Source organism: Xiphias gladius, chromosome 7, assembly GCF_016859285.1.
Source record: "Xiphias gladius isolate SHS-SW01 ecotype Sanya breed wild chromosome 7, ASM1685928v1, whole genome shotgun sequence".
NCBI lineage: Eukaryota > Metazoa > Chordata > Actinopteri > Istiophoriformes > Xiphiidae > Xiphias > Xiphias gladius.
This window is the reverse complement of record NC_053406.1, coordinates 13,034,327-13,308,155: the sequence shown is the minus strand read 5'-3', so window position 1 is coordinate 13,308,155 and position 273,829 is coordinate 13,034,327. Positions and strand designations below refer to the sequence as shown.

General features: G+C 40.0%; 8 protein-coding genes and 5 non-coding genes across 29 annotated transcripts; 3 read left to right on the top strand and 10 right to left on the bottom strand.

Moving 5' to 3' along the window:
* The first annotated feature begins 36,562 nt into the window (after nucleotides 1-36,562).
* On the top strand, nucleotides 36,563-43,993 carry yif1b (Yip1 interacting factor homolog B (S. cerevisiae)). Of its 2 annotated transcripts, none has more exons than XM_040130750.1 (9): nucleotides 36,563-36,725; nucleotides 38,354-38,456; nucleotides 38,881-39,010; nucleotides 39,211-39,315; nucleotides 39,743-39,879; nucleotides 39,973-40,128; nucleotides 40,381-40,474; nucleotides 41,327-42,962; nucleotides 43,894-43,993. In XM_040130750.1, the coding sequence occupies exons 1-8, from the start codon at nucleotides 36,689-36,691 to the stop codon at nucleotides 41,480-41,482; spliced, it is 918 nt and encodes a 305-aa protein (XP_039986684.1). In that variant the 5' UTR covers nucleotides 36,563-36,688; the 3' UTR covers nucleotides 41,483-42,962; nucleotides 43,894-43,993. The 2 variants fall into 2 exon arrangements, with proteins under 2 accessions (XP_039986684.1, XP_039986683.1); XM_040130749.1 differs by having other exon boundaries at nucleotides 36,563-36,734.
* LOC120791903 (probable E3 ubiquitin-protein ligase HERC6) lies at nucleotides 43,843-56,764 on the bottom strand. Its single transcript, XM_040130748.1, has 23 exons — nucleotides 56,536-56,764; nucleotides 55,147-55,303; nucleotides 54,959-55,041; nucleotides 54,185-54,412; nucleotides 52,060-52,151; nucleotides 51,765-51,892; nucleotides 51,391-51,545; nucleotides 50,495-50,550; nucleotides 50,175-50,266; nucleotides 50,012-50,071; nucleotides 49,765-49,861; nucleotides 49,339-49,519; nucleotides 48,786-48,937; nucleotides 48,183-48,302; nucleotides 47,940-48,038; nucleotides 47,567-47,746; nucleotides 46,752-46,892; nucleotides 46,368-46,534; nucleotides 46,074-46,140; nucleotides 45,908-45,978; nucleotides 45,173-45,356; nucleotides 44,317-44,419; nucleotides 43,843-44,101 (listed from the first exon to the last, which is right to left on the bottom strand). The coding sequence occupies exons 1-23, from the start codon at nucleotides 56,753-56,755 to the stop codon at nucleotides 43,866-43,868; spliced, it is 3,069 nt and encodes a 1,022-aa protein (XP_039986682.1). The 5' UTR covers nucleotides 56,756-56,764; the 3' UTR covers nucleotides 43,843-43,865.
* A 468-nt stretch (nucleotides 56,765-57,232) lies between these two features.
* LOC120792480 (NACHT and WD repeat domain-containing protein 2-like) lies at nucleotides 57,233-68,709 on the bottom strand. The gene is given in 11 exon segments (XM_040131684.1): nucleotides 57,233-59,988; nucleotides 59,991-60,995; nucleotides 62,223-63,045; nucleotides 63,690-63,791; nucleotides 64,074-64,424; nucleotides 65,203-65,351; nucleotides 65,511-65,652; nucleotides 65,997-66,194; nucleotides 66,857-66,964; nucleotides 68,255-68,343; nucleotides 68,441-68,709. Coding segments are annotated over 11 exon segments (5,214 nt in total). The 5' UTR covers nucleotides 68,535-68,709; the 3' UTR covers nucleotides 57,233-57,835.
* A 319-nt stretch (nucleotides 68,710-69,028) lies between these two features.
* LOC120791588 (F-BAR and double SH3 domains protein 2-like) lies at nucleotides 69,029-137,060 on the bottom strand. 5 transcript variants are annotated; one of them, XM_040130050.1, is made up of 21 exons: nucleotides 136,791-137,060; nucleotides 132,502-132,599; nucleotides 115,488-115,533; nucleotides 103,751-103,830; nucleotides 103,184-103,328; nucleotides 102,886-103,019; nucleotides 101,251-101,305; nucleotides 100,917-101,045; nucleotides 96,124-96,246; nucleotides 95,306-95,401; nucleotides 88,636-88,752; nucleotides 88,411-88,515; nucleotides 83,018-83,107; nucleotides 82,746-82,808; nucleotides 78,391-78,525; nucleotides 77,785-77,868; nucleotides 77,474-77,651; nucleotides 76,009-76,232; nucleotides 74,803-74,995; nucleotides 74,554-74,686; nucleotides 69,029-73,810 (listed from the first exon to the last, which is right to left on the bottom strand). In XM_040130050.1, exons 1-21 carry the CDS (start codon nucleotides 136,809-136,811, stop codon nucleotides 73,705-73,707), a joined length of 2,355 nt encoding a protein of 784 aa, XP_039985984.1. In that variant the 5' UTR covers nucleotides 136,812-137,060; the 3' UTR covers nucleotides 69,029-73,704. The 5 variants fall into 5 exon arrangements, with proteins under 5 accessions (XP_039985984.1, XP_039985989.1, XP_039985987.1 ...); XM_040130055.1 differs by having other exon boundaries at nucleotides 74,567-74,686; nucleotides 136,791-136,811; XM_040130053.1 differs by having other exon boundaries at nucleotides 74,592-74,686; nucleotides 136,791-136,811.
* Nucleotides 118,152-118,224, top strand: trnam-cau. The gene has a single exon. It is a non-coding gene; the product is annotated as a tRNA-Met (tRNA).
* Nucleotides 122,566-122,639, bottom strand: trnat-agu. The gene has a single exon. It is a non-coding gene; the product is annotated as a tRNA-Thr (tRNA).
* trnat-agu lies at nucleotides 124,419-124,492 on the bottom strand. Its single transcript has one exon. It is a non-coding gene; the product is annotated as a tRNA-Thr (tRNA).
* On the bottom strand, nucleotides 125,129-125,202 carry trnat-agu. The gene has a single exon. It is a non-coding gene; the product is annotated as a tRNA-Thr (tRNA).
* Nucleotides 137,061-139,601: 2,541 nt separating the features above from the next.
* On the top strand, nucleotides 139,602-144,847 carry LOC120791590 (P2Y purinoceptor 2-like). 8 transcript variants are annotated; one of them, XM_040130062.1, is made up of 7 exons: nucleotides 139,602-139,709; nucleotides 139,796-139,846; nucleotides 139,953-140,033; nucleotides 140,907-141,260; nucleotides 141,854-142,022; nucleotides 142,391-142,736; nucleotides 142,822-144,847. In XM_040130062.1, exons 4-7 carry the CDS (start codon nucleotides 140,924-140,926, stop codon nucleotides 143,014-143,016), a joined length of 1,047 nt encoding a protein of 348 aa, XP_039985996.1. In that variant the 5' UTR covers nucleotides 139,602-139,709; nucleotides 139,796-139,846; nucleotides 139,953-140,033; nucleotides 140,907-140,923; the 3' UTR covers nucleotides 143,017-144,847. The 8 variants fall into 8 exon arrangements, with proteins under 8 accessions (XP_039985996.1, XP_039985994.1, XP_039985999.1 ...); XM_040130060.1 differs by having other exon boundaries at nucleotides 139,796-139,861; XM_040130065.1 differs by lacking the exon at nucleotides 139,953-140,033.
* Nucleotides 144,848-146,784: 1,937 nt separating this feature from the next.
* Nucleotides 146,785-173,100, bottom strand: relt (RELT TNF receptor). Of its 2 annotated transcripts, none has more exons than XM_040130056.1 (11): nucleotides 172,926-173,100; nucleotides 158,941-159,015; nucleotides 158,562-158,654; nucleotides 157,589-157,773; nucleotides 157,167-157,219; nucleotides 156,779-157,033; nucleotides 151,689-151,769; nucleotides 150,981-151,059; nucleotides 148,571-148,951; nucleotides 147,648-147,776; nucleotides 146,785-147,009 (listed from the first exon to the last, which is right to left on the bottom strand). In XM_040130056.1, exons 2-11 carry the CDS (start codon nucleotides 158,980-158,982, stop codon nucleotides 147,006-147,008), a joined length of 1,302 nt encoding a protein of 433 aa, XP_039985990.1. In that variant the 5' UTR covers nucleotides 158,983-159,015; nucleotides 172,926-173,100; the 3' UTR covers nucleotides 146,785-147,005. The 2 variants fall into 2 exon arrangements, with proteins under 2 accessions (XP_039985990.1, XP_039985991.1); XM_040130057.1 differs by having other exon boundaries at nucleotides 156,779-157,030.
* Nucleotides 173,101-175,088: 1,988 nt separating this feature from the next.
* Nucleotides 175,089-247,719, bottom strand: LOC120791799 (rho guanine nucleotide exchange factor 17-like). 2 transcript variants are annotated; one of them, XM_040130521.1, is made up of 25 exons: nucleotides 247,459-247,719; nucleotides 241,832-247,211; nucleotides 198,167-198,244; nucleotides 193,384-193,566; nucleotides 189,110-189,226; nucleotides 187,773-187,865; nucleotides 187,466-187,642; nucleotides 186,983-187,033; nucleotides 186,594-186,703; nucleotides 186,247-186,332; nucleotides 185,654-185,772; nucleotides 185,088-185,295; nucleotides 184,742-184,815; nucleotides 184,490-184,573; nucleotides 184,179-184,282; nucleotides 183,670-183,776; nucleotides 183,470-183,589; nucleotides 183,104-183,371; nucleotides 182,807-182,893; nucleotides 182,512-182,579; nucleotides 181,995-182,143; nucleotides 181,686-181,860; nucleotides 181,140-181,235; nucleotides 180,544-180,726; nucleotides 180,113-180,321 (listed from the first exon to the last, which is right to left on the bottom strand). In XM_040130521.1, exons 2-25 carry the CDS (start codon nucleotides 247,193-247,195, stop codon nucleotides 180,113-180,115), a joined length of 8,310 nt encoding a protein of 2,769 aa, XP_039986455.1. In that variant the 5' UTR covers nucleotides 247,196-247,211; nucleotides 247,459-247,719. The 2 variants fall into 2 exon arrangements, with proteins under 2 accessions (XP_039986456.1, XP_039986455.1); XM_040130522.1 differs by lacking the exon at nucleotides 247,459-247,719 and having other exon boundaries at nucleotides 175,089-180,321; nucleotides 241,832-247,195.
* On the bottom strand, nucleotides 191,700-191,772 carry trnam-cau. The gene has a single exon. It is a non-coding gene; the product is annotated as a tRNA-Met (tRNA).
* Nucleotides 247,720-248,806: 1,087 nt separating the features above from the next.
* Nucleotides 248,807-263,748, bottom strand: LOC120791800 (P2Y purinoceptor 3). Of its 3 annotated transcripts, XM_040130526.1 has the most exons (5): nucleotides 263,677-263,748; nucleotides 263,451-263,540; nucleotides 262,891-262,945; nucleotides 253,297-253,742; nucleotides 248,807-252,173 (listed from the first exon to the last, which is right to left on the bottom strand). In XM_040130526.1, exons 4-5 carry the CDS (start codon nucleotides 253,731-253,733, stop codon nucleotides 251,501-251,503), a joined length of 1,110 nt encoding a protein of 369 aa, XP_039986460.1. In that variant the 5' UTR covers nucleotides 253,734-253,742; nucleotides 262,891-262,945; nucleotides 263,451-263,540; nucleotides 263,677-263,748; the 3' UTR covers nucleotides 248,807-251,500. The 3 variants fall into 3 exon arrangements, with proteins under 3 accessions (XP_039986460.1, XP_039986458.1, XP_039986459.1); XM_040130524.1 differs by lacking the exon at nucleotides 262,891-262,945; XM_040130525.1 differs by lacking the exon at nucleotides 262,891-262,945 and having other exon boundaries at nucleotides 263,451-263,727.
* Nucleotides 263,749-273,829: the final 10,081 nt, after the last annotated feature.

The following is a 273,829-nucleotide window of genomic DNA, read 5'->3' as shown; positions in this document are numbered from 1 at the left end:
GCAGCCCAGACCACCTCCAAATGTGGTCTCAGTGATCGGATCTCAATGCGTCCTCATGGCGTCACCTGGGTGCATTCACGCCTGTACTTCAAGCTGTCCACTTATGATCAGATTACCCAAGACGCATGTTAATGCCAGGTATGACCAGGGCTATAGTGGAACATTTAGCTGCTAAAGAGGCAGAGTGTAATCAATTTTTTTTTTTCAAAATCCTTATTAAAATGTTACAGAGCATTGAGTATATTGTAGACTAAAGGATGGGCAGTGTGTGTATGTGCATGTGGTTTGTGTGTTTGTGATGTGTGTGTGTATGTGTAGACATAGCGCTACCATCTGTCTCTCATTATTGTCTTGCCACCTTTCAAATCAGGAGGTGACACTCATCTGGCTGACTGACTGTCAGACTCTTTATCACTCTGCACTCACAGATAGGAACATTATCTACAGCCAGACACTCCCTGGATTAAAAAGATCAATATGCACCTCATCACATTATGTAACTTCATGATTCATCACAATTCGTATAGATTTATATAGCAAAATGGAACTGTTAGTAAGTGGATACTTTTTAATTTACCTTTTCTATGCTAAAACCACTATCACCAACCTCACTAGAGGTTTATATTTTATATTACTGAATTAATTTAAAGGTGGTTTAGCCATCAAATTAGGAAACAGACAAATGCACCAAAAACATCAGGTCGGCTTTGTAGTTTACTATTTATACTGGATTTTTGATGTTTAATTTCCAATTTTTTTAGTTTAACACACAAAGGATAACTGCAATACGCTTTACCAAAAATTTCTGCAGTACCAACAAAAACATCACAGTAAACAGGTAGGTAACAATGCAGTTAATCACATTTTGCATCACAGGACACTATCTGGATCAGAATTTCAGTATTTCAATACTTAAGGGGCCTAACAAAGCTTGTGGTATTTGTTGTTTCGTTGTTCATTTTCCGTTTCTGAAAATCCAAAATCCTTTCAGAGATTTATTTGGCTGTTTACATTGGAAAATGAATGTCTACAAAGTCGCGAAGCCATGAAAAGATCAAATCTACGAAGACAAGATGAGACCCGTGCCACGTAACCACTGAAAAACATTTTCTGCAGATAGTGTTTATACTCTGCTTTTAAAATGTACTAATCTTTAGAATGACTAGAATGACTGAGTCTGTGAGTCATTCTTTACTGGAAAAGATAGACAAACGCGCACGCACACACACACACACACACACACACACACACACACGCACACACACACACACACACACACACGCACTACACACACACACACACACAAACACACACACACACACACACACACACACACACACACACACACACAAACACACACACACACACACACACACACACACACACACACACACACACACACACACACACACACACACACACACACACACAAACACAGCTGTGCTATCAAGGCAACCAAGCACACTGGCTCTCAGACTGTGTGTCTCCATCTTTGTTTTATTCTCTCATTGTTTTATACTGTAAGTGAGTAGGTATTGCCACAAAATCTGCAGTCATACTTTGACACAGAGTTCACTCCAAGGACAGTTGGTTACAAACACACGCACACACGCACACACACACACAAATGTACACAATCAAAATACACTTTCATGTCATAGGACATACATATAATCTTCATAACTATATGTTTATAGCTATAACCATTATGTTTCTGTGTGTTTGTGTATATATGCATATGTGTTGTGTGTGTGTGTGTGTGTGTGTGTGTGTGTGTGTGTGTGTGTGTGTGTGTGTGTGTGTGTGTGTGTGTGTGTGTGTGTGTGTGTGTGTGTGTTTGTGTGTGTGCAAAGGGCAAGGGGGGATTATATTTGAGAATGTATTATTTCACGAATTTCACAAAAAGGCCAATCCTATAACTACAAAGAGTGCTCATATTGGATTCTGCAAAACCCTGTACTACTTCTGTTGCTTTTCATGCCAACATTTTTTTAAAATTATTTATCCCTATCATGTCTGTGCATGTAATTAAGTGATGGTTAAGGTTAGAGAGATATCATAACTTACTTGTTGTTTTAAAAAAAGCCAGCATGAACTGTTGATCTGAGAAGGGATGCAAACTGCTACCTCCAGCATGAAAAACTGGACCTACTTTTTTTCACCTTGCTACTACTTTCTGCACTGGGACTGTACGTTGGGACTGTACGTAAATGGTGAGCTGCAGTGTTGTCCAATATGAACGTAATTCCTCGGAAGACAGGACTGGTCAGACCTTGACAACACAAGCCGTACTGCCACAATGTTCTGTTGAATTTGGTAGTACGAACAAATAATACATTGTGAGTGTGTTACAAGGTCAGTTTTGCCTACAAACCTGACTCCCTCAGGTCCTAGTGTTTAGCTACTGCAAGGACTTCACTGGCCACCCAGCAGATTTGACTGGTAAAGTGACAGTGACCTGCTAAGGTAAGAGTTATTTGCCAGTTTGCCAAGAAAAACTGCGACTGAGAGAGCCAAGTTTACATCATTGTTTTTCTCTGCCCTTCCCACACCATATATAGACATCTTTGTGCCTGACTGCCGTGGCCATTCAATAAAAAACACTATGATGCGTGCATGTGAGACCAGTAGAAAGAAAGACAAAGACATCAGGTGGGGCAAAGATCTCTTGTAACTGACTTTTTTGTAGTCTTCAGTTTATTGTACTATTTAAAATCTGCATTTTAGGAATCTACTTCATGCAACTTTCACTCCAGAAAAGTTAACCTACATATCTTTAAAGATAATTACAATATATGTACTGTACACGTTAATGGTCAGTGATTATTTAGCTGTTTAACATGGTCTTCATTTATTATTAGCTTTTAATTTCTAATTGCTTATCTTCTGTCTTCAAAAAATTTAGGCTTGGAATTTTCTTCTCTGGTGTTTTCCAAAAAGGTGTCAGACAGAGCTGTAAATTATGATCTATATCTTAATTCTGGGTAATGGCGTCTTCTAACATTTAGTTTATCTCACAGATTAGTCTGCTAGGTCAGGCAGCCCAGGGCTGTTACATATGTGAAATAATTGTATCACAACAGTCTGTTTCTTGAAATTGTTTGTGTCGTCCTTCCTTCATTGTCTTTGTTTATCATTCATTTATCCCTTTCTCACTTCATTTCCTGGCCTGGCCCCCGTGCTTGATTAAATGTACTGCCAAAGAGGCCAGAGATCACTGTTTTTGGCATGTTAAAAGCATCACTATGCAGCCACGATGGAGAGATGTTTTTAATTATCCTTCCAGCAGATGAAGTGCTTTGGATTTTCTTTGAGATTTTTGCTTTTACAACCTTGCATGTATTCCCACATATTTGTTTGGTTTTGGGCAACAGATATCTTAAATGTGTTTTCCAGCGATGACTCGCCATATATTTAGTGAATGTTAGAATTCGATTCTGTACGCTGTGATCCTCTCCTCAGGGTCATCAGCTACAGGGTGAGAATAGTTCTTGTTGTTCTCTTTCCCTCTCTGAGGTTGGTCACAGTAACTACTCAACTGCCTTACTGCTATATTTAATATTTCATCCACATTAATGATAAGGTCTGTCCAGTCATCATTTCATTTTAGTAAAAAACATTTTTAGTAAAGATAAATAAATAAACAAACAAACACAGTCTAATCCATAGTTAATTATTTAACTGATGTGATGATTAGATATTACAAAGTAAAAATTGAAAATAGAAACACAAGGTTTGATTTTTGGAAGCACTGTTACCTTGATAATGCATTTCAATATTAGAAAAAAAAAAGAATTAGTGTTAAATAATATGGGATATTCCTTGTGTGTGTTTGAGCGTGTCTGTACAGAACAGTTTTGTCTGCATGTGTGTGCGGGAGTTCATTCATCTGTATGTGTTTGAGGAACTCTCTTCTCCCCGAAGACAGCCAAGCCTGGCAGGACTACAGATGGAGTGTCTGGGATAGCCTGAAGTGCTAATACACATACACACACACACACACACACACACACACACACACACACACACACACACACACACACACACACACACACACACACACACGCACGCACGCACGCACGCACGCACACAAACTGAGTATCACTTGCTTATACAATGCCTTACGAGGCAGAAAAAAAATCGAAGAAAAAATTACATTATTTATTATTAGTACATGGGAGAAAGAAAGAAAGAAAGAAAGAAAGAAAGAAAGAAAGAAAGAAAGAAAGAACGACCTCTGTTCTACTGCAGCTTTTGTCTCTGAAGTACTCCATGTCATGATTCAGTCTATCAGGGTGTGCGAATAATTCATTCCATCAGTCCATTTCCTAAAGTAATTGGAAGTGGAGAGACGTGATTGCTTCATTAGACTAATGTCTAGTTGAATTTTAGAGAGAGGCAACGGTCCAACAGGATAAACATTTTATAAGCCATATGTGAAGATCACATCATTCCAACTGCAAAAATCAAACATCCAATGTAATTTTATTGAAACCTGAAATCATAAATTTGATTTTATAGTGAGTAAAATGGCAAACACCATACAATTAGCCACTATTTCCAACAATACTGAAGTTGTGCGGTCAGGATGTTAAAAGTAATATAAATTTCATTAGGTAATTTTTCGGTGTCACTGACAACTAATCAACTGTGGCAAATTGTGCATCCAGACATGTTCACAAAAACAGCTATTGTTCTGTTCATCTTGTAATATTTCTGTGTTGGCTTGTGTTTTCCTATTTACTTTACATTACACACAGTTTTCTGTGTGCAGCATTTATGTGTTGTCCAAGTGGTGAGGATGTTGTCTTAAGTTGCAGCGCAAACGTCATTGTCAAGGTTGGATATATTTCTACTACCTGAGCTCTGCATTAGCAAAACACAGCATACTCAAGCACTTTTGCAAAATTTCTCAAAAGATTTGAGTTGTAAATGTATTTCTTTTAATGAAAGATTAAGATAATTTCATACTCTTGCAGGACAATGACGCCATTGTTATTATTCCTCTAACATCTGTATAATGGAGTTTCGGATATATTAGTTGAAACAGGAAACCCTATTATGGCTCTTAATTCAGAAGACACTGAATGAAGATGAAGCCACATTAACATTAATTCACATTTAGTCAGCAATAGGATGAAGCCCTGTCCTTTCACTTTCACTTTGAATTAATCATTACATTCATACAAAGTAAAAAACCAATTATATGAATGTTCCCTTATAATGTGACAGTTATTCACCATCTGTCTTTTACAAGTGTGTTGGCTTTCATTCTCCTTTTCCTTCTCAACCACTCCTCAGCAGGCACCACTAAACAAAAAAAAAATATTTTTCCAGTGTTGAATCCCCTGAAATGAGACACTGCCATTGAAACCACGTTTCTGTAATTATCTGTTGACAGGTGTACATAATGTGGCGCTAAAAGCTTTTTGAAGATACCTATTTTAAAAGCGCATTGATTTAATGCATAAAATTAAGAAAACTCATTTTCAAATTGTATATGTCTCCTGTACAGTCCACACAGCACAACTCTGATATTCATTTATAGTTTTTGGCAAAAAAAAAAAAAACTGTTGTGCTGTTGTGACAGTATTTATAATTATACTGGTTGTTGTAACAAAGTTTTTAGAAATTGTACTGTAATAACTTGATTTCGCCATAAGTTGAAGGTGACAAGCATTGCTAAACAAACCTGATACAACAGACAACCATCTCACATTCTTATTAATTTAATGAAGTTATATTACAGAAGATTCAATAAACTGTAAGAGTCATGCAGTATAAGGGTCTAACTTTAAGTATGAAATATGACGTGACTGACAATATACAAAAGAAATGTATTCTCAACTAAAACTTAAAACTAAGATATAGAAAAAACTATAGAATCAAATCTAAAGCCAAAGCCTTACACATAATTATAATTTAACTAATAAATCTAATGATGTAGTTTGTGTTACTTTAGTGCAAATGCCTGAAATGCATTTGTGGGGCGGCAAAAAGTTTACTCCGCCAAGGAGGACAGTTAAGGGGAAAGAGAGAAATCTTGTAGCCATGCATGTCAAGTGAGGTACACACGAGGCTGTAATGCTGAGATACTATCATGCTAGAATGGTAGCATGTTAACATTTAACAATGAGCTGCATTAAGCATCGTTCTCCTGCTGCTAACCATACAGTGCTGCAAATGCTTACAGTCGCTCTGTTTCTGTTTTTTTTATATTTGCGTTGTGATACCTCCACCAACAGAATTTGACATCTACTTCACTGTAAATATTTTGGCCTTAGCCTTCACAGTGAAGCCTCTGAGCAACCACAACTTACCTTATCATAAGTACAAGTTCGCCATCCCGTCCTCAACAAGTCATAACATTTAAAATAAACAAGCTGTTGATTTCCTGGTTGTATGATTGAGTTTTATCAAAAATAAGAGACAAGTTTTACATTAAAGGTTGCTTTAATGGTTTGAATGTCTTATCTGTACAACTGTATCTTCCTGCTAGTCCCATTCAAAAAAAATCTTAAACTACCAAAATAGCCATTAAAGTTGACTTTTTTAAATTGTGTTCTTCAGCCAGAGAGAGTGAAATTTTGCCTTCCTTCATATAATTTGAATTGTGAAACATCTTGAGCTCTACAACGACATCCCCAAATATCCTTACTTACTGGGATCAAAATATCAAAGCAAATATCTACCTCAGTACCACCTTGGTATTGGATATTTGGGGAGGGAAGGGATTTTCAGACTGATTATTATCATAAGGGCTGTTGAATGGATGTGGGCCTGCAGCCAAATACGGTATAGCCTTTAGAGACGTTTGCCATCATAGGCTGCTGTTACTTTTCCTCGCCGTCTCATCCAGCAATGATCTTCATGTCACCACACTGCAGTTTTTAGCCAGGCTAGAGTCCCTCTTCATGCAAATCCGTTTTGTATAATGATTTAGAACACGGTCATCCAGATACACCTGTATCCCCACTCTTTTCTTACAACCGGTGTAGTTTCTCAGCTTATTTTGTGAAAGACAGACCAGTGTTACTGTCATCTCTCCAAGCTGTTGTACTCGGTGCTTCTCCTGTACGAAGATCACTGATGAGGATCTGTACGGAGGCAGAAAAACATGCAAAAAAAGAGGTTCAGTGCATTCTTATACAGCAAAAGTTTAAAAGTTAAAACTTTAGGGGACATTTGCCATAATCGTTGTATGATCCATCTTCTGCCTTTCTTGTGGAAATGTTGGATATTTCACATTAATGTGAAAGAGGAACAAAGGAGGAAGACAGAAGAGTGAAGAGATGAAAGAGGCAGCAAGTCAGAGGTCTGGTGAGGACAATTCATGTGTGTGTGTGTATGTGTGTGTGTGCGTGTGTGTGTGTGTGTGTGTGTATGTGTGCTTGTGTGTGTGTGTGTGTGTGTGTGTGTGTGTGTGTGTGTGTGTGTGTGTGTGTGTGTGTGTGTGTGCTTGTGTGTGTGTGTGTGTGTGTGTGTGTGTGCAGAGGGGTTTCACAATGTGGACTTCACGGTCTGGTGCCTCACATGCATGAAAGGAGTGATGTGGGATATGACAGACAAAGAGATGGAAGGCAAAGAACAGAAAGAACAACATGACACACAAGAGAAACAGAGCGCAGTGTGTATTATGTGTTTTAAATAATAAAACCATTAAAATAATAATTAGATACGTTTTATATCCGTACCTGATGAGGAGCTAATGATGTAAAAGATAAGATTTATATATATTCTTCAAAGGAGGCAAAGATAAACTGGTTTTACAGTTAAAAAAAAAAAAAAAAGAGGAAAAAAAAAACTAAGATAAAGCTGTTCAACAAACTCAGGGTTAATGTATTCGCCGTCAAAGTGTGAGTGGAGCAGAGATGAACTCCCTGCTGCTCAGATCCTCTGTCAGTTCAGTCTGCTGGATCATTTAACTTGCTATACTGCCATCTTGGGTTCATATCCAGTATGGAGACTTACAGCACTTTGAAGTACTGCATGGGAGCCTATTAATGCAGCAAGATGCCTTACATTTCACAAGAAACTAAGCAGAAAGGGTCAGTTCTTTAATTAATATTGTGTACCTTACAGACATTTTTACTGTTTAAAAGATTCATTATGCAAAGTCTCAATTTATAACACTCAGATTACACAAATTACATTATATTGTTAATTGATTTACTTGCTCAACTGTAGCTTTGGAAAACATTAAAAGTGTGTGTTGTGTTTTTTCTCCCCCAATATGTAAGCATAATCGTCTCTCTCTTTTTACTTTCAGTTTTTTACCTCAGATTCATGCATTTCATGCAAGGAAAATAATCTTCCCTGGGGGGGGGGGGCATGATTCCTTAGATGAGTTAAAGTTCCGAATTTAAGCAGAGAGGCCCCTCGGTGACTAATGTTTGCTACACGCTGGCTCAACACATTCAGCGGGTGATTTGGCAGTTATACTGACAACAAGCTGTTTTTAGAGGAGGAAGAAAAGTGGAAAAGAAATGTGAGCATGAAAAATACACAGCAGATGTCCTTCCTAAAAGAATCCTAAACATGAGATCTCTGCACAACACAAGTGTCGGCTTTATTCTCACCTTGTGGCTGAGTGGTTGAGCAGCTGGGGTTACTGGGCTGGTAAATAGGTGTCTGCAGTTGGAGAGCTGGACAAAGGTTTTATCCTTTCTCTTCCATGTGATTTCATGGGCAGGTCAGCAGCAAGATGGAGGGATTTAAAGAAGACCCATAACTGCCTGGCTGGAGTTTGACGCACATTGTCCCATCCACAGTAACAGATACTTAGGCCTGCAAGCTTTAGTTTTTTGTGGAGTCCATTGAGTCAGTTCCAAAAGCCTGGGATCAAGCGCACTGATGGTATCTAATTGTTCGCTACTATAGGTCCATGCTGCCACCGAAGCTGGCTGCTGATTGATCAGTGGGGATCGTTGGTAGAGGTACAAACCGTAGGTGGTGGTGGACAGTGGACGCCTGAGCCTCGACCGACCAAACAAGGACTACAAACACATTCTTTCTGGAGCGAAATTGTTGTGAATAGGAGCTGTATGGTGGCTGATATTGGTTATGAGGTGGTGAGGACTAAAAATCAACTCTTACCCGGGCCTCCCTGAGTGGTTTAGAGGTCTATAGCAAACGTGCAGTCATCATGATTATGGGTGTGAGATGAGCTCATTTTAAATAAATCATACATGCTACATCTATTAACTGCGTACATACAATAAATCAGCAATATTTTAAATATTTTTAAAGACACGGGAGCTTTTCTAACAAGTGTTGGTGTTTTGGGTTGGTTTTTTTTGTTTTTTTTTGTTTTTAATCCCAAAATGTAAGTAAGCGTTGTCACTGCAACAAATAAAACAAAGTGTTGTCATTTGTTTGTTAAGTTTAGAAAAATAAATGTTTTACCATATACTCATGTGTCCTTTCTTCTTGTTTCCTCTTTTTGAACTTCCTCGTGACTTGTCTACTTTATAAACTCACTCTCATTCTCCCTCATTCTGTTATTTCCATCAAACATCATCGTCTTCACACCGCGTTCCTCTCCACTCTCGCCTTCCCACTCATTTCCTAACTCCCAGTCTTAAACAATGTCCCTTTCCTAGTGGGTAAATGTACTGATGGAAGAAATGAAAATGAGCATTTCCTGCTTCATTATCGTCCCTCTCTCCTCCACATCTTCCTCCTTCACATCATGTGTCACTCCTTGCCAGTCTTTATCTGAGATGACTAATTTTTTCCCATCTCTGCTCATTTCTTTCTCTGCCCGCTTGTTTAAACTCTATCTTTGTCTCTGAGAGCTGAAGTTAGTTCTATTCTGTCTGCAAAATCATCTTTGCATAAAGTCAAGTGATACGATCCGCTCTGACCGCCCTAATAGCTGCCAGGGACACACTTCCCCCTTGGACATGGAGTGAGAGAGGGAGAAAGGGGAAAACCGCATAGGAAGCTCGGGCTGGGAGAACGAGAGGCAGATTACAGCTCATTACTTTGCAGAGGACCGACAGGACGATGACGCAGTTCACACAGGCTGGGTCTCAACTGAGAGATAGTGAGATGAATGTGCAAACACATGAATATGTATAAACACAAATACACGCAGTGGAAGACACTGGCTGTATGATCTATTTTGACTGGACCGGATTACCACTACATAATGCAGTATGTTGACAAGTCATCTGAGACAGAGTTTTGGCATGAAAAATGGCATGTGTACACATAAAGCTACCACTACTGACTGACTAGTTTAATTTAAATGTAGGCAACAAAATAGTCTCCATTTTTTCATAAAGCACTGGATGACCTGATGATGTACCATATTTCCAACAAGTCATCCAAATTAACCAACAAAATACATTGTTTGCCCATGCCCTCTTGAATGACACATATTTTTTGATCTGATGCCTCTATTGGCAAGATAATATCATTTGTCTGTGTCTTCTAAAACTGTTACTAAACACTGTTTTATGATCCGACACCGCCATGGTTAAGGTTTGGTTCAGTTTAGGCAGAAAAATGCTATGGTTAAGGTTAGAGAAACATCACGATTTGGGTTAAAATGACTTCATTAGAGTGGCTGCAATGAAAATTTTAGTGTTTTATCGTTCAGTTGAGTTTTTTTTTTAACTTGTGTTGGATGACTCTCAACAATCTCATCAGCATAATTTTCAGTCACAGCAGGGAGCTGTTTCCATCTTAAAACCCACTGTCCATTTACTTGCCAAGCACCAAGCACCGGACAAAGTTCGCAGCAGGCCGATGAACAAGAGTATGGTTTGATTCTTCTGCTATACTATATATACATTCCAGTTTCCTGAAGTTTCCTCCCATTTCTTTTTGACCTCCTCTGACCCAATCTACCCTCATTTTTCTCATTCTACATCTCCATGTCCTTCCTCCCTGTCCACCTCATTTGTCTCTTCCGTATCAGCTTTATTACATTTTTTTTCCTCACTAACGATGGCAGAGTGGTTCGAAGGGAGCTGAGAGCGACTGGCACAACCCTTTTTAATGATGTATTTATCCTTATAATGGGGAAATAAGTAACCCTCACAGAAATTAATGCTTCTGTGTGACCTCCTTTGCTTGTTAAATTTCAGCAAATCACTGCTCAATCCTTGCTGAGCCCTGCTCTGTTCTAAAAGGAGTTTGTTTCCTCTGGGCTTTTTGAGGGTGCCACATTTTCCTCAAATGCAAGACGTGCGTGTCAGTTGAACCGGAGTTTGTAGATTACCTATTAGTCTGGATGCCTGTGGACACTAGGGAGACTAGAATTTGCTGAAGCATCAAGTAATGGAAACAAAAAAAAAAGCTGTAGTCACAGCATGGGACCATCATAACTGAGTGTTTGCTAAACCCCCTGCATAAAAACAGCAATTGTCCAATCATAGTTTAGCAAACGTAACCAGGCACAGCATTAGATTTCACCAAATGCTGAAGCAGCATTCATGGGGATGTAGTAAGAGAGATGCTAGAGGGTTCGGAGGGTGTTGTCTTTTTTTTACCCTTTCCAGATCCAAAAATACAAGAGCATATTTGTAAGGAATCTGCGGTCTACTGTACTACACAATACTGTGTAGTCCTCATCCTCAAAGCATTTGTCTCACTATGTTAAAAGCTAAACATGCTGTTTGTATAATAAAAACAACTGCATAAATCTAACTTCTGTCTTACTTGTCCAAGTTAATCAGCTAAACAGGGTTATGCTAGGATTTAATAACGGTCTGATCTTACATTTTTGCTTATCATACTTATAATACTAGGACTAACTGGCTCTACACTGCAATACAAGTTTGCGCTTCTTCATCAGTTGCCGGAATGCTGATTTCTTGACCTCAGTCTTTTAGCACAATTTCATTTTTCAACCGAGTCATGAAGCTAACATTAGCTTGATTGGCTAGCAAGTGATTGCTGATAAAAATTTGCCCACCCAATTTGCCCAAAATTTTGGCCACTTCCGTCTGAAATCAGGGACAAAAATTACTGCTGATTTTTAGTGGTAAATCTGCCTCCGTCATCACTGTAAACTGCATATGTGCCGTGCAAAAATAGAAAGCTAGGCAGGCCTGAAACAGCAACGAAAGGAAGCAAGGCTTCTCAAGGGTCAATTCCTCTTATTGGGCAGAGTGTTCCTCATTAGTCTAGTAAATGTACTGGGTGTTGAAAATGTAAGAATAAAAGCTATAAAATAGAAAAGAATAGTATAGACAATACAGGTTCGAGTTCAATGTTTTGGTCGAGCATCCTCAGGACCCTGGCTGTGACAGGGCTCAAACCTCATGACATTTGACGATGACATCTGATAACATCTCTATCCATTGGATTATGTGCAGCTTCAACTGTGGATCTTTTTCTGGTTTCGGATCCCTCTGAGAGATTAAACTATGATCTTCTGTAATCCTTTTAGTTCTGATGCTGGCCTGCAGTGTGACTGGGACTGAATGGGTTTATATAACACCAGCCTGGCTTGCATAACCAATTGACCATTGGCAAGCATAGTACTATTACGTTAAGGCCACAGCTTTTTTTTTTTTTTTTCAGCCTGGAATCCAAAAATGAATAAATATTGTATTTAGCTCTGGGACTGATGCTTATTAAAACAATGTTAATACTCTGTTCACGTGGAGGCTAGAATAAACATCCCTGTGACCCATTTAGTTTTTAACCATAAAGGGTAAACCTGAGGCGAAGTTTACCTGAACCTATTTACAATGTTCTCAAGTAGAAACTGTTTACAAAGAATAGAGCCAATTTAAAATTCAATCATGCGGTTTAATGTATTTGAAAGCTTTGTCCAGAATACACAACAAAACACCAATGAGCAATGGCTGAATTTGGATAACTTTCTATCTTGCATCAACAAGATAGAAAAGGTAGTGATGACATATTGTGGGTCCTAGGGTCAGGGTATTGTGCTTGCTTAGGGCTTGTGATTGAAAGGTTGCTGGTTGAAATCCCCTGACAGGCTGGAAAAACTCTTTGTAGGTTAAGTGAATGGGTGAAATTTATTTACTGCAGTGACAACCAGTATAAGGTTTATAGCAGGGTTGTCTTTAAACTATGGGAATCCAAAATGCAAGAAATACAAGCATGGTATCTCTCTGTGTGTGGTCTTGTTTGGCCAGTTTGAGGTTTTCGGGTATTTTAAGTAAGATCTGCTTCATTAGCCATTATTGAAGCCCCTTATTAGAACTCTATCCTATATATTTTCAACCTTAATTTTGTGACTTTTCTTTTCTGATTTTTGCACTGTAGAACAGAAAAAGACGTACTTGTGTTTCTCTCAGATCATTATTTCAATTTGATCACCTCTCAAATAAATAAATAAATATAATAGTTTTACGTTCTCTATTTTAACTTGAGTTGAATATTTTTATTTGTGAAAAGTGGGGGAATCAAGAATCCCATGCAAATTGCCTTTCAAAAAAAAAAAACTGAAGCTCACACTTCAAAAATCCATGGTCATCAGTTTAAAAGTAAGGCTATTTTACATCATTTCTGAAGAAAAAAATATATTTTAGATATATTTTCAGGATATACAAGAATTCCCACTATCCCAGAAAGCAGCAGTATCTTTGCTCCAATCTCCAATCTTGTCAGAAGGCACAGGCACAAACCACTGCCACCACCACTATGTTGCCGATAGTTGCCAGCACAGCAATCCACAGCCAAATGGTGTCACTGGACACTTTTCCATCATCCTCCGTTTCTGAGGCTCGAGAGTAACCGGCATTGAGGTTGGAGGTGGACGTCTGCAAGGACGTGTTCCCATTGTATGGAGAATCCATGAAGGCCCCGCTCACAGCCGGGAAATGCTGTCAGGAGAGAGGGAGAGGGAGGGAGGAAGGGAACAAGAAAGATTAAAGTCTGTCAAATTATCTTTGTTTTACAAAGTCTAAGCAAACCGCCCATTACAATGCAGACAAGCTGTTGTCTTACTACTAGGAAAAAGACAGAAAGGTAAAGTTGTTGAAATAAATTGTCCTGTAAATTTGATAAGCACAAATATAAGAACCATTAGAATATAATATGAATCACACATGACAACAGTTGAAATTTTCTTTAACAAAATAGTTTTAGAAAATCATATTTGGCAGATAATGAGTTCATTTATTTTTTCATTCATTTTGTCATTTCATTTTCACAGTTAATCCACAACACGATTAAAATAACTCTTCCAGACCAGCTTTTAAAGCTAATTTTCAGACTCACATTTGAAAATGTTTTTGGTGCAGAGGGCAGCATGAAACAAGTGTCTCAGTTTGGACTGGAACACAATTGTTCAATATAGAGAACTGATCATCAGTTCTGATTCAAATCTGATTTTCTCTCCTAGAAGAATACAGAGACATTTTAATTCATAAGATATTCTTAGTCCCAAAGGGCTAAAAATCTGATGCGTTCAGCCCTAAATGAAACATACAATGATGAGTGAAGAATTACATGTTCTGTTCAGGAGGTTAACCCCACAGCTGTGCCTGGTCTCAGGACAGCTGTGCTATACAGTGAAGAGGAATCAGCATCTCAAAGGGATTAATTCTCAAACGGATTAACAAAGGCTGACACATGCCATACATATACTAAAAAAGTCAGAGACAGATACACACAAACAGAGGATGGAAGAGAGGGGGAAAAAAACGAGTGAGGCAGATAATGAATCTTACTTTTTGTCTCAGCTGGATGTTTTTGTCCCTGGGGGGGCCTCTATAACACCCAGTCATACAGACAGGACGCAACCAATACACACAGAGGCACCTCTGGTGATTAATAACCAAAAATGTCTACAGAAGAAGAAACAAGCACACGCACATACACACACACTCCGCTTCCTGTCTTGATTTCTTTCTCTCTCACACACTCATCTACACACACATACCACCTCCAGTTTTAGTTGCTTGTGTCGCTGCCAGCTCTTTATTCTAGAGGTGTGACACCTGCGCTACAAACACACACAGACGTGGGGTTGAAACTCAGGTGTGTGAATTGAATCTACTGTAACTTTTCACATAATGTCACCGACACACTGCAAAAAAGACAAAAACACAATCACATGGGCTATCTCACACTCTTAGGGACGTACAGTGTGCGATACAAACGGACAGCTCAATGGCCATTAATAATTCCAGCTTTCCCTCTGACAGCTGAAAGGTTCAAGGGAGTTCAACCCTTTAACTTGCAGGTGTTTTAGCATGTTAAAGCCCCATTTTGTGATTGCTCAACGGCATCACTTCTACCCTGACTGTAGAAAAATAGAAGTAAAATCTGAAATTGCTTGGAAAAATCCTCTTACAACCTGATGTGCAGAGAGTTTTAATATCATCATTTGTTTGATTATTAAAATGTATGATGTGTGGAAATAGGATTAAATAAGACCAAACTGTACAATGTTTTTAAGTTTCAATTTAATGGGAAAGCTGCGATTCTATCATCATTAAAGACTCAGTTCATCCGAATCCAAAGAAAAAAAAAAACATATTATCTCACTTACTGCTAACAGTATCCAGCCTTGCAGATAGTTTGCTTTTCACGTGTCATTTCACCTCACGTCCTTTCTCTGCGTACTAGACAGAGTACACCTTAACAGAATGAGGAGGTGCAAAATGTGGTAAAGAAAATGAACTTTCATTATTCAGATGAATACATGTTTCTGACTCTGAGCTGAGGTCAGACCCCTGTGATAAGAAATAGATTTGTTTTTTCTTCCACTGTGGCTCTGGGATGCTTCAAGCATCAGGTTCAGTTTGACCCCTAGTGCTTCTCAGGCTTTTCATCCACCCTATCTCTCACCCAAACTGCAGATGTGACTTCAGAGCAAATTTGTAGAGTAACAGGAAAAACTGATTCACTTTTGTTGTCACTGAATAATGTGATATAAGGGAAACCAATTATAACACATCCAGTACTAAAGTTCAGTTAGTGCTCATTTTGAACAGGGGGGTGGAGGTATTTAAACTAAAATACTTCCCTGCAGGCTTTGGAGAAGAAGCTGAGTAACATACGTTAGCCATTGGCCTTGCTAAATCTTAGTCACCCATTTTGAATGAGGGGTCAACAAGGAATCACTGGGCACATGATAGGAGGTTATCCAACACCAATGGTCTAAGTGAAGGTGTAGGCCACTGATACATGGTTCAAATGCCCGTTGGTTTTGGCCAAATCTGCTTCTTTAGTCTGTCTTTACACCAGCTGAGGTGCACATGATTTACTGCAAAGTTTTAAACAGTTTGTGGACAAATTAGAAAGACACTGAGGTTTTTCCAGACGTTGCAACAAAACCAGCTCTCTATATATTTAAGATATGCAGCAAGTGTGCTCCGCAACTTGTACTGGAAAATAAACTGGTTTAAAATGGATGGATGAGAATAAAATCTCCGATTATTTATTCCTATCCTTAAACATGCTATTTATAAGTTTCCTCTGCTTTTGAACATGGTTTCTTGTTGGAAAAAGATTGGTGGTGATGGTCGCAGCTTCAGCCATCGTTGCATTTAAAAGAGGTTATAATACGGTTATAATACGCCATCTGAGCAGCGCTACTTCTTCATGCCACAGTGACTCAATATCGGAAAATGACGAGATTAGCTGGTTAGCATGCTTATTTCAATAGAAGAAGTGATAGAAATAGAAGCAAAACAAGAGTTAACATCGGCGTTGCTTTCCACCGCTGGAGACAGCTCTTGGTGAGTAAAGGAATGAATTTTGAAGCTGAACTGGCCAATGTTTCCCTTAGTCTGGTGAGTAAACAGCTGTTAATGCTAACATTGGCTATCTAGCAATAGCAAAACTCATAGATAGCTCCTTTAAATGTAGATGTAATGGCACAAAAGATTAAGTTTTCAGGATACACATAAATACACATAAATATGCTTCTATAACAGCTGATCTAAGAAAAAACATACTGATCACATGGAGCCCAACTATGTCTCAGCCACAAGGTATGGACTCCAGGCCTTATGTGGTATATATTAAATCCCACCAATGTACAGTATGATGATCATTTCCATTATTCATCATTATTCATCCTGTCTTATCTCATCCAGTAAGACCGACAGCCATCATTTGTGTGTGTGTGTGTGTGTGTGTGTGTGTGTGTGTGCGTGAGCTGCTTCCTCCTCGAAAGTGAAAAAAAGTCTAAAATGTTGCAACCATTAAGGCATGGCAGCATAATTTATGAGAGCTCTCACATCAGCCACTTAATATGTATATTTAATTAAAACTGCCTCAGAGGGTTTTTCATGAGTGAAGGAAAGGGACAGGAGTAAATTTTGCTGTTCCCATGCTGGCAACATAACGCACCCAACATGCAACTGACTCACATAGAAAATTTACAGTCCAACCTGAAGACAGAACATTTTCCAGCAATGGGAACACTGAACTTGTTCACCTTCTCATCAAAAAGTCTCTGCCTAGGAGCTGTGTCCAATCCTGCATATAAAACAGCACGGAAAGGTCATCGACAAAAAGAGCGGCGAGCGCGAGCATGTGCAAGTGTTATTACACCCCACGTCTGGAAGACAAACCCCCCAAAGATATAATGGGTTTGTTTTTAGAACAGCACGGTCTGGAGTCAAAAAGCTGAATACCTATTGTATGCTGCAACTCTGCATGGTCAAATGAAAGTGGCAATTTAAGTAAGTTCTGCACATACTCTAACCTCACCTTCCCATTTCCCTCAGTGCTAATTAGGCAGGTTATTGATTACATACACTGGCGTTGTTTAGCACACACTGTGTAAGTTTAATTCTGCCTTTTCTGCTGAACCGACGTGAACTGCACGTTTAAATATTGTGGTCAAAACTTCCGTTCTGGAGAGGAGAGAGCAACTTTCTCCTCAGGACGACAAATCCAAAACAGTTTAGGCCACGAGGCATTTTTCCCTCTGTGTCTACACCTCATGGGTCATCATAGTTCCATCTTGAAGCAAAACGGAGGAGAATGTTTACTTGATGTACAGATGCATACTTGGGCTAATTCAAAGGCAACTTTGATTTTCATTCTTTTAAATCTGCTGCTGTTCAAACTGCCCACCATGTTATCTACTTTAACCTCAGCTCTCAGTTCCAATCTACGTTTTAAACATACTGTCTCCATAAAAACTTGACAGTTTAGTGGCTTTTCACATAGTTTTCTCCCCCTGAACAAACAGGTCTGGATGGAATTAGTGGTTTATGAGGTTAAACAAAGATGAAAACGTAGCAATTTAAAATTAATTGCATAGCACAGTTAGATGTTAGATACACGTCTGTACATTGATTGTCTTTTTCCTAAGTTAGACTCCACTTCAGAGATATCATAGAACGTCAAATGAGTGGTGGGAACAAGAGCGTTGCCGGACAGACAAACACACACAATGCATGCTTACAGTCACTGCATTGAATATCCATCCTGAGCTGCGTAGAAAAGCAGCAATCTGCTCATTCAGATTTATGTTACAGTTATATAAGGAACTGACCTCTTTTGGTCCTACGCCGGATTCAAAGTTTAACTGTATCGACTGTTTCTGTTTAGTTTTTTGATATACACAGAAAGAATCAATTGGTTTCTTTGATAGTTTGTGTTTGATAAAAAAAATGTCAATGGTCTTTAACTGATGATCATTTTTGTTTATTAATGTGTTCAATATTTTCTCTATTATATATATAGATATATACATTTTTCTCATTACCCATGTCCAATGCCCAACTTCAGAGCCCTAGTCAACCAGTGACTCAAAAAAAAAGTTATTATTATAGAAATAGTTTCCCATCAGTTTTCTGTTGATTGAGTAATTGCTTCATCCACCCACTGTTCCAGCTTTAGTCAATTAAGGCTCATTATGGTTCGTTTGATCCGAAAATTGTAGGCAACTAACACTTAAAAGTGAAGCTAGTGTGTTTGATTATCCCAGAAAAGTGTTTCACCAACAACTTTTTTTGTGCTACACTCACCAGCAATCACAGTCAATATATACATCTTTACTTTGATGTATATAATGACTTGATATGCCAAATAAGAAAAACTAGGATCACAATCGATACAATTGAAACATGAAGTATGGTGACGCCTCAGTTCTATTTCATCAGCAAACCAGAAAGTTACAGTAAACTGATACTGGCAGCTATAGTTGTAGCCAGCACAAAGTTGGTAAAAGAGCCAGTCAACCAGTCAGTTCAGTAAGACAGTGATTTAATATAGAGTGTAAGACACAACCAGACAACATAAAAAAAACTACAGAAGGCCACAAAAGCAACAAGAATTAATTTAATTAAATTTAAATTGTGCAGGTGATTATAAAATAAAATCAGGGAGGAAAATGTAGATGCAAAGATTTGACCGCCAAAAAAAAAAAAAAATCCTGGACGTTAGGCCTGGTGCCGGAGCTGAAACTAGAAACTGTTTTGCTGTTGTTCATTGTGAAATTCTCTCAAGCATCACAACAACATCACAGAAGCAAGTGCTAGATTGCTGGTAACATGTCAACTCCTCAAGCCCATACAAGACTTCACCTTATGCGCATCCTAATGTATTACAGATTCTGTGTCGGTGGAAAGAAAGTTCATCCATTGCAGCAGGTAGTTTTGACTGAATCTAATGCGTGAACAACAGCTGAGATACGTACCTAAATGTTAGATATGTGCCGCATCTGGTGCGGCAGCGTTTCACGTCATGTTTGCAACACCAAACACAAATAAAAAAATTCAAGGTTTCCAAATGAAGTCATTCCATCATTAAGCTGAGTAGGTTACTTCTAAATATTGCCCTAATAAATGCAAATATAAAAGTCATTAACTTTACCATTTTTTTCCCAAATCATTAGAGGTTCGCTGCTACTATATCTTGTTTGAATATAAGCTTAGACAACCAGGAAAAAGAGAGTTGCTTTCAGAGTTTGTGTTGGGAGAGGGGATGGTAAAAATATATAGACGATAAAGAGAAACATGGAGCAAGAAAAGAAAAACAGAATGAGAAAGAGGGATTTACCTACTGCAGGCTGTATATGAAGAGATCAGTTCCCGTCTGTCCCGTCGTACACTCTGACTTAAACTGTGTGCGTCCAGAGAGAGAGAGGAGCCACAGTTCATGAAAGTGAGAGACCATGTGAGAGAAAAAGAGAGAGAGAGAGAGAGAGATCCCTCCCAGTGGTAGTGAGAGATGAGAGTGCACTGTGAGCATGTGTGTGAGACTGAATTAGAGATCCTGCTGTGAGCGTGAATGTATAGGTGTAAAAACACGTGTTTGTGTGTGTGTGTGTGTGTGTGTGTGAAAGAGGACAGTTTGCCAGGAGATGCTTTCATCTTTGAAACACCTGAGCTGGATGTTTGTAGCCTCACGTAGCCAGACTACATCTCACTAGCTGAGTGTTGACTATAACATAGAACAACCCCTTAAAATAGATTTCAACCTGGTCAGACATACTGACTAATAAGCAAATGTCGAGCTGATGATATGAGGTAAGCATGTCTTTTCCGAAACTGATAATGTAAAAATTTCAATTACAGCCCAGCAATTGGTGCTTTTATTCAGTCAGTTGTAAAAAAGGGCTCAAGTTGATGTCTCAGTAAACTGTCAATCATCCACTGTACTTGAAATAACATTTTTTTCTCAAATTGCTTTACCCAGACCATTATGATCAATGAGAAAACGGAAAGATGTTTTTTTTCTTTACTAGAAACAATGCTATGGCAAACGGCAGGAACAACAGGGTGGACGGATAAATGACGTGCCAAAAATCTTAAATCAGATCTGACCCAGCAGCCTTGTGAGCACATGAGGCTTGAGCCTAATGAGTCAGAATCTACGTCTGGGACCGTGTGGACACACAGGTAACGGCAAGTTACTCAATGAAAAATGAGGCCTCCTGTGTTTATCTGTGGTTTGGAAACGCATGCATATGTGTGCATATGGTATGCACCTGCGTATCTGCGTGTATGGATCATGTATGCACACTGATGTGTCTGTGTGTGCTTGTACAAACTTTCGTAGCATGCATCTTCATGTATGGGTGAATGCATATGCACAAGTTAGGGAACATGTGTCTTTCGGCTTGTGAGCATCGTGTGCTGTGCGTGAATCAATGCAGAAAACAGCTGTCTTAACATATAATTTGAGACTATTTTCTGTTAAAGCAAGAACAACAAACAGGTGAAGTAATCTCCCGTAGACACAGTGCTGCGCATCTTGAGTGATATTTTAGAACAAAATATTTTACTTTTTTTTCTTTTTACCTTTTTTTGAGAAAATAAAATTTTTGGACTGAATATCACTGGTTAAGATAGAAATTTTTGGCGATGTAACTTTGTCACCTGCTAAGGCTCAGGTGTTCCCATCTAAGAACAAAAAAAATCAGCTCTCCAGCATCTAGTCTGTTATCTTTCTTCCCCTGTATCCCACACTTTACATTACTGAATTAAAAAGGGTGTCCATTGCCACCAATTACTCTCTTATTACTGTCTCCTCCCCAAAGAAAAACATACACAGTAGGCATAAAGAGGGGAAGAGGGAGAATAAACAGAGAGAAAGAGAAAGAGGATGAAGCTGATTAAACATTAGTGCCTCCATCACATGTTTTCTTGCTCACATTATGTCTTTGATCCTTCTTTTCCCATTATCCTCTTTCCTTTTCCCTTGCGTCCTGCAATAGTCTCTATTTTTCCTTCTTTATAGATGTTTTTGTCTCTCGTATGTCCTCATTGTAACCTCTCTCATGTCCCTCTTCTCTCTTATCATGTTTACGCTCTTTGTCATCACCTGTAAAACCACGGCACTGCTCTTGCACTGTTTCCTCACTTCTGCTAACCTTTATCATTAAATGTTCTCCTCTCACCCTCCATTGATTCTCCCATCCCTCTGTGTTTTCCCCGTGCATCCATCCATCCATCCCTCCATCATCCCAATGCAGTGGCTGATTGGACGCAAACAGGACATCCTGGAATAGCGTGCAGTGCTGCAGGGCACGTGGGATTACAGACAAACATATACAGCTTCAATCCTCCAAATCTCTGAAAATGAGAAATCTTTGCTGCATGACATATAAAGTGTACAAGATCATTTTTGTGTATAATAAATGTGCATATGCGTCTGCTTCCTGTGCCCATCTGTGAGTGTGTGTCCTGTGGGGGCTCAGAGGGAGGAAGTGCATGTGTGTAGTCTTTGTCTGTATATCTGTGTGTGTCCAAGTGTGTTTGCATGTATTTGTCTGTCTCTGCTCTATATGCACAGGTGCGTGCATTGCTTGTATGTATATAAACCTTTTTTCTTTGAGACTGTGTGTTTGCATGTGCATGTAAGTTTACGTGTGACTGTGTGTGTGTGTGTGTGTGTGTGTGTGTGTGTGTGTGTGTGTGTGTGTGTGTGTCCAGGAAAGTGGCGGTTTAGAAAGTTATATAATGTTCTTCTAAGTTGAGGAGAGATTCAGAGGCTGCCTCTGGTGATCATGCACATACACACACACACACACACACACACACACACACACATGCACACACAAGGCACAAATGAATGCACACACATATGCTGCAGGAACACAGATTCATCAATCACTGGAAGCACACATACACACACAGGCAAGCAGACACAGTGACACACTGGAGGCTGGGGGTTATTGAAAATGAGCAGAATTTGAGCGAAATAAGGAGATTTTGGGCGAAGGAAATAGCTCTACCGTAATTAGCCAAGGATGGGGGCAGAGTGACAGGGGCCAGAACTCAGTTGTCATTTATGAGGCAATTGTTTCACAAGCTATATGTTTCACTTGCTATTAGCGCAGCCCTTAACGTGAAGTTTGCTCCTGGGCGAGGGGAATATTTCAGCTTTGTGCACACTGTCTCACATTCGCAAAAACTTTGCCAAGAGAAGGAGGAGTTTATTTGCATATTATATCTGAATCTAAAAGTCTACATATATACTGTACATTTTTCCAGGGATTGGAAATGTGGATCTCCATCTGTGGCCGCTTTAACAGAAAAAGAAAGAAAGAAAAGAAAGAAAAGAGGGGGCGGACAGTGGAGAAAGAAGTGAATAAACTGCCCCACAGCAGCCAGCTGTTCCTCTTATTTTTGAAACATCTGTCATAGAAGGAGAAACACTGAAAGAAACAGAAAGGAAATGAAGAAGGGGAAAGGAAAAAACTATAGAAGAACCCTGTGGTAACCCTGTCATGTATTAAACATCAGATTAATTAAACTGTTATGTAATAGATGAAATTTTACCATGTTCACCCTCTCAGTTTAGCATGTTAGCATGCTAACATTTGCAAATTGGCACTATAAACGAGTACAGTTGCAGCTGAGGACAACATCATTCGTTTTGCAGGTTTTTTGTAAACTTAAGTATTCCACTAATTGAAATTTTGACCTGATGATGGTGTTATACAGTTAAGGGCTCACAAAACCAATTCATCCTGAGGGGGAAATAAATGTTAAGGTAATCCATCCCATAACCTCGTGGTGGGTAAAAATTTTGACCTTGACCTTAACCCTCTGCTGGGGACCTTGAATGTCCGTACAAAATATCATGACAATCCATCCAATAGTTGCTGAGATATTCAGTCTGGACCAAAGTGGTGGACCGGCACTGACATCCATTGTAACTTCACTTTTTTCACTGAGTTTAAATCATCAGTAAGTGTCTCTAACTACTTTCAGATTAGCATCAAAATTAAACTTAGATTGAAAAGAGTCTGTCAATACGTTGAAAAAAAAAAGGAATTTAAAGAATTTTATCAAGGCAGTACATTTAAATAATTTAATTGCATCTTTGAAAGGCTTTTAAAGACCTGCAGATACTGTATCTTGCTGGCAGTGGGTCTTTGTTTTGAATAAAAGCAAATTTGATTGAGTTCCTTTTAAATGACTCTCAAGAGGTGATGATTTTGCCCCGGAGTAATGGACACCAAGCAAACTAAATCAAAAAGCAGAAGCAGCTGAAAATAATTTCCAAGTTACTGAACCGTGTGATGAAAAGAAAATACTGCTGTTAGAATATGTCCGGAGGAGACCTGAGCCCACTGAATTCATGACAAGAATGGAGGGAGCAAGAATAACTGAGAGAAAGGAGGACAGGGAGGAGAAAATGAGTGAGGAAGGTGGAGGTGTCCAGTCTGTAGGTTATGGTGAGTGAGAGATGGTGGAGGAGAAATGCCTAATAGAGAGAGAGAGAGAGAGAGAGAGAGAGAGAGAGATGGAGGCTTGTTCTCATGGCTGGTTGAATCTTTGCTTAGTTTTGCTGGAGGCTTCAGGCCATGACAGACGAGCAAAGAACAGCATATAATTAAATGACCTTTTCCAGATTTCATAAGACCCTTCACATTTCATACACACACACACACACACACGCAGTCATCTACAGGCATGCATTGAAACGTGCAAATGTCCATTTGCAGATATCTGCAAGCCTCCACAAACAGGCCCACTTGTCTGTACATGAGCATACAGTAAAAAAACACACGACCCCATATAGGGACCGTTAAGTTCATAAGTTCAGTATCAATGAATACATTTACATGATGATCAAAAATACTTTTTCTGAACTTTGGGTCCCCGTGTCATGGCAGTCTAAGGCGTGAGCCATGTTCCCTTTGTTGTACGTTGTCCCCCTTGCCCTCCCCCCATGTTTCCCGGTCTGTCTGTACTCCCAACTATAGAATAAAGACAAAAATGCCCAAAAAGATTATCTTAGAAAATACATTAACTCTGCACAGCTGTGGATACATTAATCAAGGATAATAACACAACAAAGCCCAATGGCGTATTTCCAAAAATAGACTACAAACTACTGAGAATCCATCTTTACAAGGCCAATTGGAATAGGGTTTTCCGATGTGATCAACTTTAGACTTGATTTTACTGCAGAAGAATAAAGACCTGGAGAAATGTTTTGGCATGCCATGGCCCTCTAACCACGTTTCCTGCCTGTCTCTGTTATCTTTTAATGCCAAATATATAACACAATCTTAAAAAGTTTTTACTTAGCAAGATCTTAAAACAAAGCAGAATAAAATGTGTGCCACTGCCTCTTGTGGAATCGCTCTCGGTGCCTTTAATCAAAGCAGTTCCACAAATAACTTTTTTCACCAATTTTGAATGTAAGCCGCATATGAAGATAATATGAATTTCAATGGTTAGTGAACAAGCAAGTAAACCTGCAACTGAAGCACACGAGCAGTAAACACGACACAAACACCTCAGTGTGCAAACTCACTCACAACAGGCGTGCAACGACATGCGTGCAGGGACTGCACACAGACACAATGCGTCCCACACACACCTCTCAATCATTCTCACTTTAAAGTACGTTTCAGGTTCACACTCCGTTAAGCTCCATTTAATGAACTCTGTGCTGTGCCAAACAGACACACCAGCCCTATCACTGTTACATGCACGGGGAAGTCCATAAGTGCACTGTATGACACCTGGCCTCTTGTTCTCATCTACAGAAGGAAGTCCCCCTTTATAAATCTGCGACTCATGTCACCCATAAATGCATGTTGTTCTCCTGGAACATTGCATAAAGACTATGGCAGGGTTTGGGTTTCTGTATGGGAGACTGGTGAATACATCTGCCTCCAACTCTGAGCACCTTTAATTCACATCCCACAAGAATTTCTGTTTTGAGTTGTGACTGTGTTTGTGTTTATTTTCAGAAAAAGTGAATATCTTCACCCTTAAAGTTATCATCATTGAAATGATAACTTTAAGAATACATAATGGAATTTACATGCACTCAGCCGTCTGAACTTAATGTACTTCACACTATTCATGATCATTAAATGCACTGACATTCTGCACCACTCCATTTTCAGTGGCAGAGTTTCAAACATCCTACTTACACACCAGAGATTCGCAAGAAACAATGCAGCATGTGATTCAGAGTTGCTGTTTTTAATTTTATCTCACTGATATCAGCTTCACCGTTACTGTTACTGTTCTTTCACTTCACCCTTCGACAGAGTTGTATTAGGTCACTGCAAATGCAGATGGAGCATTTCCGTCTGCTGCTGCTTCACCTTAAAAGCATTTGGCTGGGGAAACATGGGGTGGCTTGTGTGGAAACCTACTTGTCTAATGGGCAACGTGAAATCAGTCAAGGTTATACTTTTTATCGACTGACTTCTTTATTGAACCGACATACGTTTGTTTGGCTGCACCGTAAACAAATACACACGTTGCTCTTCTGCTGTATTTCTGCTCAAGGAGTGTTTGCTGTGGTATTAAACCACACTTGATGTTGGCGACAAAAACGCCAGGTCTTGCCACATCAACCAGTACTGAAATCGTAGGGTTAATAACTTTGAAGTACACGAAAATTGTGTTTCTCTGTAACAATAACTAAACAAGCAGCAATCAAAAGTAAGGTAAGAACTGTAACAATACAATCACATGTTGTCACAGGTCTTTGCCTTATCACGGTACTCATGTAGGCACGGGATAGCACCAGCACATGTACATATTACACATAGCTTTATTTTGTTTATATGTAAAGCACTATAGGTTAATGGAAATGTTTCCATTTTCTCACATGCTGTATTATGTAATATTTTAGGTGTGTAGAATGGTTTATCAGAGATGTTTCTCGGGGTTGTGTCAAGCCACATTGTCATGTAATGCATTGTAAGTGATATATACTGTGTGAGAGAGATTATCCTAATCCTCTAATAAAAGGACAACCAAAAAAATCTGACATTGCAATAGAGATAATAATGTACTGTCCTGCTATCCCAGAAAATGAACGAATTTTACAAATTTAAAGCTCAAGCAACGTGATTAAATGTAAAATGGAAATAGGCTTTTACTTGCAACATACACTTCTATGTAATGAGGATACAGGTTAGTCAGGCTCATGACAAGAGCCGTGTTTACCAGGATTAAAACTCCACCATTAAGAAAAAATAGATTTTTAAGACTCAGATCCTCATGTTGACCTTTTCCAGATGCTGGATAAGCAAAAAAACATGGGTTAACGTCAGATTTTCCATTTCCTATCTGGACAAACTGGATGATGAAATCCTTCTCAAGACTGAACCTGATATGCCAATATGAGCATGCAATGCCATTTAGGAACTGGTCAAAATATGAATGTATTCGGATATAAATTCTGTAGATATATGAACTTATAAATTGTCCTCTGATAGCACAGACAATCAAGTTTCAGAGCAAGAGAGCTCATCATAAAGACTAATCCCAAGGTAAACTGCAGTTTTTACAGTTGACTAACTCACATAACAAAAGTGCAATTGTGTCCATCCACATGCATGTCTGATGTGTTATATCTAATCTGTCATGCCATCCATCCTGAAAGAATAAAGCATTACAGAGCTTATATTATGCATGCCATGAGTGGCTCATCCCTCTATATGCTTAGCGTGTTCATCAGAGTCATAACCTCTGGCTGCCATAATAGTATAGTTATCTCAAATCTCTATGCTGAAATAATAAAGGAACAGACATTGTAAAGATGTTTGTACGTTTTCATCATAAATATAGGGACAGACTCACTAGCACCTTGAATGACTCCGGCATTTGTCCTGTGAGATTACCCAGAAAGTTTGTGTCAATGCCCACACATGTGTTTGTGGACAAGGGTGGAATTTGGTATTTCCTCCATATCCTCCTTTCTATACGTGTACATAAAAATAATATAATTTTAAAAAGGATAAATTAGTTCACAAAATGATAAAATAGTGTTTCACATTAAGTACATGCTTTTGCTTTATAATCCCACAGTATTGCACGGTAACTTTTCTGTGCTAAAGTGCACTTGTAACACAGTGATAGAAAAGTTAACGTGCTTTTTGGATTAACTGAAAGGAAGAGCTACTCGCGATGGATCAAATTTGCTGTCTATGTCAAACGGATGCCCCCCCCGAAGTATCTGAAAAACTCTTCAACAGATGGTAATCTGACCTAACTCTCCATCAGACAAACACTTTGATAGGCAGGACTTAATTAAGACCAATCTAACATTCACCCCCCGGAAAAAAAGAGGAGGTTAGGGATAGAGAGAGATTGAATCCAGTTATCAACACAAGGTCAGTCACTGAAACTTCATCAGTGATAGAAAGAGGCTAACTGAAATCAGCATTTAGATGATTTGACCCAAAAAGTACAGTAACACTCAATGTATGATGATTAACATGACAAACAGAAATATAAGATCTGAGATGTATTCAAAGTCCTCTCCAGTTTCTGAAAATTAAGTGACCTTTACTTTGAAGTGTTGTCCATTACCAAGATGCTGACCTTGAATTTTGTGTGCCACCTTGAGGTGTTGACACCAGTCAAATCTACACCCATCATCAGATGCGTGTCTAGTTTAAGTGACCCTAAAGCCTCTCAGCTGCAAAAATTGCAACGTAGGTTTAATTTTTCTTCTTCTTCTTCTGTCGAGGACGTTTTGGAAACGCATGGTCTCAGGTAGCAAGAACGTGAAGGCGCTGTGACTGCAGAGTGTTCAGAGAAAGATGGCGTGGGGTGATTAGGGACCACACATTGAGTACACCTGATTAACTATCTGAGAACAGATGGCTATCAGATGAGGCCTTCCATCAAACCCCATTCAGCCAGACAGGGTTCAAGTCCGGAGCAGACAGGCTCAGTAGCAACATTCAGGGACTTAAAGGGGAATACCGCTCCATCCAGAGACCAATGTGAGACCCTGAATTTGCTTTTTGTACAGAGATATGATTTTGGAAATAGGTACCTAATCAGCGCGACGGGACTGCTGCATGTGTCATACTTGAAAACTTCTTCTAGGCTCCTATTTGTTACTTAACATCACTCCTGATACACCTCAGTGTCATAAAACTTTGGTATATGAAAACTCAAGCACTTCAACAAAATTGGGATGGGAAAGATGATTTTTTTTCTGCAATGATACCAGCAGATGGCACAATTTCACACTGAAGCATACAGCTCACTGGCTAGCCGAGGGAAAGCGGGGTTTCGGATGTGATAAATCTTCACTGCTGTGGTAAACGATCACTCTAGTTTTTTATTCCGTCCGAGCTTACAGGGAGATTTAAATGCAGAGGTGGGGGCTAAGTCTCAATAACACCGTCTATTGTTTGGCACCAGACCAGTTTGAAGGCTTTTCAACCCAAATTACGTCAATTTTACCCAAACACAAACACATTCAGTATTTATTTTGCTTTTCTACAAGGTGTCATTGTGACAGTAGATAATTTTATTTTTTGTGTGTTTCTCAGTGGAAATTTTCAAGATACTATCAAAATAACATGACACCAGAATTTGACTTGAAAGTCGTCAGTCGCGTTCACTCATTAATGAATTTACTCTGTCTATGCTCTTCCCATAAACGAATATCATGAACATTTTAACCTTTAAGACATTAAATATTCATGATTGAACCTTTTTCTAATTCATAGCTGTAAAAAGCCATTCTCATGCCATCAACCCATCACCCATTATGTCTTATGACAAGAAAACAAAAATATCTTAATGCTTCCTCTTTCAATTTAAGCAATAAAGTAGCAGTGGTTCAATGCTGCAAAGGGCACATGCAGCAGGACGTCAACTGTGCTTACACTTAAAAGCTTTAGTATAGTAATTACTTTCAAAACATATCCATAGGCTACGTATCCCTGCACTTCAAATACGGACTTCAATTGTGACATAAAGATCTGCCCTCGGGCTCCTTAAAGCTCAGCATTATAGGTCAGAGGAGACAGAGAGAAAATGGGACAAGAATATTCCACCACAATAGATGAAACCGCTGCAGTGACTGTGACAGGAGGAAACAAACAGACCAGTAAGATTAACAAGTTTCAAAACACAGAACAGAATCACCTTATTTTGCTTCTATGCAGAACAATTACTATTTCTAGGGGATGCTTTTTCCCCATTTTTATGAAGAATTTCATAAGGGCTTCACCTTTGGAACTTAGTGAGGCAAAAGAGCCAAGAATTCTCTCAAACCCAAAAGTCCATGCTGGCCTATAAAACTGAAAAACATGTATAATGCTGTATAATGTAATTCCGAAATTACAGACTATTTGGACACTGGCAAACAAATCACTAAAATGATGCTGTAAATAGCAACAGAATGTGCTGTAGGAAATAAAGGGGTGAGGGTAGTAAGCAATAATTCAGTTTAAGTCCAGCAAACAGCAAACATTGCTCTCAGCCTCAATGCATTACATGTTTTTATGATTCATGGAGTCTTCACTTTACTCAGTTAAAAAGTTGTTGACAGGAAGACCACAAAACAGCAGCCTCGTACAAAGTAGAAAATAAAGCGTGAGCCTTTGTTTGCTTGTCGTCTATTGGAGAATCCACTTTGCAGTCTGCTTCTGAGTCATCTCTGTATGTGCGCACTGTCTGAAATTGTATATCTAACATGCAAATTTGTACTTTACAAATGTCCAAAAACTTCTTACACTCATGTGAATCAATGTGTGCAGTCATGTTTAGTTCCCAAGTAATTTTCTTTGACCTCTCTAACTGATAAAAATAGACCCTGTAGCATCTCCGCTGTGTCTGCTCTTGTCACAGCTTCATCCATCCATTACATAATGTTTTATCTGATATGACAAAAACATCTGACACTGTTACTGTCAGAAAATTAAAAAAAAAAAAATTACAGTAAATAAAACCGAAGCAAAGTAAATATGCAAGAAAATTAAAGCTCACAAACAACATTAAAGAGCTCAGCAATATATTTGCCTTACCTTTCTTTGCTGAGCTTTGTTAGATGGTCTACTTACTGTAAACAAATAATGTGACACTCACTTCCCTCCAAAAACTGTAATCAGTAGTGTAATCCAATATGTTGCTCCTCCTTTGCAAAAAAAGTTCACAGTTCATTGGCTAACAGTCCTAAAAGTAAGTTTCCACTTCCTTACCTGTGCTGCCATCAGTGATAACTCCATTATTCCTGGATCGATGGTTGCCAGCCTGAGTGTGTGAAGAAAACACGCTCTGTCGGGAAAAGGAAGCGTTGCAAAGCAATGCAGAGGAGAGGAAAATAAGGAGTACGTGGAAGCTTTCCCAAAACTGAACTGCTGTGCCTCGCTGGATGAGTGCATCTGTGGATGTGCTACATAATGAAGCGATGAATGCTTTTCATGCATCATGGACGAGTTTATTCACTCGGCAGATCTCTTTCTCTCTATCTCTGTATGGATGTATATGTTGGGGGGCAGGGGGAGACTTGTACTTGGAGCATGCCAGGCAAACCGTGCAGAATTACTGATGCTGGTGTGGCTTTGTCACATAAACTCTTTTTGACACTGCTACCCCATACATCTTCCTGCTACCACTTTGTTTTGGTAGAAATTCATAATCCCAAAGGTGGATCCTTGAAATATTCATCTCCATTTGAAGATTTACATAAAAATAATCTTTGTGCATGCGTGTGCTTGTTTTTACATCTCTTGCAAAATTGTTCTTATTAACAGCTCATAACTGATATATAAAGCATGGGTAAAATGGTTTATCAACCACAAATAAAGCCATTAGTTACCGCTTATTAGCCCTGTCCAAAGACACCGAAGAAATTACATTTAATCACAGCCTATTTTCATACTGTAGCTGAACAGCAGCAAATGTCAACAACCGTATCTTGTCAGGGAGCCACTTAACCTACATTATCCATCTGGCTCTTGGGTGGGTGAGGGGCACTTCATAATATATGTGTATACTATAATGTGAAGTCACAGCTGCTGTTCCTTTTTAAATCCATCCATCATCTGTGTATGTTGTTGCAATTTGCTTTTATTGATACACCTCAAGCCAACTGTGCAAAATGTTTTGACTTTTTTTTAAATCTCCAGCATTTCTACCCAGGTTTTTTTTTTCATGTGCAAATTAAAAATGTGAATAGAAACAGGTGGATAGTGGCACACTTTCAGTCTCAAAATGTAGTCCCGTAGGATTCCAGAGAGGGAAGTGATTCGCTTCCCTCTCTGGAATCCTGGGTGTGGTGTATAAAGATTTACGACTAAGTTCAAAGTGCATTTTCCTGTTGATACAAATGGCATCAGAAGACCTTACGGCACACGCAAATTGCGATGTTGGCAAACATGCACACGCTATTCCTTGCTTGTTTGGGCTTGAAATGTACTTGTCTGTGTTGTTGAATTTAATTACCGAAGACAGAATCACCCCGAGCCACTCATGTTTCTCCAGTGTCACAGCACACCAAGCTGTTAACCGCAGAGGTCTATTGTACTCTCTGGCTTGTGGAACAATTTCTACTGCATAAGAAACCCCCTTAAAATAGTCTCTGTTCTGGCTTTTGTGTGTATGTGTGTTTTAAAAGTAAGAGCAAGAAAGTGATTGTACATTTGTGTGCACTACATGTACATGTGAGTATGTAGGCACTTGCATGTTAGGCAGGGTTGATTTAGAACAATGTCTGGCTCGCTAATGCACAGTACAGTCCGTTTAAACAGAGATGGTCATTTTCCCTGTGGGCCAGTGAGTCCAGCTGTCAGGAGAGAGAATGACACAAAGCCATTTTCAACAAAAGAAAGAGATAGAGGAGAAATGTTGACTGATAGAGACAGGTAATTGAAAATTTTGGAATTTCTTTTTTTCCACACATACTTATTCAACCTTTCCCCCATCACGGTTTGTAAATTAGTGTGTTTTATGTGTGTATTTTACAGGAATACTGTCTTTGTGAGATGAATCTGCCTGCAGTGTTTCTGTGTCTCCTCTTATTTTGTACAATTCTTTACAATGCATCCACTTCCCATCTGCGTACAACAGCTTTTTGGCATAGATAGAAAAAAACAATTTGATGTCATTGTAGTCATAAAAGACACTTTTTAAAAATATGACTGTCACTTGCTCCCGGAGGCTTTACACACAGGCAAACACACACACATACAAACGGGTGACTAACTTTCAAAAGCTGCTCTTTATCTGTTTTCACTGCACTTTTTCTTTTGCTTCCTCTGTGCTGTGAAACATAAAAAACTTTGAAATAAACAGTACAGGTGCAGAACAAATGTGGATAGGTGTTGAGAGTACACATACATAGTAAAATATAACAAAAACTTTTCATAAAACTACAAAATACCAGGGAAATTGTTCAGCAATTGTAGTACATTGTTTTTTTTTTTTTTTTTAGTCTTTTTTGTTTTTTTTGGGAGGGGGGGTTCACTTAGGGGCAGCTGTACACCAACACTATACTTATCACCTTATAAAATATATACATATAGATAGAGCGTGTATTTTGGCAAGCAGTTTATTATTAAAAAACGTGTTTCTGTCCATGGGACAAATGTAAGTCCAAAATTTTAATAATGAATTTCAATGTTTTATCTCTGATTTGATCTCCACCATCTCTTGGGGAAAAAAATGCGTAGATCTTCATCTGCCAAAATCTTATTTTGTGCTGGGCAGGCGGCTTCCAGCGGATTTACCAGAGCATATTTGCTGGAAACAGCTGCCTGCAGCATCTGGTAATGATGCTATGAGAACAGTGAAAGTTAACCAAAACCGTAAAGTTGCGGGCTTGTTGCTATGAATGACCGCTTTCACTTTACACACCATTTATTCCCTTGTTAATCTAAAAACACTAACTAGTGCAGCTTTAAGTTACACTTTCCCATGTCAGACTTAAAAGTAACTATAATATATCTGCTGGAACTTGATAGTAATGTTGAACAGAATCAAAGACACAGTGGTTATTTCATCCAAACCTGTAATTGTCCGGCAGTTGTTGGGATATGTTGGCAACAGCTGCCTCCACAAACATTTCAATGTCTGTCATAGTTGGTAATACTGTACTGAAGTATGCAATGGCACCCAGCATTGGAAATATTATAACTATGACAGGACAGTCTGCCACAGAAAAGATACAAAGAAGCTTATTTGCAGAACAGTCGAACTGGGACTTAGTGGAAATGAAAGAAAAAGACAATTTGATCTCTTCCCGTGACAGCAGGCTTATTTCTGGTCCATACATTCAAGTTGGTCTGTTCATTAAAGTGGTTATTAAGTTGAGTGACCTGTTTTCCAAAAAAGACACGATACAACTAGCTGTGTGTATTCTTTGGTCAGTACTTTTCTACTCTTTAGCACACTAATCATGTCAATGCAGTACTGCTGTGTTTTACTGGATAACCCCTTTTTGTTTTTCAGCACTTTTACTGCTGATGGTGCCAAGACTCCCACTACAGCCCCAAACAACTCCTACCCACTGCTGCTCCAATGGCGATGCAAATTGGACTTCCAGCAGCTGTTGCAGCAGCTCCGATGGTAACACCCAGTTGAGGGGCTGTAACGATCATACCAGTTTCAATAAAAGAAAATTTCTTCTCTGCCTTTCTCAAGCCCCTTTAGCTTTTCCTGTAGCAGTTCTCCCTGAAAATATGGCCCTTGCCAAACCCACAATGCAACGTGACCATTGAGAGTTTGTTAGTCTATGAAGATTTGCGTGTGTTATGCTAGCATTGGCTAATGTGGCCAGACTGTCCATTATTTGTCCAGTCGGGCTACTTTTTCTCCTACTGGGCACGTAATCTGAACTACACTTTGTCCTGTTAGTGTTGTTTCCAATAACAAAAGGTTTGACTATATTCCAGAGGCTTTCAAACTGTGAGGGAGAAGCGGAGGGAGAGACACTAGTCAGAAATACTGAATGGGGTGAAAGGAACAGGTTCATGCAGGTGTTCCAAAAACAACGGGCGTTATTGTAGTTTGGCCTACTTATCAACACCATTAGCAGCTACAACAGCAGCAGCAGCAGTGAAAGCACAGCAAATGGAGTAAAACTTTTTCTGCAACAATAGTACAGTTGGAAAAAAGTTGATTTTCTTCTGGTCAGCTGGCTTGTTTCTTGTAACTCCTCTCTCACAAATTACTTGATAGACACATATTTCCGTCACTCTGTAACTATAAGTAGTGTACAAGTGGTACATCGTAGTGTATATTTCTCTACTACCCCTGTACAACTAAGCAGCCCCACTGCATTTTCAGCAACTTCAATTACTCTATTTCAGATCAGCACTCAAAAACTTTATTTGACATTATTTTCTTTTGTCTCCACGATTAATAGAGAAACAACAGGGGTGAGCTCCAACAGCACAGGTGGTTAGCCTTAGAGAAGTGCAACAACATGGGTACCTTTTCCTTTAGGTTCTTTGGCAGAGTTTGGAATAAATTAGCCTACCTTTGCTCATTAACATCATGAGTAGCCACCACAATTTTAAAAGTAAAGCAAAATTGTCGTCAAGTGATTTCATTGATGATGAATATATAAATATTTTTTACTACAACCAGTCTTGGACTTTAATGTGTCATCCTTGACATTATAATGTGTATTTCTAAAAACTTACTCCTAAAACTAGTATTGGCCTTGCTTGCGTTGTGGCTTTAGTGATTGCTATGTCAATCTGGTGGTCCACCTCTTTGGTTCATAAATCTCAAAATCACAACAACGTTTGGGTAGACTGTAATGAAATTTTGCACTTCCCCTCAGGCTGAATCCTACTGACTTTGGTGATGCCCTTACTTTTACTCTAGTGCTACCAGCAAGCATTTGTGGCTTTTTGTGTTGTTTTGACAACTCTTGGATGAACTTTCATGAAATGTGGTAAACACATTCAAGTCCCACTAAGGTTGAACTGTAATACCTTTGGTGATCTCTTTGGTGATCACTTTTCATCATTGCACCATCATCAGTTGGAAATTTCAACTTGACCAGTAATAAATTGCAAAACTAATGACATTCCCATGAGCCCAAGCTGTACAAACATAAGCATACTAGCAGTTTAAACCAAGATGGTCCACATTGTTAACATTATACCTGCTAAACATCAGCATGTTAGTATTGTCACTCTCCGAAACAATTTCCCATTAGCACAAAAATATTTTCTGTCACTGCTGAAAACGGTGACAGTGCACAGCAGGAATGAAAGACAGGTACTTTCCATGTCTTTGTATGTGGAATTCCCCATGGTCATTCCCCCCATGGTTATTGTTATGGGTTATCTTAACACCTGGTTTGTTTGTTTGTTTGTTTTTTTGTTTGTTTGTTTGTCATCAGGATTATGCAAAAACTTCTGAACCCGATTTGCACCGAACTTAGTGGAGGGATGTGACATGGGCCACGGAAGAACCCATTAAAGTTTGGGGCAGATCCTGATAATTTACCATAAATTTCCATTTTTTCCCTCTGAAGTCTGGTGTATGTTGTTTTAAATTGGCCTTGGTTGAGGTCTGCACTTGTTGTTTTTTAAAGTAACAGTAAGCAGATTGAAATGGACACAGCAACCTTAACAGTACACTTTTGATTTACGAAAACATCCAAAGGCTCAGTGCAACCAATGCAATTGATATAGACAATTATCATGCAGAAGATAAACATAAGAAATACAAGAAATGATTTTCACAGTTGCAGAGAGCAGGGCGAGTAGAGGCCCGTATGAAGAAGTATATTAGAGTGGTGAGACCGTGTGGAGGGCAGAAAATGGATATTTGTTTTTTGAGAGCGACTGAATAACTCAATTTTAAAAGAAATGGAAACGGACTGAGGAAGAGTAAATCCAGAGGGAGTCAGTAATGCAACGCCAAGGATGTCAACTGCCGTAAAAATGGAAGAAGCAGAAGAAGAAGAAGACCGCGTTTACTTCCGTGTAAATTTTATGAATGACTTCAACTTCCCTGGGAAGCTTGCTAGCTAGTACCGACTGCTTCTCGGTGGAGTTTGTTATTTGAAAGCCACTGCTACCGCCAAGTTCTTCCTAATGGATTATACTGCAACCCAAAGTGGGTTCAGACAGCGTAAGTTACGTACGTGACTTTATCGATCGAATCAGTCTTTGCTGTTAACGGCTGCATGTGCACAGTTTGTGCTTGGTAGCTCTCTGGCGTACAACGTACACGGAACAGAACCGTGATGTTAGCTCGCTGATTTCAGCCGCTGGAGCCAACCAACGTTAAACAGCTCGTAAAAACACGGACACCGAAATGTGAAATCTAAGTCCACCAACCTGGAAAACAGTGTTAGTTAAACAAATCTGAATTGGTAGCCGATAGCTTGCCCACAAACCCTTAATAAGCATGAGCTAAATTAGCAGTGCTAACTAATGGGCTAATTTATCGTTACACCGGCCGGGCTGGATAACCGTAGTCCCTCGGATTTACCGGCGTTTTTACAACTCATTTATGTCCCCCCCGTGTTGAGGTCTGTTGTGGGGTGACTTTTGGAAGATTCTTAAAGGCAATTTAAGGCAAAATGTGGTGCTTTATTAAGCTACGTGTTCGTGCTCTTATATTTGAGTTAACGCGTGTTAGCTCCTGTTTCCAAAGCTTCAGTCTGAGGTTTGCGAGAGGTATTGTCAGTATTTAGTTTGCCAGACGTTTTATTCGTGACTCAGATCCATAAGCAGGGCTGTTTCGTGAGTTTTGGCCGTAGTATTGAGGTTATACCCTCGTAATAAAATTTGATAAAACGTTAGCTCATGTCCCTAAGAAAAGAATCGTGTGTGCATCACCTAAATATAAACAAACCCACTCTCCAGAGAATTCAAGCGCACACCTCAATACTCCTATTTATGGCTTAAAATATTACGTTTTCACACTCAGGCCGGCTGGTGAGCACCACAACCAAGGCACAAACTTATGTTTTATAAGACAGAAGTCACTAGACTCGTGTTGACAGATTGTCTGTGAGGTTTTAAGTATCTTTTTAAAGATGTGAAGGTGTTTCTGTGTGTGGGCCTAGCATGCTGCAGGTTTAATGTCCTACCAAGCTGTTTTCTCTGTGTGATTCGTCAAGGATGACAGGGAAACGAGGTCCAGACTAAAACTGTCCGTGGCTCTTTAGGGATGATGTAATCTGTTCTTGTGATACGTGTGTGATAAAGTGATTTACTCCACTGTCTTCGGGGTCTGGCGATAAAGAGCTCTTTCTCAATACAGTGCATTGTGTGGCTGCATACAGTATTTGTCATTTGTGAGCAGACTCTGTTAAAATAGGTGTGTATTTTGAGTTTGCGTGACGCTAAAGTCGCTTTACACTACACTCAAGCTGTAGTGCAACGAGATTAGGTGTCCCAGCTGATGCCTGCACTGTTGTGGTGTACGGTAGTCACTAACACCATACATCTGAGTTCAAGGCATGCATATTGCAGCAATCTGACAAATATCAGCTATGTCCACAGGGCAGCCAGTGTTTGTGGTTGACTGGTCTTAAATTTCCATTAAGTTGAATATCACTTAAACAACCAAAAAGGGAGAGGGATGCATGCTTATTTCTTTGATTATCCTGTAAGTGTGGCTGCATTTGCTTGCTTAACTATTTCTGCCCGCTTTATGCCTCCTCAAAAAGTTGGAAAGGGGATTCAAGAGGTAGAGATCTACTCCTTTTTTTTTTAACATATCTCATTCCATTCTCTCATGTCATCCAGAGCCTAATATGCGTCTAAGGAATAGCTCCATGGATGGTTCAGATGGCAGCCAGCTGTTTGAGGATACGAGTGGAGCTGGGCCGGGATCACAGTCAGGCTACAGGTGGGAGCCCTGCCAGATATTAAACTGCTGAGTCAAGAATTATTCGTAGAAAAATGACATTTTACAACAGCAGCTCAATGTAAAGCACAATTCCACATGCACTACTGGTACTGCGGTTGTAGAAAGTTTACATTTTTGTGAAGGAGACACTGTGAATATATAATCACTTATTCCATTTTGTGTGTTTGAGTCCTATATTGGGTCAAGGAAACATCGGGCTAACTTTGTCAATCAGTCAAATCATGCTCTCTTAAATGAAACTCTAACTCGTTGAATATAAATGGTAACAGGCATCCCATTTTAGCATGTGTTTCTGCAGCTTCATGTCATCTCTTCACAATAGATTTAACTATATGTTTGTATTAGTTTAGCTTATAAATCACCATGTTCTTTCAGCTGAAGAATTTTCTTGTCGTGTTGGCAGGAACCAGCAGGCCGGGCCTCAAGCCGCAGGATTTTCTGGCCAGTCCCTCCTGTCAGACCCCATGTCTAACTTGGCCATGGCATATGGCAGCTCATTGGCATCGCAGGGGAGGGAAATGGTGGACAAGAATGTAAGAGTGACTCACATGTATTTCCTTTTCATAAAATAAAAAAAAAAAAAGAAAAAAGTCTGGTAATTCATCAGGTCAAGGCAAACACAGGGAGAACAGAAAGGCCACATTGAATATCGCCCATACTAAATGGTTGCACATTCACATATATATGCAAAGAATATTGCATCTGTGTGTGTCTGTGTGCTTGCTTGTTTCAGCTGGACAGGTTCATCCCAATTTCTAAGCTGAAATACTACTTTGCCGTGGACACAGTGTATGTGGGGAAGAAGCTGGGCCTTCTAGTTTTCCCTTACATGCACGAGGTAAGTCCGCTTACACCTCCAAAATGTAAATTATTCCGTTAGGCCTGCAACTTTGAAGAAGTAGAGTTGATCAGGGGCATCTGAAAATATGTGCCTCTAGTTCTGCCTGAAGCTCTTGTAGTTCAAATTTTGCGAAAAAATAAACCAGACCGTACTGTATACAGAATTTTTTATTTTATTTTATTAAGCCTACAAATACACCCCTGTGCTTATGTCTTGAATATTTACACATAAACGAGAGATTACAGTGGATCTTTGAGATGTTTTTTTAATGTGTGGAATCTGCAGAAGTCAACAGGGAATCTGCTTTGAGAGTTATACTGTAGATAAAATCTTCAGGTTTACCTGTGAAATACTACATGCTTTCTGCCCCGAATTCAGTCATAAAGAATTAAGCAGGTTTTAAATGTTTGATTATGTGTTGTAGAACTGGGAGGTGAGCTACCAGCAGGACTCTCCCGTGGCTCCACGCTTTGATGTGAACGCTCCCGATCTTTACATTCCTGCCATGGGCTTCATCACATATGTTCTGGTGGCCGGACTGGCCCTTGGCACACAGAACAGGTACACATACAGTATATCTATGTTTTGTTTTTTTTCAATCAAAGTGATACTGGTTTAGATATAGAGACTGTACTATTGTTGTGCACCCCTCAGGTTTTCCCCGGAACTGCTGGGAGTTCAGGCCAGCTCAGCGTTGGTGTGGTTGATCATGGAGGTCCTGGCAGTCCTGCTGTCGCTCTACCTTGTGACCGTAAACACCGACCTCACAACCATAGACCTGCTGGCCTTTTCTGGCTACAAATATGTCGGGTAAGTACATCATCTTTCTATGTGTGCGTATATTTTCATCGTCGACTCACCCTCTGCTGCCTCTCACCTCCCCTTGATACTTGTTTTTTTTTTTTTTCATTTTGCTCAGTTGTTTATTCTTTTCTAAAGGCTAATTTTCCCTTGAGAAATCCAAAGGAAAAAAAACCATTTCTTAATTTTTGTAAGAGGCTCTGTGGACGTCATACCTAACTTGTGACTGTGTATGTGTCTCTAAACTTTCTGTTCCTTAAGGATGATCGTAGGTGTAGTAGCAGGCCTGTTGTTCGGGAGGCCGGCGTATTATCTCTCTCTACTGTGGTGCTGTGCTGCCATCTTTGTCTTTATGGTGAGTAGAAGAGCTTTAAGTGTTGATCTTAATTGATAGATTCCATGTTTACAAATAATTGAGGATGCTTGGTCGGCTACATTTAGAGATCAAATGGGTACAATATAGACTGATGGTCATGATAGCTGACATCTGCCCATCTTCACCCTTTCGAAATGCTGCAAGTTGCTGGAAAACATTAATTAACCTTTTGATGTAAATGTGTACAGGGCACTCGTACTGCCTTTCCATGTTTTTTGACACTACACACTTATAGACATTTGACGGCCTTAGCTAACATAACACACGGAACCCCAGTGAGGATTGACAGCTAGTAGTGGGAATAACACTAACTTGGTCTAAACCAGTAAGTCAGGTCCACAGAGGCCCCCTTTCGGCCTCAGTTGGAGCCGGTGCTGTTTGCCTTAGAATATTAGATGCCTTGGCACTGCAACTGATTAGATATGCTGGAAGGAATGTTTTCTTCTTGAGATATTGAACAATTTTCCATCAGTCTCTCTTTAGCACACAGCAAGTCCTTCACCTCCACTCACCACAGCTTTCTGAGATACTGTTGTCAGTTTTCAGCCTCTTGTCTGCAGACGCATCTAAAAATGACATGCAGACAGGTAAATAATAGCTTTCCCCGTACTTGCAACTAGGTGACATAATAGGTAACTTTTATTGTTTTCTTACTCACTGCAGACTCGTTTTTTTCTGAGCCCCCCCTCATCAACTCTCCTAAACATTATTTAGTTGCTTTGTTTTGTTTTCAGACATCTTTTATTTCATGGCTATTCAATTTATGCCTCTTCCTTTGTGTATGTTTGTTGCCCGGTTAACATGTCGACTAAGAATATCTTTTCTGCTCAGATCCGCACTATGCGTCTGAAGCTGTTATCCGAGGCGGCGGCGGAAGGCAGGCTGGTCAGAGGAGCCAGAAATCAGCTGAGGATGTACCTCACCATGTGTATAGCAGCAGCACAACCCATCTTAATGTACTGGCTCACCTACCACCTCGTCAGATAAAACCCAGAACACACGCTCACTTACGCAGAAGATGAACTTGGCTGTCCGAATGCCTCCACCCTTTAAAGGAAAAAAACAAAACAAGAAAAAAAACAAAAAACATTCAACACACACATCAAAGAAGCTGGACTTGGATGAAGCACACAGCAGTTGACTGGGTATCCCATCATTTCCCAGGCATGAAGACAGAACTACTCCTTCACTAGACTCAGTCCGTGTATGCATGGAGCGAAACAACACATGGTACAAGACCATTAAGAGAAGATGTGAGGCTTTAATGCCTTTTCTCTTGCAGCGCAGTGCCATGTCAGTAGTATTGCCTTCTTTGATTTAATGTCTTCAAAAATGAGTTGCAGGAGCAAGTGGCTTTAAGCTGTTTTTCTATACTGTGTAATTATTTGTTATGTTTTTTTAGGAATATTTAAGAATGTATGTTTGTGTATAGCAGACATATTATTGCTGATGTTGCTCTGGTCTTATATATCATAACTGATGTTTCTGAGCCAACAGAAAGAAAAGCACACTAGCCTCACACAAACCGTCCATTCATTGTTAACAAAGAGCTCAACTCAAAGGTTTAAACGTGATCAAGTGGCTCTTGTTTTGATGTTTTGATTGGAACGACTTCTTTTCGGGTCTAAGAAAGGTCCCACACTGTTCTGTCGATGTTGGATCTGGAAGTAAGTATTATGTTATTGGTCTGTAAGTGCGGGTGTAGTGTCACCTCCATTTTATCTGTTTGATCTTCTTGTATGTGCTTTGATACATGTATGAGCTTTGCTGCCTGAAAGCTCTTGAACAGAAATATCAAGAGCCACAGTGACATTAAGGTGTAGACCTCACGGTGAGATGATTTTGATATCCTTTTAAAAACAAAGTAAATTATTTACTGCTTTTCATATTGAAAGTCAGATGGAATAAAGAAGGGGAAGAGATGAGATGGTCTGTTCTGTGAAAATTGTTGTAGTCTGCTTGAGGTAATTTAAATATTTTAATGTCAGAAATGTGCTTTAATGTGCTTGTGAATCTGGTGTCACTATGAAATGTGCTGTCTATCCTTTTGTTTATGTAGCCAATGTTAACTCAAACCAGGGTAGGATTCAAATTCACTCAAATTAATTCAGGAAACTATTAAAAATTCAGGATTTATTTTTTTTTCCTTTACCTTGGATGACACTTCTTGATGATGACTGCTAAAATGCTTATCTCAGTTTATTGAGGTGCCAATAAAAAAATTTCCAAATGTTTTAGCAAGTGCTGATTTAAAAAGGAATTTTAAGTTGCAGCATAACATTAAGAATGACTTGTCCTACCTACACGCAGCAGGTTATTTAAATACTTTTTTTTTTTCATAGTGAATTATGACTGGATCCCAGCCCTGACTGTCAAAGTAGGCGGACAGCATACAGCCTATCAAATCAAGCCACTGAAATGATACGATGACTGTTGAATAAAGTCTAACTGACGGAGTCGCTGAAGTGTGAGTTGAGTTCTGTGTGCTCATAATTGTTTTTCATGGATGTGATGTTTTTTTGTTTTCTTTTTTTTATCAAAAACTATTGCAGCTGAATTTGCACTGCAGCAAGCAATCGGCCAGTTATGGAGGTGAAAAAAATGCTGCAAACTAAAATTTCATCTTTATCCTTCCTTCATGGGCTTTGAGGCCCTGAATTCTTTTTAGTTTTAATTGGATGTCAATATCAGACCTGCTGTTACCTACAATGTCTATTTTGTAAAAGATAATATTTCTTCTTGGTAGACTGTCTACTAGAAATTGAAATATTTCAGGAAATAACCAGGCCCTGTTGGTTATCAGAAGACTGTGTTTTGATGTGGTGGCCTGTGGTGTAAATGTACCCAGTACCTTTTCGTCCTGCGCTTTACACAAGAACATTTAAACATGTTTTTAAAATCACAGACAGAGAATAACATTTATTGTTTGGTTATTAAGGTACAAATTACAGAAAAAAAAATTATTTTCCTGAACTGTTTTTTTCAATGACACAAACATCAAATATTCGCTAAAGATTTGAGCCTGTATAAGCTGAACAGAAAGAGTACTTAATGCTAAGAATGTCGTGATATAAAGTGCCAAAAGCGCAAGGTTATCCTTGAGAGCGTTGTAGCAGTGACTGAAAGCAATGGCAGACGTCTAACAACTGCTGACTTTATATTTACCAAGGGTGGAGAAAGATTTGGAAGGTTTGGCCCAATACCCACCCCTCTTTCACATGGTCTGAGTACCCGATTCTGTGATTTTGAATATACTCTGGTCATGTGCAAGTGGCATCAACCATCATGACTCCACATGGAATGCTCATCTATTTCTGTTAAGTCCCTTAATATCTTAATATTACTATGTTTTGAAGAAGCCTTAGTTACTTTAGCCTCTCGTGTCCTCTTTCTTGCAGAAGCCTCTGTTGTGATTAATAGCCTGATGAAGCCTGGTCTCCATTAACCTCTCGACTGGGTATCTCTGGTAGATGGGCAGTAATAGCAGACAGTGACAGGTGAGGGATTGTGGCAAATGGAGCTCAGAGGCATCAGGCAAGACAGCAACTGTCATCCTGACGCTCTTCATCCCCAGGAAGGGTACACGGTCACAGCCTGTGAGGAACACTGGCGACAAGAACGTTGAAGAGAGAATGATGAATGTTCCGGTAAAGCGATAAATGGGAGCATCTTAAATCAGCTGAAGAAAACTGAGGGGGTTACCAAAGTGTTGTTTTTTTCTCTCGGTTCTTTATTAAGTCTGAAACTGTCAAGAGTATCACTCCAGTGTAAAGTACAACTTGATAAATGATAATAAGCACAATCTTGTATGCAACACTTACAAAGGAATTTTTTCTTTTCCTCTGCTGTCAGTTTCTCAAACACCTCCCAGAAGGTAATGATGTTTGGGTGCCCGGCATGGTATTCTCCTTCATAAACGGTATTCTGTTTGAAAAAATAAAAATAAACACATCTAAAACAGAAATCCAACGAGGGCTCTAGATTAAAAGTTCAGCCACTGACTGCAGTTCATGTCAGCTCATAAAGACTTGAAAGGGGCTATTAACGGGCAGTCCATCAGAATCTACATTGAGTCATCCTTGTTTTTCTGTCAAAAAATTGTTTGAAGAGCTATTATTTTAAAATTGGTTGTCTTTGTCTGGTGACTGTGAGAAAACTCTGAAACTAGTGTTGCGATCAGAGCTATTCTGTTTACAAACCTGCAGCATATTGTGAAACTGATAGAGGGGAATTTGGCATTTGGGATTTCTTGGATTCGGCAGCGGACTTACATGTCTTGGATAACGTCCTTCAGCAATGGCTTTAACACAGGTTTTTAAAAAAAGTTGCTGCTCACAATATACAGTATCTTATACCTCTCAAGTTTCAAGTCTATGCAAATCTTTAAAACTTAGCATAGAAAAACCGTTAGAAGTTATGTAATGCACATACATTTTTTAGTTAATGGACGAATACATGCAAAATGGCTGATAAAGGATCTTAATCTTGTTTTGTGTGAGAGATAGAGATGTATTGTAGTGTCGTGTCAAAACTATATTCTTGGCCTCTAAATATGAAACCAGTGTGTAAAGATATATCTCAGTGTCTAAGAGTGTTGGGTAGACTGTATTGTTTTATCTTTATTACATTACTGACTGTCCTCAAGACTCAAATGTAGTCTAGTGGTTTTAAACAGACCTCCTTGAACACCTCCCAGTCGTAGTTTTCTTGGCCCACCATCACTGCTTGCAACTCCTCCGGCTGGAAGAAGTCCACCACGTCCATGTTACACACTTTGAAAAACCCTCTCTTGAACACCTCAAACACACGCTCCACTGATTGGTTGAAGGCGTAGTTGACAAAAGCAGCTACGTACTCTTTCCTATGAATACAGACAAATAAAAACAATTGTAACATCAGCTGAGGGCTGACATTGTCCAGAGACGTTTTATGTTATTATTTTTATTCCTACTACGCAATAAAGTTGGGTGTATACTGAATTTTTGTGAGAAGTTTAACCTTTATCATTTTTCCTGTTTTATACAATACAGCACTATTATATTCGAACTTTTATTATACAGTCCAAAAGTAACTCTAAACTACAGTAAATCTTTACATGCAATATCCCACCCAGAGTAACGTAGTAGTGTAGTGTCTAAGTGGTCACAAAGCAAACACTCACTTTCAAACTTTGAACTGCTAGACTGCAGCAGAGGCAAAGATTTTTTTGTACAATATGAGGATGGATATTTACGTGTTAGCCAACAGCACACACTGTCAAATGACAAAAAGATTGGAGGGGGTGCATAGCAGAGAAACCGATAAAAGAATAATACAACTTTATACAATTAAAAGTTGTGACGCATACTCTAGATCTGTTGCGCTGTGAGTACTGTGCAGATTGTCACATACAGTAATCCTGTATGAACACACCTGTTTGACCCTGTGACAAGTTTTCCAGCTTCTCCTGGATCAAGCTCAACTTCCTCACCGCCCCAAGTCACCTGTATGAAATAATATTTAACAATTAGACTGGAATATTGCAGCAACACGTGTCGGCAACAGAGTCAAAGTATGAAACAACACTGGCAGAACCTACAGTGAAAGTAGTGTCTATTTCTTTGACTACATCAGGAGTGTAGTCCTCCAACATGCATCGCCAAGACCTAAGGACACAGAAAACGTCAGGAACATAATATAATAACATGATCATGACCTGCACGTTGCCTATAAAGCTTTTCAAGTCAAGACTATACAGTTAAACAGAATGTACTGGCGTTAATCATTATCTTGAGTCTACTTGAGGTTAAAATATATGGGACATGATATTTGGTGAGAGAAGAACATACTGTATATGTAGAGTCAAACAATTTATTCCTCAAAACCATCTTACTCTCCCATTACAGGGTCAAACTCCTTCATGTCATCCACTGAGGGTTTGACCCCGACCAGCTTCTTGAAGAGAACCATTGGGAAGGGCAGGTGGACAATGTTGTGGTTGTAAAGAGCCAGGCCACACAGTACGCCAAACAGGAAGTAACTCTTCTCCTCCACTTTTGGCTGTTCGGTGGGTGAATACAAAAAAATCCAATTCGATTTAGTTCAATAACTAATTCAATAACTAAGTTCACATAAGACAGTGATGAAGAAGGATTCAAGATGTACAAGGACGTAACAATTCAAAATTAAAAAATACCCAGTGGACTGGCTTTGGCCTAAGGATCAGAATGTGCAAAATCTTATTGCGCGATTTTCCTCTTTAATTAACTGGTCTTACCCTGGGAGGGAACCAGGCCAGAGTCTTGCTCTCGTTGTACATGAACATTTCTGACTCGGGAGCTATGAGCTCATCAAACACATAGAGGAAGAAGTCTCTTTTGTTGACATCCATCACCTTTCTTTCATCCACAAACTGCACCTAGGGAGGAGAGAGTAAAACAGCCCACTGAGCGCTAACTGAATTGCTATCAGCTCTAATGATAAATATCCTAGGACAATTTCCCTGACATCCATTCTGTGCTTGTAATAAATGGTTTTGTGCTTGTGAATCAAGCAGACACTTCAAAATATATAAATACTAATGCTGGCAGCTCACCTTCACACAATCCTCTAGTTACTACAATCGAAAAGCCAAATTTTACACTTTAGCCAATAAAATTTACATTTATTTAACCACTTACTATTTTTCTATTATATATACAGGAAGTTAATTCATTTTATTGCAATTGACATTTTTGTTAAAGCTTCACAAGAAAAACAATTAAAAGGCACTCCACCGATTTTACACATCAAGATAAATGTACTCATAAAGCTATGAAAAAGATACTACTAAGTTGCATTATGGGAAGTGTAGGATCCAGTGTTGTTGAAGTTCTACCCATACTAAGGACTAAAACTTTGAATATCTCGGCCTCTGCTGCTACGATTTGGACCATTTTTGTCTCCTCTTGAGTCCCACACCTTTGTGGACATGCAAGGCCAACTTGCTGGAGCAACCCTTTAATCACCCTGGAGTGAAGTAATGGGAAGCCCAAAGCTACCAAATTTACTTTCAGAACACTAAAGCTGGCCCAGTTTTGATAGCATGTTTACCCAAAGCTCCCTTTGGAAGGCGCAGTGGTCGGCTGCACTGAGCTGTCTGAAGGTGTCCTCGACGAGGTGAGTCGGTCTCAGGGTTAGCTGGAGGACCGGGGCCGGGGCAGAGTTCGGGGGATCTACCAACGATTCATCAGGCCACCTCAAAGCCAAATTATGAATGACATACTGTGTTTCCTGTAATTACAAAACCCTTCTTTTTAAATATATATTTCCTAACAGATGGAAAGCAGTTTTAACAGAATTGTACAGTACATGAGATCTTTAAAATTACTGTCGAAATTAAGAAACAACTGTAGCCTTAGTATCATTAATACAGACCTTCAGTAAAATGTTTGTAAATGATGTAGTTTCTTAATACATACTGTACCTTCATTATAAGTGCAAAGATGTTAAAGAACGCCGCCTTGCAAACCAGAGTGAACAGAAATGGGTAACGGCAGAAGATGGCAGGTGTGTTATCGTCATCCTGTAAGAAAGTAATTGATAATTTATTAAGAAATTATTTCATCATTAAGCAGTCCCACAGAAAATTAGAACTATTCAGGACAAATGGACAAGTTGTTCTTCTGAAACACTGCAACATCTTATATACTATACTGTATGATTTTACCTCCACTTTAGAAAATTGACTCCAAAGGTTGATGTCCTGGGCTGGATTCACAGTTTCACCGATTTCCTCGACGTAAAATGTGCTCAGTGGGACTTTGTAGGACTTTCCGGCTTTGTTTGCCTGTAAACAAATAAATATAATATAGAAAACATTAAAACAGAAATTGACAGCACTAATATTTTTCATTTAGTAATGTATAAATAAGGACAAACTTTTGTTACTTAGTATCCATTTCTGCCCCATCAAGCGCTCCTTGAACAATGATGGTCAGACATCCAGTTTTAAGACATCACTTTCAGCTCTAGTAACTTTGTCAAATTTTACAGGCTTAGCAATTAATTAATAAATAAAGATTGAATATTTGGTAATGGCTCTATTATTAGTCTCAGTGTCAATCTAGATCACCCAACTGAATGTATATCCCTCAGAAAATGACTGGCTGATCCTGCAGAATATGCCCATAATCGAAATTGGGTTCAAATTTTGTGTTCACAAACATAGTCCCAGGATAAATTATTTCATTTCATCTTTGATCCCAAATTCAAAAAATTATAATAGATCTGGCACTAAAGCCACTGATGACTGGAATAAAACAACACTGACTTTGTAAAGTATTTTGAGGACTTCCAGCAGGTATTTGACTCCTCGGTTGTGAGTTACCAAGAGGCCATTTCTTAGCATGAAGGCCAGGGCATTTTTGAAGACCATGATGTGTTTCAGCAGTATGGAGGGTTTCAGGGAAAACCACCAGTCTCCTGCAGAACAAAAACCACATAAAGTTAATTCACACTATATGAGTTGTACAGCATTCATCTGGGGAATAGTTCACTTTATTCAATGTTATTAAAAAGCAGAGAGTATTATTTATTGTGTACAGTTTTATATATATAGATATATATAGATATAAATATCTATATCTATATATCTATATCTATTTCTATCTCTCTCTCTCTCTCTCTCTCTCTCTCTATACATATATATATATATAAATGTATATTATAAAGGTATATTATATATGTATATTATATATATGTATATTATATTGTACATTTACAAATGTTGTTTGAGAGGCTTTCATGAACATTATGTAGGGCGTCAAATATTAACTATTAAATAAAGTGAAAAAATCAAAAATAAGTTTGCTTTAGTTATTTACTTAGTGATGCCAGGGGCTTATTGTTCAGATTTCCAATAATGACCGCCAGAGGCAACACCCCGTTCATGACGTTGGAGTCCTCTTGGAGAAGGGGGCACGTCAGCAGAATCAGCAGGATCTCCGGAGATTTTAGGACAGTCATCGAATCATAAAGCAAGTCCATCAGGATTTTTATGTTTACCTGTGCAAAAAAAGAGATACTGTATTTGAGACAGTATCGCCAAGTTTGCAAAGTGTGCATTTGTTTGTAAGTAAATAAATCAGTGGCTACTGTACAAAATGCCGTTGCCCAAAAGAGGCTGAAAGCCTAATAGGTGATGGCTGCGAGTAACGGGAAGTTTATTCATTCAGTCAATTTATATCTAAAGCAGAAGACAAAAATGATCTGAATGTGTGAAAATCATGAAGGATAAAGGATGTCTTAACTGATTGTTTGATCCATGGTGATGCCAGCATCTGGTCAAAAGCTTGGCTAGCAGCCTCAAGGTCCACAGTTAGGGCACCTGCTTCTGATGAAGACCCGCTGATAACGAAGGCAAAGCATTCAAAAAGAGAAGTAAGTGACAATACCAGTTTTTTAATTCTAAAACCTACTTTCCTCACCTGGATGTTATAACTAATTTTGCTACTAAGACATCACAGAAAGCTGCAGCCAATTAAAAAAAGGACTTACTTGGCTTTTGTGAAACTTGCAACAAGACTTGAACTTGTCAAAAACATTGAAGATATTTCTCTGTTGCACAAAGAGAGAAAAGCATTGGGAGAGCTCAAAAACTGCAGTTACTGAATATACGCCTAATATTTCATAACTGAAAATACATAATTACAAAAACTACCTCTTTGCCTCTGCATTCTCACATTTCATTGACAGCCATCTTTGCAGTTTTGTCTCATCGAGCCGCCCAGTTATCTGACCATGAGCCAAGTTCTTAAAAGAAAGAAATTAGATATAACTTTTAAGGCAGCCAGCTTAATAAACACGACTAAAAAGACTTCTAAACTGAAAACTCATCGTAACAACTTTGGATGCACAGGGACATAAAAACCAGGTGAATATCAGTTAGCACGTACTTAATGTAAACTTTTTTTTTTGTATGTTTTCTCTGAAAATCACTAAAAACAATGACTTTTAATAATAAATAATTTCACATATTACCTGTGCAGGTGAAGAGAAAGCAAAGTTTGTATTCCACCCAGCAGATATTTTCAAGTCTGCTTAAACAAATAAAAAACAATGAAAACAAATTTAGAAATTTCAATTAAATCTGCTAGTCTTGCACCCCCTAATATAAATCAACATGTGACAGAATTTCGAAAAGAAGTTGCTTTTCGAATCAAGACTTTGAATATATTAAATACTCAAGTATTTTACTGCCAACTGTTGTGACTGTTGAACTCGTTTGAGTTAGAGCCTGACCAATACATTGGTTGGTTTTTATTGGCTTTTACCTGCTAATATTGGCCTATCAAAGATATATCGATACCGGCATATATGTTGTCCGATGTGCGCTAATATGAAAAGTTTGTTTTTACAGATATAATGCAGGAAAAAATGCTTGGGGTAATGAAGAAATGGTGTCATCACATAGCTTGCGCGGTCTAAAATCATTGTTTACAGTACTCTCAGGACTGGCTGCAGCAGGGGCCGCAAATACGTTGCTAGAAAGTTAACAAACGCCGATTCCATCCTTCTCCCTTTCAATATAAATTTAACATATATATGTATATATATGTATCTATATGTGTATATTTACATATATATATAAAGAATATTGACCGATATATGGATATCAGAATTTTTTATTCCCTAAAATCAGTATCGCATCAGGCCCAAAAATCCAGTGTCAGTCGCACTCTAGTTTGAGTTGAATCGAATTGTCTTTGGTAGCCATGTTACTTCAACGGAGGAAACACCCCGCTCCATTACTATATGTATCTCCGGGGACAATTAGAAGTTTAAGGGGGGGATGTGAACAAGATCAACGATAGATCCAACCATATGCCTCATTGAAATCGACTAAATACCACACCGCCCATACACACAGTACATACCATTGGGTATGGCTTTTGCGCTGTCAGCGATCCATGGAAATTGAACTAGAGCGGGAGTTAGACTGCCCTCTGGTCGTCCAGTCCCAATTTGACCTTTGACCCCATTACCAAAAGCCCACAGCTGTCCAGAGGAGCCCAAGACCAGAGTGTGACACCTGCGAAACACCTGCGAATTTAATAAGAAACCTAATACGACATAAAAATATTCTACAAAGGATTGGTAGATTTCCAATACTTCCTCTAGTTCAAACTTTTCCAACTGACTATAAAAAGGATCTTGTAATTATGTCGCCCTAAAAATGCCAAAATTAAACAAGCTTATCTTAAATAAAATGGAGTTCCAATGTGCAGATAAGCACACTCCTAATTTTTACCGGCCACATGCAATCTGTGAGGCGGGTCCATCCAGACCGTCGACCAGTCTGGGTGCCACTTCAGTAGCAGAGGAGTTGTGACCGAGCTGACCGTGGCTTCCGTCTCCAAAAGTGAAAACCTTACCGCTCTAGAAATTCACAGCATCACATAATATCAATCCAACGCCTTGGACTATCTTTCTTTACGAAGTGATAATTAATCATTGGGTCAAGTCAGAGGATTGCGTCACATTCCGTGAATCGAACCAACATGTTCGGTTGAGAATCAGACTGAAAGGATCAGTGAAGTTTGTACCTTTGTTAACACAGCAGAGTGGGCCTCTCCACAGCTTATGAAGGAGACACCCAGAGTTCTGAGGGCAGGGACCATACAGATGTTAAACCTGCCTGTAGTGATGGAAAGAAATGGTAAAAAATGGACAGCATGTTTATTTAACGGATAATGCCTGTAGTGAGATTTTGATACTTTAGATAAAATACATAATTAGGAGGTTATTATTCCTAGTTTTGGCTTCTGATGTATTATAATTTAATTTGAGTCTCAGAGCTGTGTATCTGGGTTTTTTTTTCTTCTGAATAATAAATAACAGGCAATCTTAGAAAAACCAAGAATGTCATTTTACAGCATTTAGGACTATTCTGAAGGTTATTTCCATGATCCTAAAAGACTCTGCGAACTATCTGTGGTAAGTGGCTAAGCGACTCTGATTCCTAACGAGAAACCAAAATAAAAGGTTTTATTATCACTTACATTTGTCTATATCGACACGACTTGCTATTGTTTTCTCAACCTGATCTTGAAACATATAAATCTTTTTTGTTCCCAAAGTGTAGCTTTTTGACTTGAATATAACGGTAATGCGTGAGAGGCACAAAGTGGCATTTGTGTGAGTTTAGTTTGACATAATAATGCTTCATATTATAATAACTACTGCAGTGCCTGTTAAAAGCATGCTTGTTATCTCATTAACAATTAAATATTTTATTCAATCAGCTAATCATCATCATCTAATTTCCATGTTACTTTTGAGATATGATATTAATAATAACAATAGACCCTATTTGTCAGATACCCGATCAGAAAATACTGAACCACAAATTCAAAAGGAATGCTTCGACACATTTTGTCAACCTTAATTCATATAAATGGGATGGTCAAAATATTAGGAACACATTTCAGTTAACCCAGTACAGTCTAACAGCCCCACAAATTACAGCCTCGAAAATGACAATTGAAATAAATAAAGACCTCTTTCAAACAGATTCAATAAAAACTGAACATTATAATCCTCATGAAGGGAGGATTTATTGCAGGCCTGTCGTATTATACTGCATTAGTTTTATCTAAGTTTACCTAATAAATTGGCAAGTGAGTACAGATTAATTTAATCTCTTTGTGTGATAGTAACCCTTTCCCTGAACTGGAGAATCAGCGATTTTACTGAAGAACTTAAAATGGGTCGGGCATGGATTTATTTCATCATTGGAGTCACATGCAATATGCAAATCACTGGCAAATGTATTTTTGCATCAGCAAGGGGAAATATCTGAAATGATTTAATGTCAGTTTAAGCCATTTTCTCACTCATACATGGCCGGTAAAGGAAACAGAAAATACAAAAACGGCGAAAAATGACGCATGGTGTAACGTTACGTTACCATAACAGCAGTGGTGCATAAATTACTTGTTCCGCCTGTTAATAATCCTAATATATTCTGCTTGGTTGGGGATAAAAAGTAAACAAAATGGTGCTGTCTTGCTGTTGCTGCTTCTCTAACAAAGTGCCCCGGGATGCTGTCGCTTCAAGTGACCAGGCATAGCAGTTGTTCCGCTGTGTTAAGCCATTTCCAGCTTGCAGAGCTTGGTTCTCCCTCTAAAACTGTCTTGCACTTGAGATGATCCTGTGCGAGCCTTTGTGGCTGCAGCTTGTTTTCTGGGGAATCCGTGCTTTGACCAGGCGCAGCCATCTGTGCGACGCGCTGTTGTCTAACCGATGATGTCAGTTACACGGATGAGTCTCTCCAGCCCTAACCGACTGCCATTAAATATTTCTCCTTTTATGTTGCTCGAGAACCGCGTATCCAAAAAACCTTCACAGTCGACACTGCACTTCCTTGGGTTCTCAACAATACAAATGTGAAGTTTGGTTGTTGAGAAAATCGAAAGATGGAGAGATACTTCTCCATTTATTAGTGGGATCATTTTATGTAGTCTAGTTGTTTTTACATGTTAAATGAAAACCCTCACAAACACAAAACACAAAGAAGAAAAAAATCACTGTAACGCTCATTGCCTGTAGGTGGTATGTGTATATAGGGACATGTGTAGAATTCGCCTTACAGTGGCCAATGTGCTCCACCTTTATCTGCTAGATGTGAACAAGTGAGCGTGCGACCGAGTTAAGGTAAATTATTTGTACCCCTCTCATCCACTCTGTTGAGCCCCAGCTGGCCAGATTTATTGGCCCCGCAGCAGTACACCAGGCCTGACAGTGTGAGGAACAGAGTATGGGTCGCTCCGGCTGCAATCTGGGTCACTGCTACGCCGGACAGAGCGCACACCAGGACAGGCGTGTCCTGTTGGGACACCTCCTTCCCCAGACCCAGCTGACCATGACTGTTCAAACCCCATGAGAAGACATCTCCTCCTGGAAAGTGGAAGGAAAAAATAGTTACATTCAATTTTAGCGTCTGTACACTTCCCCAGCAGATACAAAATCAGTTAAGCTCTTTAATGACCCACATTATGTACAACATGACGAGCAGTTATGCTACAGAAGTCATTACTTAAGCTAATTAATATAATAATGAGCTACTATGTCTTATTCAACATACTAATTTTCATATATAATACAGGTGGTATTAGGAGGAAGCTTGTATCCAAGGGAGTTATATATTTAGGAGTTATAAGTTATAAACATATATATACATTTTTTTATCTTTTTAATATTAAACCAGGATGCTATCTTGGGATCAAAAAGTTGAATGTTGAGTGGAATGTTGCAACTGTGGTTTTTTTTAACCTGCTAGTGTTAAAAACATGAATTTCAACTTTATTATGTCTGCAGGGACAGGGACAGAAAACTGGATTTGGCAGAGTGACATATAAAAAATAAAAAAAAAACATTATTCTATTTGACGTAATTAAACTTTAGAAGCTGTGAAATTGGAGTTTGCACTGCTCAGTGTCTTACCTTTCGTCAGTGCCAGTGAGTGGCCGTCTCCACAGGCAACCTGAATCACTGGTACTGGCAGTTGTATGGGCACCCGACTGCACCTTGATGAAGAAAGAAAAAAAAAAAGCTTAGCACTTTTACCCACAGACCATTAACTTTCAGTGGTAAATATGCATATTCATGTATTCCAGAGACTAAGATCTTGCCTTGGTCCGAGATTGTTGCACCGCGGATTCAGTAACCCCCCCCGTTGTCCATTCTCTGCGGCCCCCCAGGAGAACACGTCTCCAGATGCACACACAGCCAGACAGTGGTCCCGACCACAAGCCATCGTCACGACATCACCCAGCCCCTGCACACGACCTTACACAGCACGACAGAGATTCACACACAAACACACACACTGGACAGTAAACTTGGACGTAAAGAGTCAACAAAACAACTTCGACCCAGTAAGAATTTTGCACTGTCACTATATGGATGATGCACTGTGGGGAACACTGAATATTGCTGTGTTGTGTGCTTCTTGCTTGCTGATGCATTTTGTGTGCACTGATAATGTACGGGGTTGGTACCCGTATCAGTTCCCTCGTAGGGTTTTGCAGGCTGTAAAGTAAACACTGCATCTTGTCAGTATGAGGCTCTGACTGGCACCCTGGCTCAACAGCCAGTGACCGCCACTGGGTATAGTTTCTACTCACTTTTCATAATAAGATTTCAAATGATGCGTTGTTGTGGATTAAACTATCCAACACCAGTTTATAAAGTGGTTAAAAATTAGCTTCCCTTCAAACCTGCAACAAAATGCTGCTCGCACATCAATGCATCAAAAACAACAATCCAGTAATACAATATACTGTAAATAATAACACAACACCTAAAAGGGCCATTCTGCATAACAAGTACTTTTACTTTTGAAAGTTTAATTACATTTTGCCGGCAATGTACATTTACATCTTGAATACAGGAGTATTTTTACATTAAGTACAGTATCGAAATACTCCACCGTTATTACTATCACCGAATTTGCCTATTCACTATTTTTTGTCCACTTTTGTTTTGCCGCTCATCGGACCAAACTTCAAGACAAACCATCATATCCAAACCGTGAACGCAACGCTGCGCTGATGTCCAACTTCCCCGCATGCACGTGAACGCAACGCAACGCACGATAACGCGCGGCCTCTCGTTAACTTTCGCTGCCTGGACCGACCGGAGAGAAACGAAACCGAGTCTCCACTCAGCTAAACGAGTCCGCGGCGGCGACTCGATTGGTGCTTATGAACTCATTAGGGCTTCCGGCCTGGGTAAACACACGTTAAAAAGTCCCTGCTAAAATGAAACCGCCTGGGCAGAGTCATAAATAGGGACCGAAGACCCAGATAACAACAGTCATTAGAAAAAAAGAACGGGAAAAAAAAACAACAAAAACATGTCACATAAAACCTGTCTTCGCTTTTTATGTCACAGCCCGAAACGCTATTTCCACGGGCAAAAAGACTATTATCCTACTAGGAATCCCACATGGATATTTTCTTTTTATGTTCACTATTCTGCTGGATTTTTTCTGTAATAATATCACCCTCACTACTTACCTGGTCTCTTTTCACCTTTAGATTTCTTTCGTCCAAGTTGTCCCTGCGAGTTGGAGCCACACGAGAACACATCCCCGTCTCCGGTTAGGAATAAAGTGTGCCGGTCCCCGCAGCAGATTTGGGTTACAGCCCCGGGGACAGTCCAGGGCACCGGGCCGAGGGCTCCCTGCGGACCGAACTGTCCACTGGAGCTGTCCCCCCAACAGTACAGCCGCACCATGTCTCACCTCGGCTGTATTGATGCGCGCACCGCGGGGGCCGCGGCGGCGAGTTTTCTCCGCCGACGCTGCCTTCAAGTGCTGTCGGGGGTGCCACGATCGCAATCGGAAATATGCACCTGAAGCATTCACTCTGCGAGTGTGGCGTATTGTATAGCTCTTTTGTAAGAGTTCAAATGTCAAAACGCGGTTCTTAATTTTGTTGTCATTTACGGTTTCTCATTTACTTCTGACTAAAAGCAAGCAAGCACAACCAAACAGGGGGTACGGGCAGAAGTACCAGACGTTACGAGCTTACCAGCAACCAGCGAAGGCAGCATGAGATCAGCAAACGTTACTGTGAAAGATCGCGTCAGTTTCGATATTTTTAACTCTGCGGATGAAATGTTACTCACTTTTAATGTCATAAGTACAATATCTGCAATAAGAATAGATCTGGTTTTTTTGTGTTTAGGGTGAACTGACTCAAATGAACAAAATCATGTAATTTTTTTTAATCAATAAAAAAATATTAAAGGTATACAGACAGGATACTCTATTTTCTGGCAAGAGAACAGTAAAACATACAGATACAAAACAGTGATGTAGACATCTCAGATTGGCATTGCTTTTTAACACAGAAACACAGACATAAATAAGGCATTTATACCAAATTATTTTATTTCAAATACATTATGCCAAGATCCTTCTCTGTGTGAACAATACATTAAGATACCGAATACAGTAGATATGGTACAAACTGATCACATACTGGTTTGGGTTTCACAGAAATGAAACTCAGGTAAAGGTTTTTCTGCTGAGGTCATCATCATGAAGTCAGGCCAACTGAAACTAAAACAAACAGTGGGGAAGTTACAGATAAAGGTGTTGTCTGGTTGGAAAAACAGTCCTTCCTGTGTGCCCCAGAAGTGCTGGAAACAAATGACACTTGGTGCATTTTTATTTATACATCAATATATACATGTACATACAACAATTTCTAATTTCTGTCACATCTGTCGCTCTTCTCATTGTGTTCTGTCAAATTTATCATCTCAATATGTTTTAAAAACACAATCCTTGTCCAACAGTACATAATAATCTTAAGGCCACGTAATGTTGGGGGTCGCTAGCGGTAACCAGCGGGATGGTGCTCTGTCAAAGGGGCACCGCTTCAACTCGCCAATCGAATTTTCTCTGCACCTGATTGATTCCTCCGTGTTGATCGTGACATCTGAAACAGAGTACATGCCTACAGACCCGTCCTCAAAACCCACAAACACACACTGCTGCTTACATGCAACCAGAGTCAATGGATTCTTAGACAGACGCACACTTCCTATGCTCTCCCCGTCCGTGAGTCGTACGACTGCGAGGACGGGCCTCGCATGCAGGTCGCAGGCACAGGTTTTGTCCAGGCTGATGTAGGCAGCAAAACATCCAGTTTTGTCCAAGCAGGCTTTAATGACGGGACCCTCGGTTTTGAATGAGCACAGTCTGACCTGAGACAGGTCCAAGAGGCTGACGGTGTCATCATCAGTGGACAGCAGTGCGTAGCTCCCATCGGAGGAAATCTGGAAGTCTTGCGGTTGACACTGAAACGTATACGGCAGCTGAAAGTGCCTGCACACAGTCTCCTCTGCTACCTTCCAGGTGTACACTGCCCCTGAGGCCACCATCACCACCACAACGTCTGGGTGCTCTGAAAGTGAGTGGAAGGCAACAACATGCTCCGAGCTTTCCACACAGGAGAAACGCTTGCTGATGGAGCCTGACCACAGACTGGCAGCTAACAGGTCACCATGGCGACAGCCAATGAGGAAGGTGCTCTGAGGAGACACCTTGGCGCCAGATAGGTACGGGTGTATGCTGCACGTAATACTCCCATGTGCCAGCCTCCACACGCGAGACAACCCTCGCTTGGAAATGCTGATCCCAAAGCTACTATTAGGGGTGATCAGGATATCTGTAGCTCTGCTGCCACTGATACGCACGATGTTCTGACCTGTTTCTGTCTGCCAAACGTAAATTTCCCCTGCTGAGAGTGTCACAAGGTGGATATTATCCAGAGAAAGGCGCAGTTTTTCGACAGGACCATCATGTAGGAAGTCAGCGTGTGGAAAGCCTGTCTCTAAACTCCATCTCCACACCGTCTTTGACCCGTCTGCGGTGTAGAACCACTCCCCTGTTTGTTCAACCACCACTTCCTTCAAGCCACACCCTGTTTTCGGAGCTGTACCTGCAGCATCTATCATATCAGAGTCCCACACTGTCAGGCAGCCGTCATGAGCGACACAAATGACATCTGAGGCCGTTTTGAGGAGCATATGAGGCTGCTTGTTTGCCTCTAAGGAGAGGACGCACTCCCCTGTGCTGACCGTCCACACCAATACAAGGGCACAGGTGTCTAACAAAGCCAGGAAAAGGTGGCCATCCTGGGATAGCAAAGCTTGAGTGAAGGCTCTCCCTTGTGGGGCCAAGAACTGGTCCAACGGCTCCCAGTCAGATGTATCCCACAGCCTAACCTGATGAGACTGACACACCAATAACGTGTCAATTTCTTTGGAGTAATCTGTATTGAGGATGTTATTAGATTTACCCCCAGTAAATCTTTCTTTTAAAAGTCTGGGTGTTTGTATTTTGGCCGCCACATCCCATAGAGTTACATTCCCAGTCCTGTCAACACATGCCATTTCCTTCTTATTTTCAAAGACGATTATCAATGTAACTGCACTGTAGCTTGAGTTTGTACAGCTGCCAAGCGGACCGCTGGAGTTTGTGTCAAATATGGACACTGTGCCTTCGTCCTGCCCACAGTACATGTAGAAGCCATTAGAGGAGCAAACCAAATAGGTCACAAAACTCTGACACTGGAAATGAGTCAAGATCTGACTGGAGATGTTGAACACACTCACAAAACTCTCATCTTTCCACCACATAAATAACTTTTTCTGACATCCAACAAACCCCTCAATTTTGTTTGCCGTTTGTTGGCTTGACTTTGGTTCAAACTCTGTTTTCAAAGGGTCTTTAATCTCTAGAAACACTTCTGGGCCTGTCACATCCCACCAGAAAAGCTTGTTGCACTGTGTGGAAAGCAGCATGAACTGACCGTTACTCTTCACTCCTGCAAACTTCAGCTCCCTCTGCCCACAGCTCAGTGATCCTTTAACTACTTCACATCCAGAACCTTTCCAAAACCAAGCAGAACCATCATCCATGATCTCTACTACAATCCCGCAGTCTGTCGCAGAACGTCCTTGGTTTTGGCATCACACTTTAAACACTGAATGGGGGGAACACAGGAAGGAGCAGGACAAAGCATTACTCCTAATCCACTTCCTATTTTACTCCTCTCCTGTCTGATCTCTCTGACATAACCTTCGAGTGCAGGAAAGACCTCCAGATAAGGGAGGAGGCTTGTTTCCATCACTGTGAGCAGCTGCAGAGGTGTGGACTGCAGTAAGCAAGCAGAAGATTTCAATGTGCTTGCTAGGAGTAATCGTTCTCTTAAAAACAGAAACTCCGATGACCTTTTGTCACCCTCCAACATGGTTACCAGATCTCCTAGAAGACCAGCTCGAACCATAGCCTGGTGAAAACCCAATGACATTAACAACCCACGCTCCAATTCCTCCCACCTGCCACTTTGTTGCAAGTGATACGGCAATTCTACAACTTTTCTCAAGTTCACCCGACCGGCATCTTGGGACAAAGAAGTGAAGACAAACGGCTGGCTGGATGGCTGCCTGTCTATGTATTTTTTCATTTGGGCAGTGTCCTTGTTTGGTCCTGATTTCTGGTTGACAAGAAGTGGTTTAGCATTTCCACAAGCCCACTGGCCAGTGAAATAATCCACCATCTCTGAATGAATTTTCCTCCTTGCCTCATGTGTGCCTATATACCTCTTAGCCACCACCAGCTTGAAATGCCTGCTCACCCAGAACAAAACGCGTGACCCTACAAATGTCCTCCTGATAAGAAACCTCCTTAAATCCAATAGAAGTTTCTCCGAGCCAATTTGTGGGACCCTCATACTAGAGGAGAGGCTCTCACCCTGCTGAATATACTCAGACAGCACATCATCATCACTGGAGAGGAGATCAGCGAGCTCGACCTCAGTGAGCCCAGTCCTCGAGAGGCTGAGGTAGGAAACGGCACGACTCACTATAGAGGAGCCGTGTTTCTGTTCGAGGTGATCCAAGAGTGCAGAAATGGATGCGTGGACGCCATCGGGGAGCGACGACTCAGTCACATCTGAATCTGATGATGGGAGAAGAGAAGACGCGAGAACGAGAGAATTATAAGCATTTTAAAGGATTGGTCTGGTGGTACTTTTTTTTTTTTTCATATTTCACAAATCCCATGAAAACACCACAACAGAACAACAAAGTCTGATACATATATCTTATTCCTCTGTGCCTTAGAGCTCCATTGTTGTCTAAAAACTATTAAAAACACATCATTGAGCCACACTGTTGTACTGGGCGAAACATTCCTTCATTATGATGAACAAGGGCACAGTAGTTCATCTGGAGTCAGTCCCTCATACATTGTTGCATGCTGTAAATACACATACAGGCCATAAATACTCAATCGAGTAGTGGTCCAGTGCCAACCCTTTACAGAGGTTTGGTATCTTTGCTGGATGAAGAGGGTGTTTTTTCTTTCAGAGTCTCAGATGACAGTTTTTCTTGCAGACGAGGCATTCAGGTATGGGACAGCTAAATTCCCCCCTTCCTGAACAGCTCAAAGTCAAGTAGTCCTCGCCTCTGGTGAAGTCCACCTCTACTCTTTTGGTAGTCTAGGACGTATCAGATGTATCACGATTTCTTTGAGCTATTTTCATAGAGAAAAATCTTTCCAGTGCTGCTCTGACAGCTGGAAAACCAAAGTGCCAGAAAGTGTATTGCATTTCTATAAAATCCTCTTAGCTGTGGCATAACTGCTTTTTAACAGGGTTTTTAATACGGTGATTTGTACATTAAATCTTCCATTTTAATTCATTTGTAATATGAAAATGTAGTTAATGTAAATGTTGCCTCACGTTTTTTATGTGATACGACATTATTATAATGGTACAATAAAAAATGGAAACAAATCCAGTGGCAATCTTGCCCATCCTCAAGGCACCTCAGGGTGCTGCAGTACCCTCCTTGGGAACCACTGCAGAAGCACCACATCCAGGGCTGTTTGAGTAACATCTGCTAAAAACTACAGCTGTTTTAGGAAATTATTCACTTTGTTCAAAAAAACAAAACAAAAACAAAACTATATATTTATAACCCATTTTTAAAGATTTACATCTTCAGTAGGAAAGAATAAGCTTGGGGCCACAGACAGGGTCACGATGTTGGAAAGTACTGAGACTAAACCACTGTTGCTTTTGGTATTTTCATGGGATTTGTGGACTATAATAAATATCAATATCATCAGCCTTATCCTTCAAGAAACTGTATTTTTGTTTACTGTAGTCACACTCAGTCATACCAGAGTACCAGAGCGAGGTATGTACATGCAGTAGTCGAGCATAGAGAGTCAGACAACAGGAAGTCAGCGCCTGATTCACTAGAGCTTGTTGTCCAGATGTCACCCTCCTTCCTGAACTGCTAAGCAGTGCTGCCAGTATCTTCACACACTCTTTCCTGTCTGCCAATCCCAGCTGTACGCAAACACATCCCGACTCCTTCTCACTGCCTTCTGATACACAGTGAGGGGGACTGCATTGTGGGTAACGCAGTTTGATGACCTGCAGGACATGTGTTTGGTTGGAGGAGACCGTGAGGATTAGTTTGAGACCAGGGGGGAGCGGGGAGGGCAGGATCTCAATGATCTGAGGACAAACAAAGTTGTTTTCAATTTGATCCAGGCCGTCGAGGATTAGAACGAGAGGCTGTTTGGAAGAAGGCAGAAGGGAGAGGAGGGAGGAAAAAATTTCTTTAAGCTCAGACAGACTAATGTCAGGTTTTATCATGCCAGAATTAGGTCCTCTTGGGTCAGGGCACTGTTTGGTACTAAGGTTTAGGTTGAAGTCAGAAACATGCTCGCTGGTGTTGGGTTCATGGTGAGAATCTAGAGCAGATGTAGGGCTACTGTTGGATTTGTAGTCTCTGGGGCTAGTGATGCAGCTAAGATCGTCCTGGTTGGTGCCAAGGTATAAGCTGGGACCCTGCTTAGGGGAAGAGTCGCTGTGACATCTACCGGCTATTTGATAACACAGGCTGGACAACAGGTGCTTTGGGGAAAGCTCCGCTTGCAGGTCGCAAAAATAAGTGATCACCACAGGATCGCTGTCTGGCAGCCACGACTTTATCTGTGGAGAGAGACAGGAGACTTGTTCACATGTTATCAAGACCATGCAGTGCAGATTCCGCTAGCGCTGTCTTACAATGCAAATCTCTTGTAGGCACTGGTTTGTCCTTCGGTTTGTTTACATCTGTTTTCTTTATTCGTTGGTTGATTAGTATGATTTTTGAACCCTTTTATTTATCCTGCTTAGAAATCTAAGATTTAGTCATATGGGTAATTTCTCTTGATAAAGCTGCTAGATACTAATAACAAACTATTCTCTTTAACTCTAAACTTAATTTTAAGTAGAGTTGAAAACTAATAATCATTGTCATTATTAATTCATCTGATGATTATTTATCCAGTTTGGTCTGTAAAATGTCAGAAAATAATGAAAAATGTCAGTGGACTGCTGATATTTTTTACTAAAGAGAGAAATGGAAGAAGAAAATTTGTGAGTGTTCATCCTACTTATTTGCAGCTCTACTCTCTGTTTGTAGGATGCATGTTATTGTTTGGATTTCCTGAAACGAAGGAGCTGGAACGGGCCAGGGGTGGAGGTGGACGTATATCGAACATGAATACAACTTGCATGAACACTGTATAAATACAACAAGAAAAGGACATGTCAATTTAATAGAACTAAACAATTCACTGCAGTTCACTTACCTGTTGAGCACAGTGTGCCAGCAGCACTGTCTTCCCTGTGCACGGCCCTCCTGTCACCACTAGTGGGCACTGTTGGTCACTCTGCGTCACATAGGCTCTGACCTACAACCGATGAAAGTAAACTTCAGTGATGCTATGATGCAAATACAGTGTTTGCACTGAGTTTTCTCAAAATTTCACAACACGGTGACAAGAAATTTAGAAAATATTCATGATGTGACTTTGGTAAAAAGAAGACAGCTGTTGAATTGTAAAGTACTGAATGTTATTATCCATCGAGCTGCCACAAAGGCTGCATTTGCGAGAAATTTTGTTTTTAAGGTCCCTCAGTTATTAATCAGAGTGACCATATCTACATGGTGTTTTGTTTTTTTTCATCCTGACCTCTTCCTCTTCTGGACGAACGACGTCATAAAATCGGGACAGGGCATCACGCAGCTCCTCCTGCTCAGCCTGCTCTCGGGCCAAAGCATCACCAAGTTGAGAGTCTTCTCCGGTTACGAACGTGTCCAAGCTCTCAATCAACGCCACGAAGTCAGAGTACACCTGCTGGCACAGAGACTCGGCGTAGCCCCGCCTCCTGGCTGTCGTGAAACCATGACGAGGGTCACACTCTGTGGTGGTGGTGTAGACTAGAAGCCGGCGGGAGGTGATGAGACCGGGGAGGAAGTTGTCACAAAGCTCTGAGAGTAACTGTCCATCAGAGGGTGCTGTCCTTAGGTCAGAGAGGGCAGTCTGAAAAGAAAGGGATATGGAAAAAACAAGTTTTTTCTACTCACTTTTGACACAATCTGCATCTGAAGTAAATGAAGAATTACTTCTATTATACTACAGAAATGATTTCTAAAACGATTTCTAAAACATGAAATTAATAGGTTTTATGCACACAAATGTTATAAAACTAAGAAATGTGAGAGACATTTCAGGTATGTCCGAATGGTTGTGTAAACACAAAAACATGTTTCTCTTTCAGGACCTAATAATAAACTTTAATAAAAGATGCAGAGAGCACTCATTTTGCCATTTTTATTGATAACGGAGTCATGACTCATGCTATGTTTCTCATACAGTTACTTATGTGCTTAATAGTTTATAGATGCAGTTTATTAGCTAAACTATCATTTCATTTAAAGTGCTTGTAATTTTGACATGTGCATTGTTTCCAATAAGCCCCATTTGCTCCTTTATTAAGAGAAACATAAATACATAAAGTTTGGGTTTCTGACAGGCAAATGAAAACAAATGTTCAGCTGCAATAAGCCTTTGTTTCTGCTTTCAAAACTAACAAGAAAAAAGATTAATGGTGATTGCACAAGTGGATCAAAATTCTCTCATTCAATCCTGCTTGTCTGGGCGTGAAAACGCACTTTTCTTAATGACTCTCACTAGACTATATGTGCCTTTATGAATGGAAACTGACTGAAAGTGAGGTGCATTATGATACGCAATGTGTGGTGCAGGATGCAGTAACAAATAAATAAAAGCTCATGAGAAAGTGATGGATGACTTTTACCTCTGACTGTGGCAGTGGCTGTAAATTCATCTGTCCTTTCCCTCTCTCGCCTTTTGCATTGACGACCTTGTGGATGTAGACCAGGCAGCGTCTGGCGATGTCATTTTTAGGGCGGTTGTCCAAAGCGAATCGCAGGTCTGCGTCGAGGGCTGGAGAGAAGAGGAGAAATCACATGTTAAATTGTACTTCAACGATGAGCAAAACCAACACAGCCCCACACACACACACACACACACACACACACACACACACACACACACACACACACACACACACACACACACACACAAGTACAGTGTATATTTCACCTGATCTGTAGTAGCTGTGGGCTTTCTCTGGGGTCATAAGACCGTTGCGGACGCACAAACTCACAGTGGTCTGAAATACCTTCCTCAGCTCTTCTTCTTTGGCCTTCATCTTGCTCTGCTCTTCCTCACTAACCTTTGCCTGCTTAACAAAAAACAGTTAGACTGTGGTGCTGCTTTCTAAAAGGTATGTACTAGCTGTGGTGACCAGTTTTTAGAAAAGAAATGTTTTTTATCCAGGCAAACTATAGTGATATACAGAATATAAACACACAAAATAGCAATCGGCAATAATAATAATAATAATAATAGCAGCAATAACACTAGAGATTATTAACTGATATTTCTAAATGCTTCATATGGTTTTATGAGGAAATAAATAATTTTAGAGGGCTTTATTTTATTTATTTACTTATAATTCGAATTTATAAATATAAATGAAGATCAAATCCAGCGAGTAAATGAGGTAACTACTGAGCTACTTATTACCTGGGGACAGCAGGTGTGTCTGTGTGCAGGTCTCAGGTAGTAGGAGGGAGGGATGGTGTTCTCGTCCCTCTGGTAAACTCTCTCCAGCTCCTGGGTGCTGACGCCCGCCTGCTGGCTCTCCTGCAGCAGCAGCTGGTACTCTGACACCTCAACCTGGGCGGGCAGACTGGCTGTGCCATATTGATGTCCTACCAGAGCCTACAACACCACCATGTGGACACAGAGGGAACATCAGCATGATAGGCATTCAAAAAGTGCAAATTAGTACGCATTGGTATTGATGCTCGTTTATTCATAAAGCTTGGGAGCAACTGAGTTTTCTTCATTGTGTTCGGTGCAGCAGCTGGAAAAGACAGGGATGCATATGGACTTTGTTATGTACAGGGGCTGGGAACAACAGGAACTGTACAGTGATACTATGCACTGCCATCCAGTCCAATTCTGAGAAATTTAATTGTGTTGAGACTCAAAATGTGTTGAGACTGTGTCAGATAGGTGAAATTATTTTTTTAATTCCATTTGTAATACCTGTAGGATTCAATTACGTTGGCAGGTGTATCCTGTAGCCGAACACGGGGAATTTCGAGTTTCACTCTGGTCGAGAAAGTCTTTTTTTTTTCTTTTTTGGTTAGTAACACACCTGTGACTTTCCAGTCATAGGACAATCTGTTCAACCCTCACACACCCCCAACAGCCCGAAAAGCTGCATTTATAATACTAGAAACCTCAAAATTCAACAGGCACTGATTTAACAGCAGATAGTTAGTGTATATGTAACTTTAAGGTGGTGCAGATAGTCCTTCAGGGCTTGCTGTTCTACTCTACACTCATGATTACATTGTTCCTGGTGATTTATTTACCAGTAAAAAAGGTCCAGCTGAGCTCTCTCTGCATTCTGTAATCAGCTGCTGTCTGGTGTATTCATCTGGCCAACGACTGGGATCACTGGACTCGAATGGGTCTATCACCTGCAGAAACACACAAACAAACACACACAAGCGACATAATGGTTAAATAATCTAGAGGGGAGATGACTGATAATTCAGATCATGAAAAGCACCCAGTGAGCTGTAACAATTGGCCTTGTAGTGGCTAAATAACATCTCATGTTCCTCCATCGTTCTAATTACTCATGCTGCTGAATGGAGTCTGCACAGTGTGCTGGTTGAACTGCCCTGAGGTGATCTGATACACACACATGCATGAACACAATAAAACGCTACGCACAGTCGCGTTACAGCTGCTCATCGTTTTGTCTCCTCTTTTTTTTTTGTCAAATTTAATCAAAGCAAAGTTAATTAGAATTGACTGCACTTTTACAGCGAAGGCCTCGGGGGGGATAGTGTTGAAGAATAAAAGAGACACACACACACACACACACACACACACACACACACACACACACACACACACACACACACACACACACACACACACACACACCTGGAAGCCACTAAATACTGTTGCTTATGTATTAAACTGTTGGCAGGGTGCAACGTTAGATATGTGAGTCTTGGTGATGCTCCTCAATGAATCTGTATTACTGCTGAAACAGTTACTCAATTATTCTTCTAGCGAACTGACAGAAAATTGATTTGCCAGCTACAGCTTTTCAGAATAGTTTGATTCCATATTGTAAACGGATTTTGGGTTTTGCCTTTTTTGACTGTTGGTCAGACAAAACAGTCAATTTACTTTACATTACTTCATGCCTTTCCCTTGTTTGCGTCTGCAATTGCCATCATATTTGTCATTTTATAAATAAAACACTTGAATAATGAACGTAAAGCATAATCAGAAATGAACTGTTAATGAAAAGTTGTAAGTTGAGTTTAGATGATACAAACATCTACTTTTGATCAAGACATTTTATTCCTATGAGAAAAAGATGCACAGCAGATCTTCAGGACAGAAAAATAAAGGCACCACCGGGGACGCATAACTGTAGCAGAAACAACATTATGTTTATAAATTCATTCAAGACCAAACTTTTGCCACAGATTTAAAATATAGTAAGTCACAATGTTTCCTTCAGTGGGCCACACCTGAATGCTCTTGCCAGCTCGAAAAGCCATTAATAGTGTGAGTGGTTATGACATTACAGTATTGGTTTTTTAATGTAGCACCAACGGTGCCTGCATACAGCAAAAACACAGAGGTTATAAGACTTCAGGTAGTACCTTAAAAAAGAAAGTAGTGCCTCCCCTGCTGTAACACAGCAACAAAACACACAAGTGAAAAGTGGAATGTATACTCACCCTCACGTCCAGTCCCAGTGCGTTTCTGCATTGCTCTCTAAGTTTGGGGAAAACGCTCTCTCTCAGACTCCTGCGCTCTACCACGCTGTCTACACAGAGCATAAACACAAACAGGATACATATCTGTTCACAAAATAACTCTAGACACATGACCAAAGAAAAACATAAACTTCTACATCTACATACCCTCCGGGTTGGAGCACAGGTAGAGTTTCACACAGGACGAACTGCAGGTGGAATCTGGAGGAGACTGGTCCATTTGTTTCCCTCTGGAGCACATGCCAAATCAAGAGCTATTGTTAAAGAATACAGCAAAATAAATTAAAAGGGTCAGCATGGAGGCTTTCATGGGCCCAAATAAAAACTTCACAGTTACTTCTTCTCCTCTGTGTTGCTGTCTTTCTTTTCCCTCTTGCTCCACTCAGGAAATCCTGGCCTCGGGTGTTTATAGTCTGTTACAATGATCACACCCACTTCTAGTGACTGGAACGTCTACATAGCACACACGCACACACACACACACACACACACACACACACACACATACACTTGTCAGTTACACAAATTCTCAACTGTGTACGTAATACTCAAACAAACAAACACACAAAAATATGCATGACTAGTAACAAGAAGACACGATCACACAGGTTAAAAGAGACACACGAAATGAGCACGAAAAACAAAAACCCAGAATGACACACAAACAACTTTTCCATATTTTTTTTATTAATTAACATTTGTACACAATAAATACAAACTTTGTTTTTTGTACAGCCAATAATAATATGCAGAAAGACTTTTGCACCTATTCTCATTACTGTCACCATGGCAACAGTCTGTGAAGAGAGAGAAGGCCATTTGTTCCACCACATTGTTAATAACAGCAGCGGTGTAGCTGCTCCAAACCAAGGATGAAAAATATAGAATTATATAATACATAAAAAAAACCAAAAACAGGCTCATACCAAATAATTCAACACTATAGCAGACCAAAGGGACTGTTAAAAAGGGAAAATAATCATGTTCAAAGTGTCAACTGGCAACAAAAAGTCATAAATTTTATATTTGATAGATTGACTGATTGAGCATTTATAGTGGGAAGTTCTGTGGGATGCTGCTGTAAACCATAAACTTCAAAACAAGTTTGAAAACCAGTATAAATAAGATCTCAGAGAGATCAAGGAGAGGCTGTTGTTCAAGTCGCCTTGACCACACTGTTACAAGTCAATGCTAGTTCCTACAACAGCAGAAGAGCAGAGGTTTGGATCTGAAACTTAACTTTGTTAGGTGTGGATGCTACACAAAATTTTATGTTTCTAAAAGCTGATGCAAAAAAAAAAAAGGATGTTTTTAGTATTTAAACCATTCCTCGCATCACTTTTCTCTGACATACTGTAATTCACCTCCACTTTAGAAACTGATCAAAATGAGCCCATGCCTCAAGCTGTGTCCCAACTCTATACTTCATATTCATAATATATAATATTGACTTTATATCAATCTTCATATTCCATTCTGTTTTTGCAGTTCATATACGAGAAATTAATATACTTTACAGGTGTGCACTAACAGGAAAGGAATTGTGATACTGCGACTTTGGAGGAGGACTGATAAATAGCATTAACAAAGCGAAAGCAACACAGATTGAATACACAATTTTTTGTTTTCCAGCGTGTTTCTGAAGCTGTCCAGCCACTGAACAGCGTTTCCAGCCGTGATGAGCACTTATGTGTGTGCATTGTGAGACAGCAGTGCTCATCAACACCACACTCCAGAACCAGGAAGATTTAGTATCAGCACTGACATCTCTGAGTATAATTTATTTTGTAATGTATTCAGTGTGAACGCTCAACGAAATCAAACCCTGGTTAAAATAAATATGTAGGAAGGAACTGGGGCACATCTTCAGAGTCGAACACAGACCCGATCAATATTTCTCTTCTCTCCGATAAACAATCACACTCGCAAACAGCTTTGCCTTTCTCAAGACAAAAAAAACCCAAAACAACTAAAAACAAAACCAAAAAAAAAAAAAACCCACACATTTTCTCCATGTTCCCATTCAAAACATCCCTTATTGTATTTTGTCTTTGTTTGTTGTTTATAAGTTAAGGAAACACCAAATTACATTGACCACAATTGTCTCTCCATCTCTTTCGAAGAGTGGAGAATTAAAAATAGTATCAGTCACACTGATCCACCACAGCATTAGAATGAAATGGATGACTCTGACTTCTGTATTTGTAACTGCAGTGATTCATCAGAGTCATTTCTACATGTCCTGCTGCTACATGAAGGTACTGCTACTTTTCAGGGAAGGTACAAATAAATAAAAGTGCTACACTGCCCTTTAGGCAAGGAGTTTTAAAGGCTTGAAGGGTATATAAGGGGGAAGATTTATTTACTTTTGTGTAAAAAAACAAACAGAATTGTACCCATTCAGCATGATGTATTTTTGTATACATCTCTTGTTTTTTTGTTTCTACCGTGGTTAATAAAAGTTGAAATGTAAGACACCAGGAAAAGATATGGATGATGTCAAATTGGAAACATTAAAGGTACATTTTTTTAATGGATGTTTTCTCTTCTGCATTAAAAAAGCCAGACTCCCATAGTGATGTGATGGAGATGCTTAGCAAGACAACAGGGGAAAATAAATACCTTCGAATGTAATGCATGTCCGCTAAACAAAGATATACAGTATGTTATAGGTGAATAAAGTCAACGTGAGAGGAAATATGATCTCTAGGGATAAAAGTCATACAGTTCATTCCGCGATTAATAAAATCTCCTGACTCCAAATATTTTTCAGTGTCTATATCATCTCAAATAAAACTTTTCTTTGTCGCCACATAGTGAATACCAACAATTTCAGTGCCTTTGAAAGCACCACCGTCCTCCTCCCGAACCAATCAGTGATACAAACACAGAGCGGGTCACAGAATGAGAGAAGATATAGCAACGTGTGTGTAATATTATGTAACTATATGTGTGTATATGATAGCTACTGATTCACACTGCCAATGGACAGAACAGACTTTAGAGAAAAGAGGGAGAGAAATAAAGGAAGGATGGGAAGAGAGATGGAGATAAGAGCAGAAGGGAGGATCCAGCCTCCTTTTTCTCTCTTTTTCTTTCAGCCTCTCCTCCCCTCTCTCCTTTCATCTCTTCTTCATACTATATTTACAATGCCCTTTCAGTGTAAGATGAGGATAAAACTTTGTACTACATATCAGACATGGTCGTCCATTCAGCTGAGTTAGTCTATATGAAACGCTGTGCATAACATACCTATGACAACAGTAATGTACTGTACTAATACACATTGAATACGTATGATAAGGACTATTATATATGGCAAGGGAAGGGCTGGGGAGGGGGACGCTGTGTCCACACACACCACCCAGTTTCTCTGTCCATTTACTTCAACCCACACTGCACTCCAAAATATGACAAATTTGGCAAGTTTTTACTCATTCTCTTTCATCGAGCTTAACTTTTTATGGAGCCCCGACACTCAAACACAAAATTTGGTAAAAAGTATAAAATGTTGAAAATATAACATATTTGAAACTTCCTTTGTGGGTAAAATAAAGTGAAACTTTATTTCTTTTACTTTTCTATTCATCTTTTGCTGCCTCGTTTTATTTTCAAACTCATTTTCATGTTTATTTGGTGTTGGCACACATTTAATCATTTATGTATTCCCTTGTTTAACCGTGCACATGTAACCATTTGGAAATTTGCTTATATCTGCGGAGCAATGGAGACAACTAAACTGAAAACACTGGCAAATATGTGCATCTATCTTTTCAGCTAATGTTCACCAACATTTGAAGCTAACTGCAGAAGCTACAGAAGTTTTGAGTTCAATTTTTTTTTCATATTATAAGAAAATTGCATTAAAACACACACAAGGCTTATTTCCACCGTGGTCCACTTTCCTTACCACACAGGTCTGTGTGGCTAGCTAGCTTAACTGAAAACACTGGCAAGCTAAACAAACTGAACACCAGCCTTTTCAGCTAGGTAGCTAGCTGGCACACCTCATGTTAACCATCTATATATCGCACTGCATGCTGCTGTAGCTAAAGCATTTTAGACGGCAAGCTACCTTGCTATGCTACAATGCTACTTGGAAGTTCACAGACCTCTTTAATGAAGACCACAATAGAAATAAGTCTCAGACTCTATTGTGTCAACCTCAACATTTCGTAGATGTGTTTAATTAAATGTTCCTTTTTTCTCAAAAACTCAAACTGAACTCAAAAGTTCTAAGTTCTTGTTAGCTTTGTTAGAATTAGCTTACTGACTACAATGCTTTAGCTACAGATACAAGGGCTTTTACAGTGACCATGTGCATGGTTAACATTACATGCATAACGGGCTGGTGTAGTTTTATGACAACAGTTAGCTTCAGCTTGGTAGCTAGCAGAAAAGGCAGGTGCTCAGTGTGTTTAGATGCAGTGCCAGTGTTTACCACACAGTCATCTCCATCACTCCAAATATCGTCAGTTTTCCTAATTCTTACATGTTATATTCATGAGCACAATTGGAAACGTGGTGAGGAAAAAGAAATGTTTCGTGGACTTAATAGATAAATGATTAAATGTGTGCCAAGACCAAAACAAAACATAAATATCTTTAAAAAGAGAAAACAAGCTAATAAAAGATGACGTATGAGTAAAATAGTACGTCTCAATTTATTGTATCTACTAACTGGTAGGAAAGGGGGAAAAAATCTTTCTTTCTTATTCATTGAAGGATAAATAAAAAGTAGGACGCTTTACATTTATTTATACTTATATTTGCTACTTAACTAACAGTATTGTTCTCGTATTCAGTTACATTTCTGATTTGTCTGATAACCCTTTACTATATTTTGTCAGTTTCAGGACTCCAAAACTTTTCTCATGCTTCATGATTTTTTGTTAGCAAGTGCCTGAAAAAGAGAAATTTCTCAAACGTAGCAGAATGGTATGCCTGTGCAGAGACATAAACTGCCTTACAATATACTGAAGCAAGCTTAACAAGCTAAAAGAAAACTTGCCAAACCCATCATTAACTTCTCCCACTCCCCCCCTCTCAAAACATTCTTCCTCCTCTTCCTGCTTCCTTTACTGTGCTCTGGTTTGCTGCCTGATGAGGTGAAGTTTTAAGGCAAGCATGGAAGGACGGGAGAGGGCAGAAAGGGATGCGGGGGCAGCTACTGCTGCTCTTCATTATGAAGCTAATAGAGGTTATCTAATTGGATACTCTGCCTTTATCTCTTTTTACTCTCCTCCTTCACTCGAGGAGGACAGAAGATGCGGGGCAGCCAGATGGGTCGACATGGTGGTTCAGTTCGGTTTACTTCACATCATTTTATTTAAGCTCACTTCAGTTCAGAGCTGCTCAGTCCCTCAGCCTGTAGGATAAGTCTGTCTGTCATCAGTTTTATTTTTTTGTGTCTATAACCGCCTGTCACACCAGTGTGATCTCCACCTCCTCCGTCTTGTCGCTCTTCTCCTGCTGTCTCCGGGGGTGCTGTTTAGGTGGAGGAGGAGCAGCTCGCACCTGCAGAAGTGACAAACTTACATTTAATATGTTATCTAATAAAAAAAGCAAAGAAAGGAAAGCTACTGTCAAGAAATGATAGAGATGGCCTACTTTCTTAATTTAAATTAAAGCAGTACGTCCATTTCCTGCTGTACAACAAACTTTTTATCCCCAAAAAGTACGGTTTGTTAAATCTCTCGTTTTAAAATAAAAAGTATTTTGAATGGAATTCAAAAGAAAGAATAACAAAAAAACATGAACAACAGAGAGCCAAATAGAGCCAAATTGTGTAAAATTTTGTGTTCTCGAACATATTACATGGTTTACGATTAGTTTTATTATTAATTAATCTGCAAATTATTTTCTTGTTAGTCGATTAAGTTTTTGGTCTATAAAATGTCAGACAACAGAGAAAGGCCCATTGCAGTTTCCTGAAGCCCAAGGTGACATCTTCAAATTGGTCTTTTAGTCTGACCATCCGTCCAAAACGCAAAAACAAACAAACAATGAATCTGGATCTAGGGACTTTCTGGCTTTTGCTTGTTAACTGCCTTAAACAATGACTCAATCATCAAATTGCCAGTTAATTTTCTACTGGTTGACTTACTGATTCATCGACTTATTATTTCTAGTATTACATACATGCTTCTTCTGTAATCCACTTAATAAAGCTGACAAAACACTTTGCTACTCTGAAATATCTAAATATATATTAAACACAATATCCAAGATGTTCTTTGCAGAAAACAAGTATATCTTACACACAAAACACACTTCTTAAAATGACTTTGACACTAACAGGTCGAAGTTTCCCTGGGCCTCCTTCAGGGGTGAATCGTGGTAGCTGAGTCTGAGGAAATCCTGGAGACACCGGACTCCTGCCAGAGCTCTGATCTACAGAAAGAGAGACAGAGAGTGATGGAAAGGTTTTCAATAAAAAGCCACAACGACTTTTCTCAACTATTTCAGTTACCGATAACAGTTGTTGTGTTTGTGTGTGCGTGTCTTACTGTGAGTGGACAGTGATCCCTTGTGTGACGAGGCAGGCAGTGGATGCTTGTGCTCCCCGTTAAGCGCGGCGGAGGGTGAGCGCGGGAGAGGAGGTGGGGTGGAGGTCTCGGGGCTGGTGAAAGGGCTGATGGGAGGTTGGTCGTACAGTGGAAGAGGGGGCAGAGAAGATGGTAACTTCAGAGACGGAGAGATCTACAGAAAGATACAGAAATAGAAAAATACATCACTGAAAATTTGCTGCTCATCTATGATCCCATGTTCGATATATCACATTACTAATGATATGATTTCTTTTTTTCTCTCTTTAGCTGCTAAATGCTCTACTATGTTCTCCGGCTAGGCTCCAATTTTGTCATCTATTTCTGTCAGCTGTCTGGTAGGCATAGTAAGCTTTTTGAGCTTTTTCTGAAAACAGCCTCCTGCTCCTGCTGGAAGAGTGAGTCAAAACAAAGTTACATCCAGGAAACCAAAAAAATGAGCTGAAAGACGCTAAAACAATGCAAAGAGCTAACGGAAATTGCAGAGTTGGTGTTCATCAATCCAAGTGACACCTATAGTATATTTCCATCATTAATATGACACATTGTTAGTATATAAGCCATTATTACTTTGAGGAATACCTAGTTTGAAGTGTGACATGCCACTGCATACACCTCAAATTTTTTTCAAGCTAGTGACCAGAAGGATTCAGATATTTTACTAATCTTCACCACATAAGACTTAAAAGATGTTAAGAATTGTTGTGTTGTGTGTTATGACTACAGGCTTATAGGAAGGGAGAGGCTGTATCCTTCCTGTTGCTGAATCTCTAATAGGGCAGCACTCAGTGCCACAGATAAGACTTCTTTCTGTGATTGCAGTGCAGAGTTTTTATCAGCGCTGCAGGAACATGGCAGTTCTGATCCACTGTTTGTGACATCGGCCCTGCTGATAGATCAACTGAGCAACAGGCAGGAAGGGAGGGGAAAGGGGGGAGAAAGGGGCACAGTAGGATAGACGCTAGCCATGGTATTTCTGCCCTGAGGAAAGACTGATAAGCCCAGATTTCCAGCTCAGCTCAAGAGCGAGGCACTGGATGTCTATGTGTTACTTACGTGGGAGTATTTCTCCATTTTTAAATCTGCTTTACTGAGTTTTTCCACTGAGTTACATGTTGTGTGTGTTATCTGTGAGACTTATCCCTGCCTGGGACAGTGTTACTGTACCTGTAAGTCACCCGCCCCTCCTCCGCTGGTCTCGCCATTTTCAGTGAAATCCTCTACCAGCACGGAGGGGAAAACGCCCACCCGACCGTTGAGCTCCCCCTCCCAGAAGCCGTCGTCTGTCTGAGTGTCGCGGCTCAACAGGCGGATCACAGCTCCCTCAGAAAAGGAGAGCTCCTCATCTGCCTGGCCCTCGTAATCATAAAGTGCGCGGACATACACCGCTGCTGAGAAAGAAAGGAGGACAAAAGATGAAGAGAAAGTAACAAGAGATACATAGAAAGAATTATGCTTGAGGAAATGAAGTTCCCTGTCTGCATGGCCCTCATTGTCATAAAGAGAGTGGTACAAATCGCTGGAGAGAGGGAGATACAGACAAGACAGAAAGACGTAACTGGACTGATAATTAGGATTCAGAATTCCTTCATGTACCTCATCCAAGTATTCGGGTAGAGCAGACACAGAAATAGAAAGAGGGTAGGAGAAAGAGAGAGTAGAAAAAGAAAGAAAGTTGCAAACAAGGCAGGTTAGGAAGGAAGAATAAAGAATGAAAATTACTGTTCAAGATTTACAGCAAAGATGACAAGATAGCAATCTAGTGCTGCATTTCTGAGGTTGTTTCGCCTCCTGGTTTTGATAAGCAGTGAAAATATGCTTGACCAATCAGGTATTGTGAATGTAATTTTTTGATTATCTAAAATAATTAAGTTAGGCTCTCAACCACATAGGTGTAGCCCAACAAACCTGGTCACCATTTATCAGAGTAAAAGCATCTCCAGCCCTCTTAAAAGACTCAGTCATACATCTTGAAATAAAATGTTATGAATTTCAGCTCTGAGCTCATTTTCAGCAACTTAATTTGCTTTAAAATGTAGCACTGGACCCGATTCTTTCTGTGCTGGCTGCATAGGGTGTTTGGATACGCCCAGAAATGAGAGAGGAGCCAAAAAGAGAGTGAATGTTTGTGATAAAGCTCCGCTCTTGCCCATTTTATTAAATTGGCCAGCAAGTCCAACCACTGATGTTTTGTTCTTTGCTCAATTTCATACAACCACTTTGCTCTGGTTTCCGTTCCAGTGAGGCTGTGAAATGGCAGCAACAAAATCTCTCATTGCTAAATATAAATGGAAGGAAAGGAAACCGGGATAGAAAAAAAAGGTATTCGAATTTCTCTTCTGTTCTTGCATTTACTCAATAATTATAACTTGATTTACCCTATAAACTTCAGTAAATGACCCCTGCACTTGCTCTTCCCAATAACATCCTGTTAAGCAAAATCACTTTTCTATAGTTGAAATTTAGTGGAGCCGTCAAGAGAAAAATGCCTCACTCAGTGGCACATAGTAACTTCATTATGGGAAAAAACAAACTCATTTAAACTAGCTTGCTTGGTTTACTGAAACTCCTAGCATACAGGTCAATTTTTACAAAGAATTATTTACATTTAACAAGTTTACAGTATACTTACTGTTTGTGTCTCCATTGATGCAGCCAGAGTGCAGCTCTGGCTCGGTTGAATTGGATGAGGTGTGTGACCGAGCGTCGAGCGTAGCCAGAGACTGGAGCATGCTCAGCAGACTGTTGGAGGTTGGGAACTGCAGGTATTTCTCTGGGACATAGCCAACATGACCTATCTTATTGCGAGCCTGGAAAGCACACGCCCACAATGAAGTGGATTCACAAATGCAAAAATGCAATGCATGATGTAAATCCAAAAGGAAACACAGAGTATACAACACAAATAGCTGATGAGATTATGCTTGTTGTGCGTTTGTGTACCTTGACCCAGTCTTCCATGTCTCCATCCTCAATGACCTCCAACATCTCCTGTTCATCAATAGTTAACTCGTCCGGCTGAGAGGCCTGCACGATAGACAAAACAACAGTGTTAAACATAGAGAAAGAGGGAGTGAGAATGAAAAAAGGGAAAAGAAAATGGAGTTAACAAAAACGGTTATAATGACTGAAGTGGGAGAGAGAGAGAGGAGAATCGAGTCAAATCTACTCTTGAAAACACACTGTATGTAGCTATAACATTCAGTATAATTCATGAATCTCATTCTTTGTTTGCAAGACATTAAGACAGTACGGTATAGGAAAAACAATGAGTAAACATACTCCATAACCTGAAAACTGAGTTTATCATTAATAATTCATTTTAAAATGCTCAAAATTTCATGGCAATGGCAACTTCATCAGTATTTCCCAGTTCAAATAAATACAACACTGATATTCAACTTTGCTTGTCTAATTCTGTACATGAATGTGTGTGATACCTTGTGTTGTGGCTGTTCCTCTCCCAGGTGCAGACATTTAATATGTGTAGGTGTGACCATGTAATTGCAGAGGGTAACTCTGCATCTATGTGTGTTTGTTGGTTCATACCTTGTATGAGTACAGGACTTTGCAGGTAAGTGGGTAGTTTCGAAGGGTTCCTGAAGGACTGGAGCTGCTGTCGTCAAAAACCTCCATATTCTCTTCGCACTCCTCACCCTCCTCACGCTCCAAGTCCACTGTGCCCTTATAACACATAAACACAAACACAGTCAGATAAAGTCAAAACCTCTGATAACCACAAGGACAAAGAAGATAAGTTCCGTTCACCTCTAACGCTCCAGAGAAAAAAAAAAAAAAAGTACTCCAGGTAAGTAAACAAAAAGCTAGAACAGTACTGTTTCCATATGAAGTCGATCAGATATTGAATATATACTGCCAGAAGTTAAAAAAACACAAAAATCTTTGAAGTTTGGCTAGGTAGTTAAATTAAATTGCATGAAAAATAAACTCAAATTTCCCAACTTCTACTCCCACCACCTTTTCTGATTTTGTTCACCAGTTGCAAGGTCCGTCTTTTGCTTTTTCTCCTCTGTGCTAGTTTCACAAACCAATCTATACCACGCTTCCTCACCTTTTATTACTGCATGAGTTTCTCTCCTGCTCAATGTGGGTACTATAGCTTTTAGAAACAGGTGTTTCATATGATCCAACCCCTCCCTCTTTTGTTCCACGAGAATTTCACTGGCTTATATGAACGTCATGTGATCTAGCTGGTAGAAAGATCCATCAGACACAGCAAGCTGCCCTGGCCGTAACAAAAGAGTGTGTGTGTGTGTGTGTGTGTGTTTGTCTATGTGTGTGTGCATGTGTGTTTATCCAATCCTAAGTCATTGTGTTTAGTCATCAGATTTCTGTTGACACAGTAAACCCTACACCAGTGCGGAACAAAACAGATGTGTTTTGTATATGAGTTGATCTCCCAAGTTGGTCTCCTGGACAGAAGAATCTATTCTCCAGGGAAATAACAACCTTCAGGTGTAGTCCTAAGGCGTTCCCTAATAAAAATGAACCCATTCTTATTAAAGCTCTCCACTGGGAATGGTTACCAAAGAGCCTTACATCTGAAACACACACGCTACATGCTTTTATAATCCTTGCTTTTCTTGAAAAACATCTTCTACTTTGTTTTCTGTTTGGCTCTACAGACATAAATGCAATGTTTAATGCTAACATCAGCAATGCTACACACTAAGGTTTAGCAAATATAATGTTTACCATGTTCACCATCTTGGCTAACCCGCTAATTAGCACTAAACACAAAGTACAGCTCCTGCTGAAGGGCTTGTAACTAGTTTTGCAGGTATTTGGTCATAAACCAAAGTATTGGACAGATTTAAACTTTGTCCTGATAGTGGCACTAGAAGAAAAGTCAGGGGATCACCAAAGTCCGTAGGAGTCATCCTTGGAGGATGGTGAATGTCTGTACAAAAAGAAGTCCACCCAATGACTGTTCAGATATTTCAGTCTGGACAAAGTGGTGGATCTATAGAATGTGACAATTTGCATTATTGGATTGTTAACAGAAAGAAGTATACATGCTGTGCACACTACTTTTTTTGTTCTATTGTGGAATACACTATATAGTGTGTATGTTACAGACTCAGAATTTGTACACTGAAATAAGGAGGGTAACTTAGTGTTTAGTGTTAATTAATTCCCCTGGATGCAACAAATCATTTTCCAGTGGTACCAGTGCAGTGGCAGTTCTTATATCATAAGTAGAGAGTAATTTTGGACTCAGACATGGAATACGTAACCTGTCGGAGAGATAGATTCAATGTGATTGAGGACAACTTGATGTCCAGATCTATATCCTGAAGTTTGGTTGCAAGGCCATATTTTTTTGTTGGCTGCATGTTTGTTTTGTTACGTCACCCTTATCCACTTTACTGCACTGATTTAAAAGCACACCGCACAGCCCGAGGGCCAATTCCATTCCATCCCTGGAGTAAAATGTCCAGCATGTATTTCAGTAATAACCCAATAAAATGTCACCAAAAAATACATCTCTCCGTGTGTGTACCAATACAGCTGAGATGCAGACCAACTGCAGATTTTATTGCTCCAGGAGGTAATAACTGTGAAAGTGATATTGTAATGAAGGCAGTGGCTGCCTGAGGGACTTGTGGGTTCATGGCTTACAGTATTTCAGTTGTATTAATAAAGCTGATTGGACTGAAGAAAGGGCCAAGGGAAGTGCCTCTTCTCCGCTCTCATTGTTCTTCTGTGGCTTCCTGTACAGATTATTATTCGTAATCCATCCATCTTTTTTCTCTTGCTGTCGGTCACTTCTTGACCTCTCCCTAATCAGCAAACTGCCGTTAACAGCCATTTCTGCTGTTTTCCTCCCCCTTCTCCATCTCTCTGTCTCTTCATTTCCTTTTGTTGCACGTCAGAAATTCGCATGACATTACTTACTTGCAGCTAATAATGTATTTGGAAATGCAAATGTGTCTCAAGCTTGTGTTTAGTGATGAAATCTAAAGGGAATGCTTTGGTCACCATTTTGTCTGTGTGAACATGCCCAATCTAATTTTTTTCTTTGCAGCGTACCGTGGCCTTTCAGTATGTACTTCAATGTTCTCTGCAGTTTTTCACAATCCCGTCATCTCTCTCACCTTCGCATCCAATTTTACTTCAGAATTATCACTCTGACGCTACTCACTCCTCACCTCTCCCCCTCACCCTCTCCTCCACATCACACCACCCCTTCTTTTTCTCGGCTGACTCGCTCTTCTTCTTTCTCTCATTCTTCAGTAACTCTCTCTCTTCCACTCCCTCTCTCACTGCAAAACTCCTATGATCCTTTCGTCTCTCCATTTATCTCTTCCGAGATTTCTCTCTCCCTCACTCTCCAGATTTTCTCTCTCTTTCTCTCTGGTATTAGCTGCAAGCTGCAATATCATGTGAGCAGAATGTCAAGTGCCTCCAATGGAGCAGACTGTCTATGTTTAGTGCTGTTGACAGACACACAGCACACGTCTCCTCACAAAGTCCCGTTGGAGATTACACCCCTAATCATGGACATACATGGAGAGACGTGGACAGACAGAAACACAAAAACATTAATAACTTTAAAACTTAAATTTGATTAAAAGGAATGGTTGAAAATTTTGGGAGATGTGCTCATTTACTTTCTTGCTGGGAGTTGAATGAGAAGATTGACACCATTCTCATGTCTGTACGCTAAATATGAAGCTACAGCCAGCAGCCAGTTAACTTAGCGTAAAATAAAGACTGGAAACAGGGGTACACAGCTAGCCTATATCAGTCCAAAGATAATAAAATCCACTAACCAGGACCTCTAAAGGTAACTAGCTTTAGCATACGTTATATCTTGTTTATTTAATCCATACAAAATATTAGTCAGCTTTGCAGGAGCTGGTAGCTGATTTTCTCTCTGCAAGAAAACAAACAAGTTTATTTCCACATATATCAAACTATTTGTTTGTGATGGAATGCTGTAAAGGATATGAAAAATGTAAATCTACTACTGCCAGTAATCAGTGAAGGGGAATGTGGAACTACCTAGAGTCCACCTCCTGTCCCCTGAAATGCACAGAGTGCACACACCCATAAACGTGATGCGGTGATAAACAAAGGTCCCTTCAGGCTTCAGATCTGTACTCAGTCTAACTTGCCAGTAAAACTGGGGTTCATGAACTAAAACTGTGAGTTGTGCAAGGGATACATCAGTATTCCACTGGGGAAGTGGGGCGTTTTAAGAGGCTCTAACTGGCCCTACAGATGATTAGGCATCAGGCCTGAGGTCAATTATCTTGCAATTTACATCATTCAGGAAGTGAGTTGTCTGGAGAACTATTCCATCTGGGTGGTTTTCACTTATAATGAAATCATAGGGAATGAAACGTCTATGATTATGATTCAGCGCCTTGGAGTTTAAAATTACATTTTTGGATGCTCTGAATTGACTGCAGTTTTCACGTATTGTATGAAGAAAAACTGTTGGGAAGACAAATGAGCCAATTATCAGTTATGTGACTAACATACAGTGACACAATTTAGTGGTCTTAGGGTTTGAAGTGGGTTAAGGAGGCCACCATGCATGCAATACAAACACCTACGACTTATATTGTGTGGTGAAAAGGTACCCTTCTACTTCTGATTCGTAAGTGAGATTTGCACTTTCCAGCCAAGTCAAAAATTGCTGCATCTTAGAAAAATTGCTGATAAAAATCATTCATCATGCACTGTGTATTTATGTATTAGCACAGTTGTAGTAACATTAGGGTTTATGTTATGTCTACAGTTTTGCTGTTCATTAATTCCTCCAGTGTTTTCCGATTTCATTAATAAACTTTCTGTTTTTTTGAAAACAGGACAAGTTCTGCTGGCTTGGCAAGAAAGCACTACCGTAGGCACAGTGAGGGGAGGTGTCTCACCGACAGTGAGGGATCATGGGAAGTGTAGCTGGCCCAACGTTCATTCTCCAGCTCCTCCATCACCTACAGCATGCACAGAGAAAGTGTGGGGGTTCATACATATATTGCAAACAGGCACACTCACACACACATACTGCAATACACTAACTGGTATTAATGCGTGAAAGGATATATATACACAAACGCGTATGCGTGCACGCACGCACGCACACACACACATAGACATACGGTATGTGTACATGTTTTCTCCAACACTCACAAACAAAACACACCTGGTTCATGGCACTCTTCAGCCAGGTATCCACAGCAACCCCCACTTGCCGTAGAAGGTCCAACCGAGCCTCAGCTTTCAACTTTATTGTCTTTGGAGAGAGAAGGGGTTAGGAATGGTAAGAACATCAAATATATCAATGACCTACACAGTCTGTCTTGTATCTGTCAAAAGAAAAAACAAGTAAAGAACATCGCGACTTGGGTCCCATTTTATTTAAAATAGGGACCTATTTGAAACATGTCTAACTGCTCTAATCATGGACAGCGAAATAAACCTTTGTCTAACAGAGCCAGTGTGTGTCCGTATCACTACATCTACCCTGCTGAATAAAATGTTATCTTGACTGTTGAGAATGATGAACAAAACTATGTAAATAAGAGGTTGTAAAAAATAAATTTTCATTTAAATCAAAGGCAAGAGCCCAAACTGTCAAGAGTAACAGCAGGTGTTAACCAGACTGGTTACTAGGACTACAATGGTTGCAGTCAGTTTGGTCTCCTGGTAGCAGAAGTGTCAGACTCCCTTCTTTATGTTTATTCAGAAGCAGCAGCCTCTTTCCCAGTGACGGAAAGCTAGTCACTTATACCAGCACAGATGAAAAGACACAAATATTATTTAGCCACGATGCTGAAACAAAACCATCACAAAGCAATAACACTATAATCTGCTACTAGCAAGCATCTCTATATACAGTGAGCCCCCAGATGGGAGCCATTTCTCAGATACGATTGGGTTTCTTGAACTGATACAGGGAGAAGGACCTCAAGTGAACCTGACATTACAACAAGCAACTGACTCTAGTCCTGACACACCTCTCTCAATGCACATAGTATTATTTTTTCAGTTTTCCTGAAGTTGTACCTCATACCCATTTCTAAACCAACCTTCAATGGAAGAACTGTCATTTTAATGTTTTGTTTTGTTTTTTGGCCTCTCAGCTGTATCTGATCACATGCAGCACAGTTCAGTGACAGAGCAAGGATGTGAACTGGATTTGCACCCAAAAATGTGCTGAATCTGTGTCATGCAGTCTCTCAAAACTTGCTGTACTTTCTTTTAATTAGCTGTGAACACTGGACATGTGTTGTGTTCTTTCCTAATGAGACAATATGATGCGGCTATAACCACCAGTAGATATACCCCTGAGATTTACATTTAGTCGGTCTCGCCTCCTCAACTCTCTTTTTCATCTGTGATTCCCTCTTTTTTCTTGCTTTCTTTCACCGTTTTCATCAGTTTCCTCCTTCATTACCCGCTTCTTTCCTTTCTCACTGATGCTGACAGAGCAGATTGATAGCTGATGCCTCCCCCCCACAGAGACAGACAGACACACTGTCAAGGCAGACTCCCCAGCTTTGATCAGTGAAGTACCCAAGCCCCTTAAGTGCCTCAGCTTTCTCCTTTTTGTTAGCAGCACCCAATAAATGCTAGAGGAAAGCACCAGTCTCTGCTGCTGCTGCTGTTGGACCATTAACATGCCGGATTGAAGAGGAGAAAAGTTAAAATAATGGCCAATACTCTGTCAGGCATTGATGCTTAAAAGAATGTGCAACAGTACATTTATGAGTTTAAGTCAACAGAGTAAGCAGCCAGTGGCGTGGCACACCCTCGGACAAAAAGGCAGTCCGGCTGGGCAGCTGTAATCAATAAAACCGACAGAAAGGTAGCCAGAAAAACAGATGGAGAGATAGACAGGCAGAGAGATATTGCAGGATGAAATCTCAGCTGTCTGGCTATAACTAATACTGAATTATTCAGAATTATTGCTGAATTAAATGCTAAGAATTCTGCTGCTCTTTAAAAAAGTTTCGCAAACAGGTGTTTTTTTTGCTCAAAAGATGAGAACTGATGAAATTATTGGAAGAAGCCATGGCGTGTATTAGAGATCCATTTGAAACATCAAACTAAAAGAATATAAGAAGCTCACATACATACCATATGTAAGGTATTACGATGTCAAATGTAAAGAGGCACAGTAGGATCAAACTGGGTCATTACTACCAATTTGTGTAGTAGTTCGTTTCAGAATACAGTAGCAGAAATACCAACAGCTCACGGGTTTGATTGGTCTGTTTGTATAAACATAATATATGCACTGTTTTAATAACCAAGAACATGATGCATGTGTACACATCTTTGTGGTTTTGTCCATGTTTTATTTACCAAAAGGTGTTAACATGTAGAAGCAGATAAAATGAGAAGATATTTCCAATCAATTTTCCAGCCCTTATTCATTTTGTTTGCTTGTGCTGGGAAATGTCTGGGAGTACAATTTTGTCTCCATCTTGCTGCCTCCTCAGCATCTGAAGGATTTTGATGCCACATGTTGATGAGGCGAGATTGTCTCATGGAGCCAGTTTTAGACCAGCCTTCAACAGCTCATTAGTATGAAGACCACCTCTTGCCTGAACTGTTCTCACTCTCTCATCCTCTAAGAACCTCTGAGAAAGAAGAAGCAGACGGGCCAATAATTACATAATTTTAAGTTGGAGAATTTCAAATGTATTTCTGCTTTACAAGAAAGTATGCATACAAGAATGACAAAATACCGTGTACTGTATAAACATTATTCTAATATTAATACACTAATTATACTATAATATAGACTGATCTTTTTCTCAAGAAGATAAAGTATGTACTACAGATTCATCCTAATGCCTTATTTTCATTATTTTCACTTGAATTCCCTTCATCTCTGATGCATTAATAACAAAAGCTCCAGTAGAGTAGTAGGGTTAGCCTGGGGCACACTGTCATTATATTTAATATAAGAATATATAATGCATTACATTTATGTTATGCTAATTTTCACTTGACTTTTATCATATTATGTATCAATTAATCACGCTGGGACATTTTTTTAATGGTACTAACTATTCAAGTAATTTCGGAGAAAGACATTCACAGTCTGTAGTTTCAATATCTTAAGTCTTTCATCAAGCACTCAGGGAGAGGCCATAACATCAGACCAGCATCTTAGAGCAGAGAATACACAAGTCTGCTGTTTCTTTCATTAATTACTGATTCCATCCAAACTAAGGTGAGAAAAAGAGGATGCTTCTGAAGATTTGGGTGCGTAGTGTTGAACACTTCAGAACAGGGATTTAAAACAACAGGAGAGATGTTTGAACTTCAAAGGTATTTGCTGCTGATTTTGATAAGTCTTCTGTGACCATATAAAAAGAATTGAAATTACACCATACTCCTAACCAATAACAAAATGAACACTACCCAATCCAACCTACTATTGTGTGTAGTTATGTCCATAATGACAACAGCCACCCTGGCTTTTTAAGACGTTCTTAAAATAACCAACCAACAATTTGTATGAATGATAAATAGGTCTGCAAAGTTTTGAAAGTTGTACAAAATTCAAGGCATATATATATATATATAAAAAAAAACATAATAAAATGAGAGGCTAGGGTGAAAAAAAAAAGTTTCTCAAATAAGCCTAAAGCTTATATCTTTCTCACAGATTTGCTAGCAGTTTGACATGGAGTAAATGGTGGCCACATTTTTGGCACAGACAGTGCATCGACTTTAAACATTAATTTTGAAACCCAGTTGGCCGTCAAAGCATTTAAGATGTTGTCACAAGGAACCTGGGCAATTTATGAAAAATCAGTAAATGAGGACAGGTAGTGAGGCCAACTATGCTATCAATCTCTTTTCCTTGGCTGGTAGTAACCTTCTGTGCTTAAGCTTGCATTTCAGACACACTGCTTCTGAAATACCAATGAGTTTTTAGCTGATGATGATACCAAAGTAAAACCTGGATTATTACCAAGCAAAACACATCATCATGCATTTCTCCGCTGAATAAAGGAGCCTGAAAAATATCTTTTAATCCACAAATTGACATCTTCTTTCCTACTAATTTTCCATCCTAAATATAAGCCTTGCTTCATTTTCTTGCTAACAAAGCTGTTGAAACGGCTACTGCAAAATGCTTGATGGGATGAAGATGGGACTTCGTGTAAAAGGAAAGAATGGCGCTATCAGTATCCAGGTAGTAGCTCTAATCAAAATTGGATAATGTCTTTTGTACTGCGTTCACTCCCTTTATAATTCTGAGATAAGAGCTTTGTGATGAAGCCATTTGTACCAAATGAGCTCATAAAATATTCATCATCTTACACAGGGTAATGCTGGCCTAGAAGAAGAGCAGACAGACAGTGTGAGTGAGAGAGACTGAAGCAGAGAGGAAGAGAGAGAGGGTGAGGAAGGAAAAAGGTGGTGTCGTCACATGTTGCATTTTGCAATGAAAAGACTCCCTAATTATTCTCTAGACAGTGAGATCACAAGCTACTGATAGTGTCGCTAAATTATTCTTGCTGTGTAAGTTAGACCGAAATAACTACCGAAGCTAGTGTATCTATCACCTAGAAGCAGTAAAATTACATAACATATGTTTAACCAATAATTAGTAAAAATATCCTTAAGGATGAAATAAGAAAGTATAGTGAAATAATGATCACACAGGTCCCATAGGGAATGGAATATTTGTTGGCCTAACCTGACAGCAGAGGGTGCTAGATATGTGAAAGCCTGATAGAAAAAGCCAGTGTAGAGGCAAAGAGGTAACATTAGGGACAGAATGAGCTAAGCAAAGGACGAGAGTGAAATTGAAGAGCAGAGATGAAAAGCCAGAACAGCGCTGATACTTTTGAGAGAGAACAGAGACAGAATGGAAGTGAGGAAGATGAGAGATGATGCAGTGTTCTCATTCATAGTGTGACACCTTGAACCTCTGAGAATCAATACATAAATGATAGATATCTCTGCAAGTGGAAAGGCTGAAAGGTGTGTAAGGAAAAGAAAGGGAGCGTGAACAAAAAGTGAAGAGAAAGATGCCGAGAAGGAAGGAAAGGCCGACGTGTAGACGGAAGAGCCAAAAGACCATGAGAGAAAAGAAAATGAGAAAAATAAAATGGCACTCAAAGTATTAGATCTGATAGAGTTTAGATGTAATAGCTGAAAACATTACAGCTGTACTGCTTTCAGACCTGTGTACTGTCACAGTGAGCTACTGAGACATAACTCTGAAAAAAGTATGTTTGAACCCCTACAACTGAACAGAAGCCTAGCCTAGGCAGGGTAGAACCCGGACAGGTAGCCAGTCTATCACAGAGCTAACACACCCACAGAAAACCATATTTAGAGTTTCCAATTCACCTGTCCTTGCACGTCTTTGCAATGTCAGAGGAAAACGGGTCATGCAGACAAAACCCAAATGAACATGGGGAGAACATGCGGACTTGACACAGAAAGCGTCGAGTTTAAACACAGACACTAAGGCAACAGTGCCAAGGGAAAATATCTTGTAATTTATCCTCTGTTAAATACCTTTGCAATCAAAAATAAATGTTGACAATCTGAGTCACAGACCTCAGCTTTGCGAATGTTTTCTTTGGTGTCTTCAATCTTCAGCTCCAGATCTAGTCTCCCTTGCTCTGTGGCAGGCAAGCCATGGCTCTCACACTCCTCCAAAGACTGAAAGCAACACACACAAACACATAGCCTGATTAGAAACAGTGTGCATATGTCTCACAGATGTTGTATTTCTAAAATGGGTATATGTGACAAACATGAGTATGTTTGTGTCCATCTTACTCTCTTGTAGTGAATGATATTTTTGTGTTCCCTGGCCACTCTGGTTGCCCATTTCCTGGCCTCCTTGTTCAGACTGTGCTCCTCCGTTGTCCCTGTCTCCGACTCCAGCTGACGACTCTAATATAGACAAACACACACATACACACGTACCAACCGGGCATGGGTAAACACACACATGTACCCAGCCCCATACACACGCGCACACATGCCGTCAAGGCGGGCAAACACACACAATACACAAGGGCACACATAAGTACAGTATCAGCGACAACAGTGCAAGGTGTTTGATATGCAGAGGCTGTTAATTAAGCTAAAGAACGTGTGAGAAAAAGTTTCGTCCTCACATAATTAATACAGCGTGTGTTCTATTGTTATCCTCTTGGAATGGAATAGCTGTTATTAAAATCACATGTGAAAGAGCATGAGTGTGTGAGCATGTCTGAGTGAGTGTGTGTTTTTGTGTGACAGCAGGAGGAATATGGCCACAGGCCTATTTTTTTTTTTTCTAAAAACATACAAAAGCACATATGTGGGCCTTTTGAAGAATCTGCGTGGCTTTCCAATAAAATATTCAACATCAATAATAACCATGTGGCATTTTTTCTTCATAGACTAACGTATTAAATGTTCTACGTTTATACACCTACTCACTAATGCATCACTCACCAATAATTTTTATTTTAAACATTTCTTAAAAGGACCCAAAGTCTTTTTTTTTTCCAATAAGCTTCTCTCTATGAGTAATGAGATGAATATGGCACATGGGACATGAACGCACAATGTTTTGCAAAAGTTAAAGCAGTTTTGCTTATTTCACATGGGAGATTCCTGCATTCCTTTTTGTCTCTGTGCTTTCCTCACTGGTTTGCAGTGGACAGGGCTTAGCTAGAAAAAGGTAATGTCATGCACTGTGCACCAATTCGAATTTAGCAACATTTGAATCAAAATCTGATGACAGTGGGTGGGTTGTTTGGTCAATCAAATTCTGATCAAACCACACACATACACACAAAGTCCTGATGAAACAGATTAAGTGTTTAGAGTTTTTGAGTCTTACATTCTCAATAAATAACCAAGAAAAAACTTTCTTTACTTTAATTGTTTCTTATTAAGATTTGAAGCCAAGTTTCTAGAAAAGAAAAGACAAGAAATATGTGATGTTACTGTCCAGTAAGTGGCACTTTACTTCAGTCTTCTAAGTGTCTGACTGCAGAAATATGCAGGCAAAACTGAAAGCTCATTTCCATGCCACTGATTAAAATTATATGGTTGGCCTTCTTCCATGTTCTGAAAAAAGATATCAGGAAAAATTCCTTCTCTATCCTTTAATTTTAAACTATTTATATTGTATATATACAAATATCTATATACCTTTTTCAGAAACAAAATGTCATCCGTACATTTGCTGCTTTCTACTGTCTTAATTTAAATCGATTTCTCTAAAGGTCAGTTTTATGATATCTGCCAATGTTATTTTTTTTCTTTACTAGTTTACAAATGTCACTCAGATTTGATCTTTTCGTTGATTTCTACCATAAATACAGGGTTAGAGAAACAAAAAGGATACTTTTTTGTACTGTGTGAAACCCGATAAACTGTGTCCCTTATTCATATACGCATCCTAATTATGATATGTCAGACTGAAATCAATACAGAGCCTAAACCTCCATCCCCTTTTTATGGAAATGACAAGTATGGCTTACATTTATATAGTGTTGATAAATTCTGCAGGTGTATCAGTGGCCTATAATGGTTTGAAAATGAGCATAAATGTTGAATGACATGTATAAATGTCTGACATGTATTCTGGCTATGGACAGAAAAAAATGCCACTTCCAACAAAAACAAACTGAGCCTTAGGATGTACATACATTCAGTGTCACTGATGTGTGTTCACAGACCTGAGTGGCTGGGGTTCCCATAATCTGATAATAAAAGTGTGTTAGCCAGACTAAAGCAGACAATATTTTAATTGCAAGCTACCATGCACATCATATCTATTAATTATGTGTTGCTTCAGTAACAAGAGGGCATAAATCTGGCTAAGTATAGGTGTGAAATGAAGAGCATTACACTGGAGATTTACGGCTTAATTACGTTCAGGCAAGGGAGCATGGCAGGGAGTTAAGGCAGAGAGGCAGAAAACTAGATTTAAACAGTGGCTCCAAACTGACATGTCGTGGAGAGATCAGCTAATGTGTGTCTTGATAGTTTGCTAAAATTATTGGTATAATATTACTAAGAGATTAAGAGTTTCTTTTCAAATGTCGTACATGTCGTAAATATCTACATGTTGTAGGGAAAATGTGAACGCTGCCACGCAAATCACTTTGAATCTTCTCCCTGCACGTGACCTTTATGTGACTTTCTGTGACGCTGTTTGTTTACATTCCTCAGTCCGTGTATCAGCTTTATGGTTACTCTTAAAGAATTCTGGCAAGCCTGTAAAAAGTAATTCTTTCATTTTTTTTAATGATAATTTTATTTGAAGTCATTTTTATACTGTCATTCAAACGTTCTACTGGTCAGTGTGAAACAGCTGATAGGCTAGTTAAGTTTGAGCTAATATAGGACATTAATAGTGAAGTACAAAATAATACTTTTAAATTTTTTCTTTTCAGTTATCATGACGTGGTGGGGACCTTTAGCAAATACGACCTATGATAATCAGACTATATTCTAAATGTGTAAATATACCAATGTCAAATATTCATGTATTAAATGAAGGCCTCAATGATAAACCATTACCAACTACAGTAAATGAAAAATATATAAATATAGACTAAAATACATCTATTAAATTATATTAAGTCAGCTTGCCAGCTAAGGGAAATGTGAAGTACAGCACAGTGAACTCAAAATGGTGTAATCATGCTGTACTTCAATAACAACCTAGACTGTCACAATAACAGTCATTTAGTTCACTGTGTAGAACAACTGTGTTATTCCAAAACCACAGGGATAAAGGGGTGAGAATAAACTGTGTAAAGTGTAGTTGTCTGTGTGAATGGGAGGTACGGTATATGCTGGTAGGAAAGTGGGAGTTTAAAAGCCTAACCCTGAGGCCTTGTGGCTCACTCTAAACACTTGTTTCAGGTCTTTCCTATCATATTACTGTAAGGCAAAAAAAGCAAAAAAGCTCTAAAACCCAGTCATACTTTTGCCACAGTAAGAAGTTACTGCTGACTGTTCTAACGCAAGTTTGCATCATTTCACACAAGTAACAGGCTCCCGTTGATTTCTAAAGAAAAGGATCTACCTCCGAAGCTTGCAGAGACATACCGCTCTCTTGACTAATATAATACATCACGCTGAACACCTGTAGCACTATTTCTGTGTAATTGATTTTTAAGAGCAGTGGGAGCCTGAGACTCAAGGGCATCTGCACAACCTGCAGTACAGGAGAGAGTAGTACCTTTTGACTGCGGCAAATACATTGCTATGATTAGACATTTTGTGTGGCTTCATGGCCAAAAGAAAAAAAAGTAAAGGTGTGATCATAATAAACAAGAAGAGTATGTGTACAGGTAAAAAGCTGTTGGGGAACTAGAAATAGAATGCCTACATTTGAAACCAATTTTGTCTAGTCTTAGTTTTTTTATTTAACATTCAGCACCAGCACAGCCCTCATTTTCAGTTTTATAGATTACTGCTTGCAGATGCAGACACTTAAAAGAATAAACCTTCCTTATTATTTAAACTTTCACATATTCACATTCAACATGCAGCTTGATTTTGATGTTGCCGTTTGAATCAAATACAAAATCGAGACAAAAATATGCACACACAACAACAAAAAGAAAAACAAAACAACTACCATGACCATATCTTGAACTCATAACACACTACAAATGTGCAAATAAAAATCACACACACCAAACATTTGACTCATCCATCTACATGAGGGCAATGATAGCGTAGTGATCTTTCAACAGATAATGCAACAAGGTTATGGGGTCTGATGAATCATCTGGTGCTGTGACAGCATTGCTCGCCAACACATGACAGTATGACACCATTATAGTGCTGTGATCCCCCTGTCATAAAAGCGGTATTCAGTAATCCAGAAAATACAGCTCTTTTGTTTAATCATTACAGAGCAACAAGAAAATGCAGGGGATACGAGCTCTTATAGTAGTAATACTGCAACAAAGAGAATTTGTTTTATTTTACTCCTGAAAAATGCTTGCTTATTTGTCTCATAATGTATCCATTTGCAAGCACTAGGGTATTGGTGGAGGTAGGGCAGGTAGGATAAGTCATAATAGTCAGCAGAATTACGAGTTTATAAAAGGCATAAAACAAGAAACATGATACACAAGAGCTGTTCTTTACTCTGGTCTGGTTCGTCTGTTTTTGCATAAAAGGAAAGCCACACTCAAGTTACAAGTAATGTCACAGAGTCTAAACCAGTTGTTCAGAGCCCAACACATATTTGTCAAGTTTATTCTAATTTCTTACACCAGCAATGGTCATGACGTCATAAGTGTAACTGTATCCACACCTGGGTGGTTATGCTGCAGCATGCAACAGATATGGTCATGTTACTTTGACAAACAGACATGTGGATTATGATAATTAACATTCCTTGCAATAACTTTCAATATTATTAAGAAAAAGGCGAAACTCTATCCCGAGATAAAACTTGCACACATTATGTCTATGGTTATGGACTTGATCACAATTTGCCAAGATGAATGACACACCTCTTAAAGCCAAAAACCTGAGCACGTTAAAAACAAATAGTTCGTACAGCTCAATAAGGTGTAAACAGTCATTAATAAGACTATATTTTTGCCCAATAAAATAATCCTGGTTTGTATCGCTGTGAGTGCAAGGTCTGTGAACCTTTTTCCTCTTAGTGTTTCTGTGCACTAACATTTTGCATGTTCATGCTCAGAGTCCCCTGTGTAAAAAGCCCTTTGAGTTGAAACTGACTAGACATGCTGTAATGGCTACTCCACGCTCTGTTTAGGAACAGGGATGGGTCCATACTGCCTCCCAGCAAAGATAGTTGGGATGTGAAGGTTATTCGAGTTGACTTACTGTCTGTCTGACTGTCTACAGTCAATTACGGTTAAGTCAGGGAAGAAAGCACTGTCCGCCATAGCACTTTATACTTAAGCAGTCTAGTTAGGCAGAGAGCAATGTGCAAATACAATGCGCATATTGACATTATTATTCATATAGTACCAGTGTCATGCAAAAGCGTAATCACAGCCTAAGTTCTTAGGGCTGAAATGCATTAAGAGATATAGCAAAGCTTTGTTTGGTAATACATGAACAATTAAACGTTTCCTAAAGTACATATTCAAGTAAATATGACCAGGAGAGATAAACATATTAGGACATGAATGGAAGTAGATGATCCATGGTTTATGTCAGGAATGAAGATGGGGATGCTAACAACAATTAAGACTACCTGTGCCAGGGTCATTCTCATGGCACTGACGGGCGACGGCTCAATGTCCACCAACTGCTGCACCGAGCTCAGAGTCTGGCACACACACATATACACAGGCAAGCGCCCGCGCACCCACACACCCAGGCACCCATGCAACCGAGAGCAGCAGTGCAAGCACACAGACACAAAAATACAAGGAGGGGTTAATGGAAAAAAGTTTAGGGAAAAGTGTTAGCAAAGGTTGAACAGGATTAAGAAGACACAGGGAAGGAATAGCACATTGTAGAGAAATGTTAGAATACCAGAAAAAAAAAGAAAAAGATCAGAGAGGGAAAGAGAAATTGGCACAGTGAGAGAGTGAAAGATAGAAAGAAGCTGAGAAACAAGAGAGGACAAAATGACTCAGACACAGAAGAAAAGGGGAGCTACTGTATCTGGAATTGTCCACTGGGAGACATCTCTTTTTTAGTCAGCAATACTTAACATGTCCCCAGAGGGATGAGACAGCCTGATTCCCACGGCTCCTCTATGATCACACAGATGCTGATCATTTGTTGTCAATATGAAATATTTTTGACATTCAGCAACCACTTGATTTGAAAAGAATTATAGATTAGCATGTTTAAATGATCAGACAAAATCCAGGACTACAAAGAGAAGTTCCCAATGGACACACAACATTTGGTAATACAATTATTAAAATTAGAACAAAGAATAGATTCATGCTTCTATCATGCTATCCAGACACTAGTTAAATGGACAACTCCATCCTGAATTGTTAATATAAAGAAATCTCCAAAGGCTCAAGACAAAAGAGCTAAAGATCTCAAGAGAATAAGAATGATCTGAGCTTTGCCTCTCTGATTTCAAGCCTCTTTGCCCCAGATGTATTAATGGCATTCTCTAAAAATCATGATATATGAATGAATGTACATGAATTCTGTTTCAGTGATTCACCTGACTGAGATGAGCTAAGGACTTGAGCCACAGATTTAAAATTCATATTGAAGGGGAAAGAAAAAGTAGGAGGGGGGGAAAATCCGCATCTTGCTGATTACTGTCTGTGCGTGTGTGTGTGTGTGTGTGTGTGTGTGTGTGTGTGTGTGTGTGTGTGTGTGTGTGTGTGTGTGTGTGACAGAGATAGGAGCAATAGAATGACTGTCTCACTGTGTGAACAGGTTCATATACAAACAATACAAGTTCAGCAACAAGCTACTCTGAGCTGTATGGATACGAATAATGTGCGTGCAGCTCTGTGTGTCTCACCATGTCACATTCGCTGGGCTGGAACTGGAAGTCATGTGCTTTGTGAAACACTGGATTCTCCTGCATGAACAACTGCTGGTTGAACTCTTGTATTATCTGAGAGAAAGACATGAGGCCGACAGTTAATCTGATGCATTTGTACGCGAGTTTCCTGCTGTGAAAATGTTTCAGTATCGGAAAACATTGCAACCTCAGTGAATCCACGCTGACCACAACCTCTGTTCCCCGGTGAAGGAGAAAACTACAAACTTTTACAGCCACATTTCAAGCTTACAGTGGGTGAGTATTTCATATTCATACATATATTTTAGGCTTGATGTTTTGAGTATCACTTTAATGGCATCCAAGTAGGGCCAAAGAGCTTGTGACTTGGGCTAGGAGCATAGTCAAGTCAAGTTACTGCAGACTTAAAGTACAAAAACTAATATAACTCTAGGTAAGTATGAGCCCCAAAACCAGGTAGATACTGTAACAATGTTGACCAGTTGCAAGTGATGGTCCATTGAGAATTCTGCTACTTTGCCTGAACACACTGTTTTGATGAAAATCAAGCAGAGTGTCATGTTTTGGCTGCAAATACATTATTTTGCCTTTTTGTTTCAATTTCTTTTGGAGTACACTGCAAACTTCATGAAGACACAAAACAAACACTAAAATGCTATATATGAACCTAGCAAAGTTTTGATCATGTATTTGTGTAAAGAGGATTGATTTTGCCCACAGTATCTGTTTTGAGACCAAAATACCACAGTATTTCGACAGGTACTAACTAAAAAATGTGCAAACAAGGTCCGTGTCTCCCACCACATCTGACTCACCCTGGTGGATTTGTCCAGCAGAAACTGAAAGGTGTTGTGTGTAGCTTGAGAGGCCTCGAGCTCAGTACGACACAGCGCTACCAGGTAGTCCTTCACGTGCTCATAAATCCTGCCATCCAAGGCCTGGAGGACAGAGAGGGAGGAGGAGCAGGGGATACAGTGAAGAAAAGATTAATTCAATGTGATTCCATAATCGTTCATAATAAAGCAGAGAGTACAAGGGAATCAGGGGGGGACACCAAGAAAGAAACAGACGGAAGAGAGAAAGAGGGTCGAATACGAGGTGAATAAAGCCATTTACTACAAATGCTTTAGCAATATACTAATTTTTATCCTACTTTCATTCAGATGTGACCGGCCACTGAATTTTCACCTTCACACTACTGTGCCCAGCAATGCGTTATTTCTCATCATCAAACTTCCAGCAATCATTTGAGCTCAGTTATTCGGCTACTCTGACAATAGCAATGCTGGTGTCCTTCCTGTCCCTGTTGTTTTTGAGCTCGGAGGAACACTTCACTTTCAGGGTTGTGCAGGTTATATAGTTGCACTAGTTTGTTTAACTTAGGCAAGGTCTGAACATGAGAGAAGTAGTAAGAGTTTAAACAGTGTTTCTCCTAAAGGCATGGGATGTGTGACTTGTTATTCAAATTTATGTTTACAAAGTCTTAAATATGTTTTAAGAAGAGACACAACAGCCTACTTACAATCTTCTAATACAGAGCTATATGTTCAAATGAAAACAGGCAACTTTTCCATCATTTGGCAAATTGCCTAATCTTTACACAATATAGGCAATAAAAAACCTCTTCAACTGTGAATGTCACAATAGTAAACAGGACAGACATGTTGCTGTATCTGCCCTCAGGTCGCAATGTGATAAAAACATAACAGAAGTCAAAGTTAAAACTCTTACATACACACAGTCTTGCTACAAAGATGTTATGTTGCCTGATCAGACTGTGTTGGCGTGTACAGACTATGCTTGATTGACATCTCCTTTCCTCTCCCATTATTTATATTATCCTGTTATTGTTCATATTTGGTCAACAGTTTTATAAGAGCATGTTTAATCCCCAGCTTTGGACTGACCAGAGGTCTAATCAGCCAGAGAAATTGTGTTTGAAAATAAAAGTTAATTAGAAATAGTTTGATTTTACAGAGTTAAGTGTTCAAACATGGTTTGTTACACACAGGTGCGCACACCTAACCATCACTGCTACCCCTGAAACAAATTCTTGTCTAACACAGATATTTATTAAACTAAAGCGAGAAAGAAAGATATGGAAATATAGAAGAGAAAGAGTCTGACAAACAATGACAGGCAAGAGCGATGTGGCAGAAAGTTAAAGTAAGGACAGAAACTGAGCAGAGGTTCTGATGCACTGATACAAATGCAGTCCAAATGAACAGCCTTTCTATGGGGAGCTGTGGTAGTGCTGCCAAGCTGTAGGCCAAAGTGCCAAACAGACAGATCAGAGAGAGAGGAAAGAGATGGAGACAAAGTGAGGCTCATGGAGAGGAGGAGGAGAAGAGTGAGCATTTGAAAAGGCACAAAAGGTATTAGTGGCTGAGAGCAAGAAAGAGAGACAGACCTCAGAAATTAGAGTATGGGAGATGCGTATATGTGTGTGAGAAAAGTGTTCTTTGGATAGTGTTCTCACAGCTGCAGGGAAGGTGAAGGGGTTCAGATTCCAATTCAACAAAACAGAGGGACCGCAGACACACACACACACACACACACACACACACACACACCCAAACTCTCAAATACTCACATGCGCATACACTCCTCTATCCAAAGTACTTCACAAAAGCTCTCACTCTCAGAAATCTGCACACACTCTGTGCTGGTCAGGGGATGTTTTAGGCCAAGACTACATCCTCTGACAAACACCTACAAACTGTCTTTTCCTAACACAGACAGACACATACACTAACATGTTTTTTTAATATACACATAGACCTCGCAAACGTAGAATTTACACAACTACACACACACACAACACAGACTTATCAAACAATGGGATATTGACAAGGAAATTATGTCATTAAGGGTGGGTTGTTGGCTGACTTCTCTCTAAATGTTCCCCCATCATTCTGCTCATTTCCTCCCTCCCTTTTCTTCCCTTCCTCCCCTCCTCTTTTCATCCATTTACGGTAGTGTTGAAAAGAAGTGAGTCAGCTTCCAGAAAAAGCCCCATCCCTGCATCATGGTCAGTGGCTGTGTGTGTTGTGTGTGTTTGTGTGTGTGTGTGTGTGTGTGTATATGTGTTTGGGTCGAATGACTGCATCAGCCTGAACAATAAGTACAGCACCGAGAACCAGACAGGGCAGCAGAGGTGGAACTGTACAGTGTGTGTGTGTGTGTGTGTGTGTGTGTGTGTATAGCAAGGGAATTTAAAGATGGACAGTAGAACAGCATCGACTGCCAACAGCAGAGGGAGATGTGGGGCAGTCTGTTCTTCCTGTGCCCTTTTGCTACAACTGTCGCACTGACAAGGACAGCAGCGCTCAGTACAAGATATGTGTTATTACTGCACCCTAGTACAGTAGTCGGTACAGTCAGTATTTATAAAGTGGACCTCTGATCTAAAGAAGGCTATCGATTTCATCCTTCATCACCATAAAAACCATACTGTTATCTTTCAGTCATTTTTCCCAGATGTAATGGATTTATCTTCTTCTGGTTTAACATCAAAGACAGGAAAAGTCTTGATCTAGCTAAAGAGAGTTGATGAATTTTCACTGCCTTGAATTAACTGTCTGTAACAATGTACTAAGAGCACAACAGATCTCATAGGATGGCCATAAATACTGTTGAAAATGGAGACTATATAACTAGTTACTTTAATGTTATTTGGGTTGTATGTTTTCTGTTGTGGTTAAGCAAATTTTGCTTGACTGCAAGTGTGATCAATTTCTGCCATTGACGCAGCTCACTGTGTTTTTGGATGTAATCTCAGTGACACAGGGATGTCTCAAGCCTTTGAAAAGAACACAGACCTCCTTGTGACGCAGATTTTGGTCCCTCTGTCGGGAGTGGTGTTATAACTGACTTTCAGGTGTCGACCTGTAAACACATATTCACAAACTGCAGAGGAGGGAGAGAGGATGAGCAGATTGCTTCCCTAAAGCAATGTCCCTCATTGTGTTTGTGTGTTTGCATGCATGTATTTGTGCATGTGCATGTTTCCCTGCAGTCCTGTCCTTCTGTCACAAGGAGCTAAGGATCTATTATTCAGGATGGCCTCATAGTATAGATGCTCATATATGCCTAAGGCAGAGTATGGGAGATAGAAGGAGTAGGAGAGATAGAATGGAGAGACAGAAAAACAGAGATGAGGAAGGGCAGCTGAAGACAGAGAGGGAAGTGAGAGAGAAAGAAAACACAAGAAAGGGAAAAAGCAAAGAAAGAATCAGACTGCAAAGATCAGAAGAAAGAGAGGGAAGCAGATAGAAACATAATGAGCTTCACTTTAAATTTTCTAACTGGATATACGCAACTTACTTCACGGTTTTAGACACATGATGTCTGTGCGCATGTGTACGTGTGAGTGTGTGTTTGTCGGACAGACATGCTTTTACAGAATTTAAAAGGATGACATCACCCTTACTCAACAGCTTAAGTTATTCACCACACAGTAGCCAAGGTGTGTCTGTCTATGTACAGGGCAGAATGTCATTTTGTGTGCGTCTGCCTGTGTGTTTGCAGGCACCCTAATAATTAGTCTATTACTAGATTAAGGCATTAATCCATGTATCATTGTTAGTTTGTTGTGGATTACCTGTGTTAGTGAATGTAACTGATTAACAGACCTGGATTTCTTTAGTTGTTTTAGTCTAATTTCTCATTTTGACTCTGTGTAGGTGCTAGTACCAGATGGAACATGGCGTTTGTCCACACAAACAGCAGCTTGGCTAACAAAGATGGAAAACAAAAATAGGGGCGATGGTGAATTGTCTTCTGTGTCACAATTTAGACACTTTGAGCACCCTCATAAAATCATGAAACCTACATCCCACAACCAGATACAACACATAGCAAATTCATTCAAGTTCACAACGATGCACAGTTGCACGTCATATGAAATATTCATTGCACACAGAAAATGAAAACATCACTGATGCTGCAAAGTTATTTGCATCTATCCTTTGATGACGTCTTTGTATTGTATCAACACCGCAGTGTTTAAAATGACAAACTACCTCAAAGCTTTCTGATAATCCCTCTGGCCTTGGTGCTGTTCATTCAACATTGAGAAAATTATAATTTCATGCCTACCAATGATTTAGGAAGAGCAGACATCAGGATGGTTCACTTTGCAGGATTTTTCTTCACATAAGCCCCTTTCAAATCATAAATCCAGAGAACTCTCTTTGAAGACTCAAAACTGTGAAATCATCACTTTTTCATGTATGGTTTTCCCCCTCCAACTAGTTCACCAATACTGAAAAAGAGTGTGACTATGTGCACTGATAAAAGGAAGACATTTGATCCTAAATTGAGCTTTAATTCAAAGTGGCTCCCCTCTTTGAATTTTGGAAACAGAAAATGCATCCCCGTTCCTGGAGAATCCCTCTGGGTATTATCAGTGTGTGAGATTGTTAAGTCAATACTAGTTGTAGTAAAGGAAAAATGTGGTAACAGCATTACAAACTCGAGTCTTCTGCTGGCTGGAATCCAACAATGCAAATCTATAGTTTGACTAAAATGACCACATTCCTGGAAAGGACTTGTGGATTCTCTCTTGCACAACTCACAGCTTTCAATCCTTTTTTTCTGTAAATACCTGTATGCAGTGCAGTAGATCCGTATGGTAGTAGCGGTCATGGTGAGCATTGGCAGCAGCTAGCGTTAGCAAGTAGTCATTCCTGGCCTGTGTCGCCTTGGAGTTACAGTCACTTCTCTTAGCTTTCAACTGAAACCAAAGAGAGACAGACGATAACACAGTTCTGCATTACAGACAAAGAAGGGAGTTTTAAGCTTTAAGTGGAGTTCATGAGTCTGATTTAGGTTCCGAAAAAAATCACTTTTGTTTTTCTTTTAAAGAGTCTGAGTGACAGCTCTGCCTTTAGAGGGAGTGATGGTGTTGTGTTCGTGTCTTTGTGAGTGAGCCCTCTTACCTTTACGCTTGCTTTCTGTAAACTAATTCTCGACTGAAAAAGACCCAGCTTAGACCTGAAAAAAAAACCCACAGCAAGCAAATAAGTTAATCGTGATGAATAATGCATCAATATCTAATCTTAATTTTAACAAATTAATATAAGGTTATCTATGTTTGTGCACTTTAAAAAAGGCTGTTTTATTTTTTGACACCACCGTTGACATTTGATTCATTCCATTTGATGGATTTAATTAAACATGATATTATTAATAACGTAGGGTAGAAAGGAGAAAAAGATCTAGGCATTTCTACAACATCATAACTCTGATCTGTAACCTCTGATTCAGAGAAGTCATCATAAATTGACCCTGAACATGCTGGGGCTTGACACCAATAAATCTTGACCTGATCCAGCCATCATGATTTATAAATATCACTGGTGACATCAGAAAGACCAGCCTGATAAAATGATAGAATGATTCTGTGTGCATGTATACAGATGGAAAATGCAGTAGGGGTGCGTGAGAATGTCTGTCACTTGCCTATACTGTACATCTGATGTGTTTCTATGTTCCCCCACTTTAGGCACCAAGTAAAAGGTTTGTTATAAGTGTAAAGTGTGTATTGTTTCTCTCCATCACACCATTTTCTTCCTGTGTGTTCCTTCTGCCCAACAATGACTAATTTAGCTATTTTTCTCTGCACAAATACACACACACAAAAACATCCACTCACGTAAATGGCCCAGAGGCAATGCAGTAATTTCTGTGGCTGTGACTTTCTACTGAGTGATAGAGAACGGAACAGAGTTGACTGGCCGATCAATGTGGGCGGTAGCCGGAGTCACGAATTCAATGAAGTGAAAATGTCGCCATAGCTAGAGCTACCTTTGGCTAGTAGGAAAACAATATTCATCAACACTGGGTCAAACTTTGATAGTAACTGTGAGACTGCACATCTCCAAAATGTTGAATTCTTATGGTATAACCTCTGCTACTCAGTTAGCTGTTTATTGAGGAAGCCTCTAAAGCTTACAATGTAATAAAAAGCAAAAAATTGGGACCAAAGTCACATGAAAAAAATGCATATTTTAATCTACCTTATCCACCTATTATCTGTCCAACAAAGGAAAACAGCAGGAAAAAAATGTATTTAAACATCTAGACATAATTTAGGTTTAGTTTAACCACAAAAGTTAACAAAACTAAGATTCTCTACTTCTGCACTGTGTTCGTCTGTATTTTCTTTGTCTGACTATCTCATAAACACCACTACATGTATGTAATTGATTGCTACTTTCAGCCTTAATGATGATGTTCCTCCCTCTCTCTCACACACACAAACACACAAACACACACACACACACACACACACACACACACACACACACACAAACACACACACACACACACACACACACACACACACACACACACACACACACACACACATACAAACACACACACACACAAACACACACACACACACACACAAAACCAAACACAACCACACACACACTCTTTGTGAGGTTAACCAACTTTTTTTTCTTAATGCTAATGTTTCTGACAACGGAAACCATCTTTTTATTCATGGCATATTTATTGCTACGTACATCCCTAATACAAACACGTGCACAGTGCCGTGGTAAACTTACTTGGCCTCTATGTCAGACTTCTCTCGTACAGCGTGGGCAACCTGCTCACAGTCGTAATACTTTTTCTTGGCTTTGGCTAACTCCTTTACCGACTCCTGCAGCTCTGCCTGAATGCCACTCAATTGATCTATGGTCTGTGAAGGGAAATAAGCAGAGCAAGTTGTTAAAGAATGTGCAGAACAACATGAGTCACATTAACTCAGTGTGAGTACATGTTAGGGTGCTGTAGAGAGGGATAGAGAACAAAGATTGCTTAAGGAAATAATGACTAATTCCTACTGTCCGCACATCCACTAACCTTTTTGAGTTGCTGTTCCTTGTAGAGTCTAACAGTCTTAGAGGGATCTGATACTTGACTCTTGTAGTTGTCACACACGTTGAGCCTCGACTGGCTCACCTGCACTGTACCTTCTAAGTAGGACCTCCACACTGCGTACACATTTCTAGTTGGAGAGAAAAAGCACAACAACACTGTTCAATTGCTGTTGTGTAACTCATAGTCCCAGGCTCAATCGGTTAAAAAAGTGGCAGAATTTTTAAATTCCCTCTACCAGCATGCGGCTACCTCTGTGGGACTAAGAAATTATATGTAAGTGCACAAGAAAAGAGCAAAGATTTGTGTAAAAACGCTGCTGTAGTTGCATGAACCTAGAGCTAGACTCAATTCGTTAATTTCTGGCTTTTATAATAAGTTGGATTCAGCTTGAGGCTTCATGTTTCACTTCTACTATTACAGTAAATTATGATTCATAAGTGCGCTGTAGACCAATTTATGTGGTGGGGTACAAAAACACAGAAGTAGTGACCAAAAGCAGACTTTCACTCCTAGCTCCTAGAAAATATGGCTGTACACACAGAAACCTACCTGTAGTCTGTTCTCTGGTCATCAGGGTTGATTCCAGGCCAGTCTCTCTTCAGGTACTGACTTGCTAACTTCTGCAGAGCCTGAAGGCACAAGATTAACAATTAGGCTGCGAGAAGAGTATCTAAATTGTGAATTCCTGCCAAATCCCTGGAGAAGATGCTTCGCAATGCTATCAGAAAACACAAATCTTCCTCTTAGAATGAAAAACCTGAAAATTACAATTTATGTGACTGAATAATGCAGAATTGATTCTCATTCAAATTGTTTGTGCTCTATCCAAAATACAGTGACTGAGATGAGAGAAAATAATGTCTACTGCTCACCGTTCATAGGGAAGATAACACATTAAAATATTTTACTTGACTGGAATTTATTTACTATTGATTGATAATATAATGTAAGAAAATAAGACAGGAGGTGGAGGTGAGAACATGACAGCGTGAAGTTTCATCAGGTCAAATATTTTCTTTATTAGTAAGGGTAGACATTAGGACTGGAGTGCATCATAATTATATTGTGCTTATATCATACCATTGCCCAATCAAATGGAAAAAGAGAAACTGTGTTTAAATTATCCATTTCATTCAATTTTAACCACTATTAACTTTGTTTACCGATGAAATAACTGGTAACTTAGCAAGAGGCATAGGCATTTCAGTTAAATGTACCTTATGCACTGATTAAGAATAGAAGATAAACTCTTGACCAGTACTATGTTCTAAGCGTCTAACATAAGCATGACTTTGACAGATAGCTGTCAGAAACAAGTTCTTTTTCCTGGCCATGGTATTAAGTATTTTAATTACAAGAATGCATGCAGAGATTTTAAGAAACTGTCACAGCACTGCTAAAAGTCTTTCATAAAATAACCTTTGTTGGCCCAGAGCTTTTTTAGAGGACTGAGGTTACGAAAAGGTCAGAAGTCTGAGGCAGGAAAAATTAAGGTTTCCCTTTACAAACTGTACACATTTTACAGTTCACTTTGGGTGGTAAGAAGATGCACTTAGTTAACCGGGTCAGGATGTACAGTATCACGTTGAACAGCTCTACTGTGGCTGATGGTGACTTCATTTTCTCTGTTTTGTTCTGTAGAGCGATTATATTTCTATTTCAAGCACACAGCCAAAATCTTGACTTTTGCACTCAGCAAACGATACCACTATAAAATGGATTAGCTCTGTGTCAGCAACAGTGAATCCCCAGTCAGCTCCTGGGTGTACGAGCAGAAACCCAAGGGCTGCAAGAAAGGGTAACCTAAATCTTCTGGACTGGGTCACTGTGTCAGTAGCGACAACTTGCAGACACTCCGCCCTTGTGTGCCTGTGTATCTGTGGATGAGTGCATATGTATGTGCAGGAATGGCTGGGAGAGCAAATCTTCATTTTTAAAACAGGTGTTAACAAACCAGGACAACCCAAACAGGGCCAACAGAGCTTAGGGACACACTTGTACTCATCTCTCCTCCATATAGATGTGGTTGTAAATCTGATCTCATTTCTGTTTACAAATCTCCTCCTCTGTCTCCCAATCATCAACTCTCCATTTCTGTCTCTCTCCATCTCCATCTTTCACTTTCCATTTCTAACATTACGATTCTCACAGGTCTATTTTCCAAATGCTATACTATCGCTTCCCTCATCCCCATCACCCAAACATTAATTTCCATATATCTTCACCCTCTTTCCATTCTCCTTCTCTCTCATATCAAGCTGTTTGGTTGTGTCCGTTTTCAAATTTCCACGCCTCTCTCTCTCATTCATTGAATCACCTATCTCTCTCTCATCTTGCCCTTTTTACCTTTCACAGATGGTAAATGAGGCAATCAAAAAAAACAAAAACAACATAAAAAAAAAAACATCTACCAGTTTTTTATCATGTTACTTGGACCCGAAATTTGGTTCCCTCCAGCTGACACACAAGATTGTGTCCTGGGGGAGACAGTGGCCGCATGACCCCTGGCACCTGCCAGCTAAATCCTCTAGAATAAAAGGAGAGCTTTTTTCTAGAAAAGAAAAACTTCACCCCATTACCTCTGCACTGTTCCTGTTTGGTTGAATTGGAAGCAAACCGAGTACATATTTTGTAGTAGATTGAATTATGTGCAAAGGGCAGTACCACTTTGCGTCATACTGTGTCAGAGCTGCCATTAAGTGAATAAATTGGCAAAGTAGTCATGGTCCATTTTGGTTCATATTTGCTGACTTTCTATGCATTTATTTTTTTCTTCATTTAGCACCTTTTAATCTGTCCTTACCCCACATGCATGGTATCCTTTTTTGTCAGCACAAACTCAGCTGTAACTCTGACTAATCATTTTGTCAAAACGATTATCTGATCATTTTTACAAATCTTCACTTGTATCCTCAAATCCTCAAAATGTTATTATAAAAAAGCTCAAGGATGTGAAAAAAATTGCTTGCTATTTATACGTACAAATGTGTATTTTTTCGTTGAAAGTATATGTATGCCTGTAACTAAATCACTGAAATTATTAATTCAAAGTTTTAAAAACCTATTTCAAAATTTTTATGGTTTACAGACATAAATGAAAGCCCCACATAATCACTTTCAACTGGTTTTCTAAGCTTGTGTCTACAGGATATATCAATAAAGTTTCTTAATATAAATAAAACACAGTCGGTGTAATCACTGATGAATAGACTGACTGCTGAGGGTTAAAACATGGCTTACAGGGAGAAGAGTAACACATTAACTAACTAACTGTATAGGTACCTGAGGAAACAGTGACCGAGTGCCAGTCTCGTTTATGTTAAGCTACAGTGAGAGGTGTAAGTGCTAGAAAAATATGAGATAAAGTAAATTCACACACACACATGCTCACGCATGAATAAATGTATGCACAAAGTAACCTGTGGCACAAAAACGGCACTGTCCAGTGCATGAGGAATCACGTTTGCTTCAAGAATAGTCAGCTTCTCTCTGTGTCACTCTCTAGGGAAGGGTGGAGTGGGTGTGGGTGGTTTTGATGAAAGACTTTGAGACTGTGTGTGTGCATGTTTCTTTGAAAAAGGGACTGTGTGTGAAGGAGGGCTGAAGAGACATACAACATTAAAACTGCAACAGAAGTGCCAGGGATTTAATTACCTTCCTGTTGTATAAAGAAGGATCATTTGTGTTTGTGTTTTATGTGTAAAATACTGTATACTTGTATGCATTTGCATTCGTGTGTGTGTGCGCGCGTGTGCGCGTCTGGAGGGGTGGGGGAGGTGTTAGTTTGGTTAAGTGAGGACAGGAGGACTGATTTGACAGCTTGACTTTTGTCCCACAATGCTCCCAACCAATTTAGCTTTCTTGTAAAGGTTCACATTGTTACTCAAATTGCGGTCACATAAAATCTGCTGCACACAGAATACTACCTACACTTAAAAAAGAACCTCAGAACCCTGCAACAGTCAAAATGTGATACATAGTGACACATGTAACAGTACCATGACACCAGATATCTTGGATTTGGTCCAGTTGGATATCTGGGATCAGCCCTCATTATAGTCCCCTTGTGGAGACTATGAGCATGTCCTTCAGCCAGTTGACTGTTTCAATAAAGGATAGGTTCACGATCATGTTCATGTCTATCACGTCTATCTTAAAATAATGCTCACATTCCCAGATGTAAATTGAAAAAGTTGTTGGTTGCTATAACCGTTTCTCCCGTTCATACTGACTGTGCACAGATCCCTAAAATAACTCCCCTGTAAGAAATAGGGAACAGAGGAAATGACAAAGGAAAACATACTAAATTTGGAAGATATCCACCTGATCTTGCTGTAGGGCAAAGGCAAGCAAGTTTTTGATATCTGTCACTCATCTGTCTGACTTCCATTTTCTCAAATATAACAATCCCCACTGACTCCGGGGGAGCATGTGTCCCCTGCACTTTTTTAATACTCTGAGTCTATGATTTTTCTCTGGCACAATTGGTAGAAACATAATTTCCACAGGCAAATCACACAAATCTCCAACTGTTAATATGTTATTAACTTTTATATCATGGCCACTAAAAATTCTGCATTCTTATTGTTTGCAAGGTACGGATTAACTCTTAGTAGCTGGACAGTTTAACCGGACACCAGTGACATGGGTGCTGCCATTCTAAATGAATGCGCCCATATTAAACTGAAGGCAAAGACAGCATCAGATGAGCCTCAGCTATAGAGCACGGAGCTAGGGTTATTTGTGTAACCACGAACAACAACTGGAAAAAAATAAAAGAGTAATAACTTCTCAATCTGTGTATGTGTGTGAGAGAGCTCTTCATAACACTATCTCGACTTGACAGACAGTTTTGATTATTAGGATTAAAAAAACTCCTGGTTGAGCTTTGCGACCCCCTTCCTGTTCAGCTATTTGTTGCCTAGCAACACAAAGGACAGAAGTTATGATTCTCAGGAACTAAGTTTGATGATGTTTAGGAAAGCTAGATCAAAATTAGTTATATGTGTAAATTAACGACTGATATTTTTAGTTTGATTACATTGCCAAGTAGCCATGGTAGAAGTGGGACAATACCTTCCCAGTTTTTACGTTCCATGATTGTTATGGATTCAATGGAGGCAAACCAACAGACGCAAAGCCCATGCATTATCTGTTACAATCATGGAACATACAACTTGACGAATATTATCCCCTATCCCCTCATATATATCTAATAGGAAATGAGCTTTCCAGTTTCACTATGGGCAGAGTTACAGTGGGCAGGAAAATAAAATAAATTAATAAATCCAAATGCTTTCTTCCTAAATACTCTTTTTGGAGTCTACTTGAAAACCATTTGTGTGCAGTACATTTCTGATCCTAGTCAGCTTATGTGCCTACTGAATCCCCAGTAACTCCTACTGCTGGTTGATTCCCATCTCGTACATTAGAATAGTCTTAGAAGGGGGTCGCTTTAAAGCCAGGATGGACAGAGGTAACAATTACAGCAACCAAAAACTGTTTCAGGGTACTGTATATATATAGGTATGTGGGTATTGCAGACTTGAAGAAATCTGAACATGCCCGTTATTTATACGTGGGTGTTCCAAAATATAAAGTAGTGGGAATGACGTTGTCTAATAGTGACCCATTCAGACATGACACAGACCACCTCCATCTCCTGGCTTTAAACCTTTTTTTTAATGCCAGGACACAATTTAAAGCCTCTTAGATGAGTTTATAGTGACAGGCCTGCTATCTGAACAAGAGCAATGGCAGCCAAACTTGGCAATGACTGAATGGTGAGAAGCACACTGAGTGACTGATTTGTGACAGCTTCACTGAGGTGCTGGTGGCGGACTTGGGAGGATTTCGGGTAATATTTAGTTTCCCCTCACTGCCTTCCTCTATCTTTTTATTTTCTACTAGACATCTCATCTACTCATCCCTCCATCCCCCTTTCATTGCTGTCATCACATTACCACACCTGAACAGCACGCTGCTGTGGCAACCCCTCTGCCCTTCTTATGTGGTCTGGGTAAGGGGAACTGCTACTTGTAAAATGCACACATATGGTGAAACACTCACACACATACCTCCTGTTTTTGTTATCAGAGTGGCAAACAGGGTACCCAGACAGGAGGATATCCTGAGGAAACTTGTGTGTGTGTGTGTGTGTGTGTGTGTGTGTGTGTGTGTGTGTGTGTGTGTGTGTGTGTGTGTGTGTGTGTGTGTGTGTGTGTGTGTGTGTGTGTGTGAGAGAGAGAGAGTTTGTGTGTGAGAGTTTGTGTGTGTGTGAGAGTGTGTGTGTGTGTGTGTGTGTGTGTGTGTGTGTGTGTGTGTGTGTGTGTGTGTGTGTGAGAGAGTGTGAGAGACAGAGAGAGAGACAGAGAGAGAGACAGAGAGGGAGAGAAGGGTTGATAGACCGTGAAAAAGTAAAAGGAAGAGGAAGAGAGACGGAATATGTATCTTAAGCATGAATGTTAGTAAGCTAACGGCCTGTAATTATTTTCATTACTATAAAATGGTCTCTGTGAGTTCACTTGTGTGTTTACAGCTGCATTCTGGCAATTTCTAAAGTCCATGCGAGACATTATAATTACAGGTAAAAATAAGGAAATGTAATTGTTGCTCATTGTTACCCAGAACGCTGACTTTTTTTTTTGCAGAATGAAATGGCTACTGTTAACTTGTCCTTTCATTTCCCACACCAAAATTTGTCTCAACTATCCAAACAACAGCAACTGATGCTTACTTTAGAGCAAACATAATTGAGAGGTACTGTATAAACGATAAACAGGAAATAAAGAAATGGAGAGATAAAGAATGAGAGTTGAGGACACTTTAAAAATCATTTATTAGTGACTGTCAGTCAATTTCAATTTTTCATTCTTCCTTTCGCAACTTTACTCTTTCCATCCATTCGTCACCGTTATATCAGCTGCTCAATCTGCCAGACAACTGCGCAGAAAGTTACCTTGATACTTCAGCCTTCTGTTCACTCTAGCTCAACCACTCACTTTCTATCTGCTGTCTCTCTCTGATTTCTTCCTGCCTTTGTGTGTCTGCCTTTTCAACTCCCTTACTTTCTAAACTTCCTCCTTAATCAATATACTTGATTTTCTCTCCCGTGTCTTCCGGTCTGCACTTCTCTGCCCCAAAGCTCTCTGCCCCAAAGCTCTCTGTCCCAAAGCTCTCTGTCCCGTTTATGTGTGTGTATTGGGTTAAGTTGTCTTTGACATCACATCTATAGAGTAAGCTGTGGTAAAGTCAGGGTATAAGTGAAAGGAGGTTAAATGTATGAGGAGGAAGACAGAGTGAGAGAGAAAGAGAGAAGACAGAACTAATCTTTTTTTGGTTGGACCACAACAAAGAGGCTAGCCTTACAAAAGCTAATGTACATGACTGACTTATATAGTTACACCACTAGTCAGCCAAATGCCACGTGACTGAGTGATGAACTTATAACATTTGTCAGCCAACCGAGTTTTGGAGTTTCCCCATTGGCCATTGCTCATTCAAAATGAATTGGGATGAGCAGTTTATATTGCGTTCTCAGGAGGACATTTACAGGCAGTGTTGCAAACTTAGATGTACAATATGTGATTTACCTGATGTACAGTATGTGTGTGTGTGTTTGTGTGAGACAAAACAGGGAGATAAGAGAGAAATCCACACTTTCCTCATTGCTGTCTCTTGTGTTGTCTCAGACTTGTTTCGCATCTATTAACTTTGTAAAAATCAATTTAGATCAAATATTGGTTCCATATCGGACACATTAGAGATAAATGCATTAACAACAAGATAGATATTATGGATGTCTGCACAAGCTACAGTTCTGTAAACTATGTCCCAATGTATGGAAAGAAAAAAAGGGTAACAAGGAAAGAACAAAAAGATGGAGAAGAAAGGAAAAAATTTAAAAACAAATTACAAAGAACTTTTGAGTGTGTTTTACATTTAAAGATTATCTACTGTGGGTTGACTGTTCTGTTCTGATGTATAAACTGAACCTAAGAATTCAAAATCTAGTTAGAGAACTTAAAGGCCATGAAAAACATCCATAATGCTACCGCTGATTTACATTTGGGACACGACACACAGCTACAGCCACAGCAGGCTGGCCTTTTTGGGCAGTGCAGTGAAGTGTGACCCCAGCCTAAAACTATTCCAGAAATGTTGATCGTGGGAGGAGAATATAGGACAAATAGCTAACACTCACATGCTAACACACACAAAGAAAAACATGGAGCTTTTGAGTGACGGCTGGTAATTGCAGTTGACTCCTTCACAGAGGCGACGTCTGATCTGACACAGTGGAAGGACAAAGGTTAAACGACAGTATCTTCACTTTCTCTATCACTCTGTTGTCCTCTCTACAACACCCCTCTGGTCTTTTTCTCTAGCTCTTTCTCTGTTTTGTTAAATTTTCATGTTTGTTTCTTTCCCTGCCTCTCTGGCTGTCCCCTTACAGCTTGAACAGCCGGGAGGGGACCAGTGAGTGAGCAGAGTTTCCATGAGTAACTGCCAGTGGTCAACTACCTGAGTGTCTAGTGGAGAAAGAGACAAGAGGCAAGGGCAGATGTGCCATTATAAAATGCTGCTGTGATAAAGAGAAAAGGGAGCAAAGAGTTAGTTTGCTTATCGGGTGTTGAAACAAAACTAATTTCCCATTCATCAAACATCTATAAAAGAAATCACTGGTCTCAGACATTCCCACACATTAATACACACACATACTTGCACACGCCTACAATTAGCAGGGAAACCATTCTCCTACTGAGTAGGGGGGCTGTTGCTAGGCAACCTCTATTTCTACAATGAACGAGACAGCGCCGAGGGAGAATAGTTAGAGACAGAGAAATAGCTAAAGGGAGGGGGAGATAATGTCAGAAACCAGAGGGGTTGACCACAGGAAAATCACACTTAATCATTCAAACCACATGCAAATGAAGACACACACACACACAAACACACACACGCACACACAAACGAGCACTTTTCTCCTCTCCCTTTCTTCCCTTCTCTCTCTCATCCTCTCATGTGTATATGTCTATGGATATTAGGGCTACAAATAAGAGCTATTTGTGTGGACAGCTGCATAGGGTGAATATGTTAATGTGTAGTTAAGAGCCAGATGGATAATGTATTAGAATGTTTTTCATTAAGCTACAGGAGGATTTTGCAGCTGAGAGGTTTTTAAGCGTCTGTATGGATGTGTGTGTGAATGTGCATGTGAAGGGAGCTTAAGCTCAGCAGCATCATAACATAATAGAAATCAGACAGTCTTTCACATTGTTGGCAACAGGCCCTGCTTGGTTTCTACTTAGACACCACTCAACTAATGCTTAGTAAGAGGAGAATGCTGATGCAGCCTTCTCCTGGGAAATGTATTTTGGTTTTGTACAGAGTGGCTGTCTTATGGGTGAAAATAATTTCATGGTAAGGAAACAGTCATTCTTCAGTCATTCCCACTGTGTTTAGAAATATAAACATTGCAAATATCTTCCCTCAAGTCTGAATACTGATGACATAGTTGATTTTATAGCCCTTTAGCTCAAAATAACTTGCTGTTTCAGTGGGATCAAAAGCTATGTTTCATTAAAATCAACATTGACATTATCTTAATTCAGTGTGATTTCATTTCACTGCCTCAAAAAGTAAAATCTTAAAATAGAGCAGCATTTTAAAGCAGTTATTAGATTATTTTCAATATCAATTAATCTGTGTTTTCTTGATCATTTTGTATATAAAATGGAAGAAGGTCATACAAAATGACAATTATAATATCCCCATGTGCTAGTGAATACATTTTGAGTTTAGCACTGTTACTTAGGTCTGCCTGGCTTTAAGCCCCCAGTAAGAGAAAGAGGAGGACAGATTGTAGCTGGATGAATTAGCACAGACCAGACCTTCTAGTTTGGAAATGGGAGATTGAAACCCTGCCTGTTAGAGAAGTCTATTCAAACAAATGGGCTGCTTTAGGGCTGCTTGATAGGTAGAACTGCTAGTGGAAAGAATAAGAAGCAGTTTACTCTGAAAAATGGCTACATAGTCTATTGCTGAGTGGATATAGGCCTTATTTACATGCAAAAACCCTTTGCTATCTCTAACCTACAAGATTCCTGATTACTATGCACCATTTCATAAATCTGAAAACAGCAAAAAAGAATGCCTGGGAGAAAAAGAGAAACAGGGAGAAAGAAAAATTGAAACATCTGTGAATAACCAAACAGGATTATGGGAAGTGAAACCAAATGTGGCCTGTAGCACATGTGTGAGTTTTTATTCATTGGAACAATGAATCAAAAATAAATTGTCAGAAAGCTACTTACCTAAGTTAGCTGCACATACAGTATGTACTTCCCCTCAAAATCTTATTTTAATCATATTTTAACTAGGTAAGGTGATCAAGCGTACATTCTCATTTTCGTCAACAGACTGGAGGAGACACACACTGCAAATAGTTGTAAATAAACCAACATTTTTTTTTAACCTATTACATATGTGTACTGTAAAGTTTTCACAATTGCAAGATAAGATAATGTTTTGCAGCAATACAGAAGATTATATTGGAGATTCAAAGCTTCATTGCACCTATTAAAGCAATTTAATAAGTTTTACAATTTCATTTTAGTATATAAAGAAAAGAAACAGCAATTGGTTCAACTGAGTTTGAGATTATGCCAGAAAAAATATTTCATGCCCATCACACCTTAAAAAAGGGATCAACAGGTAAAAAGGGATTAAAGCCTGCTATCTGCATAGAAGGTACTCTAATTACATGAGGGGTTTGCCGAGTATCAGTTCTGCTTTGCCAAATTTTTGCTTGAGGCCTCAGTTGCAAACTCGGCTCTACAAGGCAAAGTGGCCGTTTATGTTGGACTGAACTATTGCTCGAGACTCTCATTGGAACATTTCACCATTTAATTAGTTCCTTAATCTTTTCTAATGTGTTCACATACTCTGACTGTGGTCGGTTGACTTAAACAAAAAAACCCTTAAGCATTAATTTAGCCGTTTAAGCTGCAACAAATGTCCTGAACTGTCAGGTTTAACTGAGTGGTTAATCAGTCAAAGGTGGGATAAAAAGACATGTTTAAATTTGCAACCTCAAAATATAGTTTCAACAAAGCAACATATTAAACTGAATCAACATTAACTGATTGCCTTTAATTTAGAAACAACAAAACTAAAGAAATTGGAGTGCGCGCACCAAGTGTACTCCAAGACAAGACAGTCAAGTCTTACTGAAACATTAGGCGCTTAATGCAGGCTTTTCGTCAGGCTTTACAAGAATTCTGAAGCTGATGTACTGGGATTTATTTATATATTCAAATTTTTAAAAATCCAATTTAAAAATGTTTGAAATACAGTATGTCCTATATAATCCTTCTGAGGCTTCCCCATCCTAATTATATGTTGTGGATCATACAAAAAATACAATCCACAACATCATAACCTTACTACAATTAGTGCTGGACTTACGTTGACAAACCTCACCCTAACCCATAAATCCTCACATTCTTTTTACATAACTTTAACCTGCAGCATCAAAGCATTTCCAGTCACACTCCAGTACAGTTTGATATTAGAAGATGGAGGTCCATCCTCATCCACAAGCTCCCCAACCACAACTGAATGTGAGTGTGGATAAGGCACTGCTGTGATTTGAACCCAGGATCTCCTGTTTACTAGACAGGCACTTTGACCAACTAGGCCACATCACGATGCCAATGAGCTGGCCAACTAAGCCACAGCACCATGCCAATGGGCTGTCAAAAAGCAAATCTTCAGGTTCAGGCAACCTCAAAATAGGATTTCACAAAAGCAACTTGTTGAACTGAACCTCCTACTAACACATAAAGGTTTATGGCCTTTCAGAAGTAGTTCAAAAGACGTGGTGTACGACCACGTCAGAAATCAAATGTGTTCCCAGTTGTTCTGAATGGCTACACTGAAAGGCATAGTGAAAAGCCGGCTGTGATAGCAATCTTCAAGTTGACAACCTCAAAATAGAGTTTCATAAAAGAAATATTACAAACACATAAACCGATGTGTTTTTGTTTTCATAATTTCAACTTCCACCATCAAAGCGTGCACATTTGTACAGCAGTTTATCTTAAAATGTAAGAAGTGAAGCTGTATTAGAACATGGGTAAAAGTTGGTAGTTCTGAGTAGTTATTTAGGGAGATGACAGCATTTCCCACTGGCCCCTCCTTCATTCACATTCTCCAAGATTTTAACTGCCAACTTTCATCATGCGGCTAAGCGCACATTCAGCACAAGTCAAGCCAGTCTTACCTGCGCATAGTCTCTCTCCAGCTGTCCCTTCTTCAGACTGTAGCTCCTATAATGAAAGACAGAGACAAAGATATGTTTAAGTGTTTGAAGGAGGTAAAGAAAAGAGACGTATACATATTATAGACAGGAGGATAAATCTCTAAATCTGATGTTTTACATTAATAGTTTCTGTTCGGTAATGAAAAAAGCACAAGTGTAACATCAATCATGTTTAGTCCCCTTATAAATCTCAGGAGTGGACTCTGATGTAAACATTATGCAGAGAAGCAGAGAGAAATTACATTTTTTTCTGTCTCTTTACTCCCAGTTCCTTCAAATAATAAAAAAAATATATATATATATTTTTTTTTAATTGCTCCAGTTCTGACCAATAAAATGCACAAACCAATACAAACATCCCCATCACCCTCTCAACATCACACAACATCCTGGAAGCAGAGACAGTGAAAGTTCTTATCACATCAAAAGAATGTGCAGAATGAAAAACATAACATTAGATATACGATTGCACTTTTTTTTTATGCTTCTTTGTGACTAGCTATGTTTGCTGTGTTTCTCCTCTCTGGACTCTGTTTTGCAAAGGAGACATAGTTTTCAACGGATTGGATAACAAGTCTGTAACAAAATAGTTTCATAAATGAAATATATTACATTTAATCAACAAAAGCTTGTTGCTTCTAAGATAGAAATAAACCTTATTATGGTGACCCAATAGTGCTGGAATACAGAAAAGGTACTACTGGGATTTGAACCCAGAATCTCTGGTTTACTAGACAGGCACTTTAACCAACTAAGCCACAGTGCCATGACCCTGGAAAGAATCGTCGTAATTTTTACATTACGATTACGTAATTTTTAAATCCGAAAAACAGATTCCAAAACGACAATATATTGCATTGAATCACCATAAACGGATGTGTTTAGGGTAAGACAATATTTAAGTAATTAGGCAAACTTGAGTAAGCACCAAGTCTTAGGCTTCCTGGCCTGTCTTATAAGGCTTGAATGATACTGTACATTTTAATGTCACATGACAAAGCAGCATAAAATTAAGGATGATTTGGTTAACATCTCAGTGCAGTAGAGGAGGATTTACAGTTAATTTTGGTCAGCATGTAGGTTTAATGAGCCATGTTGAAATCGCTCTTTGAAACCTGTAGTTTTAAAACAGGGATGCGTATCAATAGGACCAACTTGTGTGTCTAAGTATATTCGAACACAAAATAAGTAACTGAAAGCAGATAGGTATTATGTAGACCAAATAATGACTTTTGTTGTGTGCCAACTGAGGGAGACAGAAAGAGATCAAGCAGTTTTACTATTTTTTTGGAGTTTCAGTGTGGACGGGGATCTTTACAAAAACGATCACTAGTGTGGATAGGAGGTGTTTTCACATGTAAATGGAAACATAGTGTGGAAAAGGTTTGAGAAATAACCTAATCATTAGCATTCTCTTTTTGTTCATTCACATGTAGATGTTTAGGACTCATTAGCCTACTTGGGAGCTCCAATTTCAATCACATGTTCAGGCTTGATAAGAAGGTTTGGACCCAGTTTTTGTGAAAGTGATTTCTTTGTCAGACCTGTGATCTATATTATGTGAGGAACAATAAATAGAAGATTGGGTAGACTTGTATGAATGGCATCGGCAGATACAAGAGACTCAAATCTAGATTGGGTGCCATAAAAACAAAACAGAGAGTAGGAAATCCTATAATGAACAATTGCAGATTATTGTCAAAAAAATAGTGTATATTTTTTTGGACATTTGAATTATAGTGCACTATTCACAATTTACCTAATGCAAGAAGAAACCATTTTCCTGACTCCATGCATCAAGAACTGCTTCTCAACCACAATCAAAATATCTACCATGACATTAAATTATAGAGCAGTATTTAGTTAGCTCGGTGTTTAACATAGATTAAATGATTTAAAACCCATTTGCTCTAACTGTTTCCAAAATGCAGTGGCTCTAGGCCTTTGCTAAGCATAGGTTTAAATCATCTATTAGAACAGCAGATAATATATGTAACCCAAAGATATATTTTGTGTCTATATAATAATAAATTACACGTTTTATACAGCAGTATTAAATTTCATTGTAACCTCAACTCACCAAACTAGTGCTGTTTAAAATAAACTTCACATAACAGACTGTGTGAGGGAAGTTAGCAGCTACAATTAAGTGACAACAGGGCAGGGAAACAGCGGGGGAAGACGCGGAGAGGAAGACAACACTTACTGTAAGCATAGACAGCATAATTACTGCCAATTCTCTCTATGCTAATTACAGCCCAAACAAATAGGGCTTTGCTTCTTGTCAAATGTTTCCCAAGGCATGATTTTGTGTAAAAGCAGCTGTGTGCAGTCTGTTTTCTAAACAGAGGCTGCATTAGATTTCTGGGTTTAATGGTTTAAAAGAGACGTGAAATTATTAATGACTGAACCTTTCTTTTTAATCGTGCACAGAGAGATAAATACAAAACTGCAGTACTTCCAACTGACAATTATCTACTGCTAGAGGCTTGAGCACGTGTTCAGTGTTGAACTCCACCCCCGTGCATGTCAGTTGAAATACGACACGCTCCCCTCTCGCTTCCACTTCCGCCCTTCAGCACTGAGTCTGCAGTCTAACTCACACATGCTCAGGCAGTCTCACAAGCCTCGTTGGCGCAGTAGGCAGCGCGTCAGTCTCATAATCTGAAGGTCGTGAGTTCGAGCCTCACACGGGGCAGGTCTTTTGAAAGAAACCTTAATAAACAGTAACAATCTGCTATCCCCACAGAACAGTGAAGACACCAGATGAAGTAACTATAAAACCAACTCCAACGTAATACCTATGAAAATTTTCAAAATTAATCAAAAAATGGTTTAAACTAGAAAAGAATTTAGTGATTCAATTCCTATAACTATAGTAGTTACATTAACATGATGAAATGTTTGCATAATCAACATTTATGTGATTTATCACATAAAAATGAGCTTAACAAGTCATCCTACTTTACAACACAACACTTGATGATCGGAGACGTGAATGTGAAAACTTGAAAGTCAAAATTGTTTATTGACTCGGGGCATTAAAGTTCTCTTTCTTCTTGCTGTCAGACAGATGTGTGTGCTCAGTTCCAAACTAAACTAGATCGACAGTGACAGCCGTTTGTATTCTTCATATCAGTATTAGCGTGCTGCAGTACAAAGCCCTGACAAACACAGCTCTGCTGTTATGTATGCAGCCTCTGTTGTGCAACAGAAAAATTATACACAGTTTCAGTGTTTAAATAGAATTGATATATGTATATGTGCAAAAATCTTATAAACTAATCCACATAACCCTCTTTCAATTTAGAACAGAACGTTTCACGTATAAACAGCTTTCATAAGCCTCCAATGTCCACAACCAAACAAAAATTGTTATACACACAACTACTAAGACTAAAGAGCAGCACAGCTATGCCACATCTGTACCTAATCAGTGAGATAAAAGAGCAAGGCGTATACCGGCCACCCAGGCCTAGTTGTCTGAATAAAAGATGACAACTCTTAAGCAAATACTAGGAATGATGATTTTGTTGTTCTAAAAATAAATCTACTAAATTTGCAGCATTATTCCCAAATCATAGGTAGTAGTCTGTGCCTCTGCCAGGTGAAAAACTACTGCTGGGATTAGAATTGAGGCATATCCTGTTTAATAGGCAGGCACTTGAAACAGCCACAATGCTGTAACACTGTTATTTTAAAGATACATTTTTAGGTTGGTGACCACTGTGAATGGATATGTGGGAAAAAGATTTAACAAGTAGTTTTTTTAAAAAGTATTTCATCTGGTCAAAACCAAAAAGTTGAAATTCAATGAGAAATTTTAAAGTTTTAAAACAGTAAAGAAAGAACTTCAGTCATTTCCTGTTAAATTAACAGGGTAATATTTGGATGGAGGACAATGTTTCCCTTATATATTAATAAGTGCTGCTGCCTTTTCACATGGTTCATTAGTATTCATGACATAACCACCACAACTTGTGCTTTCTACACCGCATACAGCTGACTGGGGCTAGTATGAAACTAAAGGGACACTACCACACACCCACAAGCAAAAATATGAACGCCTAGAAACGTCACCGTTTAGCAGTCTATTCACAAGTGCGTGTGCAGCAGCTGGCCAATTCACTTGGTTGAACTACCTACCTCTCCTAAAGGTAAGTCTCTCACTTAGCTAACTTCTTTGGCAAAGGTAGTAGAAATATAACACAAGTATCGGAATTGAGTTAAACATAGTGAACGTTTCCAAATGTTCATGGCAAAGTGATTGTTACAAGACAAACTAAATGGTTACTAATTAATCCTTTTAGGCTACGCATCAACACCATTGCATAGCCCATTCTGTACACTGGCTTAATTTCGCATTAATTACTCAGGTAGGGCATCTAATTAAACAGATATACAGGTGTACTGAATTAATGACATCGTAGGGGAAAACCAAACCTTGTGCAAATATTGCATTTTGCACGTCTGTGAGGTTGGCATTTGTGCTCGAACAATTTCTGAGAAATTAAATATTTAAATTTTAAGTGTAGGTCTATTATGTCAGCACGCAATTAACCCTAAATGACTACAAAGTGGTGTAATTTGTTTGAACATCGTTTGAGCACATTTGTTCAGGCAACACAAACATCTGTGCTTCATTATTTCTCAAGTTATCACAATTTATTTATCTGACATGTAATGCTCACAACTTTAGAATTAATGAAGCAAGAATGTTTTTTTTTTTGGCTTGGACAAACGTGCACAAAGGATGTACAAGCCAGAGAGTCACTACTCTGGAGTCATTTGGAAATTAATGGGGTACTAAGGCTTATGCTTAAAAATGTAATGTTTAATTTCTCAAAAACGGTGTGTTCACACATTTTTATTTTGTCTGCACAAACGTGCACAAACAATGCATAAACAAATGAAAAAATATTCTGATACTATAGGGTGCCAACTTTGTCAAACAGTAATCTTGTTAAATTATATTTGAATTTTTAGATGAGTCTGAAAGACTGGCTCATTAAGTTTGTATTGTGTATATCTTCATATGTTCAATAAAATTAGTGCACAGCTATCTGGGCCTCAAGAGCAATTCAAGTGTCAAAAGCTCCCTGTAAATTAACACACATGACAGGAAAAATATGAATAACTGCATAACTCTCAACTCTAACTCTATAACAATTCTAAGGTTATTCCAAACTAATCCTCCACTGAAGTGCGTAGTTATTGGTGTATGCACAATCGCAACACTGCTGAAAATTTTTTAGGAGAATCATTGCAAAATGACTTAATAGAATTGACCACTTGTTCTTGTACTTGTACTTTCCTACACGGATACAAGTGGAATAGAACTTGACTATAAAAAAGGGGCTGCTGGGGTTCAAACCCAGGAGCACCTGTTGACTATACAGGCATGTTAACTAACTAAGCCAATGCACCGGAAGACCGGTATTGAAAAGAGCAACTTCTATGAGCGCAACCACTGCAGAATGTTGTACAGTAAGAATTATTAAAAAGTGGATTTTTTTGCTTCTATTAACAGAAATGCTAATTGGTCAAAATACTGAAAAATGCCAGTTACAATTCCCCAGAGGGCACGGAGATGTTTTGGAATTGCCTATATTTTGGAACAACACAATCCAAACTAAAATATATTCAGAGAATAATGATATAAAACATAGCAAGTGGCAAAATCTCACATTTAAGCGGTTGAAACAAGCAATAGTTTGGCATTTTTGCTTGATAAATGAAATAATTTCATTACCTTCAAGTTTAGGAAGGCAATATTCAAAATTGAAGATATCTTGGAAGTGACTGCACTTGAGCGATTAGGTTGTGAATCAAACAAATATTACTGTCCAACAATGAACTTCTTACAAGTTTTGATACAAGAATTGTGCTGACTGTGGAAAAAGGCAATGCTAGGATTTGAACCAAGGAGCTCCTGTTTACTAAACAGGCATTTTAACCAACTAAGCCACAACAGGGGTACTGAAAAGAGCAAGTTCTATCTCTCTAACAACTGTGGAATGATGCATGGTAAGACTAATTAAAAAAAGGGGATTTTAAAGCATCTATTAACAGAAATGCCAACTGGTTAAAATATAAAATTTTAAATTCAGTAAGAAATTTTAAACCTTCAAAAGCTTAAGGGAATACAACTACCTTGACTGCCTCTTAAATTAAGCTGGCAATATTCACACGGAAGAGTGATAAGGGGCTGTTTATAACTGTAACCACACAAATATTCTTGTACCTTCCTTCACTGGTACAAGTGGAACACAGCTGGACTACAGAAATGGCACTTCTGATGATGATAACAGATTCAGAGCCAATGAGCACACACCTGTCCATATTCATATGATTTCTGAAAATGGAACTATATCAACTGGAGATCCAAGCACAAAACTACTGAGGAATATACATCCATAGCCTCAAGCATTAAACAAAGTTGACAGAGCATCCTAACGCAGAGAAATTAGTCAGCAATTTTTTAGATGATATTTCATGTTGGTTGTTGAGCTGTTATTTGCAAACTGCTGTTTGCAAAGTTTACACATGACTTGTTGGTTATCCCTTTTAACAAAATCCAGTCACACTTCTTTGACATGGTGTAAATCATGTCAAATCAGTAAACGTAAACTTTCAGTAAAAGTTCAGTAAACGTTAAATAAGTTAGACCTAGCAGTCTCCATTAGTTTGGGCTTGTTGGTAGGGACAGACGACCTGTGAAAACGGTGGGGGGGGGTCTGAATTCTTGACTTATGGCTAAAAATAGATCCTTGACTCCAAGTGGGCATTTGTGCCAGATGTAATGAAAATCCCTCCAGGAGTCCCTCTTATATCACATTCACAAGATTGGGATGGCCAGACAACAACCTGAAAACATAATATCTCTAACTTTTACATTGCAACAACAAATGGAACACCCCTTGGCAGTGGTTACAATTGACTGCTTATGATTGGAGCCACACACGTTTCTGTACCTTATCCACAATTTGTGGCCCTGTTATCACATTGATATTAGGGCAATTGTGTTGACCCACAGAAAAGGCACTGCTGGGATTTGAACCCAGGATCTCCTGTTTACTAGACAGGCGCTTTAACCAACTAAGCCACAGCGCCTCCTGAGGAGTACCTGACAATAGTCAGATGTCGCAAAATCCATCACACTGCCACTGACCAGAACAACATCCTGCATCAGTTGGAATTCCTACCCTTTATCATGTCCAAGTCAAGCATCTGATGTATTCAGCAAAAAGAAAGAAATTTGTAATTGAGGGGTCATATCAAGTTACATAAGGGTGTTTAGGGTTAATCTGAAGGTGTGGTGTTACAAGGCTGTGAGACTATGTTACAACAGAAATGTAGAGTAATTAATAATGCGTGAATGTTTGCATTTCAGTAACTGATACAGCTTTTATGCGCAATAATATATAGATAGACAGTGACAGCCGTTTGTATTCTTCATGTCAGTATTAGCGTGCTGCAGTACAAAGCCCTGACAAACACAGCTCTGCTGTTATGTATGCAGCCTCTGTTGTGCAACAGAAAAATTATACACAGTTTCAGTGTTTAAATAGAACTGATATATGTATATGTGCAAAAATTTTATAAACTTATCCACATCACCCTCTTTCAATTTAGAACAGAACGTTTCACGTATGAACAGCTTTCATAAGCCTCCAATGTCCACAACCAAACAAAAATTGTTATACACACAACTACTAAGACTAAAGAGCAGCACAGCTATGCCACATCTGTACCTAATCAGTGAGATAAAAGAGCAAGGCGTATACCGGCCACCCAGGCCTAGTTGTCTGAATAAAAGATGACAACTCTTAAGCAAATACTAGGAATGATGATTTTGTTGTTCTAAAAATAAATCTACTAAATTTGCAGCATTATTCCCAAATCATAGGTAGTAGTCTGTGCCTCTGCCAGGTGAAAAACTACTGCTGGGATTAGAATTGAGGCATATCCTGTTTAATAGGCAGGCACTTGAAACAGCCACAATGCTGTAACACTGTTATTTTAAAGATACATTTTTAGGTTGGTGACCACTGTGAATGGATATGTGGGAAAAAGATTTAACAAGTAGTTTTTTTAAAAAGTATTTCATCTGGTCAAAACCAAAAAGTTGAAATTCAATGAGAAATTTTAAAGTTTTAAAACAGTAAAGAAAGAACTTCAGTCATTTCCTGTTAAATTAACAGGGTAATATTTGGATGGAGGACAATGTTTCCCTTATATATTAATAAGTGCTGCTGCCTTTTCACATGGTTCATTAGTATTCATGACATAACCACCACAACTTGTGCTTTCTACACCGCATACAGCTGACTGGGGCTAGTATGAAACTAAAGGGACACTACCACACACCCACAAGCAAAAATATGAATGCCTAGAAACGTCACCGTTTAGCAGTCTATTCACAAGTGCGTGTGCAGCAGCTGGCCAATTCACTTGGTTGAACTACCTACCCCTCCTAAAGGTAAGTCTTTCACTTAGCTAACTTCTTTGGCAAAGGTAGTAGAAATATAACACAAGTATCGGAATTGAGTTAAACACAGCGAACATTTCCAAATGATCATGGCACCGTTTAGCAGTCTATTCACAAGTGCGTGTGCAGCAGCTGGCCAATTCACTTGGTTGAACTACCTACCCCTCCTAAAGGTAAGTCTTTCACTTAGCTAACTTCTTTGGCAAAGGTAGTAGAAATATAACACAAGTATCGGAATTGAGTTAAACACAGCGAACATTTCCAAATGATCATGGCAAAGTGATTGTTACAAGCGAACTAATAACTAATTGGAGCCACACACGTTTCTGTACCTTAACCACAATTGGTACAAAGCCCTGTTATCTCATTGATATTAAGGCAATTGTGTTGACCCACAGAAAAGGCACTGCTGGGATTTGAACCCAGGATCTCCTGTTTACTAGACAGGCGCTTTAACCAACTAAGCCACAGCGCCTCCTGAGGAGTACCTGACAATAGTCACATGTGTCAAAATCCATCACACTGCCACTGACCAGAACAACATCCTGCATCAGTTGGAATTCCTACCCTTTATCATATCCAAGTCAAGCATCTGATGTATTCAGCAAAAAGAAAGAAATTTGTAATTGAGAGTTCATATCAAGTTACTTAAGGTTGTTTAGGGTTAATGGAATACAGTAATATAGTAGTATTTCCCATGGCTTTAAACTGAGTTTTATTCTCCTAGACAGTTTTTGTCACAATGCTCAAGCAAAAAATTACACTGCCTGCTTTTAAAGCTATAAATACAATTTTTTGAAAGAATCAATGAAGATGTTACATTTGTACGTTTAGAGTGATCTTTTATCGTGAGGTATCTGTTATGCCATGACATGATGCTGTGTTTCCTTAATAAACATTTGGCAAGATAGCATTAAAAAGGTACTGCTTCGATGCCCTGCAAATACAAGGACAAAAATCACTTGTCAAAACTCATTACTGCACCTGACCACTGACTTAGCATGGAAGAGACTTCACAGAGTCCCTCTGCTAATCACAAGGGCAAAAACTTGTAAATAGAGAGTTCCTGTGGTGGAACTCTCTATTTAAAAGTTCGAGCTGACATTGGGAAAGGCACTGCTGGGATTTGAACCCAGGATCTCCTGTTTACTAGACAGGCGCTTTAACCAACTAAGCCACAGCGCCTGCTGATAGACAAATACTACCAAGAGATAACGTTTCAATGGTGTGTCGAATGGCTTTCGTTTTTTTTTTTTTTGAAAAGAAATATGTGGGTTTTCATCTGTATGATGGAACATGCAACATATATTGTAACTTGGAAAGCAATGTGAAAAACTGGGTTGTGACTCAGTCACAATATTTGAACTGAGGTGATTCAGTTTCAGTAGCTGCAATTGTCTGTGGCAGTGATTACGAGTCAAAGGAAACAATCAATTTAGAAGTAATTAAAATTTAAAAAAATATTTAATAATATCAAGTTATTTCATGCCTACACACACACAGACACAGAATCAACTTCCAATCTCTGGTTCTGTCACCAAAACACACACTTACAGTACATATGCAAATAACAAAGCTGGCACTCTGACACATTCATGCAAAGCCACGAAATAAGCATTGTCTTGTTTGGAGTCTTAGTGCTGCAGTATACTGTACTTGTGTACTAGTCAGGGCCTCTGGAACATACAAGTCAAGCCAACATAGACACACATCGACAAACACACATCTTCTCTGGGATTGTTGGAAATGTCCAGGCTTTTCATGCTGCCATGGTTACACTGTGGCGGAGACCTCATACAAAAACATAGAAATATCTCACACTCACTTTGCATGTTTTTATGGTACTGTGTGTTTCTTAAGACAAAATGAAAATAAATGGAACGGACCTTTCAGGTAACATCTTGAATGGTTATTTCGCTTCAAGTTTTACACTATCAGCTAAGCATTTGATCTTAACAATTGAGTGCAATTAAAAGATCTGTTGTCTCACTGTAGGAAAGGATATAATTTATTTGATGCGCTTGTACCACATTTATGTCTCCTTTCCCTTCCCTAAACTTACCCCTTCTCCTTTGGCTTTTTGCACTTGGCTTACTAGGCTTTCTTGCCCCCTCTTTCTCCACTACTGCTTCTCTCCTTCTCTTCTCTCTCTTTCTCTACCCCACCACTCTGTCTGCCCATCATGTGTGTATGTATGTAAGTGTATGGTGCATGGTGCATGAGTCAAAAAGCAGTGTCAGCATCAGCTGTGCATGAACAAGAAATGGAGAAAGAAAACGCAAAGACTTGCAGATGAGTGCATGTCTGACAGGAAACACTTAAGTGCTTGTAAGTGGACTAAGTGTATACTATATGTGTGTGTTTATGGTTTGTCTGTGTGTGTGGTTGTGTGTGTGTGTGTGTGTGTGTGTGTGTGTGTGCGTGCGTGTGTGCGCGTGCGTGTGTGCGCGTGCGTGTGTTGAGGGCCAAGAGGGCAATGGGTAGAAAGGCAGAGAGAGAGAATGATCAAACGTGGGAAAACAGCCGAGATCAACAGTTTACAGGACACAAACTGAGATCAGTGACAACAGGAAAAGCAACATGAGTCACAGACGTGGACTGAGGCGAAGGAGGGTGGTCATGTTTTCACACTGCATGATCCCCACAAGGCATAATAGAGCATATTCTCTGCAGTTTTTACAATCCAAGATCAAACAGGCATTTGGACAGAAACACTTACTGTTTTATTTCATTTCAGAATACAAGTAAATTGACAATCTGTTGTGAGCAATAAAATGAAAAAACTAAAGTAATTGCTATAATAAAGGAAATCTAAGTTCCCACTACTATATGTTACTTCTTTAAGGGGCTGTATGCTAATGTTGAAGGCATTAGCTTTATGCATAGCCATAAACTTTAGTGACAGCCCTTTCTTTGGACTGCTAAATTTTGCGCAAACCAGAACAGACTGCATAATTTGAAAAAAAAAAAAAAACATAAGTTATGACTATAACAGGTTCAAAATTGGGGTTGTTAAGCAAGATACCAAATTCCTACACAATTCAAAGGCCTTATGTTGTGCTTTGACTTCAATGCGGTGGAGGTCAAAGGAAAAGAGTATTCCAATACCAGACCATTATTTTCATGTTGTGACAAAATCGAAAAAGGAAACAGGAGCAGACGGAGATGACCAAGATATACAAGAAACTGCTCCCTCTCAGTCTAAATGAAGGAGTGTGGCCATAACATCACAGCAGACGATTGTTCTGACCAGTTGTGGTTTCTGAAACAGAGATGTCAAAGATCTCTCTGTGGAGACACCATGACATTCCTGAAACAAAAATGCAATTTCCAGCAAATGCTGGTGGATGTCACTTTGTCACAGTTTGAGATTCTAAGACTTGCATCTGTCACAGAATAAAGCCTCTACAATAACACTTAGTGCACTGCCATGGTTAATTAAACAGAGGAAATTGTATCTGTTGCCACTGCTCCAACTGGGACTAAAGTTAATTGAGCATAGTGTTTTCTATTACACAAATTCTGAAAATGTGAAAATGGTACATAGATATCAACTGAAAAACATAAACAAAAATACTGTATCATATACAACAAGTATTGCGTACAAGTGCTATACCCGAATGCGCCAGTGGTGGATTATATTCAGTTCCTTAGAACTTAATTGTCTGGTTATTTTTTTTCAAAATACCTTAAACTACTTTAGCTATCTGCTTAGGATGTAATACATTTCAATATATTTTCTTCTTAAAATAAAAAAATAAAGCCTCAGGAGGTAATGGCTGAAGGAACACCCTCTCATTTTGAGACAGAAAAATCCCTGTCATCTTTATGCCATCTCAGCTTTGTCCCCTAGTATTACCTGCGATCCTCTTGTGATTTAGAATAATAGAAGAAGTTGTCTGTGCTGTCATTTCACCAATTACAGAGGACACCTATTATATTAGCCGGTTGTGAATCAGCATTGCATTAATCTGGGTCTTCTTTGCTTCCAAATGAATCCTTGATTTTCTTTTCCTCCTCTTCCTAATCATGTAGGCAGCAGAGAAAAGCATAATGAGAGCTCTGACAGCATTTTGGGTTCAAATTGGGGAGGCTCATCTAACTACTCAGCATGGAAACCCATTATGTTTTAATGCTATCTCCAGATTATTCCAAGGATTTAGTCAATAAATTTGAGTGAAGAACACATTTCATTTATCCAATGCAAATGTGCTACACAAAACGAAGACATGGGGAGTAAATTCCTAAATTACAGCAGCCTGAGTTTCAGTCCTTTGCAGTCTGATGTAGTCCAGGCATCATGTGCAAAAACTGACACTTTTATCCTCATCTCCACATTATATTGAACCTCTAAGTAGCATCCACTTCAGTATGTCACAAGTCACACATTTGACATCACAACCTGTCAACAAGTTCTCTTATACCAAAAAAACTTTACAGAGAGGTAGAGACAGATTGCAAACACAGTGCTGCCAGGCAAAGCATAGTGCCATGAAGATGGCCTGTTTTTTTGCAATTCAGCTTCATTCACTGATCCAAATCTACAAAGCAATATATGAACACCAATATAAAACCCATATAAGACAATTGCAATACCTATAACTGTCAAAGCTCCACTGTTTAGTTGAAAGTATCTTCTTATTCAGCAAAAGTAAGGTTCAGTGGGTATGAAAGGTAAGTCGACGTTACTAAATGTGTACAAGGTGAATACAAGTATGTATGAGACCTATTTTTATGGTCAGCACTGGATGGTTTGTGTGAATGAGTTTGTGTTGCTGTTGAAACAGACATAAGGGTATGAAGGATTTAGTTGGATTGAGGACACCAAGTTGACTCCCTGAGTCCACCAACTCGTCATCGTTTTCTCCTCTGTCTCTGTCTCTCTTTCTCTTATCCTCTCTCCTAAAACTAGTCCAGCTAAACTGCAGTCCTGGAGGATCAAAGACACTGCTCTTTCTCTTTCTTTCTGTCTGTCTGTTTGATGATCTTTCTTTTGTCTTTTATTCCTTGTATTTTATCTTTCACTTCTTTTACAATTGGTCAACACATAAGCTGAATGCATCACAGTTATAGAAACTTGTGTATGTGCGTATGTGTGTAAGTGTGTGCTTTGATTAAAGCCAGCCTCTGGATTAATTAGGGTAAATAACATCAGAGCAGCTTTTGGGATTTAAGAGTTAAAATCTACTGTAGGCTTTACGAAGGAAAATGTGTGTCTCTCAACAGTGTATGTTTCATTATATCGCCACACTTTTCTTGTCCTGCACACTCCTGCTATTTTAAAAATGATTGTTTTGGAGGTTATTTAGTTGTCATGACATTAGCACCTTAGCAAAAGTCTAGCCAAAAGATATAAGTCCATATAAACAGTTTTGGAGTCATAGTTTCAGTCCAGGTCCATCAAAAGTGTGTTTTTACAGGGACAATGTACACTAATTAGCATTACTGTAAATGTCCTACTGTTAGCTAACTGGCTAGCTTGCTACTATAGTCCATTCACTGTATGTTTGTAGGCATCACTTCCGTAGTCAGCTCTGCATTTTGACCCTGGATAGGGACAGGTAAAGAGTTGCTTCTTTCTGTGGAAATCACTGCCACATTACCAATGTTACAGTAAGTTGGGGATGCATTAATTTATAAGAGCTGGAGTTTGACGACTCTGTGAAGTATCGGGTTTAGGGCTGCCACGCTTAGTTGGCGCAATCGAAAATGCATTGACATCAATATTTCAAACCGCGCATGTTTTATTTTATATATATATATATATATTTTTTTTTTTTTTTTAAAGCCTCAAAAGCTTCAGGATGATGGACCACCAGAAAAACAGAAACCACTGTAAGTGTTGTCTATTCAGTAGTAGGGATAGACCTTTTTAATGTCTTTTGTCCTTGTAGCCGCAAAATCCACTCTTAAAGCCATAAACTCATCTGCCTGCTACCTTAGAATTTCCATTGAATAAGTGTATGAGAAAATCTTTAGAATAGAATCTGGGCTTATTCTATGTTGACTGACTAGATGGTTTGAGTTCTACGGCCGGAAAAGAATGTTATAAGTAACACTGTTAACACTGTGCTACATTACAGACAAATACTAAACCATAATAATTAGCCCTTTAAAATGTGATTTTTATATGTGCACGCACAAAGCAAGCCGCCTGTTAATGACACCGGCAAAAATGGTAACGATTCTGAATGTGTCAGAACAACCAGCAAGGAGATTTAATATTTTGTTGATGTATTTCAAAACATCACGCAACTTATGAAACTTGGATAAGCCTAATAGTGCATATTTATCTGGCCTATCTAACATTAGAGCGAGCAGCCATGCTAAGTGGCTAACATTAGGCTACTTACATGTTTTACAAATTACAAGCCATGTTTGAGGTCGACAAATGATGCAGAGTTTGCAGGTCACCTTCTTGGGGTCGTCCTTTACACTCTCAAAATGATCCCACACTTTTGGATTATCTGCCGGTGATATGTAATCTCTGTCTAATAACCACGACTGACTGAGTGACTGAGTTTCACTTTTTGTTCCTGCAACCAACCAACCAATCCAAACTTGGTCAACTAAGAATCTTCTGATGAACTAACGTTTGGTCGACTATTAGGGGGCAGCCCTAGTTTACAAAGATATAAACCAGAGAAAAGAAGCAAATCCTCAAATGGCAGAAGCTGGAAGCAGGGAGTGTTTAGAAAAATTGTTGACAATTATTTTTCTGTCCATCGACTAATCGACTGACCATCTTAGTATTTCACATGATGTTTTGACAGACAACAACAGAAAGTGCAGCAGAACCCCACTAATGTTTTTCTAGGCAGCCATCAATGCTCCTTTTCAAGGAAAAGATTTGCTTTCCCTCCCTCAAATATACACCCAATTGGAGACAAGCATGTAGCACCTATAATGCATCGATAAAGGATGCTTTAAATGTTAGATGCTCATAGTTTTACCATGAGTGCTCCAGTTTAACTTTGTTTAATTATATAAAACTTTGGTGGGCAGGAGCAAAAAAGTAAAATAATCAATAAATAAAAACAATGCCAATAAATAAAAACAGTTCCTCACTCCATACTTCTCATTTAGCCTTGAAAAGTATTTTTGTCCAATGAACAGATCAGTCATTTCAATGGTATTGGTGAAATAGTTGACAGTTTAGCTGGCTGCTGTTCTTTCAGCACCCCAGGTACTGTACTGCTGAAAAGAAAGCTGGTTGTGAGAACAGTAACAGCGGTCGGAGTTAGTGTGCATTGGAAGGCCATCTTGCTTCTGATGTAAATTTCAGATTTCCCCAACCTTTGTGATCTTTTACGATATTCTTTAAAAGTCAGATGACTGCCAAATCAACTAGAGAAAAGAAAAACTAGTAGGGGCTCAGTGTCTAGCTCAAAGAAACATCAACAAAGCAGATGCTTCTTGCTGCAGGGGCTTCAGTCCAGACCTCCCAATTTAAAGGCAGTCTCCCTAATCACTGCACCACCCTGCTGCTCCTGATTTTTTCACCATGAGAATGTGTCTTCAGAAATAATTACAAAACATTAAAGACTAGAGGAAAATACTGAGAAAACACTGCAGGCAGCGTCTTTCAACCATGAAGATGACAAAGTCAGTTTGGAGATCTTTACCCAGTGGCATGTAGCTCCATCCCTCACTGACTGAAAGAACTAACACATTGTGGTTGCATATGCTTAACTGGCTCTCCCTCTGTCCCACAAGTGAGACCAGTGCCTTGTTCACTCTCCAAAACCCAGCAGCAACAAGGCAATCTGTTCTCAAACAGCTGGAGCTGCCCCCAAGAGTGAAAGGGGGAGAAAGAGAGAGAAGTCTCAGAGAGAAAAGAGGTAGAGAAAGCATGGAAATGAGAAACAGGGAGAAAGACTGGGATGGAAGCAGAGAGTGTTAGAGAGTTTGCTGTCATAAATAATCAATGCTTAGTCAACACAGAAAATGAGAGCGTGTGAAGGAACCAGGGTTTCCTCCCATTGCCAAATCCAAAAGGGAAACTGCCAGACTCACACACGTCATGAGTAAACAGAACAGAGCCAAAATGAAAAAGAGTCAGAGAGACAGATAAAAAGATAGTCAGAGCAAAAGAGACAGAAAAAATGGAGGGAAAAGATGACGGAGAGAGATACGGAGTGAAATTTGGAAAATAAGAAAGAGAGAAAGAAAGAAAGAGTCGGAGAGCAGGAAGAGGGCAGCAGGAAATTCCTTCGTCATTTTCCCGACCCTTTGTCCTTCTCAAAAAAACTGAAATATGACAATACCGCTCCTCCTTTTTTTCTCTCTCATGCCACTCCTCCCTCACTCATTAGTTGTTTCTCTCTCTTTTTGTGCAGGGCCGTGTTCTTGTGTGCATGCAGTCCGCAATAACGACTAAATTTCAAATCATCTGGAAGTTGGTCGGTGTATTCCTCAGTTCTTTTGCAGTGGATGAGATCAAGATTGTGTCAGTACAAGCATGTGACGGAGATTCGTTCATACCTCATGTCTTCCAGCAGGTCACATTCAGACTGGTGTTTAAAGTGCAGTCTTGTCATCTGCTCCGTGTGTGTGTTTTTCAGCTCCTGTGTCACCTTGACCTGGAGCAAACAAAAAGACATGTCAAGTAAAGGATTTGTCATTTATTCATCCCTCTGCTCTGCAGACATGTATCTCCTGGCTCAAATTCACCTACAGAAAACCCAACACTACGACAAATCACCTGTCCTTCCATATTGATGTGTTCGTAAAATATTAATAATAGGATATGGAACTAGATATCATGTGTGATTGTGGATATCGTAGTAGCGCTAAAATATTGTCTTTTTCTGGTCATAAAACAGCTCAAAGAATGATGAGTACCTCTACTTGCTGGAAGTTATATACACATTCAGGATTAATATCAACCACCACTGGTTAGATTAAATTTTGCATGAAATCACAAAAAGTCGCACAACAAATGTGACAAATGCAGTAACATTGTGCAACAGGACTGCAAATAACAATTTTTCTTTAACAAGTCATCTACTGATTATTTTTTGATAATTGTTTAGTCTATGAAATGTCAAAAAATAGTGACATTGGACTCTCAAAGGTTGTGCAGCCCAAGGTAACATCTTGAAATGTCTTGCTTCATCCAACAGACAGTCCAAAAGTGAAAGATAATCCATTTAAAACAACACACAACACAGAAAAGCAGTAAATCCTCACATTTGAGAAGATAGAAATAGCAATTATTTGACATTTTTGCCTGATTAAACAACTCGAAAATCCACATTTTATCAAAATTGTTGCTGATCAATTCTCTGTAGAATTATTGGGGTAGTGATTAAAAAATATTCTGACTGGTTTTCATCGGTATCACCCAACAACTTCTTCCATCCCCCAGTTAAGTTCACTGACTATACAGTGCAAAATATATTACACATTATATTCATTGTACACTGCTAAGGTAAATACAGATAAAAATCCTTATTCCATTACGATTTTCCTGATTAAATCAGTGTCTATCCCAAAGGAGTTGATGGAGATAAAGACAAGGTCATAGTTTTTTGTTTTTTTTTAGCTTTGAATGGCTAGATTCTGCAAAAGGTGCTAACTCAAGTTCTGATTGTTATGTAATATATCTTTTTTTATCTATCAAAAAAGCTCCTCAGTCACTGTAGCCTACATACACATATACACAAACACACACAAACAATTTAACCCCCATCAATCTACCTATCTGCCAATCACCTGTCAGCTATCTTGAGTGTGTTCAGCTCTAGAGTCACCTGAAAGGAACACACACATTCACATAAATTGTATCACGTAATACACAAAATAATTTGGTTGGTTAAATCAGGGGCTATAACCTGCACTATTTCACAGAGTCTTGTGCAGAAACAGACAAAGAGCTCACCCCTTAATAACACACCGACAAGCACATACACACACACCTCCTGCCAACACACACACAGTCACTGTGAAGGTCATTGTGTATTGTCGGGTGAATTCCATCAGCTATTCACCACAGTAACAGTGGGCAAATTCATGACTGTTCTGTTCAGACAAAACAATCAACAACATAACATGCACAAAACTAGCACGCACACCAACACACACTGCAGAGCTCCTTTCCTTCATGTGCTGTGTCTTTGAAGATAAGGAGGGAGTGGTTCATTACATTATCAGGGCTAAATGACTTCACTTGATTTCACCTTCTATCACTCAAAGGAAACCAGAGGGAGAGAGGGGGAGAAGGGGAAGGGCGAAGGGTGACAGGGAGACGGGGGGACAAAGTGAGAGGAAGAGTGGTTGAGGGGAGATTGTGTATGAGAACAGGGGGAAGAATATGAAGTGTGAGTGAGACTAGAAAGGGAGAAAAAAGAAGATGGAGAGACTGAGAAAGACATACACAGTCAGTGACAGGAAGAAGATGAAAGCGACATTGAAAAAGACTGGACGTAGAGACATTAATTATGAGAAAAAGTGAAAGAGAAATTCAGTATATAAGAGTTCATGTTAAAGGAAAAGGGTTCAGCTGGTGTAGTGGTAGCTGATGCAGCAGGTAGGTCTATAAAGCTAAGAAAGTGGTACCTGTCATGTAACCTAAACAGTGACATGCATATTTTGTGGTTTTGATGTACACATCCCACCTGTATGTGTGTATGTATGTATGAGAGAAGAAAAATGAGGAACTGCGATTAGATTGTGACGAGAAATGTATATCAAGATGAAAAAAAAAAAAAATCAGGTTTACTCGAACAATATATGTACATTAGTGCATGTATTTCCGTTCTCGTGTTGGCTCACATCTGATATGTTTGTCCTGTTAAATTACAGGATGACCAGTTAAAAGATACTGAGCTGTTGGCTGATTGGTTGGTTGAACATGTAGTTAGATGTCACAGCAGATAATGTCAGATTAAAGGCATGTATTGAAAATTTGAAAAATTAATTTAAATTGATAAAGGATTCCTACTGTCAGTATTTTGATAAACGTAGTTAATTTTGCCAACCCTAATGAGGGAATACACAATAATACTAATCAATAAAGCAGACTATAAAATAGAGCCTCAAAAATTATCATAGAGTTGAGCCAGTGCTTCCCTTAGAAAGTCTCACAAAAATGTAACATTATAAACTTAATGTTAGTATTTATTGCTGGGCTTTCGCGCTGCATTATACTGTGTTTTATTGTTTTGTCTACCTCCCTGTGTGTCTCTGGTAATTCGGATTATAAAGAAGAAGTAAATTGATATATAAATAGATAGTATCATAATATCTAAAAAAAGATATTTTTGTGGCAATGTTTTGCCTTTTTTCAACCTCTTCAGCACCCATCTTTAATTTAAGCCACATAAAATTAACACGAGTGTCCGATGAGCTCAATCTGTAGGCAGATGATCTGAGACACAGACAAATCCTTAAGGAGCTGTAGTGTTGCGCTGGGAGAGAAATTATTAGTATCGAACAACCAAATACTGATACACTGGCTGTGGTGCTGTGGGCTGAGTGTACTGAGTGTGCCAGCCACATTGACAGGGGGAAACACCTCAGTATTTTGAAAATTCAGTTTCATTTTTAGAAGTATTTTCATGGGCAAACTGAATGGGGAAAAACACTGACAATTGCTGAATGAGATCTTACAAAATTAATATAATAGGGTGCACTTGATCACACACAATGGAACAAGATAACCATAGTGGCCTCTACGGCCTTTATAATGAAAGAACCTGTGCCAGTATGTGTATGTGTTTTAAAGACATGACAAGACACGTTCAAGGGCAGTCTGTGTGTAGAAACCCAGAGCATAAATGGCACTGGGGGGAACATGTGGTAATTAAGAGAAAACTGTGCAGAGGGTTCACAGCAGGGTAATTGGCTCTCATGCATCTATTTCAGGACAACATACACACGCTCATGGAAACCAATGGACCAGCAACTTCAACACACACTCTCTCACACTCTCACACACTCACACACACTCACACACACACACACACACACAAACACACACACACACAGGGTACCAGCTATAGGGGACTGTGATCTTTTCTCAGCCCATACAGAATCGATAAGTCAGTGTCAGACATGGCTCTACCAGCATGTCTCCTCTGTGTGTGTGGTTTCTTTTTCTTGATTTTTTGTTTTTTTTGTTTTGCTTTTGTCTGCTCAGCTTTGATGCGACCATGGACGGATTGAAGGTCTTCCTTTGAGACAAGAAGCATCGCTTTTGTTTGGCTGTCTGAAGGACTGTTGTCACAGTTTGACGATATATAAATGAGCAAAGTAACACCGATGCTACACTACATTGACGTTAAATTGTGGACTGCATTAACTGCTGTAATGTTACTAGCTATAACGTTATTGCCATAAGTTAGCGTGAAAATGCTATTATATATTTTTTCATTTAAAGTTATGTCTATTAAAGGACGTATTAAAAAGGACAAAAACGATATCATGTTCACTTACTAATATGTTCCGGTGCTTTGTATAAAACGCCTCATGTTAGCCCGCCTAGCGTTTTCTAGCTAACGTTATTTGACGTTTGACGGTTCACGGTACAACGGCTGGACAGATGCAAATTAATGTCACTAGGTTACTGACTAACCTAGCTAGCAAACGCTGCTAATGTTGGCTAGCAAATGTCTTTTCTCCCCTTTAATTTTTCTACAACGTTCAGCATCAGACGCTTTTTTGTTGTGTGGTCAGTGAAACACAATATCCACATCTAAGGTTACTACACTGTTATCTGTCATTGTCTGTACAGCCAAGCTTAAACATAACGGACTCTGGAAATCACTCACCTTCCTCGGCGGCGGCTGCATTTTGGAGTATTGACATGAATGGTATTTCCCCTGTGAGATGTATTGTAATTCCAAGAGGAAATCCAAATCAGTCTGGGATTAATATTTTGTTTCCTCAAACAAAAATCCTCCCCTCACGACGGCAGGGAGGAAAGACGGGCGTTAGATTTGTACTCCGGCGGCCATGATTGATGATAAATGGCTAGTTTATACAGAGCAGAAACTGAAGCTACGAGGAGAGACTGAACACACTTGCTGCCACTACTAGAGGACTAGTGTGTACTGTACTGTGTTGTGGAGCTGGGGAGCAGGCGGGCGGGGAAGAAAAAGCAGAGAGAATGGGGGGGGGGGGGGTATTAACGGGGATCCCCTTCAGCAACTAAGCCCAACGGCGCCACAACGTGGCAAAAATCGGGTTAGCACCGGGTCTGTGCCTAAAAACATCGGGTGCAGAAAGATGTGCTTTTTGTTCGGCCTTTTCACGCCCGGCGTCGACGGTAACCTCAATTAACACTTATGCAACGGTGTTTTAAACCAAATAAGGGGGCAAGAAGGACGGAAACTAAAAAACCCCTGCTGCTCCAGCCTGCTGAAAGAGAAAAGCCTGACACTGGCAGGAGGCTGCGTCCTGCAGACCTGCATAGCAACAAGAAACCGCAGTCGATCAAAGAAAAATCGATCGTCGTAAAACAGGACGAAAAACATAATGTAAAAAAAAAACATTTCGCCTTTCCTCAAATGCGGATTGTTTTAAAAATAATAATAATTACAAAAATATTTTTTGGATTCAGCCGAAATGATGATATCAAACATCACTAAAAATAAAGATTGATAAATAAAATAAGTATTTATTTTAAGGTGATCTAAATTACTTCTTATAACTCGAAAATCTGTGGGATATCAGGGAGAAAACAAATTGGGGTCATTGGTTTGATTGGAAGTGGGTGCTGAGAGAACAATTAAAGGAATACATTGAAAACCTTATAATGAGTTGGCACCCGGCAGCTGCCGGTTTGATACAGTGCACCAATGCATATGATTGTGTATGTATGTTTGTGTGTTGGGTGTGATCTCTCATGGTTTAAAATTAACAAGGTATTAAAATGTACATTGTGGCATGTAGTCGACGGATAGATAGATGGATTAAATTGTCCAAGAAATACAAGTGCTCACACTGCTGGTGCCCCTAATGCCAAACTACAGTAGATTGTTACATGGTTGACAGGTTTCAAAGTAGAAATGTGTTAACAAAAAAAAGTGAGTGGAAATAATATCTGACCCCCTGGAAGCATTAATTTTGGCCAGACAGACAAAAGTGTGTGGAAGGGCAAGTATTTTACCTCATGCCTCCTACGTGCTATAGCAAAGGTAAAGGTTAAGGGCTGTGTAATCATTAATACACAGAGTTTCTGCAGCAGGTAAGACATTAAGTACTCTTTCTCACCTTTCCTCACAGTATAACAATTCCAACTAAAGCACGCATATTCAAACACATGCACACACACACACTCGCATGCAGAAAAAACAAACACATCTCTCTAACCCACACACATATCTTTCTGCCAGCGCCACGGAAGAAAATGACTCTCAGTCATTGTTGGATCTTATTGTTTTTGTTAGGATTCTGCCAGGATGCTTATGGTTTATGATTTCTCTAATGATTTGGCTTAGGAGCATCTGCATACCTTTAGCCATACAGAGGTAAGAAATGTTTACAGTGAGGTGCTTGTACTAAAAGTACTAAATGCAGTGTGCATGGCTTGTCTCAATTCACAAGCTGTATGTTTGAGTGAAACGCAAGAATTAATAGGTAAGACATTCTGCGTATATTGTTTGTTTGTCTCAATATGAATGTCAGGCCCACTGTACTTTGGTGGTGACACAAACAATGTTTTAAAAAAGGGCCCAAAATATATATTCTTAATATTCAGGAGATTTGTAATATTCTGCGCTTGCAAATTCTGTATGCTAGTAGCTGTGTGTTGTTTGTACCAAGATTCACCTGTCCTCAAAAGGCATTTTGTCTCTGAATTGGTGGTAGAATTAATACATAAATAAAATAATAGTTAACTGAAATAAGAATTTTTTTAATGCCCCTGCCCTATCAAAGGCTATATTACAAAATAAACAGTCATTGTTGATAATCATATAGGCCTATATTTATCATAGTAAAGACTAAATTTATTAGTCTCTATGGGATTTAAAAACTACTATTTCTACTTTAACAGTGTAGCATAATGTCTTTCTGAGTTTACCAAACTAAAAAATAGATATTTGAACAGTTTAAGCTGGCAACAGCCTTGTTTTAGTCACTGGCCATTCGACTAGAAGACAAATATTTGAGCCTCAGGCACAGCTGCTCACGCACAGTATACAGGCTACAGCTTGTCAGGCAGGAACACACCTCCAGAGGTTTTTCTCACTCACTCATGCTTCTGAAGTATTCAGCATTAAACCGCCATAATCATCATAGTCAAACAGACACTGTAACTATTCATAAGAATGAGGATACACTACACAGGATGGTCAACAAATGACAGTCTTTGAGAGGCAATAGGATTCATACAGTGTGAGTAATTTCAAACGTTTTAGAGATTTTGTCTTTGTGGAGGGGAGCTTTTCAGTGTTTTTCTTGGAATACAACATGGATGTTTGTTTAACAAAAAATAACACCGATTACATTATTGCTGAATAGTAAGTAGTGCTCAGTGTGGTATGGGAAACACACAGGACAGGAGAATTTGGGGAAGTACAAAGGGAGGCACTCTGTCCGAGGTCTGTTATCTGTTTGAAGAGAAAAAAAAAAAGAGAGTGAAGGGTACGGAGCGAGCCAGAGGCAATGTTTTTGAAGAGAAAATGTCAGGGAAGGAAAAAAAAAGAGAGCACTGTAGGTTTACGCATCTGTAAGCTGTGAAACAAGTAAGTCTGGCATTTACTGTCTAATTTGCATGTGACATTATTTAGGCATCATTTGTGTGATATGACATGACTGGTTTGAACTCTAGTTTGCAGGTGAACAGATCTACAGAGGAAAAGAAAAATGGACTGAGTTTAAGGTAGCGTGCATGCCAGTGAGTAAAACAGAAAGGAAGCTTTGAACAGGGTCTCAAAACAGGGTCTGGTTTGAGTTAAAAATGATTCCTCTGTCTCTCCCTTTCACAGCCGTGAGGTTTGGAAAACTTTGACATGCAAAATGCCAGAATGAGTGCTGTTTTTCTGCACGAGAAAACAGCTTCACTAAAAGTTATGTAAAAAGTTGTTGCCACACAAGTCTGCATGAAACTTTGTCTGAATATTCTGCAGCTCAGATGTGTTAAAAGACTTAAGAGTTGTTTTTTTTCTATCGGGGGATGAGAAAGAGACAATAAGCTTAGATAATTAGTGTGTCAGAGATCTCTAGATGTTGTGATGTGTCATCAGATAAACCTGCTGGACCAGGCGGTGGAACAGTACAACAGGTTACAGATATATAGAGTACATAAATGTCTCTCTATCAGAGACATAAAACCCACATCTTACTTTAATTGCATGCTTACTTACGCACTGACTCATGTATTAAGCCTGAAAGGGGGTTTAAAATAGGCAGTTATAATCAGTTATGATTTAATATGGGTGGCGCCATTTAAGTATCCTCTTCTCTTCTCTCAGTTTCTCACAATGCTTCTCTCATTTACTCAACCACCCACTCAAAAAGAAAACGGCGATTAAAGGAAGTCGGCATTAAGATAATTTTGCTTCGCAAAATGAAGTTAAAATGGATGACTCAAGCTATAAACTGGATTATATAAATTTGATTGCAACATCACAATGGGCTAGTCGATTATGCTTAAACATGGCATGATTTATATTGGACTGTCCTGCTGAGGCATAACACAGTGAATGATTTGGTGCATCCTCAAAAGTAAGCTAAGTTGATGTCACTTTCTCACGTTCATTACCATTTCCTTTGTCTCCACACTGTCTATTTCTGAATGGAAGGATAACTTCTTCGTAGTTGTTGCTTATTAAATGCGTACAGGTTCAAAGGCTGTTGTGTCATAACATTGAATTGATATACTTTTAAGTACATTGTATTTCATAATATGTTCCTAAACTTTTTTCTTATCTTACTTTCAGGTGTTCCCACAACCAAGATGGCCACCTTTGACAACAACAAGACTAACCAAACCAATGTCAATGCCTTCTACTGTGAATTTAACGAAGATTTTAAATATATTCTTCTTCCTGTCAGCTATGCCCTGGTCTTTGTGATCGGCCTGGCACTGAATGCCACAGCATTGTATGTGATTGTGTTTCGCACAAAGCGCTGGAAGCCATCCACTATCTACATGTTCAACCTGACGATGTGTGACACTCTATACATCTTCACTCTGCCCTTCCTCATCTATTACTATGCTGATGAGAATGACTGGCCCTTCAGTGAACCATTCTGCAAGCTTATACGCTTCCTGTTTTATGCCAATTTATACGGTACAGTTCTGGCATAGTACAGACCCATACAATACACCAAAAAACAACGTTAGATATAGGATATCTCACAGTTATAGCATTATGATATACCACAGGAAAATACGATATGATACAATATAGTGCAATGTATGTGATATAAGATATCCAATGTGATATACAATTCAATGCAAAATGATATACTACATATAGAAATGGTACGTCTAATCTAATATGGTACAATTTGATATATGATTTGAATAGACAAAATGCAACACATGGTGACATGATATGACCTAGTAAGTAATACAATCAGTACAACACAACATGCTACCGTAAGATACGATACGATACGATACAATACGATACGATACGATACGAAACAACATAACATGCAATACATTACTGTAGGCTACAATACGTTACAGTATGGTACAATGCAGTATGAAACAAAACATATGATATAAATACAATGCAAATTATATAAAATTGTAAAAAAACAATGGAATATTATAGAATAAGATATAAAATGATAAGAAGACATTATGATGCAGCATATCCTAGCTAATATGGATTAAATTTATAATGATAGTTAATCAATAATCTCACTCTGGTAGGTTCCATACTGTTCCTGTGCTGTATCAGTCTGCATCGGTTTGTTGGCATCTGCTATCCAGTCCGCTCCCTCTACTGGGTCAGCGCTCGTCGGGCCAGGCTGGTGTCTGTGGCTGTGTGGGCCTGTGTTTTATTCTGCCAGGCACCTGTTCTCTACTTCTCAAGAACTAGGTGATTAAAATTTTTAAAACTATTTCTTTCTTTCTTTCTTTCTTTCTTTCTTTCTGTCTTTCTTTCTTTCTTTTTCCCTTAATCTTCCCCTTACTTACCTAATATCCCTGTTCACTGAATTGAAAGCGTTTATAATAGAGTTAAACTGTGGACTATTGAATTTTGTGGCACATAAATTTTGCCATGCTCCTTATTTTAGGGTGCCTTATGGGCATACTTGAATAAACAATCAACCTGCTAGCTAATGCGTTTACATTTTATCTCCTTTCTTTCATCACTCCTATCTTCTCCTGTGGTTCAGTCCCAAACAAGGTAGCAGTTGAATTTTATTATCCTAAACTACTGAAATCTGGTATCTCCTTTGCCAGGGATGTGGACACTGAGAGGATCTGCTACGACACCACCAGCCCCGAGCTCTTTGATGACTTCCTGGTATATAGCTCAGTTGTGTCCCTGCTCATGTTTGCCCTGCCCTTCATGGTGGTCATGGTTTGCTATGGCCTCATGGTGCGGAAGCTTCTAGAGTCTAGCTGGGGGTCTGAAGGGGGAGCTGGAGGGGAGAGGGGAGGCCTGGCAGCCCAACGATCCAAGCAGAAGTCAGTGAAGATGATTATCATTGTCCTGGCAATGTTCATGCTCTGCTTCCTCCCCTTCCACCTCACCAGGAGTCTTTACTACTCTTTCAGATACCTGAGGCAGGTCAATCCAGCACAGGTGAGGACAAGCCCTGTTTTTACACAATAAATGCGTTATAATGGCTTTAAAAGCTCAGCATGTCACATTTTTATATGTTCATCAGATTAGCTGTAATTTGCTGGAGGGTTCCAGTATTGCCTACAAGGTCACCCGACCTTTGGCCAGTGCCAACAGCTGTGTGGACCCCATCCTTTACTTCCTGGCTGGGCAGGACGTCCGCTGTAACCTCCCAAAGAAGAGCAAGTCATCTTCATCAAGACCCAGAGGTGTGAGCCACTGCTTGACAACACAACTCTGATCCAATACCTGAAACTATCATGGTAAAAAATGGAAAAAGTTGCGGCAACTGTACTTATTGCCAGTCTCCTCTGGTAAATGTGACACCCCACAACTGCTTCAAGAGCGCACATTTCAATATAAAGTACAAGTTGCCTGCTTAGCAAGCACAGGACTTCTGAGGGTCATGTCTCCCTGCTAAGGAGCAAATGTGTTTCCAAGAAATAATTGAACCTTATGTAATGTTCTTCAAGCAAATATAAGTGTTTTCGTTTTTATCTACGGTTTTATTTATATAGAATAGACACAAACTGTACAAGCACAGTCCTTATTTAGAAATGTCACTGCAAGTAAGTAAACACCAGGGTAAGACTTCAGAATTTTGAAAATCTTATTTGACTAAAAGTCTTCTAAAAAGTATTCTAAAAGTCTTAGAATAACTAATCTAAGGACTGAGTTGTACAAGGTACATTCAAGCACACTGCATTCAGATTTCCTTCATTTAACCAGTTGAAGTGCTTGTTCAGATTTGACAAGATGTAAAACATGGACAGTACAGTTATGATGACAAAAGGCTGTAAATAAACATCTAAATCACGTAGTGTATTCCTGACTAAGCATTTAAAGGACTGAAAGATAGGATTGAGATGTTTTTGGTTGTTTTTTTTGGTAAACGATTAAAAAGCTATAACATATTGATAAAACTAAAGTACATGGTGCCTCACAGCCTGTTTGTATGTTTGTGTAGGAACAAGTTTTCCTCAGCTCACCTTCCTTTGACAAAGTGGGCAGACATGTCTGCGTTCCCCTCTCTGTTCAGCCACTCTGTGCTTTTCAAGGCTTGTTTTGAATGTGCCGGAGTTGCGTGTGTGTGTGTGTGTGTGTGTGTGTGTGTGACACTTTGTGTTACAAAATGTGAAGGAAGTAAAAATCATTCTGTAATAATCATGTACAAATTTTGATGATATGGTTTGAATATGGTTGTGGTGCTACCTTTTTTTCTCATTTGTATAATGTACCATACAGCACGTTTTAATCTAAATGCCATAATTTGTGTGAAGAAAGATATAATTCTTGCACAATAGCCGAATAGCTGACTGAGTGTCACTATCGTTCTGCAAGACATTTTCTTAGCAAAGCAGGTAGCTTTTCTTTCCTTTAATGTCACATTATTTTATCTGTTACTCTTTGATTATTACAACAGTGCAGCTTCTGAGCAGCAGTATTTCATGTCAGCCTATTGGTTATGAGTTTGGAAAGTAGTAACTGTAATTTGTGGCAAGAGTAACCTTTGGTTCAATGTAGCTGAGCCACTTGGGAATCTCACTGTAATTGGCTACACTTGATTTACATTATCAGCGGTCCTTTCATTTAATGAAGACAAGACCACCACTAGGGGGAGATACTGCCTAAAAAACTTTTAGGCAGCATCAAAGGCTTTTGCCTTTGATGCTTTAGGAGTCTCAACTCATTTTTTATGCTTCTGCACCGGCCAGAAGCCTTGTTTTTTCAGGGGCTGTCCGTTCGTCTCTCCGTCCGTCTCTCCGTCCGGCCCTCTGCTCCATTCTCGTGAACCCGATATCTCAGGAACGCACTTGAGGCACAAACCTTCACTTGGACTCAAGGGTGAAAGGTCCAATGTCAGGGTCAGTGTGACCTCACGTCCATCCCATTTTTTGTGAATGCGATACATCAGGTCAGACTGGAGGGAATTTCATTAATTCTGGCACAAACGTTGGCCATAACTCAAGAATTTATAATGATAACTATGAAATATACACTTAATACCTTTTATTAAATTCCTTCAAACTCTTCGCTACATACAGTATATCACTATAAATGAGTCTGGACAGACATGGATGTAAACTGCAACTTGACTGGTTGGCAGAGGCATACAACCGGGGGTGATAATTCTAGTTGAACCTCAAACACTCACAGACAACAGCAAACAAACACTAAAATGCAATGACTATATGTCAACAGCAGGAACAGCAACCAAGATGGTATTTAAAATACGTCCCTTATTTATTTCAAGAGTAAAAACATCATACAGAAAAATGTAATATTATATAAATGTCAATCTACAAAGTCGATGAAATAAATGTGTTTTTATCCTTCCTACCTACCAGCAACACTTCAGCTTGAAAACATTTAATAATAATCCTAACAGTAGTAAGAAGAGTAATAAAAAAGATCAAATAAAAACATGTAACTGTAACTTCAGCCAATAAATATCCAGTCCTCCAGACATGTTGTCATAATCTCGTAACAACATAAGGAAATATGAAAATGAGTGGCTAAAAAACCTCTATGATAATAGTACACTCTTTAAAATCCATGAGGATGTAAACTAAAGCCAACTGAGCTGCATGACTTTGAGGCATGTCAACCACTAATCCCCTGCAGCCACTGGTTGGTTTATTTAATGAAACCATACAGAATAAATATGCGTGTGTGTGTGTGTGTGTGCATTTATGTGGAAGTGGTTTCCTACAGTTATGGAGATTGCATAACTGAAGTCTGGCTATGTGTACACCATGTTTGTGTGTGTGTGTGTGTGTGTGTGTGTGTTTGTTTTTGTGTGTAGGACTTTAGATTCTAAAAGTTCATGATTAGAAAAGAGGAAACCGCAACAGTTTCACTAAAAGGTTGCACCCAAATGGTGAAAAAGCAGATATATCGTATTGATCTCAACCAGCAATTCATCTTATACGCATGATGGTGCTTGAGGAGTTTGCCCATTTTTGATTGATGGATTACAAATGTCACTCACTGGTGCAGTGCAGCTGTCTTTCCCATTACAGGAGATCTAACATATCACCTCATACATAATGTATGCTAAAATTATAAAAGCCAGGTATGGTCCGTCTCTCTATAGCCACCCATATTTACATATGTACATAAATTTACATGTTCTTTTCTACAAAACTGAGATTTACCTACATGTTTACTTTCACCCCAGGACCCAAATGACAATTGACTCACTGGGCTGCAAAAATGTGATGCAGCATCAGGGGCACCTCTAAAACAAAATTTGGCCCCTGATTGCACAAGAGCTTAAAAGTAACAAATGTTATTATTGCTAACTGTGGGTAGATGTACATTGCTGAATGAATGTTTTTCAGACTCTCAAAGGTTCAAAAAGTTTAAGTGAACTCAGTGAGTGCAGTGAGCTTCTTTGGTTAAGACTACATTCAACATCATTCAACATTTTTTCGTTATAATACTTTCTGTAGTGCTACTGTAGTCTTTGATCAAGTGCCTTATGACCCAAAATCACATAGGTTTGTATTTCAAACAAGCTAGATTTACTAAGTCTGTTGGTAAAGAAAACCTTCCTACTCTTAGTTCGTACGCCACTTGTCTGCAGACAGCTTGGCCTGATGTTTCCCTCTTTTTTAACGTACACACTTATAAATGAGAGTTTGCTTTGGTCTGCTGTTTGAGTTTCGTGTCTTATGTGAGGAGAGTGAGTTCATGTAGTTGTGTCTGTCTACATGTACAGTATGTGTCATTTGTGTTTCACACCTGCATCTATTTTTTTTTTTTTTTTTTTACATGGAAGCTCAAACACAGGGGTTAAGAGTGCATTTGTTTATCATTAAAACTTCCTTTCTTTGTTTTCTTCCTCTTATCCTCCCTTTTAGTGTCAGTTATTGATAATTGTTCATTTCAAAGCTACACAGGAAATCTTTCCACTTTGTCCCTGTGTGTATCCAACAACCTTTTCAAAACCGTTTCTCTCTGGATTGGGACAGTGAAGCATCTTGAGTTGAACTCCTATGATGGTACATCTGTTACAACTGCAATTAACAATATTTTTTTTTTGTAATAATAAATACAGTTATGTTCCTCTTTTTGCATAACGAGATACAACTTCTTCCAGCGGGTGGATCTTGTGGTTTCTTTGTGTCAGTTGCATAAAAACACCCTCCCTGCTGTTAAGTTGTCAGTGGATGATGAGGTCATCTTCAGAGAGGTAGCGTTATCGTACAGCATCTGTCTGTCTCTTCACCTGAAACACAGAGTCAAAATGTCAAGAAGGAGGCACAAGGAAGGGATGAGGGACAGAGCAAAAGAAGGAGTGAAGCAAATACACCAGATTTCCAAGTTATTATGATCACTGGCCAACAAAGTAAAATTAAAGCCATTTCTTTCTCCCCAATTGGTCTGATTTTGAAGCATTGTATAGCAAGCAAGAATAGAGCATGGTAGAACAAACAGATGATTTTCACAACAGGCAGGGCTACATGATTATAGTAATAATGCTGACTCAGTTCTGACTAGGCACAGAGTGTTGGCACATGTTCATGACCACTCAGCCGGAAACAGGAGGAGCTCATGTCCCAAATCATTTTAGAGACACTACTCAGCTAACTTGATCATACTTTCATCATAACTTCCTTTCCCAGTGAAACAGACTACATTCTGTCATTCATTGTTGGCCTGAGGAATGTGACATGCTAATAATTTCCAACCATTTCACGGCACTTAAACTGTTAAAAAAAAAAAACTTCAGCAATGTACAGTGAAGAAGAACTAGAGATTAACAGGGAGGGAGAGAGAGAGAGAGAGAGCAATAAAAAGCAAGCAGCAATTACAAGGTAGAAGAGAGAGAGGAGAGTTATTCTGTGTACGTTTTGGAGCTTGTACCTCCTGACGCCAGATGATGAAGAGGAGGAGAAGGGTTTCCCACCAAACAGAGAGTTCCTCTGCTCCTGGGATGATGTCTGGGTGTCCATGGTGACGGGCTTCTGCTCGGGAATCTGAGCAACTTGAAATCTGTGAATTGAGCAAAAGATCCAATCGTTGACACATGGCAATCATGGTTTTATGACCTGATGAATTTCTTATGAGTTTTTAAAATTACATGGAAAATATCGGATCTTAAGGTATTTTTGTAGCAACAACTCAGTGACCGTCTACTGTGAGAATGACAAAGAATTCAGATAAGCAAAAGTAGCAATACCATAGTGTAAAAATACCCCATTTCGAAAATGTCTTTAAGTAAAAGTACAGAAGTAACATCAGAAGAATGCATATAAAGCACTGTCAGAGTTATATTATTATGTTTTATTGTATTATTATAGCTGATGCATAAACTTCTGAGCGGCATTTTATTGCTGTAGCTAGTTGAGGAAGAGCTCATTTTAAATCATTTTTATATTGTTGGGTTCTTTAATCTCTAACGATGCATCAGACTTTATAAGAGGATAATTTGTTTTGTGTGTAAAATCTTAACCTGCAAAGAAACTAGTAACTATAGCTCTCACACAAGTGTAGTGGAGTAAAAAGTACATTTGCCAGTGAAATACGTACAGTGGAAGTATAAAGTGGTAGAAAATGGAAATACTCAATTAAAGTACAAGTACCTCAAAACTGTAATTAAGAAGAGAACTTGAGCAATTTTACTTAGATACTGGAGTATTTTGATTGCGCTACTCTTTGCTACTTAAGAATTTTACATCGGTTATTTCACTTTATCTTAAATTAAATTGTGAAATGCAAAAATATATTAGAATTGCATGTTTCATGTCAGTGGTGTGTTTGGATGAAACAACATGAATGAGTCTCACCTCCCCACAGACAACACTGTCAGCTCTCCCTCCTTCTTCTCCGTCCCGTCATTCCCTTCTACTTTCTCCTGTACAGTATTTGGCACAACAGCTTGTTTGGTGGTGTCGACAGAGTGTCCCGCCAGCAGGGGGCTCTTCTGCTGGTCGGTAGATGTTTCCAGGGAGGGCAGGATGAGGGTCTGCGGGGGCTTCAGAGGATCTTTGAGGGAATCCAGAGGAGGTATGAGAACAGGGGGCCATTTTCTCTGGGCGCAACGGGAGCAGCGGTAGCCGTGTCTGGGGGCCAGGCCAGAGAGGCCGGAGATGGTGTGGAGGTGGGACTGATGGGGGCAGAGCCTGGGGAGGGAGCGGAACGGGGACAAGGGAGAAAGCATCGGGAACCTGGGAGGAGCAGGAGAGGAAGAGGAGGGAGTGAACAGGCATTTTTATATTCACTTTAGTCAATACAAATGGTGAATTTCCCTGTAAATTCAAATACTGAAAAACCTCAACATAAAAGAAACAAAAGAAATGTTCACCCCAAGCTCTTTAGTTTCTATCTTTCCATTGTTCTTTTGTGCAGAGAAAGGCAAAGCAAAAGAGACGAATGCAGCTGTGTGTTCCTGTGTTATACTAGGTAGTGGGTGACCTGTAGTGACCCCAGATAACCTCTGCAAAACCTACCACCACACACACACACACGCACACACACACACACACACACACACACAGGATTTGAAAGCTTTCCAGAATTGTGTGTGCTTATCGTGTGTGTATGTGTGTGTGAGAGAATGTTCTCGCATCTAAAGCTCACATGTTTCAGCAGCCCATTGAGCAGCAGCACACTGCCAGAGGCCCCTTAGACCTCTCACTATTGTAGACGTGCCATACATAGTGGAGTGCACAGGATCCAGTCACCATCATATAATATTGAGAGATAATATGAACTTTAATCACTCTGTGGGAGAAGCTGGGTCAGCGCAGCAGCAAAGAGTGGAGGGCAGCTTGGAGAATACAGAGCACAAATGATTCCTCTATGTCTTCCATCACAGAAAGTCAAGGAAAAATCAGAGTACAGTGGTGAAGACTCTGGTATAAAGCAGTATGTTACTGGGCTTGTTAGACTGACTGCTGATTACCTGAGCAAATTTAACGATGGCAACTTACAACCCAAGTTCCAACCACAGCCGCACTTGGTCACGTAAATTTTGTGACTTCAAACTATCTGACAGCCGGTGAGCTCAGTGACAGACTGAGCGCTGAAGCCTCAGGACTCAATACACAGTGGTCACAACTGTGTGAGACCTTCACTTCAGACATGTGGGAGTGAGTCACGTACATGGCCAGTGTGCTACGTGGAGCTAACTTTTGAATGCTTTACTGTACGTTTATAGAGGAGGGGGAAAAAAACATATTATTGAAATGTATGAGAGTTGAACAGACATACAGGAGGCATACAGTAGTATAGAATTAGAATCAAATCAAACCTAATCTTTTCATACTTTGAATGAGAATGAGCCAGCAGTTCTTTTTGAACAAGTTTTCCATTATGGCAGTTCATTTCACCATTAAGCACTCTATTTTTTACTGTGTTTGGCATAAAGTGGAAAGGAATCAAATGGCAATCAGCCAGTGTTGCTACATTTAATGCACGTCACCTTTGTGGCACAAAAAACCTAAAAATGAAAGTATGAAATTGAAAAACTAAATTGTTGTTTATATTTATACACAAACTGTACAATTATTTGCTATTTCAAGTTACATTTTTCATGTACAAATGACTTTTCTGCACACAAAATAAAAATAAATGACCATTGCTAATTTTAATTACAGCAGGAATGTAAATCCATCCTTTTGGAAGGGGGAATACAACTGTTTATCCCTATCTGAAACCTTTTCCAGGTTTTCTCTAGTCCGCTTTCTGTGAAATTTAGAGAACAAAATGGATATACATACACTATAAAACATATATATGTTGTATATATATGTATATTTTCATATAAATGAAGTCCATAAGAATCTTATATACATGTGTGTCTGATAAAGACCAGCTCTGATGAAGAGCATTGGAGGTTACTGGATAAACCACAAAAGACAATATTAATATGGTGTAGAGGTACTGTACGTTTTGTTTTTCTTTCTGCAACTACTACAAATTTACGTAAGAAAGAAAACCTTTTGAAGCTGAAGAGGCTAATCTTTAGTTACTGTGTTTTATGTAGAGCACGTATACTGGGAAACAAGCAAACGCACAGACATAGATGTTTTTATTAGAGCCTCTTGGCAAGAACCTCCCTCCAAATTTTTCACTGCCTTGCTCTCCCCCACACTTTCCTTGCCTTCGTGCTAAGCCTGACCTTGAGCAGCACGACTGAACAAAAGCATATGAGGATTTTTGGGTGTGTGTATGTGTGAGTGAGGGGTCTCATACTTGATTGAGGAGCCTTTGCTCATGGCCATCTGTTTGCTTTCGTACTCCAGCAGCAGTTCCTCCAGTGCAGCAGCATTTTCTGAAGCGCGCACACACACACACACACACACACACACACACACACACACACACACACACACACACACACAAATACACATCAACATTTAATCACTGATTATGTTGACTACAGTGACAGTCAATGATTTTTTTTCCCAATCAATACTGTAAATTACTGTCTGTAAGAATGTGAATCTACATCATATTAGAAGCTGCCAGTTTTCCTATAAGTGATGTAGGAAACTTACAGTAATACGCAGCAGATGTATATGCCTTGCTTTCTGATGTACAAACACAAATTGGAAACATCTGTCACTGTTTTAGATAGTATGAATGTGCTGTTGGCAATGTTAAAACTCTTGGTGATTATAATATCTCCAGTCCAAGAGCTTAGCTTACTTGTAATCTGTTAAATCAGCTTCTGGCAAACAAGTGAACGAACATGTATTTGAAGAGTCAGTTTTTGCAGTGTTAGCAGTCAGCAGGCTGACTAGGGGGGGTTTACCTTTTCCCTCCCTTTTCTTAATTTCTAAACACCAATCATCAATCGGCACTGTGGACTCGTGTTCCCTTCTAAAGCCACGGGGGATGAAACGGCTCTGACCACTAGCTCCTACATGACATCAGTGTCGGTACTTGCTTGACACGCACCTTTCTTTTCAGTAATGAGGCGAACAAGAACACTGATGGTGTCTTCATTCAGGTCATCAGATATGTAGGGACAACTGTTACCTGAAACAAGCAAAGAAGACGGACACAGAGAAAATTACCCTTTATCAATTATACTGTAGGTTCTACACTCTAGAAATAGTGTTTTTCCATATAATATGGTGTATCTGAATGGTGGGAAAATATGTCATGTACGGATGTCATTATATTTTGGAACAAGTTCTTGAAGAAATATATTAATATATTGGTAAAATATGCACTCCATCCATGTATTAAAATACACATTTCAATTTATAACTTATATTTTTTGGTATATTTCAATGTCCACTCAGTTTTATAGTTTATTAGGTACACCTAGCTAAAACAAATTCAGTCTAATACAACAGAGAGCTGTTTCTGTTATGTAGCCTGTCGTTCTGTCTAAATGGGGTGGACTGGATAACAGAAGCACCTGTCAATATAACGCAATACAGTTCAACAGCACCACACACTGCTGCCTCCAAAATGACCATAAAATTTAAACAACCCCTCTCTAAAACAGTTTCAATAAAAATTGAACATTATAACCTTCATGAATGGAGGATTTATTACATGACTGTTGTATTAGTAACATCAGTTTTAGCTAGGTGTACCTAATAAACTGGCAACTGAGTGTATATTATTCTTTTTAGGAGGATTTATTGTTTAATGTTAAAAATACACTGTCCAACTTGCAGAGCAAGCAAAGTTCACACTGTGCTTGTCACTGCTGGGATACTGTACCTCGGTACACAACTGATGGGACTGATAGGGATGGATGTGGATGGCTGAACAGCAAAGAATAGATATGCCTCCATGGCAACCCAGAGACCATCCCATAATAGCACAGCACAGAGTGGCAGCTGAGAGGAGAGCGATTAGGACATGGGGGGTCCAGAATGGCTCAGTCAGCAATCACGCCCCATTCAGCTCTATTGGAGCACAAGGCGCTCTGTGTGTGTGTGTATAGTGTGATGTACCGGACCCCCAATGCCAGGTCACTTTGTGTATCTGTGAATTAAAGAACAAAATGTGTCTGTATAGATTGCATTTGTTCCTATGTGCGTGTGGATTTGTGTTCTCTTGCATAAGCAGTGTTAGGCTGTTGTTAAGACACAACAGTAGCTCTGTCTCCGCAGCGGCTGTTGCTATGTGAGGATAACGGCATCCATTTCACAGTGTGGCCGTCATCATCTTCTATTTATTCCTTCAGCAAAGTCAGAGCCCTGTGTTCAATGTTTCAGTGTCAGCCACATTAAGGCAGCAGTCACTGACCTTGTTTTGAAATGACTTTGTTCAGTTTGACATTTCTTGTATTACAATAAAAAAAAGCTGTTTAGGTCCACTCCCAAATTTACTGCAAATGCAGCAGCCCTGTGGCTGAAGCTAAAAGCTGCGGCAACTAAACTCTACATTTGGCTCCGCCTTTGTGTCTGTGCCAGCTGAACTCCATGCGCCGTAAACACAAAGTTGCAGATTTGACTCCAGCTCACAACATTTCTCGTATTATCGGCCCCACATTTGCCTTTTCTGTTTCCCCTCCTTCAGCTCTCCTGTCGCTGCGCACTCCAATAAGTCAAACTTTTCTCTGTCTGCAGCTCCGCATAGTCTGATCTTAGCCCTGCCGAGCTAAGCCTGGCCTTGCTGTAATTCATCCCCATGGGTTTTCCTCCTGACTGGAGATGATGAGAAAAGTGCTGGAGTGAGAAGTCTAAATCTAACCTTCGCCCAGTCAGGACTACAGCGAACAGAACGACAGACAGGCAGACAGACAGCACACTGCAACGAGTATAGTGACATGACAATGAGAGAAAAAGGGGAAGAGAGATGTGCCCTTCTCTTGTCCTTTATCTGTCCTGGTCACACAAACACACTCGTAGCATATCTCTGCACCCCTGCATCATCTGTCCTCAAAGCTGTGCAGGAGGAGAGAAGGAGGGGAGCTGAGAGTGAAGGAGGTGATAAGGTGTCTTAAAATCCCCCCACTTTCCATTGCCAATGTAAAACGCATGAACATAGATATCTTTCTTTTAACTTTACATTGAAGTTGAAATTTTGCCTTCAGCTTATAAAGGATCAAAAGACCTCATAAATACACTTTAGTTAATGTACAATGTGCAATATGTACTATTAAATTCAAACAATCCAAATTACTGCTAATTTTTCCATTGTCGAACCCAGACTGAGACATGGCACACAACTCTTCATGTCAAGTTAAGGGGTTTCATATACAACACTCACTGTACAGACAAGCATTTCTACCACTCAAAGAGAAAGAAACAGGAGACATAAACCATAAAGTGAGGACCCGATTGAATTATTGATCTGGCTGGGAAAGGAGAGATGGATGGATAGTGTCATGCTTACACGAGAAAGGGAGGGGGTGTTAGAGAGCCAAAAAAATCGGGTTAGTGGAGAGTAGAAGGACAGATAAAGAGAGCTGCAGGGCGATGGGGTTTCAGGAAGTTTCCCTTTAAGTGCAGGGACCTCTTATGTTTCACAACAAAGCACTCGGAGAGGAAGAGACCAAGGCAACGCTGAAAACAAAAAGCAGAGATCATTGACAGGAAGACTATTGCTATGACCTTGCATAGCTGTCTGGCCTCACAAATGCCTGAAATCCTCCATCACATCTTCACACAGGCAGTTTTTTTTTTTAGATATTATCACCAAACCTATTCAGTTTTTAATCAGATCTGCTAGTCCTGGATCACCCTGGCCTCCACTAAGTCCACTACACAGGCTTAGCTGCATGTGCTGTTGGTGCTATAAAGCCCTCATCTTTGGCTTGTAAACAAAGAAGCATAAAAGACCCAAATTACGTTGGTGGTTGTGGCTGAAGTGTTAGGAATGGAAGCTAAAAAAATCTAGGAGTTGGAAGAAAAAGAGTAATGTTCTCCCTGTAATCAACAACACTGAGTAACCAATGAGCCGTTTGATGCGCTGCAAAAAGAACCTATAGTTGCTATGTTGATGTAATTTCATTTAGCGTAGAAATTTAAAGTGTTAAATTACTCCTGCCCACCAGCCTTATTTTGTGCAGATGTGGATATTACTGTGCAAGGAGGACTGATGCTTTTGGCCATCATCAATAGTATCTTTTAAGAAACTGTTGTTTTTTTATCTACTAAACTCAAAGTTTTACTCCTGACAGCTACAGTAAGTTGTCCAAAGCCACAGGTGTTGTGCAAACGTCAACAGTGTCTTGATGTTGGACGTGCTGCCAGAAGTTCAGATCTGTTCAGGCAGCAGCTGTGCTCCGAGCACTCGTGACGGCTTGCAGTACGTATGGCTCCACGGCTGTCACACAGCTTTCCTCTGAACCTCGCACCATCAGGTGAGTGAAGGAAAAGCCAGCTTAGCCTTTAAGTCTGTTTCCGCACCAGATGAGTGTAACCGCCTGTCATGACTGCTGTCTGACTGCTGCAGTGAAGTGAAATTGATACCCACAGACTCACTGGATAAACTACGCAGCAGTGGAGTGTACTACTTGGTGAAACCCGTATGTAAGTATGTAGAATGTGGCTGAAACAAGTCTCTCAGGTACAGTGGACTGGGCAGTATATGTACACATAGCAATGAGGTATGAGAAAGATGGTAAGTAAAATACTGTATTTTTTCTAAGTGTGATTTCGTAGTTGTTTAACTTCATGAACTCTTATGTAGCCTCTGCAAGTCGATGGCTGGTTAAAGTCAAAGACTGAAATAGTGTATTTCCCAAAATGTCAAACTATTGCTTTAAGCTGTCCACTTTTTGCATGAGGCAACCGAGTGAACACAATAGCAAGTTTGCAATGTTTGCTAAATTGAACCAACTCTCTCTGACTCACATTTTGAGTTTGTGCAAGTGTAAATTAGTCCAAACACTTCATAACAGGCATAGTTTATCAAACTGCCATATGTTTTATGTGGAAACGTACCAGGAAATCCACACATCATTGTGGGTCCTGTGCCCACAGTTTTAAAGAAAGCTGCTCTGAGAAATGCTACAGTCGACAATATGCCCCATGTGACGATGTTTTACCTGCTATACAAGCCTGAGAACCTGACAGGTGCAGTACATCAAGTAGGATAGATGCATAAAGGAATCATGAGTGTACTTCTCACATTGCGTGCACAGTGGTGTAGGTATATACAGAAAGAGAGGGATAAAGACATTATCTGGTCAGATCAAACCAGGTGTTACGGCTGCCACAGGTGAGGTCTCCCCTTACGAAAGCGGATTTCTACACTCAAAGAGAAAAGAATGATTTCCATTTGGGTCAAAGGCTGAAAAAAATAGTTTCCAGGTCTATAAAGAGTCCTCCAGGACAAAACGACTATCCACTGTTACAAAGGACAGGAATAAAGAGCAGTCATATTACTCTCCAACCGTGCAAACCACAGAGAACGGGTGTGGTAACTTGACACTTCTTTTATTGCTTGATCCCTCTGTATCTGTCTTTTTTCTCTCTCTAAACTCTGGGTAGTTTTCCATGTTTTGATATATACCTCTCTTTTGATTAATATCACCCACATCCCTCTGTTTGTCTTCCTTCTTCTGCCTTTCCCCGTCTCTCTTTATACTTCTTTCTGTGTTTACTCAAGTCAGTTTCTCTCTGACGTCAGTAGGGCAAATGAGTTGATGGGAAGGCTTTTTTCCCCCCTTTTCAAATCGGAAAATTACAAGAATAACAGTGCATGCTTAGAACAACACAACATGGATGACATGTGCCCCTGCAAGGTCAAAGTTCAAAAAGATAAAAAGCCTCCCATGTAGGATTGCATGCAGTCACATCACAGAGATACATGGACTGTGGCTGCACACAAAGACACTACCCTTTGGGCTTGGCTTGGCTTTGTCCTGACTCCTGGAAACACTTGACCACATCGTGTGCATGCATGTGTGCTAATTCGCCATTTTTCTGGACGAACGCAGCAACGTGCACATAAATGCTAGTTTCAATAACCACTCTTCCTGCTACCGTCTATCTCTTCACTCGTCAACTTTTTCTTATCTCCTTTTACTTTCTTTCTTGACTTTTTTCTTAGTTCTGCCAGCTAATCTTTCTCACCTTCTTTCTGCGGTGTGGCGGTCTCTTCATCCCCGCCCTCCTTCTCAGCCGTGCAGCGGTATCCCTTCTTCTTCAGGATGTTGCAGATGAGGATACCCAACAGGCCCATCACACAGAAGATGGGAACCAGAGCAAAAACAGCGTACTCTGCTGTCTTCTCCTCAGCGCTGCGCACCATTGTGCCGTTAACCAGTCCTCCTGCACCAGCGGATGGACCTTTACCCACCGTGCGAACTGTTCTGACATGCGAAGCTGCTGACAGAAAGGAGAGGAAGAAGAAAAATGGTCTTATCTCCATAAAGAGCTAATTACAAGGCTGTAAACTGCATTATGTGAATGTAAAACCATTTTCACGAAAGACAGACACACGCTGCAGGAGCATGCTTACTTTTCACACAGGGACTTTGGGTAGAAACGTCCCCTGTGGCAGTGGAGTGAAACCTGCAAACGGGAAAAGAAAGAAAAGAAAAGGGCATAATTAGCGAGATGGACAGAGAGGGGAAAAAGTGAGGGACTGTTTTTCAATGAAAGAATGAATCAGCGGTTTTAGGCTGTGGCATGTTATGTTCAGTGGTGCGCGATGTTGCCTGCCTATTGTGGGGAATGACGTACTGTATGTGTGTGTGCGGGTGTTTTCTTGTTTTCTCAGCCTAGAGAAAATGACAGGACTAATTTTAGAACAAATGAAAGTTTACGAGGTACATGTTGGAGCAAATCCCTTTGAAGGTCAGGCCTACAGTTGGATTGAACCGTGGTTGGATTAACAAGAACACAGGTAGGTCGCCAAAGAGACAGACTGGCAGTCTTTACCCAGGCAGACAGTCCCCACACATGGCATCTGAGGTCGCAGTCCCAGGGGCTACAACCTTTCGGCCGAGGATCTTGCAGGAGGCGTGTGGACGACAACGTTCAGAGTCGAATGCATCTGAAAAGGTTCCAGTCGGGCACAATCGGCATTGCACTTCTTCTGTTGGACTTTGGATCTGCCCACAAGCCTGGCAAGACAGAAAACACTTCTAAACTCAAGCAAAAGAGGCTGCAAAAGCACACAATGACGCATCTCTCTGGTGCTGTGAAAGGGTTTGAGTCTAAAAATTAAATAATGGTAGCAAAGAAGAGACAGCTTTTCATTAAAAGTTTTGTCTCTTTGTTGACTGGAATTAAAACAATAAATCTCCTCTATACTTTCACCTAAACAGATTAATAGACTGTTCAACAAAGGTAACTACAAATATTTTCTATCTAATGAATGGTTGTTTTGTTGTATCAGTAACAGCACATGATCTACTACGACTTCATGAATACAATCTGCAACAAAGAGGAGACATGACACACCTTGACAAAAATCCCCCTTTAGTTATAAAGTAATGTCATACATGTTTTGCATCATTAAACACTGCTTTATGGAGGCAGATAACTTGATTTATATTGACTGTGGTGACCCAACACATAAATTAACAGGGAAGAGAGGAGATGCATTCAATGTTCAAATAAAAAAACTCTGGATCTCTAGTCGGTAGTTAGGTGGTGGGAATATACTTTTTTGTCCACTGTGGATCACTTAAAATAGGTATACATCTAAAACAGGTAGAGAGGGGAGGATAATTAAGGAACACGGGGTGGAATTTTCTAGTGTCAAAGTTGACATCAAGTTTATTAGAAAGTAAACAAAAGCACTGGATAGCAACAGATATTGTAATAGCAGATATAAAATGTACTAAAAATGTCCTGCAAAGTGGGTTAAATTATTATCAATCCATTTTATTTCAGCTTGTAATCTCACCTTGGAAGGCTCCTCGCCTGCAGGGCATTGCAGACACACACACCCTTCCCCCCACCGACACTGCACTGCTGCAGTCCCACCACAGCCAAACACCTGGAAGACATACACAGGCAAAGACACACAAACACACACAAACACACAAACACACACACACACACACACACACACACACAACCACACAAGCTCATGAGTCAGTGGTTTGGAATAAAATTGAGTGTAAACACTTTGTAAATCACAGTGTACATGCCACCTGGTCTATAGGGAATCAAACTGAATGTTAGGTGCAAAGAGTAGCACATCTACACCCTTAAAAGTGCACACACAGTTTTTTCTTTTTTTGTGTGTGTGTTGTAACAGACACACATATGCACATATTTACCGTGACAAGGACAAGAGCTGAGCAGCAAAGGTGGTTCCTCATCTTCTTCAATGTATTCTTCTATGCACATATGATCTGGAAAAGACAGGAGACAGAAACATATCAGAAAATGGTTTAATTTTAAACCATGGTCAGGTCCACATATACTGTTCAGTATGCGGGTGTGCAATATACATTAATATTCAAGACTGTCACTTCAATCAAAGCAATTACTCCCTTTTGATATTTTTTTCTGAACACAATCTGTTGACCTTTTAAGTGCCATGAAAGTTTCTTCTAGTCAGATGACTAGAAGAAATAGATGACCATGACATATCACAACACGTGCCATCCTTCTCATTCTGTCACCCAACACACAAAGACACGCACACACACACACACACACACACTCACTCACACACGCACGCACACACACACGCACGCACACATATAGAATGCACATTCCCACAAAACCACACATGCTCACGTGGTGAAAAACACCTTAGTCATTTTTGGGACTTACAGAGTGCAGTGGCTCTCGTGACAGGGAGGTAAGGAGCAGTTGTAAATGCCGTAAATAACATTTACCATGATTCAGGACCTTTTTATAGACAGGAATGAATGAACCAGGGCTTATCTATTACTATTTCTGGCCAGTGGGTACTCACATGCACATTTAAAGCAATTATTCACATTGCAGCATATTCATTTGCCAACACATGCTGACTTTTTCAACACTTGACATTAGCCACCCCTGGGAGTTTCTCCTGACATTTAGGTAAGTTAGAAAAATTAAGTCTTTTTATGGATTGATGTAATCAAAACTAACTGACATTATGGTAGAGAACACATGACAAAATTAGGATTATTGAACTGCTTTATACTGCAGAAGAAGAGGGTTTTTTTTTTAGAATATTGGAGATAAAATGAAAGCTAAAGCTCAACCAGGACAATCTTTAAGTCGACACGGATGGGTCATGTGTTTATATCTGTGTACCACAAGCTACTATACTGTGTCACTACAAAACAATGCTGCCATGTCTATAGTTAGCTATTTGCAGTCGGAAAATATTTGAGAACAGCTTATTTAAAATAGCCTAACTCCCTGCAGTGCACACACTTACATATTCCAACGCATATAGATCAAGAGGTTGGCAAGGCATTTATTACTGCCGCTACTGATGCTTCTATTTGACTTCATGGACTGAGATGAAATCAAACCTTAGGTCACTTATCATTTAGAAGTTCTGGTTTTCATCATCAAGAATAAGGTTCAATTTCTTGCAAATGCGCTGAAGACCTTGCTCAACTCGTTCCATTGCACGTTTGATAACCGCTCTAGAGTGTGACAAATCAACTGCACCTGAGAATAAATTCGAGAAATAAATGCATTTTCAAGACTGACTATCCAGAATCCTGTAAAAAAAATATCATGTCACAACAAGTGTTTCTAACTCCTCTAACAAATGGGTAACGCAAAAACAATTTGCAGCAATCACCACTTCCTCTGTGTGTCCTGCAACACTCTACTGATTAAGCAACTGACAAAATAAAACAAGAAAGAAATTTGCCGTGCGCTGCGCTCTCAGCTGTGGCCACAATTACGGGACAGTGAATTCACGCAGGACTAGTATTATCAGGGGGCACCTTGGTCTGTCAGCATACAGCAATTTATTTGTGGTGGAGATTTTACTTTCAAAATTATTATTATGACACATTCACACAACATAAAAATCCTTCTTAGCACTTATCACACCACGTCCTGCACGACATCAGTCCTTCTGAATATAGAGAATATGACAATCTGAGTATGACAAAGATTGACAGAGCAATGTTAAGGAGGTTTTTTCTTTCTTCTCTTTATTTTTCTCCCAGGAGGAGAGAATGTAACTGACAAATAGGCTTGTATAACAGCCACTGACCAAAGCAAAAACACAAGAGGCATTTGGGATAATGCCAAACAAAAAAGAAGAGGAGAGAAGGAACAGAGTGATGGAAGAAGGATGACAAGAAGAAAAGATGAGAAACTGAAGGAATGCATTGGAGTATTCAGTCAGAGCAGTCCAAAAGTAGAAAGTACAGGAGAATTAAGAAAAGAGCAAGCGATGGGGTGAGAAGAAGGAAAAAAGACATTATGGCTAGGATAGGGAAAGAAAGAGAGAATTGGAGACCAAACATGAAAATGGGAGCGAAAGGAGAAAGACAGAGCGGCATACTTACCTCAGACTTGAAGCTGAATGACACAGTTGCCGTGGCAACTCAGTGAGGATGCTCTGTGTACTGCTACTAATGCTGAGTCAGGACCAAACTCAAATATACTCTAACTTTCTTACAGCTGCCTAAAAACAACACAAACACTTGATCAAAGCTGTACTTGGTCCAACTTTCACAAGTAACTCAAAGATGACTACAGGACTATACAAATCTCAGATTCTACAAAGATCTAACTTTTAGTTTACACTAAAGTGCAACTAGAAAAGTACAAGTTCATAAGTGCAACAAAAGTCAGACAAGCACAAATCTGTGCAGCTGAATGGAGAATTCAGTGTACCTGCCTATGTCTTATACTGTCACTCTGACCACAGACACACCCCTGACATCCTTAGGACATGCCCCTTCTGTCACCGCTAAAACAGTGAGTATGTGTGCGCGCGCGTGTGTGTGTGTGTGTGTGTGTGTGTGTTATGTATGCGCGTGAGGGGTGAGGCTGCTTTAATGCAGCTCTTCACCTCTGACCACACAGCAAAACATAATGTTTTAAACAGTAGTTAGCAAGCAAATCAACACTTCCCTACTCAAACCCATTCATTGTCTTGCTATGTGTGGTTAGCACATACACACACACAAGAACACCCAGCATCTACACCTACACAGCATATCCCTATTGTATATGTGCAGTAAATGTGTAGTGATGGTCTTGTGCGTTAATTTATAAAGTTACTACAGATGTGTACACACATATGTACTCACACATCTGGAATGCCATAACATCCAGCCAACACCAAGCTGTGCCTTATACAAACAGGGAAATAAAAAAATGTAACGGATTTATGATTTTGGTCCGGCAAAGCCCTCCTGCCAATGACAGGCTTCTGAAGCATAATTTCAGGGAGGAAGAGAAAGATAAAGCGAGGGCAGAAAAACCACTAGGTTGAAAAAACAACACAAGGCTGAAGGGCAGAGTCTGATCGAGCTACAGAGGAAGAGAAGAGAGAGAGAGAGAGAGAGAGGGAGAGATGGAGGGATGGAAAGAGGAGAAAGGGGCAGGGAGTGAGATTGCTAAAACTTCAGCCTGATAGCATGATATATATAGAAGCATTTGTTAAAATGCCATACAGACCAGAGGAAGAGGCTAATTACAAGTCAAACGTGCACATACATATACACTCATACACGCATGCAAACATGCACCTTCGCACACACACATACACAGCACACAACACACAATCACACACACAGCTGAAAAAAGGGAGAAAAAAAACGATCAATAAAACGACAATGATAGAGAGAGCAAAACAAAAATGGGACCTACAATTAAGTACCTCTTTTTTTGGATAGTGTCAAGTAACAAATTGGACCGGGTTAGAGGGGTTGAGGAATGTCAGCTTTCCACAAAGAACCTCACTTGACCTCCAGAAGTGCAGCCACTGCAACAACTGTACTTAAACTCCAGCAGAGCGAGGGCAACGTAAAACAGATTTATAGTGTGTTGAATGCATACAATCCAAAATCATCATCAGTACATGTTTTTCAAAGGTTGGATTAAGAAGTTAATATACAGTAAGGTCAGTGTGATTTAAAATCAGACCCTTTATCGAGAGATCAGGGGAGGTAAAATTACTGGAGCAGCAGAATTTGTCAACTATTTCACCTACTGGCTATCTGCAGGTAAAGAACAGTAAGTGTATGCAACAGCAACACATGCAGTGAAAATGTGCTTGAAATACTGCATTAGAAAGCAGGTCCAAAAAGGATTTTCAAGACATGCCTGCTGCCTGACCACTGCTCCCAGAAGTCAGCCGTTCACAGCCAGGAAGTCCAAGCCAGCACTGTCTGCATGTGATGCATATGTGTTTAAAGCCAGTTTGTCTGAGGTTTTCCCCACACAACCCACTACAGATGTGACCGCCACACGTGGGACTTCCACTGGACCTACAGGCACATGACCGCCACCCCCGTGTCCACGCGTGGCCTCGTCTGCCTCAAATACCCATCCTTCTCTTCTTTTCCTCGATCCATCACAAAGTTTGACTCAGACTCAAGACAATGCAGAACTCACAATGATCCTTTAAGGGGATAGTTTTGAAATTTACGGTGATATTCTTATTGGCTCCTCTTGGTTAGAGTTAGATGAGAGGACCAATACCAGTCTTGTACCAACATAGTTACTGCCACTTATCTTAACTTAGCATACAGACCGGAAACAGCTGGCCTGGCTCTGTCCAAAGGTAACACAATCTAACTACCAAAATGTTACATTTCTCCAAGGTCAGTGGAGTTTGCAGTCGATAACTGCATTTTGTATCCAATACTGCCCACATACTGACAGTTGTTGTATGAGGTGGAAGTAAAGGAGAGACAAATGTGTAAGCTGTATTGAGGGACCATTAAGTAGACATAGCGGCATTTTAAGGGTTTTTGCAAGCCAGAAAACGGGGAAACAACTGCCTTTAAACATCTTTCAATACAGACTTTGCATAATCCCAGTCAAGGAAATTAGAGTTCTTTTATCTGCTTTCTATAACTTTTGTGTCTCTCTTCATTGAATTCTCATACTTTTCTTCCATGTGCCCTTTCTATCCTCACAAGCCTGTCTGAGCTGTCAATCTTGAAATTGCATTTTATTGTTTGCATGTTTTCCTTTTTCATAACCCGGTTTACTTCACATCTGCTGTGTTTTGGCTTGGAGGCTGCAGTCGGATGGATGTGTGGGTTGAAGTAGCAAGGACAGAAAGACAGAAAGAAAGAAAGACAGAAAGACAGAAAGACAGAAAGACAGAAAGAAAAAAACAGGGGAGGAATGACATTAACACCTCTCAGAATACCCCAGCATACAACAAAGAAGCCAAAGGACACCAACACCCACGATGCCTTCGCCATTTTATGTGAATAGACGCAAACAAAAAAACAGGATAAAAATTCAAAAACACCTCGAAGGAAATGGAGAGGAGCGTGACAACTTTTCTTAAATGTTGTAAAACAGTAATTACCCAAAACCCTAGCTGCTGTTGTTTGACACATCCAAATAACAAGTCGTGACAACGTCAGATGACCGTTCGCATTTTCTGTGTTGTTCAGGGGACTTAAAAATAGCAATAATAAAGAAGTAATGGCGAAAGCATGACAAAAACATGGACATGATTATATTCTGTGGTGGTTTTTCGGGGTGAGGACCAGAGTCGCAGCTAATGTGGCTTTTTCTTGCTCCTTTATGTCATGCAGCAGCTGAGCTGAAAAATCCTACTGGATGAAGCTTTGAAGGAAGGAAAGAACCACAACAGAGGAAACACAAGAATGAGTGGAACTCCTTTCCTTTCAGCGTGAAATGACTGGGCAGCAGGGGAGATCAAGGGCAAAATGGGGTCAAGCCGCTTCCAAATAATGAGTCATGTTTGTCTAGTAGAAAGGATTCTGGTTAGACACGAGACTCCATTTTATTTTTAATGCCACAGTGTATTTTAGTGTCAACCCTACAGGCACAGAAATACATTTCAGTCATGCTTACATGTTCATATTTAAGTTTGAAGACTTATGGCTACATCTCTGTCAACAAATTCTGACCATGAGCCACCTGCTGAGTCAATGGCTGAACGACTGGTTGTGACTTCAAACAGGATTCTCGCATCAACTTGTTTAACTGAGACCTCTGGTTTGTTTTCCGTTTAGAAAGAACAAAATGCTAAAATGCACAGTAGACTCCCTGGCCCAGTAAAGATCTAAACTCCTTGGCTTTGTCAATCCAGCCAGATGAACTGGATGAAAAAAATCCACAGTGTTAATGCCTCTCTTTCCAGTTCTCCAGTACATTAAATTGGCCTATTCCAGCTGAGCAGTGGTCTGTCGTCATCTTGCAAAATAAAGGCTTTTTCAAAAGGTGATGTCTTTGCAGCAGACTGAAATTTAAAAAATAATATGTTGTGATATTTTGTCATTGACCAGCATTTGATAGTGGACCACAAGATAAAACACAAGAAAAGATGGAATAAAAGGCAACAACGGCCCCAGACTTACATTCCATCATTTTCATCCTGTCAATCCTGTCATTGGGTTTTAAGCGACTGCCCTTTCTTATTGTAGTTCCACACTTCATCTTAGACACTGAATGGTAGTTAACTTAGCCTATGTATTGACATTGAATAAAGGACTACACAGTAACATGGATTCTGAACAACAGATAGGTTCAGTAAGTCGACAGATTTATCATGTAAATATGTACTATATGCAGCAACTAGGGTCTCATCTCGTCAGTAACTACAAGGTTACACTGAGTTCAGCACAGCAGGGACTGGGGAGGGACTATAATACACACAGAGCTAAGCAACGCTGTCTTGCTGTGTCCTGAAAATATTTAACTATATGACTAATGATGACAGGCAACAGAATCATCACCCTTTTATAACCCACTGCTTAGTTAAAATATCTTCAGATTTCTGTCTTTGCTCCGTAGGTGCAGTGATGCATTATCACAGAAAGACAGATAAGTTCAAAGGATTACTGGCTCCTCTACAGGTTGAGAAATCCTCCTTTGTCTTAGGCTCATAAAGCCCTTTAAAAACCCATTAGATTATCTCAGAAATGCATTGTCACTGAGTTTGAAACAGGGTTGTTTTTCTTAATTGCTGGAGAGTTCTAACCTCAAAGACATTTTGGAGATATTGTACATGATTTTCACTGAGCAGTGACATTATACTCTAGAGATTTTATATGGTTTTGTCCATAATGCTGACATTTCACTTCAGTTTTGATTCAGGTTAAAACAACGTATTGCTATGTAAAAAATGGTAGAAAACTACAGGATGCTGAATGCTTCTTTGGCACTTCAAAAGTGGCTGATGTAATCCCTGGGACCTTCAGATAGCACTTCGAAAGAAGCAGATTTTCTTGTCCATCATGGGGTAGAAAGGCCTCACATAAAAAGTCAACCGCCAAGTTGCTGTGCTGATAATGGCTACCTATTAAGCTAACCAGGTCACCTAGTGTGTCCAGCCTTGGGATACACCTCATTGTGATGCACATGAGAATTATCTTCCGGCCGGAGGAGTGAAATATAATAGAAAACAACTGAGCCGGCAAAAAGAAAGGTTTAAGGTAATTATACTCCATTATCCATCAGACATTTCGTGGGCCGAGAGATAATGTGCACGTGTATGGCAACGACGTGATTGGTACAACCATACCCTCTGTTTGACTTAATGGAGGTGCCCATTATCGGCAAAAGAAAGGCTGATTTACGCCAACACTTTCTACGTTAGTGCTCAGACAATATCTCATTATGGAGATTTTGTCAGATAACTGTGCAGGTGTCGCCTCTCCACACACGTCTACGGATGCGTTTCTCTCACTGCCTCTTTGTGTCTATCATTCCTCTTCTCTGTCCTTGGGTTGACGTGATGCCAGTCGTCATGTTTTCCAGTGGAACTGTACACCAGCAGAAACTTAACGTGCCTCTCACTAAGTTGGAACGAGAGAGGTTGAGTTGACCAGAGGGAGTGGAGAGAGAGGGTAAAAGGAAGAACAGACGAGAGAGACAGACGCAGTGAGGTGCTCAGCCTGTTTACAGCTCTGTGATACTCCCAGAGTAATACGACTGCTGCAACCGGGGATCCCGCAATACAGCAGGGTGACTCAGCACTGTCCTCATTTCCCACAGCCGCCATGAATTCATAGGCATACAAAGAAAACTCGACGGAAATATTTCCTTTTCTTTTGTTCATTTAAAACAGATGTCACATCTTATGGGAGAGTCATAAATTCAAATGTTTTAGGCCCAATCCCCACTATCGTTTGTGTTTTCTAACCAACTGTTCAGTTGCTTAAGTGGTGACATGAAATTTCTGTAGATGTAATTTCATACCGATTCTATGAATTACTTTGAAAATTTGAAAGTATTTAAGACAATTTTGTTCTTCGCTAATTTCGATCAATGAAGCCTAAATTGCGCTAATTCAAAAAAAAAAAAAAAAGTATTTTAAATGAGGAGACAAGGACACTTTGCTATTACCTTAACCAACCAGATGCCACCCACAAACCACTTTTGCCCAAAAAGCAACCCTAAAAGATTCCAAGGTCTGCTTTAATTCTTTATTTTCAGGGTTTGAAGCAACAAAAATCAGAACACAGGGCAATCAGAGTTGCAAGAATATGTGTGAGACTAGATGTTTTTCAGAGACTGGTATTTTCCCTTACATCACCACCATCATTAACATTGGATGTAAATCAGCTCCTTATGTTCCGACGTAAATTCTAATTCACAACCCGTACAGACCTAGGTCGATATCAAAGTCAGTGTCAAACCTGAACACTACAATAAAACAATTCCCATTTTCGTGTATGCAGTGTAAAAACAACACTTTCAACATGTTATCTCTATTTGTCGAACAAATACAGAGGATTTAGTTAATTACTGTTTTAGTCAGTGGAAAAGTCTACTCCACAGTGTCTCAGAAGTTGAGCTCAGGTAAAGAAATGATGATTTTCATCACCCATCTGAGCAGATTTTATGTATTCATACAAACGTTCTCCATTTTTTTAAAATGTAATGGTGAGTATTGAAAAGAGCTGTTTGATGTGGGGTTAAATTGCAGTTGTCCTGTTAGCGGGAGTCTAAGCTCTTCACATTGTCTCCTGCTCTCAGGGAGAGCTGAAAGCTTAAAAGTCATTTTGGGAAATAAGCATATCTGCTTTCTTGTGGAGAGTTAGATGAAAAGATTGATACCACTCTTATGTCTGTACAGTAAATAGGAAGCTGTAGCCAGTAGCTGGTTAGCTTAGCATCTTGTTGTCACTGTGAGGTTGACGACAAGAAGCCGGAAAACCACAAATTACCATCAATGTGAATAAACAAGCTATTACGTGAAAATTATGAGCTTTAGAGGTGCTGCTAGGTAGATTTTCTTACTTTTGGACAGAGCCAGGCTAGCTGTTTCCCCGTTTTCAGTCTTTGTGCTAAGCTAAGCTAACCGGCTTCTGGCTCTAACTTCGTATTGAACAGACAGATGTGAGTGTGGTATCGATCTCGCGAAGAAAGCAAATAAATGTATTTACCAAAATGTGAAATCATTACGTTAATGGACGTCCACAGTGAGTCCAAAGACAGACATTCCCTCCTTGGAGAAGTGGAGGCCAGAAAGAACAAACACTGAGGATTTTACACAGACCTCTGGGAATGTTAAATATGTTAAACAACTCCATATGTGTACTGAATGTACAGTAAGCATCTGTACATGTGTGAAGCAGTTTCTATGGACGAAGGTGAAAAACAAATATCAGCAGATAAGCAAGAAATCAGGATTTTGCAACTCTGCAGTTTGCCCCCAACATGGAAACCCAGCCACAGACACGCACACACACATCCACATATATTTATGGATCGAAATATGCTGTGTTTTGAGTTGTATTCAATATCTCTATAAAAGTGCTGCTACAAATGAGAGGTTCAATTTCCTGCTTTGTTGGCTACATTGTCATTACTCAGCGGTTGTTTTGAAACGGGGCATGTCTGTAGCACTCCTCACATGAGGGATAGTGTGGATCCTCTCCAAAACATGACACACACACACACACACACACACACACACACACACACACACACACACACACACACACACACACACACACACACACACGCACAAGCACAGTCACTCACTTGTGCCTCGTCACAAAGAGATCGACCCAGACATGCTGGTGTGTGATTTGCCCTGGCAACTGAAAGCCAGCGATTGGTTGCTGGCGAGTTCAGCTAGCAGATTGTGGTCGCTTTCAGATATCCTCCCCCAGAGCCGACCTGTGGGGTAGCGAACGTCTGCAGTCTCTTTTTCCACTTTTCTTAAAACTTATTTTTAAGACTGTGTCATTAAACAGCACACAGAAGGGAGTGACAGGGCAGATGGAGGAGACGGAGGGGAAAGGTCGTGAACTCCGGCCAAGCTGGGCGAGATTGCAGCCGTCTGCTTTTGTCCAGACTCAACCAAATCTCATGAAATGTGACTGTGCAACCATTCAAGCTACAAACCACATTACAAATACAGCGTGTCAGTGTAATTTATGAGCAGCTGTGGAACAATTCTCTTTGTTTTCTAAAGTAAAAGTTTCTACACTAAAGTACAAAAATACTCCATTAAAAGTAAAATCCTGCATTCAAAAACTAAGCAAAACTACAAATTACTCATGTACTCACTCTATCAAAAGTAAAGTAACAAATATACTGTACTTCAATGTTGTGCTGACTCTTGTAACTGCTTAATTTATTGTTTGGTAGTTTAATCAATAAAACTACCCCAAAAAAATTTGGTTGGACAAAACAAGCAGATTGAAGGCAGCACTGTGGGCTTTAAGCAGCTGAGAATGGCATCTTTCCCTGTTTTTAAACATTTAATAGACTAAACTGACAAATAGACAATGAAAATAACTTTTAGTTGCAGCCCACTCAAGCAAAGTACAAGAACCTCAAAACTGACAACGACTAATGTATCCCACAAGTATGTATTTTTAACTATCACAGCATTTTTTCTTCTAGCAATAGCCTGTACAGAAAACACAATTCACAGGAAAATAATAGCTAGGGATAAAATATGATACCACAGCACCGCATGTCTTTGTAAACTTCTGATACAAAAGAGCTGAGACATCTGGGAAGTGATTCTTTTTTCTATGTCCTGACTATCCAAAAAAAAAAAAAAAGAGCTCCACTGACGGAAACTCTCTGCAGCATGACTTGCAGTTTACTCACTTACTATAAAATGATGAGAGTGCAGCAGTTAAGCCGACAAATACAGCAACAACACTGTGGTGTCCTGAGGAAAGTATACAGAAACAGGATAAAAGGTCAATAGGAGACTGCTGTCCACCAAATTCTGCTTTCCCATTAAGAAATAACTTTGAATTATGCCTGGGTGTATAAGGACATATATACTGCGTGCAAACACACACTTGTGCCTGCATCTTTTAAGGTTATTGTGTCTAGGTCCCCCTTTAATGATCCTATCTTCCACCAATCAGCGTGTGCGAAGCGCTGAGCCAGCTTGGACCGGGATCTGCAGTCAGTGCAGTGGGAATTTCTTTGGCACAGAGTTTCCTGGCTGACACTGGGCACGGGGATGGAGGAGCGCTGGGCGGCATTCCCAACAAGCCTGGTTGAACGGATGGACAGACACATGACAGGATTGATTGGATAATTAAAGCTTAGCTGAGTCTTTGACTTCAGCATACACACACGCTCCAACGGAGCCGAAGCAGTGCATCAATCTACGTCAAGTTACCCTGACTTGTTATCAGCTCCAAGCTACAACCTACACACTCCGGTCTTTCTGTCTTCATTATTAATGTCTCTTTCTCACTCTCTGTGTCCATCTTCTTTGTCTTTTCTTCTTCTTCCTCTCCCCTTTCTCATCCCGTCATCCGTCCTTCTTTCCAAAACCTTAAATACGTACAGTTTACAGTAAATGTTGGGTGGGGTAGAGTGTAAAATGCAGTTTAAATTTGGCTCAGGATAAATCCAAATGTACCATCTTGTTGCACCAACTCCTAATTAAGGCATTTGAGTGTGTGTGTGTGTGTGTGTTTTTACATAATTACAGGTGTTAGCCTTGCTGCAGTTAATTGTAACATCAGTTGAGCACACAATATGATGGAGAAAACAAAATGTGACTTTCTGCCAAAAGGTTCCAGCACACTATGGCTTATACATCATGCCTCGAAATGATGACTCATCTGCGTCATTTTGTGGCAGGATAAAAGCATGTTAAAATCCTGTTGGGAAATATCTCAAACACATGTGACCATCAAAAAAAAAAATCAAAACTTTGCAAAATTCAAAATATAATCTATTTAATTCTTAAAATGGCTTCTTGCACATTATTGTCCTTTGACAAATCTGTGGAATCATGCAAACTGACCTATATAGTTTTTTTCAAGACCAATATACTTTTATGACTAATGATACCATTGGGCTGTTTTACTGTTGTTTGAAGAAAACTATAATCTTCGGAAAACATATTTGTTGGCTTAAACCTGGTCCAACAGATGGCAGCCCTAAACAGCTCTGTGCCTTTCAGACAAGTTGAAGAATATGTGTTCACTGGCTGGTTTTAAGTGAATTTGTGAACTTGGAAAGACTTTGACACCAAGCCCTCTCCTCTCTGTTCCCCTCCAACTCCGCTTTTGCTATAAACAAAGAAATTATATATTTGCAGAGCCAATGTATCAAAGAAATAGCCAAAAACTACTAAGTAGCAAATTCATTAAAGCAATGCTTCGGCCAAACCGAAAGAAGCCCTGTGATATCTTTTAACATCTCCCCTCCCACACCAATCACACCATACATATACAGCCACACATGCGTCGCCTTTTTCCCACGAGGGGTGAAAGTACTCGACAGGAAACAGGAAGCTTGTCTTCTCAAAAAATAGGCAATATCAAATATTTAAAATGCTTTGTGACCCGAGCATTGAACTCTCTGTTTATTTGTCCCACGACAAGATAGTAATGAGGAGTAAACTTTGGAAATCCTACAAAAATCCTACCTGCATCATAACAACATAGGGACATAGCAGTGAAGCTGTACACGGCCCTCTTCTGGCGAAAGCGTGTGCACATGCGTGTGTGAGTGCGTTTGTGTGCATGTGTGCATGTGGTTGTGTGTGAGAGAAGTCGAAAGCCTCTTATTGATACAAGCGTGCAGGAATTTGGACTCGGACAATGGATGCCCTCTGCCAAAAATGACAGTCTCATCTTGGTGCTTGTCTAAGGGCTTGCGCTCATTACGCAGCAGTACATCCTGCCAAAACCTCAGCAGTATGGTGTAGTATGTGATGGCGATGAGACACAACTTAAAACCAGTGCTCGAATGCAGTTACTTAGGAAAACAGAAAATTTTAGACAGAGAAGTGTTGATATTACTACCGTATACTAACCACTGACATTTTGACAGTTTTCTTCTGTATGTCAATCTCTATGCAATATGCTTTTAGAATAAGAATGGCTTTTGTTATGCATCACAGAAATCGGCTTGAACCGAGCTGATCAGCTGGCTTTGATGTGCCCCATCCATATGATGGAGGATAATAAAGATGTAGCGTGGAAGTGCAGCAGAGCCGGGACTTCGCCTGTTCACCTCGTTAGAAAGAGAGGAGGGAGGATCAGACTAGCGGTGAGGTCATCACGCACCCATGACAGTGCGTGAGTCATGCGCTCACGCACTGTCATTAGAAAACAGACAGGCAGTGGTTCCCGTGGTTATTATAAGACTATCAAATTAACCGAATTACAGGGCGTGCGGTTGATTATGGCGGAGTAACCAGAATAATCCAGTAAATTAGCAAAACCAGGGGCTGGTACATTATCCGTAAGGGATATCGTAAACTTTTGGTCAGCTTACGGAGATCACAGCACAATGCTAAGTCTTTACTTTGAGAGCTATAGGAGGCGAATAATATAAACAGCCACGAAGCTTGGACAGACACAGGCAACCGAACTCCACTTCCTCATTCAAAGCCGTCGCCGTCCTGAGCCATAAAAAAAAAAAAAAAAAAAAAAAAAAAACCCAGTGGAAGCAAAGAGCGAGAGATTCTTTCCGTCCCAAAGTGTAAAGTTATCAGTACGTGCCATGCCATGCGCCATAGGGCAGACCGAGTCTCACGAAGAAGGGTCGGACGGGCTCTGTGGCGAGAAAGACGCTCCACGCCGGTCGGCAGGGGCTGACACGGTCTGAACACACTACCGGCTTCAGCAGCCGTTCAGACCGTTACTACAAGATGAATATAAAAAAAAGGGGGGGTTACGAGACTTACCGGTTTGGTGAATATATGTGGCTGAAATTCAGTGTCCACAAGCGAGCATCATCCGCTGTAGTGGACTCAGTTGGTAGGTGTAATTTAAAAAAAAAATAAAAAAATAAAAATGAAAAACGCTTGAGAACGGATGAAAATCACAAAGCCGGTTCACGAGGTTCTCCCTGTCTCTCTGTCTCTCCTCTCTCTCTCTGTGTGTGTGTCTGTGTGTGTGTGTGTGTGTGTCTGTGTGTGGAAAAAAAGACAAACACTGAAATGGCTCCGTGAGCTCACAGTGCGTCACCGATGCAAGCTGAAACCCCCGTCAGTGTGTGTGTGTGTGTGTGTGTGTGTGTGTGTGTGTATCCCCTCTGTCGATCGCTGTCCTTCCCCAGCAGCTGGCTGCGGCTCACAAGCTGGCGGCACGAGCTCACAACTGCTGTAGGTGTCCCTATACGGAGAACCAAAGTGTTTAAAATAAAAATAAATAAATAACTTAAAATAGATAAATAAAACATGATCAATTAAAAAAAAGGGCTTATGAAATAATTAATCACAGGGGGGGCAAAATAGTTAGCTGTTCTTTTGGTCTGAATGAGGCGACGGCCAATCACACAAAGAATGTATCTGAAAAAAACAAATGTTGAACAAAACTTAAAACTTGTTTTGAAGGTATCTGAAAGTACCCTGTCGTGGCGTGTTCAACTCAAGTGTCCCAGCAAGACACGACAGTGCGACGGTGAGCCATCATGAACAATACCTGGAACCTGGAAGTGAAGCGGCGAATTGGAATTCAGGCATCATTCATTTTGGTTGTTTACGGATATTGTTTTTGTCCCGTCACTGTGAAAACGTCGCCAGTGGAAAAGGCCCGTTGTCGTGTGCAGTTGTCGTCCATTGAAAACTGTGTGTGGGTCATATTCGCGGGCTGCGCCTTAACGACTCGCAAACACTCACAGGTGTGAGAAGCCCCTGAAGGAGCCTCTCGGATTTTACGACACAACTCCAGTCAAATGGAGAATTCATTTAGTCTGTTGACTTTTACATTCTTGCTGAAATTTAGTTTTAAATGACTCCTAGGATAACAAACTCCTATATTCCCATCCTATAATTCTGTCGTAGCTCTGTGATAAAAGACTTGCAAAAGGCTTACATCTGTTTGGTCGAAAAAGCAGCTCCTTTAATTCAGGTTAGATTAGTTCAACTTGCGCTGTATATATGCAGGTTTTAGAGGAACACTCGAATTCTTATAATCAGGAACCTTTTAGGATCCCGTGCTGGACACTTACAGCAATATGCAGGATTTAAAACAATTTTTCTTAATACACATGAATAATATTGTGAAATCTGACACCAGTGAACGAAGCAGATTTGCACTGGCCCGTGCGCTGGCCCGTGCAGGATGAACCAAGAGAGTCAGTGTCAGTCTGTGACTCACAGTATCAGTCAGTCAGTCAGTCTGCTGAGACACAGATGAATCTCTGTGCTGCTGTCTCTACTGTCTCTTTCATTCACCACAGAGATCGTGACTGTTCAGTGCATTTGGATACTGTGTGCGGATGTAAGTGGGTTGCAGCTTGTGTGTGTGCTCATGAGAGGGGAAGGGGTGGTGTTTCTATTGTGTGTGTGTGTGTGTGTGTGTGTCCTGAATAGCCTGCATTCATATAGTTTCCTCTATACACTGCAGGGCTATTATACCACAGCAAGCTTCACTGTGGGTCAGTGGGTTAAAGTAAAGTGAGTAGCGGAGTGACACTGAAGTGTGCTGGTAAAAACCACAGAGGTAACTTTGTGTTATGGTCAAGGTGCTGTCAACTGGAGGTCAGGGTCAGAGGTGAACAGGCAACAAAGAAGATTCGAGCTATAAATCTTTGGATGTCTCACCCGGTAGGCCTTGGCCTTCTTTGAGGATCTCTGACTTTTGCAATTCATTCTTGGTACCACCAAGTAAAAGATCCAAGGTTTTTTCCACCTGATTTAAGGAAAGCGTAAATGATTGTGACAACATATGGTTGTGTCTCACTTTGAGTTCTTGCTACCAGCGGTGACACCAGTTTAATTACAGTGTTAGAAAACGAAGGGCTGCTACAAAGGATTATATCTATTTTCAGTTCATCAGTTGATTCATTTTTTACCCAATTCATTGTTTGTTTATTAAAAAAAAACACCAAAGAATAATCAAAATTGTTCCTGATTAATTTTCTGACGATTGACTCTTCAATTACTTGACTGATAATTTAAGATTTGTATAAAAGTGAGCATTTAAAGTACATGCACATTAGTATTCTGATTACAAACATGTTCTCTGGTATCCCGGTTATTTTGTGCATGTTAACATCATACCCTGGTTACAGGAACCCAGATAAGCCCTTGTCCCAGTTCTCAGAATATGATACCTGGATACTGTGGCATGTAAACAATGTAAATGGGGTTTCCGATCATGTGATCAGATTATGTTGAGTTACTCAGAAGATAGTAAAATAAAAAATATAATAAATTGAAAAAAAGTTATGCAGATGATGCTCTTGTATTGCTCTCATATCATATATCAAGATCATATAATATAATGTAATGTAACGTGTGGCTTTTCCAAGTAAGAAAAAGGTTTTTAACACTATTTTTCCTAAACTTCAGTTTTGTTTCGCAGTACTATAACTTAGTTACCCAGTATTTACAAAAGTACTGAGTTTTATTTCTCCTTTCCTCTAAAATGCCCAATTACTACTCCATAGTCATTTTTTCTTCCACTGTACCTACATCTAAATAGCAGTAGAAACCAGTAAGTATTTCATTAGTACCTGATTCATGCAACAAATTACACTGTACATAGTGGGCTGTATTATAAAGTGTTACCAAACTTGCTTTGTTGCATGTGGTAAATTTTAAGAGACGCACACCTAGCCGCCTGAAGAACCAAGAACAGGCACAAAATGGCACCAGTGAACTGATTTAATTACAAAGAGGAACCCACAGTGACAGAACAAGAACAGCTACATACAGGAAAAAACTCAGATAGACTGTAACCATGATCTCAACCAGAGCCAGAGATTAAAAGAGTTATGGTCAGGTGGTTGTTTTTTTCTTCCTGTAGATGTCTGTAACATGGCAAAAATCAGCATCTTCAAACTCTATCTTTCAGTCACCTTAGTCACAACAGATGCCATCTTGACTTCCTCTGCAAAGATCTATGACAGTTATAATTTAAACGTGACTGACAGCGCATGCCAGAGGGAAGAGAAAAAATACAAACAAAAACAAACCTTACACAAATATATAAAAATATGCCATTAGATTCATATCAACAATTTAGGACCCAGGGAGCACTATTTACAGAATAAAGGCAATATATACCAATATTTACAACAATAAAGACTTTGTTCACATACGGGCATGAGGAGGTTACTTACAAGTTGCTGGGAGTTAATCAGTGATGATAGGATGAGTTTGATGTGATGGTGATAATAGAGTGTGAATCTCCTGTTTCTTGGCACAAAAGTTGCTTCATTCTCTCAATCCTGTTCAAATTAGCATAGAGTTTTACTTCATTTCTAAGATGCAGTGCGTGCATGTGCATGCTTGTATGAAAAGAGTCTAAGTCGATACACTGGGGTCAAAACTTGAAATGCAACTGCTGAAAACATAATTATTCAGTCATTTATACTTTCTTGACTACTGAGGAAATGTAAAAGTATATTCTTAAGGCAGATTTTAAAGAAAATCTTAATTTCTGAATCAACTGAATTGAAAGTTATTGACTCCAACTATGGCAGCACTTTCAGAAAATCATGAATAGAGCCATCAAGCTAAACTGTTTTTAACCCGGGTCCAGGACCCACCATCAAGATGCTATGACCCTTTTTAACCCAGTTTTAGAAATGCTACTCCAAAAGCGCTGGTGCCAGCAGAACTAGCACACAGGGGTTCCTCTATACAGCCCCAACTTTCCGCAAAGAAAATATACTAACTCCACTCTGCAGAGAGCTCTCCATTGCTCTACAGCCAGCATAGATATACAGCATCTTCATGGGTAACTTGGCAGCTCTTGGCACCAAGAACACAAACATGAGCTTTGCTGCGAATCATACAGAACATTAAAGACACTTACATCTGCTACCTTAACATTACAGGACATAGTTTGACATTTTGGGTCATAATCTTATTTGCTTCTTGCAAAGAGTTGGATAAGATACCACTTTCATGTCTTTTAGGTAAATGAAAAGCTACCACCAGGAAACTGTTAGCTTAACTTATCATAAAGACTGGAATTGGGGGGAAACAGCTAGCTTGACTCTAAAGCTCACTAATTTGTTTAATCTGTACAAAAAAATGAAGTTTTAAAGTGCTCCAGGACGTCACTGGAGTCTTTTAGAACCAGTAACAGCACAACCTCCCAGAAAACTACAATGTGTCCTTTTTACACTTTGGTTTTTGTACGCATTAAAGAAACAATAATTCAATCATTAGTTACTAGTACTGTATAGTACTTTAGAGGTGTTGGGAGGAGGTTTTTCACCTCGCTAGCTTTCTCCCATTTCCAGGAATTATGCTAAGCTTAGCTAATCATATCCTGGCTGTAGTTTAACATTTATCAAACAGACACGAGAGCGGTATCAATCTTCCAACCTAACCCTTGACAAGAAACCAAACGTGTGTTTCCCCAACTCTTCTTTAACTTTTGCTAAAATTCTCAAACTTTCCTCCTCTGTATTCTTTACAGGCTACAAGCCAACTGGAATTTTGCCTTAATTGTTGGCAGAAAATCACTTGTGGAGCATGCACAGACACAGGCCGTTCCACTCTTACACTTGTAGAGGCAAAGAGCTCCTATCACAATAGCCAGCTAATCCTCTCAAATGTTATCCCTGCTCAATCACAGTGGGGGAGTTAACCTAATGTGGATGGGTTTGGAAGTGGGAAAGCTGAGGTGAAGTGCCCAGATGGCTGGTTAAGGTGCAACGAGGTTTTCTAGGCTTGGAGGGATCAAAGACAATCACTGCTTAACCCCGCAGACTGAGGCTAACCTGTGTGTGTGTGTGTGTGTTTGTTTGCATGGACAAGTCAGAGTCATCCTTCACTTCCACAGACATCTGCTATAAGTTGACGGGGAGCTGTCTTTTCCACTGTGTGTGTGTGTGTGTGTAAAATGGCTTAACTTTTAGCCTCCTGAAGGCACGTGCAGGTGCTCGGCGTTTGTCCTTCTGACCTACTCTATAATCAAATACACTCTCTTGTCTCACAAACCTCTTAACCTGAATCTTGTTCTCCAATGATCAATACTGAAATCTGTGTTTGTTTGGGTTTGTGCATTAGGGGTGTAACAATACTTATTAGTGCTATATTTCCTATAAAAAAAATCCAACACTATGCACCATGGAGCTGAAAAACACAAAAAAACAACTGAAAATTAAACAAATCTTAGCATTTGGCACCCAAACAGGCAACAGAGTGGCCGCGTTCTCTGTCAGTCCAACAGCTGGGTTCAGATGACAGCTGGATTGACTTGAAATCTGTAGTGACGAAAATTGTTTTCCTCCTGATCCCCTTTTTTCTGGTCCCGTCTCTCTACAACTATGGAGTCATACCATTCCAAAGCGACAACCCTGTATTGTGTATCGTACCAAACCATGAGTGGAGTGTATTGTTACACCCCTAGTGTGCATTCTGTCCACCTGAGCCAAACTACGCTGGTTTATCTGTACTGGTAATGGATCCAGGGCCTCCTTGTTCTTCAACTAAGAAAGAAAAAGTGAAAGCTACATCTTCTATAAATTAAGTGCTGTAAAAGAAAGCGCTACAATAAAAACCATAAATACTGTACATGGCTATCTTTATCTGCTACCACAGCCTTGCGTCATCTTCAAAGTCTGCTACAGAAATCAGCAAACACCAGTCCCGATTTCCCTCCTGACAGAACGCTCAATAAATTGAAATCTTTTCAGATCCCTTAATGTCAAAACTTTACCATATACAAGACTTCACAAAGTCACGTTAAGGAGGAATGTTTCCAATGCACTTTTTTCTACCAGTAGTGGGACACTGCTTCATTTACGTCCATGTAATCTTAAACTGGCGGCAAAAATTAAATAAGAAAAATAGATACAATGTGATTATCTGTGGAAAACAAACATTAATGTTTTTCACAAATGTATTCTGATTCAGTGAGTGAAGGCTGTGTATTAATGTATGTGACTGTATGCATGTGATTATAGTGTTGTTAGATACCCTTGCCATATATTGTACTTAAATGATGCTCTCGTTCAGTCTCCCTCTCCAGGAGAAAATATGATTTAGGCAGTCTGATATCAATGAGCAATGATTGTGGGGTAGATATTAATACATCCCTGCTGGGGCCATATTACCTCAGATCTACCATTAGGGGTTGTTGTTCAGACCTGCCCAGTCGGGTTTAAGGAGCAAAATGCGTCGTCCTTTACTCCTTTAGAAGCTCACAGATGTCAACTGAACCTCTCCGCTAAGCTTGAACTCGAGCTGCGAAAATAAACATAGACGCAGAATATCCACCAAACTATAGTCTGTGTTCATTCATAGATATTCATATATTTTGTCATGACATTTTCCTCTGATCATCAGGAGGCTTTTTGTCTGAAGTTCAGATTACGATGAAGTGATGATGGAGTAAAGGGCTGATGTCCAAGTCCCAAAAAAAATAAACAGAAAATGTCAAAGGACAATTACACGCTTCACTCATGTCTAAGTTCACTTAAATGTCCTCCTGTGCAATGGCATTCTGGAGAGTCCAAGTCCTCTTCTCTCTCTCTTTCCTTCACTTGTTCTCAGCCTGAACATACGACCCATCTGTGAAAGTTTGAAGACGTCATTATTTTCATTTTTCTTTTCTCTGTCTTCTTCTGTCTCTGTCAGTAAAGACTTGAGTGTAAATACATATTTCTAGACAATACTTGCAGATGCCAAAAATCGAAATGCACACGCACAGACACCACTCAGTGAGGAACAATGCACACCATCTGGAACATTAGCAAGGGAAAACTGCGTATGATGCGATCATATTCATTTGTAATATCAGGAGGGAATTGACAGCGATATTATGCACATAGAGACTGGTGGACCAAGCAGAAGACCAAAACAACAACACCAAAAAGTCCGATGGGGGGAAAGGACAGAAGCTTGTGCGCCGTTCTCAAGTAGAGGGATGTTGTGGCGGGCTGTTCAAACCGCGATCGATTGTCTCAGACCCTCCAAAGCAAAAGATGATTGGTACTGTCGTCCCGTCCGACTGTTTCACTGCTATTAGTCAGTCTGAAGTCCTCATAGCCATCGCCACCAGAAATGACTAGATGGTTGGTTTTTAGAGGGATGTGGGCGGAGGCCCGGCGGCGAGCAGAGTCGCGCCTTTGGAGGTTCCCGTCAACTGCGCTGCCGGTCTGGGAGTGGTTGCCTAAGACACGGAGAGGAAGGGTAAAGGTCTTGAAAGGTATGTTTCAGTTCTGCTTTCTGTATGTGCAGCATTTTCTGTAAATATTTCTGCAGCAAATGTAGAAAAGAGTTCACACTATTAAAGCTTTTAAACACCAAGAGACTCTGCATATGCGTAGGTCATTGATGTATATATAAACAAATTATTGTTTGATAAGAAAATGTCTTAAAACGCAGTAAAAACCTGTGGAGTCAGTTGTTGGAGGAGGGAAGTTCATGTCAAACCCTTCTGGTAGTTCGATTGATGTCAGGAACCGAACATGGCCCGTGTGTCCGTGAGCGGAGCCCAGCGGCACCAGGGGAGATTTCAGTGTCCCAGCCCCAGTTCCTGAGCTCACTGCTGGGATTGCCAATGTAAGGACCACCCCTGTAGAGGAAGACCATCTTGAAATATGCTTTGTTTTTGAATTCAAGGAATTGTTTAAAACATTTCCTTGTAATCATTTGATACTGACATCACAGGCAAAGTACACTCTTGCTACTAACGACTATATTTTAAAAGTTTTGTCGTTTTTTGTTTTTAAATCAGTTTTCACAAAAAACTTCTATGATGTTTTTTAAAAGCTTTAAGCCAATTTTCACCCAGAGGTTATGTCTCCATGCACCCAAAAATAAACACTTTATATTTTTGAATGTGTTTAGCATTTGATTTTTGTTATGCTGTTTGCATGTGAATGTACTTTTGGATTATTTCCAGACCTTCAAATCGCTGCCGCCATCTGATTTAATAAAGAAGTAAAACAAAATGGCAGGCCAGTCAACCAAAAAGTGTGTTTTTACCTGCACTTGTGCCAATCCACAGCAGATCCTTACAAGCCAGCAATGCTGTGATTCTCAGACAGGCAGCTTTGTGCTGTCTGATGATTGCATCTGCACCTGAACAGAGAAGGAGAACATGGAGAATTGGATGGCGGCAAAGGAAGATGATGGGATGGGTGAAAGTGAGAGAAAGAGAAAGGTTGGACATTGGAAAGAAGGGGAGAAGTTTCCAATTTAAGGAGCACTAAGAGGAAATAGAAATGGACAAATGGACAAATATCTACTGAACTATTGGGAAATTCAATTGAAGAAATGTTAAAGTAAAAGCACTTGCATATGAGCTGCTGCTGATATCTGGAATTAAAATAATACCAACAATTTTTCTGTGTAGTTACTTTAGCCAGGGGTTTTTTTCTGTATCAATTCTTGGTGGCATAAGCGTGCATGCTAATATACACTCAATACATGTGCCTCTCACTGTGCATTACCTGCCTATACAGAGCTCTATCATGTCTTCCTGCATGTATGCAACCTGTGTGTGTGCTCACATGGCTCATGTGTGTTTACCTGCGAGCATCTTGTGCACAGCAGGTGCCACGTCCACTTCGGTTAAGCTCTCCCAGGTCTGAGCGTTGTACAGTTTGACCTGTGCACTGCCTTGCAACGCCAGCCACACACCCTGACCGTACGCCACCATGCACGTCACACACCGACTGCTGTCTGTGCCCACCTGGAACCAGTGCTGGGAGGGAGGAAGGGAGAGAGATGGAGGGAAGAAGTCTTATACACACTCATCTGTCTGTGTATATTTTATTCCACTACAGCTTTAAGGTCAAACTGTGGGATCCACATCTTCATACGTCTATCCATTCTTACCTCTTGTACCAGTGTAGCTGTGTTGATAATAAGGACTCTATTCTGTGAGCCACACCAAAGCTTCCCTCCCACAGGAACCATTTTGGTGACAGGACTACTTGGCGTGCCCAAAACTAACATCTGAGATGACTGAGGGTCCCAGAAACTACCTGCAGATTTAGATTGACATTAACAGGGATTAAAAAAAAATACAAACATAAACACTGGTTTTCAAGTAACAAACCTCTTTTAAATTAAAATTTACAGCACCTGATCCTCAACACACTTGCACTTACATCTTTAAATGATGATGCTGCATATCTCTGGAAGCACCAGAGGAACTGAATCATTTTATGATAAATTATTTTGAAGCCCTCACTCCTAATGTGTGCAGACTAAAAAGGATGTAAGATAATAAAGATTTGAACAAAATGTTGTGAAGAAGGAAAACTAGAAGCACTATATGTCAAAAACAACTTTTGTGGAGTGTTTTTTCCATTCCTTCTTTTACCCCAATCATTTCCACAGTTCAGCTTACCTGCCTCTCTATGATAGACAATCACCTCTCCATTGGCCAAGGACACAAACACTTTGTTGTCCAAATACCTGAAGGGGGCAAAAAATGAAGGAATGTAAAAATGAAAAATGAAGGAGAACAGTAAAAATAGAATTAGAAATAGAACACATTTGAACCAAGCTACATCAGATGCCTTTTCATCCCTTTTTCCTCCCAACTTCCCTCATTCTGCATTTTTAACAGTCTATTACAGCTTTATTTCCAGTGATATTTTCCATATTTATAGCAAAAACAGTGGCCAAAAAGGCAGACTCACAGTACACAGAGGATGGAAGCCGAGTGTTGCATCTTCATGCTGTTTTTACGGTTGCGGATGTTGTCCGAGGACTGGTACACATGGATGCTAACAGAAACAGAATCATGAGGAGATTAGCCTTAACTTTGGTCATGAACTTGCAACAGAGCAAGGAACCTATTTTCATAGAGAGAAATGTTCACTTGTAAGTGCATATGCTCGCTGGAAACTTTTGGTGATTTGGGCTGAAGGTTTAAAATACTTTTGATTGAGCAAAACCAAATAACTTGTGTGTGCATGTGTGGCTGTACCACACACCATCCATCCTCTGTGCCTAACCACACTGAGCTCTGGTAGGCCTCGGGGTCGATGCTGAGCAGGTCCTCCAGACTCGCCCTAGTGAAAGAGCCCCGGGAGGATCGGCGCATGGCTCGGCCGTCCATGGGGCTCTCTGTCTGGGCTCGACTTCCTCCGCCAACCCCTAACATCCCCGGAGCTCCATAAGAGCTTGCCACTGGGAACTCCTGCTCCTCCTCACTGCTGGTGGTCTCTGTAGCCATGTCCTTGGAGCCTGGACCCTCATCATCTTAAAGAGAGATAAAACAGAGTGTGAGGGCCGCAGAGAGGGAGTGTGTGTGTGTGAGAGTGAGAGTGAGAATGAGAGAATGATGCTTTTGTCCTCACTGCCATAGCTGGATGAGATGGTGGAGTGACTAGCCTGACTCTGTAGAGTGGAGGAAGGACTGGGTGAATCCTCGTCATCTGTGTCATCGCTGTCAAACGGAACAAGCTCCGCCCCTGGTCCTGGAAACAATCAATCAGCCAATCAGTCAACATATGAACCCCCGCTGCTAGTCATGTTGTAAAAACTTTTATAGACGAACCTGTGGGTTGCTCTGTCAGCTCTAGAGAAGAATGAGAGATAGATATATGGAGCTGCTGACCAGGTGCTCTGGAGGTAGGGGCAAGGGTGGGCTCTGATCCACGCTCCCTGAGAGTGAAGAGTGATTGGTCAATGGCTATACTGTAGATGAAGTCAGGAATGATCAGTGAACCCTTCAGGTGTCACCACAGTGAGTTTTTGAAGTGTTTGCAGAAACACAGCTCCACGTGCTGAAATCACTGACTGACTGTAGAGTTCAAGTACAGACCTTTACCTCCCATTAGATGTGTTCTCAATAACCACACGCTGTGTGCTCATCTCTTAGTGATTAAAGTATGAATACAGGCCTGGTGTGACTAACATGGATGGGCCTCTTGTTAAACTTACAGTAATAACAGACTTAAATATTGACCTAATAATTAATGTAACAACTTGGCAGATAATTGGTAATAAGTGAAACTAGTTTTTAACCGTATGTGTGTGTGTGTGTGTGTGTGTGTGTCCACTGACCTTCCCTTGAGTCCTGGTACAGCAGCAATACAGATGATCCTCGCTGAGCAGACAGCGATACAGGCCTCCACTGTGGGCTCATCTTTGATGTTCAGCAGACACACCTGCAGAGAAAACATCATCGTCACATCAGTTAAACTGTTTGCAGAATTCAAAAAACATGTTTTCACCACCAGAAAGCACTTTCGGGGGAAAAAAAAAAAAAAAAAAAAAATCAGCCTCACAACTGTCACTGCCTCTGTACTTTTTTCAGTGTATATTGTCACCAAAAGTACTGAATAATTAGCTAATTATTGGCACATTTTCCTCACCTGTCCCACGTATCCATCACTGTTACACACCCACACTTCGCAGCCACTATCGGGACAGCTGTGGCTGGGAGAGGCACATGAAAACTGGAGACAAAACCACAAAATATAAGTGGAGGTGACTTTTGTACATCGTTAAGGAAAGCTTTGTCTACATGTGTGAATTTAACTGATTTAAATGACCGACGTGAATCATGACTTTCACCTTCAAATATACACAGATTGTACACAGTAGATGTTCCCTGTTTCTCTCACCTGCATCCCACTGCGTGTCTTCATTATAGGAATTGCCTTCAGAAACTCTGGGTCCCATTGGTCCTTATTCATAGCTAAAAAAAAAACCAAACAATCAAAAAAAAAAAAGCCAAGACACGTGGAAAATTAGCCCGCTTAAATAAAGTAGCTCTAGGCCAAAGGAATCCTTGTCAGAATCATTAACAATATAATAATAATTATTGTAGCATTCAAAATTTAATTAATGCAACATACTTTTTTCAATGGAAATTACTACTCTCCCCTTCCAGGGTCTTATTTGCGGGCTACAGAATATATATTAATATAATAATAATATTTTGTCTCTTAACAAAGCATTTTCACTGACCTAGTTTCTTCTTGGCCTCCTCAAAAGCCTGTTCGAAGTTGGAGCGAGCGTCAGGTGAGGTAAACTCAAAGACAAAGCTGCTCTCAGCGGAGGCTGTAGTAAACTCTAGCTTTGTGGGCAGGAAGGTCATACTGAAGGCCAAAGACTGTTTCTCTGACAGCTCCCTGTGCACTGACACCATCAGATCCTTTATCACCTCGTCTAGGGACTGAGAGATATCAAATAAGAACAGACCAAAAAAAAAAACAAAGAAAAAATTACTAAAGGATCAGTTTCTCTTTGCAGCTCCTGTTGCACTTGTGCTGTGAATATCAATGACTGAACAGTTAGATGGACTGATGTGCACAAGGAAGGAGGAGTGCTTCAAAAATTACAGTGAACCCAGAAAGGAAGATGAGAGTTCATAAAGGCCTATGAACTCAAATCATGAAATTCACTAAAAAATGTCTTCTTGAATACAAACAAGGTGACAGGTAGAAGGACCAAAGGAGGAAGACTTCAAAGACCACAGCAGTGATGCTAAAACATGTGGCTGCTGCTTGCATATGTGTGTCGGTCCAAAGTACCTGGTGTGGGAAGCTCAGGGTCTCAGACAGCTTGCTGATCTGACCCAGCGTGCTGAGATCCTCGTCTAATCGACTAATCATCTTCTGGATGCTCTCCTTGTTGGTTGCCTGAGTGGAGCCTGTGGCAGGGAGGAACAAACAGTCAGGGAACCATACAACAGTTACCTGAAATCCTGTTTCATTACTTTTAACTGAAAGGTTAAGGTGAGACTGAGCCTTTATATATTTAAGTTTTATACTGGTAAGTGAGCCAACAGTGAGGTCAAACTAATAAACCTAATGCGATGAGATTAATTCCTACTTGACCCAGTGACTCTGAATACATGAATTAAATTTCAATACAGAAATTTGACAGAGGAGACCTAGGGAAGATTTATTGGTACCTAATTAGTGATGCACACGTCTGCAAAGAGAGGTCAGGTAACAAATGTTGTGTTAAATGCTACTTGAAACTACACACAGTTATCTAACACGTGCAGTAAAGGTCCACGTGAAGTAAACTATTATTTCACTTATATAATAGTAAATGACAACACTGCAGTTTCCTGAGTTTTCCATGCCATCAGCAGCATGATCTTAAGACGGAGTCTTACTTTTAACCACCTCCACGTCCTCTAGAGGAAGTTTCCACAGGAACTTGTATTTACTGGAAGTATCGATCACACTCGCAGCAGAGTATCTGATAGGGAGAGAGCAGCAGAGGAAGAGAAGGAAAGGAAGAGGCAAAATGAAAGGTGTGGTGGAGAAAAAAAACTGTAAAAATTAAGGCACATTTTTGTCAAATATTGTAGAAATATTGTCTGTTGTTCAACACCAGGGGGCACAGTGTGGTTTGGAAACTGTATTATGGCAGTCTGTTTGTGTGTGTGCCTGTGGGTGTATGAGTTTGTCCTCCTCTGTCTGTGTGTTTATGTTTGTGTTGAGTGTGTGTGTTGCATACAGGCTCATGGAGCTGCGTCTTAGCGAGCCAGACTTCCTCTTGAGAGTGGTGCAGATGATCAGATCACTGAAGAGGAAGAGAGAACGGTCCTTCTTCCCACCCACTGTCTTCTACGGAGAGAAAAAGGAAAGAGGAAGAGCTCAGATTGCTTTAACATACATTACTGATTAAAAAAAAGAAAGAGAAATACAATATCACTAGATTTATTAGTAAATTTGTAGGAAGGATAATAAATATGCAAGAGGACAGTTTATAACGCTGTTAAATCATTCATCTTGAATCATTTATATTATTTTTGACCTATTTTCCAAGAGATGGCATCTTAAAATTATTCAGCCATTTTCGATACTTTGTTACAAACATTTGCCAGGTCAGAAAGTATTTCTTACCGCCTCCATGACCATTTCCTGTCTCAAGAACTTCCTCTGGGGGTTTAAAATCTAATGCAAACACACAGAGAGAAAGGTAATCATCACTTAACACCATAAAGATAACTGTAAACTGTTGCCTTCTCATTCTTTTAGGATGGAGTCAAACAGCTGTATGAAAGCCATCAGCACAGGCAATCAACAATAATCAACAACTATTTTTGATTGCTGAATAGTAAGCTAATTTTTTTAGGCAAAAATGCCCAAAATATTCTGGATCCAGCTTCTCCTCTTGAGAGATTTGCTACTTTTCCTTGTGTTATATGACAATTAACTCAATATTTATAGATTTAAAGTGTAAAACAGATGAAACAAGGAATCTGATAGCACTTTGCATGTTGGGAAATTGTGATGGGCAATTTCCCTTAATCAACAATGAAGGTAGTTGTTAGTTGTTAGAGGCTTATATATATACCAATATATACCATATAATAAATATCTCACATGTTCGACTCCCTCTATGTGGGCCTCGATCTCCTGAATGACCCTGGCCTCCCTCTCTACCTCCTCAGCAGAGCGACGTCCCTTATTGATCTTCTCAGCCAAACGCTTGATGTCCCTCTGGGCATCCAGTAGGAAAGGGTGGTCTGGGTGATCCTCTGGGGTGTGCTTGAGCAGGTCCTGCATGAAAAATTACATAAATATACTACATTTTAACCTAACTTTACATGCACTTCTTGTCACTAAAACAAAGAATAGAGTTACTTATAGTATACTTAAAGGGGGATGGTTATATTTTGAGATGCGTCACCTTAACCAGCAGTTCATAGCGAGGAATCCTCTGCACCGGCTTAATCATCAGATCACCCAGAGCCTGTTTCTCCTTGTTCTCACGCATGTTTTGCTGTTGGAGTGAAGGAAGAAAGAGGATGGAGACAGAGCACGGATATGAGAGAGTGACTATAAAATCAGATCCGTGTTGCACTTCATGTCTCCACCCCCAGGTGGCGGAGGGGTTCCACAGTGAAAAACCCTGCCTGGCATGAAGCTCTATGTGGTTGTAAACTGAGAACAGGATGAGGACATGATAGGTTTTTGTGGTGCCTGATTACATTTTTGCATCTGTGCTCTTGTCTGTGTGGCCAGCATGCGCCACTTTTCCTTCTGGTGGCACACCACAGTATCAAAGTTTACTACGGTGGTCTACCAACTTTAACCGGACATATTGCTAAAATATCCACAGGTTTTAAGTCAAATTATCCGGTTGAATTGGTTTAACGATATGGTTTGAAAAACATTTCACGGACAATTATTTGTCTGTACGTTTACTTTAGGAAAGTACAGACAAACTATACTTACTTAAATTCAGCACAGTAAGACACGTGTTTCTCAGATTAAATTTGATACCATTTTATTTAGAACTGAGAATATTAGAAGAAAAACTTGATTTTACATCAGCTCTTTCCAGGCTTCAGCTCCTTTGTCAAATCATTTTGCCTGAATTTAATGTAAGGTATGCGTATTTTGATTTTGATGAATAGGATAAAATCACGTGTTATACATTTTTCAGAAAACATTCATAACTAAACACACAATTCTATTTTCATATGGTAGATCTCAAAGTCCACAACTCTGGTGGAAGAACGATCAAGTGTCTCTATTTCAAAGACAAAAACTCATGGGAAAAACCAGCATGGACTAACAGGGGGAAGAAGACCGGAACTGAATGATTGAGGGATTGAGCCAGTGTATCTATCACTCACTCGCTCACTCTCACACACTCTCGCTCACTCTCACACACACTCACACACTCTCACACACACTCACACACACTCTCACACACACTCACACACTCTCACACACTCTCACACACTCTCACACACAGACAAATAGAGATACCAAAGCACTTTTCAGTAAGGCAATGACAAAAGCAAAAAGTTCCTACAAACTCTCGGCAAGTCTGCAAACTCTTCTTAGGAAATTTAATTATTATTTGTTTCAGTGGATTTTCAGGATCTAAAAAGCTAGTTAAAGGGTCTTTCCAACAGACAAGAAGAAGTTTCTAGACTGGTTTCCAGTTTTCCATCAAACATATAAGATCACCCACTCAGACAAAAAGGACATCCTGTGTCTCCATCCAACGCTCACCTCCAGAAACTTGTGAAACGCTGGCTTGGCCTCCTTGGCAGTCCTCACCGCATCTTTGGCGTTGAGAAAGTTGTCTATGTACGCTGAATACATATTAGCTAGAGTCTCTTTGGAAAACTGGAGAGAAGAGGAGGAAAAGGACATTTAAGTTAAGTTGTGTGTAATTTCATGTGATTCCAGCAACGTTAAAGTGAGTCTAATGGCAGAAGTTTCTGTTCAGAGAAAAATAAAACAATCCAGGTCAAAACTGTTGCAGTTATGAGCGATCTGTAGCTGATATCTCAACCCTTATGGTAAAATTGTTGCGTGATGAAAGCTTTCATTATTTATCAGTGATCTCTGGGAAGTGACCAAACAGGTAATAGGATTATACGGCTACTAGAGCTGAAACATTTAGCTGATTGACAGAAAAGTAATTAATTGATTAATTATTCAGCAAGGAGCAGCAAAGATATTAAACATTTTCCAATGTTTAATATCTTTTTATCTGAATATATTTGAGTTTTGGCGTAATGGTTGGGAAAAAAAGACGTTTCTGACTTTCCATAAACAAAACAATGAATTTATTAATCAAACAAGTCTAATACTCTACAGTCACACAAGCTGTGAGGCTGTACAAAGGCACACATTTATTTACATTGTAATGATACGTTTTTTTTGTTCATTGTCTTCTAATTTTATTCATTTCTACTTTATGGTATTTGTACTCTTCTTAAAGAGTGATTCAACACTAAAACCACTTTTTGAGTTAGTAAATTACACCTGCAGTCATTTTGTTACACTATCTATTGACCCTGGTCCCATTTTATAGTGTGGTTTTCATTTTTCCAGAGAAGATTCAGTAATTCGGTCCGCTTCCCTCCAGAGTAAAAACCTACAGCGTAACCTGGGACTTGCTGCCCCCCCCAAACACATGCTCACAGTGACAATGCTAACATGCTGATATTTAACAGATATAACGTTTACCATGTTGACCGTCTCAGTTTAGCTTTTTAGCATGCTGACATTTGCTAATTAGCACTAAACACAAGTGACAATGTGTAATTATACTAGCTGTAAGCTAGGTCCAAACTTGGAGTAAATAATATACTCATAGAAGTATATTAATAATATACTAAAAGAAGGTGTCACAAGCACAACAAAATAACCTGCTTCAGGATGAATATTCCCCAGGTAAACTGTTGCATTTGGTTATACAACCAGGAAAAGAAACTACAAACTAACAGTTGTCTTACAAACAAGAGAAAAGTATCGGTACATTGCTATTTTGTTACTCTTGAAGCTAACTATATATCCTCAACAGTGGAAATTTAGCACATGTTTTGTTTGCTACCGTATAATCGAATTGAACAACAAAGTAGAGCAGTAAAAGGAGAGATTATCAAAGAAACCTCGGTGTAAGTGCTTTTCAATTTGTTTTGGCTGGCATTAGAAACGATTAGAGTCTTCCCGTCCATCTGCCTTTTTTCTTTCTCTCTTTCAAACACACATACGTATAAACAGAAACACACACATAAGCACGCACGGATGAATCACCCTGACCTGATTTCTTTTCACAGATAGCGGTGAAAGGACAGAGAGAGACTGACAGAGCCTAAAAAAAACAGATGGAAGGCACAGTGTGGCGCCTTATTTGACGTCACAGGGTAACCGGCTTTCCACCCTTCCATGAAATAACCTGACCCTCCTCTATTCCTCACTGCCTCTCTCTTTCCCTTTTCCTATCACCCATCTCCCAGTGTCCTCTCTCCTCTCTCCAGCAAAGAGGACAGAAAATTCTGGTCTGTGAAGAATGTGAGGATTAGTCACAGCAGAGGACAGAAATGGCAGAAAGAAGAGGAACGTACCTCCGTTAGAAAAGCTGACACTTAATGTCTTTTAGCAGGATCTCTGTTAAAGATTTTTATCGACATATATTACTGACTGGTGTACTCTTAACCCCTGTATAACCTTAGGCGTACGTTATACAGAGGGTGCTCGAAAAGAATCCCAAATAATGCAGATAACTTAATGCATTAACTTATGTTTTACTTTTTAACCGACTGATGCTTCCACTCTTAATAATGTAATCATGTAATATAGTTGGGTGTCTAAGATGCCTTCCACTTAGTCTGATTCTTAAAAAGTGTCTCCTGATTTTATGCTTTATAGTTAATTTTACAGTCTTTAGTTCTTGAAACATGATCACAACCATTTTGTGATAACAAATTAAAACGGCCTTGCAACAAGATAGTCAAGATTTTATGAATATGTAAATATAAAACATAGCTAGTCTATTGCAGGGTGCCCTTAAGGGGCTGATAATAGATTACGATTAAAAATAGATTATGTTTTTGGGATGGAGGGAATCTGTCAGTCATGAAACCATTTATCATCATAACATAGCACTGACTGACCAGAAAGAGAGGATAGCATTATTATTTATCTATGCTGAGTCTAGAAACAAAAAACAAGCACTGAGTGAGTCTGGCGAAATACTCCTATTGTAATATCTTCCACAAATCTACAGAGATTTACCGCTGCTTGCGAGAATCAAATCTGCTACGAATCATCTGCCATTTCCAACAGTAAAGGCCTGAGCAAAACACTCTGCCCCGTGTGAGGCTCGAACTCACGACCTTCAGATTATGAGACTGACGCGCTGCCTACTGCGCCAACAAGGCCCGGAGGACACTCTGGCTGCTGCAGCTTTAAGATCTTCAGTGGGAGAAAGGAAGTGGGGGGAGAGAGAAAGGGAGGGGGTTGGGAGGCTCAGTCTGGGCAGTGTGAGGGACCTGCGAGGGCTTCAAATGAACAGGAAAAACAGCCACTACTCTCACCTTTCTACTTCTACTCTACCTATCTTTAAAGGAAACCCCACCCACAGCAACATATATCACGCAAAAGTTTATTTATTATGAATCTGAATATGTTCCAGGAGCTTTGAAGTGTTAAAGAAATAGGTCATTTAAATTCAAGCTGAGAGGTAACGAGACATAATAGTTGCATTAGCATAGCGAGTGAAGAGAGAGTGAAAGCTTTCCCAATCAATAAAAAGCTGTCAGCCTGTATAGAAACTCTTCTGTTTCATTCTCAGGGACCAAAACCTGACATTTAGCTCAACACTGATGCTCTAGAGCAATGTTTTTCAGAGTCTAGGTTGAGAGCCACCCTCGGGTCATGGGAAATTTCAAATGGGTCACCGAGAGGTCACGGGGAAAACAAAATATTAAACTACTGCTGCCAACTATAGACCATCCCCTTAATAAAACAGCTTCGCTTCAATCTTCCCTGCTGTCAGTAATGCTTTTAAAGACTGTTTATTCATTCAAGCTATATTTTACAGTCAAATAGATTTTACATCATGTCTGTAGACAAAATACTTCGAAATAAGTATATGGAAATCTGTGTACTTCTTTTACGATATAATTGCAACTACATTTGAATAAGAATAACCCCTTTAACCTCACTTTCCAAAATAAGGCATGTGGTAAAAAAAATTTGAAAACCACAGTTTTGGATGGCTGAACAAGCATCTGCTATTACACCTTATTAAATCTTCTGGATATCACAATGTGAACCTCATTGTTGTCAAGACAGAGGCTGTTTGGAGAAGTTAAGGGATTACTGCTCACTGGCAGAGGTCAACTATCTCACACTGTCAGTCTACATTCTGCATATAGAAGCTAACAGTGCAAACATGCTGAATACCATCCTACAGCACAAGCAGGATATCACTATGAGAGCCCCACAGATACTGGATTTTTGAGGCTGATATCGAAGCTGATATTTGAGATGAGACGATATATATTTAGAAATTTACTCTTTAGCATTTTGCCTCAATCAAATAGTGGCAGTGTAAATGTAGAGCGGTATGATATGTAACAAGGATCCCAGAGTGGAATTAAACTTGGGATGTTGTGGCTTCATGGCACACATCCCAACCACCAGGATGCAAGATAATATTAATTTTTTCAACATAAACAAAGAAGAAACTGATATTTTTTAATACAATCCCTTGCATTTGGTTATTAAAAAATTTAAAGCAAGATATGTTCTAAGTGGGACATTTTATTGTTGAAATATATACTTCAGTGGACAAGCTAATGTAACAGAGACAATGCTTCTAAATTACCTCAAACTTCGGGATTTTTCTACTCTAACTTTTTACTAGTCAGCCGATACATAACCTGATATAGCTTTGATATGTAAAAAATACAGCTACAGGTAAGCACCCGCATGTTTGACTTTAATGTACAGTGATGCCACTCTAGGCTATTGGCATCTCTACTCACGGATTGAATGAGGAGGTGTCCAATGGTCTGTCTGTCATGCCATTGGCTGACGCAGCCAGCGACCTGCTCCAGGAAGTGCTCGTGGTGCTCCAGGATCTCTGGGATCTGGTAAAACATCTCATCCACCAGCAGAGGGTCCACTATGGAGCCGCTGTCTGGCTGTTTGAGAGGACGCATGTAGCCCTGAGGGGACAGAACCACCAGTTAATGACTGACCATTTCAAATCATTTAAATGTGCATGAGATTAGGAGACAAATGTTGTTCAGCAGGGATGAACCATGAGCTCGTATGGCTGTCAGGGGCAATTTGAATGACAACGTCAGATCAAATAATAATAATCTCTGCATGGAATCACGAGAAAGAGCATTTATATAAATGAATGCAGCATTCAGTATATCTCCACATGAGCATGACTGTGTTCTCAATCACTAATGTTTGTGTGTGTTAACTTTTTGATAACAAGGAGGGAGAAGCAGAGGGTGGTGTGTTTTCTGGGAAAAGAGGAAGGAGGGAAGGTTGTCCCTTTTCCCTCAAGCTCTTCTCCTGCACAACAGGGCTGCAAAAATATTACTATTATTAGAAAAAGCTTTTAAAATATGCAATCCTCCTGCTCGCACACACACGTTCAACAAAATGTTTCTGTTTTTGGCAGTTTCACCCAAATTCCTGACAGCGACCACACAACTTCTCAGGCCTGTCGCACACACCCAAACACATGCATCCACACATTTTTTTCTTTCCAAACAATTTGTGTCTGTTAGTTAATGTGCTTACACAACAATGTGTAAGCAACATTTTACTGTTGGTTGAGGTTGAGGTCGTTTGATAGTTTATTGCAGTGGCTCCCAACCTAGAGGCTGGGCCCCTGCAAAGGGTGACCAGACAAATCTGAAGATTCGTGAGATGATTAAAGGGAGAGGAAAGAAGAAAAAAACGAAGTTCTCTAGAACAAATTTGTATAAACTTTTGGAATTCTCTCTAAATTCTGCTTTTTTGTAATTGAAATATTGGTTAACTTGACCTATTTGGAGCTCAAACAAGACAGCACAACAGACATTTAAAGGGGAAATATCTCTTTGAACTGATAACAAATCAGAGACAACTGAAACCTGGTGAGGAGCCAACCAGAGACTGATTTTGTTATAAGAGGTCACAAGTCAAGAAAGCTTGCTAAATACTGGTTTAATCTTTAACATGTTTGTATCTTATACCATATGTTTATTGTGTTAAATCTTTATCAGAAAAGTGGAGTAAAAACTATAATATTTCCCTTTGAAATGAAGCGGAGTGGTAGTCCATACACTTAAGTGCAGTATGGCAGGAAATGATGATAAAAAGTAATGAGGCTAAAATTCGATTAACCAAAGGTTGATCCCAGAAACTTGTGGTGCAGCATTGTTTTAAATGAGACAGAAAATGTTTGTCTTTTTCTCACAGACTCAGTCACAGAGCAGGATCTGGTTTTTCTCTTTGCTGTTAAAGAGGAGGTAATTGGTAATTGTTGTCTATTCACAGTTCTCAAACGACAGACTGTGTGTGTGTGTGTGTGTGTGAACACAGCTGTGCCACGCATCTGCATCTGGGTCTGCTTTTAATCGGGAATTTAAAGAGATAATCTGCCAAGTCATATTCCTCCTTTAAGGTCACTTTCCACATATAATTCTGACTTTGGTTGATGATTTTAGGCTTGAGCATTATAATGATATATATTGCGATACAATATCATCAGGCCGTGAGCCATTTTGTAAATCAATGAGCAGAACTGATATATGGCAATAACAGATTTTTTCGTGTGATTTCTAAATTCAATGTCATGTTGTACTTTTTCCTTTTTCTAGAAATTCAACTATATCACAATATATATCAATGTTGCAATATAAAATTACATAGAATATGATATAGATTTGATCCATGTAGTCCAGAAGATTTCTTACATTTACATACAACTGACCTGAGATTGGTCTCAGATCTCCTCTATGAAATGACTGGTCTGTGATGCTAAGAGCTTAATGGCTCTTGCTTATTGGGTTAAAATGGACTGATTTTGTGGGAGCATTTTCAGTATGACCTGAATGTGAGTGACTTGGTTTTAGCAGCAATTGTCATTACAAATCTATCTGATGTTGGTGTTTTCCTTTTAATATTTTTACATACATTTATCTTCATTAAAATTTAGGACTTTGTTCGTGTGTGGCATGTAATTAATGCTGAATTCTCATGTAGTCGACAGAAAATGAAGAACATGGGAGCATCCATGCATTACGCTAATGGTTGTCCCAACAGCTACCCTTAGTCCAAACAGATAAATGTGCTCCTTTGTGTTACGGATTTGTAGCGGTTTGTTAACAAGTGAACCCCGACACAAACAAATAGCATATCGCTCCTGTTAAATTAGCTGAATCGATTGTATTAAAGTTAATATCGAGTTTTATTTTGATGTAACTGTCAACGACGGATCGTCCATTGCCATCTCTGCAATTCTTCTCACCATCTTATTCAGATGGATCGACATATAATTTGATAAAAAAGAGGGCTGATTTCATCTAAAGAACATTTTAATCTACTAATGGACTTAGCTGGATATCAATTAAAAAGATCTTTTACCAGCAAGTGATAATTAAAGGCTAATGTATCTTCTCTAAGATCATGATGACTCTAAATATGTGACTATAATTGTCCAGAAATTATAAAAGGCTTGTAGGTCATTTACCAAAATCGATGATACAATTGAATAATCAAAATGGAATTTTTTGGTGAACCAAGACCCTAATGACACATTAGTCAACTAATTAATTAGCTACTTTGAAAAACCTGCACTGTGAGAGATTGCGAAAGTGAATCTGGTGTGTATTCACAGCTGACGATTTTGGACATTTTTTGGTTCGTAAAGCCTCTCTTTTATGTTGTAGCTCATCTTGAAATCAACAGCATAGGTAGGCTAGGGGTCTGGTGTGGGTTGCGTTGTTTTCAGGATCAGCTTGCATTAAAATGTGCAGTAACATTTATCACTGCGTATTTGTGAAAGTATCATAGAGTACAGTCTCTCTTTTCCAGCGAGCAGAGAGGAGATCGTCAGGTCAGGAAGGTGAGAAAGAGTGGAAGATGTGTGATCTCCATGTAGGTCACCATGAACTGCACACTGTACAACCTGATGGTGTCAGTGTTGCTTGAATGCACCTTTGTGACGTGTCGGGTACAGTGTCATATAGAGACACTTCACATCTGACATTAACCTGTGTTTCATTCCCAGAAGGACGACGATATGATTTATCTGGATTATATAGCTGGCCATCAGGAGCGTTTTGGGTTTCAGTGTCTCAGTGTTGCTTAAACATGTGGACAGACTGAGCCCAGGGTCGAAGCACCAACTGTGCAATTAATTGACAACCCTCTCTAACTGCTGAGCCCCAGAATGTGAATAAATCAATAACAGCTCATATTAATTCTTAAACCTGCCATGAACTTGGCCATGTACCAAGCTGTAAACACAAAACTGATGTCACCTTATAAAGTTGATGTGACAAGCATGTTTGCAAACTGTTTACAGATGCAGCAGTTACGGAACAACATGTTTGGGGGGGTCATGTTTCTGGCTTCCTGATGAACGTAGGTCTGATATTCACTCTCTTTTTAGCTCTGTTTTAGTCCACACAAACTCCTGAGGGAAATATCTGGCTTTTTAGCTGCTACATGCTACATTATGTTCAACAGCTAATTGCCAACTTGTCTGCTGTTTATTGCTGGGCAAATAGCCTACATTTTTTTTTTTTAGAGCTTTGTAGCCGAAAACATCCAGTCGCTGCAGCCAAAAATGACTATGACAGCAGTGAGACTGCATAAAAGCAGAAAAGTTGTGGGCCGGACAGCTAAACAATTAGCTGAAAGATGCTATAATGCTCCGTTTAGCTGAGTGGAACTTCAGAGTTGGGTGACAATTGTTTGAGCGAGCCCTTTTACATTACACTTTGTTATTGGATCAATTATTATTGTAAAACACTGATGAATATAGTCAGACAGAAACTTCCCCCAAAGTCCCAAAAAAGAAACTGCAATAAGTAGAGTCAGATTTCAGCTTTGGACAGTGCTGCCGTAGAGCTGTCTCAGCTGAACCACATCTGACAACCTCCTTTGGAGATCTGCACTTTCACTGCAGTCACCGTGGTAACACTTATTTTCCCTGTGTCGCCATGGGAACCAGCCTGGGATTATTCTCTATGTGGCCACGCACACACACACACACACACACACACACACACACACACACACACACACACACACACAGAAACACAGGCACAGGCACATGCATGTGGGATGTGCACGCACAGTCACACGGACGCACATTCTTAGAAAAAGTGCACACACATATGAATGCAAACACACACAATGTAGGATAATCATATGTAAGAGAGATAAGGAGTGTGTGTGTATGAGTTTGTGTGTCGGTGTGAGTGTGGGCAGATAATGCTGATGACAGTGAGATGTGGTGGGGTTAGCAGATTAGCCTGACAGGATGAATGACAATAAGTGGATTACATAACACCTTTGTTACCTACATTTTGTTATTTGTTTCCTCAGCAATCAGTGAATCCACAATGGTGTGTTTGTGTTTGTGTGTACATGTGTGTATTTGTATTGGGCTCACAGCTCAATAACAAAGAGTGAGTCTCTCAGTGAACGCTTCTCATTTGTAAGACCAGAGATGTAAGAAGTAGAAGTATTTGTCGAGTGTCCGCTTACCTGTATGAGTGTGTGTAGTTGTGTTTGTGTTTGTGTGTGTGTTACCTGAATGAGAGTGCGTAGTGACTCCACATATGACTGCTCTGTGTCCAAGAGGGTCATCATCACATGTTTCCTCATGTCCTGTGAAGACAGAGGAGGAAGAAGAGGGTCAATAATCATATTTATCTTTCTCGCACACTCACATATTTTATACTGTGGTTCAATATGTATCTAAAACGACATCCTACTACGGATACTAAATATGGACACTGCACATTTTTGCAGACATAGAGCAGCCCCCAAACACACACAAACACCATCATGCACATTGAGTTTTGGGCGATTTGTTCAGCAAAAGAAATATTTCCAGAAGACATGCAATGCAAATATCAAATGTAATTGAGATAAGTTAATTCATCTTAATATGGACACATAATCTGATATAAAGTTAAGTGGAATTAACCTTTTATAAAACACGGTGACCTTGGAAAAGGCATGTAAAGCATTAGCTAAGTTCAGCCTAATTTACGATGAAACTTGGAAGAACCAAGGTCAAATGTCCTACAGGATTTATTTTTTAGAACTGACTTATATTAGCGCTTTAGAAAAAGATGTACGGTAATGAGGCAAAGTGGTTTGGATTCGTTTCGCATAACTACAGTGTGATCTGGCCAGAGACTTTTGTTACATGTCATCAGACCCACCTCTCGCACTCCTTATGTTTCCTGTCTGTATCTTGTCTAGTAAAAACCTATTTATATTTGTTCCCATTTGGATCTCGCTGCAAAAAACTTTCCCCTCTCAAAAAGCGTGGAAACTCTTCATGGTAACAAGATTCAAACACAGAAGCGCTACAAGTTTGCAGCTGCACCCTTCAGAAAACCTCTCTGTGTCCTATACTGTATATCGAGCATAAATAGGTAAACACCTGTGTGCAAAATGAAAAGGAAACTAGAATTTCATTATCTAAAGTCACAATTCTAGTACAACCTTGTTATGATTTTAAGAAGTTTAATATTAAAAATCAGCCTGGATTTGCTTAATAACTCTGTTGGGGCTTAACAGTGCCGTAGAGTATATCTGATATCAGGCAATGTGACAGCAAAAATTAAATTAAATTAAAATATAGTGGGGAAATGCATCATGAGTCTTAAGCTTAATGAAGATTCAAAATAACAAGTCACAGAAAATTTGTTACAACCTGGTTTCGCACACACACACATATACACACACATTTACGGCCTTCTTCAGCTGCAGGAACTTTTCCAGGAACTCTGGTTCCAGATTAAGTCCCTGTGTCGTAGTAGTACCACTCCCCATGTAGTGCTTTCTGGTGGCCCATGAACCATCAGGGCCACCAGAATGTCGCTGACTCATCAAACACAGTACTCAAAACTGCAAAAGCATACGTACAAATTCATGGTTCCTAGTTCCCAAAGTCTATAAAAGCAAAATTCTGAGATAAGATTATGAATGAAAAATGAGCAAGTGGAAGAAACACTACCATGTGAAACTGAACTGTGAAACTGAACTTCACATGGTAATTTCTTTCATTGCTGATATGTACGAAAGTGAAAAATAACTCCGCACTTCCTTTGTACTTTGGAGATGGGTCTCTTGTCTTTCTGGCGTTTTAAATCTTCCCTTCCTACATCTGCATGTCTGCTTTCCCACAAAGATTTCACACGAAGAACATCATGATCACAGCTTTTGTCAAATTGTACGCAAAGCCTACTCACTTCTGAGACCACATGGTTGTTTTCTAATCAGTTATCATCTAATTTGCCTAATCTTCACGGTCCTAGAAGCAAAGGTAACACTGACCTTTTAGTTAGTACGGCTTTAAATTCCTGGAATTTTTTCTAATTGAAATACTAGATCTTAAATGTCAGCGTGCTGACCCATTATAAAAATTATTATAAGGGGGGGGCAAACGATGATAAGAACTGCAAAGATGTCACAGTAGTTGTAGACTCATAGCTCTCTCACACACACACACACACACACACACACACACACACACACACACACACACACACACACACAGGATTAGAGGACGCTGAGGTCAGGAAGTCCTCATAAGCAAAGCATGACTCAGGAGTTCATCCTAACAATGACTCATCATTTGTGGATGCAAATGAATGAGCGGCTCCAGCACAGAGCGGACACAACCCCGGCACATCAAGACCAAGAAGGAAAAGAGACACAATGAAAGACAAAGAGACATAGAAAGACAGAGGAAGGGGAAGAAGGCCAGAAATAGAAAAATCAAACATAAAACAGTGAGTTGATTTTTCTAAGTTGTGCAACAAATAAATATTTACATTTTACTCTTCTACACTGTAACATAAAAGCTAAAATAAAGTTTTCCAACAGCTTTCCCCTAAAAAGATTTACTGGCAAAGACTGAAAAGTTTGTGCTATGAAGGTGCAATCCATCACTCCTCCCGCGTAGAAAGCGCTGAGGTCTACCCTATTACTTGTGACAAAACAGAGAGGTGGGAGTATAACAAGGGGATTATAAGGATCATGGAACAAGCCAGACATATTATCTCAGGGGACGCCCCCAAAATATTCTGGCACCAAACATGACTTATAAATATCAGATTGAGCCACAGGCAAAACCCTATAGTTCATATATCACCACAGTGTCTCTCCCTCTCTCTCTGTCTTTCACACACACACACACACACACACACACACACACACACACACACACACACACACCACAAAAATACACAGATGAGAAAGTTTTTTCCCCCTCTTCCCCTGCTCCTCTCTGCCAGCACCACTGTGCCCTATAAATAACCGTAACAATAATTTCCCAGAAAGGCCATGTTTAGTGTTTGGCATCTGAAGGGGTCCCAGGGGCTCTGCGGGCTACCACCGGAGCTTGAGAGGTGGTGTGTGGATGGAAGAGTGTGTGTTGCTATGTGTGTGGGTGAGAGAGAGAGAGAGAGAGAAAGAGAGAGCGCATGAAAAGTGATTGATGGTGGAAAATGGGGAAACTGTGTGAAGAAAAGCATATTATTTTTAGGTTGTTGCTATTTCTTTTTTTAAGTAGTGAATCTTAGGTTGATTTTTACTTGCCAACGCCTTTCTCAATTAATTTTTCTTCAAATCAGCATCATCAATTGTTCCTTCACAGGGTGAGGGATTCAGTCCAAGTATACTCTGTCCTTACTTACAAACACAGTGCAGTGGAGAGAATAAATACAGGGCTAAACATGGCTACAGAGGAAAACACAATAACCCAATAATCATCCACTTATACTCCCTAATTACCCTCCAATTAGGGAAACAATTCAAGTACATCTATCCAAAATACTTTGTATTTTACAGTACGCTAGTGCATTAAATTCTGTTGGGCTCCAAGTCCCACCGGTTAAGGGTTACTGGAAGTAGCATAACCCTAGAAGCTAACAGCTCGTGTACAGAAAACAAAGCCTATCAATCGTAGAGGCAACAAACACAAAATCATCATCTCAGTACAAACCAGCAATCACGCTGTCTACTGATGTCAAGTCAGCATTCGGCAATTTACGATGTACTGTAAGAGAGAAGCAGCAAATCATAAGATCTGAGAAGTTGGAACCAGCTATAGATTTGGTGTTTTTGCTTGATAAAGGGACCTAAACCGGTTATTAAAATTGTTGTCACTTAATTTTCTAATCATTTTAGCAGTAGCAATTAATTACTCTACAACTAGAAACAGAAAATATATTTGAGTACGTGTGACACTATCAAGGTTAAATGAAGGGCAGTAGCATTGCTCGACACTTATCTGTTAGGGAGATGCTGTATCAAAACTGCAGTTTTACTACTCTAACTTATTAACCACTACTAGAAGTTGAAGACTGGCACAATTTTCCTTGTGCCCTCTGACAGCTGAGAACCATTGTATTTTTTAGTCCGGCTGCAGAAACGATGTCGTGTCAGCATTTCCTGACTGCTGCATACACCTCATTGACAATGATCATATTAACAAATATTAACAAATGCTGTTCCACTTTTACTTTCACACGTCCACTTGATTGCAATGATTATTTATTATCATCTCAACGTGACGAAAACACACGCAAACGTCTAAAATCAGTTGCTTTCGCTACAGTACAGGTGAATAAACACACACACACGTGCACACTGTAGGAATGACTGTAGTCTCCCGAGAGTTGTTCAGCTGATAATAATGCTGGTGCCCCTACGACCTGACAAGAAGAAGACACGGGGTAGCGCGTTTGTCTGCGACAATGTGATAAAACAAGGGGGGAACATAGTGGAATAATGCTAGGAATGCTAGTTTCATTTTGCTAGTGGAGTTAACATAGTAACCCCAGCTGAGATGCTGAATGGCCAAGGGACAGGCTGGTCTCAAACAGAAAAGCAGTACAGTACTGTAGAGAGACACTCAGTCCAGTCCGAGTCACCCATCAGACCAGAGGATTCGGCTGAATGCGGTGTAATAAAACAACATTCACACACTAACTATGGTACCATGATGACACAGGATGAGTCACTGTTTGCTTAATTTCTCTCCCTTGTCCAGCTGATCGGGATGAGGGAGGGGGTTGGAAACAGTTAACTGTGTACTCAAATCTATTATAGATGGCAAGAGGACTTGTTTAGTATAACTGCAGTAGGGAAACACTCTTCGTGGAGTGATTCCTCAAACATTTTCATGTTCTCAAAAGATAACTGATTTAGTACAACTTTGGTCTTATTTTGGTAGGTTTGACCATTGACGCAAAGTAATCACTGAGATCTGGGAACAGGACGACATCACCAAAACTCAGCCAACTGCGGTGATGTTAGATGATCTGACAGGTTGTAATCTAGTTTAAGTGTTGGTTGTTATTAAGATGACGGTTTAGTGTGATTATCTAAACCAATTTATTTGGAGGTAAAATTTTAGATGCAAAAATGAGCGCACTTGAAATGTCAGTAATAATCCCTCATTGCAGAGCCAAACCTGACAGTAAGCAAAGAAGATCCGAGTTCAACCCGGAAAGGACAGTTTGTCTAATAAATCTAGCTTTCCAAGTGAGTTTGACTAATCTGGAGGTTTCTTAACAACTTGTATGATCATTTGACTGCTTGCGTTTTTTCCCCCTGTCAGGTAGATCTAATCAATTACTTACCATCACTGATAAAAATGATGGAAAAAACTACAAAATACGAGCCAGGTAGTAACAAACTGGAATTATCTTGAAAAATCCTGAAAGAGGCGTGTGGAGGCAGTGAAGCTGACACAGTTGCAGCAGAAGTTTAACAAGCATTAGTACAGGTTTAACCGCTAACATGAATGATAGCCAAGTGTAAGTGTTCGAGTTAGCCACGAAACTGAAACGACAGATAAAGGGCAGCAATCGTTGATGTCAGAAATTACACGTTTTCTCTAGTTTTGTCATTCTGATTTTCCAGATCGTAATTCTGCTATTTTGGTTCATTCTGCAGACAACATCTATGGCATGTCTGTCCATCCTGGAAGAGGGATACATCCTCTTCTTTCTTCGTTTTTTTTGACTTGACCGCCCTATAAACGCAAATGTCCGTGATTAACTGACTGACTGAGCAATAAAGTTACACCATTGGTCAGCCGAATGCCAAAAGGACTGAGTGTTGGAGTTTCCCCACTGGCTGCTGCTCTTTCAAAATGAATTGGTTCAAACAGTTTCTATTGCGTCATCAGGGGGCTGTTTACAGGCAGTGTTGCAAATTTAGAGCCTTTGTCACTAGAATTACTGACTCTTCAGACACTTTAGCCAGTTTACTTCAGAAAAAACGCCTAGCGATAAACCTTAGCCACTTTCAGTAGAAGAGAATTGCCAGTATTACCGTGGCAGGCACACCTCTCTATGCATCTTATTCAATCGAGTGCACGGCAGCCAACATAGATGTAGATGAGCTTCTAACTTTCTCTCTGAGTACAAGTAAATATAGCCAAAATCACAGTACAGTCATTGTGTTTAACTCACGTGTATGGTCATTTTGTCAGATGACGAGGTTATAAAAACCAGGATTTTAGTAGAGCAGAGCAGCAGCTTGGAAATGGCTTGGAAGTGACTTCTGGTTAACACGTTGTCTGAATGGGCCATGTTTCAGGTACAATTTCCTACCTGTTCTGTTGTCTGACAACAGAATCAGAAAAACATCTAAATGAGAACAGTTTTATTGGAAATTTGGCTGCATTAAAATACTGTATATGTGAGCACAGTGAGTAGGAAAGAAGCAAACAGATAAAGCCTATTTATCTGCCCTGCTATCCGAGAAGATTAGATCCATCTGCTCAGCTGACAGAAAGCGCTTGTCTATTTAGGGCTGCATATACTCCAGAATGAATGGACAGTGGACGTGCATGCAGCTTTGTTTATAGTACTTCGGGTGTCTGCATACACAGAAGCGTGAGTGCGTAATGTCCACGCATACATGGGCAGATAACAACATTTTCAGACTCCACTCGCTACATGGATGCAGAGAGTATAAATAGGGGTTTAGCCCCAACAGGGACAGAACTCATAGCCTCTGGTTGTTTGTCACCACTTACAACATGGATATCCACTTGAAAAAAAAGAAGAAAAAAGAGCCCCGGCCCTGACAGTTCACCCTGAAACACCTGAAAATTCATCAAGTAATGGCCTATGTAAGTGTAGCCTTTGCCGGGAAGAGGGTTTCTTTTTTGACAGAGGCACACAATGCTGCTTCAGAGCTGAAATGGCATCTTCTTCAGTTCTCCTGAGCAGCATCCAATCATCCTCCACAGTGGGGGTTAAGCAGCAGAAGCAGTGGATATGGGACCAGGGCAGAGGCACCAGACATGGGAGAGTTATCGCCCCACTTTGCTTCACTGCAATCACACATTAGTTCTGTCTCACGGAAGCAAGCGACAAGTACTGCCATCTCAGGTGCCATCGTTGTCAAAGGCAAACGTTGTTGTTGTTGTCTTAGTGTACTGTATTTAACATGTTCAGATGATGGATCAGAGCAGCAATAAATGCTGCACCTGGTACAGTCCTGACACAGATTTAATGCTGCTTTAATTGTTAATAGTCTTTGGTAATTGTCCTCATTTGCAAGTGTAATAACCTGAGTTACATCAGTTATTTTGTATTTTTCTCTCATCTTAAATATGTAAATTATTGTCAGTTACTAATAAGGTGCGTAACTCCTATTCAGTTGATGTTAAAAAATAATTCCGATTTATTTCATCTTGGTGCAGTTTCCATTAATGTGACTATTGTGGCTCTATGGGTCATGCTAACTTTTCCATTTGACACCTCCATTGTCGAGATTCGAGGCAACAAGGACTCATAGAAAACAGCGTATATCGTATGTATTCCTGGCAGCGAGGTAGCTGGGTCAGCTAGACTTTCGCCATTGTTGGAGACACACCAGTCACAATTTCCATCTAGATGGAAGAGATTGGAGACTGTCGGTCGGAAAGAGTTTTCCGCGGGAGTCACGGAAGTTTTGCCCCGTGCAGAGGAAGGTCTGCTATTGCCCGGGCTGCGGTTCCTGTTGCTCATCGCTTCGGTGCTGCTGCAGACTGAGAGAGACCCAGTGAGGGGGATTTCTACAGATGCCATAGAAGCTGTTCTCACCGTACACAAGAAGTACTGCTGTTCCGTTTCTACATGAGCACAAACGTTAAGCGCGACAACGAACCTTAATGCAAGCTTGCTTAAAAAACTAAAACAAAAAGTGCACTCAGGTTAACACAGACTAAAGACTAAATTGCCCAGGTCATTCTGTATTGTTTTTCGATTTAATTTAAATTTGGTCTCAGCTTGTTTTGGATTACTTTTCTATCATATAATACATCATCAACGTTGTTATTTACACATCTTTGTAATCAAGCGTGATTAATCAATATTTTCAGTTTAAAATAAGAAATGCTCATGTCGTACTGCCTAAAATAAATATCCTTCCTAAACCTAAGGAGTCACCTTTTTTTTCAGAGCTGAAATCTGGAGATCGCTGCTTTGCATTATTTGTAATCAGATAACTTTGATCTTTTTAACAACCCAGGTCTTAAGAATGATGTGGCCTAAAGAGCAAGTCTGTGATTGTGTAATTTAATCAGCCCAAAACAGCTGAGGTAAGATCTGTTTAGAGAGACAAGTCTGTACATCACAGTCCGTTCACTTGAGATGGAATTCACAGAGTCGCACAAAGAGCATACGTGCACCATAACACATTAAGTGCCTGGTAAGTGCATTGTTTTTCCTTTTCTCTCAGTCACCTTCGCAATCTCAAACAGTTAAGTTCACCTGGTAGTCAGGGTCGTAGCCTGTGTTACAGTAATAAATGTGAATCTGTATAGATGGCTCATAGAATTCAGCCAGTCACCTATTAACACTGGAGGGGACCTAAGAGGAAAGCTCAGAGAGAAATGTCTGAGAGAGTGGGTTTGTGTGTGTGTGTGTGTGTGTGTGTGTGTGTGTGTGTGTGTGTGAGAGTGAGAGAGAGAGTAGTACAGTAGTACAGCATGTTCTCATGTGTCCCTCTGCGAGCTCTGGTGTCTTAATAATGATGTGGACACAGGGGGTCCATAAAGTAAGTTATTCCTCACAACTGCAGCCAAACATTACAGCATAACTGTAAAGACAACATACACCAGAGTCAGAGCTCAGGCAGCTTTGTCCGTTCTGTTTTACTTGTGGTTTCATGTACCAAAGGTCGTAATGTTTATCAAATATGCCTTTGCTGTATTTCTGTCTTTGTTAGCACTGTTATGAGTGTATGTTGTCCAGTTCGCTGCAGTATTTCACCACAACATTCAACAGCTCTACAGTCTAGACCAGACAAAAGCAAAAGAGATTAATGCTTTTGATTTTTTTTTTTTTTTTTGCTCTACTTTGTACAGGATTTCTATATTATTCATTTCTCTGCTGCTTACATTTTATTTGTATAAAACAGTACAAAACTGTTCCTGTTCGACAGTGCTACATTTTGGTGTTTGCACGCCACTGAATGACAGAAACCCGAATACTATACAAGGTGTTCCACTATAGATTTTTATGTATTCATTACTGGATAGAAAATACGTTTTGTTTTTTTTTCATCCAGACTGTTGACAATCTAGTATCTAAAAGTGGTATTTTGCCAACAAAGGATTTGTAAGTACCGCAGCTGCCTTCAATTTGGGGCTATCAAATAGTTTGAAAGGTCACTATCTTTCTTTCTGTGACCTTAACCTAGAACAAGACTTGCATGTGTTATAATGGGGCACAGCTGTACAAACTGCAGCTGCATCTCAGGAATACAGCTTCTCACAAAAAATTATATTTATCAAAAATTTTGTCTTCTGGGAAATATTGATTTTTGTTTGTCTTTTAGTTAAGAATGTCTCAAAAAGTATCACAAAGTGAAAAAAAACCAACCAAAAAACTTTTACTAATATTACAATTACTACTACCAAGGATTGTATAGCTGGTATTTACGTAGTGACTGCTTTCTACATCGTTGTATAGACTTTACTGATATAAGTCTTTAAAGGAATAGTTCCATATTTTGGGAAATATGCTTATTTGCTTTCTTGCCAAGAGTTAAATGTGAAGATCTCACGTCTGTACGGTAAATATTAAGCTGAGCAGGGGGAAATAATAAGCCTGGCTCTGTCCAAAGGCAACAAAATCGGCCTAGCAGCTCCCCAATGAAGAAGTTATAGCTCCTTTGCTGGATTTGTACTAAAACCTAAGTGTAAAAATGACAGTTTGATCTTTAACAGAGATTATGTGCCGGAGTATATGTTGGCTGGGACCAGTAAATACCTGGAGTCTCCGCTGGCAGTTGGTCCCAGCAAGAAAGCAAAATTGCAAACTATTTCTGTAAATGAATCCATAAAACGGGCAAGTTTGGGTTTTATTTCTCTCAAGCAGTTTATGGACACAGAAAAAAAATTGCCAAGAATGAAAACTGAAGGAGAAATACTAAATCTGTGATGTTAATTCTAATTTCTTTTGCATGTGGCGAAATGACTGAATATGTATCTCATAATCAGCACAGTATAAGGGCATCTAGAGCATATTGTTTGACATCTGAGCTGAAGTCATTTCATTAAAAGCATCAGCGACAGAAACACAGCCCTCTCATCTCATCGCTGTCGTCACACCTCACACCGCCCCTGCTGCCTTTATCCCCTCCCCATCGACTGTATCCCCTGGCAACAGCCTGGCGAAAGCAGCAACAGGCAGCCTCTTAGTCCAAAAAGAAGGCATCCTCATCACCTCTCTCTTCCTGCATTCACACATACACCTCTGTAAAACCCCAAGATTGATTCTCACAGCTTGTTCAAGGTTGGATGTGGCAGCTGTGAGAGTGAAGGAGTCGCATCCTTCAGCTTCTGCCTTTCAGCAGCCCAATTATCAATCTGGCATGCAGATGTAAGAAAGAGCAGTGTGCGCGCCTCTCTGTACTGCCTAATTGTCATTTGGAGGCCACAGACTGCTCTGACCTACTTTACACTGATCAATAGTTTTCTCTCTCTTTCAGACAGGCCCGCCACACACTATTACTCCAACTCCGAACTCCTCCATCATCATCACCTCTTCCGTCCCTCTCCTCTCCGAACTCCAGTGGTCCCCTTTCTACTCTACAGCTCCTCACATTACCACAAAAAGTTCATAAAATAATCAATATTAATCCTTTTCCTTTTCTATTCACTTTATATAATGATACCACAAACACGCCAAGAGAATGGGAGTATTTTTTACTTATACTGTAGCATATATAATTAGAGCTAAAACAATTAGTTGATTAATTGTTTAGCTGATTGACAAAAAGTTAATTGGCAACTATTCTGATTATCAGTTAATCATTTAAATAATTTGTTGAAGAAAAATCTGCCAAAAAAATGTTAATGGATGCTGGTTTTCTTATCTTCTGTGATATAAACAACATATTTGGGGGTTTTGGACAGCTGGTTGTACAAAACAAGATATTTGACAACTTGGGCTGAGGAAAATTTTGATTTTTTTTTTAAATTCACTATTTTTTGACATTTTATGAACCAAAAGATTAGTCGAGTAATCAGGAAATAGTAGCAATATTGTAAGACCTACAGTAAGGAAGGCTTGAGTTCTTAATGTGGTTTTAAATGAGCTAAATCGTTTCGGGAGAGAACCGATCCCTAAACAAATGGGTAATACTTTATCGTAAAAATTTAACAAATGGTTCATAACAGACTATTAGGTATTTGCAAGCAGATATAAGATCTTTTTAAGTGTGCATTGACAAACATGTCAACAACTTTAACTTCTCCTCTTGAGTACCATAACTGGATGCTGAAAAAAAAAATTTTTTTTATGTTTTTATGCTGCTGATACTGTTTAAGTAAAGTGCCACCAAGAGGAGACATTTCTAGTTGTGTGGAGGAGAAAATTTAGCTCTGCTCTTACATAGATTTACTATGTAATAGACCCTCCCACATACAAATATGCTTGAATCCTTGTGGTGTGGATTAACAGGCTGGGTGTTAAGATTAGCCGAACTACGGCGGTTGCTTTATGTCTACAGTATGTGTGAGAGTTTGTGAGAAACTGCATACATGTCTGGATGTAATCCAAAGCATTTGTTGATTCTGCTCCCACTCAAGCACACATAACTCGAGCATGAGGTACAGGATTCACACGCAAAAAGAAATGCTACAGCTAACAGACAACTTAAAATTAAAAAAAAACAATGCTTATCAATGACTCTAACAAGATACCGAGCATCAAAACACCAGAAAGTGATTGTGCAGATGGACAGGCAGCAAGACTACAGAGAGCGCTATGAGCGTTTGTGACAGTAGGAGTTGGAGCTAATCGTGTGAATCACTCAGCTCTAATTCTATTACAGAGACAGGGATGAGAGAGAGAGAGAGAGAGAGAGAGACAGGAGGATCACAAGAAAGAGCCGTTATCCAAGGGGGACAGACATATTAAAAAGAAGAATTGAGCTATAATAATGAAAGAAATAAACGGAGCCAAGTAAAAGAAACAAAGAGAGAGGTCTAACGGAAGTAGGATTTAAAGTGGAAAGTAGAGAAGGAGAGTGAGGAGGAGAGCTAGAGAGGGAAAGTGGATTTAATCATAGAAATAGGTTTGATGGAGTGAAATCTAAACTGACTTGGACAGGCAGTCCTGGACACTCAGAAAAAGTGCAAGACAGGAACGACACACATTCACACAAAAACACACATAACTGAAATAAAGAAATAAAATCTCTAGTCCACCTCTCTGTTGGGGCTTCCATTCCCACTGTTGTTTCTGAACTGATCCACAGCATCTCTGTCCACCACTTCTTCTCCTCCTCCTCCTCCTCCACCACCATCTCTCTCTCTTCCACCACCACCACCTCCTCCATCATCTCCTGTATTCTCCCCATTCTCATTCATTTCCTCCAGATCGATGCTGAACTGGGCCAGGGTTCGAACCATTTGCAGCATACGGCACGGTCCGTGTGCCAGAACACACGCTCAATTCGGCACATAGACACACGCGAAACAACCTGAGAAGGTTTTCAACAGTTTGTTTAATCACACAAACTCGGTCTTCATGCCAGCAGAATAACGTCACGTAAAAGAAAAACAGACACACCTGAGGGTGGAAGGAATCACCACCTTTCCTCTTATTCACAACATTAAACAAACATGTTTCCTCCAGTTGGTTTTGCTCTCCTCTTCTGGAAAAAAAAAATGCTTTTAAATAATTCAGTCCCTTAGAAAGCAAGCGCTCTGCAAATTGTCTCCTCTTTTCAAATTCAGCCTTGTGTCTTCAGTGCGTGTCAAAGTGTGCGTCTGTTCTGTGGCACGTAGGCTCAGCAGCGTGTGTCATACAGCACACCCACTACATGTGAGACGCAAAGGAGCTCCCCTTCAGCATGTATGCATGGGTGTCTGATCTGTTTCTACTGCATGGATGATGTAAGCAAGGTCTGAGCGCGTGTCGAGGTGTGTGCGCACCAGGGGAGAGATGGGAAAGTGTATGTGTGTCCGTGTGCGAGTGGGTGGGTGTGAGTGTGCCAGGGCCCTCCCCCTGGGTGTGTATAATGAGAGACAGCAGGCAGGGCAGACGCTCGCAGCGTTCACTCCGCTCAGCCAGACTCTACCAATCCCCCCGTAAAAAAATCGATTGAGGCATGTGAGGCATGAGAAAGGGAGAGGATGACTGATCTAAAGATCTGTCCATCCGTCTCTTTATAGCTATATATCTATCAAATGATCCCTTTGCCATCCTGATAACATCTTCTTAATGTCACGTGCAGTACCAAACATTTGATGACAACGCTGTCTAAAGTTTCCTTCAAGTCGAGTCAAGTCAAATTTCATCTGTTCGGTATAGCTCTTCCTCCCACTATTGAGAAATACAGATCCGAACAGGAACGGCCTTTCTGCCTGATTTATGTCTATTCAGGCAGACTGAGCGCAGCACTAAACGGCAGCAGCCCACAGATAACCATGACAACAGTGAGCAAGGATGTCATTTTAAAGGACCAAAACTGTGTTTTGCATGTTTTAGCTCATCAACTACAAATTATATAAATTTGCAGCAGCCTGGACTTCCAGTCTTCCAGGCCACACTCCTGTCTATGCCAATACTGAAACTAATGGCTATCTTGCAATCTGTTTCTTTATTTATTTTTTTTGTTTAGTCTATAAAATGTGAAAATATAGCAAAAAATGTGCCCATTGTATTTTCTTATGGCCTAAACTTATGTCTTGAAAATGCTTGTTTTGTCCAAATAGTTCAAAATCCAAAGATGTTCCATTTGCAATTATATAAAACGGAGAAAACCAGCGTATCCTCGCATTTTAGGAGTTTTTTTCCTGATAAATAATTTAGATGATCAATCGGTTATCATAATTGCTGTCAATTAGCCAATCAACTATCCATTTTCAGCACTACTTCATTCATTTTCCTACACTATAACTAACTACACATATAATTCACATAGCATAAATTCTGAAATAGTTTATGACCTGACCTTTATTTGAGACAAGGTGTTACCAGAGAAACATCTTAATCTTTAATTACAAATGTATTTTAATTTAAACTTAGAACAAAGCCTTCCCATTTTCTGTTGCCATAGCTTTTCGATCTAAAATTTAGCAATCTAAATACCTTCCCAATAAAACTCTTCAAGTAATTCAGGGGGTATTTTACTTTCACTGGAAGGCTTTTAGTCTTTAAAAAAAAAAAAAAATCAACAGTTTAACACTGAAAAAGCAGAGATGGGGTAAAATCAATCAGATTTTTTTTATATATATAAGTTATTGAAAAGACACTAGAAAAAAAAAGATGAAAAGGTAGGATGTTATATATTTACAATAAGGACCATTTTCCATCCAAGGAGCAGCTTTCTAAAGAATTCCTGTTTGCCCATTGTGTTACTCCAATAAGTTAATGGCAAAAAAAAAAAAACAACTCGCAGAGCAGCCAGTAATATGGTCCTTTTAGAATTCATAGTGTGTGCACCCAAATTGCCACACGGCAAGCAAGCATGCTCACTTTTGTGACACACACAGAAATGCACGCGCTAAAAGAAAATAAATAAATCAATATGTTTGACCAAAGAATAATGATGGTAAAACTGTAATTTAGTGTGCATGTAAGTGTGCACATCAGCCGGATGGCAAGCACCGCCTGAGAATTTTCGTGAGTGCAAAAAACTAACATGCAGTTTTAATGAAAAAATAAATAAATAAATAAACAAACAGTGGCTTTGGAAATACACTGCAGGTAAACAATATTAACACAAATGATGGGCCTCAAGTGATTTGATGTCAACCAGCTCAAGTGACAATTTTATAGTTCTAATGAGAATATGATGTAAGAGAATAAACTGATTCATGGCAGTCAGGTTGGTCAATGAAACGTGTTGACTTTCATGTTCAAGTTAAGCATGGTATGAGGCAGCTTTTGTCTTCTTTTTCAGCCAGCGAGCAATAAACCCAAACAGACTTTAGGCCCTCTCTCTCCAGCTGAGATCAGATGGCGACAACAGCAAAAAGGCCACAAAAGGACATTTAAAGGTCAAGCCCATGGCAGGAGAAAGGCCTTTAATCCCCGTTGCCATAGAAACAATAAGACGGTTTTGAAGGTCTGGTGACAGAGATCAGAGATGACGATCTATCAGGCGTGTTTGGAGTTGGAGCAGAGCAGAAAGCAGACATTTTTTAAATACATATACTTGGGTCTCTGGGCCAGACATCTGTTTTCTTTTCTGTTTCTTTACACGCAAACCTTCTTTAACACCAAATAAAGGCACATTAATGTTGTCATAAACACTTACTCTAAAAATCTATCAAACTTACAACCTTCCTCCGAGGTCTGATGCTTTGAAGTTCTGTAAAGGAAAAAACAGGGAGTTGTTGATATCCTCCTTTATATATGTATCTCACTGTTTCTCTCTTCATTTGTTTACACAACCCACGCATTCATGCTAACACCTCTAACCTTTTTTTTCCCCCCCATTTCTATACAGCCTTCCCTTTCAATAGTTAGCATTCAGGCCGATTTAGACTCACCTCCTGAATACATGAATAGAAGTGTCCTACTTAGTGGACCTTTTACCACACAAGTGATAGGATATTTTTCTGGGGTGGCCATTGTGAAGTCAAGCCTTTAACTATACAAGTGTCAGTGCCATCATGTCAGCATTAAAGGCTTGCATTATTCAGATTTCTTCTTATTGTCAACAAATTCAATGTAAAAAACCAGAACTAGCAAGTCGTTAATCCACCTCTAAAAACTTTCTACTGAAGGCTTAAATCTGTTAAAATGGGTCACAAATGATCTTTCTGTGTTTAAAAAGGCTAACTAATTTTCTAAACAGCTGGTCACTGCAGTTTTTGGCAAACGATTCTCCTTCCATCCTGTACAGGAGTAAATTGTTTATTTTTTGGGGTGTATTTTCAGCGGCGGATTAATACACTTTTTTGCGGTAGCGAGTATTTACAGCAGCTGGATGACGCATATTAGATCAACCCAAAGCAAAAAAATACAGTTCCCCGTGTTCATGGTTATGAAGGAACATGTCCGGAAGGTGCAACGGTGCGACTCACCGATGTGTTTTAATAGTTTTTTGACATCAATGGAGCTCTATGGCACAGAGGAATAAGCTATGGCTTTACTCAGACAGTACTTGATAAAAGGATCATTTCATCAACGGCTCTTATCTACTCGGGCGATTTTTCAACAATAAGAACATTATAAAATATCGCCAAACTTATCCTTTGAGCTACACGAGAGCGCACAAGTCAAAATCATCACCTGACCACTTCACATACACATCAGCATCCATAGTATCTTGTTTCTATAGCAACTCCAAAGTGCTCATATCAATATTTCCCATTTAGTTTTGGACTAATGCAGTTGCTAGGTAATGAAGGGGGGGGGGGCAATAAAGTACGTGTGTTTGTGTATGTTTCTAGATTGGCGCTTGTACACACAAAAAGTGGGCAGCCTGGGAATCTAGTGTTCTCTCTGAATGACTTACCAGCTCATAGCTCACACACACACACACACACACACACACACACACACACACACACACACACACACACACACACACACACACACACACACACACACACACACACACACACACACACACACACACACACACACAAGCTCTGACTATATGGTCAGCTGAACATCCCTGCCTCCTTTTCTGGGAATTATTAGTGCATTTTGATTATTTTTAGATTGCAGAAATTATGAATTGGGGTGTAACAGGGAGTGAATCGAACACAACATTGATCATGAGTCTGGCTTTATTTCACAACCTCACATTTCTGTCTATACACTCACCAGAAAAATAAAATCTGTGGCATGACAACCGCCTTCAATCATCTAAAAAAAACAACAAAAAAAGCCTAGGAGTCCAACGGTTGTATATTCATGCACTGACACAATCAACAACATTTATAAATAGACCCACTAGAACACCTTGCCAGACACACACATGTTGCTGATCACGAGTGGGCTAAATTTGCAGCTGTTGTTCAACTTCTTATTTCCTCCCCACCCTGCACAGAAATGTGTGTGTGGTTTAATTGTTGCTCAGTCGCCCCGCCTGGCTGTGTCAGTGAGTGTCACTAAGTGCTGCTAAATGACTAAGCCATCACAGTCATTCTATAGATAAACATGTAGGAGGACTGATGACACCTGTCAACATACCCACTGGTCCACAGGTGTGTGTGCGTGTGTGTGTGTGTGTGTTTGTGTGTGGTTGAGTGTTTCTGTGTGTGTGAGGGAGACAGAGAAAGAGCAAGTAACCTTAGGAGAGGTGGACGCATGACTGCCGAAAACAGATCAAAACAGATTTCACATCACACACCTGTGCATGCATACAGCTTGTTCCATCTGAGGCTGTGTGTGTGTGTGTGTGTGTGTGTGTGTGTGTGCGTGTGCGCACCAGGTGTGTGGATCCCTGTTTGCTCCCCATGTCAGTGCTGGGTAACAGGATAATGACAGATGATTCCAGGAAAAAGATGATTCCCACCACTAACTGCACCTTGGGAGGTCAGGTAAAAAGCTCTGCCTGTCCATATTCACTTCTACATTTTATCGATTTATCTCCAGGTTCCACTTCTCTTTATATCTCTGTCTCCAGGTACACTTTAGCCTGTCTCACCCTCTCTCCATCGGTCTGTCTGAGAAAAATATGCTCCAATACTGTATGAATGGATAGACATGAGCTTTATGTTGACTGGGGGGATTACAAATGCCAGTTAAATGTCTAACATTTAAGTGCAAGTTCTGCTGTGCACAGCTACATAAACAGTACCCACAAGGGGGCAGTAGTCAAAACGACAAAATAATTACAGACTGTGTGTTTGTTTATTTTTTCCTGCCACAGGGTCATGGTAAAATTGCGTGATAAAGAATTCACAAAATCCTTCAGAAAACATGCACATCATGTCAAATCTAAACCACCTGTATACTAGGTTAAGTTCGGAAGATATTTAATTTGGTAATAAAATGATTTATTATTACAGAAGTATTATGAAAAAAAATGGCTTCCTTGGTTTCAGGCAGTTCCCAATTGTCTCCAGGTTAGAAATAACAGCAAAGTAAACAACACTTGGTATCAAACTGGGCTGTGATTTTTGTTGAAGCTGTAGTGTGTGTGCATGACAGAGAGAGAGAGAGAGAAAGAGAGAGAGAGAAAGCGCACAGGTAACCAGATCTACCTGCCCTCCAAATACGCCCTTATGGGATGGTGTGGATTTGTGTGTGTGTGTGTATGTGAGAGAGACACGCACAAATACATGTGCTGTGAAAAGACCCTTTGTCCCTGAGAGGTGAGGCTGAGGCAAGGACACGATTGGCGCTTGGGGCAATATACACACGTACAAACACACACATATTGAAGGCATCCAAGAAGAATATTCCTCCGCTCTCACACACACACACACACACACACACACACACACACACACACACACACACACACACACACACACACACACAAAGAAACCTGAGATGATTTGATATACTGCCACTATGTTATGAAGAAGCAACAAACAAGACTCATGAGGAGACACCTGAAGATTCAGAGACACAATGAAAACACAAAGCCGCAGAATGACCTGTTCGCTTTTAAAAACGTTGATCCTTAATGTACTGTAGGGGTGAGCAATAAAGATAAAGCTGCTCAGTGATTTGCAGCATTGCTCATAATGGTCTAATACACCCAGAGAAGTTCAAGGAATCTTATGTAGGCATAATTAGCACAGCAAAATCTGACGGTTGACAAATTTATATTGTACGATATAGTACACTTTCTCACATTGCCTGACTCTAAAGTACTAATTTCTTTGACTAAATCTCACTCTGGCCTCGGACAGAATTACATCTCTAGCTTTCTTTTGCCACGAACCCTCTCTGCCTTTTAAGTCATGTGGTAGCGGTGTGCTGACTCTTCCCAAACTCCACACTTAACATTGAGGACTAGCATTAGTTATTATTCACCTCAGAGCTTTAGTAAACTTCCAGAAGATATAAGACTTCTCCAAACACCGACTACATTTAAATCCAGGTTAAAAACATGTATGTTCTCTACCACCTCTGAACGAACCTTAATCTCTATTCTTTATCCACCTTGCACTTAAACCTTTATCTACTCTATGTAGTATTTATTTGAGCTTTTATCCTTCAAATTTCTCTTAAAATGGTCTTAAATGTTTTCATTTGCATATTAATGTTAAATGCTGTAATAATTTGAATAGCTTTTAAATGTTTTAATGCATTATGTAAAGCACTTTGAATTGCTTTTGTGTATGAAATGTGTAGAGCTGCCATGATTCGTCGATTAATAGATAAAATGGATTTGTAATCACAGAACATCAATCAAGGTCCCTGCATACAATTTATTTTCTTATATACTGTAAGACATGTGAATAAAAGGACTATTCATAGCGGTTGTTTGGTGATCTCAAAAATTAACATATTTAGGAGTGAGGGTTGAATTATCACTCATCAACTCAACATTTTTCTTACTGGAGGGTGTGGAACATGGAACGTGAAACAGGTCCAGAAAGCTAAAGCATACTGAAGACTTTATACTTTATTTCAGAATTCAAGCACTTTCAATGTCACTGATTAAGTGCGTATTTTATGAATCATATCCACAAACCTTAAAGCAAACAGGGACCTTACTAAAAGCAAAGAAATGGCTTCCATCAAACTAGATGATAAAGCTATCAGTTACTCAAAGTTTATTGTCCTTGTCATCTTCTCAGGAACTTTAGCAGCATCTTTCAGCAGACGCCAAAACCAGACAACATCACAGCGACACGCCAGGAGGAGCCTTTGATTCATTCTACATCCATGTCCTCTATTTCCACTCCTACTGCAGCCTGTAATCTGTCATTCCATCCACTTCCTGTCCAGCAACCTATCCCACAATGCAATGGGCTCCAGAGATAGCCATCAGCCACAGAGACTAGTCTTAACCCCAACACCACTCCGGAAATACCTTCTCTGTGTCTCTGCCTCTCCCACCCAGTTTGTCCTTTCTGCAGCCAGTTGCCATCTCTTTTCTCTCTCTCTGTTAATTTCTAAAAATCCTCTCATGTCTCTCACACTGCTGCCCTCACAAAATCTGAAAAATGAAATGCCCTTTCCAGCTGTTATTTTCAGGAGATGTACTGGTAATACGGGGAACTTGAAGAGACTGTCAGCTGGACTTCCCAGTAAAACTCTGCCTCACAAAAGATGCACACAGTGCTAATGTTGGCTCATCAGCAGCGCTCAGACATGCCCTCACACATTCACCCCCAAGCATAGTGATAAATATAGTAGTTTGAGACTGACACAGGGGAAAAATGGTGGAGGAGAGTCAACAGAAAAACAAGGATGGAGAAAAAGCAAAAAGCAACAAGGGAGAGATCCAGACTGTGAGGCTTTGTGAAATTTCAAATTAAAGTTAGCAGGCAAGTTGGTCACTGTTGCTTCCAGCAGACTGTACTGTTATAACACTTCAGTTTAGCCAAGACTAAACACTATATTGCAGATTAGGCCAATCTCTCTTTTCTACCTCATACTTCACTTTTCACTTTCTTTCTCCCCCTCTCTAGTCCCTCTTCCTCTCCCTTATCCCTCTCTCTCTCCGGTTCCCCCCTTTATCCTTCTTTCTTCGACATTCCTGACCCCTCATGGCCTAAAATCCTTGCATTTGTGTATTTGTGTGTGTCTGTGTGTGTGTGTGTATGGGTTTGTTGGCTGGTAAAGCTACAGTAAATGAAGTGTCTTATTACAGGCTTTGGGCAATCCAAACATGTGCCGGGCTCTTGAAAGGGTTGAATGGAACTAAATCTTTCCAGGAAAATTGTGTCAGAGAATATACTGTAGAGCAGCTTTGAGTGGGTTTACAATAATTAAACTGCTCAAATGCCTCAAATGCTGGGGCACAGAAGAATTTCTGTACCATATTTGTGCACCACAGGCAGCTAAAGTGCTAATCTGAAGTCAAACGATGAGGTCAGAGAATAACATGGGCACGCACGCGCACACACACACACACACACAACACACACACACACACACACACAAAAAGAGAGGAGTGACATAAAGCACTAGAACTAAGGCAGATTTCATGAGATGGTGTAACAGGGTAGAGACAAGGTAGCGAAACAAAGAGAAATACATTTGAAAAACAAGGAGAGAGATACCTCTTCAACTTGAAGTAACTCTAAGAAGAAGTCCCTTTGAACACCATGCACTTTGACGGGAGAATGCAACTCTACAGGGCAAACCACGCCGGATGCATTTTTTGAAGTGTTTTTGATGTTTCACGGAACAGATACACATCTTTTTTGATCAAATGTAACAATCCACACAGGAGGCAGACATCACAAGCATCCTCTGGAGGTGTTGATTGATAATGATATCCATCGATCATGATAGATGAAGTTAATTGCCATCACTTTCACTAACGAGCTTTCGGTTTTCACTAAAGGGCATATAAAGCTATGGGGAGCGGGAAAAACCTCAGGAGCTGTGCTGAGGACAGTGACGCCACTACGGGGGCCAGAGTTAGTTTGTATAGAGTGCATGGGCACTTAGTGAGTGTTGTAGCCGAGAGGGGTTTTTTCTTTCCCCAGCGCATGAAGTGAATTAAAAGTTTAAAATAGTTTAACTTTTGAGGAGCATGTTCCACTTGTCAAACTGCAACAGGCAAACAATGACAGTTTAGTGGGTCTTTTGGGAAACAGAATTCGTAATATTTTTCATGGACTGGACAGGAAGGTTGTGTGCATGGTTTCACACGGATCGAAGAGACTGGGAAGCCTCTCCATATTTGGAGACACTAACAGCTGTAGGCATAATCGATTAATCTGCGGATTAATTTCTTGATTAGTCAGACATTTTGTCTATATAAAAAAAAAAAAAAAATCAAAAACTAGTACAAATGCCCTTTATATTTCCCTCGTCCCAAAGTGACATCTTCAAAAGTCTTGTTGAGTCTGACCAACAGTTCAAAACCTAAAAGATATTCAGTTTTCTATCATGTATGACAGAGAAAATCATACATGTATCCCATTTAAGAAGCTGGAACCAGCAAACGTTTCACATTTTTGCTTAGAAAATTATCTAAACGATTTTTCAGTAATGAAAATAGTTCCTGATTATTTTTGATTTACTTATTGACTAAGCGTTGCTGCACTGCTCCAGATTCTCACCTACTTTTCCAATCACAACTCCCTCTGTCTCACCCTCTCACGCTCCTGGCGTTATCAGTGGGTTTTATTTTTTTGTCCGAATGCAGCAAATCTCTGGCACAGTCGCCCCCTTGCACGCCTGGGAACTGTGCAGTACAGCAGCTGCCTGCTGAGCTGCTTCACTTGCTCTGTTTGAAAGTGATTGCAGAGTGCAGTGATTGAAGGAGCTCACATGGATTTCCTAGGATAGTCCAGGAAGTCAATCCTTTCATAAGCTTGCTCCTCTTAAGTTCCAGCAGAAGAAATGCTCAGTAATGAACGGTTTGATTTCAGTGACAGAAAGTGTAAAGGCTTTTGCAGGACAGAAAGATGTCAGTTATTGCCTCTATTCTGTTCAGTGAAAGCCTGGTGGTAGCTTTACCACCCAGCCCGGAGGCAGTGGCAATAGAAAGGGGAGGCAATCACCACCCACGTCAACCAGCACGGATTTTCACTCTTCTGCTGCTGCTGAAGTTTGACCACGTGAAACTTTTGCTACTTGCTGCTACTGTGCGGGATCAGCAGCTATGGTTGCTACTTTTCCCTTTAAAAGGGCTGTAAGTATCAGTGACAGCCGACAGTCTAATGAGGGCTGCAGAGCAACTCTTATGAGAATCTTTCATTTTGGACAGGAGGGCAGGTGAGCTGGGGGGAGATAAAGATGGAGCAAGAGAAAAGCAGTTGGGTCAAGCTCAGTTATTGGCCGGTTAGTTGCTATGTAACACTGGTTACCACGGAAACATCTGAATGGAAAAGAAAGCATGAATGAGTAAGAAAAACCGAGCAGCGCACAGCACCTCATGATTAGCACCCACACACAGAAACATTTACTCTGCAGTGTTACACTACAGAGGCTTTACAGTTGCGTCACAGATCTCCTAGCAACAACATCTGGCACCATCATGGAGGTCCAACTGGAAAACTGGCTGTGAACCATTAATACCTATAACAGACAGGCCAGAAACAGATTTAAAAAGTAGGTCAACTCAATATTGCAGCAGGAAAACGTGCCAAATATGGGAAAATGGTTTCCAAATTTAGGTTATTATGAAACAGGAAACCATCTTGTCTTAGTAACAGTCTGTTCTCCAAAGCAGTCTGAGACATAGCTTATAAACAACCAGCAACCAGCAAAGATTAAGAGTCAACCGCAATGCTCACGCTAACATGCTCACAATGACAATGCTCACATGTGGATGTTTAACAGCTTTAATGTTTAGCATGTTCACCGTCTTAAGTTTATAATGTTAGCGTGTTGGTAATTAGAACTAAACGCAAGCTACAGCTGAGGCTGATGGGAATGTCGTTAGTGTTAACATAGGACTACTTGCTACTTAATGCTACCATACACAGCACAGACCTTTTCCCCAGCAGATATTCTGATGTGTTATTGTAGGAAGAGTGGTACTAATAACATGACGGAAGCGGCTAATAACGATAATGAAGCAGCTAAATGGAATTCAGCCAAATTTAGTTTTTACACCTGTGTTTTTCCTACTGTGACATGTCAAATATCTTCTGTGCCAAAAGGTGTGATGCTAGTGCACAAATCACATGAATATGTAATTCAGCAAGAGAGTAACAGTTACCTGACCAAATTTGTTGATGAGCTGATTTTAGGCAAAGTTGGCCAGATATAGCCAGGAAATATCAGTGTCAATATAATCACTTTTCTTCTCGCTACTTTTTTCATTGCAAAAGTGACAAATGTCATAGGTTAAACCAGCACATAAGCTTCCATATGTCTATGTGCTGAAAGAGGAATATCAAACATAAGAGCTCCTTCATGCTGAACATCCATGTGAGCAGAAGAGGACCTGATTGAGGACTACACTCCTACGAGTTGTGATCCCAGTGGGACAGAACTACAAAAAAAAAAAAAAAAGGGAAACATTTTCTTTATCTCCACTACAGACACGTACACACACTGATACCGGATACTCCCAGGAAAGTGGGTCTGTTTATAACTGCTCATATGAAACAGTGACATTCCACTACAGTACATAATCGCACACACAAACACACAGAAAGCACAGAAGCCACAGGGGGCGCTCTCTGTCATCTTTACTGTACACATTAACCACTGCTTTGTCAAAATATTCACCAATGGCATCACACAGACTTCTGACCCCTTGTAAACACACTGTAGGTCCTAGAGTCTCAACTTGACATCAGGGAACTAATAATGATGACACACAAGAAGAGAAGAGCAGGTATAAACTTAGTCTGGGATACAGACCAAGGTTATTGGCAAGGCTATATAGCAACAAACCAACACATAGGATCAATAATGCAAACAAAAACAGGCCATTTGGAGGTAATTTATGGTAAAAGATGACACAGACTAAACTACTCGGCCCAAGTATTGTTGGTTCCCCAGAAGAACCTCATATTACCAAAAACTGATATCAGCTGCTAAAATGCACAAAGTGGTTAACAGCTCACTGGTCGAGCAAAACCACTGAAAACATATTATGAAATGTCAAATACGCAGGGGGTCGCCTGCAGGGCTCAGTCTCTAAAAAAATTTGCATTGCATCAGTGGTGGTGTGCTCCTTTGTTTGCTTATACTCGAGTTTAAAACTGACCTATTACCTAATGGCCCTACAGTCCTGTGCAGCATGTCTTTGGAATGGGTTAATATCAATGGTCTATTTGAACAAGGGCTGGTGAGCAGTGGGACACTTAGTTAATGTGTACTCATGAGCAGGTCAGGGAGGAAAAGAAAAGGTTTAAATGGTACAGAGAGAGCTTGCCAAAAACTCGGTGTGTACTTTCAGACTTGGGGGGAGGACAAAGTATGAGAGCGCAGGGAGCGGGATTAGAGAGCAAACTAAAACAGAGGATGATAGCATGAATAAAGAAAGAGAGCTGCCAGTGAATTTCAGGATAGCGAGAGAAAATGGAAAAAAAAAAAAAAAAAGAGAAGAAAAGAGACCCCCTGTTTCAACCCTGCCCGATTCCCTCTCGCTCTCTCCTTATATGGCAGCGTTGCGTGTGCGTGTGTCTGAGTGTGTCTCTGTGTGCGTGTGTGTGTGTGTGTGTGTGTGTGAGAGAGAGCGACAGAGTGAGAGATATACTGGCTCAATCCCAGTGTTGCTCTCAGTGGAAGCGATTAGATCAGCGAATGCACGCTGACTAAACTCAAACTAAAGGTTCCTTGCCTTACACTGCTGCCCAGTTTTACCGCTTTCCGAAAGTCCTCAGCCCATTATCCACGCTAAGGCACTGTAACAATGCCTATTGCATTCAATGCACACATAATAAAAAGTTAGGTTAATTTTTCAGCAAAAGCTTTACAGAAGTCTTGAGTTTTTCAGCATGGCAGTAAAATTATTCTCAATCCCTCGGGTGACAAAAGTCATAATTCAAAAACATTTAATAAAAACTAAATTTTAATATTTGAGAGGCAGTGAAAGGGCGGGGAGGAAGAAGGGAGAGGAGAACAGAAGAAAGAAAGACAAGAGATTACATCACAATCAGCCTGTTTATGGCTATGGCTCCTCAGAGGGGACAAAAATAACCCCTGGCATCTGTGCCGCAGAATGGAAGGAATTATGAGAAGCCAGAATCCTCTCATTCTTTCTTTTCCTCTCTTTTTTTCCCCCATTTCATCTTCGCCTCCCTCCTTGTTACACCCGTCTGCTTCTCAGAATGTTCTGGCCCGAGCCCAAATGACTGGAATGCATAAATCCAGGTAGCATGTCTGCATGAACACACACACACACACACACACACACAAACAATGCATCCATCCACACATACTGCACAAGGAGGAATGTACTGTACATGTAAATATACACCAATCGGTGAAGACAGAAACCCTCAGTGAAATGTGTGACCTGTTTTGACTTTTAGCTCCATAAATATGTTCTTCAGTATTTTAAGCCTGCTGGGACCAACAGAGAGAAAGAGTATGTAAAGCTGGGGAGAAACTGTATGCTTTTATTAATCTTATATCTTGCGTTATAACTCATGGTACATTCTTTAAATCGTCCTTTCAGCACAAATAAGAAGGTATGGGCTACTGTATTAACATGGCTGCAAAGCTTCCATCACTGGAAGTTAGATATAAATAAAATCCAATATTAGCACCAATAAAATGAATTCCAAGAACTGCAGAGACCCTAAAAACTGCTTATTATTTAGGTTGACATAATTTGATTAACCCCACATCTGCAATACTGGTGTACAATATCAACAATGTCAAGTCTTCCATCCTCCATCTTTTGGCTCCAAGTTTTAAAGAAGGTTTCAAAATCTAGTTTTAAGACATAAATTGCTTTGGTTTATATTGTTCTTGTTTGTTTTAAAGTGTGTATTATAAAATAGCTTCATTCTTTACTGTGTGTCAAGTAATAAAATCACAGAAAACCCTCAGGCAAGGTAAGAGGTCGAACAATAGATTTGTTCAAAATGCGAAGACAGCCGATCACAATTTCTGAAACGCCCGGAATCCATCCGACCATCCGACAGGCAGATTGTTAACCATTTGCGGATTAATCAGGTACAGCAATCCCCATAAAACAGTAATTCAACCAACAACCGCTCTGGCTGAAATTTGGCTCATTCTAAATTTACTCTAGGGCACCTAACTCAGGGGTTAAAATCTGGCCTAATGTGTACAGTCTGTGTATCTACTACAATTTCCCCTTTCTGTAATGCCTGATGTTCCAAGAATCCTTGAGCAGGTGGGGCGCACAGAGAGAAGTAAAAAGCAAAGGAGGAAAGGACGATATGATTTCTGGTGTCATGCTGTCATTAAGTAAATCAGTGGAGACTGTCCTTGACTGGTTGAGGTATTTATATCATAACTTTACAAAAACTTAAGACTGAACATAAGGGAGTAAAGGATAAAAAGAAAGAAGAAAACAAGGTAATCAACAAAAATGGTGGCAGCAAAATTCAATGACAATAATTCCCTTTTCCGCTTGAAGGAAAAAACCAACTCCTCCCTTCTCTCATCTTCTCCCATGCCATCTTCCTCGCTCTCCCCCTTATCTTGTCATTTTTCTTTCCCTCCCCATCATGCCATTCCCATCACAAATGGAGAGGCAGAGAAAGATAGAGGGGGACTGGGGGGGGGGGGTTGTTTTTCCGGAGAGGACAACATTCCCAGGCCTGTACCATTCCTCTCCCTATTAATAGAGCAAACACACACAGACATCCTACCCAAACACCAGCCCCTCGATCACTATAGTTACTGTGGATAACACATGGGAAGACCCATACCTTTATGTTGTAGTTTAACATGATTCCTACTGAGCCTTGTCTGTGCTCTTGTCGTTCATTTTTCCATTATCACCAACATTCATTATCACTATTGACTTGGGCCTCAAGCCTGATCACTGATTTATTTCCCGCAGTTTTCTTACCCATGTCGACCCTTCGACACAGACAGTTAACTCACATATTTCCAGGCTCAGCAGTACGCTATTAGCGTCAGTGTGACACCCAAAAGTCAGTTGCTTTTTTGATTTTTGTTTTTTTTTTGTTTTTTGTTTTTTCAACCAGGGCTGCACCCTGTCATTAGGAAGATAAGATGCTGTCATGTAAACTAGCTGTTAACTCTCTGTTGGGTTAATGCATGTAGTATTTAGCCACCACAGAAGTGAGACAGCAGTGAGGGAGGTCAAAAGGTGTGGTGTCAACCCTGGGGGCGGCTCGTCTCAGACAGCAAAGAGCAGAGTTTGCCAGAACTCACTGACTGTTGACCAGACATAAATACAGAAATGTACAAATGAAATCTACAGGTGGCTTCCTAGTTAACAGCTCCAAATGACTGCAAGAGAAATTTTTAATATGAACTTCCATACTTTTACTTCAAGTTTTTTTTCTGGATGAGGCTACTTGTATTTTATTTGTAAGTGATAAATCTAATCCTTATCTATTATGTTTTTAATGGTACCTGACAATACATCATTTTATGCAGTAAAAGTATACAAAATAACTGCAATGCATGGAGGCTATGTGCTAGTCCCGACTATACAATCAGACTCACATATATATTACATAAAACACATTCAAATGTAGTTTTAATTTATTATCTGGCATAAATACTTAATTGATACTGACTAATAGATCAGGGTTTAGAAGTGGCTAGAAAGTTTTTTTTCTCTCCTGGATCCAAAATAAGTGGTAAAGAAAATCAAAAGCTTTGTATCAACACAGTAAGCGTGCAGGACTTTGACTCTTTCAGTTCACAACTCATTTTAGCTCAGTGGTTCTGCAAAAACTGCATAATTATACACTTGGTACAGTGCAACATCCTCAGCGACATTCTCCCACGATACACAAGATCTGTTCCAAAGCAAGCAGACAATGAGAGACAATTTTTCAAACAGGTCCTTCTCCATACATCCAGCTGATTATATGATGCCGAATGGGGCTTATTCTATTCTGCATCATATAATCAAGCATGAAACACAAGGCAACCATAGTGTGTTCTGTGTATTCATTCAGCAATATGAGTGGTGCTTAAGAAATGTTACAAGTTTGAGAGAAATATGTTTATTATACATAGAAATCTAACCTGCCCTACAATGTAAAATACCGACACAGTGTAATAACACCTAGAAATTTAGCTTTTCAACCTGTAATGTCCATCTTAAAAGGACTGGAAACTCCCAGATGACGCAATAAAAAAAATGATGATTGATATGAATGAGTTACATTGATTGATATGTGATAACTAATACTTACATTTTCAACCTATTCGGAGGGCAATTTACTACATGCTGAAAATCTAAATTTAGACGGTTCTTGTGTAAAAATACGATCATATTTATGTTATTCACATTTAGTTTTTTATGAAATTCCTTTTAAAATCCAGTTAATTCCTGGGAAATAGAAAATAAATCACAGACACTGCTCCTAAACAGGAAATGTCTGTACTATTCCTGGCAGTTTTGTGGCTTCTGCTGAATGTTCATACACTATGTGTGAATGCATGTTTGGTTTGGGGAAATCTGAGGTGTTTATATTTAGGTCTGCCATGCTTTGCCAGGCAGGCAGGCAGGCAGGCAGGCGCACACATACACCCACACCCACACCCACACACACATACACAAACACACACACACAGAAAGTCCAGAGAGTCTTTTATGGCTGAAGGGCTGTTCACTCTGTCAATAAGATCCAGATGTGAGCTCAGTGGGAGAGGGGATAAAAATAGAGCGTAAGAGGTGAAGGAGACAGAGAGAGAAAGACTGAGACGGAGTCAGAAAGAAAGCAAAAGAGACAGATTTAGCAACAATGATCTCAGTGGGGAAAAGTTGGGGGATAGACATATGAGGGGAGAAGAGACGAATGGGTTGAACAGAAAGGTGTGGAAGAGATGTGAGTTTGTTTTATGGTCCCAAAGTTCTTCCTTTCCTCCTCCTCCTCCTCCTCTTCTCTCAAACACAAACTCTAGGCCCTCTGATGTTGCCACATTCCTACGGCAACACACACACACACCCGTCCCACACACACGGTTGCCGTGGACGACAATGAATACACATCGTGGTGATCATCATCTTACTCGAGCCATAAAGAAAAAAGAAAAAAGTCCATCACTACAACCTTAGTTGCTTAAAAAACGTTCTCCTACTGTCTTTTCTGTGTTTTTGATTTGACAAACACATTAAGAGTGCTTCAAGATGGTAGTGTGTATGTGTGTGTGTGTGGTCAAAATTGTCAAAAAATACCTCCCCCAAACCCACTTCCGGCCCTGCCCTCTCAATGAAGACAATTATGGTTCCTGAGAGAAGGATAACACAGGAGAAATAGCTCCTTAAAAGGCAGGATCCATGCTGTTTTCACCTCTGCACACATTTTTCAAATTAAAAGCCAATACCGCATGTTTTCAAATACAAAGAATAAGCTTTTCAAGTCTGTATTAATTGAGTGCAGAGCTGAAGGCATTTATTGTCTTTATGGCAGTTTTGCATTATTAGAAAGTGGACAGTGACAGGCTGCCACTTACATCACAGGCTGGATTTTAAAGGCTAATAATAGAGTACTCTGCTGAGACAATTATGCTGCAACAGCCTTTTCTTTCACATTAACCTGAATGGTAGCATGACTTTAACCTACATTATTATAGAGACATCTTAACTGCAATAGAACAGATCAATGCCTGAAGATGTCAGGTGTTTCCAGAGTATAGAGAGCATCCAACAGACAGAGGTTCTAACTATGAGAGCTGATACATTGAGCTTCAATAATTTGGGGGGAAAAAAAGGAAGAAACGAGAGAGTAGCCACGCTCCAGACCTTTGAATCACTGCCCACATCTTCGAATTGAACAAGTTCTGGCTTTCTTTTTTGAGGCTTGTTTAAACTCACTTGGAGAAACATCTGAGCCAATAAGTGCTCTGAGGGAAGTTTTAAGAGTGAAGACTTTATCTTTCCAGAGAGAGCCAGAAAAATGACCACAAAGATGGCTTGGGTGAGAACATCACAGCTATGCAAGTTGCTGTACGTCAACTTACATAAAATTTAAAATGAAAAAGAAGTTGGAGAAAGATGATAATGTCAGAACAAAGGGAAATGTAAATAAATGACTTGCTTCAAGGCAAAAAATAAATAAATAAAAATAAATCACCTGATGGCTACAAGGATGCACAACTCCCTCAACAGATGGTTTCTCAGTTCAAGGTCAGATTGGGAGCTATTTTTAGGAATTGCCATCTTCGAATCATGAGCCTTCCTTTACAACATTTAGACTTTTACTGATGGTTGTAGTTGCACTGAAATGATGAAAACACGCCAGATGAGATGTTATAATGGACATCTGACCAAGATCACATTAAAATGAAACAAAATGACAATGAATGACATAATGAGTGTGTAAAAGACTCAGTATTTCTTCCCGTTTCACCTGTGGTTGTTACCACAGGCATGTTTTTTAGGTCCCTAAATGGCAAAAATCCTGCTTTTTTTTTTATTACTCAGGAGATCAGAAACCAATTTTTAGTCCTAGACTGACATTTTTCAGGTAAATGCATGCTCCAGTGATGTTTAATGTGAATGGCATCTCTGTAGCACACTATATGAACCTTAAATAATTTCTCTCCTCGTTTCACAATAACATTTCAGAACCACACAATTGAAATGCCAACTGGTGAATAAAATGTTTGAAGGGGGGAAAAGTCAAGGCCTGGTTGGAAATAAGAAGCCTATTGAGGAGTGAAGAAGGACTACATTGTTTCAAGAAAAACGGACCCGATTACCCACAACCCCCTGGCTGTCACTGGATGATGGGACCTTTGTGTGGGCCCTTCAAACATACCTTTAGTCTCTGTCTCTTTCTCTCTGTCTCTCTCTCTTTCACTCTCTCTCTCTCTCACTCTCACTCACACACACACACACACACACACACACACACAAACTCTCTCTCTCTCAAACACACACACACACACACACACACACACACACTTCCGATCTGCAGATAAATGGCTATCGTCATTAACCATCATCAGTGCCATAGTCATTACTGCTGTTTATTTGGCAACATTTCCACACCGCAGGGCACATGTTAAAGGGACAGCAGGTCAGTACATGCACACACAGTCTCAGCCACTGGACTAAAACTTCATTATTCAATGGGCTTGCTAGCAAGGCTTGGCATGACAAATACCTGGAAAAAGTTTGCTAGTGTCAGTTTGGACATTTATAGTCTGACCAAGAGGAGTTATAAAAGAAGTGACTTTGGCTGGGATCACTGGAAATGTTTTGAAATGGTTGGTGCTGGTTCAAGTATTTCAAATTAACAGCAGTACTCATGCCAGAATGAAGTCCTGACTCACATTAGTATCTACAACTCCATCACTGCCATGGTGACTGAGCCTTAAACTTGCAGGATTGATTAATTTTAGATCTAATGCCAGACAGTGTATTAGTGCATCCAAAATATTTTTAAATACTCTTGTAATTAGCCACGTTAATCATTTCGTATAGCAGCAGTTCCCTAACACTACATCTGCTCATTACAGACCGCATATGTCTACGAGTTGTGAAAAGTCCAACCAAAGTGATGTTCCCTTCTCAGATTGTTTGCAACAGATTTGAGAGGCATGAAGATGTAAAACTAGGCTAGAATGGCTCTGTCCCAGAACAGCTTATACCTTTAATCAGTACGACCCCTTAAATGGCCAAACCCCAGGTTGGAAACCACTGTTGTATACACCCACCAAGCAATTTATTAGTAACACCACACTAATACTGGGTCAGGCCTCCCTTTGCTCCCAAAACAGCGTCAGTCCTTCGTGGCATTGATTCCACAACACGTTGGAAATATTCCTTAGAAATTCTGGTCCATGTTGACATGCCACACTCTCGTTTGTCACATCCCAAAGATGTTCAACTGGATTCATATCTGGTGACTGGGGAGGCCCCGGAAGTACACTGAACTCACTGTTGTGTTCATGAAACCAGTTTGAGACTACTTTTGCTTTGTAACATGCTGCCTTATCATGCTGGAAGTAGCCATTAGAAGATGGTCAATTGTGGCCATAAAGGGGTGCACATGGTCAGCAACAATACTCAGATATCTGCGGCATTCAAACCATGAGAGATTGGTATTAAGGGTATTACACCACCATTGGTATTACACCACCACCACCAGCCTGGATTGTTGACACAAGGCAGGTTGGGTCCATGTATTAATGCTATTGAAGCCAAATTCTGACCCTAACATCTTCCTGCCTCATCAGAAATCCAGATTAGTCAGACCAGCCTACATTTGTCCAGTCTTCAACTGTCCAGTTTTGATGAGCCTGTTCCTACTGCAGCCTCAGATTTCAGTTCCTGGCTGACAGGAGCGAAAGCCAACGTTGTCTTCTGCTGTTGTAGCCGATCCAGCTTAAGGTTCGACGTGTTGTTCATTCAGAGATGCTTTTCTACCAACCAAAAGTTGTAAAGAGTGGTAATCTGAGTTACCATTGCCTTTCTGTCCGCTCCAACCAGGCTGGCCAGTCTCCTCTGATGTCTCTCATCAACAAGGCGTTTCCATCCACAGAACTGCCGCTCCCTGGATGTGTTTTGTTTTTGGCACCATTCTGAGCACATAAATACTCAAACCAGCTCATCTGGCACCAACAATCATGCCACAGTCAAAGTGACTGAGATCACATTTTTTCCCCCCATTCTGATGTTTGATGTGAACATTTACTGAAGCTTCTGACCTGTATCTGCAGGGTTTTCATACATTGCACTGTTGCCACATGATTTGCTTATTGGATGATTGCATGAATGAGCAGGGGTACAGGTGTTCCTAATAAAGTCCTCGGCGAGTATAGAATGCGGCCTCTAAAAATACAATGAGGCAAAAATACACTCCTTTAATAAACCACATTTCCAAGAACATTATTTATTACGAAATTTTAGTCTTTCATTGTGTTTAAAAAACCTCTACAAGAGAAACACTTCCAAAGACACCCTTATACACTTACAGTGACTCTTTTTCACTCTTTGCCAAATGCAAACAATATACAACAATAGCAGAGAAACTTGGGGAACTGATATGTGTGACATTGTGACTGAAGTCATATTTAATTGCTTCTTATCACTTAAATCTCATTTTCTCACACTTGCTGAAACCCACGGTTTAGTTCACACACACTGAGTAAACACGACAACATATTTCTGTTACACACAAGTTTGTTTTCTGACTTTTCTCTAATCTGTGCTTTTAAAATGTGAAATCATGTGCATTAATCCAAGGAGGAATCACCACAGATTTAAAGGCTCAAAAGTCAAACAGGTTTGGAACCACTGACTTATGTTTGATAATGATGCTGATAGTTCTGTGTTTGCATGAGCTTGTTAAAAACTTGCCATTAGCCACAGACTTAGATTCCTATCGGTCAGCAAGCCACAACAAAGCCACAGGGAGTGACAAAGGAAGAATGGATTAAAGACGGAGAGAAAGCAGGGAGGGAAAGAGACAGGAGGAGACAGAAAAAAAGACAGAAAAAAATATTATTTGGCATCAAAGTTGTTGAAGCACAGGTGCGCACACACGCAGACACACACACACACACACACACACACACACACACACTCACTCCCCTATGCATGTCTCCTTCTCTTTCTCATTCAGGCTCTAACACACACACACGTTCAAGTTTTCTCGGTTGAGGTAAGGTCAACATATTTTCAGGCTGACTCAGAGTTTTGTGAAAACTCATCTTGGGACAAAACATTTCACTTAAGTACAAAGGTTGGCAGCAGCCAGAAAGATCCAGCCTCTCAACGCTCACCTGTGAGGCGGCAGGGAAGGGAAATGGGTCGCTCTTTTAATCAATTGGACTAGAAAAGACTAATGATCTGTGTGTTCATTGGTGACTGGTATAATACACAATCCTAACAAAAGGAAACTAAGGATTTGCAACTCAATTATTATATTCTCTGATTTAATAAGAATATAAAATATTTTAATCCATCAAAGGATCTCCATAAAGTCAGAAATATGTATACTGCTGGTGTCACATGGATGCAACCTGTCTCATGAGCACAAGACCTATCAAAGTTCATTAGTATCAATTATGAATCTCACGGACCATAACAGCTCAAAAATTCACGCATAGAAATTGCCAATGCAAATGTAGAACAATGCAGAGACATTGCATACGATTGCCATACTATTTGCAATTACACTTTTGTAAATCTGAACTGATGTTGAACTCCTGCTGTGTCTGCTTGGTTAATGAAACTCAACTTCCGGAGTCCCCAAACCCTGGATCTAGAAAATTGTGGAGGTGCTCTCAGCTTGCGCAGAAAATTAAAAAAAAAAGACCTTACAAATTCAGTAAGTCCAGCTTCAAGCTGTTTAGTGTTGGAAATGAGCACAGAAACCAAAAGTACTTGTTAACAAAAGGAATAAATCAAAAACCTACTGAAAAAAGGATGCACATATTAAGGACAAGTGACTGCTGTGTTGCTGCTGACCAATAAACCGCAGGTGATGGGCGTACTGGGGGGCACTGAAAATATTCTGACAAAGTTGGCCAAATGGAAAGTCAGTGTGTCACATTAAGTTGATGTCAAAACATATATTCTGCTTGCATGAAGAGACCAGATTTTCCTGGTAATATACTGCTGCCTGCAAGTATTTTGCAGTTCTTTTATACCACTGTCACCAAAAATGTCAACAACAACCTACCAAACACAAGAAGTTTACGAGAACCAAGGTAAAAACTTTAATGAAATTGATGAATCACTATTATAAGATATCAGTCAGTGTTACAGAGTAGGAAAATGGACATGTATCTATGTCAAGTATCATTACACTAACTGATGAAACAGAGAACAAAATCTTTTTTGCGGATTAAAATTATAAAAAATAGTAGGAAGCACTTTAATGTTTTAGTCCTCGCTAAAACATTCCAGTGCTTCTTCATGTTTCTTATATTAAAGTCACTATATAAATATTCTACTTTTGACAAATTTGTTGTACCATTGATTTGTAGCCCATTTCATTTTGTCCTTTGTTTATTCTGTGAATAGTTTGAAAAACTGGAAACTTGGGTGTACATAAACAGACAGTGGTCTACAGTGATGTCATCCACATGCCGCGGATGATGTAATGACACCACGGGGGTGCGCCATAATGAAATCCACATGATAGGGGTGATGAGCTAATATGATGACGGCAGCTAATGGTTAAACCCTACAAGACTTATCTAACCTCTGATTCAGCAGCTAACAATGCACACACGAACGCACACACACACACCAACGCACACACACACACACACGAACGCACACACACACACTCATGTAGCAAATTATATTTTTAATTTAATAATAACACTTTTTGGTTAGATTTTAGATAAATGTGACTCCATTGAGGACTTCGGATGCAACAAGTTGTCTTAAACTGCATCACATACATACACACAAACACACAGAGGACCAACTCCACCTGCCTGTGAGGCGGCTTTGGCCTTTGCTGCTCCTGTCTCTCTTTTCCAATCATCTTCCTCCTCTCCCTGCGCCTTAATCCGAGATCCCAGCAGCCACTCGGGAACAGCACTCCGACTCTTCCAGCGTCTCCCGTTCCCATTTTGACGAGAGTTTCTCAACTGGCAGCTAGAGCATGATCCAAACCGGCGGACTGATGCCATAAGATGGACGAAGGAGAGGGTGAAAGGAATCCAAGGACAGAAACAGAGAAGGGAGGAAGAAGCAGAGTATTTCTACTGTCATGTTTCTCTGGATGACAAAAGACAAGTAAGAGGATAGGACTGAATGGCCCAGTCAACCCACAGTTAGACCAAGGCCTAAACCCTGCATAAGAGTGTGTTAGTGCCTGTGCGTTTGTCCGACCACGCTGTGAACTATGCTAAGTGGATGACACAGTTGTACCATTGTGTGAGCACCAGGAGTAGGCGCAGGCGACACGTTCATGACAATCAGTCTAAGTTCGTGAGATAGGCAGATATGTGCACGCGCACAAAAACACCCAGCAAGTGCACGCATAATACTGTAACTTAACTTTGAAAAAAAAAATAAAAAAAATCAATTAGCACCCACTGTAATGGTAAACTTCATGTTTCCACGTGGGACAGCAGCACAGGCCCGCGTGAGGTGAATCATCAACAAACTGAAAACTGGAATTCTCACATCAGACATCTTTGTGGCCACGTGGACTGCAGATGTATGACTCAGACAGAAAACTACAGGGGAGACCGAACATGACTGAGAGAAACCCTGCCAAAGCTATACCGTACTGTATATTCATGCACACACACAAACAATCTTTAACAGATGAGTTTTCAAAGTAGTGTGAGAACCAGGTGAAACTGTAACCCATTATTAATGTCACACACAAACAGGTTCACTTGTACACACAAACACATACTTTAGTATGTAGAAATCTGCCTGTGCACACAAAAAAGCTGAAATAGCGGCTGCGCTAAAAAGTGCTGTTTCAGAGGAGGCTTTCCTTACATAAGCAAACTGCTCTGTAATTACACTGGGTGGATCCACACAGACTGAAAGAGGAGAGAGTTAGAAAGGGACAGTCGGGAGGGGAGTGACTGGGACAAGAAATGAAGATAACAAAGAGGAAAAAAGGTAGAAGAAGAACCTGAACAGCCACCATTCACAGGTTTAAACTGTCACGTCTTTCCACTGCTGAGCTACAGTGAGTTAAAAAAAGTACATAGGCTCTATCCTTAAAAGGGAAAGTTAAAGATTTTCAAAGCAACTGTCACCAACCCAGGGCAAGGACATCCAGAACCGTTTTCCCACAGAGGTTTTTCCCCACTGTGAGAAACCAGCTGGAGCCTCAAGTTGGGATCCGTTCGAGTTTAGATGCATTTTTTTCTTCAGGGTTCAAAACTTCCTTCAAAAAACCTGGATCATTTGCACGTTTGCTAGCCCTCGGATTTCAGCCTAGCATTGACACCTTTATTAGTATTGCTAGTGCAAGCTAAATATTAATTTGTGAAAGCAAAGGCTAATTAAAAGGAGAAAACAGGACTGAGGAAAGTTAAATTAATAGTTAGCCACTTTAGGAGATACATTTGCAAAAAAAAAAAGGTGAGAATATCCGTATGCTAAATATGAAGCTGGAACCAGCAGTTATTTTAGCTTAGCACAAAGAATGGAAACAGCAGAAGACAGTTAATCTGGCTCTCTACAAATCCATCTACCAGCAGAATTAACATGTTATACCCATTGTTTAATACTAACAAAAGCCAAAGTGTAAAAATGACGTTGTTAGTGGCTTCACTAATGCAAACCCAAAATACACACAGTTATCTGTCCTTGTAGTTTTCTACCTCCACCAACACAAGGCAAATTCAAAAATGTCTACCGTCAGAGGCTATGTGTCACTGACGCTGCAGATGTGTCTGCAGTGCAGCCTTTTTATCTTCTGATTCATCCCACCAGAACAAACCACATCCTCATCCTTTCATCTCTCTCTCTTTACCTTTTAACTCTCTCAGCATCCCTCACTTTGTAGGCTTCACTTAATCTGTATTGACCTTTACAAGTTAAAAAAGAACCCCTTGCACCCACGCTATATCCCGTATGTTATGTGTCCTTTCACTTAACTTCTAAGCCTGCTTTCAAAGGGACAAGGTGCTTATTAGATAAGCTCCTTCCTCTCCATTGATCACAAAATAAAAACTTTGATAGTGCATTTTCTAACAGTTTTTTTTTTTTTTTTTTTTTTTTCCCAGAATAGATGTCCATTAATAGTAACTCTGATGGTTCTGTTGGACCCTCACAATTTCTGGAGCATTTTTTCCCCAACGTATTTAGAATAATAGCCCAATCAGACTGGAAATGCCTCATGTAAATACCATAATCAAAGTAAAATGGCCGTTTTTTCTTTTTTGCACATGCCCACCCAGGTACCCAATACCTGAGTATTTACCATCTGTGACATGTAATCGTGTAAGGAAATGACCAACTCGTGCATTACTACTACGCTTGGCCAGAAACATTTATCATTTGCCACACTTATCTCTATGTGCAGAAACCTTGGGAATATTGCCCATATGGCTACAGCACCATCAGTGATGTCACAAAGTCACTTTGCCTTTGACTGCTAATGGAAAAACCCTGCTGTGACACCACTGATTGGGATGTGGCCAGATTTGGACAATGATTGATCGTTTTAATTGAAAGAGAGCAGTAGAGCAGCAGTTTTTGGCTACTTCGATGCATTTGTCATTCAGTGTTGACCGACCGTTGAAAACATTCATTCACAAATGCCACACCATTTGTGATAACATGGAGGCACCAATCCCTTCTTTCCCTACAATGTGTTTCTAATAGCTTCTCAAACATACCTTTAGACAACACTAAAAACTAAAGGATGCTTCTGCTGTGGCTGTCTTTGTTGTGAAGGCCAAAGAATACCAAAGTCTGCCTCCTAATATCAATTGAAGTGAAAGCTATACCCTAATGACAATCCAGGTTAATGCTGCAATACACATGTCTACCTTTACTTTTCCTCCTCAGCATGACTACATCTGGGGAGGAGCGGGGCTTCCAACATGGGGAGTGAAAGAAAAAGACTGGGCAGAGGGAAAGTATTTGATTCCATGTGGGTGGCCTGATAAAACAAAGTCAGTCATAAATCTGAAGCTATAAACACTGTGCTTTTAGACCTAATCCATGCAGAGCGGCGCACAAACCAACCTTTTTGTCTATTTCCTTCTCTCTGGCATTCTCCCGTCCTATATCTGTATCCCATTAGAACTCCTGCTGGCGTCCTCTCTGAAACCTGTACTGGAATCATCATTAGGATCAAATGCAATATATATTTTGAGAAATTATTTCATGTGACTATGGATCACTTTGTAAGACAGAAGAAAGAGTGTGGTACATAGACTGCTGTCCTTTGTTCATGTTTAGGATATGCAAGAAGTACATCCAACCACATTAATATGGCTGGGTATTCTTTTGAGTACAGACTAAAATGTGTATGCAGCACCGATTGCAGTGAATGACTAAATAGATTCCTAGTCTTGTCTATTTACTTTTCATCATAAGTACCCTGATTTAAATAGGAACGGTGCTCATTTTAGACTGTTTTAGTTCAGCGAAGTTCTTGTGCAGCTGCTTGTATTATAACAAAACTTAACACTGATGGATTTGAGAAGTTTGGCTTACTCTGTTGTATCAAATAGTGGGGTTTTAGAGAAAAACCACAAGTAAAATGCCTAAAAAAAGCATTTCTTTAGTATGGGTACAGAAAGTCTCATATTAAAATGTGTCCACTGATGCACAACATACATGAATCCCTGGGAGTCCTCAGCCCTTTTGGGAAGTTAAAGACTGTTATGCAACAAGAGGAGAAGGAAAGACGGGCCACATTCCTGCTGCCTGCTAAAGTGAAAACTACTCAAACAGTGGGGGAAGCTCATGCACACACACACAGAGACAAACACACTCATTCAAGAGGGACTATAAGCCATCAAATAGAGGGGAAGAAACAATGTGTGTATCTTATTGGACTTTTTCAACAAACAACAGACACTGCTGTTTTCAGTAATATTTTACAGTACTATTTGTTTTAACCAGTCTGTTCAGCTGCTGTGAAGGAGGAGCTGTTCTGTGCCTGAGAAGTGTTCATTTTTGCACTGACTGGACAAGCTTAGCTAGTTACCACGTTTAGTGGACTACTTGAGGAAAAATAGAGGAAAAAATAGAGCCAATACTCCTTTTTTCCCCACCAGCATTATGTTTGAGTTGCATTGATAACACTGTATTATCAATAACTGTTGCACCATATAATAATATTTTGACAAAATTCTCATAATTCTCATATACAGATGCCTTCCATCTGAATTTTCACATCTAAATGGATGATGATAAGCATTGTTTTACCAAGTTGTCCCAGTATTAGGACCCAAACATTTTGGAACACATACATTTACATACAACATTCACTTTAAAAGTTATAGGATTTTGTTATGGTGAACCAAAAAAGGCAAACTCAAAAATTCAAAATTTGAGCTATATGGTTGTGGATACTTTATTGAATCACAAAGTATTAAAATGGATTGAGATATTGATTTTGTGCATATGACCAACCTCTGCTCAAGTACAAATCTAACCATTTTCTACCATCTTCTCCCATTACATCTCAGTCCCTCACTCCCCCTCCCTCCATCACTGTTTCATTCTTCAGCTCTCTCTCAGTTCTATTTTGATCCTGTAACTTTTTTTTTTCTTAGCCAACAAGTGGTTCCTTCCAACTCTCGTCTTTTTTTGTCTCCGTCTCTTTTTCTCTCTACCTGACATTTGGCTCGGCAGCCTGCCTTACACCAAGACAAACGTTATGACCTCACTTCACTGCAATGTTCCAGAGACACAGAGAGAGACAGTAAAAAGTAGAATAAGATAACATGAAAAGGAATGCTGGAGAATTAGTATAAAAAAGACAAATGGAGATTGGGAGAAAGCATGTTGTGACAATGCAATATACTGATATACAGTAGAATTTCAGACTTAGAAACTACAGACTATGACTGGCAAAACATCTGGAAAAGGAAGGGAGACAAGAAGGGGATGAGAAAAAAAATGTAAAAAGACATGGGGGAACAAGTAAGTTTGAAACAAATGAAAACGTTAAATTGGAAGTTTTTAACGTCACTAAACAGGAACAGGAACTCCAGTCTCTAGAAAAGGAAAAGGTTCCTTCTCTCTCACCTTCTTTATCCCTTCCTTTTTCTCAGAACTTGTCTGCGCTCCATTTTAGCTTGGCACAGTTGTTATTACATTCAGTGTGTTGGCAAAACTCTGGCCTCCAAACGTTTCTACAAGGCACTGATATATTCCAGGCAAACAATATGCACATGCATGTGCACACACACACACCCAACACAATGGAGTGCATGTACACATACGCCAGCCGGTAGTGCTGGATATCATCAAACACCTCAGTAACCACAACAACTTCCCATTTCCCTAAACTAATTTCCTTCCTGGTGAGGTCACTCACCAGCTACTGCTACTGTCACTACAGCAACAAGTAAGGACAATCGGCAAGGGAGTCAAACAATCAACAACTGAAGGAGACCAGTAGATGTAAAAAAAATCAATGGGTAGCAAAGCAGCTTAGTGAGAGAATGTCAAAGTCAAGAAGCCACAGGCAGAAAAAGGAAACACACATGGACCTCAATGGCAGAACTGAGCGACTCCAGGGCTGCAAAATGGTCACTGCCATACAAAAGAAATCAGTCATTATGGAATGAAACCAAAGCCCTGGATGCTGTGTCTGCGATTTTCTGTCTGGAGCTCAGGTGGGATGGTAATCTCTGTATCGTTTTTACCTTCTCCACACCTAATCAGAGTCACATCCATGACTATACAATAACTTTGACTTCAGGCAAAGACCTCCAGGTATTTGCCTTACTGTCACTTATTCTTACTAATAAGGCACCCATACACACCCTCCAGGTGTGTGAATGGGTGCTAGAGGGGGCTTTATTAATAAGAGTATGTGTGCCTGGCAATGAACGACATAGTCCACAGAGAGGAACTTGGAGTATACATAGACACATGGATGGATTACTGAATGGGCCTATCGGGCACAGGCCCAGGGACCCAAGGAGTCAAGGGGACCCTGGTCATCACCTGCAAAATATCCAAGAAAGAGACACAATGCAACCAAAATGAGACACAAAACGGCCACGAAGACACGCAAAGCTACCAACAAAGAGAGGCAAAACAGCAACAAAGAGAGGCAAAATGATGCAAAACCACCACAAGATATGTAAAACATCTACACAGAGATGCAGAATTTTGTGTCTTTCAGTCTGGGTGTCTTGCTCTTATGTAGGATTGGTGGGGGGGGCTTTTTCATGTCTATGCTCAGGGACCCATTGTGTCATAACCCATCCATGCATAGAAACACACAAGGACAGACACATTTAATTCCTACTGTTCTGCACTATATTACACGAGCCAAACGTCATGAGTGGCTAATGTGAACAAACCTTACAATATAGGTATTAAGGTTTTCACATAAGTTTAGCTTTATCATACAATGCTGGTTAAATTTCTAATAGACTGTAAGTTCATCATATGATGCTAATTCTAACTATTATGTATAATTATCATGGAACTGATTATTGGTCACAGCCATATCAGTTAACCTTTGTACTGTTATTATATAGAAAGCCAGAAAAAGATCCCAAATGTTTAGACACTACTGAGTAAATGCAGTATCACAGACACATCCAATCTGTGTTTGGGTGAATGGTTTATTATATCCCCTCCCCATAATCCTGGCACAGAGACAATTGATATTTAATGAAACAAATAAATTAAAAACAGACATACACACACACAGCGGGCCATGGTCCACTCCTTAATGCCCTTTGTCTGAGATTTGTTTAATCAAACTAATAACATCCTGTGATGTTTGTGTAACACTGCTCAGCCTTTAATGGCTTCTTTATTGTAGTACTGCTCCCAAATGCACTCTGAAACTAACCATATGGGTCCTGATTCCCGGCACTTCATAAAAGTACAGTCACGGACATGCGTCGGCTGCGGGTATGAAACCATAAGTGCAAGCCAAATGTACAGGACAACATTATGGAATATGTTGAGATAACTAGTATTACCTCAAAACCCATCTATCTTCCATTATCACACTAAAAATCCAGTTTCACCACATTTTATATATCTAAAAAAAGCAAATCCCCCCTTTCTATTGCACTCAAATACAAACCAAATTTTAAAATACACAAAACATGTACACTGAAACCAAAATTTCCTTACTATATCTGCCACTAAGAAAAGACGAACCTTTGACAGCAGCATTAGTTCTTTGAATTCAACTACATCCAAATTCAAAATGTGTGTAGTACTGTGTGTGGTATGGCTTCCTTTCTGTAGTAGTTATCATTGACACAGTAACACATAAGAGATTAGAGAAACAGATAATCATTTGACGCTGAATCATCAGAACTCAAAAGACAATGCAACAAGACAGCATTGAACACACCACCTTGCACTCTCAACCTAAATGCTAAAAGTACAGCCAAAAAAAAAAAAAAAAAAAAAAAAAACAGAACTCACCACTCTGGGCTTGGTCCTCTGTGGGGTAGGCGTGGATGCAGTGTGCTCTGTGCCCTTCTTTTGTCTTACAGCTTCCGTAATTTCACTTGTGGTTTCGCCGGGCCCCGCTGAAGCTGATATTGAAACTTCAGCTCCATCCCTGGGTGCTGGAAGAGGCCCTGGGCCCTCATTGTCTCTTTCAGCAGTGCTCAGTTCAAGAATATACTTCTGGGTCACATCTTCTAGAGATGGGGTGTCATCTCCTGGAGGCTTATTTAAGGTTGGAGGCTCTGCAGTGGGTCGGACGGCAAGGCAGTCCATTTCCTTCAGTGGCTGGAGTTGTGGAGGTGGGGAGATGGGGATAAAGGTGGCAGGTTCGCTGGTATGGCGGATATGCTTGGGTCTGCTTTTGGGTTTGGATTGCAGTGTGGGAGGGGGAAGAGGAGGGGTGAGGTCACTGTGATCCTCCTGCCCCTCTGAACCCTGTGCTGGGGGCTCAAACGGGTACTCATGAGGGAAAAAGTGAGCCAGCCTGTTTGGACGCTTTCTGGAGGGCCGACGAATCATTCTAGGAGACAGAACCTCAGCAAGCTTGAGCTCAAAGTTAAACTTCCTCACCTCTTCTTCTTTCTCCTCTCCACATTGGTCTATGACATCATTATCTTCATCATCATGGTTATCAGAGAGGGGGGCGCAGACTGACTGTGATCGAGCCTTCTTGACTTTATTACTGCTGTTTGCATGGTGATGCAGCTCTGTTGGCAAAACGTGTTTAGGCTTAGCTTCTGGCTCCCACAGTTCCTCTCTCTGCTCACTCAGGATTGGCTCACTGCTGGAAGGTGGGATCTGGCCAGGTTGTTCCAGCTCGCTGATTGGTTGTGTGCTGCCGGACTGACCTTTAAACTGAGGGTCATTCTGGGAAAGTAAAGGGGCATCACTACGGCGACTGGGGTCACTGAATGACTTCTTCTTGGGAGCTTTGCCATTGCCGTGGTCATCTGTCATCAGTCTGTCCATTGCACCTGGCTCAGCTACAATGCTCCTGATCACCCCACTGTAGTCACGAACACCATCATCCCGGAGCCCACCATCACTGTAAACTGACAAGTCACTGGCAACACTGCCCTTGTATTCTGACAAGGTGGCCACAGCAGAGGTCTCTGGAGCCCCACCTACTCCTCCTTTGACAGATAGGGATCCTAGCAGGTTACTGTCTACAGAGGAAAATGTGTTATTCCCTTCTTCTGCCACAGAACAGCATCGCTGAGGCATGGGGTCACTGAGAGAACGGTAGACTGTGGATTCCCCATTTCCTACAGTTGCTACTGTTGACTCCGCATTACTGCCATTACTGGAATCAGAGCCTGTGTTGTTATTACCAGAAGGGGAAAACTTGCGCCTTCGACGAATAGCACTTGGGGTCGCAGGGGCTTCGAATGCTCCTCCTCCTCCTACAGTGGCTGTTGACCCCTGCGACACTGCACTGTTGGTGTTGATCTCTTCACCGGTAGAGCTGACATTGTTGATACCAGTGTTAGTGCTATGGTCCATGATGATACTGTCACTCTCAGCCATGCAGCCAGGAAGAGGCAAGGAGCGAGATACACTGTCTTCATTCAGACGATTTGCACTACTCTCACTGTTCTCTGTCATCTCTTCTCTCTCCTGCTTAAACCCTTCCACTTCATGGAGAGCCGACTGTTTCCGTACAGTGACAGGCTGCCCTAGAAAATCCCTTGGTATACGAGACCCCAAGTTAACCCCCACTGACCCCAGGAATGACCTCTCGGAGGGGTCACTGGGGCCTGTCTCTGGCTCTGTCACAATCCCTTCATCTGTTAAACTAGACTCATGGCCTGAAAGTTCATCCACAGAGCGGTCGTAGAACATGCTTTCCTCCGAGTCGCCCTTCAGTAAAACTCTCTCCGTCTCTCTGCTCTGTCTCTTTGCCTTCTCCCTGTACTCTGTGCTCCTGCTGTTTAGCTCCAACTGCATACTTTGTCCATCCCTCTCCCTCTTCTCACTCTCCCTGATCTCTCTCTCCTTCTCATGTTTATCCCTGTCTTTTGTGTTCTTAAACCCAGCCTCTTGATCTGTCCTTGCCTCATCCTTAACACTCACTCCGGCTTTCTCCTTCACCTCATTTTTTTTCTTGACCAGGAAACGTTCATCCTCCAAATCATCATCAGTTCTTCTTACATTTAAATCATCATCATCATCTTCTTCCCTAGTACTCATTTGGCAGATATCTCGAATGACCTGCCTGGCTTCCTGCACATACCTCTCCTGCAATGGAGTTGGCGTCATTTCTTCATCATCATCATCAAATCCATAATCCGTCATTCTTTGTCCTCTCGCATCCCTAAAATCCCCCCCGTCACTTTCCACTTCCCTGTCGGACACTGACATCCTCCCTCCATCCCTCTCTCCATCCAAGTCAAGCTGCTGCTCGGAAGAGCTCCTCTTCGTGGTGCCACCTGTCAAGTAACACCTCACGCCTGTTGTGGGTTTGTCTGAGTAAGTGAAAGATTTTGCACGCCGTAGGGTGGCGGTCAGGTCCTTCAGTGATGGGCGACGACCAGAAGGTAGAAGGGACCCGCCATGAGTCCGTGAGCCCATCCTGTACACTGATGATCCCTCTACAGCCCCAGATCTGTCCCCTCCACTTGTTTTCCGCACCTTGAGCTCTGACAGGTCAGATTTCAGAAAGCTTAAGAGTGTCATAGTTTCTGAGGTGATATCGGGGTTGGACATGGATATTCGGTTTTTATTATCATCATCATCTACCCTATCCCCACCTGTTGTCCTCCTTAATGCCTTGGTCTCACCAGCTGTAACCCCTGTAGATACCCCACCTTCCCGAGCAAGTACACTAGGCGAGGGGGTCACTATGGGTACAATCTTGGGGCGCACCCGCACAGGGTTACGAGAGAAGTTATCCCCATGGCCAAAGCTTGGGGAGCGGTACATGGTAAAATTTCCATGGTAAGTTTTACTTAGCATGGACGAGGATGCAGTTCTGATAGTGCTGCCTCCTGCTTCACCCGCGTTAAAAATCACATTCGCGGCACGGTTGGAGCAGCTAGCCTGGCCCTCCTCCTTCAGTGTCTCAGTGCTAGAGTACCGGCTGCTGCAACGTGAACCACCAGGACTGGAAACAAATGGGGGGATATTGACCTTTGACACTCGTGATACACCAGGAAGTGTCGAGGACGTCACAGGTGAGGAGATGCGCTCCCATTGTTGTACCCTGGCTCTGTTACTTTGACCGCTGGGCCCTCTTGCTGAGTGGCTCCGAGATACTGTTCCTGCAAATTCTCCTCCTGCATTTTGCTGATGATGCCTCTCTAAGTGCTCCATTGTCAAGGCCATGTCACTGTCACTGTCTTCTGATTCGCCATCATGATCATCGTAATCATCACGGCCTGTTGCTAGAGCAGCTCCACTGACCTTCTTCTTCTTTCTCAGTGAGCGGCGACGCACTGCCTCTCGACTGTGGGGGCCTAAAGAACCAGGGCTGTCCTCCTCACTGCCTGAAGACCTGCCAATGCCCTTAGCACCCCACCAGCCATTTTTACTGCGGGATAAATAGCTGCCTCCTCGCTCTGTGGCGCCCCTTTCTCCTCCTCTGTAGGAGAGGGAAGGAGCAGGGCCAGAGGGAACACACCAACCACCTCCTCCTCTTCTTCTTCTAGTGTGCTCCTCCTCTTCGTCTCCAGAACTAAACCTCCAGCGGGAGCTGAGTTGAGAGGCAACTCTTGCTGGGGCTCTTAGCTCAGTGGAGGGAGCTACAGTAGAGGAGGAGGAGGTAATGGCTTTATCTGGAGCTGGAGCAGAGGAGGGGGAGGAGGAGGTGGGGGCTGGCGCTCTAGAGGAGCTATGTGAGGAATGTAAACTATCCCTGGGCAGCCCGACCCCCTGTCTATCCCTTCTCTCCCTCACTATCGGCTGCTGAAGAGAGGAGGAGCAGGAGGAGGTGTCTAAGCCCAACGATCGACTCCAAAACGAAGTAGCAGGGGGTTGAAGGTCAGGGTTGGGGTCAGATGTCAACCCTGGTGTCCTGGGGGTCTTACAGACTGCCTCTGCCTTAGCGCTGGGACTATGAGATCTGAACGGAGATGGGTTAATCCTACGGCAGTGACTACGCCCAGTGCAACTACGACTGCTACTACAACTGCTTTGTAAAGTATTTCTGCCAGGAACGTTTTTGTAATTAGAACTTTGTGTCTCTACGTCTGCCTCCTCATCATTTGAGTACTGCTGGTGGTCAGCTTTGGAGTTAAAGTCCATACCATAGCAAAATTTTGAAGTACTGCTTTCTCTGCCTTGAGCTCCAACTATGCTTTTGTTATGCAAAGACAAGCTACAGGCTTCATTAGAAGAGCTACAAGGTGAGAGTTTGTCACTTTTATCCGAGAGAGGAGCGCTCTCACTAGGGCTGTGCTCTTGTAGTTGGCCTCTGCCTGCTGCTTTTAAATTCTCATACGTTTCAGTCTTGTGCTGCTGCGTAGCTTTGCTCTGCCTCTCATCGAAAAGTTGTCTAATTTTGGTGACACTGGGCCACTTGTCAGAGTGCGGGGGAATAAAGTCACTGTGGTGTGTAGAGAGATAACTTCTGTGAGATTTACAGGGTGGAGGAACCCCTCTACCAGTAACATCCTCTTCCTCATCTGTAGTCAGAGTCTTTCTAGGATCAGAGAGACATGCATTGATCTGTGAATAATCTCTCTTACCAGAGCTGCTGCTGCTGTCGGTCGATAAACGTGTCAAAACCGGCTTCTCGCTTTTCTTCTCTGAGTCCGAGCCTGACACAGATTCAGTGCCAGAGTGAAACTTTTGCACTTTATTGTCTGTGAGACACTCTGCAGTAGTAGTCTCACTATCCTGGAAACATCCAGCACCGCTGTCCTCGTGGTAAGAGTTGCGAGACAGGAGCCCGTCTCTCCTCGAGCCTCTGGCCCGGGGAAGAGTGCTGCACCCCCGCGTCCCTGCTGCACAGTCTCCCGGTGAGGCTCTGCGCGTCCTGGCGGAGCCGCCGACGCTGACGCTGCTGCTGCTGCTGCTGCTGCTGCTGAACTTCTCAGTGAGCTGGCGGATGGATGGAGAAATAGAGGAGAGCGGAGTGGAGAGGCCTCTCTTTGGATCTGCGGTCGGGAGGCTGGCGGTGGTGGCAGAGATTCTGGAAACTTTTCTTGACACACTGACATTACGCGTCGCCAAAATCTGTTCTGCTTTGCTGGGCTCCGGGGGAAGGGCGACGCCAGCTGCGTCCAAATCCTCTGATTTGTGTTGCTGGTCCTCACTACTGTTGGCGCCCCAGGACCCCAACTTTCTGAAAGAGACGCTGCGACCCACAGCCACATTCTTCCTCTCTCTTCCTGCCATTGTTCATGTCTTTTCTCTGTTAGATTTCACACACACATTTTAACTCCACGGATATTACAGATCCAAGCACCTTTTTGTCCCGTGGTCCATTCCCCCGCCCCCCGCAGCCTAACCGCATGAAAAACCCAACCGCAATCACTCTTAGAAAATAAAAACAACAAAAAAAAAACCAACCTAATCGTTGGCACTGAAACGAGGTTTAGGCCAGTGATAAACCGTTCGCATAGTAAGTAGGTGAGCGCTGCTCTCTTATCAGAACTTACATGTTGTCGTTTCCCGAAACCGCATCCGAGCAACGAGGAAAAGCGATACTAGGGTTTTTTTTTTTTTTTTTTGTTGTCGGCCAAAACTTTCCCAACCTGCTCACAAACCCAACTTTTCCACTGTGATTCCCCGCGTTCTCTAAACCTGCGGCCATCGCCGGGGTAGCACGCCTGCACGGGCCCGACGCATCATTCACTGCTGATTCCCAAACTGTTTGTGGATCCCTGATTGTGACAATGATTTGGTTTTCCGTGACTTGTGTTGTGTGTTTTTTTTTTTTTTTTTTTTTTTTGCATGTTAATGCCGGAGATAGGGCAGAGAGGGGTGGGCGGGACTAGGGGGTATAGGGGCTGTCATAGACCCCTCGGGGATTGAGAGGAAAAGCTTTTTCTTTTTTGATAGGAGAAGGCAGATAATGTGGACAAACTACGTGTAATTATAGCCCTTTCCCTTGCGAAAAAGACGGTGGCACTGTCAGGAGTTTCATACAGAAAAAAAACCCCAAAAACTGCACGTTTTAGAGCTAGAAAATATCCCTATGAAGATATCACTATAAAAGAATATCGATTTCCCAAATACTGCAAAAATGTTACTGTACTTCTGTCTTTTCTCGGCAAAGACACGCAGAGGGAGCCAGGGAATGATACACACGGATTTAATCCGCACGCCTGACGCACCACATTGGTAACTGCACATTCAGCAATAGCTCCATACCACAGCGTGTTATGATGGCGCGGGCGAATTAGTGTGTCAGCATTCAGGGAAGAGGGGCAAAGGAAAAAGTTTTCACCCATGCACAATAAACCTTCTGTGGTGCTTCCCATGTGGCCGTCTGCTCAACAGGTCCTTTTGTTCCACTGGGGAATTCGGTGTTACAGTGTTACTCCGGGGAGACCAGACGCATGCAGCAGCGCCACCCACTGGCTAAAAAATGTCAGCTCGCTGGTGACAATGGGCAGCTTAAATAAGAGTGAAATCACCGCCCGGAACCGGTAGTTTGGGGGCTACATCTGACGGGACTCACAGATTCTGCGTCCAGCTCCGTATCACTGAAGCTGGATTGAGTTGTTTTTATAACTTGACGGGACTTGTGCTAAATTTCCTACACAATCTGAACCAACTAACCACATAGAACTGCTCCAGTATTTCAAGTATTTCCACCACACATTCGCAAGCTGTTGGCTGATTTGAAAAGTTCATCCTTTTTCAGTTAGAAATCTCACACTCATGTTTAGGGGTGTTTGCAATTTTGCCTAATAAATTACAAGGAAATCTGCAACAGACAGTGTCACGTTGCCGGGTGAAATTGCATATATTAACCTTTAAGTTGGGTGTACAGTAGCCAGGAAAAGTATATTTATTTGAAAATAATTTTGATCTGAGTAAGGAAAAGGCATTCATGATTGATTACGTGACTTTTTTTAATAGCTGTCTTCAGTTAGTTTTACATTGTGTCACCACCGAAACATTTTCTCAAGAAACTCAAACAAACAAACTCAGGAAACTCACATAATTGCTACTTTCTCATCAACATAATCATCTCAATGTAACAAAAATAAATTTCTATTTCTGTGTTACAGTATTTTGCAAAAATAAGAAATATTCTGATAATACTGATTGACACAAATATGTTGGCACAGCGCAAAGACACTCAACACATTGCAGACAGCTGTGGGAAAAAATATATCAGGCATTGCAAATAGTAGTCGAAAACAGGGTGGCGCAGTCGCTCTTTGCTGAAGCCAGGAGCACAATATACAGTAGATTACTACATTACTGAATACACATGCATTGCAGTAATACACCTATTAAGAAGTTTGCAACATTATTAAGCACAAGACCTCATGTTGTGGTCAAAATGTCTTTTGCATCCAAAATGCATTAAATATGTTCAAATTAAACCAATGTACACAACAGCTCTTCCCTCATGGATGCAAATTAACACATTCAGCATTAAACTATGCACCTCGGGCACATTTATGATGAGGTTTCATTTATGTTGATAGTAGATATATTAACTAAATATTATAATTAACCCATGAGTGCAATGAAAAATCAGCTCAAATTCATAGTTACCAATCCTTATGGGAATTAGACCTCTGCAGTGTTGAGACATCATGAGGCACAGATTCACCGTTTATAGAATGACAGAGAAGCTACACGAGAAGACAGAAATCTTTACAAGAGTTGTGAAAAAGAACTTGTCAGTAATAAAAAATGATAATATTCCTGTATATAAAAGGACAAAAAAATAAATTCTGTCGTTTTCTTTACAGTGTGTGTCTAAAAGACAAAATGCAAGTTATTGGAAAAATAAGAACTAAGAAAAATATTAAAATCTGAATTTAATCAAATTAATTTTCATTCATTTCATGTACAGATTACCAAATCAGAAACCCAGCAACTCAGTTACTTGGTATAACTCCATAGGAAACAGCAGAGGGAAGTTTAAAATGAAAAAAGACTGTACAAATTCAGACTATTGCATCTGGTTAGAGATATCACAACAGTACTAAGTACTACACAATTTAAATCCACTCTACAGTACCTCTTTAAGGGTACCAAGCTTCTTTTCATAAATGTCTCTATTCCCTATTGTTTTTTCTTTATTCCGTCATCTCTCTAACACCTAACATCCATCAACAGAAGTGATGTCTTGGAAGAGAAATCCTTCACGGGAGGGATTTGCACATTCAAAGGAAGTGGAAAACACTAGGGTTGTACCTTAATTTACACTCTACCTCAAGGTCCATAAACTGAAATTTCCCTTCCCTCTCAGCATCTAATGCGTTCGATAGGGATCTAAAAAATATATTAATGTATACATAAGTCTGTTGGCACAATCCTTTAAATTGATTTCCTTTGTTTACTTCAGAATTTAAAGAATATTTGGGGGGAAAAAAACATGCATTGACGGCCTATTTCGTGTGGATATTTATTTAACAGTTTTTTCTAGCATCCATTTGCCCCCTAACTGCTGTAAGTAAGATCTAATCCTCATTGGATAATATGTAAATAAAGAACTCTTTTTAGAAAAGACAGAGCCAACGTTTCAGTGCAGTGGTGTTACAGTAGTGGATTGCACACACCCTCCGGTGGTGAAAGCATGCAACACCATGCTTTACAGCTGGAATAACGTTGAAACAAAATGTCATCTGTAGGGAAAAAAAAGAAGTGGAAACCTTCATATGAAAGTTTAATACTGCTTTGATATAAAAATGCACATACATTCACTAATTCACCTGCTATGTTTTTTGCAATTCTATGTTTGTGAGGCATTTGTCTTCCCAGTGCCAGTTAATTTCAACACACAAGTACTTCATGCAATTCCAACATGCAGTCATAAACATTTAGTCACAGTGTGTGTTTTACACGGCTTTGTGCCACAGTGGATTTTATCCCAAAAATTAAATTAGTTGTTCTGTCCTTCTCTGTTTCACCATGTATATGTCCACTTCCACATCACAAGGATCTAAAAATCATCTTCAGTGCAGTCCTTTATAAGGTGTGAAGAAACCCCTTGTTATTTTATTATTTTAGAGTATTTATTTTAAGTATTTTATTTATTTTTCACAGTGTGAAACAAAAATTACAACAAAAAAAAACCTCTTTTACAAAAAAAAGATAAAAGTTTCTCGTTTACTACCCAGTGCACAGCAGAGACTGGAAACAAACATTTCACAGATTCACAGGGACAATGCAGGATGTGAATGCATTGTTCTAGTGACAATACAATCAGTACATGTTACAGTATTCCTCAGCCAAATAATCAAATAAAGACAGTACAGAATCGAGAATCCCAATGAGAAGTGTCCAAGATGCCTAACTTCCCAATAAAATACACCCATCGTCTGTGATGGTTAATGCCAATTCAAGATGATATAAGCAGGAGGAGGATATGATAAATAACATCAGGAAGAGTGTTTAAAAAAAAAACTCAGCAACCAATACATGTACCACTTTGCAGCATCCTAGGACCCACCAATGGTGTACCAACAATGCTTGAGGAAATACTGTTGCAGTGTATGATTTCTTGTTTGCTCATACACTGGTGCCCTTGTCCCTGAGAGTGGTGACTTTAAGCACAAACCTTCTGGTGTTCCGGCGGTATCGCGGCTGGGTGAAGTAAAACAGAATAGGGTCTAGAAAGCTGTTCATGCTGGCAAATGGCCTGGTGCTCTTATAGATGATTGAAAACAAGTTTCTCGTCTCGCAGGGCGCACCAGGTAGAGTGCGTATCACCAGGTACATGGTCTTGGTGAGGTGAAATGGCAGGAAGCTTATGCAGAACACTGCCGCCACCACAATGATCATCCTCACGGCCTTGTCCCGTTTCTCCCCAGTTGCCATGGAGACACCCTGGTAGGACACTGGGCGGCAGAGGATGTGGGCCATCCGGCAGTAGCCCACCATCACACCCATAAAAGGCAACAAGAAGCCAAGGCAGGTCAGAGCCATGCCGTAAGGATAGTAGTCTACCGAAAGCTTTGGCGTACTTAAATCATAACATACTGTGCGGTTGCGCTGGATTCCTGTCGCAGCGAAGTGAAAAGTTGGCGCACACAGTGTGGCGACCACCAGCCAAACTCCTCCGCAGATACACCACGCCATCCTGCGACCACCCTGCTTTTGCCACATTGCAAGAGGATGGCAAATGCCCACATAGCGCTGCACACTGATGCAGGTGAGGAAGAAGATGCTGCCATGCAGATTACTAAAACAGGAAAACAAAAAAGAAAAGTGTTTGGTTATATCTTATTAAGATGGATTATTTTGTCCTGAATTCTACTGTATCCGTTACATTTGTATGTAGTGGTGACAGCTTGTGTCAAACAGCAGTGCAATGTCAGGTCAAGGTTGTACTTGACTCATGTTTTATGCAATAAAATAACAGTAAAGATGTATGCAGAAGACCAGCTGGTTACACCTTACTACCCTCTTTAGCAATAATAAGCAGTATATAAACATTTAATCAATGTTTAAACACAATTATAATGTAGTTGCAAGCCATTTGATATGTTTATTAACATACAGTATTTGTCAGCAATTAACGTCTTCAGTGAAGACATATTCTATGTACCTGTTTATTGAAAAATACATTAATAAGCCCTTGTGTCTGCTTAGAACTACATTGAAGTGTGTTATAAACAATTCATTAAATTACTACTGCTACTACTACTGCTTATGAATGCTAAATAGAAGGATTTAAAGTAGTGTGTTGTTGACCAACCCTCTTTCACTGAAATATCACCACACATGAATACAAATAGAGTATATTTCAAGTTAAGATAAGATAAGATAAGAGAAGGAACTTTTTTTGTTCAGCCGCAGACTGGTGTGTCTGAGGCACTGATACACTCATCTGTATGTAAAGCTCAGTACTGGTGGAGCTCTAAAAAGCCTCAGTGATTCAAACTAGGTGATTGTCAGATCAACTTTTAGCATCTGTAATCCATTCTCTTCACCTTTCCCACGGCAGAATCAAGGGGGCTTTTATTTTTCTTGCTGTCAATTTTTCTAACTTTCCAAACAAACAATCTGACAAGACTGCCCCCTACCTGCAGGGACTCGCCAGGTGTGCTGATGCCTGAAAGTAGGCAGGGTTTGAAGTTCCCTCTAAAGCTCCCTTTTTTCATTCTTCACACAATTACTTTCAGAATCAGCATAAACACGTTACCTTTAGATATCGTCTGACAACTAAGATCCTTTGAAGCATATTGAGAACTTAAGATAGTCTAAGTATTCTCTTTTAACTGGAAAGTTAAAAAATGATGGAATACCTTAAACACACGGCTGTATACTGAGATAATTAGCCAATATTCAGTCAAGTATCTCACCTGTAGAACTGAAACCTGACCAGCTTACAGGCAAACTCCCCAAAGGGCCAGTAGTCATGACTGCCGTAGTTGTAGATGAGCAGGGGAAGTGACATCACATACAGAAAGTCAGCTATGGCCAAGTTGAGCATATAGATGTTGTTTTTGGACAGATTGGGCCTCGTCCTCCATATTTTCAGTATGACGGTAGCATTGAGTGGAAGGCCAAGCAGGAAGACAAAAGTGTACACAGCCGGGAGTAAAATACGTTTAAAGTCTTCCTTATAGGTACAGCGAAGGATGCCTATCCCGCTGATGTTGCTGATGTTACTGGCGCTGGCGATGAAGCTGTCTGCTGTGTAGGGCTCTGTAGGGCGTACGCTGGCAGAAAAGAAGTCCAAGGAGAAGGTTTTAGAGATGAGAGTTTCCGTGGGGAGGGAGCTGACAGAATGTGGCATCTTCACATTCTGGGGGAGAGACAGGAAGATTACACAATAGTTTAACTGAAACAAAAACAACAAGAGCAATGATGTAAATATGCACGCTTAAATGTAAATGTGCACATTCATTTGAACTTTTTTCCAGGTATGTGAATGAATGCATTTAAATTGATAGAAGATATTCCCATTAAAAAAGAAATTCAGGATTTTATGGATGTTCAAGTGCTAACAAAGACAGAAAGAGAAACACAAACTCCCCACAAGAGGTCACAAGAGATCAGTATTTGTGTGATTCATGCCATCAATATTGAAAAAATTACACTGACGCAGTCGCCTTGAGCCCCGCAAAAACTGGATTTACTCCTCGAACAATTGAACAAAAGTCCACATCTTTATAACCAAGCTAACAGTTCAGTTAATTACTATTTGATACCAGTACAACCTAAGTACTTTGAGGATGGAAATATCCCAGTTTAGTCAAAATGCAATGATTTCTGACCCTCAAAAGCCATCTAGAAAGAGCAGCAGGAGGAATCCAGAGAGCAAGAGAAGGCAGTTGATATAACGGGCCAAAATGCATTTTGTTTAAAAACCCATTAACAAATGGGAAAAAAAGACCTCATATACCCTTTAGTTTCACCTTTAGGCAGGTAATGGAAACATGATGGAACCAAATTAAACTCACTGGGATTCTCCTAAAATGCCCTGAGCTTTCTTATGTGGCTCAGACATGATACATGTGGCACAATACATACATTACGATGCACTGCTTCTTTTAAAGGGGACCACTGGTCCAATTTAACAGTACATTATATATCATTACATATCATGTCATCATATGTTTTTAAAGAAAATCTTAATCTGCTATGATCAGCTATCATATTAATGAAAAAGCGTAATATTTAGTGTCTCTGAGATGTAGTGGAATAGAATAATTAAGTTAAACAAAATATAAATACTCAAGTATTGTACCAGTACCTCATAAATCTACTTCGTACTTAATTATTTTCCACCTTTGATCCTTGTTTCAAGGTGGTCACTGTGTATTCAATAGTAGTAGCTGCTAAAGAAACTGCACCAAAATACGTTGGCAATAAAATAAGAGCCAGTACATTAGATTATGATAATTTAATCCTTTCATCATTTTCTAACAAGTGGAAGCTTGACAGCTGCAAGTTTTGAAATGAAAACCACTGCAGAGTGTCTGGTCTCCCACTGACGACACACTCTGTCTGGAACAGCCTGTTAGACACAGAGATTAATCGACAATCTTAATTACTGCTTCCACCGCCAACATCAATCAGATCCATTTCGTTAATGATCGCAAGTGGGCGAGTAAGTGATTGGTTTAAGCTACTTCCTCCATAGCCTTGTCAGACTGTGACTCATGGCATTTCACAACTTAAACCTCGTCAGCCGAAAAGCCTGTGTGTATGAGCGCGTGCATGTGCGATGGCTCCTAAAACTGCTTAAAAAACAGTTGTTGTGCGTTTAAAAAAAACGTTGTGCCCTACAGGTTCCTGAGAATAACAGTGACAAATGATTTCATAATTCCTGCGTAAATTGAAGAAAGACAATGAGCACACTGGATTAACAAAGTATTTTGAAACGTGCACTGCAGTCTGCTTTATTTGCCGATGACTCACTTACATTTACTGGTTGGAGTTTTGATTTGTTGACTACCGTGTCTTGTCAAGGCATGAGACCAACTTCAATGATATCATGATACTCATTCAAATAATTAAGCTTTCTGCATTTTAGAGAGTTGTGATCTGATTAACTCCATAAAACACAGTCTCTGTCAAAAATCCAAATTTTTTTTCTGATAGTAAAGAAAGAGGGGAACTTGTTTTTACCCAAAGGTTCCCCTTATGGGCAGCTGTCTGACTTTAATATTAAAACTCCAAATCCTACCATCAGTTTCCACATGTTCAAGAGCCTCCTGCCTCCTGTTTGTGAAGTTGCGTCACTTTGTGCTCGTTGGTATTCTTAATGTTAGAATCCATATGCAGTGAAAACAGCGAAGAATGAGCAGTACAATGAAAACAAATGTATGATTTACTTTACTAGAGAACTAAACAGGTAACTGGCAGGTCTAAGCTACAAGGTTTCCTAAATACAGAGAAAATAAAAAGAAAATGCACATATTCTGGATCCCACATGCCCTAGCAAGCAAATTATCAGTTTAGAAAAGCAAAGCAGTAACAATAGCTGACATCTGCCAACTTAAACAGGCACAGATCTGATTCCCATTTTGAATTTCTACTCCTCATTATGACTGACACTTTAGTTGAGATATTCATGTATCAATGTAGAATCGTATTGCTAATGAAAAATCACTGAACAGTTGAGTGTCAGTTTCCTTTTAAATCAATCAGGGAAAAGGGGAAAAGAGAAATATAAAACATCTTTCTGGTCTATTTGATTCTATGTGATAATGTTATACAGAGATTTGGAGCCATTATCTGGTCTATTTTAATTTACTGCACATTGAAGAGTGCATGTTAAAAACTGCTTTCGACAACTTTCAAAAAATTGGTTGAATTACGTAGGTTTGGCCTCATCAAAAACATGAACATGCTACCGTTAAACTCAAAAATACCTTATCAGTTAAAAAAAAAAAAATTAAAAACATTTATAACACGGTGCAATGTCATTTGAAAACTCAGTAAAAACTGATATAAATTAGCTTATAAATTAGCCATACTGTAGTTGACTATGGACTTTTACGGTTAACCTCTAACAGATTCAAATAAACATATTTACAGGAGCAAAACATACACGCCCATTTTACTTTCAATAACAGCAATGTGTTATTATTGTGTGGCTTTCATGATGACTGACTATATGTTTCTGCTATTACAGTGTACAATCAGCATGAGCATTATACAGAGCAAATCCTGCTAAAGAGTGCTCCTGACATCTGAAGTGTATGTGTGTGTGTATGTGTTTTTGATACGGTCATGTTTCAAATTTTCAACCCCTCTAGAGAGAAAGCAGTAATAACAAGGCTCTATGTAATAATATCTGCACTCTATGTGTGTGAGCCTCTGATGGCTTCTGGTTTAAGTGTTTGCTCACAGCTACTGTGAGCAAACATGGCTACCAGGCTATATCCATTTTCTCATCTGGATTTATCTTAGTTTAATAGCGGTATAATAGATAAACACAATAATGCACATCAAGAAACACAAACAGACACATGCCACACCACAAACCCACAGAAAAAAATGTCAACAAAACGACTCATTTGGAAATCTCTTTTTTTTTACATTGCTCAAAGCAAGTAAAATGAGCTCATAGTTGTTGACCCGTCATCCTTTTTAAGTATAAAAAGTGTATAAAACAGTGATTTAGTCTGTGTTCTTACCAAGACGCCTCAGATACCTGTGGTGACACATTAACGCTTAAGTATAAAAGAATGTTAAACAGCAAATGAAACAAATGAAAGGCACAAAGGTTTGCAAGTGTACTTAATAATTATGACTATTATTAGACTAGATTTTCAGAACATAAAAACAAAAATTGTGCTTACTTCATCCAAGAAGTCATTTTTACTTTTGCTCTGTGACTCAGTGAAGCTTTTTCTGCTCACATAGTTGTACTAATTTTGGCAGGGTTCCTGAAACATGTACATACACCTTCTCCTTAAATCCTTCTGAGGGAAAACAGACACTGATTCCACTGTACCATTTGAAAGTTGTTATAATTGCACCCCTGCAGTTAAATATATATTTTTATAGTGCTAATGTTAATGTCAGGATGGGCAGACACTACAGGTTATCTACATCTTGTGGAAAGAAAGACAACCATTTATTCAGTAATGTGATCAAAAACAACACTGCTCTTTCATGCTGCTTTCACTGGCACATCTGACAGTCTGTTGAATCCCTCCTAGCCTTAAAAGCATCAGACTATATGTGTCCACAGTCAAAAACCTTATTGGAGAATGTGGGCATCGATCCCGCTACCTCTCGCATGCTAAGCGAGCGCTCTACCATTTGAGCTAATTCCCCTGTCTGCTACCTGCTATAAAAAACTCATAGTGACACGTCACGTCAGCATGAGTGCACACCCACAGTCCTGTAACAGGAGTAAAGTTACCGGCCCCTGACAGGGACGCTCCCTCTGCATTCTGTTTATCCCTCTCTCTCTCTCTCTCTCTCTCTCACATACATGCTTTGACAAGAGAGACCAGTGCTGCATACTTTCTGCCCTCAGGCCTTGCCAGAAGGCAGAGCTGAAGATATGCAAGATTATTTGCCAACCATGATTGCAAGAATGTGACTGCACCTCAGGACAAATACAGGGAATCAACAACTGAACATAACCACAACAAGGTTATAAATCAGATACATATACTACATATAAATGATTCATGATTATTCGGCATGTGGACTTTCAAACCCACAACTTTACTGATTTGGCTCACAATCAGCATCACTTCCAGCATTTTTTTATTTATTTTTTTCTGAAAGGGAAAAAGCTCGGATTACTTCACCGTACACTATCCTCCCATCACTAAATGAGCCTACCGAAGAGCGAGATATTTCTCCCTGCAGTCGGTGGAGACCAAAAGAGAGTTACATTCATCAAGTGGACAGAAAGACAGCTCCCAATGAAAGCTCATGTTCTTCTCTGTCTGCTGGAAGTGTAAACAGACAACTGTTTGCTAACAATTGCCATATCAACTTTAAAAGGTGATAATATGTCAGTGTTACTGCATGTTTTGCTTCCCCAATTGGTCAAAAAACAGCCATCTGTCGATTACTTTAAACAATTCATTATTAAGTCATAAGAAAACTGTGACACTGTTCAACCATCTCAATTTCCAAGACATCAAGATATGTTTTTATTGTTTGTTTTGTCAAGCTGACAATCCAAAACCAAAGTAATCAATTTACAGATATGATAGAGAAAATCAACAAATTCTCATTTCGAGAAACTGAAAACAACAAAATGTTTCATGCTTTTGCTTGATTTAAACAACTGATTTTGCTTGACTTAAATTATGAAAGGGACTATATGTAAATTTTCTCTGCCACAGAACGTGTTTTCTTGCCAACAGCAGGTGGTGGTGATGGTCGCTTGCCCAGAGCGTCAGCCATTGTTGCATTTACAAGATAAGAAGTTAGAATGCGCCCTCTGAGCACTGTAATTTCTTAATCCTTGCATGTTGGATTCAGGGAAGACTGGATGCTACAGTGAGACACTAACGCAAAGTGGTATTATGAGACGGACCAGACTGGGGCTAGCGTGCTAACTTCAGTAAAAGAAGTGACAGAAATAGAAGCAAAACAAGAGTTAACGTTTCCACCAGAGACAGCTCTCGGCGAGTAAAGGAATTAAGTTTGATGCTGAAATGGCAACGTTTCTTCCAGACTGGTAAGTAAACAGCTGTTAATGCTAACGTTGGCTTTGTAGCAATGGCAAAAACTTACATGCAGCACTTTTAACTAAATTATTTGAGTACTAAATGTAATCATTAAAAAAAAAGCCATTTTGTCACTACCTTTCTAGTAAGCACATGCAAATATGATTATTTACAAAAAAAATACAAATTAGACTGTACTGTTTAAACCAACACACGCACACGCACGCACGCACACACACGCAAACACACACCTTCCGCTGTAGTTAATGTATTGTAAAAGAGAAGGTAACTGGTAGATAAGGCCACAAAGATATACGCTGTTTTCTGTATTCACAGACACTGGCTGTGTTATATACACAGAGCAGGTGATGTAAATGACCAGAGGAGGGAGATGTGTTGAGGAGAGACAGCAGGAAAACATTCAACTCTAATTACTCTCCCATGTCTGATCTCTACTGTCCATGGCCACGCTCATCAATGATTCATGTTAGCTGCTCCTCACTCTCTGGCCCTCTGCTGAAATACAGCACACACTCATTCAGTGACACACACATAGTAAGGCTACCACATGGTTGTACACACTCGTCCTTTGCATTTACTGAATTTGAAAAATGGCACACAAAATGACCAGGAAGGAAATTCAAATGAGTAGCACACATTAGAGACTGCACGGTACAGTCACATGTTTGCAGACACACACATGCAATTGTCTACTCTACAAATACACAGACATGCACTTAAACATACAAGAGATGCAAACATGTACACAGCAGCACACAGGCATAAACATCCTCTTTGCTGTGATAAACAATAAACATTATTTCTTTTTCCCAGCGAAGACAGATGCAGCTTTAGTGGCAGAACACACACAACTGCATGCTGCAGATGTCAAAGCTTTTTGGATCCACTCTTTGTCTTGATTAGAAAAAAAAAAACTAATTATCTTAGCTAATTCGGTGTCAGCTAATATGAGTCTATTTTCCTGAGGACAGGCACTGTGGCCATTACACAGGAGACATTTTAAACCAATCAGCTGCACCATAAATAAGTACAATGATGATGTGGAGGGCTGAGATACAAGGCTGATGACGAAGAACACACAAGCAGTGTGCTTGTGCGTTCACAAACTTGCCATATGCTAATAAAAAAAACTTTGAGAGCAGCACACACATTTGGTCTAAAAAAATTGTTTTTTACTCACTGTTTGATTTCCACAGAAGACGTGTAAAAGCTCTACATATATGGGCATTCCTGCATGGCTAGACAAAGAGCTTTATGCATTAATGTAGTGTAAAGAATGCCCTTCTGGTAGAACCAAACCAAAATGTTAAGCCAGTTACTTCTAGTCCACTGAGAAAGTACAGATGGACAGGAATGCCTTCAGCCGCACAAGGCTACAGGTGACAGTATGCATTGCTCTGTTCGTAATAATTTGCTATAACTTGTGGACAAAAACGTGTTGATGCATGTTGCTGTAAGTATTTGGACTGAGGACTTCATTTGGCGTTTGACAGACAGGAGTTCAGACTGCTCTCTGTGTTACTCTTGTCAGGTGGTTTCCAGACACAGGGGAAGTGAATGCAGCTGTGATGAAAGAAGTAAAATACAGAGTCATCAAACTGAACTGCCATTCTGTTTTACTTCATTATTTTCAACTTTTGTTGCTGTCTAGGCACTTGTTTTTCCTCCTTGTGAGGTAACTGTTATTGGTCCCTTCTAATGTTGATAAGAGAAAAACATGTTTTTCCAAACACGAGCTGCTGCAAGTTGCTTTAACAGCATGAAACGCACCTTTCATCAGGCAAGAAACTCATCAAAAGCTTAACAGAGTGGTAAGTAGCAGTTAGCCTGTTCCCTGTGGTGGCCGTCGTCATGGGTTTGTGGTGCAGAAGGGATGTGAATGCAGCTCTGGAGAAAGCAGAGTCAGTAAAGCACAAAGACTGGACAAAAAGAAAATAAATCTCTTTACTGTCTTTCCTGACTGATATCCCAATGCATCTCTGGCAATCTTGGAGAATTATTCATTAGTTTTTTTTTACATCACTATGGTTCCCCATTAAGACAAACTCGTGGAGCCGTCCCTCTAAATCCTACTCAGACCAGAGAAGGCAGATTTCTTTTAGGACATTCACGTTAAATTTCCAGTTTAAAAAGGAGCCATGTGACTGGTTTGCATGGGTTGGCTGCCAATGGGCTTTAGATTATTTACTCTGTGAGATAGGGCTGTGCACTTGACTTAGTCCTCTAAACAACACTGACCCTTTTTCTGTCACTCTCTCTACCCCACTATCACCTCTTTGTCTCTGCCTGTGTGTCTCTAAACCAGTGTTACATTAGTCTGTTCCCGGTCAGACAGACAAAACACCTACAGAAGCCTGACCACTTACTGGCAGAGAGGAATCTTCTCTAAAAACACAGTAACTGTGCCCGTGGCGAGAGCGCCGGTCTTTACACATGACAGCCCATCTAAATGATTCTGGGTTATTATGTCTGTTATTACGTCAACTTGTTCTTACTGGACTTAGGCACTGTCCCTTTGATTCTAAAAAATGAGAGTGAAAACAACATGATACGAATTTGTGTAAGGGCGGAAATCATGTATGTAATGCCCCATAGTCTATTAATTGATAAGTTGATCAACAGAATAGTTCATTAATCAGTTGTTAAAGGTATTTTTCAAGCAACGATACCAAAAATTACAGATTTCTAATGTCTCAGTTGTGAGGATTTGCTACTTTTCTTTGTTTTATTTGACAGGAGACTGTTGTTGGAACAAATCAAGACATCTGAATTATGTCACCTTCACCTAAGTGAAACTGTGATGGCTATTTTTTCCTATTTAGACTGAAGAATGAATTGATTAATCATATTATTATATTACTTATATGTATGTGTGTGTGTGTGTGTATATATATATATATATATATATATATATAAATAAATACATACATACATACACACACACACACACACAACACACACACACACACGTATAAATAATGGCTGCTGAACTGTATTTTGTACATCCTGCACTTGCTTCTCAGTCACTCACTGACCGGGAGCTTTCATTTGTTTCTCATCTTTTGGTCACCAGTGCTACCTGCTTTGTTGGCGTCCCTTGAGGATGCTTTTTCTTGTCACTATTTGTTCTCAGTAAAGTAGAAATTTAAATTGCTTTAAAATATCAGTGTGAGCCTGTTCTTGTGAAACATTGTGCTGGGTATTCTCAGATGGTTGATAAAGATAAAGAGACAGATGATTATTCTCTGGACAGATTGCTAGCTGTCATACGCCTCTGACCATGTTGGAGATGCTCTACTGAATAAAAAGCCATTTATTAGGGTTGCACGATTCAAAACAGTATCCCCGAATAGGAACAAACCAAACATAAAACGTAATAATGTCCACCCTGTTGTTCTTTATACTCTTAACACTAATTCTACTGTAAAATATTTATCTAACGGTCCATTTCAATGTAATTTATAAAGTCTAGTCTTGTTAATTGTGAATATGAACAAATATTTCCCAAAAAAGGAAATTGTTTAAATGTTTTATCTGCCTTTTGTCAACATAAAAACTGTACACCAACTGCTTGAATTCAGTGGCAGTTTTATGGCCTAATTTTTGGCATCTGCAAACCCTTATGCCATTTTTCTGCCAGCTTCACAACGATACCATCTCGAGTATTCAGCCCTACTATGTGCACCACAGAACTGCAGCACCTTAAGGCTGGCTATGGTTCATCTTGCATCAGGTTGGTGCCTAGCCTGAAGGCACATTGGTTCTGGTTGTTCAACCTACCAGATTTCAGGACAACATCTTCACTGAGGTTTCTCTGGCATTTGGATGCAACGAACTGTATCACAAGGGACAGGCTCTTATCAAAAGTACAATAGCTTGTTTTCAACTGCACACATAACACAACTGTTCCTAAAACCACAACAGGAAGACATTTGCCAGATTTTGTGGATTTCAGTGACTTATTTTAGTACCACGTGGGTCCTGCTGTTTTGTCTATCTGATTTCTTTCGTTCAGTGTCTATTTCGTTAATAACATTTTCTTGGCAGTAGTAATACTTTAATAAATGCAAGAACGATTCATATGTTTAACAAAGAACACTATAAAGCTGCGAGAGGAATGTCACAATGATGCCACTGGCGCTAAAATGCTATGTATAGCTGGTATGATTAGACTGAGCAACACAGCCACACTATGCCCAGTGGGAATATTGTGCTATTAGTTAGATTCAAATGCCTTAGCTAGCTACGTATTTCACATTACTTCAGGGGTTAGTGAGGGAAGAGGCAATTAAACTGTAAAGTTAAAAAAAAAAATAAATAAATAAAAAAATCAAACTTACCCTGAATGACTGTAATAAAATTCAGCGGCAACATCAACAAGTTGGCGATTTAGCCATGGCAGAGGACTCGTCCTGCTCCTTTCTTCGCCTCTGTAACGACAAAGAGGAGTTCGGCGAGGAGGAAAGCCCCGTTGAGGGAAGAAACAAGGGTCAAGAAGTCAAACTCGACGCGGTTTTATAACATAAACACCGAGTACAAGTGTGGTTGAAACCGTCCCGGACCAACCTGTAGGGAAGCGGCTCCGGCGGCTCCACGCGCTCTTCACCCACTGCCTACTGCTGCTGCCGCTGCTGCTGCACCGTACAACTGCGCGCGCGAGACCGGGGCCACGCACGCGCAATGACTCTTGTGCCACAAAACCGGGGCAAAGGCAACGATTCAAAACAAAGTCCAAGTAATGTCTGAGCGCTTTTATGCAGTCAGTTTAGCACGCGTTGTCACCATTTTTAACAATTATACCATTGTCTCGAGTGAGGCTGGCTGGCAGGTGTACTTTAGAGGTACCTCAAACCACGGACGGATTATGAGACAATGGGCCCCTGCGGGGCGCGAACACGTAAAAGGCCCGCACCGCCCCACTGCATGGGGACAAGACCCTTAAACTGATATAGAAGAAAACTAACAACAAACAGTGCAACCACGTGGGCAGCACATTGGTGCAGTGGTTAGCCTCACAGCAAGAGGGTTTTGGGTCTGAACCGACTGTCCAAGGCTGGGGCCTGTGTGGAGTCTGCACGTTCTCCCCTTGTCTGCATGGGCTTCCTCCTGCTGCTTCCACAGTCCAAAGACTAGGGTTAATTGGCAACTGTAAATTTGTGTCTCTTTGTGGTCATTTTGCATCTGTTCGTGGTTGATTTGCATTTCTTACTTGCCTTGAGTCCATTTGAAGTCAGTTTTTGTGTCCTTGTAGTCATTTGGTTTATCTTTACTGTAGTTTTGCATCTCTTTTGGTTATTTTGTGTCCCTGTGTGGTTATTTTAAATGTCTTAGTAGTCATTTTTAGGCTTTATTATCCTGTCTTTGTAGCCGTTTGGCATCTCTTAGTAGTCATTTTGTGTCTCCTTATAGTTATTTGATTGACTTTCCAACAAGAAATGTTAACAGTCTCTTCCAACATAAGCTCTGCCACCAGGGGCCCCATAACCCCTTGGGCCCCTGGCCTGTGCCCAGTGGACGTGTTCAGTAATCCTTCCATGACTGAAACAAATATCCATTCAACAATTTTATTCTAAATCAAAGCGCAAGGAATATTAAACTTCAAGTAACCATAGCAACAATATTTATGCTTCATGCTATGTTACTATTTGAAATCGAACCAAACCATATGAGTTATACTGGTTAAAAACAAACTTCAAAAAGTGAGTGAGTACTTATACATTTTTGTCCCCTTTGGTAAGTAACCAAGGTATATTAGCAAGGCCATAGCTAGGATTTAATATGACATCATCAGTTCAAAACCTCCTTAGAAAATTTTGACTAGATGCCACAAAGTCTGCAGATTTTTTTATGGATATGGGTTTTTTAAATTTATTTATTCAATGAACTGCTTTTTTTTTTACTTTCTGCCAATTTTAAATACATAATCTTCAAAATACTGGAGTCAGCCTGTAAATTGCCCACAATGGGTAGGTTTCAACCGGAGAAAAGGTTAACCCCCAATTTCCCAGAAAAATGAAGTGCATGACCTTGGGTTGCTCATTGTTATCTACAGCTCCTGGTATAAGCACAATATTATTGTCTGAAGTGTCTCAACAGAAACAACAAGAGCCTGGCAGAGGAGCCCATCTAGTTTCCACAGATAGGTCCCTAGGTATTTGGACAGTGACACAATTTTCGTAATTTTGCCTCCTTACACCACCACAATGGATTTCAAACGGAGCCATCAAGATGTGATTGAAGTGTAGACTTTCAACTTTAATTCAAGGGGTGTAACAAAAGTGTTGCATTAACCGTTTAGGAATTACAGCCACTTTTAAAACATAGTCCCTAATTTTCAGAAGCTCAAAAGTAATTGGACAATTGACATTTGATCGGTTTCACGGCTAGGTGTGGCCTGTTGCCTCATTATTTCATGACAAATTAAGCAGATGAAAAATCTGGAGATTATTCCAAATGTTGAAGATTCATTTGCTAGCTGTTCATGTGAACTCTCAGTATGTGGTCCAAAGAGGTGTGGATGCAAATGAAGGAGGCCATCATTAGGCTGAAAACACAAAACAAACCTATCAGGTAGATCTTAGAAACTTTAGGAGTAGCCACATCAACAGTTTGTTCCATTCTGAAAAAGAAGGAATGCACCCATGAGCTCAGCAACACCAAAAGGCCTGGAAGACCATGGAAGATGACTAAAGTGGATGATCACAGAATTCTTTCCTTGGTGAAGAAAAACCCCTTCACAACATCTAGCCACGTCAACAACATTCTGGAGGAGGTAGAAGTATCATTGTCAAAGTCTACAATCAAGAGACGCCTCTATGAATGTTAATAAAGAGGGTTTAGCACAAGGTGCAAACCACTGGTAAGACTCAAGAACAGAAAGGCCAGATTAGACTTTGCCAGAGAACATCTAAAAAAACCTGCCCAGTTGTGGAACAACATCCTCTGGACAGATGAAACCAAGACCAACTTGTGCCAGAATGATGGGACGAGAAAAGCCCAGAGAAGGAAAGGAACGGCTCACGATCCAAAGCAGACCACATCACCTTTCAAACATGGTGGAGGCAGTGTTGTGGCATGGGCATGTATGGCTGCCAAAGGAACTGGGTCACTGGTATTTACTGATGATGTGACTGCTGATAGAAGTAGCAGGATGAATTCTGAAGTGTAGAGGTCTATACTGTCTGTTCAGATTCAGCCAACTGCTGCAAAACTGATAGGATGGTGCTTCACAGTACAGATGGATAATGACCCAAAACATACTGCGAAAGCAACCCAAGTGCTTGTAAAGGTTAGGAAATTGAATATTCTTCAATGGCCTATTCAGGCACCTGACCTCAACCCAAGTGTGCAGGTGTTTCACTGTCTTTAGACAAAACCGAGGGCTGAAAGACCGACAAACAAGTAGCAACTGAAGGCCGCTGCAGTAAAGGCCAGGCAAAGCATCTCAAGGGAGGAAACTCAGCATTTGGTGATGTCTATGGATTCCAGACTTCACGCAGTCATTGACTGCAAAGGATTTTCATCCAAGTATTAAAAAAATTTCTTATATTTATAATTATGTTGGTTTGTGCATCTGAAATTGAGAGACTGTATAAAAATGTCTCTAATTCCTAAACATTTTATGTGATATTTTTGTTTAATTCAAGTTCAAAGTCTACACTTCAATCGCATCTTGATGGCTTCATAACAAATCCACTGTGGTGGTGTACAGAGACAAAATTACAAAAGTTGCGTCAATGTCCAACTACCTGAGGACCTAACTGTGTGTACTTACCTTGTATGGGTGGGGTGCAAACTTGCACCAGTGGTCCTGGCCCACTGACATTAAACACAGGCAACTTTTGGTAAACTGGCAACTTTTTGAGAGCGACAGAACTAGACTTCATGTGTCACTACGTCTCAGCTCACTGTTTTCTCTTAAGCACCGCTTGGGATTTTATGAGACTTTTATTGCACTCTTATTTAATTTGTCAACATTGCATTTCCTGCTCAGATTCCGGTTTCCATCAGAATACATCTGATAAGCTGTGGCCATAACAGAGCTTCTTTAATTTCGGACTGTATCATAATCAGGACATTAACTATTGTTTACATACTTGACTTTATAAGGTAGGCCAATGCAGTGGTTCAGATACATGAAAAAGAAGTGTGGAAAACATGTCGCCATATACTATTCTTGTTGAAAGTGACAACAGAAGTGATAGTTAAAGGAAACCACTGTTATTCCATGTCTAAACAAAACATGCTACCGTTTTTGTCTTCAGTGTTTTGGTCATGACTATGGGACTTCCTTCTGCATAGAGATCATATCATGTGCTGGCTATGTCATTCACGATGAACCCATTTTATACCCATAGTATAAACATTTAATATTGACAGAGGACTGACTTGAGAACCGACGGTTCTGACCAGTGACCCGAGAACAGGGGGTTCTCTTTTCTTTATTTAGTACTTTTCATTTAGAACTTATTTACTGAGCATTAACGATTGATTTGAGCAGACTTCACGCCTTGCAGCTGTCCAGTCCAGAGCCTGAAAAATGAGAGTGCGAGCCGTAACACTGTGGTTTAGACCTTCCTCAAGTGACAGACAACAAAGCACCCATTTGGATTGAAACTAGTGTTTTTTGGTCTTGCTTGTTGAAATGAAAATAATTTACAGCCTGAGTCATGTTAGTCTTCAAATATTATTGTACTGAACTGCTTTAAAGCTTTGTATTGTTGCTATTAACTCTACAGATGACCTTATCAGTGTTTTGCTGACTGAGTGACTGTGTGTGTGAAGAGAGTTTGAGAAGCCAGATTTCAGCTTTTATATTAACAAATCCTAAGAAGCCATCAGCTGACAATGCCCTTTTTCGAACATGTTTGTGTGAGAGATAAAAAATAATGTGGGGGGTTTATGACTTTCAACTCAAGTGAACTATAGTGCTAACAGGAATTAGCTACTGCTTAGAAAAATAATGAATAACAAGATGATTGATTATCATTTAGTTGGTGGCACAGATTCAGTAAACACTAGACTAGAAAGCTGGCACCCATTACCCTTGACCACACACAATCTGATTTGGCATAAGATCTTTCACAGGAGATGTTATAAAAAGAATAAACAGAAAATGATTTCAGTTAGAAGGTTTGAAATAGTAATCCAAAAATGATTTTAAGGATAAAGATGCCAAATGTAACAAGCATGGAGCATGTAAAAACAGTGAAAGCCAACAAAGGGAATAAACCTACAACTATATTTCATTTCTCACTTTCTTTCTGCCACAGACAGAGAAAATGCATATTTGAAACAGGGTATAGTCACTTACATGATTAAATTTCGAAATACTCAGCAAATCCAGCAGACTTCTCTTTTTGAATTGGCTCATTTGTAATGCTGAAGCAGAGACATGTGCAGACACGGAAGTAGAGTCTGTTTCCAATCAGAAACAAGCTGCTCGAAGCTTAGTCAGCGTATTTCATAATTTTCATACTGCAAGAGCCTCTCGGATCCAAACACCCTCATTTTAGGCCTCCACCCTTCTTTGGAAGGGTGCTATCTTTGCAATAGCATGGCTTGAAAAGACTGAACTTTACAAAGATGTCCTAATGAAGGGGTAGCTGCAGTGGAGTGCAAAAGTCAACAATCCAAACAGTCGTTGTGTGTGGTTTCCCACTAAAGACTAAGGTCCACATATAACACTTGAGATAAATCTTTTCTTCATTGCAAGTCTTCATTGCAAACTTTGTAGTGTGTGACTGCTTGTTTCCACGTGGTATTACAATGCCAATAAATACCTCGGGATGTATTTCAGTGAGAGAAGGAATGTTTTTACAACCTGTATCTGGTTTTGCTGGATTATGCATCGCTGTCACTTCAACTTAAATCCACTGCCCTAAAACAACTGTCTAATGTCAAAACAAATTGTGTGTGATCTTGTGTGTGTGTACAGTTTGCACACTACTTAATGTATTAATGTTTGACAGTCATCTGCAGCAGGATTTTATCATTTACATTATGTCTGAGTAGTGTGTATTTTGTTTACATAGGCTGAATACACAAATGAGTTTGAATATTCCTCCACTGACAGTTGAAAGACGTACACACGGTAAAGCACCAAGTCTATGGACTCTAATTATTAACTAGTTCTTATTAAAGAAAAACCATTTTAAATGGGAGACCCAGAGGAAAAAGACACAAAGGATTAGAAGATAGTGTCAGCCTGATTCATTCATAGTGTTTTTTAATTTTTTTTTTATTTTAAAAAAGGAGGTTTTTTAGTTTTTTTTTTAATATCAGGTGTGAATCTGCACACCTGGTATTCCTCCATGAGGAGCCTATTATTAGAGAGAGGAAGCAGAAACTTGAGCAGGCGGCAGTACTGTGCAGAAAAAGGCTGTACAATGGGGAAACAGCATAATGTCATGGAATACAATTTTAAAGCCAGTATTTCAATACAGCATTAAAAAAAAAAAAAAAAAAAAATCATTATTGTGGTTTTTTTTAAAGCTGATTTTCACATGCCGTCCTACTTTGAAACAAAAAAAAATTATTTTCTTCAGAAAGCAGAAATGATCCTTTTTGGGTTTGATGTTGTGCTGAGAGGAGTGGTGTTGCTGTGTGATATATCCTGCAAGATCCCAGTGGAGGACGAAGGAAACAACATGTCAAATTAAGTCATTAGTCAGTAACGGACCTCTGTAGCCACTGTCGTGATTATCATTAACACTCATTACCTTAACTACATTGTGACACATTTCTCCTTTTCCCATGGTTTTCAGTTTGTGCATTTGTTGCTAAAAATGAAATACATACTACTTTATTTGTACATATTATGCTTTTACATATGACCAAGTATATTTCTTATATGAAAAAGTAATCTTTTAGACATTTGAGTTTTATACACTAAATTAATTAAAGTCTGATTTGATGTCATTTCAAAATAAAAACTGCTTACACAACCACAGGAAGATCAAGACAGGATTGCTTAGTCAAGACACAATCTTAAAATACAGTTTGGTTGTCATGTTTTGGAAAGATTTCTGAAATCCCATATCTAAATGTAATTGTTTAAAGCAGTAAAACTGCAGAATACTCAGATTTAAAGTCATCTGGCTAACTAGGAAACAATGTTTGACATATTCTCAAAGAATTAATGACAAATTAGGTCGGTTTTTTTTTCAGAAAATGTTCAAAACGGACCGAATTTCCAAATCTTCAATGTCGCTGCAACCCATTCAGACACATCATTACCACTGCACATTAAGATATGAGGCTCTGTTTGTGTTTGGTGGGGCATTACGCATTAAGGAGGTGTGTGTCAGTGTTTCTTTGGTAGTGCGTGTATCTGTATGATGGGTGGTTGCTATTGCTCAACCCAGTCGGATGTGTGATGACAGATCCATAGGGAAGTGAAAGAGGGACTGTTCTCTTCCTGTCATCCACAAAGCTTCTTAAAGGGGAAACGTAAAGACTCCAATATTGATGCAATTACCCACAATGAAACTCGACCACCAACAGTTGTAGTTAAATTATTTTTCACATAAAAGGCTTCACAAATCTAAAACTGTTTTAAAGAGTCTTTACTCTCTGCATGTTAATCTAGCCCATATTTAATAAGTCAAGGTATATAGGTTTTTCGATCTAGACCTGGTCTAATGTAGTGTAGAAGAGGAAAAAGCAGAGAAATCGCCCTTTTTCTGTCATTTCACAATAAGAACTAGAATGACCCTCAGTAGAATGCATGCCTCCGCCAAGTCCAAATATTGACGAAAATGTCGAAAAAGGCCCTATCTAGCAAAGTTAGGGAAGGTGGATCCACCACAGTATTTAATGGGTTCCTCCGTGGCCCATGCACCATCCCTCCACCAGGTTTGGTGCAAATCTGTTCAGTAGCTTTTGCGTAAACCTGCTGACAAACAAACCAACAAATACATAGGTGAAAACATAACCTACTGTAATGTAATGTAATATTTCAAAAATGATTAACTGTCTTTTCAGCCAATCACTGGAATCTACTGGAGATTTTAAGTTAGACCTGGTCCATTGTTGCGTGGATGGAGAAAACGAAGCACAACCGCCATTTTATTAGCTTTCATGAATAAAATAGAGGTTTCACAAATCTCAAAGTGTGTTTTAAACATCATTAGCTTTAACTAGGATGTCTAACACCTTTTTAACAATAAGTGGTGCAAAAAGCACTTAAGTACTTTCAAATAAGATTCCCTTAACTTTCCCTTATCGGAAGCTGTGAATCAGGAGCTTCAGACAACTAGGAATGTCCATTTGTAATGTGAAGTATGTTTTAGGGCAGAACTCCTTTTTAATATAACAAATGTAGTGATTTGCGCCTCATGGAGAGATTTGTATACCATCAGACCTACAAAGAGTCACAAGGAAATATAATAATGGCATTTAATGGCAAAATAAGGTCACACATGACAATCTTCCTTTTATAGGAAAATTTTAATAGTTATTCAATGTTCTACATTTTACAGTAAATATACAATTACAAACTTGGCTTAGTTATAGTACTAAGATCACTAACTGATCTTCAAAAAAAAAAAAAAAAAAAACCCTCAACAAACAAAAACATTAAAAAAAAAAAATTAAAAAAAAATTAAAAACAGATTTACACTTCATATCACAAGCCTGACGCAGGTCCTTCACTCTGGACCAAATAGCTAACATACAATTCTCTCAACGCTGAACAGACGTTGGGCTTCAGTTTCAAACACAACCTTACGGTAACAGATATACCATAGCATGTGCAAACTGGGTACCAAACTAAAACTTCCAAAGATGGGGTTGTTCCTAATACTCGATCCGGGGGGGATACAAGTATGCTTTTTTTTTGGAAGACAAGGAATTTCCACTTTTTGCATCACATTTAGTGTCAAATTAAACTAAGAGATATCTCTGACAAATTGAAATTAAAAAGCTGCAGCAGAACATCAAAGACATTTAAGAGCCTACTATTCACTGTGATAGTAGTGTTTTAAGTTATACTCATGAAAAAAAAACTAAGACTTAGCAACTGCAAGGCAAAAAGAAGAGAGAGGGGAGAGGGAAGATGGAAGGAGAGTAGAGGCGTTGTGAATGGTTCTGGACGCATTTTCACCGTCAAGGTGAAGAGCTTGCAAGATTAAAATATGCTGGGAAAGAAAACAAAAAACAAATGTACAAAAACAAACAAACAAAAGGAACCTAGCAATCCTCATTAAAGTTACCACCTTTCAATGTTTGGGAATGTCACAGAGGACAGAAAGTAAAATGATGATGATGATTAAGACAATTTTGAATTTCCCCCCCTAAACACATCGAAGTGTTCAACTGTTTTCACTTAAGTGCAAATTGAAATAAATGAGAGGCAAGGAATGGAGTAAAATAAGCAAGCAGTTTTACCACCCCGAAAAACAAACCTGCTCTGTGGGAGTTGTTTTTCATTCAACTATCCCAAATGCTCTGTGCGTCTGCCTCCCTACTGAGCCACCACATCAAAACAGTATTACAGTTTTTAAAGAGCATTGGTCCACAGCCCATTAAAAGAGAAACTGTCTCTCATTAACTTAAAAATAATCTACTCCTCCTATAAGAACAAAAAAAAACAACAAAAAAAAAAAAAACTAATTTGGTGTCTTGTTTTTGATGTCTGAAGTGGCATTTCTGAAAATGTCCTAAAAAAAAACCAAAAAAAAAAAAAAAAACTTTAATTTGAAAAGACCACCCCCCAAAAAATATCTCAATGTGACACCCAATTGTGATTCTAACATGTAAATGACGCTGATAAATGATTTTTTATTTTTTTATTTATTTATTTTTTTAATCATTGCTCGCTCAAAGCCTTGATCCATGGTGATGCCACTTCTACACTTCGTCACCAGTGACATCTAGTGTTTAAAAAGGCTCAGTGGAGCATCACAAAAAATGCCAAAGAATACAGAGTATTATCACCATTAATAACACCAACTTAATGACCATCATTTAATTCAGTATTACTGCTATTTAGACGGGGGTGGCGAGGGTTGCAAAGATCTGACTGATAGCACATAAAGGCCAGAAACATGAAGGTGTGAGAGCAGAGAGTAAAATTAAATGTAGCAAAATTAAATGAATATTTGAAGGGATGCAAAATGGCCTCTGAAGGGAGTTGTGGCACAAAGCAAAAACAGGAATAACAGAGGATACACTAATAAAGATAAAAGTGAGACAGGATATATGCATTAACAACAATGTGAGAAACAGGACAGCAATAGGGAAACACAGATTCACAGGAAGCTAGACATAACAAGGACTCAGAATTCACCAGTCACTTAGGAGAGGAAACTAATATTTACTGAACAGTTGGTGAAATATGGCACAGAACAAAAGGGCATGGAGGCTGAGGGTTTTTCCAAGACATCATTCGATATATCTTTGCACCCACAGAACAGAAATGGACAGCATAGATGGCTTCCAAGAGTATCATGGTAACCATTTTCAATCAGCCAAAATAATGCCATCCATTTCAGTTCTGTCATTCATCCTCTACCACCTCAAGGTCTGTAAATTCAGGCAACAATCATTAAAAATGTGGGAATTTGGTGATGAGAATTTCCACAAGTCCTAACTTTATTTACAGACCTTGTGTTAATTTCTACCCCCCCAGTGACAGATATTTAGAGGACAGAGATGGAGAAGAGGAGGTAAAAAAAAAAAAAATATATATATATATATTAAAAGCACAAACAGTAGC

Excerpts from the sequence above, each read along its gene's own strand:
- LOC120791799 (XM_040130521.1), bottom strand. The coding sequence starts at position 247,195 with ATGGCAGGAAGAGAGAGGAAGAATGTGGCTGTGGGTCGCAGCGTCTCT. Across the intron at positions 182,894-183,103 it reads TTAGGCACAGAGGATGGATG|CATCCATGTGTACCAGTCCT; the intron begins GTGTGTGGTACA and ends TGTTTCTGTTAG. Across the intron at positions 180,727-181,139 it reads GTGGATTGGCACAAGTGCAG|GGGTGGTCCTTACATTGGCA; the intron begins GTAAAAACACAC and ends CTTCCTCTACAG.
- relt (XM_040130056.1), bottom strand. The coding sequence starts at position 158,982 with ATGAGGAACCACCTTTGCTGCTCAGCTCTTGTCCTTGTCACG. Across the intron at positions 148,952-150,980 it reads AGCAAAGGCTCCTCAATCAA|GTTCCCGATGCTTTCTCCCT; the intron begins GTATGAGACCCC and ends TGCTCCTCCCAG. Across the intron at positions 147,777-148,570 it reads ACAGTGTTGTCTGTGGGGAG|ATTTCAAGTTGCTCAGATTC; the intron begins GTGAGACTCATT and ends CTCAATTCACAG.
- LOC120791588 (XM_040130050.1), bottom strand. The coding sequence starts at position 136,811 with ATGCAGCCGCCGCCGAGGAAG. Across the intron at positions 132,600-136,790 it reads TGCAGCCGCCGCCGAGGAAG|GTCAAGGTGACACAGGAGCT; the intron begins GTGAGTGATTTC and ends TGTTTGCTCCAG. Across the intron at positions 77,869-78,390 it reads AAGTCCTGTACTCATACAAG|GCCTCTCAGCCGGACGAGTT; the intron begins GTATGAACCAAC and ends TCTATCGTGCAG.
- LOC120791800 (XM_040130526.1), bottom strand. The coding sequence starts at position 253,733 with ATGCCACATTCTGTCAGCTCCCTCCCCACGGAAACTCTCATCTCTAAA. Across the intron at positions 252,174-253,296 it reads GTCAGGTTTCAGTTCTACAG|TAATCTGCATGGCAGCATCT; the intron begins GTGAGATACTTG and ends TTCCTGTTTTAG.
- LOC120791903 (XM_040130748.1), bottom strand. The coding sequence starts at position 56,755 with ATGGTGCGGCTGTACTGTTGGGGGGACAGCTCCAGTGGACAGTTCGGT. Across the intron at positions 49,520-49,764 it reads CACCATGGATCAAACAATCA|GTAAACATAAAAATCCTGAT; the intron begins GTTAAGACATCC and ends TTTTTTGCACAG. Across the intron at positions 48,303-48,785 it reads TCCTCAAAATACTTTACAAA|GCAAACAAAGCCGGAAAGTC; the intron begins GTCAGTGTTGTT and ends ATTTGTTTACAG.
- yif1b (XM_040130749.1), top strand. The coding sequence starts at position 36,689 with ATGGATTATACTGCAACCCAAAGTGGGTTCAGACAGCGTAAGTTAC. Across the intron at positions 39,011-39,210 it reads GGGAAATGGTGGACAAGAAT|CTGGACAGGTTCATCCCAAT; the intron begins GTAAGAGTGACT and ends TGCTTGTTTCAG. Across the intron at positions 39,316-39,742 it reads TTTTCCCTTACATGCACGAG|AACTGGGAGGTGAGCTACCA; the intron begins GTAAGTCCGCTT and ends TATGTGTTGTAG.
- LOC120791590 (XM_040130059.1), top strand. The coding sequence starts at position 140,873 with ATGTTCCTAAACTTTTTTCTTATCTTACTTTCAGGTGTTCCCACAACC. Across the intron at positions 141,261-141,853 it reads GTTTTATGCCAATTTATACG|GTTCCATACTGTTCCTGTGC; the intron begins GTACAGTTCTGG and ends TCACTCTGGTAG. Across the intron at positions 142,737-142,821 it reads GGCAGGTCAATCCAGCACAG|ATTAGCTGTAATTTGCTGGA; the intron begins GTGAGGACAAGC and ends TATGTTCATCAG.